Source organism: Ceratotherium simum, chromosome 11, assembly GCF_057802395.1.
Source record: "Ceratotherium simum simum isolate JZ-2026a chromosome 11, ASM5780239v1, whole genome shotgun sequence".
Lineage (NCBI taxonomy): Eukaryota > Metazoa > Chordata > Mammalia > Perissodactyla > Rhinocerotidae > Ceratotherium > Ceratotherium simum.
This window is the reverse complement of record NC_141910.1, coordinates 45,396,378-45,684,735: the sequence shown is the minus strand read 5'-3', so window position 1 is coordinate 45,684,735 and position 288,358 is coordinate 45,396,378. Positions and strand designations below refer to the sequence as shown.

At 40.5% G+C, this 288,358-nt stretch overlaps 1 protein-coding gene, 2 long non-coding RNA genes and 1 pseudogene across 10 annotated transcripts; 2 read left to right on the top strand and 2 right to left on the bottom strand.

Moving 5' to 3' along the window:
- Positions 1-62,610: 62,610 nt before the first annotated feature.
- LOC147915992 (cytochrome b-c1 complex subunit 10 pseudogene) lies at positions 62,611-62,884 on the bottom strand (annotated as a pseudogene).
- Positions 62,885-93,233: 30,349 nt separating this feature from the next.
- Positions 93,234-94,225, bottom strand: LOC147915991 (uncharacterized). Its single transcript, XR_015553577.1, has 2 exons — positions 93,740-94,225; positions 93,234-93,658 (listed from the first exon to the last, which is right to left on the bottom strand). It is a non-coding gene; the product is annotated as an uncharacterized LOC147915991 (long non-coding RNA).
- A 137-nt stretch (positions 94,226-94,362) lies between these two features.
- Positions 94,363-285,734, top strand: CRIM1 (cysteine rich transmembrane BMP regulator 1). 7 transcript variants are annotated; one of them, XM_087436907.1, is made up of 18 exons: positions 94,363-94,556; positions 94,927-95,234; positions 134,492-134,665; positions 179,023-179,265; positions 180,336-180,456; positions 202,112-202,233; positions 211,452-211,634; positions 214,698-214,895; positions 234,566-234,694; positions 243,075-243,231; positions 245,945-246,066; positions 247,190-247,399; positions 251,352-251,567; positions 256,603-256,824; positions 273,449-273,643; positions 280,692-280,814; positions 283,494-283,684; positions 285,252-285,734. In XM_087436907.1, the coding sequence occupies exons 1-18, from the start codon at positions 94,363-94,365 to the stop codon at positions 285,426-285,428; spliced, it is 3,285 nt and encodes a 1,094-aa protein (XP_087293033.1). In that variant the 3' UTR covers positions 285,429-285,734. The 7 variants fall into 7 exon arrangements, with proteins under 7 accessions (XP_087293033.1, XP_004418205.1, XP_087293027.1 ...); XM_087436905.1 differs by lacking the exon at positions 94,363-94,556 and adding an exon at positions 97,415-97,582 and having other exon boundaries at positions 95,220-95,234; XM_004418148.3 differs by lacking the exon at positions 94,363-94,556 and having other exon boundaries at positions 94,581-95,234.
- On the top strand, positions 97,589-117,794 carry LOC147915990 (uncharacterized). 2 transcript variants are annotated; one of them, XR_015553670.1, is made up of 4 exons: positions 97,589-98,320; positions 98,424-117,240; positions 117,347-117,477; positions 117,705-117,794. It is a non-coding gene; the product is annotated as an uncharacterized LOC147915990 (long non-coding RNA). The 2 variants fall into 2 exon arrangements; XR_015553669.1 differs by having other exon boundaries at positions 97,589-117,240.
- Positions 285,735-288,358: the final 2,624 nt, after the last annotated feature.

Sequence of the window (288,358 nt, the reverse complement as noted above, 5' to 3'; positions counted from 1 at the left end):
GCACTCCCACCAGCAGTGTATGAGAGTTCCCTTCTCTCCACATCCTCTCCAACACATGTTGTTTCCTGTCTTGTTAATTATAGCCATTCTGACGGGCGTCAGGTGATATCTCATTGTAGTTTTGATTTGCATTTCCCTGATAGATAGTGATTTTGAACATCTTTTCATCTGTCTGTTGGCCATCTGTACATCTTCTTTGGAGAAATGTCTGTTCAGGTCCTTTGCCCATTTTTTAATTGGGTTGGTAGTTTTTTTGTTGGTAAGATGCATGAGTTCTTTATATATTTTGGAGATTAAGCCCTTATCAGAAGTATGGTTTGCAAATATCTTCTCCCAATTGTTAGGTTGTCTTTTCGTTTTGTTGATGGTTTCCTTTGCTGTGAAGAAGCTTTTTAGTTTGATGTAGTCCCATTTGTTTATTTTTTCTATTGTTTCTCTTGCCTGGTCAGACGTGGTGTTTGAGAAGATGTTGCTAAGACTGATGTCGAAGAGCGTACTGCCTATGTTTTCTTCTAGAAGTTTCACAGTTTCAGGTCTTACATTCAAGTCTTTAATCCATTTGGAGTTAATTTTTGTGTATGGTGTAAGGTAAGGGTCTACTTTCATTTTTTTGCATGTGGCTATCCAGTTTTCCCAACACCATTTGTTGAAGAGACTTTCTTTTCCCCATTGTATGTGCTTGGCTCCTTTGTCAAATATTAGCTGTCCATAGATGTGTGGGTTTATTTCTGGGCTTTCGATTCTATTCCATTGATCTGTGTGTCTGTTTTTGTGCCAGTACCATGCTGTTTGGGTTACTACAGCTTTGTAGTATATTTTGAAATCAGGGAGTGTGATACCTCCAGCTTTGTTCTTTTTTCTTAGGATTCCTTTAGCTATTCGAGGTCTTTTGTTGTTCCATATAAATTTTAGGATTCTTTGTTCTATTTCTGTGAAAAATGTTGTTGAAACTTTGATAGGGATTGCATTGAATCTATAGATGGCTTTAGGAAGTATGGACATCTTAACTATGTTAATTCTTCCAATCCAAGAGCATGGAATATCTTTCCATTTCTTTGTGTCTTCTTCAATTTCTTTCAGAAATGTTTTATAGTTTTTGGTGTACAGATCTTTCACCTCTTTGGTTAAGTTTATTCCTAGGTATTTTATTCTTTTTGTTGCAATTGTAAATGGGATGGTATTCTTAATTTCTCTTTCTGCTACTTCGTTGTTAGTGTACAGAAATGCAACTGATTTTTGTATGTTGATTTTGTATCCTGCAACTTTACCATATTCGTTTATTACTTCCAAAAGTTTTCTGGTGGATTCTTTAGGGTTTTCTATATATAAAATCATGTCATCTGCAAATAGTGACAGTTTCACTTCTTCCTTTCCCATTTGGATCCCTTTTATTTCTTTCTCTTGCCTGATTGCTCTGGCTAGGACTTCCAGTACTATGTTAAATAGGAGTGGTGACAGTGGGCATCCTTGTCTGGTTCCTGTTCTTAGAGGGATGGCTTTCAGTTTTTCACCATTGAGGATGATATTAGCTGTGGGTTTCTCATATATGGTCTTTATTATGTTGAGGTACTTTCCTTCTATACCCATTTTATTCAGAGTTTTTATCATAAATGGATGCTGTATCTTGTCAAATGCTTTCTCTGCATCTATTGAGATGATCATGTGATTTTTATTCATTTTATTAATGTGGTGTATTACGTTGATTGATTTGCGAATGTTAAACCATCCCTGCATCCCTGGAATAAATCCCACTTGATCATGGTGTATAATCTTTTTAACGTATTGTTGTATGCGATTTGCTAGTATTTTATTGAGGATTTTTGCATCGATGTTCATCAGTGATATTGGCCTGTAATTTTCTTTTTTTGTGTTGTCCTTGTCTGGTTTTGATATCAGGGTAATGTCAGCTTCGTAGAATGAGTTAGGGAGCTTCCCCCCCTCCTCAATTTTTTGGAAGAGTTTGAGAAGGATAGGTATTAAGTCTTCTTTGAATGTTTGGTAGAATTCACCAGGGAAGCCATCTGGTCCTGGACTTTTATTTTTGGGGAGGTTTGTGATTACTGTTTCGATCTCCTTACTGGTGATTGGTCTATTCAAATTCTCTACTTCTTCTTGATTCAGTTTTGGAAGGTTGTATGATTCTAAGAATTTATCCATTTATTCCAGATTGTCGAATTGGTTGGCATATAGCTTTTCATAGTATTCTCTTATAATCTTTTGTATTTCTGAGGTGTCTGTTGTAACCTCTCCTCTTTCATTTCTGATTTTACTTATCTGTGCCTTCTCTCTTTTTTTCTTGGTGAGTCTAGCTAAAGGTTTGTCAATTTTGTTGATCTTTTCAAAGAACCAGCTCTTGGTTTTATTAATTTTTTTCTATTGTTTTTTTGGTCTCCATTTCATTTATTTCTGCTCTGATTTTTATTATTTCCCTTCTTCTACTGATTTTGGGCTTTGTTTGTTCTTCTTTTTCCAGTTCCTTCAGGTCCATTGTTAGATTGTTTATTTGAGATTTTTCTTGTTTTTTGAGATAGGCCTGTATCGCTATAAACTTCCCTCTTAGAACTGCTTTTGCTGTATCCCATAAATTCTGGCATGTCGTATCTTCATTTTCATTTGTCTCCAGGTATTTTTTGATTTCTTCTTTGATTTCTTCGTTAACCCAGTCGTTGTTCAGTAGCATTTTGTTTAATCTCCACGTATTTGTGGCTTTTCTGATTTTCTTCCTATAGTTGATTTCTAGTTTCATACCGTTGTGGTCAGAAAAGATGCTTGGTATTATTTCAATCTTCTTAAATTTATGGAGACTTGTTTTGTGGCCTAATATGTGATCAATCCTGGAGAATGTTCCATGTGCCTTTGAAAAGAACGTGTATTCTTCGGTTTTTGGATGGAATGTTCTGTATATATCTACTAGGTCCATCTGTTGTAGTGTGTCGTTTAAGGCCAATGTTTCCTATTGATCTTCTGTTTGGATGATCTATCCGTTGGTGTAAGCGGAGTGTTAAAGTCCCCTACTATTATTGTGTTACTGTCTATTTCTGTTTTTATGTCTGTTAATAATTGCTTTATATATTTAGGTGCACCTACATTGGGTGTGTAGATATTTACAAGTGTTTATTCTCTTGTTGGATTGTTCCCTTGATCATTATGTAATGCCCTTCTTTGTCTCTTTTTACAGTTTTGTTTTAAAGTCTATTTTGTCTGATATGAGTTCTGCTACCCCAGCTTTCTTTTCATTGCCATTTGCGTTGAGTATCTTTTTCCATCCCTTCACTTTCAGTTTGTGAGTGTCTTTAGGTCTGAAGTGTGTCTCTTGTATGCAGCATATATATGGGTCTTGTTTTTTAATCCAGTCAGCCACCCTATGCCTTTTAATTGGAGCATTTAGTCCATTGACGTTTAAAGTAGCTATTGATAAGTATGTACTTACTGCCATTTTTTAACTTTTTTTTTTCTCAGTGTTTTAGTAGTCCTTCTCTGTTCCTTTCTTCTTCTATACAGAATTGATGGTCACTTTAGTTTGACCTCTGTCTGAAAGCTGTACTCTTTAGCTCCCCTCCTCCCTCATGTTTTTGATATCATATCTAACCTCTTTGTTGTGCATTTGTATCCATTATGTTCTAATCATGGAAATAGATAATTTTTCCTATTTGTTGTCTTTTCTTTTCCCCTTAAATCAGTCCCTTTAACATTTCTTGTAGCACTGGTTTCTTGGTGACAAACTCCTTTAATTTTTGCTTATCTGGGAAAATTTTGATCTCTCCTTCCATTTTGAATGATAACCTTGCTGGGTAGAGTATTCTTGGCTGTAAGTTTTTTCCTTTTAGCACTTTAAATATATCGTGCCATTCTCTTCTAGCCTGTAAGTTTTCTGCAGAGAAGTCAGCTGATAGCCTTATGGGGTTTCCTTTGTATGTAACTTGACATTCTCTTGCGGCTTTTAGGATTCTCTCTTTATCTTTAATTCTGGACATTTTGATTATGATGTGTCTTGGTGTGGGCCTCTTTGGGTTTATCTTGTTTGGGGCTCTCTGTGCTTCCTGTACCTGGATGTCTGTTTCCTTCCTTAGGTTAGGAAGTTTTCATCTATTATTTCTTGAAATAGATTCTCTGACCCCTTGTCTCGCTCTTCTCCTTCCGGGACACCTATAACACGGATGTTAGTGAGCTTGATGTTGTCCCAGAGGTCCCTTAGACTGTCCTCAGTCTTTTTAATTCTTTTCTCTTTTACCTGTTCACCTCGGGTAATTTCTTCTAGTCTTTCTTCCAGCTCACAGATCCGTTCTTCTGTATCCTCTACTCTGCTTTTGAGTCCCTCTAATGAATTTTTCATTTCCAGTATTGTATTCTTCATTTCTGATTGGTTCTTTTTTATATCTTCCATTTCTTTGTTGACATTCTCACTGAGTTCATCTATTCTTCTCCCCAGATCAGTGAGCATCCTTAACACTCTTAGTTTGAACTCTCTGTCAGGTAGGTTGCTCATTTCTGTTTCACTTAGTTCCTTTTCTGGGGTTTTGTCCTGTTCCCTTACTTGTAATGTATTCTTTTGCCTCCTCATTTTGCCTCTTTCCCTGTGCTTGTGTCTATGTATTAGGTAGGTCAGCTACGTCTCCTGCTCTTGGATAGGTGACCTTATGTAACTGATGGCTTAGGAGGCTTCCAGTGTGCTTCCCTCAGTTCTCAAAGTTCCAGGGGTGACCCCTATGTGGGCCACGTGTATCCTTCTGCTGTGGCCTGTTTGCTCTCCCTGTAGGCGCCCAGGGAGGCTGAGTTATGCTCCTGGCCAGCTGTTGTAATGCTCATCTGCTTGTAGTTGTTGTGGGCCCTTCAGTCTCTTTATCAGGTGTGGGGATCTCCAGCACAGTTGGCTGCAAGTTCTAATACCACATTTGTGTTGCAGTATTTCTTTTAAGTGAGTAGGCCCCCACCGTGGCAGGTTGTTAGGCTCAGGGCCTTACAATTGCTGTAAGCCTCTAGCCTATTAGGTCTCTTGTCAGCTCTCTGAGGATTGCAGCTGGGTGGGGCTGGCCTCAGGCACAGGAGCACCCAATTGTTTCAGGTTTTGGAAGGTGGGGCAAACCTCCTATGTGGGTCTTTGAGAAGCACAAGTCTTCTGCGGCTGAGACGCCCTGCCGCCCACAGGTCCACACACACAGTCAACACAGTCCTGCCCCGTGTGAGTGCCCCGACCTCCCCAAGCGGACCCAGTCTCTCCACGGCGGGAGCCCCACACACTCTGCCACCACCCCACACTCTCCACCCACTCCTTGTGCACACCCTGCCCTGCTCAAGTCGGCTCAGTTGCCAGGCTGCAGAGAATCCAGTCACCAATCTATGCAGGCCCACAAGTTGCCTGAGGGCTTGTTGTTGGGTGGGGCCAGTCTCTAGGGTGGGCTGCCTGCCCCGGCTGAGCTGGATTAAATCGGTGCTCTAGCGGGTGGGGCAGACCCTGGGCTAGCAGGCCTCAGGGAGAACTCCAATGGTGTCTGTGTCAGCACGCCCACACCAGGCCACAACAATGGCCGCCGCCAATGTCCCAGTCCCTGGAGAGGTCTCACCCCTCACCGAGATGCACTCAGGGCCTATTAGGTGAGTCTCTTGTCACCAAAGCACTGTACACCTTTCTTTCTGGTGATTTTAGGGTGCTTCCTGAAACGGGTGAGTTTGCACGCGGGCCCTTTAAGAGCCAGTTTTAGTTTCTTTGTGAACCGGGTTTTCTGGGGGTGCTCCCCAGTGTTTTAGTAGCAGGCACAGTCAGATATTATGCCGCTGGTCTCGATTGTGCTGGGTCCACAATATGCCCCCAGTGGGGGCGCTCCCCGGCTCAGGACCCCGCGTCTCCAGGGAGGCTGCGTACCTGTGAGCTGCTCCGGCGGCCGTGACGCTGGCGGCTTGTGAAGGCGGCGTTTTTCCTCTCCAGAAGGGAGTCTCTGCCTCTTCCACCTCAGTTAGGATTGTCCGTTGTTGCAGGAGTTCCTCTTATCCAGTTTTCAGTTCTGTCTCAGGGGTAATTTTTCCACGAGTAGTTGTAAATTGGCTGTGTCCACGGGAGGAGGTGAGCTCAGAGTCTGCCTACGCTGCCATCTTGACTCCTCTCCGCCAATCTTCTGTTTCTGGCTTTGAATGAGTAAAATGGGTAGGAGCTAAGGACTACAAACAGACAAAAAGAAAAGACATACTTTTAATCCTGTTCATAAATCTAATATAAACACAATAGAACTCTCCTTACTTTAAAATATTTATTTTTGAGTTTACAGAAACGTTGACACCTTTATGGAGAAAATTGCCTTAGACTTTATTCACTGACTATAGCTAATGCAGAGACTATCTGGTTAATCTCACTATTAATTTAGACATAAGTCCTATAATTGGTCTAATTCTCAAGTATTAAGATACATCTATTCCTGCATTTGTCCATAAGCTTTTGTGTGACACTAGTAGCTGTCCACCCAATTTCCTCTCCACCATCCTACTAACAAAACACCCATTTTGTTTAACGCTGACAATATAAGATAAAAATACTCCCTTCCGTATACTCCCCTGCAGCTCTAGGTGGCCATGTGACATATTTAGGGTGATTAATGTTCAAACTGAGGATTTCTGTTATAGGAAAATAAAGACCCCCAACTCCATACGTGCTACACAACACTGTTTCCTCTTCTTACTGTCTGGAACACTGAAATGAGAGCCACTTAGAGACAGTACATCCATAAGCATGATAATAAAGCCTACACACTAAAGATGTGTAGGAAAGGGAAAAGAACCAGGACCCCAACAGCATCACTGGGGACCATCCCTATGCTGTCCACCTCTGGACTTCTTGGTCTCAGAGACAAATAAATCTCTGTGTGTTTAAGCCAGTGTTTGGAGGACCTCTGTTGCTTATAGCAGAACACATTCCTAACTGATTACCATATCACTAAGTTTCAATAATGGCTAAGAACTTTGAAGTTCTAGAAAGTTCCACACTCATTCTCTATCATAATACCTGTGCCCTGTTTAACGGCTAAGAAAACTCATTTCACTCAATGAGAGCACATGAGTGTAGATATGATCCTAGGGATATCTAAATTCTTAGGCTGAGGAAAAAAAGCTAGAAGTTATACTCAAGAAAAAATAGCCCAAAAAACCTCATCTGACAGAGGCTGCACCAGTGCTTTCAAGAAACAGACTATTCATTTGCAGAATTTTCTGTGTCCAATATCAAGTGTCATTAGGTCCTGCAAGAATAAAATATGTACCTTAATCATAATACCAAATAATACCAAAGGCGAAAAGAAGATATAAAAAAACAGTGTAAAATCAAGAGCAGAATTCAGACAACTAAAGCAATCTGCTCCTGCCTGGCTAAATTCATCCAGGGCTCTGGCCCACCTCTCCTCATCCCATTTCACTTCCGATGTCTTTGCCAACTCTCGTCCCTATTTTAGCTGTCTTTGCTCCTGGAATTCCTTTCTGCGTTTGCATTTCCATCTCCTTCGCTTGACCCCTCTTTGTTACTGAAGCCTCAATTTTGGAATCTTCCATCTCTTCATATTCAGTTATCTAGTTCTTAGCTTGTAACAGTTTCTCTGCCCTCACTCTCAGAAGTCACCTTAGATTCTGCGTTGATTTCTTGGGCTTCTAGATTTTGGCCTTACCTCAGGGTTCAGGTGCCACCTCCCTACACGCTCTTTCAGCCTCTAAATCTGAAATTCTGTTTACACACAATCCCATCAAGGGAATTAAAATCCCCTTGCAAGCCCCTGACAGAGCTTCTCTTAATACTCCCACCCACTGGCCAAGCAGCAGGCTTTGAATTTACTTTTAGCTAATTAAAAAACAAATGCATTACAAAATTAAGGCAGAGGTTACTATGTAATTATAACTCTGAGAAGTAGAAAATGGAAACAGGTGACAGCCTGTATCCCCACTGCTCAGAATTAAGCTTTTACTTTTCATTGCACTTTTAGACACAGATTTAGAGTCCCATAGAAGCTCTCACATAGCTGAGTAATGCATCTTCAAGTAATTTCTTTGAAAAATGTATAGACTTTTATGGCAATTTTGGAGGCCTCCCTCTATATATTCACTGCCAAATCAACAAAAGGGCAAGTGGTCAAAAATTTAGTGGCTCTGAGGCCAGCCCGGTGGCACAAGCAGTTAAGTGCACGCGTTCCGCTGCAGAGGCCCGGGGTTTGCCGGTTTGGATCCCAGGCGCGCACCGAAGCACCACTTGGCAAGCCATGCTGTGGCGGTGTCCCATATAAAGTAGAGGAAGATGGGCACGGATGTTAGCCCAGGGCCAGTCTTCCTCAGCAAGAAAAGAGGAGGATTGGCAGATGCTAGCACATGGCTGATCTTCCTCACACACACACACAAAAAAATTTAGTGGTTCCTCATTAGTTTCTTGCATTCCTCCAAAAGTGAGAGCCTAAAACCTTGCAGTAACTTCTGCAGTAGTAGCAATATTTATACCATATTATACTTTCTTGCAAGAGTGATTTTTTTAAAAGGCACCAAGTAAAAAGAATCTGCATCATTTAAGAGTCCCCTGTGTGGAAGACTCTGTCCTAGTTTAGGTTTGTTGATTTGAAAGGGTATTTGAGAGAGAACGGGAAAATGAACCCAGGAGATCAATATTCTGAACAATTAACCTATAAACAAATAAATAACACAGTATATGGGCTACTTAATGTCACATCTCTATAGACAGACAACAACAAGTTTGTAGGCGAGGTTGACATGATGGATATAACTAGATTAGTGGCACACTTTGCCAGATTCAGTAACAAAAGCACATGCACTCTCTTTCGTTGTTCAACATTGTAAAGGATGCTCTCTGTCTTTCCCACTCTTTAATCCCCTCTCCCTGATTTTCATCAATAATTTGGACATTTACATTTTTTCTCAAAGGAATGGTATATAGCAGCCATGCAAAAGAAATGCAGAGGTAAACTTAATCATTGTGGGGCCAGAGTTCAAGTCATCTTTTAAGATTCCACAGATATACCAAAAAAAGAACCCATTGAGAAGCCATAGCTTGCCTAATGCCATGAAGATGCTCTTGTACCTGTATCCACAGTTTATCAATCTGATGATAAACCAATGGTTCACACTACCAACTGCCCATTAGAATCAACTCAGAAGTTTCTTAAATACTCTCTTCTTGCCACCCCCACCCCCACCCACAAACACACACACACACACAAGCCAATTGAAATCAAATCTCTGGGAGTTAACCTCTGGCATCTGTAGTTTTTTTTAAACTCCCCAGATGGTTCTGAGGCACAGGGATAGTTGGTACCAACTACACTAAATAAAGGCATTTCCTTTTTGTTCCAGTCCACAAACTATATCAACAAGGCCGAAATCTTACAAGCCACTAATATTACCCTTTCCTGCCTGCTAGGAAAGTCTCAACAAAATTGACATAAAGATGCTTTGATTGGATTCCAGGAAGGCACAGAGTCATCCATTCACACCAGAAACAAAAGCTAAGTAGTTAAGACTAGGATAGAAAATTTCACTGACCAAAATTTGCAGATAACACATTGAGAACATATCTCCTAGAGATAATCCCATTTCAGTGAATTTTAAAAATATAACTTTTTAGATGTTAGGAGACATAGTCTAATATTATTACTTACTTGTTTAAGGGTTTTGAGTTTCACGAATGCTAGGAGTCAAATCAATATAGAATTAAGGCATTTATATAAAATTTGAAATCTTACACAATTGTCCTAAAGGAAAAAGAAGAAATACAATAGGTGAAATGGTGTCGTCTTCCTCACTTTTGATCTTTCTCCACTCCTTAAATATTTTCCTTTTCTGTGGGTAGTAAGAATTCACGAGATTCCAACATAGAAGAAATCTTTAGAAGGGGATGACACTGCTTTTTAAATAACAAAGACTAGATTAATTATTAAAGGGAAATATAAAGAAATTTACAAGGGAGACATTTCACGTGAAATAGCTATCTGTTCTTTGAAAGAAAACAAAGGTGTAGCATATTCTTTATCCACTAGTTTCTCCTCAGGGGTAAAACAGAGGTGAGTGCTTTGACAATATTTATGTGAGCAGGATGAAATAATGGAGACAATGCCAGCTGACAAGGAGATCAAATCCATGGAAAAGAAAAATTCAAGTAGTAGGTGTGGGGAAAAAAGGAAAGGCATTAAAAATTAAAAGCCAGACAATAAATGCAGTAGAGAATTTTACATCTGAAAAGATTTTTGAACTACAGGTAGTGTTAACAATGGAAGATGCATCCAGAGAAAGTAAGGTAAAAGAAAGAGCAGTCTAAAAGTGCAATGAAGAGTGAAAAAAAAGAAAAAGAAAAGAAGAGTAGAATAAAAATTACCTCATTCAGCTTTATCCTTTAATAAACATAAGGCGAATAGTAAGGTCACAGACAAAAGTTTTTTCATCTCTGTCCTTTCATCAGTTCCCAAGTCAACAAATATTTGGGCAGAGAATAAGAAAACCTTGAAAGCAAGAAACAGAAATGGGAAGAAATCTAAATGCGTATGTTGTTGTCAACATTTTTATCCCTTGCTCTCAGATTTATTTCAAAACATTTGTTTCTGGAATCTTGTATCCCAAGCTGTATTTTTGTGTGTGTGTGTGTGAGGAAGATCAGCCCTAAGCTAACATCCGTGCTAATCCTCCTCTTTTTGCTGAGGAAGACCCGCTCTGAGCTAACATCTACTGCCAATCCTCCTCCTTTTTTTCCCCCAAAGCCCCAGTAGATAGTTGTATGTCGTAGTTCCACATCCTTCTAGTTGCTGTATGTGGGACATGGTCTCAGCATGGCCGGAGAAGCGGTGTCGTCGGTGCGCGCCCCGGATCCGAACCCGGGCCGCCAGCAGAAGAGCGCACGCACTTAACTGCTAAGCCACGGGGCCGGCCCAAGCTGTATTTTGACTCAGTAGTCAATGGACCAAAATTTTACCCAATCTTATCGTCAGCTTCTTCAGTTCCACATGGCAAGGGAAACATTGGGCTATCCTTTCTTGTGAAGGAAGGTCCAACCCAGCAAAGCTTGTTGTTGCTTTGCAGGCTTCCTTGGGGTTGGCGTCGGGGGACAGGTGTTGATGAAAAGAGAAAAGAGACTTCAGTGGGGACTTTATTATTCTGCAAATGAATAGCAAAATAGAGTGCTGCTTTTAGATGAGATAAAATTGCATATTGTGGCATATGCTCATTTCACCACTCTGGTATTCCTCTCCTTCATCCCTCTCCATCCTCAACTTTAGAAAGTGTTATAGGGTTTTTTGTTTTGATTCATTTGATTTTTCTTTTGGTGCGGGTGGTTGTTGGTGGCAATTTAGACAACTGGTGCTATTTGTCTACTTGAATTATCTACATGCTTGTCATTTATTACTTCTACTTGGGAAACTGTATTCCTAGATCACTGCCCCATAGAGCTAATGCAATAGATTTGAACAGCTGGCACCAAGGAGTTCTATTACACATACATTTTATGCAACTTCACTTCAAGGCAACGGTAAAATTGATTATTATTATCTGAAATCTTTGCTGAAGAGTTGTTTTTTTTGAGAGTACATACAAGATCAATACACTACTGAGAAAGAATCTGTTTCTATTTTTCTGTAAATAAAACATTAATTTAAAGCTACTTTTGATATTAGCTAGTGATTAATAAAGTAAATAATGAAAACTTCCTGCATAAGGGCTTCAATTTCACCTTAAAGTTTTCAATAACTTTTGAAATTTTAGTTTCCCAGATAGCTAGCAGCTACCAAGAAAAAAAAGTAGTTCACAATTACAAAAACTCTGAAAGTTTTTGCATTCAAAATAGTACTATTAAATAAAGCTCTCTATGCATTTAATCAACAGCTATTTATAAAGCATCTACCGTGTGAGAGATACTTATCTAGGTTCTAGAAATTGATATGAAACTGAATTTGATCTGCTTTCAATAAACTCATAGACAAGTGGAGAAACAAAAAGTGAAACCATTATTATAATAATATATCAGTGGACCTCAAAATGTGGTCATGAATCAGCAGCATTATCATCCTATGGGAACTTGGCAGAAATGTAAATTCTTTTTTTTTTTTTTTTTTGTGAGGAAGATCAGCCCTGAGCTAACATCCATGCTAATCCTCCTCTTTTTGCTGAGGAAGACCGTCTCTGAGCTAACATCTATTGCCAATCCTCCTCCTTTTTTTTTTTCCCCTTTTTCTCCCCAAAGCCCCAGTAGATAGTTGCACGTCATAGTTGCACATCCTTCTAGTTGCTGTAGGTGGGACGCCGCCTCAGCATGGCCCGAGAAGCGGTGCGTCGGTGTGCCCAGGGATCCAAACCCGGGCCGCCAGTAGCAGAGCGCGCGCATTTAACCGCTAAGCCATGGGGCCGGCCCAGAAACGTAAATTCTTGAACCTTGTTCCAGACCTACTCAGTCAGCAGTCTATTGGTAGAACCCACCAACCTGTGGTTTAAGAATCCCTCCAGGTGATTCTAATGGATGCCAGCTTTGAGAACCACTGTATTAATCCAAGCGCTATGAGGCAATCACCATACTACAGATAACTACTGATGTCTTCTTAACTCCCTGGAAGCTAGTTCAGAAAAAAATGTGCTTGTAGAGGCAATTATTGAGATTTGAAAAGGAAGGCAGGTGAGATGGGGAAGGAGGTTCCAGGCAAAAGCAATGGCATAAATAAAGATCTAAGAAAATTATTTTGCATATCAGTTTTAAATGTTTGTTGTATACTGAGTTTTTTTTTTCTCATTTTTTTTTAATTGATGTTTTAATAGTTTTTAACATTGTGAAATTTTGGGTTGTACATTTTTTTTGTCCATCACCATATATATGTCTGTATATTGAGTTTTTTAAATGATATTCTTTCTTAATTATGTCCTTGAATAAGTTGGTTTTGTAACTCCAAGGCCTAAACAATTTATCCTAGGTATGTGCTGGTTGCTAAAGGACTAAGGGATGATTCTGTACAGCAAAAGGGCAAAGTCCAGGTAAGTTGCCTCCATGCAAGTGTTGCTCACTTGACAGTTTATCCAGGGCTGAGAACACTTCTAACTGACAAAAAGATTGTCATGAGCCTGACATGCAGGCACTATACCTCTGTTATTCCCATCTTTTAGCTTCTGTCTTTGGAAAAAAATAATTGATGATAAAGGACTTCAGAATATATATTTTTATGTCATACTAAGTGGTCAGTGCTAAAAGCAATATTCAGCCAAAGCCAAGGCTGATGCCAAATATCTCATCATAGCTCCTGGGATTTGAGAATAAATCTTGAATTTAACACACACAAAAAAATCATAATTATAATTTTATTATTAACAGTTTAGGAGTCAAATTTTAAACCCTTGATATAGTGCATGGATGATCATTTCTTAGGCTTATCAACTGCTAAAATGTTCCTGTGGTCACTGTACTGCAAATTTATGATACTAGATAGATACTTAATTCCAACTGAGCTAAGTGGGAGAACAAGATATCTCTTGGGTATTTCATCTTTCTCTCTAGCACTTTCTTCTTTTCTTCGTACTCTTCATATTCCTTACTATTCTGCATCAAAGATAATTTATTACAGATGTTGCACAAGATTTTGAAGAGTTTTTTCTTCATGAAATATTGAGATGGCAAAGTTGACATTCTGCTTTAATTCAATCTCAAATGATGTCAAGAATAATCAAATAGAACTTTTTCTTGAAAGGTTAAGGACTAATGTATGTGACTACAAAGCTACAAGAGAGCAGAAGTTTGCTCTGTTCGCTGACGTTCCCAGCTACGTAGAAAGTGATAAGCACATAATAGGTGCCCAAGGCATATTGATGGAATAAATGGATGATTAAATGGATTTAAATAAATACAAACTAAAAACAATTCTTAAAGCTTATTTTGTTTAATGTCATAAATACAAGTACAGCAAATGATTCCACAAGTATTCAAATTATAGTATATACCCATGAAAACTCTGAAAGAGAAGAGAATGAGGATGGACCTCATTAAATTAAAGCAACTCAAGAGCCACAATAATGAGAGCAGTAGGATAGTAGAAAGTTATGTGGACAGACCAATAGAACAGAATAGAAAGTCTAAGTGTAGACCCAAATACATGTGGAAATTTGATATATGATAAAGGTAGAATCTCAAATCAGTGGAAGTAAAGATGGATTTTTAATAAATGGAGTTGGGACCTCTGGGTAGCCATCTGGAAAAAGATCAAATTGTGTTCACACCACATACCAGGCCAAACTCCAGTGGATCAAAAATGTACTCGAAGAAAACATATCAAATCCCCTTACGATCTTGGAATGGGGAAGACATTTAACTGATTAAAATCTACAAGCCACAAAATAAATTATAAATCCAAATGCATGGTTGCATTTAAAAAAAAAAAAAAAAAAAAAAAAAAACTTCTACATGGCAAAAAAAAAATCCAAGCTAGAAAATAAATTAAAAATATATATATGTTTACAACTCATATCACAGGCAAGAGTTCATCTCCCTAATATATAAAAAGGTCCTAAAAATCTGGAAGAAAGGCATCAAAAACCCAATAGAAAAATGAGTAAAGGATAGGATCAGAGGCTCACAGGGAAAAAAAATACAAATGGTCCTTAAACACATACAAATGTGCTGAGCCTCAACCATAAGAGAGACCATTTTTCATCTACCATATTGGCAAAAATCCAAAAATTTGACAACACCTTCTGTTGATAAGGCTTTAGGGCAACAGGCACTCACATATCTTGGCCAGAGGGAGTACAAAATAGTACAATCCCTAGGGAGGGAAATTTGACAGTGCATATAAAATTTACAAAAAATTTGACCAGGCACTCTCACTTCTGGGAATTTATCCTATAGCTATACTTGAACACATGTGAAATGTATAAGGTCATAGCATTATAAAATTTTGAAAGTTAGGAAAAAATCCAAGTGTCCATCATAAGACAACTGTTTAGATAAACTATGATGAAACACTGTCCAACCACAAAGAATGAGGAAGCTCTCTTTATACTGACATGGAAAGACCTCTAAGTTATATCGTTTAGTAAGGAAAGAAAGTATGAAAAAGTGTTTACAGTATGTTACCCTTTGAGTACGGAATTAGGGGAGATAAGTTTTAATTGCATTTGCTAACATCTGTAGTAAGAAATAGTGAAAGTATATGCAAAAAGATATAGGGGTAGGGAATGGACTAAACAGGGATGAGAGTAGAGTGACATCACAAAGTGTATCTTTAAACGCACTTTTTTAATTTGAATCACAAAATTATTCTTTTTATGTGAAGAACTGGAAACAATAAAAAGAAATTGTGACATAATCTAATCTATATTGTCTTGCTTTTTATTATTATTTAAATGTTTCTAAACATCTGTTGGTTCAAAATGGCTATGATGTCTTTTTCTAAAGTTATCCTGCTAATACACTCTCTTAAACATTTTTCTTAACCATGATTTTCTCAATTTCGGCTTTAAAAGAAAAATTCCTTCAGAATCATTATTAAGATTGTGATGTATACTCTTTTAAAGGTTATCAACGAACCCTACAATCCACCTCTCAGTCTTTAGCTTACTTGACTTATCAACAGCATTTGGCAGAGTTGATCTCTCCCTCCTCCTTGAAACACTTTCTTCACTAGCTTTCCAAGATATGCTCCCTTTGTTTTCTTCTTACTTCACTAGTCGTTCCTCATGTTCTTTGCTGGTTCCACCTCCCTTGCCCAACTTCACAATGTCGGGACACCTATACTCACTCCTTTTGTGATCTCATCTGGTCTCATGGCTTTAAATACCCACCATACACCAAGGACTCCCAATTTAAATCTGCAACCCAGACCTCTCTTCTGAACTCCAGATTTATATTCCCAACTGCCTAGCTGAAGTCTCCAGTTGAACATCTGACATCTCGAATTTAAGATATCCAAAACTGACCACATAATCCTCCCTCCCAAACTGATCCATCCAGAGCCTTCCTCATATTAATTTATGAGAAATTATCTTTGACTCCTCTCTTTTAAATCCCACATCTGTTATTAGGAAATTAGGGCACCTCTGCTCTCAACCTCATCTACTTGTCACCACCTTCACTATGACACTCATTCAAGCCACCACCATCTCTGACCTGGATGATTGCAATTGGCTCCTAATTGGATTTCCTCCTACAATCTCTTTTCAGCACAACCCCCATTTAACACATTAATCATTCCACTGCTCAAAATCTCCCATGGTTCCCCATCTCACTCAGAAGTCAAAGTGGTTCAAATGTCCTATAAGACCCCGTATGATCTGGCTGTCCATTATTCGCCTAACTTCATCTCCTATTACTCTTCTCTCGGTCCTCAGCCCAACTACACTGACTTGACACACTCCAGATATCTGCTTGGCTAATACCCTCTTCTCCTTTAAATCTTTGCACAGATGTCACCTTCTCAATGAAATCTATCCTAACGATCCTATTTAAAACAGCAGCACGCCCTTCATCTCCAGTGTTCCAAATACCCTTTGCTTTACTCATTTTTTTCCAAACCACTTATTGTCTTCCATACAATTTGCTTGTTTATTATATTCACTGTAAATTTTCTGTCTCCCTTGTCTGTAATATAAGCTCTGTGAGGGAAGGAATTTTGTCTGAAAGCATCTCAAATATTGCTGCCACGTGGTAAGTACTCGGTGCAATATTTGTTAAATGAATATATGAATTCACGTTAAGAATAGAACAGAAACGTATTCTGTTTGGAAAGAGGAGAGTCAATTATCAAATAGGAGAAGTCATTATTTGCTGTCAAATGTAATTAACCCACAAAACTAATATTGAAGGAGGAAGATTGGGAAAGATTTAAATTGAGTTTGAAAATTGTCTTTCAAAAGAAAATAGATAGCTGTTTGTTTCCTTTTTTTTGGTGAGGAAGACAGGCTTGAGCTAACACCTATTGCCAATCCTCCTCTTTTTGCTTGAGGAAGAGTGGCCCTGAACTAACATTTGCACCAGTCTTCCTCTGTTTTGTATGTGAGATGCCACCACAGCATGGCTTGATGTGTGGTGTGAGTCCACACCTGGGATCTGAACCTGCAAACCCCAGGTCACCAAAGCGGAGCATGCTGAACTCAACCACTATGCCACTGGGCCAGCCCCTAGATAGCTATTTTTTAGCAGACTTCTATTAGTAGATATTTAGGTTATCTGTAGTTTAATAATGTTTCTATTTCCATCTTTATTCTTATGTCTTTGCCTATACGTACATGCGTGTCTCCGGAATGAATTACTGATAGTGGATTTGCTGGGTCAAAAAGTAGATACACTGTAAATTTTGAAAGACATTGCCAAATTACTTTTGATGAGTGTGCATCAATTTACACTCACATCGTCAGGGTATACACTTGCGTATATGTTATGAATTTTCTATAATATGCTTTCTTATCACAATAAAAGAAGTACATGCAAATGGAAAACATGTCACTTTAATTATCGATACTTTTACAGAATATTTCAATAAAATATAAATACAATGACCAAAAAGGAAGTGAAAGTTGAATGATGACTGATTTAATTAATTGATAAATAAATGAATGGCTAGATGGATTAGTGGAGGAATAGAGGCATGCGTTGGATGGATAGATGGATGAATGGATATTGGAGGAATAGAGGCATGCATTGGATGGATAGATGGATGAATGGATATTGAGTGAGCAGATACCTGGCAAGAGATGTTAAATATGTGAGAGGAGCAAATGGGAAAACAAGGTTACCTGGTTCCATGGAATGACCAAGGCAATAATAGAAAAATAACGCAGCTTTGATAGGAAATAAAAACTCATCAAGGTAAACAACTGGAAATCATGTTTTGTTTCTCTTCTAATTAATTTCAAGACAATCAAATGATTTAGAATGCAGGAAGCATCAACAAAATCTTCCTTTCTCATAAAACAAAACACTCACGCCTGCTTGAGTAAAACAAGTGTCTGTGTGAAACTGAGTGGGAAGAAGGCGGTGCAGTTTCTGATATTTAATAGTAAACTATGTTCTAACCTCCCACCTCCCAGCATAGTCATTGCTTCACAGATGCAGAGTAACTTGGAAAATTTGGGCATAAAAAGCAATGTCCAACCTTTAGCATAGTGAACTCTAAGAGGGGGAATGCTTCCATAGACATCAGGGATGACGTTTCAAGTCTATACATCATTCTAGAACACAGCAGAACCCTCTGACAGTACCTGGTCACCCTCACCAACACATCTCAGATTCCTTCTCCTTCACAGAAAACCTGACCCAAGGCCCAGTGTGTTCTGACTGGGTACTACCTTCCTAAGGATATATGACAATATAAAATCCTCTTTGTTTCTATCATCCTTGTAAGAACCCCAGTTCTTTCTTTTTCTAATAAATGTCAATACTCTGAGGTCATTAAGAAGGACTTTCTTGAGTCTCTTGAACAATATATATCTTTAGAGAATTCTGAAAGAATGTTTCTTATGCATTCACTAGAAAATTTTCATGGAACTATGCCTAGCTGGTAAGGCAGATAGGGATGAAAAGAACATATGTTTTGAAGTCAGAGAGACTGAATTTGAATATTGACTCTGTTACTGCTAGCTGAATGACCTTAGCATCTCTAAGTCTCTGGTTCTTCATCTTTAAATGGAGATAATAATACTTATCTTGATGGGCTGTAGATTAAGCTAGTCTATAGAAGCACCACCTACCACATATTATAGCCATCCCTTTTTGAATAATGGTCTTCAAGATAAAATGCAAAAGGGAAGGCAGATGGGCCTGTGTACTCTGCCATTATATATTGATTATTGATTTGGGGAGCTGAATAATTTGTAATTTATTTATTCTAAGAAATTTAATGGTCAAGAAAGCAACATACTTATATCAGTTGTTGCGTATGCAGAGAGCATTTAGGTGTTCTTTCACCGATGAAGCACAGGGCATCTTCTAAATTTATGAAACGTCTGTTAAAGCAGCTGGTTATTCATTAAATAAAAATAAAAATGTACCACTTTTCCTTGGCAATGCTGATAAGTGGGAACAGGTGATGATCCCAGATGAGATTATGATTATAAATGAATCTATTGAAATTCATTGGTATTTTTATAAAGGCATCAAAGTAAACATATATGAGAAGTGAAAAAAGAGGTCATGGAGCCCCCAAAATACACTGGGGACTACAGGAGAATGGCTCACTCCCATGCTCCACTCAACTTAGATTCCACATTCTAAATGGGAATTCGACAAGATCAAAACTGATACTCTTTCTGCAGGATTCTAAATCTACCACCTGAAATTTTCCCAGTTAGTAGCAATAGATCCATTTCTAAGACTCAAATTCCAATTATAACTACACATAAAAGTCGTATCAAACAGTATGCCTTTAACAAATAGGGACCAGGCAATAATTTAGGACATTTTATCCTCACACATTTCTATGAGATAAGAAAGTAGGATTATGCTCATTTGACAAATGAGGAAACAGAGATTAATTGACTTGTAACTATATGAATATATTTGGCCCAAAACTTGAGATTCAACCTCCAGCTTCCCGTCAGTCAATTCCTTTTTATTAGAAAGTTGCATTAGAAATCAGAAAACAAATCAGGTCATCTGAATTTGGCAATGAATCAACTGGGAGATGGTTTCCTGCTTTGCTCCATGTTCCTCACCTTACCCAAGTGACCAATGCACTTCTCCAAACTGTCACTCTCTCTGAGCAGATTCCCACCATAATAATGGAACTCAAAACTCCCAAATACTCAGAAGGTAAAGCAAGGTCAAGAGAAGTGACAACACTCTCATTGTGAGCCTGACTCAACAGAGTTGCTTTTAGAATTTATGGGTGAGACACGCTCAACTGTTATGAGTTGCTGTGATGATGCATAATTAGACAGCGATTTAACACAGAGCTAAAAAAAATGACAGTAATCACAGGGTGGGGGTGGGGGAATAAAATGCCAACGAAAGCAGTTAAATGAACCAAAGTGCCTGGCATTTTTGTGATGTGTATCTGTTAGTAATTTGTCAGACTTTAACAATAGAGGCAATTTCACAAATAACAGGGGTTCATCAATTCACGATAGCACTCACTTGTATTTAAGACTGAAGAAAAGGAATTGTATTTGGCTTATCAAATTAAAGAAATAGTTATGAAACTTAGGCCTAGCCTACACATTACAAAGTGAAATGGAGACCTGATCATCAATCAGGAAAATTCAAAGCTGTACACATCTGACTTATGATGACTTTCAAGGTAGACAATTGCTTCGGGAAAGATTTCACAAAATTAAGAAAAGGGTAATGATGGTGTTTCATGGGTAGGAGAGAAAGACTGTTTCCCGTCACCTTTGGAACATTCCCTGGCTTCTGCATTCCTCTCCTGTTTCACCCGCCACCCTCACCGGCATCCAAAGCTTTAGCCAGGAAAACCCACACACGTTACTCCCAATGAGCTTATCTTTTCCATGCCTGTGTACATAAGATTCCTCCTAACTGAATATTCTTTCTCTTCATTTCACTCCGATAGCAATTCATCCCTTAATGTTAAACTCAAATGACACTTCTGTCAAGATACTCCCCTGATTCATCTCCTGAAACCATAGAATGTTTATCTGTCATTGCCCTGTACTTCCATTCCACTCCATGGCACTACTCACTCTCTATTGTAATAACTGCTTTGCATATCTTTCTTTCACACTAACTGGGAGTTCCACAAAGGCAATGATCTCATTTCTTTGAGGTTCCTTCATTCCTTGAAACAAAATAGATGTTCAATAATTATTGATGAGTGAAGAAATGAATGAATAGTAGAATTAAAGCATGAACAGTGGAAAAATATATATTGAAAATACTCTCCTCTCACGATTATCATTCTCTTTCAGTATCTGTGAAAGGCATATAATACCAGAGTCTCTAATTTTCTCCTTCTTCTAAACATTGCTTTTAACTAAAGGGATAATTCCAAAAAATTTAGGAGAATATTGACTCAAAATGTCCCTACAACTGCAGTGAATGAGAAATAGAAGAATGATAGAAACATATGAAATATGGTTTATCTTATCTGAATCTGGCATTTGAAAAGATTTAGATTGTCCATGATAAAATGAGAGTAGCAAAGTAATCCTACCTAGTGATTTTCCTTTTATGTTATTCAGCTCTTATTATAATATATCATATATGTCTAACTAGGAGTGCTTATATTTTAGAAAAAAGAATCTCAAAGGGCTTAAAGTACATAAAAATGTGAGTCTACTACTGGTCTATTTTTCTAAACTGCAAGACATTTTTTATTTCTCTGTTGGTTTGCAAACCTCAGAAGCTTTCTTGGTGAAATCTGAAACTGGTTCCCGAACACGGAGGGAAAGGAGAGACTGAAGAAAGAGTCAGACCACTCCAGATTGGTAGGTGGCAGTTTTAATAAGCAAAGAATTTACATACAAGTCTTGTCTTGGGCGGCCGCATGATAAGTAGATCTCCACACTTGCCACCAAAATCTTAAGAGTTTATATAGAGGCCTTAACAGGGTTCAGTCAAGTATACATTCAGAAGGTCTCAACAACACATTGCTATCTCAAGACTGCATCCTTGAAAATGGCTCCAGCTGTGGGAACAGTGGGCAGGGGAGAGCATGAGGAGCCTCTGATTGCCCAGGTCCAGCTCTCTGGTTAACCAGTAGTCATGCCCTTTCAATGACCTCCTCCAATCCTCTTTAGTTTCAATATTCCTGTATACCAACACCACCTTGGCTTTCCCAAAGAAAACATAATGCAATGGAACCATGAGCAACGTATGTAACTAAAAATCAAAGCACAAAATGATATAAGTAACCTTCTTAACCTTTTAAAAAGTCATAAAATAGTATGTTTACTTGAAGAGAAAATGATATGTTATTGTCTCACCATTGTAGGAAGAATGATTTACAGTTTATCAATGTGGACATGTAAAGAGAGAGAAACAGTCCTACACTGATGCCAAATGACTATGCAAATAGAATAGCTTTTAACATTATTGCCTATAATCTTTCAGCATAGGATAATTGGCTTTTCCCCTTTGCCTAAGTCATCTATACTCAAGTAATTGTGTTTCAATTTTTTCCATCTTAGTCATAACCAACTTATCTTTTCATTTTCTTTCTTAAGTATCATCATAATCTTTATACTCATTTAACCCCAGTGGAAGGATGGAATGATTACCCAAGTGAATCAGTGTGGGATCAAAGAAATCATCTAACATTTCCTGAAGTAAAATGAGTACAATTTTAGAGGATGGGGTGAGGGAGGGCATGGAACACTGGAACAAGGGGCTGGAGCACTTGGGGTTCTTCATACACACAATACGAAATACATAAAATCCATATTCTTATAGAAAGTACTGACAATTTCTTGGTTTGGCAAAATGGGAGTATACCACATTTACTATATCCAAGTTTCTTTTTTTGGCAGTTTTATGGGGATGGAGAGCTACAGAAGGGAAATCATAATGTACCAAAATAAAATGTTTTATGTGCCTTAACTCAGAAAGTACAATTCATCCCAGACTCTAGTACACAAAATGAGTACTTTATAGCGCTAAGACAAGTACTTCATAGTACTTTATAGTATTAAGGAAAGTACTACGGGTGCTTATGTTCCACCCAAAACAAGATCAGGCAAACATTACTAAACCAGCATTGGCCTGTGGAAAGTGAACTATTTTTTCTGCTTTTCTCAACAAGCATATCCTGGACACCTACTGTAGAATATGCCCAAAATTCCCTAATTCTTCCCACCACATTCCATTCACATGGTTCCCACAGGAGCTGATATTCTCTTACCTGGCCGCACTCATTTGGCCATGGTTTTTTTTGGGTTTTTTTTTGTGAAGAGATCAGCCCTGTGTTAACATTTGCCAACCCTCCTCTTTTTTCTTGCTGAGGAAGACTGGCCCTGGGCTAACATCGTGCCCATCTTCCTCCACTTTATATGGGACGCCACCACAGCATGGCTTGCCAAGCAGTGTGTTGGTGCGCGCCCAGGATCCAAACCGGGGAACCCCGGGCCACCGCAGGGGAGCGCGCACACTTAACGACTTGCGCCACCAGGCCGGCCCCAGGCCACTTTTTAAGAAGCCCAAGGATAGCCACCTGAGCAAGTTGGACCAAAGAGTGCATTCCCATGGACGTTTGGACTTGGAAGCAAAGAGAGAGCAAAGGCACTCTCTCTTCAGGAGATAGAAACTGTCAGCACCATGTTTTCATCCATGTGAGTACAACTGTCAATGGTAAGAGAGATTAATACACATGAAATATACAAAAGAGACATACCTTAGTTGTTCATCCACTAAGAGAGGAAAACCACAAGACGACTTAGCTATGTAGCCACTATCTTTCAGACTAAAAGATACTACTGCTTCTATGATCTAAGACCCAAATGTGGCCTTCTTTTAGCATCATTCCATTCCTTAGACGATAGCCCTTCCATTCATCCAGTAGTACTTGTCAGGAACCTGGAAGTTCCTGGAACCTCTTTTTCCATCATTTCCTGCATTTAATCCAATTACAAGCCCAGTTGATCATAAATCATAATGATCTCTGGAATCAAATTCCATCCCTATTGCTACCACTCTGATTCAAGCTACAGTCTCTCTCTCCTTGACTTCAACAATCACCTCCTAACTAGTTTTCCTCAACCGATACGCACAATCAAATCCCACACTCATTTTATTCAGCACACGCAGCCAGAGTGAGCTTTTCAACACATACATCTGAAATCACCGGACCTTCTGCCTCCACTACTCACTATATCTAAAACTCCCGAGTGACATCTTATTCCAGTCTGGGTAAAGACAAAAATCCTTAATGTGATCTACAAAATGCTAATTTACTGACCCCTGCCTACCTATTAGCATCATCTTGCACATCAACTCCACACTGCTCAAATCTATAGATACCAGGGAAAGACTTTCTATCAATCAACTTTTCCATATGAGGTCGCTATTGTTTTGAGCTTTTCTAGTTCCCTTTGCTTCAAAGAATTGTTTAGCCTGACCATCACCACTGACTATAAAAAAAAAAACATCATTCCTGGTAACCAATAGATCTGCCACACAGCTGGATCTTCTGTTGGTGCCATCTCCAAGCATAGAAAATATTATATAACTCTGCTTGACAGCTATTCTGCTCTGTTTAAATGCAATTCTAACTTAGAGTTTTAAAAAGTGTTATTAGTACCAGTGATTTCTTTCAAAAAATTAACTTTCATAAAACCTCTAGAAGACGTCACAAATTGACCAAAGCAAAGAATTTTTTGCAGAAGAGACAGTAGAATAAATTCTGAGATCTAAATCCACTCAGAGATGGGTGCTTGTTCAAAATGCAAATTCTTGTGTCTCGTCCTATACCTACTAAATCAGAATCCCTTTGGGCATCCCCCAAAATCTACATTTTAATAAGTACCTGAGGTGATACTTTTCCACATGAAAGGAGAGAGAGTCAAGTGAGTTAAGAGTTTCCAGCATCAGGTCATCAGGAACAACATTTAGAGGCCATGTAAAGAAGATGGGAGTACAAAAGAGATTATGAAGAAAGGATGAGAGAAGCAGGAGATAAACCACGATAGAAGTGTCATGGAAACCAAGAAGCAGATTTTTCAAAAAGGGAGAAGCCAACTCAGTTGAACGGCAATGTGTGGTCTTGTAAGACGAGGACTGAAAAGTGTCCATTTGATTGAGCATCATAGAAATAATTAATGAGCTACTGTCATCAGTTTCAGTCAAGTGCTGGGGTTGGAAGTCATAGTAGAGTGAGTTAAACATTGAATTTAAAAAAAAAAACTGGGAAAAACCCAGTATCCATCAAAAAGAGAGAGAATTTATAAATAAATTCATACTGTGAAATGTTATATAAAAGTAAAACTGAATAAATTCCAGCTACATGCTGCTATATGGAGAAATCTTAATAATATAATGTGAGTGAAAAACCTGAGGCCTAGAAGGCTAGGCAACAGTCTTTGCATAATTTCAAAAATAATTAATATTAAATGTTATATATTTTAGGCCTGCATAATTATTTGACAAAATGATTTTTTAAGGTAAAGGAGACAATATAAAATTTCAATACTTGGTCACTTCGAGTGGTGAAGAATGCAGAGGGATGGTATAAATAAAGAGCACATAGAGAGATTTGAATGAGCGTCAGTGTTCTAGTTCGCATGTGTTTATATCATTTCTATCACATGTGTTTATTATATCATTTAAAAATAGATACCTGGGTTCCATTTCTGGCAGGACAGCATGAGGAGATCTGTGGACTCACCCCTCCCCTACTCCCAGAGAAACTGGTGAAAAATTATCTAAAAAGAACAATGATTGAATGTCACTGGAAATGGTCCTAAGAGTATACAGCAAATAAAGAAACATTTATTCCCTATATCTGATAAGGGGTTAATATCTAAAAAATATAAGGACTTCATACAACTCACTATCAAATAATAATAACTCGATTAAAAAGTGAGCAAAAGACTTGAATAGACATCTCTCCAGAGAAGATATACAAGTGGCCAACAGATATATAAAAAGATGCTTAACATCACTAATCACTAAAGGATATGCAAATCAAAACCACAATAAGATATCACCTCACACCTGTTAGAATGGCTATTATCAAAAAAAAAAAGACAAAAAGTGTTGGTGAGAATGTGGAGAGATTGGAACTCTTGTACATTGTTGGTGAGAATGTAAAATGGTGCAGCCACTATGGAAAAGAGTATGAAGCTTCCTCAAAAATTAAAAATAGAATTAACATATGAGCCAGAAAACTCACTTCTGGGTACACATTCAAAAAAATTGAAATCAGGTTGTCAGAAAGATATCTGCACTCCCATGTTTAACTGAAGCATTATTCACAATAGTCAAGATATGGAAACATCCTAAATGTCCATCAGAGGGGGGAATGGAGAAAGAAAATGTGGTATATTCATGTAATGGAATATTATTCAACCTTAAAATAGAAGGAAATCCTTCTATATGGAACAAGATGGATGAACCTGGAGGACAATATGCTAAGTGAAATGAGCCAGTCACAGAAGGACAAATATTGCGTGATTTCACTTATATCAGATATCTCAAATAGACAGATTCATAGAAGCAGAGAATAAAACAGTGGTTTGCCACAGGCAAGTGGGCAGGAGCACATGGGGAGTAGTCGTTCAACAGGTATAAAGTTTCAATTATGCAAGGTGAATAAAGTCTAGACATCTGTGTACAGCATAGTGCCCATAGTCAACAATAATGTATTGCTGACTTAAAAATTTGTTGAGGATAGATCTCACGTTAAGTATTCTTACCCCAATAAAAAAAAAAAGGAAAAGAAATAAATTTAAGAATAAGTTTAAGAATTGGGAAGGCAAAAATAAAATAAAGTCAACTGAAGCTCCAAGAGCATTTGCTGAAGCCAGGGCCACTTGAGTTTTGATTTTTTTCAAGGCCTCCCAGAGCTGAGGAGAGGGAAGTCCACCAAAAGAGGGGGGAGACCCCTGTACAAAGGAGACCCCAGTATAAAGAACTGTATCCTCAGACCTCAGAAAAAGAGTGAAGTAGAAATGTCTGTGCCCACTCCCAGCTCCAAATGACAGCAAGTTAAACCCCCTATCTTGAACCTTGGCACTGGGTGGAGAAGGGGAAAAAAAGGAAAAATTTCCTTGAAAATTCTCAACCAAAGATTAGCCTTTGTATGGGGTCCCAACCTAAATCCATTCATCCTGGATGATCCAAAAAGCCTCAAGCCAAGAATTTAAATTCAAATCGTCTCAGATTTGAGGTTTTTTGTGAACACAGAATATAAAATAATTGTGTTTAATATATCTAAGGAAATTTTTTGTTTTGTAAATATGAGAAACAAGCACAAAACAAAAGAAATGAACAATGAGATTTAAAAATAAATAAAACTTCAATAAATGAAAAATTCAACCATTGAAATCTAAAACTTAACGGAATATATAATAATATATTTGACATAGATGGAGAGATAGTCATTAAATTGGGAGATGGATAATAATACACAAACACTTAATGTTTAAATACTTGCTTACTATTTCAAACACTTAAAAATATTAACTAATCCTCAAAACAATCCTATGGGATAGGCACCATTAATTTTCCCATTTTCAGGTAAGGAAAAATGAGGCATAAATTAAATAAATTGCCTGACATCACAAAACTAATATTTGGAGGAGCCACCTCTCAAACAGAAGTAAAAGATTCCAGATAAATTATTTAACCTACCCTCAAAATTATTACCTTAAATCCTTGGATTAATTGATAACAATTAGTCTGTTAGTCTGTTTTTATATTTTAAATCATATTCTAGTTTGGCTATAATATTTGTGTATATATATAATAGTTTGGGTATAATTATTAATTGTTTTTATACTTATAATTATCAATTAGATTATTTTTCTAGAGAAGGGAAAATTTGAATGGCGTCAGAGATCTCTGATCATTTAGACTGTAAGGCTATAGTCCATACATCATTATCTTCAGATGACTGATATACAAATATTATATATATTAAAATTTATTTATACAAAGATGTGAAATGGCTTCCAGGAAATGAAATCAATAATATTAACATATAAATTAAAAATGCCAAGACCAAGAAAATCTAAATTAGACTAAAAGATCAAGCATCAAGAGAGAAGTAGAAGTTTCTAGGCTTCTTGGAGGAGTTTCTATGAGCAGAGCCCTGGAGGACCCATAGACCAGCAACAGGGATGTTATCAGAATAAATAAGACTGCCCAATATGACACTTCATCTTAATCATATGTGCCAGTGTGATTTCAGGGTTTGGTTTTCAGGAGTTTTATTTGGAGATTTTTTTTTCAAACTTTTTGATGCAATTTTTCAGTTGTTTCTCATTGATCACTGATAGCCAGATTCACCATTTTCAGCTTCTTACTCATTGTATCAAGTTTACTTTTCTGAGAGTCTTTTCATGGAATCGATTGTGACACAATCATTTCTCTGATTTAATGTGCTCAGAATATAATTTCTTCTATATTTTTAGTACTTTTTTTCCACTGTTTATCATCATGGGGAAAACGGATCCAAAGGACATTTCAGACAAAATTGCCCAGTTTCTGGAACTCAATACATTTTACAGTGCTTGAAACATTTCATTGTCTGTGCTGGTCATTTTGCTTTCCTCAAAAATACATTTATACTGATTCATGATGTACCACACTCCTTTTCCATTATTCCAGCTAGGCATATTTTCAGATTATTCCTCCAACGTTTACTCTTTAAAAAAGCATTAAACATAGCATGAGATGGAGTTTTGTGATTTCACCAAAAAAAGTAACAGTTTTTAGCTAAAAATGTAATTTCAGTTTTTACTACAGTATACCTTCTGAATATTATATTCGTAGATTTGTGTCAAATTTCCCTATGTATTTTTTTTAGAAATGTACCACACACAAATGTTGGCAACTTACAATTCTAAAATTGTAAATTGTGAAAAAATATTTTTGAAGAAGAAAGGTGAATGGTATCTTATGCCATCCTTAAATGATAGAAATATATTAATTAATGAATTAAACTTTAAACTTAAGCTGGAGAACAAGGTGACAGGAACAGGAAAGAAACTATTCTTCCCAGGAAACTAAGTAACTTGACTTTAGGTCAGCCTTTTGGAATGCATTCAGGAAAACCAAAAGAAGAAATGAGTTGCAACTGGCAGGAAGACAGAAAAGACAGTAAAAAAGTGGTTCAGTGACTCCAGAGTAAGAAGAGGATAAAGGAACACATTGCCCCTTTATTACATCGAGAGAAAAGCAATAATAGTGGATACCAAAAAGCCATAGGTTTAAAATTGTTTTGTTGAGGATACTATTTTTTTCCAAACTAAGTCAAAGCTTCACAGCTGAGATGAGAGGATTAGAAGAGATAGCACAGTGAAGAAACTGTTCAAAATGCTCCCAATATTGTGATTTCCTATTGTACTTATTGTCTAAATGCCTTATTTTATAACATAAACATATATTATTCTGAATCTTATCTGTTTCATACGCGTATACATACATACACACACACATCTTCCTCCTATCTCTTAGTATATTCTAATTAGATTGTAAATTCCTTGAGTGGAGAAACTGTTTTATACTTATTTTACACGTGCCAGTTTCCAGCTCAGAACAAAGTGGATGGCAGATAGTCTAAAAATATTTACCAAATTGAATTATGATTAGTAAAATATCTGATGAAATTTATCAAAAGTGCCTGTCAGGACATCTAACTTTCAGAAAAGCAAAATACAATACACTGTAGCATCTTGAATTTAATCTTGATTATTCAAATGATACCTCAGATATTTATTTTCATTATGATATTTGTCTCAGGGCTTTCAGTTTTTAATTCTTATCAATGTGAGAGAAAATGCAGAAATATTTAGTAACAGACACTTTTAATTGAAAAATTATAGACAACCCTGTTTGGAAGGTATGCATTTTTTAAAAATCAGCATTTATTGTGTATCTCACATGATTAGCAGACATAAAATGATGGAAGCATAGAACCAAAAGCTGCTATATCCAGACAAGGATTTTAGCTGCATTCCGCAAGAGGTGTGAGGGCCACCATTCATTTTCAGCTCTGGGCCAGCCGAGGAGTGCCTGTCCCTTCAAAACATCCTCCTCAGCCCCCAAGGCGGGCAAAATGCTTACCATGAGGAACCCAAAGACAGCAAGCAGCGTTCTCAGAAACAGAGAGAGCTTTAGAACCTTGAAACCCAAAGAGAAGTTACTCCCAGGATGGTAAGTCCTGGAGGCCAAGAGATCAACAGAGAGAAAGCATAAGAAAGCCGCATCCATGGGCAGCCCTGTGGCGTAACGGTTAAGTTCGCGCGCTCCCCTTTGGTGACATGGGTTTGGCAGGTTCGGACCTACACCACTCATCGAGCCATGCTGTTTCAGCCTCCTACACAGAAAATAGAGAAAGATGGGCACAGATTTTAGCTCACAGCCACTCTTCCTCAAGCAAAAAAAGAAAGATTAACAAGAGGTGTTAGCTCAGGGTCAATCTTCACCAAAAAAAAAGAGAGAGAGAGCTGCATCATTTCAACAGGTAGTGAGCAGTATATTTACAATCTGAATTTCAAGCGATTGTAGACCAATAGACTGACCATTTTTTGCAATTAGTAACATGGGCCCTGATAGAGGGAAGGGAGCAGCCCCATGAAATACAGCATACAATTGTTTAAGATACTGAAGACAATCCTAGACCAAGGTCAGCTAAAATGAAGACACAAATCTGAACCCAATCAGAAAAGAGAAGAAAATATGATTACAAGAATATCATTGCACATCATATATAAGTATCCTGAAGTGGAGGTATTGTAGTGTAGTAAACTGAGCAGACAGATCCTGGCTCTGGCATTTTCTAACTATTTGATCCTGAGAACAGGAAACGAACCATTCTGAGTCTTGGTAGCACTTACTTTACCTGTTGTCATGAAAATGACATGTGATTGTTTACTAGTCACTGCTCTGTCACCTGACAGGTTGCAAGTGGACAGCAAGTAGTATGTATTTTTATGTTTTTTCTCTTTTTGCTCTATTTATTCTTCTTTTAAGAAAAATGAATAGGACAGTGTTCGTGGTTCTCATTCTGTAGCGTCACTTCAATTACTTTCAAATAATACTATGTTTTCTTTGTATATCCAGAGTTAAAGAAACTCCTTCAGGGGGCCAGCCCCAGACCCGTGGCATAGCGGTCAAGTGCGTGCGCTCCACTGCTGGTGGCCTGTGTTCGGATCCTGGGCGTGCACCGATGCACCGGTTGTCAGGCCATGCTGTGGCAGCATCCCATATAAAGTGGAGGAAGATAGACACGGATGTTAGCCTAGGGCCAGTCTTCCTCAGCAAAAAGAGGAGGATTGGCATGGATGTTAGCTCAGGGCTGATCTTCCTCACAAAAAAAAAAAAAAGAAAGAAACACCTTCAGTCAAGGTCATGAATCAAAATGGGTAAGCAATGTCTACTCCAGAAAGGAGGCCTAACAAGCCACTGTCTATTTGGGGTGTCATAGAAAATAATGGTACTATTCTTTTCAGCTTATATCTTGATAATTATGAGTTCAGGAGGCCAGAGATGATTGCTTGGAGGAGCAGCAAATGTACAACTATTTTACTACAATTTTTAGATCCAAGAACACTAGACATCAGAATCTTAAAAATGACCCTTACAGAGGGTTCAGTATGAAGTATATGGTCAGTACATGCTATTTTGTCTTTAAAAGGGAAGGAAAAGTAAATGACATAGGGTAATCAATTTCACACAATCACAAGTTAATTATTAAATGAAACCATGCACCTGTTTCTCTTCAGATGATACTAAAGGAAGCTAAAACCAGACTCTATAGCAAATAGTATAGTATGAATTACAGCAAAACATTTCCGACTAGGATTTCACACTTCAAGTCTCTCATTGACATACTTTCACTTGATAACATGAAGTTGCTGACTTACTGTTACTTTCCTTGACCTGGTGCTGCATTAGAAGATGTAATTACCAGGAACTTTTGATCGTCTCTATCACTGAGTATGAATTACTCACCTTTGAGGAGAAGGAGAGTCGGAGGATCTGGAGCAGAGATGACAGGCAGTCAGCGTCATGGAACCTCTCTCCCACCTACACTCTGTCATCACCTGTCTGCGCCTCACCCCCTCCTTCCAGAAAGGAGTGATGTTGCTGCAGTGAATCATTTGGGCTCAGTGCAGCACAATCCTACACTCCATAAAGAGGCTTTTGCCTTCTTGATTTGTTTGGCCTAATATGTCCACCAAAAGAAAAAAACCCAGAACCAAAAAGAAACATTATGAGGTCCTAGAATCAATACTAGATCACAGCTATCATAAAGAAGAGTTCTGGGGGCTGGCACGGTGGTGCAGTGGTTAAGTTCGCATGCTCTGCTGCCGCGGCCTGGGGTTCACAGGTTCGGATCCCTGGCGCACACCGACACACCGCTTGTCAAGCCATGCTGTGGCGGCATCCCATATAAAGTAAAGGAAGATGGGCACGAATGTTAGCCCAGGGCCAATCTTCCTCAGCAAAAAGAGGAGGATTGGGAAAAGATGTTAGTTCAGGATTGATCACCAAAAAAAAGAAGGGTTCTGTTTTCCACTGTCTGTGTGCAAGTGTGTGTGTTTCTTATTGATGATTTAACTGTTCTATCTTATAAGTACTATTCATTCAGTTATATTAGCACAAGGTGTTCTATTCTGGGTTCAAATTTGTTTACACATAAAAACATGTGTTCAGGTTTAATTCACTATATATTTTAATAAACATTATCAAAATGACCACCAGAGTAAGAGCCAGTGGAGTGATCACTGACTGCCCAGTTACTCATACTTTCAGATATCCAAGGCAGGGCCACCCTATGTTCCTCAAAATAGAGCTGGCTACATGATTATTTTTTAAAATATAGCTATTTACGAAAACAAAGTGTATTTTTTTTACTACACCAAGAATGACTTATTAGAGAAAATAATACTTGGTTTCAGAATTTCTCAAATCTAGCAAAGATATCCATAAAATGCTCCTAATAACTGGTTTAAGAACAAAATTCTATACACGAGAAAAAACATGACTAAGTTATTTACACACTTTCCACAGGTTTCTTGCAGAAGTTTGAACTAAGAAGCTTTTTCCCTGAAAATTATTCATTTGAGACAGTTTGAGCAATTGGGTGGAAAGGATTGACAGAATGTTTTCTCGAAAGTAAGTGACTGCCGCGTGTAGCTCAGTGCCATTCATGTGCAAAGTCTTTAATAAATGCCTGTTGATGGATGTGTGTGTTTTAAGTACATATTCCATTAGCATCACTGATCCACATTCTTTGCACCATAACACTTCAATTAAACATGAAGTGCCAGTGTTTTACAATTGTGGTTTAGGGTTCAGTCAGTCAGCCAGTCAACAAACATTTATTAAGTTCCTGCTATTCGTTTATTTATTTGTTCACTCAATAAATATTTATTTAACGCCTACAATATGCCCGATACTGGCCTTAGCTTGGGAGATTCAGCAATAAATCCATTTGACAGTTTCCCTTTCCTCCAGAAACTCGCAGATCAGTGAGGAGAGAGAGAAAATAAACAGAAAAGCTTATAAATATATAAGTAAGATTATTCAAGTAGTGCTAGGTGCTTAAAACAGGGTAATGGGATAGAATTTGACTTGAAGGATAGGGAAGACCTATTTTAGACACCAAAGACAGGCAAAGTCTCTCTGAGAGATTGGCTTCTGAAATAAATGTAGTTAGCTATTCAAATACTCATGGAAAGAAATTTCCAGGCAAACAGAAGAGTTAAAACAAAGACACAGGAATGGGAATGAGTTGAGTTACTTTGAGGAACAAAGACCAATATGACTAAAGAAGAAAGATAAGCATTTTAATTTTATCTTAATTGCAATGAGAAGATATCTGAGCAGTTTTTTAAATAGGTTTCTTGAAGAATAATTAATGCAAATCATTTGTGCAAAAAAATTCACTGATTTTAAGCATGGAGTTTAATGAGTTTTGTCAAATGTACATAATCATGTAACCATCACCCTACCACCATAATTAAGATATATTATATTCCCATCACTCCAGAAAGTTACCTCATCCTCTTTTGCAATCAATCCCGTCCCCCACCACAAGCCACTGGGACTCATCATAATTTTGTCGTATAAATGGAATCATACAGTACACAGCACGCAGTCTTTTGTTTCTGGCTTCTTTCACTCAGCATAATGCTTTTGAGATTCATCCATGATGTTGCACGTTGATTTGAAATCCCATTTGCTATCTAACAAGCAACATTGACTCAGCAATTAGATATACAAGTCTGGAGCTCAGGGGAAAGATTAGATCTAGAGACAAAGTTCTGGAGTCTCAACATCTAAGGTATTTAAACCATGGATTAGATGATATCACCAGAGAATAACGGACTGAACCCTAGGGCCCTGCAATGCTGGAAAGAGGTAAAGGAGCCAGTAGATTGAGAAGAAATAGCCAGTGAAGTAGAAAATTACAGACGCCAAAAAGAGAAGGCATTTCAGAAAGGAGAGAATGGTCTCCCACATCAAATGTCCAGTAAGATGAGGTCTTACTATTGATTTGTCAAGCTGGAAATCGATGATTACTTTGAAAAGAGCTGTTTTAATGGCTCTGTGCCAGACATTGAAAAATACTTGGCATGCACAGTGAACAAAGAAGAAGTGATAATACCCACCCTCTTGGAACTTACTATCTAATATGTGTGTCTACAGTTTGGTTCCTTATTAACTGTATATAGAGACTGGAAATTTCACATGTAACTAGCTGTTCAGCAGAAGAGTTTAGAACTTTGGAGAAAAGTGGAATTCTTTGGTTCTTCCTGTTCATCCTCTCAACAAAATTTTGACACAATTATACTACAGAAGAATGAAAATTATAATTTTATTGCTAACCATAAGGGGAGGATACTCTTTCCTTATCTTATATTTAAAGGAAGAGATTTACTCTTTTATAAATTAATAATTCAGCATATGTTTGAAGACACAACAATTAGCTGCAGTAATTTGCATTTTATGTTTTTTCATTAGTTTCCTAAGTCCTTTTCTGCTGTTTCTGTAATGAAAATGCCATCTTTTGAAGGTGAATAGCTTTTCTGTATTTGCTTGGTAATGAGCTTTCCTTAATTATCAATTGGCTCATTTCTTAGATTTCAAAGAAAACGTAGCTGTTGGTGTTGAAAGACTAACAAACCCATGTGGTCTTGTTTCCTTCTTTAACTTAGTGCCAAAATTCTCTTTCAACTAAAAATGTATTGGGTAGATTTTTTTTGTTTCTATATTTTTTGTTGTTGTTATTTATTTTACTGTTTTTGCTAAGATTTTTATATGGATTGGACTCAGACCAATATTCACCAAGAATCAAATATGAACTCCACAAAGTGTTGTATACTTGACTTATTTAATCCAAACCTCAGTGGTATATTCCCCCCCACAGCATTACAAGAAGACAAATGACAAGTGAGCAGAAGACACCACACAAGTAAAAACCACACGTCATAAATTATTCCTTCTCCTAATGCTTACAAATTTTTATTCTCAGGCCTGACCCACCAAGGGATAAAAGACTGAAAGAGAAATGTGTATAGTGTATTTCAAATCTAAAAGACAAGCTTTAAACATAAATCCATTATTATCATTAATATATGTTAGTTAGGTACCCTGGAAACTCCATTAAACATCTGTGATTTAATTCTTTAATTGTTCAGTAGGCGAAATTTCCCTCTGAGTGGTAGCTTTAAGAAACTTAGGGGTCTCCTCTAATCACCTGCTTGATTAAAACTGGTGAAGTCTAGTTGTAAATATTTATAGATTTATTGACACCAAAATTAGTCTTATGATTCTCTATAGCAGCATAAAGGAAAATAAAAAAGGGATAAATTATTGAAAAACAATGTATAAACCAAAATAAAAATTTAAAAGAATAGCACATTTATGGGAGAGAAGATAATCTTTGTTCTTCACAGTCCTGAGGAAAATTGTGACATGAGTAAGGTTTGGTTTCTTAGACTCGTCCTCTTCTTATTACACCACCTACTCCATATACAAAGACCAGATCCCTGTTTCCATGAACTCTCACCACAGGTCTACCACCAACAGACTATATCAGTCAAGCTAGATTGTGTTACGCTCAACCACAAACACCACCAAATTCTCAATAGCTTAACACACACGAAAGTTTACTGCACATCTAGGAAAAATCCAGGGCTGCAGGTCCTCAGTGACAGCTCACTGATCTGACTACTTCCATCTTGTGGCATCTCCTTCCCCACATGATTCCATGCTCACTACAGCAGGGGAGGAGAGCATTGGAGAGTCCTGCACCAGCACTTAAATGCTTCAGCATAGAAGCGACAGCCATCTTACAACCAAAGAGCAGAACGAATCATCTAAGCCTGCCTTACTGCAAGGGATGAAGCAAAGTGTAATTCTCCCACGTGTCCACAAAAAGAGGAGTATGAAAAATGGATGAGCACTAGACGTTTCTATATACTGGCTCTACCAAAACAATACCCAAGCTGTCAATCTTTCCTGCTCTGCAAAATTTGCCTAGAATATGATTTGCAAAATTGACAAAAATCTTACCATTCTCACATTTCCTTCCCCTCACGATACTCATGAGAATACAAATAATGGGAAAGGCTTTGCGCTGGGTCCCTCAACCCACCAGACAGGACTTCTTTGATCATTTCTGATTTTCCACCATGTCATGACTCTTCTACTCTGGGTTGAACTCCTCTTCTCAACTTCAGACTCATATATCAAATGCCTACTAGCATCTCCACGTGTGTGTCTAATAGATATCTCAAACCAACATGCCCCAGACTGAACTCCTAATCTTTATACAAAAATCTGCCCCACCCAATCTCTGTTAATGGCAACCGCATTTTTCCAATTGCTCAGGCAAAAAATCTTGGAGTCATCCTTGACTCTTCTCTGTCATATCCCATATCCAATCCATCAAGAAATTCTTTTGCCTCTAACTTCAAAATGTGTCCATGACTGACATCATAAACTTGTTGAGCCATCCTTTTGATTGTTCAATGCCTCTTCCACAGCACAAACTCTCTGGTATATGCTAACTCCTGATGCAAATATCTTTACACTCTATGCCTACTCCCATAGGTCCGTCCACCTGTCTCTTGCCCAGACCTATTTGTCCCCAATCTGCTAATCTTGCTCCTTCCAGAACATAATCAATCAGCTAAGTCATTATGCCACTGCCCATTGGTCCACATTTATTCTCAACTCTGGCAATTCCTCTCTCCACACAAAGTGGACTACTACATACAATGCCCAAAGATGTGTCCACTGGGAGAAGTTCCCTCTCCACTGTCTTTCAGGGCCACTCCAGAATAGAGTTGTAGTACAACAGCAGTCCAATGTTGACATTCACAAACATACCAAGCCAACCCATTTATGAACAAAGCTTGGGTTTTCCCCTCTTCTATCAGCTGTTCATAAGGAAACTCCCATGAGACCTAGGTGTGAGCAGAGATAAAGCTGCTGGTGCAACTGTGGGGGGTGACATGTGAATTTGGGCTTCTGTTCACGCAGTTTACCTGTACTCTCTGTACCTGCTCAAGCCCAATCCCAGATGTACTACTTCCAGACCCACCAAGTTGGATTATTGATGGACACAACTTGCTGGGTCTGACAGTACTTAGCTCATGATGGGCAGTTCTGGCCATCTGCTAGGGTAGTAGCATGACAGGATCTGTTTTTCAAGTGATGTATAGTTCTCTGCTGCAGATGGCATGCATTCACTCTAGGAACTTAGGACTCTACTCTAAGACTCTCCTATTGTGGCTTAGCACAATCTCCACTGCAGCATCCTTTTCTCCCACTGATATCTCTAGTACTGTGGGGTTTACCAGATCATGTGTTCCAAGCAACAAGACTGCTTGTACCACAGTCTAGATGTGCTACAGAGTACTTTCTTGCTCCGAAATTAGCAGTGCTTCACAACATGACCCAGTAAATAGGTTGGAGCAGTATTTCCAAATGCAGAATATGCTGCCTCCAAAACCTGGGGAGGTTTACCAAGTTTTATTACTTCTTCCTTATGCATGTGGTGGACCCCCATCTCTATAGAGTTTATCTCCCACCCTCTGGAGCTCACATGTCTTACTAAGGCTTCCAGAGTGCTTGCCACTTGTAGCTCTTCACATGTGATTTATATAATGTCATCAATATGAAAGAACAATATGGTGTTCTGTGGAATGTGCAAATGATCTGGGTCCCATTAGACTGCTTTATGACAAAGAGATGAAGAATTCACTAGCCCCAGGGCAAGATCCTGATGATATAATGTCATTGTGAATGGGAACTTTTTCTGATATTTCTTTTTGATAAGTATGGAAAACATGTTTAGTAGATCAATAACCACATACTACAGACTCAAGGTTAGGTTCATCTTCTCTGATAAAGATATCACATCTAACACAATAATTGTAACTGGGCTTACTACTTAGCTAAGTTTGTAGCAGACCACTCTCATCCACCGTGATTCATTTGGTTTTCACAGGGGCCAGACTATTGATTGAATGGGAAAATGAGGGGACCACAACCCCTGCTACTGCTGTCAACTGATAAATATGTCCAATGCCATATTTTGGACCTGGGGAATGACTACTAGGTGGGTCCATGAGCCCAGTGGACCCAGTGAGGAGTGACCTGGGCTACAATTCTCTGTATTACCTCAACCCACATTCTTTTATCCTAAAAATGGAATCATAATGGCATTTGGGGCTCCCAAATATCAGCATCAATTTGGACTCTGGATCTAACAACTCTTGAAAGATCTGACTAAATCTTTTTCCCCAGTACATAGTTACCAGATTAAATGACCATAAATTCATTTGGGGAAGGATTAAGGGAATCACTAGGTACTTCATTGTAGAAACTCAACCTCTATTTGTGTTGATGAATTCTGGATCTGAGACTTGGCTTAGGTCTGGAAACAGAACAAAGAATTGTGGCATTTTCAGTGAGGTGACTGACCCCAGTCTTTTGCTCATTCTTTCTTGATCTCTTCTGACTGTATATTAAGCAATATTCGTCTTGCCTGCCCATCTATCTTGTTCTATAAACACCAAGTGCTATGAGCCATCTCAATAGATCTCTATAGGTCAGTCCTCTCGGCTGCCATTTCAACTTTGCTACCCATTATGGTAATGGATAAAGCCCATCTTACCTCTCACAGTTAAGTGCTGCCACCTGGCCACTACTATTTTGAGATTTTGTCATTCCCATTGCTGCTAGACAGGGCCAGTTTTAAGGGCATTCAACCAGTGCAGTCACACAGGATGCTGCACTCAGAAGGACACCCACACTGGGGTTTAACGCTCTGTTGTCACCACCTTGAATTTGTGTTTTATAAGTGAAGTTCGAATGGGACAATGGAGCATGCACTAGCGACTTGGAGCCTTGGCTCATATGTAGGTCCAACTCCCGTTGCCTCCCCCACTCTAGGATAGGTTCTTGACCACGCAGTCCTCTGTCCCCACTTAGTGACCACTGCCTCCTTCACCCCCAGTAGGGGCCTGAGTAGAGTGCTTAGGGTCAGGCACGTACACTGCACAACCATAAGAGTCTACTCTCACCCTCCAAGTATCTTGTGCCCAAGAAATCACACTTAAAATACAAATAAAAACAAATAAACAAAAATGACAAGTTGAGAAAGAGACCACAGAAGAAAGGATAAAGCTATTTTTTCTGATTTTTTTCAAGCTTTATTGAGGCATAATTGACATATCACATTGTGTAAGTTTAGGGTGTACAATGTGATGATTTGATATCCTTATATTGTGAAATGATTACCACAATAAGTTTAGTTAACACATCCATCACCTCACACAATAACAATTTTTGTGGTGGTGAGAACATTTAAGATTTACTCTCTTAGCAACTTTCAAGTGTGCAATACGGTCTTGTTAACTATGGTAACCATACTATACATTAGATCTCCAGAACTTATTCATTTTATAACTGGAAGTTTGTACGCTTTGACCAACATCTCTTCACTTCTCGCATCCATTAGCCCCTGGCAATCATCAATTTGCTCTGTTTCTATGAGTTCAGCTTTTATAGATTCCACATATAAGTCATATAATATGGTATTTGTCTTTCTCTGTCTGACTTATTTTACTTACCGTAATGCCCTCATTTTGTTGCAAATGGCAGTATTTCCTTCTTTTTATGGCTGAATAATATTCCGTTGTGCATATATGTCACATCTTCTATATCCATTTATCCACCGACAGACCCTTAAGTTGTTTCCATGTCTTGGCTACTCTGAATAATCCTGCAATAAACATATGGGTGCAGATATCTTTTCAAAATAATGATTTCATTTCCTCTGGACATATACCCAGAAGCATATATCATATGGTAGTTCTATTCTGCATGAATTTACTTTCCCACCAACAATGCACATGGGGTTCCCTTTTCTTCACATCCTTGCTAACACTTATCTCTTATCTTTTTAATAATAGGCTTTCTAGCGGGTGTGAGGTGATATCTCATTGTTGTTCTGATTTGCATTTCTCTGATGATTAGAGATGCTGAGTACCTTTTCATGTACCTGTTGGTGTTCTCATGCATTTACATAGATATCCATCTCAAATCTCTGAGTACATTCTTTCCTTATCATGCCCTGCCTTGGTTTAGGATTAAAACATTAAACCCTATAGCATGCAGTCAAATATCCACTTATTATCAGTCTTTCTATCAAAGAATTGTCCAACAGAAAGTTCTATCTGCATAACTATATGTACAAAATTAACTTCGTTTTCTGCTCAAACTTTACTGCCTCTGGGTTCCAGAGCTGTGTGGATAACACTCCTACCCTTGCAATAACCCAGACTCAAGACTCAAGCATCTTTTTGACTCCTCTCTTTCTCAAGAAGTAAAATCTATCTCACAATTTTGCGCTTCCATGATTTCCATCCTTAATTCCTCACTTCCAATTTTGTAATTCCTCATGTCATCCTCGCTTCAATCACCCCATCACTCTAAGCTATGTTCCTATTATCAATTATTACCTCCTAACTGGTATCTCTGCCTCTAGACAACCTTCATATCCATCTTGTATATGGCTATCAGATTAGCTTCCCTGCAGCCCACCTATTCATATGATGAGGCTTTTTAAAAACTGTCAGTCACAAAAAGTAACATACAACCCCTTTAGATAGCTACTCAATGACCTTCATAGCCTGACTCTAACTTAACATTACATATCCTTCCCTTTTATTATTTACAATTACTTCTCTTCATGTGCCAGCCTCCCCATGCTCTCTTTGTCCTTCCCTGCTGCTATCTTTCTACTTATTCTTCTGGCTCCATGTGGGAAACCATGCCCATGCATCCTTCATGGCACAGCCTGGTGAATAGAGCTGTGTGATTAAATGGTCAGACTCGAAAGGCAACCTGCATGTCACTTGCTACTAAGTTATTCAACCTCTCTATGCCTTCGGATTCTCTTCCTGAAAAATGGGGGAGAAATTTGCGTCTTCGAGTGTTTTTATGAGCACTGAGTAAGTTAATATATGCTTAAGGTCTGGTCCCTGGTTAGCAACTGAAAGAAGTTAGCTATTAATATTTATTATCACCACCTTCATGCAGTCTTCCCTGATGCCTCCAGTGAAAATAACCTATTCCTCCTCTCAAATGCTATGATCACTTCTCCATACTTCTCCAATGATTTTTATCGCTTCTTACCATGGGATATTTAATTGTATAGACGTTTTATTTTCTCTATAGGACATAAGCTTCAGTTCATCATTGCCCATCCCAATTCAATAAATTTCACATATTTAGCATTAAATTGAATTAATGAATTATTGGTTGCCAGATTGAATATAATTGTGATAAGAGCAGTAGGCTTTTTTTTTTTTTTTTTTGCTTTTTTTTTTTTTCACTCTTTCTTAGAGGTTATCATCACTGTCACAACCTGGAGAAAAATATCAGTAAAATAAAGAAGTGTCTGCACACCCCATCCCTGCCAACCTCCTCTTTTGCATTGATGATTATTTCTTGCCAAAAATGAGCTGTTTGTACAAAAATGGCAGTAACAATGAACCACTGAAATGTAGACAACAAATTTTTTCTCTGGTCCCCCCTCTCCATGAACACCACAGCAGAAAAGCCAAACCTCAAGCAAGATCCAAAGAGGAGAGGCTTCTGTGGTTGCCTGCTCCTTCTTGAAAATTCCTATCATGGGTTATATCTCAATAAGAGTACTTTTATTCTGCCTCATATTATAGACATTTGTATGCAAGTCTTATCACGCTCCCCTCTATGCCATTAAAATGGAAGCTCCTAAGGTTATAGGCCACGGCTCACTTATTTTGTATCCTCCATAGTGCCTTGCACTGTGCTACAAATAGTATGATCAATACTAGATATTCAAAATACAGAAAAAGAAATCTTGATTTGTGCAGAGGCTGATCAATGTTGAAATAGACTGAGAGTGTAGGAAGGATAGCATTGTCTGGAAAGATAGTCAAATAATATAAAAACAGTGTTGGGTTCTACCTGAAATAATCCAACACTCAAAAGACAAAGTTCTTGGTCACCATAGCCTAGTGAAGGAGCGTGGACATTAGAGCTGAACTAAATTAGTTTTGAATGTGTGCCTACCACTCAGTAGATGTTTAACCTTGAGCACAGTATTTAAACTTTCTGAGTTTCGGAATCTCTGATTGTGAATGAAAGGAATATCTATCTTGCAGCCTTGAGACAAGACTTAAATAAAGTAACATAAATAAGGTTTTCCAAATAGGACTCAGCACACAGAGCATATATAGTAAGTTCTTGATAACAGTAGTTCTGTTGACTATGACTTGATATGTACTAGTACGTAAAAAAGTAAACAAAGCAAGGCTAGCTACCCTTTCAGGAATAGCAAAAAAGGATTTCATCAGCAGGTAATTGAACAAAAGGAGACAAGATGAATTAGCACAAGACACAATAAGCATGTGCCTCTGTGAATATGGGGGAAGCCCTGACTTGCGTGTTGGATGCGATGCAGTGCTCTTCAGACTCTTCTAAGATATGCAAAACATTTAAGATGTAAAATGGGAATCAATTTTATCAAATCAATTCATAGAATAAGTGAGTGAGCAATACACATTTTACTTTTGCAGAGATGATTTTTGAGAACATTCGTAGCTTATATTGGGTTTCTCGTGGAAGCAAAAACTACTAAGGTAAGGTCTTCTTCTATCACCACAGAGGGGTGATTGGAGTAGGAGGGAGTGCCAATTCCAATTAGTAATATCAAGCAGTTAAAAAAAAGTTCCCAAGCTCCTCTAGCACCAAATTCCTCCCTAGTAGGAAAGCAAATGGTGCACAGAGAAGACTCACTGTTCTACATACTTCCTTAGCTTACTCCCTTCCTTCCCTATGCCCCTACCTATTGATTCTTGGGCCTCTCCAGTCATGGAAACTGGGGACTACATAAAGAAAAATGTTACATCCAGGAAACCACCAACACTAAATTTTCACGGTTTGAGTGGTCTAACCACCCAGATTACCACTGACACCACCTCACTGACCTTGCCCAACTGCCTTCCATGCCTTCTCTCCCTGCCCACCAAGCCATGACTGCTGCAGCAGAGGGAGCCAGACCACAGAAACCACATCCTTGAAGACAGCACTGTTCCCATTCACTGATTTTCCAATGGCTTGTTGGTGCTACTGCCCCATCCAAAAATCATAAACCTACAGAATTTTTTTTAAAATGATAGCCTATTAATAAATGTAAAAATAATAAGATTAGAAACACCATTTTTAGTGAAGCCAAATGAAACCATATTTATTTTTTACTGTTCTCTTTATTGCTGCAGACAATAAGCAAAATTTATTCTAGATTGATGACTTAAAATATAAGGGGTCATTGATTTTATTAAATATTTACTACATTTAATACCTTTACTATTGGCCCTTAATACATTTACTATTGGTATCCAATGAATCCCTAATCAGTGTATAAGATATGTTTATTCCAAAATTTAAATACTCATTGGTTAAATTTCATTAGGTAGGCAACATAGTCTCTACTGCATGCAATAATTGCAAAATATAATGAGAGATCCTTCCAGGTATAGCTGAGGACAGAGTTTAAATTTTGTTTGATTTTATTCTATTTTTAGCCAATATTTATTGAGTGTTCACTCTGTGCAGGGCACTTCACATGTATTATCTCACTTAATGCTAAAAACATCCCTAAGAGGTTGGTAATAAAATTGCCTCCATCTGACTAATGAGAAAAGTAAGGCACAGAGAACTTATAGTTAGCCCAAGGTCACACCCTAGCAAATGGCAGAGTCAGGACCTGAGTAAAGGCAGGCTGACTCCAGAGACCCCCACCCTCCCAACCCCCCTTAATGCTCCACTGGTTTGAGTCCCAGGGCTGGGCTATCCACAAGTAACAAGATCTCAGTTAAGTCAAGTATTTCTGTTAAATCAGATATTATTTCTGTATATTAAACTGTTAAATGAGTTGTATAATAATCAAAAATATTTATGAAATCCAAACTGTTTCATGTATTAGTGACTGGCTAATAGCTTGTAATTAAGGCACAATCTGTTAAGCCAAACAAACAAACAAAAAATTAGCTTATTGGTTTGGAATGTAAATAGAGAACTCATTAGCTGACTACTGTCTTTCCCTGCTGCTATATCTGGTCTTTCATTAGGGCGTGGAGTTTAGAGCAGGAATAGAGTGGATTGGCTTTTCTGGTAAGAAAATCTTTCAACTGTGATGCTTATTAAACCCTCCAAATCTCAGCTATCCCTGTCTGCTGCCATATAGCATTGCAGCACGTGCTGTGCGATGCAAAAGCACAATGCTAGCGGAGCAGAAGTGCTTAGGAGCAGAAATCTGGCCCTTTTCCTTTACCACAGGAAATCTTGGCTATCTCTTTTGCAGATGCCTGCTACTGATTACTAGTATGATGAGGCAGGAGCCTATGAGCGACATTGCCCAAATACATCAGGACTAATTGAAAAACACTCACAGTGCATGCCACTTCTAATGGTGGGTTAGTAATAACATTTTTGGACACAAACAGCGGACATATTTATTATTTGACTTTTCATTCATTGGTGACTTATTATGGGAAGCCACTAGATACACAGCCATAACTTGTGAAAATAAATATTTGTTCTCAGCTACAGGCATTTCTTCTCACTTTTAATTGCGTTCTCTTCTAACATCTGTTTCTCAAATGACGGTAGGTTTTAGAATAATACAAATATTTAACAGGACTCCATTCCTCAGAGGGAAACAAAAATAAAGCCTGAGGGTTCTGATTAGCTTTATTAGAGTTTCTGGAAACAGGACTGCATTACTGGAAAAACACTTTGAGTTACTATTCTTTGAATCAGAATTATTAGTATTTGAAAGAAGAGAACTATGTTGCCCTTCTAAATATTCACTCCAGAAATTTGCAGAAAGTTGCAAGACCCAAATTCTGCAGTCTTCACAATGATGCTGGGCTGGAAGTTCAAATACAGTGTTCCTTTTGGAAATGACCAGAAGTGGTGGACAAACTCACAGACGTTAAACTCTGACTGAACTTAAGGCTTGTAAGATTGATCTCCATTCAATAGTTTCACTATCCATCTCATCATTATCATCATTATTATAGTCAATGTCAAAGAAATCTCCTGCTACTTTCAGGAACAATATTCTGAAGTTGACAAGCAAGTAAGCTAGTCAAAATTCAGAAATGCCTCTACAGGAGCAATAATGGATTTTAAAATTAAACACAAATTGCAATCCTTAACTTGTCTAGAAGCAGTTCTTACACATTATACATTATTAACATTCATTCTGCGTAGCAAAGTCACCAGGCTTGCTTGCTCGGTGCATAGACGCACTGCCCCTCTCTGAGCTTGCTAAGGAGGCCTCTCAGGTGCCCCAGCTTGGCCAGTCTTGTCATCAGCAAAGTAGGAAGCTAACTGTGTGCTTTGTGGGCTCCAGCTTCTCCCCTTCTTTGGCCTGAAATTGCCACTCTTAAAGCATATTAAAAGTCTCAGATACAGAAGAGGAATGTTCCACTAGGGACACATGGCAATAGTAAGCTCCAAAGGACTGTAGTGCAGTCACCCTGGGATACGCTAAGTACACAGACAGAGGGGTGTCTCAGTGGAAGGTTGGGACAGGAGGGACCCATCTGAGAGTTGGGAAAGCCATTTCAGGAGCCTGAGAGCTAAGTGATGGAAGGAAAATATCTCAGAAGATAGCCTGAGCCACCGAGATAGCTATTATGCTATCAGGAAACTTGCAAATATTACGCCCTTGAAATAGAGTTGCCAGACTTAGCAAATAAAAATGCAACGTTCACCAACACTCCAATAATTTGAATTTCAGATAAGCAACAGATAATTTTTTAGTAAAGTCTGTCCCATCCGATATATGGGACATATATACATTAAAAAAATTATTCATTTATCTGAAATTCAAATTGAACTGAGCATTCTGTATTTTATCTGGTGACCCCTCCCTACTTTAAATGACTGAAGTTTCAGCTTAAATTATATCTTTAAGCCTTAGTCTACCACAGCAGCAGTTCTCAAAGTGTAGTCCCTGCATCAGCCTCAGTGGGAAGTTGTTAGAAATGCAAATTCTCCTTCCCACTGTGGACCTACTCCAGGCCTCTGGGAGATTCTGCTGCACACTCAAGGTGGAAAACCATTTCCCAGGGCATCTCAAAGCTGAAGGACTGTAGAGGTTTGGTGACATAATGAATAAAAGAGGAGAACTTGATCTGGGGAGTCTATAAGAAAAGGAGTCAGAAACAATTCCAGGTACATCAACTGGGTTGAAAACCCTGAGATTCTCAACTCCTTTGCAAGTGAATGTCTTCATGAGGTTTTGTTTCTGCCATTTCCTAGCTTCCTCTAGCAATTATTAATAACAACAGTTATAAGGAAAAGAGTTTGTGTGCTCATCTTCAGGGACACTGAAAATGGAAATACCCCCCATTTTTAAAGGGAGAGTCACATAATAGAAAAAAAAATGAAGCCTTGGGCCCTGGGGCTTCCAAGAAATGGCCTCCAAGCCCTGAGAAATAAGCCGTGGGGAATGCCAAGCAAGAAGATCCTTGTGTTTCCTGACAGGAGTATGGTGCTGAGCCTGGGAGACTAGTTTCTCTCAGCTCACAGTCACATTTAGAGACCAAACACGGTGGGAATCTCCCGTGATTCCCGAGACATGCCAGCGTGTTAGCGAGATGGGAGGGGGCGTCTAACCACCAGCCGGTCCGAACCACCTGATAACACTGCTCCAGGATGCACGTGCTGTTTGCCAGGCCTCTCCCTCCCCAACACTCATCTTCCCAGAGGCTGGTGTCTCTCCAGACCTGCCCCCTCCCTCATCCCAACTAGTGAAAGACTCATTTGAGGCTCATTCATACTGAAGAGGTAAAGCCCTCTCACTTCCAACACGCAGAATGAAGAAGCTAGTTGTATTGTAGTCCACTCTCAGATTCATCTTCTCTTTGATTAACCGGAGAAATGCAGGCTAGCCTAGTGGTCAAGAGAACAGGCTCCCAGATCTGCTCTGCACTTAACATCTGTGCCTGTTTTCCTCTACGTAGAATGTAGATAATTATAATACCTATCTTTGAGTAATGCTATGAGGATTAAAGAGGTAATGCATGTAAAGTTTAGAACAATGCCTGGCTCATAGGAAGGGCTCAACGAATGTTGGCTATTATTATTATTCCTACTACTACTACTAGAAATCATATTCCCAGGGCTCAGTGTTTGGATCGGAAGGAAGAAAAGAGTGCTACACCATCAGGAAGATAAAACACATGTGCTCTGGGCTGTGCTTTCCCCAAGTTGGTCTGTGATCAAAAGCTTCACTGCCTTCCCAAAACTCAGCTTAGGGGCTTATTGTATATACAGATTCTGGTCTCCACCCCAAAGGTCGGATTTGGCAAACATGGAGTGGAGCCCCAGAATCTGTGTGTATAACAAGCACCCCAGGAGTATCTAGTGATTTCTGAGGTTTAGAAACCACTGCTTTGGGAGACAGCACCCCTCAAGCCAGACACACCCCCAGCCTCAAGGAAGACATTTCTGAAGTGACTCGTTATTCCATTCAATCAATTGCTTCCTTCTACTTCAATTAACTCCTTGAAAAGTTAATTGATGGAAAGTGTAAATGATTTATTATGAGACTCGAAGTCCTGTTGGCGTCAGGAAAGGCCAGTTCACCAGGGTGACGCATGAGTCATAATAGTAGCTGTTATACATTAAGTGTTTACGATATGCCAGGTACTACAGCAGGCGGTTCTTATTTGTGACATCCACCCTTTCCAGGAAAATAATATTATTCTCACTTTACAGACGAGGAGATTGGAACACCAAGAAGTTAAACATTTGCTCGAGGTCACACTGCTACAAAATGACAGATTCAAGTCTGTCAGACAAGAAGGCTTAGGCTTCTTTCTCTACTCCAGCAGATGTGTGGGGGAAAAGAAAATAAATCATTTGAAGAAAATTTCTAAAAATTCAGCTTCCTAGGCCCCCAAAACAAAGATTCTGGCTCAATAGTCTGGCTGGGATCAGAGACCTGCACTGTTAACAGGCAGCCCAGATAATTCTGACGCAGGTGATCTTAGGTCACATTTGGGGAAGAACAACTCAGTACAACTTGTCTCACCTTGATTTTTTTCTTTTATCTTTTTAAGACTTTATTTTTTTGGAGATGTTTTAGGTCCACAGCAAAACTGAGAGGAAGGTACAGAGATTTCCCAGACACCCCCTGCCCACACGCAAGCACAGCCTCCCCATTATAAACATCCAGCACCAGAGTGGTACATTTGTTGCAACGGATGAACCTACACTGACACATCATCATCACCCAGAGTCCATCGTTTACATTAGGGTTCACTCTTGTTATTGTTCATTCTACGGGTTTGGACAAATGTATAATGACATGTATCCACCATTATAGTTTCATACAGAGTATTTTCACTGCCCTAAAAGACCTCTGTCTTTACCTTGATTTTAAACCTCTTCAATGCCAGTGAATATAAAGAGGTTTAAATTAGTCCCAAATTTTTCCTAAAATGATAGTTTTGTGTTGATTTTTAAATGTTTGAATAAAAGTTGTGTGAGTCACACTTGTCCCAAGGAAATCTTAACTCTAGGTGTCACCTCAAATGGCAGCAGATAAATAACCAAGGTTCCTTTTGGATTATGTCTTCAATAGAGACACTACTCTGAGGAAGATTAATTGTTTTAAAAGGGCTGTTGTTGCTTTTTGTTTTCTAGCCGCACTGCCTAGATGAAATATACTTCCTTTACATTATCTCGAAAGCAGAAATTATATTCAAGTTCATGAACGGAAGACACAGACTTTCCCATTTTTCTTTATTCTAAAATAACTAGAAAAATCCTTTCAGTACCTGCAGTGCAGACAAATAGAAAATCATTAACATTTACAACATAGCATGCAATAATATCAACAAAGAAATGTACGCATGGAACCAGAAAAACAATGACTTCGCTTAACCACAGATTGCAGATCTGATCTTCATATGACTCCCCTGCACACGGTGATAGTGGGCATTTGCTCCAGGGCACTAAACATTAGTTCTCTTCCTCAAAAGCACAGGCCGCATACACGTCTGACCCATGGCCCCAGGAAGGCAGAGAAGGTCCTGGTCACAAATCAGCTGAGTGAGGGAAGAATTTGAGCTGTGACAGTCAAAATTGGAGGAACGACAAAATATCCCCACCCCGAGGTAGGTGCCAAGAGATGACCCCTTCCTGCATGTTGCCCTTGCATAACTTCAAAAGCATCAAAATGGGTAGGCAGGCCAGACAGATGGAAAGGGGCAAGACCTTAGTCAAACCTCTTAACCTTTCTAAGCCTCAGTTTCCTCATCTATAAATTGGGGTAGGGAGGGGAGAGGAATTTCCTTCCTCATAGAGTTGTTATAAGAATTAAATGAGATCATTTTTATGGAGCCCTGACCACAGTGCCTGGCACAATGGCCTGTAGAAAATGCTAAGAACTTTTACCATTATTCTTCCTCCAGCAATAAGTTAGAAGCACCGAAAAGGCTACAGGGCATAGGAACAAGGAAGGGGGATTGTTAAATGGTGTTCTCCAGAAGCCTTTTAACAGTCACTACATTGCCCACATTATCAAAGTGCCTGGGTTAAAATAAACGGATGCAGGGGCCGGCCCCGTGGCGTACTGGTTAAGTGCACGCACTCTGCTGCTGGCGGCCCGGGTTCAGATCCCAGGCGCACACTGACGCACTGCTTGTCAAGCCATGTTGTGGCGGCGTCCCATATAAAGTGGAGGAACATGGGCACAGATGTTAGCCCAGGGCCAGTCTTCCCCAGCAAAAAGAGGAAGATTGGCATGGATGTTAGCTCAGGGCTGATCTTCCTCACAAAAATAAATAAATAAATAAATGGATGTACAATTTGATCACATAGAAGTACTGAGGTCATTTACAGAAGAGGCAACCTGGCGAGTGGATCTTTCACCAATGTTTCAGGCAACAAGTTTTACCTAAATACAAATGAGTTCACATCAGGCTCTTCCAAGGCATCAACCTTCTCTGCGGCAGGAAAGCTAAGGAAATCTGTTTATGTTCTTTTTGTAAAAAACACCCACTAATCGAAAGTAAAAGATTCTCCCTGGCCCTGCTTCCCAGGTACAAAGCACTATTTCTCTGATTAATGATCCAGGCATCTGCAGTAACTGCAAAGCCAACGTTCTCGGCTTCTAACCGAGTCAGCTACCTCTGCCCAGGTGTTAAACCAATGCCCTCATCCTGGGGGGCGTTTGGTAATTAGCAGTGCCAGCAGGTGTTTGCACTCGCTGCTGCTCCTGGTAGTTGAGCATATGTGTCAGGTCCCTGTTGGGGGGAAGCGAGAGGGTGAAATAAATGATTCACCCCAGCTTCAGCAAGGTCAGCTCCTTAAAGAAAGAAAAAACAAACTTTCTGCCTCTGCATCAAGTACTACCCTTGTTTATCCTCTAAAACCCTCAGCTAATTTTGAAGTTGGCCCTGGCACTTTCTCCTGCTCCCATTAGCAATACCTCCTCATGTTGGCACTCTCCAAATATCTCCCTCGGAGTTTGCTGTGCTCTGGGCCTTTATGACCCGATTTTCTGTAACTGAAACCTCCCTGTCTTGAATCTTACCACATTCGCTCAGACTCAACACCCTGACTTTCAAGGGAATGCTTCGCTAGGCTGATAAAGTAACTCGGCTGAGGTATATTGAGTACGAAAGTGTCACTGGAAAGGGTTTCATCCCACACTAACCCCTTCCCACAGAATATTTTCAGAGGTCTGCTGGTACACTGCTCACCAGTTGGAGGTGGGGAGAGAGAGAACCCAGATTTGTGGCATGTGCCATTTTCCATGGAGCAAATACTCCCACCATGGCCAGTTTCAAACTACTGATACAGCAGAGTTGTGAAGAGATGCACAGAATCGGCTGGGTGAGCTCCAACAGACCCCTGAATAGTACATGATTCACAATAGTTTCTAAAGAAAATGTCGTTACTCCCAGGGAATGAGGATAGCACAACTGGATTGGGTTGGTTTAAGAAATATTTTAGGGCAAAAGAGTGTCTCACAGAATTCTTCAGACTGCATTGAGAACTCCTGCAAGTTGGCAAAATGAACTTGCACCCTTAACCCCTCTCCCTCCATGGGGCTCCTTAAAAAAAAAGGCTAAAAGATGAAAAAAATGTATAAACGTGCAGCAAGAAACAAAAGGACAAAAGCCGTCAGAGGATAATAGCTTTTAACAAACTTGTATGAGACTGAAAGCAAATGCAATGGTGACTGACAGCACAGAATGGAGGAACCTTCCTCAGGAACACTTGCAGGAGGGACAAGGATGGAGACCCGATCTGACCTACCCCGGAGATCCCCCAAAAGGCTCAGCACTCTGAGAAGACTAGAACTGCTGGAGAGTGTGAGGAAAGGGGCGGAAAGCTATAAGGAACAGTGGAAAAGTCAAAAGGTTCTTGTTCTTAGAAATGCTCGGCACCTGCTAGCTGACAAATAACTGAGGAAGTTGGGAGAAGTTTGGACTAAGTGACCCTTAAACTCTCTAATTTCAACCAAATCAAAGTCCTGGGGATTCAGACTGATGGTGGAGCGTCAGGGTATGCAGTTTTATCTAGCCTTATGAGTCCTCCCAAATGGACACATATCTGTCAGTGAGCAACCATGTCAGCGTGCACTTCAGGCAAGAACAGTCTAAAGGCTACGTACCAAGCAAGTATAGCCCAAACTCCAACAGAAGAGAGTGTCAGAGCAGAAGACAGAGTCACTTAGGAGCCTACTGCGTATTCTGGGAAACACGAACTTTGGTGGCAGATAATTCTGCCTTAAGGTAGAAGGCTGTGGCTCTGAAGAACTTGCATCCATGGAACAAACATACATACACCTACTAAGTGCCAGTTCTCTGCTACCTCTCATGGAGATAAAGAGATGAATCAGGTGAGGTTGGACTTCAGTGTGCTTAGAGTAGAGGAGAAGTGATAAAATTTGTCTCCACATATGACACCACAGGATACACTAGTGCCTTAAGAGAAGAAGAAAGTGGTATGGCAGTTCATAAGAGATATGAAATATTTCCAGCTTGGAGAAAGCATTGGGGTGCTAGGGTTGCCAGATAAAACAGGACACCCAGTTAAATTTGAATTTCAGATAAATAACAAATACTTCTTTTAGTATATGTGTAAACATGACAAGTGTTGGGGCTGGGTTTTGTAGGGCCAGTACGAGATGAATTGCCATGGAGACTGGGGTCAATGCATTCCAGGCAGAATGGGAAATGCAGCTAGTTATTCAATTTTTGAGCTTAAATATCACCTTCCAGAAAGGCCTTTTTGACTGCCTTGTTTAAAACTGCAACCTCTCGTTCCTGCAGGATTTTTCTCTAGAGCACTTATCACCAGATGACATATCGTGTGCTTATTTGTTTATTGTTTATCTCCTCTTCTAGAATATCACAGAAGGAAATGTTGCCTATTTTGTTCACTGCTCTATCCTCATGCCTACAGCAACGGATGGTATACAGTAGGTGCTCAATACATATTTGTTGACTGAATGAATGACAAATGAACAAGTAAATATATAAGAAAATAGGCAGGAACTGATTCATTTTCTTCCTCTTGTGACTGACGCAATTGAAGTGCTATTTCGTATTTGTTAAAATGTGAAAACACTTAGACACTCCCAACCCTGAAGTAGCCTTCAAACTAAATAGGGACAGAAGGGCAGTAACAAAAAAAAAAAAAAAAAAACACATATGATCATAAAGAAATACAAACTTAACTGAGAATCACAAATAGTGTACGCAATACCTATGTGACTTCTGCCAAGCCAGTGGCTGTTGCAGTGGTTAAAGGACTCAAGTCAGCAGTGGTGACAGCACAGAATGGGTGGATCTGATCAATGGTCTTGCAGGCAGAGGAGGAGGCAGAGCCTCTGGTCCCTCTGGGCCCCACGAGCAGTCAAATTCCTTACCTTCAGGCTGCTCTCCTCTACAGACCATATTCCCCCAGGAGATAAACACAGGACCTAGCATCCTGCTGCTCATCTTCCTCCAAAGTGATTGCCAGCCTAGCAGACGGACTTCAGAGGTAATAAAGGGACAAAGCAAAAGGGGAGCACGCATCCTCAGTAGCAAGGGATGATGGATTGGGACTAGAAATCAGGGAAACATATTTTTGCATGCTACTTTGTGGTAGTCAGGGATTGTTTGGAGGTTTCTCAGAATCAATCGATTCAACAAATTGTGGCAATGCCCCTTTCCCCCACCTCAGGAGAGGCTTACACAAAAGCAACATCTACAAATAAAGTCAAGCCTGGTCCCTGTCAATCTGTCTCCACATGCGACACGCTCTCTGTCGAGAAAGATGCATGTGTCTGTAGATATTAATTGACAGGCAGATTCAAGATAGGAGAACCTCAGAAAGGAAGAATCAGACAGCTCTTCCGCTTAACAGCTGATGCATCACTAAGATCATTTACCACTTAGCTAAGGCCTAAGTCTATCCCCAATGCTTTCTGAATGTACAGGTCACCAAACTGCTAAAAAAAAAAAAAATTAACAAGTGCAATCAGAGCTCTGTTTTTGAGATGGTCGTGCATTTGTGCCTCTAGCTTCCTATTTTTCTACATCCTAGTGACATCTCAAGGCCTCAGTTCTCTGTTATTAAATTGTCAGTCACTGTCTTTACGTGCTTGTGACACAGACTGGCATTGCCAGAAAGATAAAAACAAAGAAAGAATGAGGGAAGGGAGGGAGGGACGAAGGAGAAAAGGAAAAGAAGGGAAGGGAAAGGAAAAACCTGAGATATAATTGAGTCAATGTTTCTACAGAACAGTAAATAATAAGAAAACAAAGCCAAAACCCCATTGCAATAAAAGACCTTGCTAGCTTAGAGCCTACACGCCTTTAAAATAGAGGAAACTTAACTTTACTGGAATAAACCTAACTGAAGAACTCTGACTATTTAAAGACTGGTACACTGGCGTATTCCCAGGGCCTAGAAGAGGATCTGGCACATAGTAGGCACTCGATAAATACGCATTCACTGGATAAATGAATTAATTGGATTAATTTACATATCTTGGTCAAGAAAAGTATCACATGACAGTATTCTTACTTGAAATGTTTTATATAAATAGAACTAAAAGTGGAACAGGGAACTTTCCATTTAATTAAACCAAAACATTGTGACACTGAGGATAAGAAAAAAGTCAATCTTTGTCCAAGCCTTGGCTCAGAGTGGAGTGTGACACCCATAACTTAGGGTGGCACCACCGTCTGGGTACTAACGTCACTGGGAAGAATATAAAACTGGCTCCTAGAAAACACTGAGTCCTAGTCAACCCCTAATGGTGTGTTCCTTCTGGAAGGACTGCCCATATGTGCCCCATTCCCATGGAGCATACAACCCAGATGGTCCTTCCCATTAACCAACCATGTTGGCAGCGTGACACCATTACAATTTTGGCAGGAGATAGACACATTTCTTATTCTGATACTATGAGCTTAACTAGGCCAACGAAACCTAAGGAGTTTTGTGTGGTTATTTCAGTCCTTACTCTTTCCAGCAATTATTATCTTAATTATAGAAGGACATCACAGCATCCATTAGAATCAGGCAATCTGTGTTGTCCCAAATACTTAGTGTTCCTCAGAAAAGAATCAAGTTAGCAGGAGAGATAGGCTGGGATGACGTTAACGGAGGGAGATGACACTGAGCAAGGATGGGCAGGGTGCTGTGGTTAGGTGCCAGCCCTGCCTCCTAGCCAGGGATTTCAGTCTACAAATCTCTGTGAGCTTGTCCCACACAATTCAATTTCTTAGTACAAGAAACAATACTTAGAGGAAAAAGACACGGAACGCGTTTCAGAATGTGCCTTGCCTACTGACACGAACCCAGCTGACAGGTAGCATGGTGTCTTCAAGGCCACAGGCAGGAACAGGTCAGAGCAGTAGTTGTTAGAGTGGAGAGCAGAGAAGTGGGAAAATGAATTATGGAAAAAAAAAAAAGATTCCAAAACCTTGCTGTTGAGATCCTCACTTGCCTTTCCTTTCTCTTTTTCCACAAAAATAATGATTTTCTTTGAACAGTCAACTTACACATACTCTGCCATGTCGGGGTTATAAAGTTAAATAAAACCATGTTCAACAAATATTTCCTGAGCATCTCCTCTGTGCCAGACATGGGGCGTGGCCCTGAGGACACAGAAGTGAGTAAGACACAGACCTTGCCCTCCTGGAGCTTCCCAGCGAGGAGAGGAGTTCACACCCAGAATCCACAGTCTCCTAAATATGAATCAGGGCTATCAATTCTCCTTTCAGAACATCTACATGACAAATTAGGAATGGGTTTGCCGTGATTCATAGGATCTCCAACCCAGAATTTCTTTTGGACCAGAAGCTTGAAAGACAATTAGATACAGTTAATCATGTCAGTTGGCCATGTTAACTAAAGGTTGCCAACTAGTGAGCTAGCAAGGTATATAAAAACCTTCCTGACAGAAATGTAACCTAGGGCCAGCACCGTGGCTTAGCAGTTAAGTGCTCGTGCTCCGCTGCTGGCGGCCCGGGTTCGGATCCCGGGCGCACACCAACACACCGCTTCTCTGGCCATGCTGAGGCAGTGTCCCACATACAGCAACTAGAAGGATGTGCGGCTATGACATACAACTATCCACTGGGGCTTTGGGGGGAAAATAAATAAATAAAATCTTTAAAAAAAAAAGAAATGTAACCTAAACTTCCCCAGGCCTCTTGAAGCTGTGGGTACAGATGGCATTGCAGAAGCAGAAATAATACTTATCTCATAGGCTTTTACCCCACCTACTTAAAAAGGATCAAATTCTCCCCCACTTATATCTGGGAATGCCCAAAGGTGTCCCTTGGGATCAGGAACCAGTCTGTGGAGTAAAATTCTGCCATGTTCTTCTCTTCTGCCCTCCACTTGATGTCCACTTCATTGGACATGTCTCTTCTATCACTGGTACCACTCCTCTCATGAGAATATTCATGTCTGACACCTGTACCTTCCTAAAGACACCAATCCTTGAGGTACCAGAATGGCCCTGGGAGCAACAGGGCAATTGTTCCTCACCCACTTATGACGTATACCACATATGTTTGCATATTTCACAGAGCCCTCATGGAAACAAATCCTTCAGTTCCTTCCCCACTTTCATCATGGTGTTCCACACAGGAAGCTTTGGGCCATATTTTTAGTCCTCTTCCTCCCATGTACATTAACTCAATGAAGTAGATGCGGATTCCTGTGTGCCTCCTACCCTCCCAAAGGATGAACCCAGATGCATCTGAACCCAGTGGCTGTCACAGCTCAGGTTCAAACTGGAGCCCTTAATGAAGATGAACTCTGGACTTCTCTAGACGAGTCACTAAATATAAATTTAGTTCATTTATTCTTCAAAAAATACAGAATACATATTAAATGTTGGAAACGGGGAATATATTGATAATTTTTTAAAAAGACATTCCTTGTGCTTATAGAACTAGTGAATTCAACAAACAAATTTATAATTACTAATTAAGACACACTGATATAAAGGAAAGGAATAGCGATAGAGAGGAGATTTTCATAGACCTGCTAAAACAGAGCCAAAGTCCTGGAGCCAGTTTGAGAGTTTTTGACGATGCTTTACTATCTATTATATGTCGGCTAGTACAAAGCTGTTGAGTTAGAACAAAACGTCATCCAGGTAATTCTTACAACTCAACGGGTCCTACAGAGGGTAGCACTTTCTCATTTTAATAATAAGCCATGGACTACTGTCAGGTCATTGAAGAGGCTTTGGAACTGCTCTCAGGCTTCTTGACTCAAAAGATTACACAGTGCCTTTTGTGTGTGAGCTTGGAGGTGTTAAGCTCTTCCATCTTGGTGCTGTCTGCAAACTTGATAATGCTTATAATTGCATTATCCACATTAACGATAAAGAAATAAAATATTAATCCAGTGTCATCCACTGACAATGGCAACCCAGGCGGAAACTATAAAAACCACTTCTTGTTGCTGTGAATGAAGACTGAAGGATGGCATGAAGAATGAAATAAAACTCATCAAGATCCAAATATGTTGTCTGTATTGCTTTCTCCCCGGCCACACTCCCCAAAGGAACTTAAAGCCTTCTGACATGATCAGCTCTTAACAGAATGACTGGGATGACCATGAAGTATCCTCAAATCCAACCATATCTAAAATCTCTAACTATATTTACCAATTAAAGTGTTTGTTCATTTGTGATCCCACATCACAGGCATATCATTTTACTGGTGCCTTTTTTGTGTCGAACTCTGTGTGAACTGAGCTACCAGGGGCTGTTCACATTTAACATCGCTGTGGCTTTGGTTTTGCATTAGGCATTAAATATTTTCCTGAGACTTTATGTAAATCAATTACTTTAAAAACTAATAACATATCCCAATGACTTCAGTTATAAGTTCAGAGAATGGTTCCCACTGGGACTATTTTGGCCACAACACACATAACTTTCACATTTAGAAAGTACCCTGTCTTTATCAATGCACAGTCTATATGCATTTAGTAGCCTGCCCTATAACGTGTTGGGCAAATGGACAAATCAATTCACATGGTCCTTAGTCACCAATTGATAATGCATTTATTAAAATATGTCACATTAAATCAGTATTGCGTTGGATGCTCTCACTGATCTGGAAAACCTGAGTGTTTAAGAATTCACAAAGTTCACACTGTTGTTCCAGATATTTTATACCACCCAACAATCTTCTTGTCTGAATAAATGTTCTTTTAAGCAATGCTCAGAGTATGCAACAAGATATTACTGAGCATTCCATGGATTCTTGAAACAAATAGAATAGGCAGTGATCTTTTCTCGTGCTACCAATACCTGCTTGCCCAACTAACAAATTCTTACTCACCCTTAACACCCCAGCCGAATCACTACCTCTTCTGTGATACCTTCAGTGTCCCTGAATGCCCCAGCAAAAACAAACATTTTATACACTCCTTACTTAAGTTCCCGTTGCACCACGTAAATATCCTACCTCCCTCAGTGCCCTTACAAGACTGTATTGGGATTATTTATAAATCTGTCTCTTCACTGGTTCAACAACTCATTAAGACTGCAAATTGTGTCCATGCATTTTCAACTGCTGTCTCCAGTGTCTCACACAATACCTGGCATGGAGTAGACAAGCATTCAATAAGTATTCATTGAATTTGCTAAATAACTAAATTAAATTAAAATTGACGAGGGCCTCATTTCTCACCTCTGCCAGAGAGCATTGAATGGGATTGATCTGATACTTTCATTCTTGACTTCACTGAGTCATTCTATACTTCTATTTCATAGTTCTCAATTATTTTTGAATACTTCCTTTGCCATTACTTTGACCTAATCATGCATATTTTTATGAAAGTGTATTCCTTCTCATCCATGTGGATGAAGGGAGTGAAATGAAGAAAAGGGGAAAGTATCATTTTATGGCTGCAGCCCCAAGGCGTGGTTCAAACCCTGGGACCTGAATATTCCCAGGCAGGTCATTCACGTTCTGTGAGCCTCGGTTTTCTGATTTGTAAACCGAGAATGAGAATGCCTCCCTCTGAGTGTGATTGTGGGAAACAGAGCTATTGTATACAAACTCTTGACGGAGCACCTGGATCCCAGTAGCTTCTCCATCAATTACTGCACTATAATCTATGTAAAAGCACTTTGTAAGCTATAGGCACTACACAGATGTTAGTTACAGCAGTTAGTTACAGCCCCATCCTGGTACTTCACTGTTATCTAGATTCACCAAAATTGTAACATATAGAAAAGTGTCCAGGAAGAAGCCACAGAGAAGCCTAGTCCCACTGCCGTACTAACTAAAGGAGGAAAAACAGAAAAGGAATACAATACACACCTGATTGCTTTTTGTTATATTCCTGTGCTTTGTGGATGATCAAAAGCCTCTCCGCCTTTACCGTCTAAATGAGTCCTGCAGTGGCTTGACAAGTCTTTACATCCCTAGTAGTTCCAAGTAATTGCCTAGTTCTATTTATACAATGGCCATCGCTCCAAGGCAGTGAATTCACTTGTGGCCTCTGCATGTCTTCCACGTCTTCTCTGGGCATGTGATGGCCTTGGCCATAGGCCTGCTCTTTCCACTCCTCAGTCTTCCTCCAGCAGTCAGAAATGAGGCTTCACTTAGGATATTTTGGGATGCAAATAACCAAAACTAACTCCAGCTAGTTGTCAGGAAAGCCTCCAGACAGAAGTGGAACCAGAAACTGGAAATACTTCTGGAATCCGGAAGTGATGTTGTGTTTGTTTCTCATCTCTGCTTCTGTCTTCTTGCCTGATTCATTCATTCTTCATTCTCCATGACCTGCTTTCTCTGTTTCTCAATTCATAGTCACCAACCTCCCCTCCCACCTCTTTCAACTCTCCATGTCCCACCAGCGCTCAGTTTTCACATGTCCCTCAGCTCTGGCCACATATAGAAATTAACTGGCTTCTCTGAATTGGGTGTGCACCCTGTTTTCATCAACACTGGTGGAAAGGGAGTGGGAGAACTTCACATGCTATAAACGTGGGAGTCAAACCAGCTCCTGTAGATGGATGAGCAGTTCTCATGAGTCAGGATGATTACAGAGGGAATCAAGTATACCTGCATAGCAAGTGATTTGTACAAGTTAATATATTTAAGGGTCCAGAATATAGGCGATTAAGTACTATCAGAATCACTCAAGTCAAGTTATGTAGAGTTTAATACCTTTACCTATCACCCCATCCTCGTGACCAATGGCAGCTCAGGTTTTAAACCATCAATAAGTTGTAAGACAGGCACTATTTGTCTTCATTCTTTTTAGACCACCCTCTGTCTGCTGCCAAGTCACCTTGTTAGGCATACTTCTGATCTTCGGAGGAAGACTGTATAGTAGCAAGACCGGGCCAGCAACTGAGTTCTGATTCTATGACTCTGGGCAAGTCCCACTACTTTTCAAAGCTTCAGGGTACACACTTGTAAGATGAGAATGTTAATGTCTGCCCTGCCTATTCGTGGGATTGTTAGGCTAGTGTCTACAAATATGTGTCAAAAACATTTTGAAAACCATAATTTTATGAATGTCAATAAGCCCTGGGGCTAAAACTCTGACTCTGGGGTCCCTCTGATCTAAATTTACATCCTGGCTCTACCACTTATTAGTTGTCACTTTGGGCAAGTTATCTTTCTCCTTTGAGCCTCAGTTTCTTTATCTGTAAAATTGGCATAAAAATACTACCTCATATGTTTATTGTGAGTATTAGATAAGATGATGTGAATAAAGTCCTTTGTACAGTAGTGTCTGGCATTCAAAATCCTTCATTATTATAAAACATTATTAATACCTACTGGGGCTGTAGATTGAACTTTTGGCTCTACCCTAAACTAACCAAAATTTTTAATCACCTCTTTTACTAGAAACTTAGTATGACCCTTGCTCTGACCCTAGAGTAACCTATTTTCCATCTCTGCTGATCATTTTCTTCTTAGGTAGACTCCTTTTCCTTAACCCACCAGAGGCTTGGTCTTTCTGCTTTTGTTATCTGTCTTGTCTCCTCTGGGCTAGGGGCTCTGTCTTTAGCTACCAGGTTTCCTGATACGTGCTTTCCAGGCCCTTCATTTCAAAATCCGTCATGATGGCTCTTGCCTGTTACTTTATCTCCTCTTTCAATTATTCACTTATTCATTTAGTCAACAAATAGTTACTCTGTACCTAATAAATACCAGACACGGTATTAAATGTTCACGATACAATGTTGGATGAGAACAGACATGTCTCCATAGTTTGATTGGAAGAGACATGTGATTGGGTAATAATTCTGTATAATAGCCAATGTGCTTATCACCTACTCTACCCTTTTTCTCTGTGACCCTCCTTCATTGCGGTACTTAGACACACGATATCTACTACTTCAGGAAAGTGTTATTACAGAAGAACTAGAGCTCAAAATAGCCAAATTCTTACTCCAGTTTTAAAAGCTAAAGCGTAGGTGTAACTGTTTTTTTTAATTAGCCAAATTAATGACTAGGAAGAGTAGTTTATTCTAGCATTTCCTCCCTCCCCCAATTCTATCCTATAAGACAGAGTTATAGGATTGAGAGGAAGTGTGGAGGGAAGGAAAGAAAGAGGGAAAGGAATAACGATGAGGGAAAGTCATGAGCGTAGGACCAGGGATCAGACCAAGAGGGAGCTTGAAGACAAGAGGGAGGGGTTACCCTCCATATTCTGCCCACCTCCCTTGTGAGTGAAGAACCATCTGTTGCCAGCACATCAGGGAGCCAAGTGAGACATGAGTCCTTTCCACCGCACTGGCAGCACAGAGCCTGTGACCAATGAAATAAAAACTTTAGTCAATCCCCTTCCAGCCACCCTGTAAGGATAACCCCTTTTGTGTACACACATACATATCAGATGCAAGGTGAGATCCTGGAAATATAGAGAGTAGTTGAAGTGTGGAAGCAAAGAGTGTTCGTGGCCAGTCTTCATGAGATTTTCCCTCAAGTTGGGACAGTGATTAAACGCACCCATGTTACACAGACATTAACTTAACAGTCATGCTAATATACAATTACAAACTCAGATAAGTGCTCTGAAGGGAAGAAACTTGGAGAGCACTGAAGAAATGGACCTGACCTAAAATGGAGGGTCAAGAATGGCTCCCCTGAGGAAGTGACATTTAAGCTTAATTTTCAATGATAAGTGGCAGTTAATTAGACAAAGAAAGGGGAGAAGAAACAGCATTGCAATGCCCCCATCTTGGGGGGGGGGCCATGATGTATTCTAATAACTGGACAAGGGTCAGTATGGCTACAGAAGGCAAGGGAAAGGAATGCACGGTGAAGTTGGAAGAATGATCCAGACCAGAACTAGTAAGAACACTGGTCACCGGCCCAAGGGAAATGGGAAGCCATTGAAGGAATTTAAGTAAAGAGGTGAAGAGATCGCTCTGGTTATAGTGTGGAAAATGGATGAAGAGGTGCCAGAGTGAAAGCAAGGAGACTGTTGCAGGGACCCAATCAAGAGATAATAGGCAGAGATTAATGGGTTTCTTCTATTCTCCCCAACCTGCTTCTGGTCCTTCAAATGACCTTAGATTTCAAAAGGTCCTTGACTTTGTGAATGAATTCATCCCACTTTCTATAGATAGCTTCATTATTGTTGTATTGTTTAGTAATTTTTTAGGATCTTAACATTTAAATCTGCCCTATATCATTTTCCCTTCTAAAAAAAATCTCAGAACTTCCAGGTTGGTGAACATGTGGAGGTTCAGGGAGGGTGGTGAGCCTGGAGAGAGCATGGATGCTCCCTGCCCCTTCCCCCATCCCTTGCCCTGCACATCTCTTCCATTCGGCTGTTTCTGAGTTGTATCCTTTTATAATAAACAAGTAATCTAGTTTCAGAGTGAGGTTTAATGTTATGTGCATTAAAATATCAAAGCTATTTTCAGAAACATAAAGTTTTAAGTTGAATTGTGGATGTTCTCAATGTCCATCCTGAGGGCTTCTGCCGTTCCAGACACAGCAGGTGCTGAATTGGGAGGAGATGGCACCAACAAAGGGAACCGTGGAGGGGTGGTTTAATTGATTGTCCTTAAATTTGCTGTTGATATAAGGCAACCAGTCCAGAATCAGCTGCCAGTCAGTGGCCCACAGCAGCCTCATGGCACCCAGGCACCCCACATGCCTGCCATGGGAATCAAAAAGAGTTCTTCCCCAGCATCCGGTAGCTCAGGCCCAGGAACCTGTTCAGCATCATGATGCCGTCTGCAGCCCTCCACATCCATCTTCCTTCGTGTTAATGTCAGTTGCTCAACATGCAGCTAAACACGATTATTAATATTTAAAAAAATCTTGTTTATCTGTATATTTATAACAACCATCTCAGATTTTAAAATAGTCACTAAAAGAATTCAACACCCAAGACATATTCCCCCACATGCCTGACCCTATTTTATTCTAGGAGATTTCTCCTTCTTCTCAGTCTCTTATTCTTTGAGGATTATCCTCGGTTCTGAGTGCTAAACTTTGAGGATCGTTAGAAAACAAGGTGCCCAGAGGATAATGACCGAGATAGAGAATAAACTATGACACAGGAGACTCACGAAAACTGGAAATGACTTTTCCTTACCAAGGGAAATCTTTGGGACTGAAATGACAGATGGTTCCAGATGCTATCACTAGAAACAAGCAGTAATTTTTTTTTTCTGTATCGAAAAGGTCAGAAATAGGACTAATAGGAGGATTCCAAAGGGGTGCAGAAATCTGCTTTAATAGTGCAAGATTTAGATCTTTCTATTTATTGCCTAGAAATAGAATAGGCTATCTTGGGAGGAAGTGAACTTTTAATACTTGGAAATATTAAAACAAAATCTAGAGAGCCCCATGACACAAAGTTGAGCAGAGTCAAGCGCCAGATGGAGGCTGGCTCCGGATGATCTTCAAGGTCCATCTTGAACCTTCCTCTCTCGTATACCCATTGCCCCATCAGCAACACTAATGTGGGAGAGGGTAAAGCTGAGCCTCATTTTCAGCTCCCTGATGAGAGAGGAGACCATACTCCCTGAGATAGTCAGGCTGGTGTCTGCATGGTGTGAGTATGTGCTTAGGGGACTGCATTTCAAAAATATGTCCACTTTTTTTCAATCACTAGTTTCAATTATCTAAATCTCAATGCTTTCCATTAGCATGGATTTTCATTTAACTATAATGCATACACCCTGCTGCTGATTTGTATAAGACAATTACACTTAAATGAGTCATCAAATGGATAAGAGAAACTGCTATTATTCAATACATTTTTTCAAACAAAATTTGTCAGGAAAAACCTATATAGGCCTTAATTTCTTTTAAAAGCCTATGTTTTATGTGCTTCAGATAAGCAGATTTGGTTATATCTATTTAAATCTGGCACGCCTAGCAATTAAAACATAATATTGGGTGATGAGGAGATTCTGGTTACAAATTTCTTTTCCAACACCTGGACAATTTAGCTCTAAAGGAAAAAAGCAAAGAAGAATTTGGTCATGCTGACATGACCCTAATGCTTAATTCAGTCATTGTGTTCTACCTTTTCCTCATCTCCCCAAACACAAAAGAATAACAGCATTAATTATTGCTCTTTCGGTGCATTAAATCTCAAAGTTCAGTTCTATATATGGAGATGGCTTAAGCAACCTGATGAAGCAGAAGTTGGTCAATGGTCCTGCCTCCTCCCTCACTCCACACACACGTGCAAGCTCATATTAAAAATCCCTTCATCATTTCCTACCCTTATCACCTTCACTCCCAATCAATATTTTAGAGACAAAATATCTCCCTTTGTTATTCCATGTCACTCTTGTTTCCCTCTTACTCTCATATCATAGCCTGTCTTCCTTTCCCCTTTTATGTGTGTGTGTGTTTGTGTGTGTGTGTGTGTACACACATATGCCTATTTCCCCGACACCCCAATGCAATATTCCAAACTTCTCTCTTCTCATACCCCTATTTTTCTCTTATAATCAGAAAAGACGAAGTTAGTGGAGAACAACAAACAGTAATGGACCAAAAAATATTCAGATAATGACCAGTCTTTCAACTCTGGATACAGTAATATCTGGAAATTTAGAGTATTTGTATTTTTCATGTTTAAAAACATGTCTTTGAATGTCTTCAAAACTTGGATGACTAGGATATCATTTAAATATAATAAGAACATAAACTTTGGAGACAGATAACTTCGGTTTTAAAGTAGTAGGACAATTATATAGTCAGATAAAAAAAATATTGGGGAGGATATGAGAAAACAAGAACCATCCTGCACTACAACCTGGCAGTACCTAGTGAAATTCAATAACGTATTATCTATGGCCCAGGAATCCCACTCCTGGGCATAGACCTCATATGCCCACATTCTGTAGTGTGATATTTACAAAGATATTCACCAAGACATTGTTTGCGATAGCAGAGAATTAGAAACAACTTGCGTGTCCATCACTGGTGAAAAGTTACGTCAAGTACAGCGGATTCATACCACAGAACGCTAACCAGCAGAAAGGAACTGAGCTCATATACAATGACATGAGTAGATATTATAAACCTTACCACGTGGGCTTCCTTAACATGGTTGCCTACTTCATCAAGATTGCAAGGAGAATCTCTACCTCCAGTAGGCTAACAGAGCCTTATATAATGTAACCTAATCAAATCTAATCATGAGAATGACATCCCATCACCTTTGCCATATTCTATTGATTAGAAGCAAGTCACAGGTCCCATCCACACTCCAGAAGAAGAGATTACACAAAGATGCGAATGTCAGGAGGTGGGAATAGTTAGGGGGTCACCTTAGGGTCTGACACTACACCAGGTAATGTTCTACACAATGAGGTTACATCAGTGAGAAAAAGACAAAAAAAAATTCTGCCTTCACAGAGAGTAAAATCTAGTGTGCATGTTCCTCTTTTTGAAAGCAATAGGATGATACTGTACATAATCTTTCACATATTGCCATTTCATCTTATAACCTAGCCTGGAAATTTTTCCTTTCAAGTACTTATAGAATTAGGTTATTCTTTATAACAGGTGCATAATGTATTCAACCATTACTCTATTCATGGACTCTGAGGTTATTTCTAGTGTTCCCATTAAACAATGCTGCAATGAATGCTCTCATACATGTATAATTGAGTTCTTTTGCAGGCTTATACAAACAGTTTATCTCCCTAAGGTCAAATAAAGGTTCTAATGTGTTCTAGCCTTGGCTTTGCTTCATTCCAGCTATGAGAACTTGGGAAAGTTACTTAAGACTTTGTATTTCATTTTCCTACTCCATTACAAAAGGATAATTTAAGTGAATTCTCATTCAAAATGCACAGAATGTAGTGCCTAGAGCATGGTAGATACTTCACATGTTACCTATCCTTTCTTGTGCACTTTATTAACTACTTCATGAAATCCATCCCAAATTTTTCTGTATCTTCCAAATTAGATGAGAGAAAGGGGTTTTCATAGAAGAGTAATAAACAGAGAGAGACAGGTAACTTTGAAACAAGGATAGATAAAGTCCCTCTTCGTTCCCTAATCAATTTGGCCTCTCTACACTTCCTGTGGCCTAACGCTGTTCATTTGATTGTCTTGATCAAGACCTGTCCCTCCTCCTTTTACTTTATTGTTTGAAACCTATACCTTCAAATCTATACTTTCTCTTTCAAGAGGACATGTAGATAATATAACTTTAATTTAATATACTTACATAACTTAATTTAACATTAATGTGCTCATGAGGGGCACTTACAACATATACTAAATAACAATGTTCTTACTTACATAACGTACCTAACCCAAGGCTAAGATTTCATTGGTGCGACCTTCACTCCAGGTAGGAAAGACCCACTAATGAAGTGGATATTTGAGGCAGGGGAAATGCTTGCAGTCAGAGCTTCAAATCATACCATAAAGGCGGTCCCCTCTCTTAAAGCTTGCTCTGCCCAAACAGGGCTCAAGAGTCTGAGGAGATGCTAGACTTGACTGCGACCCCCAAAGGAAGACCTCCACAATGCTCATAAAATATGTGATTCTTTAGCCTTCAACATGTGTTTTTTCAGCAAAAAACAGCTTTTCCTTAGCTTTAAACTCAAGAGAAAGGAAGATGGGGGGAGGGAACTCAAGAAAGTTTGCTTTCAGTTCTAAATAAAGGATAAATTAAAGACTTTCCCTGGCGAGAAAGGGGAAATCAAACTCATTGAATGCAGAATCTATTCTCTGTGTCTTCAAGAAAAGGAGAATAGCTTTACCAAGCTTGAATAAAGTTCTTTCTTGCCTTTGCATCTACAAGTGTAGGGATCTGTGCAGAGTGACACCTAGTGGTCTCCAGAAGGCCCTTAGTAGCAAGAGTAATGAAGAATGCGCATGTGAGTGTGTTTGAGCATTTGTAAAGGACCCCTTTTTCTTCCTACATATTCATGAGCTGTGAACAAACTGAATTGTTATTTGGTTTTGACCCTAATACCACAACTTTCTAGACACATATTCACTTATGGGTAAATCATAGAGAAAATTAATATTTAATAATTGAGCAGTGGATAGAAGTTGCCGAGTGGAAAGGAACCGTGATTCTGGTGTGCAATAAAAATGGTTTGTCCAAATCTGGAATCTGAAAGGCAGCAACAAAGCACAGTTTCCAACCCAACAGATTTCAAAGGAACAATGGGCTTTGTAGTTGGATTCTTCTGGGTCATGTCAGAGTTCTATCCTACATGGTTCCCACTCTGCCCTTAAAACCTCACCTGGGTGGACCTGGCCAGTTGCCCATCTATATTCCTGACTGGACTGGGGAAGTTAGGGGGCTGAGAAGTTTATAATGGAAGGAGGAAATTTCAGCTTATCCTGGTGATCTGTTGCTATTCAGGAACCATTTAAAACTCCTCCATAATGCTGTAAGAAAGGAGTTTCTACTTCCTCTTCTTGTCAATAGATTATCTCTGAAGTGCGCTCCAGAAAATTCTGGATTTGGACTCCTAGGGCTTGAGTTGACAAAGACGTCTTTTTAGGTAACACGCGAAATGAAAATTGGGAGAAGCCACCTAGAATTTATCAAATTTAAATCTTATAAAGTCCACGTTGAGGATTTAAAAAATGTTGGATATAATAAATATGACTGATTTTGGCCACCAAAACAGGTAATGAGAGAAGATTCTGGAAAATAATAACCGAAGGAAAGAATTTGTGGGAGAATTTAAAGTAGCTCAGATTCTAGTGAAACCTGAGGTAATCAGTTTTCCCAAATTTATAAAGGTTAACTGGCCCCAAACTTTGGACATCTCAGGCCATTTTTTACCTACGCCCTGGTATCACTTCATTATATTTATAGTTGATTTTTAAGAGCTCGTGCCAAAGAGAATCCACACAATATTTCCTATCACAAAATTAAACGGTGGGCCCTGATGATTTGCAAATGTGTTTCCCTTTGTCATCTCTACAGGCGTGACTCTGCCTAACTGGACTTAAAATATACCTCTCCCAATCTATTACCTTATAAGTTGTTCAACCCCCAAATACATTAGTTTCCTTCTTGATGAACTTCAAACCTGTTCAATCCAAACAGCAAGCAAGTATTAGGCACATTTCTTTCTCTACTATATACAATTTTATGTTCTTTGTGATCTTAAAGTAAACTCTCTTAAAAACAACATACAATTTTGTCTGTAGAGCACTTTTGGTTCCAAGACCAGTCAGTTATGGCCTATACTGCATTAGCTCAATAAAGATTCCCCATTTTTAAACCTAATACAGAACCTGCATCTTACTGTATGGTTAGGGATACGGTCGTTAGCAAAATCTTTTTGAAGAAATAACAATTTCAAATGGAGTAAAATAGGAACATATCTGCCCTTCCTTAATTTTAATCAATATCTTAATAAGGTAGATTTTTTTTAATGATTTGGGTGCATACACTCCTTCACTTCCATCCTCAAAAAATAAATAAATAAATAAATAAAAATTAGCATTTTCACATATGTAGATGGCTTCATTTTATTGTAATGCATTTAGTGGTCTTAATAGATGGCTGATACTACTTTCTACACCAAACACATCAAACATCAAACAGAAGCCCAGGCATCATTTTTGAAAGAGGTCCACAGCACCAACATCCACTGGCTTAAGGTTAAAAACCTATAGAGCAACATAATTCATTCAAGTACTTAGGTGTACATTTTGTAGGCAATTCTTAGATTGCTCAAGGTAATACATTCTATTGGTGTTCTACTGAATTATTTTATGTCCCATATGGGCACTTGGTTACATTTATAAAATATTTCTAGACTGATAGTATTATGGCCATGATTAGGGACCAAAGTTTCAGGGTCTTGAATATCCTTCTTCAATGAACTGGAGTGAACCCAAAACTACTTCTTGATACTTGATACTTGATACTTGAATCTTGACAGCCCAGGGGTACTGTCTCTCCTTATCTTTATGAACAGGGTTCTAGGAGAGGAATGGTCTTTTATTCTGAGCATGTGTCTTTCTCGAGTTCCTCAGCTTTTCTCAGTGGGCATAAACCCTATGCCCAGCGCTGCTGAGTGGACGAGTACACAGCTTCCTCCTTAAACAATATATGCAAATGCATCTGTCTGGTGCTTTTCACTTTAGAGATAAGTAATTTGAACTCAAAGTCACTCAATGTTTACCAAAAGTTAAGTTGAGGATAACAATATTAATAGAAAATCTTTGGTATAATTATGGAACACTTCTTTAATCAAGAAGGTAAGTTAGGAAAAGTAAAACAAATATATTTAGAAAATACAACTTCCCAAGAGGCATTAATTGCAAAAACAAATCAATATAAAAAAAGTTTAGACATATTCCTGGGATTTTTTTACCAAAAAATTCTGGGCTACATCTCTAATATTTTGAGGTAAAATCATGAAAGATAAATATATGTAGAAGTAGATATTCATGAATATATATATATTGCCAGGTAAAGAATCCTGGTGTGCCTGGAGAATGTTAAATCCTGGAAGGCAAGAGGCACTAGCCTCTAGGAATATTACACTCAAGGTTCCAAGGTGACTTTGAAAACACACAACAAGTTCAAACAGCCGTGTAGCTTTCTGGACCACTGAGGCAACACTTCCCTCCTTCATCCATGGATGCTACAATACAGTTTTCCATGTCACTGAAAGAGAGTATAATTCTGTCTTCCACTCCACCCACCTCCTTGATTCTTTGCTCCAACCTGTTTAACTCAAACAGAGAATTGCTTGGTAGTTATCTGGCAACTTGTTTAACTGTTGCCTAACAGTTTCCTAAATGTTTCTTGAGAAGACACAGAAAGCAGAAAAACAGGCTGTTTAAAGGAATATTTTGGCAGGGGGGAGGGGCGTCGCACAAGCACATGGTCCGTGTATGTATGTATGTACGGAGGAACACACTTTCTGATGTTCTTTGCCTCTTAAAAATTCCCAAATTGGTGCTGGCCTGGTAGTGTGGTGGTTAAGTTCGGCATGCTCTGCTTTGGCGGCATGGATTCAGTTCCCAGGCGGGGACCTATACCACTCATCAGCCATGCTGTGGTGGTGACCCACATACAAAATAGAGGAAGATTGGCCACAGATGTTCGCTTAGGGTGAATCTTCCTCAAGCAAAAAAAAAAGAAAAGAGGAAGATTAGAGACAGATATTAGCTCAGGGCGAATCTTCCTCAGCAAAAAAAAAAAAATTCTCAAATCACGGGCCCCCAAAATACATGAACAAACCTGACAGACTTGAACAGAAAACAATTTAATAAAAATAGTTGGAGACTTCAATACCTCACTTCTAATAATGGAAAGAATCACGAGACCAAAGATCAACAAGGAAATAGAAGATGAATAATACCATAATCAACTAGACCTAGCAGACATCTATAGAACACTTTATCCAGTAACAGCAGAACACACTTTCTTCTCAAGTGCACATGGAACATTCTCCAGGATAGACTATATTTTAGGCCATAATTTAAACCTTAATAAATTCAAAAGAGGAGAAATTCTACAAAGTATGTTCTTCCACCATGATGGAATGAAATTAAAAATCAATAAAGAAGGAAATTTGGGGAATTAACAAGTATGTGGAAATCAAACAACACACTAGTAAATAACCAATTGGCCAAAGAAGAAATCACAAGAAAAATTAGAAAATATATTGAGATGAATGAAAATACAACACACTAAAATTATGAGAAGCAATGAAAGTAGTGCTTAGAGGGATATTTATAGCTGTAAAAGTCTATATTTAAAAAAGAAGAAAGATCTCAATTCAATAACATAACCTTCCATCTTAAGAAACTAGAAAGAGAAGAGCAAACTAAAGCAAGCAGGAGGAAGGAAATAATAAAGATTAAAGTGGAAATGAATAAATAACAGAAAAACAATAAAGAAAATCAATAAAATTAAAATTTGGTTCTTTGAAAAGATCAACACAATTGACAAACGTTTAGCTAGACTGAGCCAAGGAAAAAGGAAGAAGACTCAAATCACTAAAATCAGAAATGAAAGGGCCGGCTCTGTGGCTTGGTGGTTAAGTGCGTGCGCTCTGATGCTGGCGGCCTGGGTTCGGATCCCGGGCACGGCCCAAGGCACCACTTCTCCGTCCAACCCGAGGCTGAGTCCCACGTACAGCAACTAGAAGGATGTGAACCTATGACATACAACTACCTACTGGGGCTTTGGGGGGAAAAAAATGAATAAATAAAATCTTAAAAAAAAAAAAAAAAAAAAAGAAATGAAAGAGGGAACGTTACTATCAATCTTACAGATATAAAAAGGATTGTAAGGTAATAAAAAAACAATTGTATGCCAATAAATTAGATAACCTAGAAAAAAATGAACAAATTCCTAAAAAGACAGAAACTACTAAAATTGATCCAAGAAGTAAAATATCTGAATAGACCTATAACGAGTAAAGAGATTCAATCAGTAACAAAAGACAAAAAAAATAAAAGACCTTCCCACGAAGAAATCCCAGGATGAGATGGCTTCACTGGTGAATTCTACCAAATGTTTAAAGAAGAATGAATACCAACCCTTCATAAACTCTTCCACAAGATAGAAGAGGAGGGAATGTTGGCTAACTTATTCTGTGAAGTCAGTATTACTGACTCCAAAACAGACAAAGACATCACAAGAAAGGAAAACTACAGGCCAACATCTCTTATGAATATAATCACAAAAATTCGCAACAAAATACTAGCAAATTGAGTCCAGCAACATATAAAAAATACACCTTGACCAAGTGAGATTTATCCCAGGAACCTGAGGTTGGTTCAATATAAAACAATCAACCATGTAATATATCATATTAATAGAATATAAGATAAAACCCACAAGATCATCTCAATAGACATAGAAAAAGCATTTGACAAAATCCACCACCATTTCACGAATAAAAATACTCAACAAGTTAGGAATAGAAGGGAACTTCCTCAACCTGATAAATAAATGGAAAGAAATCCCATGATCATGGATTGGAAAGCTTAATCTTGTTAAGATGCCAATACACCTCAAATTGATCTACAGATTAAACGAAATCCCTATCAAAATCCCAGCTGACGTTTTTGCAGAAATTGACAATCTGATGCTAAAATTTATATGGAAATGCAAGAGACCCGGAATAGCAAAACCTTCTGAAAAAGAAGAACATAATTGAAGGATTCAAATCAAATTTCCTGATTTCAAAACTTCCTACAAAGCTATAGTAATCCAGACAGTGTGGTACTGGCATAAGAGTAGACATAAACATCACTAGAATAGATTTCAGAGTCCGGAAATAAAACTTACATTTATGGTCAGTTTATTTTGTGGAATCAATTGAGAATAGGGAAATCCATAGAGACAGAAAATAGATTAGTAGTTTTCAGGGGCCAGAGAGGCAGGGAATGAAGAGTCACTGCTAATGGTTACCAGGTTTCTTTTCAGGTGATGTAAATATTCTGGAATTACATAGTGGTGATGGTTGCACAATTTTATGAAGATACTAAAATCCACTGAATTGCATACTTTCTCAGAAATGAATGAATGAATGAATATTCTAAATCATTCTCCCGGGCAATTGTCAAAATTTGTCCTATTATATAATTATTTCTGAAAATATATATTCTCTCCATGTAGACTATATGATGCTTGAGGACAGGAATTCCATATTATTCACTTTTGTACCAGGCAAAATATTTGTATGTAGATCAATAAACATTTTTTTTCAATAAATTGGTACCCCCAACACTCAAGCTTTTTGACACTTACGTTTCCCAAAGAGCCTTAAAGACAGCTTGAGTAGACTCCAAAACCACCAGTCCAGCCTTTCCCACTCACCTTTGAGATTTGCAGCAGTTGCTTGCCAAATAATTAGAACCAAGAGCTTGTTTATGTCAATGCTGGTTTTGTTCCATTTGTTGTCTGAAGAGCTGCTTTGCTAGAGTGTTTTTCATCAGGAGTTCAGCCATTCAAGTCTCTGTTGTGCTGAATTTCCAGGTCTCCCAGGCCCCTCCTGACCAATAATCTGGGCTTTACTGTTCCCCTTTTCTCTCTCTGCTTCCTCTATCTCTCCTGTCCCTCTGCATCTCCTACTTACTAAATTTGGAGCTTTGTAGCCAAACAATGAACACTTTCTCCATTTTCGTAGTTCCAGTCTAGTGCCAGGCTGCCAATTACCTCCACCTTCCACACCATGTTGTTCCAATTGCTGTTGCTCTGATTACTTTTTATGTTTATTCAATGATGTGGAAATGGGTTGTTTGTTTGCTTATGCAACTAAAGGAATTTATGTCGCATAGCTTAGAACGTTAGAGGAATTTGTGTTTGTAAGTGCTAATACCTAGTAATAAGCTAGCAGATTCACTGATTAATAATTTCCATATTTGAAAGATCTTAGAAAATAAATCAACTCCTTTTTATCTACTATAGACACTAGTATTTTAATCAATTCCAATTTCAAATCTATCTTGCAATTTAAGCAAATTGCCATCTTTTGCTTGGGTTGTACTGGTTATGACTTCAAGGCTATGTCACCTGCACAGCTTCAGTCAGAAAAGAAAAAAACTGTTGAGCATTAACATCTTGCTTATATATGTATTCATGCTGTGTGATTACTGGCAGCTCTCCAGAAAATTTGACCTAGTTTCTGGAAGCCTCTTCAGTCTGTCATATTAAAAGATGCACCATAATTCAATCAATTCGAGAATTTGATTATCTTCACCTATTTTTTTTCCTTTTAATAGTGCACAAGATCCTTCATTTCCACTTTAAGAGGGCCCCAGAAAGACTGTGGGGAGGGGGTGCTTCATAACGAGGGTGAGTTCCTTTAGCCCAGAGAGGCCTGGATGCCCCCAGTATGGGGCTGCTGGAGCAGTGAAGGATTGGACTGGCGGAACCCCCAGCTCCCAGCCTGACAGATCTGGTTTCCCAAGAGACAGTGTCTGTGTAGTGCTCGCCGAGGCCTGGCTCTTTCTCTCACTTTTCCTCCAACAACCACTACTCTAGTTTTGTAGCAGATGCCTGCCGAGAAGAGGAACCAATTTTTTTTTTTTCATCAAGTCTCATTTGGTCTTCACGTACAGCTGCTTACTTTGCTGTGGTGCCTCTCCGACTGTAAGTTTGGTCTGTCAGGAACCTGCCTTCCTCCACCCACTCAGACCTCTCTCCGGTCTGGTAACTATATGTCTACACCTGAAAGGTCAGACCTTTTTAAATCCTGAAACCAATTCAGGTAATTGTAGAGCGAGAATTCCTCTTAGAGCCTTGTTACTCAAAATTTAGTCCATGGACCAGATGTATCAGCATCTCAGGGGTACTTGTAGAAATGCAGATTACTAGGCCCTACTCCAGACCTTTGCAGAATGAGAATCTCTGGGGGTGGGCCTGGGAATCTGTATTGTAACAAGCAGTCCGGGTGATTCTCATGCACACTACGTTTTCAGAAGCCTTGGCATGTTTGTTGTCCTCAGTACTCAGACCTCCTGCCTATGGCCCCTTCATCTCTTTCCTGGACCCTCTGGCCTAGATTCCTGTTCCATTGTTTCTTGTCTCTGTCATTTTTTCTTCTCCTGATTCCAGGCTCCATTGGCCTCTCTGGACAGGAATCCATACCTGCATGCTGCTTCCTGTGTTTACTCACTTCCCTGGGCTCAATCTCTGATCTGTTTACTTATGATAGCTACCTTCGTGCTTCCTTTCCAACCCACCTTCCTGCCTACAGCAACACCTGACCTGACTGCGGAGGGTGAAATCTACACGTGGAAGCCTCCAGGCGTGGCACCCATTAGCACAGCTCTCCATGCTGTTCTCTGTGCCATCTATCTTTCTTCCTTGCTGCCCATCCACACAGCAGCCAGTTATTTTCCTAAGGAAAAAATCTGATTTTATCCTCTGCTTAAAAACTCCTGTACACTTCTAGTTTTCTGCAGGATAAAGTCCAAACTCCTTAACATGACATCCAAACACCTCTACAGGTTGCAATTAATTTATATCCTGACCTTCAACACTGTTGCCTCCTCTCAGCCTCACCCTTACACTTCTGCCATTTCACTTGTCACTGTCTGACAATTCACTTGTTGGCCTCAGTGCCTTTGCACTTGCTACTTCCTTTGCTTGGATCACTCCTCTCACTGTTTCTCCAGCAGGAAAATGTCTATTAGTCTTTTAAGACTCAATCCAACTGCCATGCCTTCAGTAAGGCCCTCTCTAGCTCCTCCAGGCTGAGCTACCTGCTGGGCACTTTGTTCACAGCTCTTATTTCAGCACTTGTGATGTTGTGTTTGATTTATCAGTTTACATATCTTCTTCACAAACTGGAAGCTGTTTGCGGGCAGAGAGAGCATCTCATCTTAATTGAAATACCCAGAGTCTAGCATAGTGAGCGGTACATTGTAGAGACTCAATAAATACTGTCAAAATACTGTCAAATCAATATTCAGATTCTTAAGAAGTGTGTCCCAGGGATTACTGCTGTAGATCACATCACTTTATCACTGTAATAAGGAAGCTTGCTTTGTAAAGGTGCATGAAGTAAATCCCTTTGTACATCAGAGATTCATCTTTTATAGTCAAGAATTGCTTTGTGTCTTAGTCAGCTTGGGCTGTCATAATACAATACCATAGACTAGATGGCTTAAACAATAGACATTTTTTTCCTCACAGTTCTGGAGGCTGGGAAGTCAAAGATCAAGATGCTGGCAGATTTGCTTCCTGGTGAGGGCCCTCTTCCTGGTTTGCAGACGGCCACCTTCTCACATGGCAGAAAGAAAGCTCTGGTCTATAGGGCACCAATCCCATCAGCAGGCCCCCACCATCATGACCTCATCCAAACCTAACTACCTCCCAGAGGCCCCATCTCCAAATCTTATCACATTGGGGATTAGGGCTTCAATATATGAATTTGGGTGGGGGGACACGCATAACACTCTGTAATATAAAATAATCAACCCTTAATTTCTCTGAGTAGTAAGTGTTTTCATATACATGAGTGCCCCAATATGGCAGTGTGTCCATTATTTTTCCAAGAATATCTGCTATTCTACTGTCTTTCTAATTCAGGAAGTTGCTTGCCAAAATCTTCTGAGTACCTCGGGATTTGTTTTAGTATGACCTCTGATGGAATAGGGTGTCTTGGAAAAACACGAGATGGTATGTGGGTTGTGAGTTGGTGGGTATGTGGGACTTTTAATTTAAAAAATCTTTATACAGCTTAATTTTTAATATATGCAATAAAATCTTTTAGGCTTTTATGAAGAGAGATATATTCTAAATAATTTAAAATACTACTCAATTAAAGTTGTTTAAGGAAAAATTCTATGCCACCTAAAATATGTATATGGTATTTTTACATGTGATTTCCCTGGAGCCAGCCAGCAAGTTTGTGGTTTGTATTTGGTAGATGAAGAGTGGCTCACAGTCTTTGTGACCATGTGCCCTGTAGAGCTATATAGTGCACAACCTGCCCAACCATTCTTGATGGCCTGGTTGTAAAATAAAGGGTCTGTCCTTCATCATAGACTGATCTCTCCTAGCTCTTAACTGGGCTTCTCCTACCCCAGTGGTTTAACACTGGCTGCACATTAGACCAATTAAACAGACTCTCTGGGAGTGAGACCCAAGTATCAGTTTTTCAAAATTTATGGGGTCTTGTTTTTGTGGCTACAGTGATTGTAGGAGGATGGTGCTCCTCGCATTTGGTAGGCAGGGCCCAGGAGTGATATGCTTCCTACACTGTATGGACCAATCCCTTAAACAAAGAATTGTCTTGTGTCCTGCATCTTTTTTTAAATGTATTTTGGATTTTTCATGTTGCTAAAAAGAATTGTTCATAATTATCTCATCCTGGAATCTAACTCTGTTTTACATATAAACATATATAAACATATGTAAAAATATAAAAGTATTTTTGCAGTTTTAATATATATTGAGATTTTCAGGAATGCAACTATCAGTTAAATAGAAGATCGTTTTTTCTTGAGTTCAGAACTTTAGCAAGAGCTCTTCCCCATTTTAGAAAAAAAAAGTCATTCAAAGTAATGCTATTCCTGGAATTTAAGTCACCAACGTAACACACCTGTATCAATCTGCATTTTTAGCTCTTAGTTCACAGGGGATACTATGTATAGGGGCAAACATATGTCTCCTTTGCTGTGTCTTCTAATGTAATTGTGTCTAAGGACTTACATATTGAAATACATAGTATTTTATTACAAATTGTTTTCTTTTCTTTCTTTCTTTCTTTATTTATTTATTGCTGACGAAGATTCACCCTGAGCTAACATCTGTCTCCAATCTTCCTCTTTTTGTACGTGGGTCACCACCACATCATGGCCACTGACAGACGAGTGGTATAGGTCTGCACCCAGGAACTGAACCCAGGCCACCAAAGTGGAGCATGCTGAACTTAACCACTAGGCCACCAGGGATGGCCCACAAATTGTTTTCTTTTAATTATTCCTTGTATTTTAGTTAGAGAATTATATTAATTTTTTAAATTATGCATATATGTAGGTTATCTATAAATTAGATATAAAGAAAGTAAAGAAGGCCTTACAAATCATTTGTTATTAAAAAGGGCACTGAGAGCCCGGCCCAGTGGTGTAGTGGTTAAGTTCGCGCACACCACTTCGGCGGCTCAGGGTTTGCGGGTTCGGATCCCAGGCATGTACCCACGCACTGATTATCAAGCCATGCTGTGGCAGGCGTCCCACATATAAAGTAGGTGAGACGGCACAGATGTTAGCCCAGGGCTAATCTTCCTCAGCAAAAAGAGGAGGATTGGCAATGGATGTTAGTTCAGGGCTAATCTTCCTCACAAAAACAAATACAAATAAAAAGGACACTGGGGTCTGAAATAATTGAGAATGATTGCTATAGGTTATACTTTCTCTCTTCAAATTGTTTCCTCATAAAGAATAATTTTTAAAGAGTCCCACCTTAACTGGTTCCAAATCATATTCTTTTCGATTTTTTAATTGAAATTAAACCCAAAACATTTTTCCCAATTCTTATTTGAGGCTAAACTACAAGTGTCCTGAAGACAATATGTACGAGTTTGAACAAGAGTTTGTCTGCAACCTGCCATGATAGAGCATATCATCATGTCATTTAAAAATATCTCTTAGGAGTTTTCACTTGACTGTTCTTAATTAGCTTTTTGTTGATTTTCCTAAATATTTTTCTTAATAAATCTTGGTCAACCAATACGATTTTAATAACCTCTTTGCATCCGATGATCTATTTCTCCATCCCACTTCACCCACTCACTGTCATGTTCATTCCTTTGACCTTGTCAACATCAATAACTACAGCTCCTCTGAAATCCCAATTTCGAGCATCCTACTGTCTGCTCACAACCTTCTATCCTTACAGCTCACCTACTCCGGAACATCTATCCCAGCAATTCATTGAGACCTCCAGCCCATTGACCTTGCCCCTTCCCCGCTATATCTGACTGCCCCTATTTTCCCCCATCCCTTTACCTGCCCCCCAAAAATGTCCTCATCTCTCCAAGCTTATTCTCAGCCTAGGGACTGGCACTAGCTGTTCCCTCTACCAGAAGTACTTTTCTGCCTCATAACTGAATGGCTCACTTGTAGTCATTCATATTTCAGCTTAAAGATTACCTTTTCAAAGACATCTTCTCTAACTATTCCATCCAAAGCAGCCACTTGGTCTATCTGAGGTGACCATCACGTCATTCATTTTAAGTCTCTGTAAAGCACTTATTACCAATAAGATTTTTTTCTTGCTGATTTATGGTCTATCTCCATTCATTTCAGTATAAGCTACATAAAAGCAGAGACCTTGTCTGCCTTGTTCATTGAAAAACTGTGCCTGACAACAAAGTAGGTACTCAATAGATATTTGAAAAAGAATGGAAAAAAGGAAAGAAGGAAGGAAGGAAACGAAGAAGGGAGAGAAGAAGGGCACATTGGAATTACCTGGGAAGCATAAAAATACTGATGCCTGTCCCACCCCAGAGATTCTGATGGAAATGGTCTGGAGGGAGGCTTTTGCATGGTGGGTTTTGAAAGCTCCTAAGGTAGTTTTAATGTGCTGTCAAGATTTAGGATCACAGGACATTTAGGACATTGAAGAGGATATTAGAGATGATCCAGAGCAAACTCTTCATCTCACAAATGAGAAAACTGAGACCCAAGGATGTGATAGGAATTGCTTAATGACAGCCCGGTTGACAGCCTAGTATCCATGGACTCCTACCCATGGCTCTTTCCCTTTTATCTGGCCCTGCAGGGACAAGTTAACCCAGGCCAGCCGGCGTGATACTCCTCACCAAGACCTGGGAGCTAGGAAAGGGGAAGTCTACCCCCGATGCCAAATTTCATGTTCCTAACTTAACTCCAAGAACGACTTTGCTCTCCCTTGATTGTACAATCTTCTCCCTACACATTCAGTGTTGATTCATAATAGGATTCAGATTCTGCGTATGTTTGTTTGAATTGGGCTTTTATTTCCTTTATTCAGTTTTCCTTAGCAATGAAATTTCATCTTACATACACATTCATGCCAGCTCAGAGCTACATTTCAAGAAAGGAGAAAAGCAGACTTTTCTTCCTTTCTTCTTTCCTCCTATTCTCCCCCACTCTCTCTCTTCCTCTTCCTTCCCTCCTTTCATCCCTCCCCAAACTCCAGCCTATGAAGGACACTTATCCTAGATTACTACCTTCCTTGACCCTTGTGAATAATCTTTAGTGTAGGGAATTTCCTCCTTCTTTTAAATTGTTTGTGGAAATAGGAGTGTTCCTCTGTTCATAATAGTGATTCTGCTAAAATGCCAATAATTCTCAGCATCAGAGGGCCAGCCTCCCCACAAGGTCAGGAAAGATGGGGAGAATCCTGTGACTGTTCCTTTGGTGCAAGACTGACCCATAGGGCCCAGAGAAATGGATGGAAAGCTGGCAGTGTCAGGGATTTCTGAGGAGCTGGCAGAATATTCTAAGAAAATTCCTTTTCTTTTTTTCTCTCCAGCTCTAGCCTTTACAAATATTAGCCCTTGGTCATCTTCTCAGAGCTTCTAATTACTAAGATTGAAGGGAACAAATTCAATGAGCAAGAAAAGGGTGAGTGCAGAGCAAGGCTCTCAGGAGCCCAGCCTTTTAAGAAAAGAAGTAATCTTATAAAGTTGAATATGGGGCCGGCCCGGTGGCGCAAGCGGTTAAGTGTGCGTGCTCCGCTGCGGCCGCCCAGGGTTCACCGGTTCGGATCCCGGGCATGCACCGATGCACCGCTTGGCAAGTCATGCTGTGGCAGCGTCCCATATAAAGTAGAGGAAGATGGGCACGGATGTTAGGGCCAGGGCCAGTCTTCCTTAGCAAAAAAAGAGGAGGATTAGCAGATGTTAGCTCAGGGCCGATCTTCCTCACAAAAAATAAAAACAATAAATAAAAATAAGGTTGGATACCAAGTTGAATACGCAATATGATCTCATTTTCTCATTTGTGTGTGTATATATATATATACGATTATGGATCCCATTGAATGATGGTATTATAGAGAATATTTTTTATTGTTGCTGATCTGTAGCTCCTGATACTTTTATGATGAAAATGTATTACTTACGGATCAAAAAAAGCAATAAAATCATGATTTTAAAAACAAAACAAATGATAAATACCGATGTTAGAATAAAACCCTGCAGTCATTTTCTTTAATACTCATTATTCCTAAACTGTTTTCATATGATATTTGAGAATCTTAAGAGAGTTATAAAATTAACTGATATTTTTAATCATTTATTGATTGGTCTGTGTGTACACGTATACACGCATACTCAGGTCTGTTGTATTTTTGACCTTTATTCTGACCTCCACTTATCACTTTAGGCCAATTTGTATCATTTCCCTGGCCTTCTCAGCATTTGTGATATTTCCAATTCCATCCACAGATTTAATTAACGTGCTGTGTATTCGCTCTTCCACATCACTGATAACAAGAGACACAAAACTGGACCCCGTGGTGATTGCTACACCACCTCCATACCTCCCACAACTGGACACATCCTTCTGCTGTACCCAGTTTTTGAGCCAAGCTGATTGAAACTGATTTTGCAAGTAAAATTCACTCAGACATTGCATCAAATGATTTATGAAGTCCATGCAGCCGTGTGGTGTCGCATTAATCACAGACACTACAATAATCTATTTGTGTGCAGCAGTCCTCATAAATCGGAATAAAATAAATTCCACAAGTGCATCTTCAGCTTTTGCAACAGGGCACATGGTATTATTCAGGGCACCATCCACATAATGCAATGTTAGCAGACTTGCAGATTCCTGAGCTTGGTCAAGCAAGTAAAAATATGCATTCATTTACCGACGCATGCCAAAGCTAAAGAAATTACAGCTTGTTCATCCACCGCATGAGAGAATTTCTTGAGGGTTCAGCTTTCTCAAATGTTTTATGAAAACTGATGTAAATAAACTGGGTATATGAGACAGCAATAAAAGTGGTGAGATGATTTTGTTAACAAACAGTCCAGAATTATATCTTCAAATAAATGTTGAGCACTTAAATGTTGTCACTATTTGGAGACACCAATTATATTACGAAACAATTTCGTAAATTCTCGTTTGAGATTGATCTGTATTTCACATAACAAAAGAATCTTTAGTTATGGCAAGCTCACTTCATTTGTGAGTGTATTTCTTATCTTGAATATAGTCCAAAATTATTGCAAACTATGTCTGGTAAAGATTGTGAATGATCCAGCTAGGTAATAGTAATTTTTTAAAAATATAAACAGATTTATCTTTTTCCTGATTATAAAGATTAAAATTTAACAGTATAAAAATACATTGCATGAAATAATAATGGTATAAAAAAAGAATTGCATGAAATCCTAACACAAAAAGCTAATCACTCTTCATATATTAGTAAATAGCTTTTCCAGAATATTATCTATATGTGTGTTTATGTTTAGAGAGATAGATGTGGAGATACAGATATAAATAAAAGGAGATGAGATTCTACCATAATTGTCATATTATTACTTGCTTTTAAAAAATCAACGCTATATTGTGGCTCTCTCTCTAATACAATAAATAGAGAATCACATCATCACTTTAATAACTATAATTTTCCATTACATAGATTTATTTAATCAGCACTCTATTAATGAATATTTAGTTTATTTTCAGTTTTTCAACTATGAACAGGACTATGATGGACATCCTGGTTGCTAGATATTTGTACACTTCACCTTATTCTCTTCGTCTTAGAATAAGACATTTTCTTAGATTAAACTCTTAAAATTATAATATCTGAATCAGGGATATGTCCAGCTAATATTTTGATGTATATTGCTAAACAGCCTTACAGAAAAATTATACCAAGTTACACTATCCTCAATAACTCATGGAAGTATTTCTTGCCCCCATCCTTGCTAATCTTGGATATTGCCAATCTTTAAAAATGTTTGTCAATGGTGGGGGGAGGGCAAAAGGGGTAAAGGGGGACATTTGTACGGTGACGATGGAAATTAGACTTTTGGTGTTGAACACAATGTAGCGTATGCAGAAGTCGAATTATAATGATGTACACCTGAAATCTATATAATGTTATAAACCAGTGTTACCGCAATAAAAAATAAATAAAAATTTGAAAATTGAATTAAGTTTAAAAGTGTAAAAAAATGTTTTTCAATCTGGTAGATGAAAAGTGTTGTCTCATTATTTTAATTTGCATGTCTTTGACTATATTTGGTTGAACACCTTTTCATATGTTTATGGGTCATTTATATTTCTTCTTTTGCAAGTTTCCTGTTCTTACATATTTCTGTTTGGGGGAGACAATGTTCATCAGTTTTATTGATTTATGGAACTGTTTTTATACTAAGATAATGCTGTTTTTAATCAAAACCAAGATATGAGCCTAATGAGTCTAATTTCCTTGTATATTTGTAATTGAATCAGAGGTCAGTTCCAAAAATATTGTGAGAAATGGCAACAGTCTTAGAAAATGGGTTTATTTTCCCAAGGTGACAATGTTAGTGCTTTGAAAAACAACAGTCATCTGTATATCTGATTCTTGTATATTTGTTTAAATAAAACATTAAAACCCTTAGGTTTGATTAACAGCCTGTGCTCTGGAATCAGATTACCTATCTTCAAATCCTGATTCTTTCATTTATAACCTAAGGTGGGTGGCCTAGGGTGTGACCTAAGATGTGTTACTTAACTATTCTGTGCCTCAGTTTCCTCATCTATAAAATGAAGATAATAATAGTCTCTACTGCATAGAGGTGTTGGGGGATTAAGTGAGAGGATGTACATAAAGTATTTAAAGTGCTCAATAAATATTAGCTTATTAATTGCAATTTTATTTGGTTTCATGACCCGCTTCAACCTAAACCACCAGGTTTTCTTTAAGGCATTTTTTAAACATGTGTTCTATTGCTCTACTTTCTGGTAAGCTGCCCTGATGACATGCTTAGACCGCGCAAATTTCATTTTAGGCACTTAAATAAAAGAGGGAGAGTTCTAGAGTAAGAAACAAATCAGAAACCAAAGGGAACTCTCTCCTTAGTCCTTTAGTGGCTTTTAGACTATAACAATGAGAAAATAAAGATGTTCAAATCTTGGCACGGGTCTGACAGTGACACATACAGTTTATGCATCACCTAGGCAGTATTAGACAGTTGAGGAGCAGGACAAGGGTGAGTTGGATGCTGAGGGGATGGGAAAGACCTGGGAGATTGGATGGTCAGTAAGGCTTGGGTAAACTCATGGTTCTGAACAGGTAAATGGTCACTGCCCTTATCTGCAAGTAAGGACCTGGAAGCACCAAGCAGCGAGACGTTCTGATCCTGGAATAAGATGAACAGAGCAGACTCAAGGTACAATGAGTTGGAACTGGATAGAGGGTACTACAGCATCATAGTGAGGCATGAAGTCACCAGGACCTGGATCTGAATCCTGACTCAGGCACATGGCCTATGTCCTTTGGATATTTATGTAATTTCTCTGAGCCTCAGTTCCTCTGCTGTAAAAATATGTCTGGTCATACCGTATGATGAGATTGCTATGAGGATTAAATTTTAGTAACTAAATACTTTTTCAAAAAGAGTTAAGATATGAAAAGCATTTAGCATATACTTGGTTCCATATGCTTAACTAATGGTTGCTGGGAAGCAGAGGACACATTAAAAATATTTAGGGCCGGCTCCGTGGCTTAGCGGTTAAGTGCGCGCGCTCTGATGCTGGCAGCCCGGGTTCGGATCCCGGGCACGCCCCGAGGCACCACATCTCCGTCCAACCCGAGGCCGAGTCCCGCGTACAGCAACTAGAAGGATGTGAACCTACGACATACAACTATCTACTGGGGCTTTGGGGGGAAAAAATGAATAAATAAAATCTTTAAAAAAAAAAATATTTAAGAACTAAACTGCAGGAGTACTGATTAATCAGAAGAAATGCCTGATCAATGAAGCCAATGAAGGGATCCCCAGTGAACAGAAAAGTTGGCCCAACCAATAAGAAGGGATACAGCCTTCAACTGGCTACTGATATGTACTATTTCTTAGAGATAAGAAAGGGGTTTCTATATTGAACAAGGGCTCCAGAGTCTGGGTCTTGGAGAAAGCAGAAAGGAGCAAATATTCAAAAGAACCCCACTCAGCATGCCATATAAACAGTCTGGAGCCAGGTAGAGGGAAAAAACAGTAATGTAGGGAGTTCTGTTTTCTAGAGACTGCTACTCTGGGACCAGGTGAAGTGCCTCAGGGTGGTACGGTAGCAGCTGGTGCACAGAAAGATGGGTGATGCCCGTCAGAAACTCAGGCAACAGAGCACAGTCCTAGACACCATCACTAACCAGCAGAGGTTAGGATGCAGACAACCAGGTATTGAGGCAAAGCAGTAAAATTCCAGCATAAAACAGGTAGGGGAACTAATAACAAATTTATTAACTCTAAATTGTGGCAATTGAAGGCAAAAGATCCTTTATTGTCTGCTCAGTAGCAGAACTGGAGTCAGAGCTAATCCAGAGGTAGATAAACAAGTAACTTGCTAATACAGAGGAGCGTGGAGGAGGGTTCCAGCTTTACTCACCATGCATGAGAAGGCTAAGAGTCAGCAAACTTAAGGTAGTCAGCACCCCAGGACCTCATTTTCCTCATCTATAAAATGAAGGAGTTGAGCCTGAGAATATCTAAAGCCTTTTCCAAACTTTAAATTTTCTGTATTTCTATAAGAAATCTCAGGGCAAAGAGCAGACACCCTTGGGTAGAGTACAAAAGGAGCCTCCAGTCTCAAAGGGCTTGTACTTTCCTCAAAAAATTTTGATACCTAATAGATGCCAAATAATACTATCTATACTTCAGTTATTCATCTGAGAAAATATGAAAATATTTAATGAAAAGGGAGAAGCTTCTTTCAGGCTCTAACCAGCGGCAAAGAACAAAATGGAAAACTAAAAGGTAAGTTTAACCTGTTGAACTCAGGAACTGCTCTATTTTGGAATTTCAAAATCTCTTGTGCCTGTTTGGTTTTGTATCGCAGCTCATCATCTCACAGCTACGCTATTTGGTAAGTCTCCCAACTAGTTCTCTTGCTTCCATTCATTGTCCATCTTCCCTCTGTTATTCTGCTGCTATAATCTCAACTTTTTTTTTTTTTTTTTTTTTTTGTGAGGAAGAGCAGCCCTGAGCTAACATCCATGCCAATCCTCCTCCTTTTGCTGAGGAAGACCGGCCCTGAGCTAACATCTGTTGCCAATCCTCCTCCTTTTTTTTTCCCCTTTTTCTCCCCAAAGCCCCAGTAGATAGTTGTATGTCATAGTTGCACATCCTCCTAGTTGCTGTATGTGGGACACCACCTCAGCATGGCTGGACAAGTGGTGCGTCGGTGCGCGCCCAGATCCGAACCCTGGCCGCCAGAAGTGGAGCGCGCACCTAACCGCTAAGCCACAGGGCCAGCCCAAATAATTTCAACTTTTTATTAAATATAAGATGCCATACTCGTAAGTAACAACATTATTTTATATACCATTGAGGAAGAAAATAAACAATTGCCAATTAAACTATGACATGCCATCAATTGTGGGATGCATCTCACTTTCAGCATTATCAAAATATTTTAAGTGTGTCTTAAAATCAATAAAATATGATATCTTTATAAATTAGGAATCTGATGAGGTCATTGTCTCTAAAAGGTCAAATATTCCCTTACAGAATGAAGTCCACTCTTTGCTACAGATTTTGGGCCTTCACCATCCAGCCCAATCTCACCCGCCTTATCCCCTAACATTTGCCACTGGGCATCCAGTTGCCTCAAACTTCATTTTTTTCCATTGCAAAAGCACATGTTCTCTTCCTTCCTTCCACAACATTTATTAAACACCGACTGTGTACCAAGCCCTATTCTAGGTACTTCACTGTTTTCTTTGCTTGGAATCTCTTCTCCTCCCATCCTCAACCCCTAAACCTGGTATCTATTCTTCCTTCAAGATCCAACCCCACTATCTTCTCATTCATGAAAAAGTGTTTGTGAAACTTTCTCCAATTTCCTCATGTAGATTTAATTTTGTAAACTTCTATTACACTATGTTGAAACTGTTGATTTGCCAGTTGTCCCTGCTAGACAGTGGGCCCCTCCAGCACAAAGAAAGTGACATTGAGTTTGTAATCAGAGCAGTGATTAGGAATGTGGGATCCAGCTTCCTGGCTTCAAAGTCCCTATGCTGCTTAATAGGAAATCATGCACCCTAAGTAAGGAGACAGACTCAAAAAGTGACCTTTTAGGGGAAGTACAGACTGCAAGGGAGTACAGTAACTATGAGGTGAAGTTCTTGGGTTCAATCCTCACACAGGCCAGAAGTACTACTATGTTCTAGAACCACACACTAGACCTCATCTCACAAGCTTTGAAAGTAGCAAACATTCAGTGAACATCTGAACCTACTACAGGTTAAAAAAATCCCATCATTAAAAATGCTAGAAGACTTATTAAGCATCTATTATATGCTCAGAATCCTGTAGGTGCTAATTTCCTAAGTGACTGATGAGGAAAATTAAACTCTTCTAAGTAACTTATTCAAAGTCACACAGACTGTGATGAACACAGTCAGAATTTGATTCCAGGTCAGTCTGATTCCCAAAATCATGTTCTCTCCATTAGAGCACATTATGGCACAATGCCTCATCATCATTGAGGACATACTTGATTGAGTCAATAATTTGTCAAGGAAAAAATTGAATAGTCCTCTTCTTCAAACATCTGTGATTGGCATTGCTGGTTAGCTCTTCTCCCTGGCAAACCTAAATAGGAAACATGACGTAGTCTTTGGCAATAATCAGCTGATGATGCAGACAGTCTTGGAATCTCTTTCCTGTATTTTCTTCTCACGTGGTTTCACGCCTTATGAGCTCAGTCTCGTAGTTTTCTTGCTAATCTCAGACCAGTAGTCATTTACACAGTCACAGCCTACTGGTAACTAGCATTTGGTCAATGAACTTGATTTGTTGCATGAACTTGAGTATGAACTTGAAAAAGCTGGTGAAGAACAACCAATGTAACTAATGAGAGGATCAAGACACATTAAGATATCAAAGATAATTAATAATAAAGAATTTGGATATGATGACTTTAGAATCCAGTGTCAAAATATTAAAGTATTCTTTAAGTTCAAATGATAAATAGAAGAACGTGCTGATTTAAAGTCTATAATAAACCTATGGATTTTGATACAGTGAGGATAATACTAGTGGAGGGCGTCAAAGGGTAGCCCACATGAGCAGTATTGCAAAGGAGGCTTGGGGAGGAAGTAATACATTCTGAAGGGCTTGGAAAAAAGAAGGAAAATGAGGGTTTGAAGAGCCTCATTCTCTTTTGAGTGCATAAGATCTTGGTGAGCCACAATAAAGTCATGGGCCGAATGGTCTGAGAGCATGGGAGCTTAGGAAATAAAACTCACTGGGAAGCATAATATAGATGGTCACCCTCTCATCTGAGTAAGTGGAAAGTTTTGATATTAGTTATTTTAATTGCCACTAATCAGTACTAACACAATGCTAAGTTCTTCTTGGAACATTATAATATTGAAATTATTTTAAATGCCAGGATTGGTAACCTAATCATTATACATTCATTACATGGTCAACAAACAAATGCAAGTTAGTTACAAGTGCATGTCAAAACTGCATTTGGTCTGAGAACTTATAATAATAGCTAGGGCCTGAACAAACAGTTAATGTTATTTCTATTTAAACTAAAATAGTATGTTAGGATACTAACATACTCCTTAAGTATAATAACTTAATAACTATTAAGTATAATAGTATGTTAGAATAGGCTAACTGCTGTAACAAACAAGCCCCAAATCTCAGTGATTTATCACAGTAAAGATTCATTTCTTACTCAAATCACAGTCCATTGAGAATCAGCGAGGTGTGTGTATGTGAATGGGTCTGTATATAGCAGGTCTGCTTCATACAGTCATTCAGGGACCCAGGATCTATCTATTTAATGGTTCCAAGTTCTTCTAGGGCCTCCGAGTCCTCTATGGTATGCTCTGCAGTCAGTCAGCAGAGAGAGAATTGAACAATATGCAGGATTGTGGAGAGGTTTCAGAGGCCAGCCTAGACGAGATCCCCATCACTTCCACTTGGCTAAATGGGAATGCAGTGCAGCTTTGTTTATGATAGTGAAAATGTACAACAAGCAAAGGTGTATTCCTATGGCATTTTTAAACATAATATAGTATACCCATTCCATGGAATAATACTCAATGATAAAAAGGATACAGTTATTGATCCTAAAGATTAATATGCCATGTATATGGACAAGTGAAAAAGCAATTATAAAGTAGGATGCATAGTCCATTTTATATTTTATACTTTACAAGGGAAAAAAAGACTTCAAAATGTATAACAAATGTTATTAGTGGATATCTCAATGGTGGGATTATGGGTGATGTTTCTTTTTCTTTCTTTTGTTTTTTAAACTTATTTGTATTTTCTCATTTTTGTCCCCCAATGAGCATGTATTTGTAAAGAATATATATTAGGAGCAGTATTACATAACGTGGATTCTGGAGCCATACTCTCTGGTTTTGAATCCTACTTTTTCCTTTTAAATAAGTATGACATTGAGCATATTATTTAACCTTTCTGGGTCACGGGTTCCCTACCTGTAAACTGCAGGTTATTATGTACCTACCTCATCAGGCTGTAGTGAGGATTAGACGCAGTAATATACCCAGGTTATTAGTCAGCATGCACATAGTAAACACCACATAAATATTTGTTATTCAGTAATTAGGAAAACAATGAAGCTATTTCCATTGTGAGAAAAGCACTAATCATTATTTTAACTTTTCATATACTAATTAGTAAAGAAGGCAAGATATTGTCATAAATATTAACAATTTTAAATTAGGTCCTCAAAAAATAATAAAGCTGAAAAGAAAAGCAACTTACCATTACCCAAGTTACTGTATGAGGCAGTTAAATACACAGGCTCTTAAGGCAGAAGTAGGACTGGGTTCCAAACCAAATAGCCATCCACAGCTCTGAGACCTTGCAAATTACACAAGCTTCTGTGTCTCAGATTCCTCAACTATGAAGTAGAGACAACATAGGCATTGGAGAGAATATAAGACATTGGCCTTATAGGGCTATTACATAGATTAATTAAAATAACCGATGTGATGTGCTTATTAGCAAGCATTCTATAAAGGTTAGCTATTACTATTATTATCATTATTATTAATTACTACCTTTTAAAATAAGTCTTATGGGCCGGCCCTGTGGCTTAGCGGTTAAGTGCGCGCAATCCGCTACTGGCACCCGGGTTCGGATCTGGGCGCGCACCGACGCACCGCTTCTCCAGCCATGCTGAGGCCGCGTCCCACATACAGCAACTAGAAGGATGTGCAGCTATGACATACAACTGTCTACTGGGGCTTTGGGGGGAAAAAAAGGAGGAGGATTGGCAATAGAAGTTACCTCAGAGCCGGTCTTCCTCAGCAAAAAGAAGAGGATTAGCATGGATGTTAGCTCAGGGCTGATCTTCCTCACACACACAAAAATAATAATAAAATAAAATAAGTCTTAGACTGAAATTGCTCCGAGAAAATATCACAAAGGCTACAACCCCAAGACAGACAGATTGTCAAAGTGGAACCAACAGAAAGATCATACGAAGGGAAAAAAGCAAATATCTGGATAGGTAGATGTTGCATAGCAATAGGTGCTGAGATATCACATAGCAGGGATTCCAGCTCAGGCAGAAAACTTGAGGAGATGCTCAATTAGAAGGACTCTAAAAATAACGATAGAAACGGAGAACAACCATTTTACCCACACATATCCTGTGTGGTTAGCATTCTTGTCTCCATTTCATAGAGGAGGAAGCAGATTTGAAAAGGATAAATACTTTGTTCACACTTGTGCAAATAATGAGAGAAAGAGAGAGAGAGAGAGAAACAGAGAGAGGATCCTAGAGCAAATCTTAAAGAGAACCTGTGTTCCGTGCTTCCGGAGCAGCTGCCATGCACAGGCGGGGTAGATAAGACAGGAACCTGCAAAATGAGGTTCTAGATGGTGATAACATAGCCCAAGTACCGGATCCAGAGCCCAAGAGCAGATAGCTGAACCCCCCAATTAGGGGTCCCCTTATATCACTGAAATGGCCCAAGCCTAGATTAAGTGAAAACTCGTATATAGATGATCCCAGCTGAGGGCGACCAGGGATGGAGGGAAGAGAATGAAAGGAGCCAGACCAGTTGTCCTGCTTTCTTCATAGATCTTTCTAATATGTAATAATCTTTCCAACATCTGTATAAAACAATGAGACTTTTTCTCTCATGCAATTCAGTTCTAAGAGTGTGTGTATCAGACTCAAAAGGCAACTTCTACATTTTTCTTTTTGTTTCAGGAAGAGACAACACAAACAGTGTGCACGTCCCAGAGGGTGACTACAGTCGAGAAGCTGGACTAGACACTGTATCAGGAAGGCAGACTCTCATATCAGCGTCCTGTCTGTTACCTCTCATTTCCATTTTCTACTAGGCCCCTAACAGGGCACTTTGACTTTCAGACATTTTCAACAATTTAACAAACCCCTCCCATCCAAACCCCTTAACGGCCAATAGAGGGCGGGCTGTCTCTTCTTCCAGACCTTCATCAGAAGTATCCATATGCCAATTCCCTTTCCCTTCAGGCCTGTGGGTTTTCTTCTAGACTCTTTCCTGCCCCAATCATCCCTTTCAAGTGCTTATTTTGGAGGCATTTACTAAAACCGAGAGAGAAGGGCCACAGACAAGACAGTTCAAATATCTTCTTATCTTTAATTCATCCCGTTCTCCCTTTTCCAACTCATTCGTATATGCATGCATTCTTATAAGTCCTGAGCCTTCCAACGAGCTGACAATCTTAGGGGGTTCAGAGCCATTTAGAGAAAGATTTATAACATGATAAACGCTACAAGCAGAGGTACTTACAAAATACTATAGAATAGTTAAGGGAATAAGCTCAAGACGGCTTTCTAGAGGAGGTGGCATTAAACCATATTCCATGTATGACTCTAACTCCTACATTTGTACACGTCTTTTAGGGTCTATGTAATCCCTCCAGTCCACTTTCTCCCTTGACTCCCAATTACCACCATGTTGGGCCCATCCAACCTCTCTTCTGTATCCTCAATCTGATCACTAAGGATAAGAAAATCCTTTTGTGTCTGAGTGTCAATCTCATTGTCTTGGCTTCCGGCCATCTTATAGTCCCTCCTGGATCTCAGGGAAAAAACAGCTATTTAGTAACTGAGCTCCTTGTTCACACACTGGTTTCAGATAAGCTGCCAGGCCCTTGCAGACTTCTTATTTGCCACTAGTTACAGGCTTCAAGTAACAATTCGTTTTCTCCTCTGCTTTTACATTAATTCTATGGCAAAGTACCACGTGTAACTTGAATTTTCTGAGTTGATACGTTCATCTTAGTCTTAAGAATCTCTCCAGCCCTTTCTAAGTCTGACTTGAATTTCTATGAGAAGTCAGCCTTTATCACCTTGTATACAGGTGGTTCTACCTCTGGAATCCTAGGAAGGAGGGATGGTGACCTCCATATTGTCCCTTGCTTGTATTCAATCTCTAGCTTTCCCTAACTCTTAATATATTTCTTTAAAAAAATAAAATAAAAAACACAAACAAAAAAGCAAGCCCTTGACAATGATTATTACTCTTTTTCAAACTACAGTGGCTTTCTCACTTCTGCATTTTTTTCCATCACCTGACCTTGGCTTTTCCTGTTGAGTCCTACAATGTTATCTGCTACATTTTAATAATGTCTTTATACTTGCATTTGAACAGAAATATAGATAACCTCCTCTGCAAGAGTGGAAAGGGCCTTTTAACACAGCACAATGATGACAGTTTGTTGGCAAATCCCACAGTGAAGTGCTGGGGCCTCGTTGGGGTACCAGAAACAATCATGTAGAACAGTCCTGTGTGTTCTTTCTTCTTGAATTTGCTAATAGAAAATCTAGCATATTTTAAATGATTTTACCACTTAATACTTATAACTATAGAACCTCAGGGTATAAGGTCCTTTGGAGACCATCTAATCTGACCTCCTACACAATTGCAGGAATTGTCTCTACAACATCTCTGGGAATTAGTCATCCCAACTGTTCTTTAAACTCTTCCAGAAAATAGGATGCTCACTCCCTCTTTCCACTGTTGAACATTTTCCCTATTACCTCTGATAATCAGTGATAATTAACGAGCCTCTTCCCCTCCTCAGGACAAAGAAATATGATTAGAGAAATGTTTAGTTTTCTGAGGCCAGGGACTGGGGAATATTCCACTAGTAACTTCAGCTCTTTGGTTCAGAATTAGAGTGGTTAAACCAAAATATTTGTAATAAGTATAAATTTGTTCTGCAAACAGAGGATTTCAAAGGCATCTTTGTTTCCCTTCTCCTTACACTACCATGCTATTAACTTCTGGTTCATTAGTCACGATTTTCAGGATCCACTTGGCTGCCACCTTCCCCTGGCCAGACCATCTTGGATCAGAAGGTCAGCTGGCCATTCCCACCTCACACCTGCCACAGGATCTGATTTTCTTTTCCACACTGATCCAAGTCACTTTTTGTTAATTCACTAATTTTATTGACCTTGGTACACATCCTGTAGATGGTGGGCCACTACAGAGCCCATCACTGCAAGAACCTTTTCTGACAGCCCCAGAAGAGAAACAATTCTCCACGTGATGCATTTTCAATCCCTTCAGTTGCTTCTTTATCTGGTTTATCACAAAGAATATTTACCACACATCTTCTTTATTAGTACATTCACAATAAATGAAAAAATTAAAACCCATCACTTTTGTCCACGCGCTTGGGAAAGAAAAGGGCAATGGCAGATGACAGAAATGATGCATGAGATATACGGGGCTAGTCATGTCAAGATTTGTAGTAATCCAGGATTCGGCCTTACTCAAGGGAGAAAAATTCAGCTATTACGTTCCATTCACCTCCTCCTATAATATAGCACCTCGGCACAGACAGCAGAGCAACAAAACCTACAAGATACGGACAGTTAAAATTCAACTCAAGCTACAGCAGCTCCCAACAGTCCCCCATCCCCCCGGCGGAATATTTACCTAGACCGTTTAACGCACTTAATTAATTCACCAGCAGCTTCGCTGGAGGCGTCTCGAGCTTCCCGAGACTCCATTACATAATATCTTTCACAAAATCTATTCCCAGCTCGAGTGGAAGATGGATTCTCATCCAGTTTGCGGAGGTTCCATGCATTTGCTTCCCTTTTCCGGGGTTCGATCCCGCGGGTGCCCCAGCCGAGGCTGCAGCAATCCCCTCGGGCCCGAGCTTCGGGGGTGGCCGCCACTCTCCGCACTCAAAACTGGCCCCGGAGGTGCAGCCGTCTCGCCCTCGGGGCTCCAGGGCCGACCACGGTGGCCGTGCCGGCGGGCGCTCGGGACGCCGCGACTCTCGCTGCTCGCCGGGTGCGCCCCGGGCGCCGAGCCGCCGCGCGCTCGCGGGGCCCGAGCCGGAGAGGTGCGCAGAGACGCGGCCGCAGGGCCGCCGCGGTGAGCCGGGCTGCAGGAGGAGGAAGAGGAGGGAGAAGAGGAGGCGTGCGAGGGAGGAAGGGCCCGGCCGCCCGGGAGGGAGGGTGGGAGGAGGGAGGGCCGGCCGGGCCGGGAGGGGTGGGGGCAGCCAATGAGAGGCGCGCGGCGCGGGGGCGAGGTCTGGGGGATGAGGTAGGATGGGGGAGGGCGCAGCCCGGGCGGCGGAGGCTCGAGCCATAAACAAGCGCCCGGAGGAGCCGCGCAGGAGTGAGGAGAGCGGGGCTCGCGAAGCAGAGCCGCGGACCTTCTCGGGGGCGGGGACCGGCCCAAAGGCTGCGCCACCGCCGCGGGGCCAGCCGACGCGGAGGAGGATTGGGAGGAGGCGCCGCCGGCCGGGGCTAGAGCCGAGCGCAGCCGCCGCCGCAGCCAGAAGTTTGGGTTGAACCGCAGCTGCCGGGAGGAAACTTTTTTCTTTTTTCCCCCTCCCTCCCGGGAGGAGGAGGAGGAGGAGGGGAAACCACCGCTGGCGCCAACGCTAGTGGGCTCGGGGTCGGCGCGGCCCGCAAAGGGGGGCGGGGGCCTCGCCCCGCGAGGGCAGGCGCGCCCCGGGGGCCCCGAGGGGGGCGGCGAGGACCGCGGGCTGCGGGTGCGGCGGCGGGAGCGCGTGTGCCCCGCGCAGGGGAGGGCGCCCGCCCCGCTCCCGGCCCGGCTGCGAGGAGGCGGCGGCCGCGCAGGAGGATGTACTTGGTGGCGGGGGGCAGGGGGCTGGCCGGCTGCGGGCACCTCCTGGTCTCGCTGCTGGGGCTGCTGCTGCTGCTGGCGCGCTCCGGCACCCAGGCACTGGTCTGCCTGCCCTGCGACGAGTCCAAGTGCGAAGAGCCCAGGAGCTGCCCCGGGAGCATCGTGCAGGGCGTCTGCGGCTGCTGCTACATGTGCGCCCGCCAGAGGAACGAGAGCTGCGGCGGCGCCTACGGGCTCCACGGAGCCTGCGACCGGGGGCTGCGCTGTGTCATCCGCCCCCCGCTCAATGGCGACTCCATCACCGAGTACGAAGTGGGCGTCTGCGAAGGTACGGCCGCCCGCCGCGGGCCCCCTCCCACCTGGCCCGCGCCGCCCCCTCGACGCTCGCTGCGCCGAACAAAGTTTGGCCGAGACTTTCCCGAGGAGAGAGGGCTCCGCGGGAGGAGGGGCGGCCGCCGCCCCCGGGAGAGAACCCTGCGTCGCCTGGTTCCCGCTCGCTGCTCCCCCAGACGCTTGGCCAGCCGCGGGCGAGGTTGGATTTCGTGGGTGGGGGCGGGCGAGTTGGGGATCGCCCCCCGGCGGCGCACAGATTCGCACACGTGTGGCCGTTCGGGCTTGGGCTGGGTGGAATGGCCCGGCCCTGCGCCCCGCGGTGGGGTTGCGGCGGGCAGGGGGCACTGCGGAGGCTGTCGCGAGCCCCTGGGGAATCCGGCCCCTGCTACCCTCCCCGCACTAGCGCAGTGTGGAACCTAGTGCTGCACACCGTCCGCGAAAGTCCATTTTCTGTTGGCGGAGAGACTTGTCTCCAGCTCACACTCCCTCTGTCTCCTTTATTATTTTTTCCTTGCGCTCTTCTTTCACTCCCTTCCTCCTCCTTCGCATATAAATCAATTTCAGCTCCGGAATATGTCAGCCCAGGGGAAGTTACATACGGTGGTTACTCATTTATTTGCCTATTGAAAACGGTCAAAGGCTTTCTCTCCTGAATGGAGGTGGGGAGGAGGGGGGACTTGCACCTCGGAGTGAAAAGTTGTTTCTGGCTATTAGTGGCTCCTTTTTAAGATCAGATATGTGCGTGTTTCCAATTGCGTTGCCAGTTCTTTCTTTTTGTTTGACAGCGAGGATTGTTCTGGTTTCTCCACTAAGCATTGTGCACCGTGGTGTCGAGACTGAGGGAGAAAGATGGAATCGGTGGAGTCTCCCTCGATGAGGGAACCACTGTGGGTGGGGTGTCGGCCTTAAGTCCTGCCCGCCTGCCTCGGCCTCGGGGTGCCTGGTCTGGTTTGGGGTCTGGAAAGAGGCAGCGAGTTCTTTTTATTTGCCTGATGGGCAGGACTCGGTGAGCACCAGTTGAAAGTGGGATCCCTGCTCCCGCTGACGTTGGGGTGGTGATGCTGTTCCGGGGCGTCCTAATGTATGAGCAGAGGCGCAGCAGCCTTACCTCTGGAGGCGGGGCGAGGAGGAGGGACAGGCGCCCTCTGCCCCGTCCCTTGCTTACTATTCACTGCCAGCACATAGGAGATCAGGGAAAGGTTTATTCTGAAGCATCGTTATGTGTGTATGTGTGTGTTTGTGCTGGGATACTGAAAAAGAAGGTGGCAACCTTAAGCATAAAATGGGTCTTTTAAAAGGCTTTAATTCTGCGATTTTCTTTAAATACACAAAACACGCAGTCACACAAACACACACATGCATATTTATTTATACCTGTAGTTTTTAGAAACAGTTCTGGAAAATTGGAGAGGCTTTGCTGGTTTGGAAGCTAGTGGGCAGTAATGAGTGAAGGGCACTCTTCTCAGAGGGGAGGAACGTGCACTGCCGCACCCTTAGTTAGGACATTGGGTTAGAAGAGTTCCTTTGCCTGAAACACAAAAGCCTCTCATCTGGTGTTAAGTCCCATTTTATAACATGTTTTTATTTCTCACATCAGGACAAATGGCCATGAGATTAACTTCTGATATAATTTTATGTGCTTGACTTTGGGAATTCTGAATGACTTGGACTAAAAGATGCATCTTTGAACCCTGCCACTTGGAGTGTATAATTTACTTAAGCCAGCCTCCCGTAAATCTAAAAAGAACAAGCAATACAAAACGAGGTTAAGTGCAGTGGAAACGGCTCTGCCTGAGAAGGACTTTTGGAGGTTCTAAAGATTCTAACCCTTGTTTTGTTTTCTTTGTGATATATTTCTGGTGAAGGAAATGTGGCGTTCAGGGGAAATTCACAGTAATCAAGTGTTTTGGCAGCAATATCCTGGTGTCACAGTATAGAGTTATTTTGGCAGTTGGTTGGTGAGCCTTTCATTCCTCTGAAATGATGCGATCCCTCATAGCTTCCTTTCTTCTGGTAACACCCCATGCACTTGGTGTTAGCCTTGAAAATGCTTGGAACTGTTTGTTGCTATGATTATATCTCAATTAGCGTTCTGTAGCAGCACTTTCCATTGAGCAGGCCTGTTTTCAGCTACCAAAATTGTGTGCTCAGGGTATTTTTCATTTTATTTTTTAGAATTCTAAAAGCAGTCAAGTTGCATTCTAAATCCATGAAACCTAAGTAAGAGGGACACTGTTACCTGGCATGATATGATGGTTGGATTTAGACAGATATATTCAACTATGTGTCTAAAATGTCAAGTATTTGCACTTTACTACAAGATTTATGGAAAACATAGGATAAGTGAGTAACCATTTTTCTTCCTTCTTTTTAAGAATTGGAGTCTTTACATGTCAGTAATTATCTAGAAGGTGCTGACTTTCACTTGTTTTTCTGTTACTTAGCAAGAAATTTCTCAGTGGCCAGTGTTTCCCTCAGTTTCTATTTTTATTCAGAAATTCACACACTGAAGCGTGATTATTGTAACTAACAGGAAGAGGAATTGGTGTATTTTATGCCTGTTGAAGTCTCTTTTGCTGCAATTTTTGCACTAAAATGACCCCTACTGGTTGTATCTGTTAATGAAAACTCTTTTGAAAACTTATTTAATTGGCTACACTGGGAAAACATATTGCATGGTATAGAAATATTATCATGACTTAATCTACCTGCTTTCGATGCTATAATTTAAATACAAATTACATTGCCGTATTTGCCAACTTGCAGTAATTTTTATTTGTGTAACTTCCCAGACTGGCTTTGTTGGGGGGTGGGGGGTGGATCATGTTTTAACTGCGGTTCACAAAGTGATTTAGATAAATCAGGGGCAGAAATGGACCCCTTCTAACTTGTGGCTCACTGCCTTAGGTTTTTAAAGCATGCTGGCCCGTAGTAGGCTCTCAGTAAGTGTGCATTGAATGCATGAACAATCCTCTCCATAGAAAGAACATTGAAGAAAAAATAATATGAAGAGTTGGGTCCTGTGAATCATGTGACACATATACTTGGACATTTTTTCGGCATCGTTTGGATTTTTATTAAGTAAATCCTGATTTAATTATTCCTTTAAAACAATTTTTGGCTAAGTGATTTTTGAAATTGAGCATAGACCCAGAAACCTGAAGTTTTCTTTGCTCTCTCTTAGTCTGAAAAATGCTTTCTGGTCCCTGGGAGGGCACAAGACCCTGTCTCATTTCCGTTCACTTGGTGACTCTTCATGTGGCCCTTTGCAACATCCTAGGCTGCCTGCTCCAGGTAAATTGCCCAGAAGCCGGAGAAACAAGTTTGGATTCTGAACTTCCGAGGAAAAAGACTGGATGAGAGACCTCTTTGGGAGATCAAAGACAGAGTTTTGAACAACTACCGAAGTGAGATTTTTCTAGGAAGAATGTTTTGATTGGACAGTGAGGATTATATTTTGAGATAGGGGGTGAGGACCATTTTTCCTCCTGTGTGGAATAGTACATTGTGCTTCTATAAGGGGTGGGGCAAGGTGGGAGAACATGAGCAGCCTTCTCTCTCTAAGTAATAAAAGGGCAAATGATGGCTTGAGTTGGACAGTTTGTGAGGACAGAGTGACTTGGAACCTAGTGGACACCGTGGAGTGGCTTTGCTTTGAGAACTTTGTTGTATTAGGTCCAGGTGGTTGCTGTCAAAGATAAGCACCAACTTTTTTCCCAGTGAATATTTACTTGGTGGCTTCATCTTTGTGGAACTTAACTTTCTGTGTTTTCACCGTGGCCATCTAAAAACAGAGTCTCTCTTGCAAAACACAATCCTCCTTTTATTTCTCCAGGTATTTTAACTTTTCCTTCCGCCCACTTTTCATGGGACAGTGAGTAGGAGAACCCAGGATATGTGGTGGGGACTCACAGCAAAGAACAGAATGTTGTTTTCTGAAACGGTTGCCGTTAGAAGGTTATAGTTTCTTCTCTAATCACTGGAAGACAGTCAGTGGAGAGGATGGCTCCTTGGAAGACAACGTGTGGAGGATCTGAGGTGAGGCCCCAGATAACAGGCGATAGGAGGCCAGATAATATACCAAAACGTTTGGTTGTACACAAGCCACGGATCTCCTCTCCTCACCTCTCCTCACTAACATAGGACTTGGAGTTAAGAGTCCATGGAATTTAAATTTTACTAATTAAATACAAGAGGAGAGGGGCAAAGTTAATCTTTCTCTGTTGGTGTTAGAAAAAATGAAAAAACCCAGAGCTCTAAACCTTAATTTTAAGTAATTTCATTTTCCATCTCAAAAGTCTTTAGGTGGAGTGAGCTCTTAGACGTCACAGAGAGAAGCAAGCAGAGGGCCTATATCATTACTTTAATAGGGTATGGGAAGAGGAACCGAGGTTAGTAAACAAGGAAATAATTAGTTCCTCCCAAAAGTAAATATTGACAAGACATGGAGAGACTATTCACTGCACATATACAAATGACAGGACTTCATGACCTTCACTTTGACTATCCAGCTTACAGAATCCTCGCTGTCATTGAGGAGTCTCGTCACATAAACCTCTTGGCCAAGGGCAAATGCATCGCATAGTATTAGAAAGGCAAAAATAGCAAGTCTGGAGATAGTCGCTGCCATTAACACCTATTAACAGAGACCAGAAGAATCTACAAGCAATATATTGGCAGAGCAGTTGTGAACAGGCGGGTTAGTTTATGAAGAAAACTGTCTGAACAATCCTTAAACTATGGGCATTAGGTCCCATTCTAGGAGGTATTTAGTGATTTGGTGCAGGTTTCTGTGTTTTGTGCAGCTTGATTAAGATGTGATGATCTAGGTGAACGAGGGAATAGCTTGGGGGGATGCAGGGGACAGGCATTATGAAGTTGGGGGAAATAGATAAAACAGATGACCCTAAAAAGATAATGGAGTGGGAGGACTAAAGAATGAGAAATGGGAGAAGGGAAAAATATTGAATTCATCTTCGGGCAACTATGTCATCCTTTGAAGAATAATCCAAAACACATTCCAGACATTAATTGTGAAATTCCTGAAAAATGTGCGTGTGTAACGTCTTTCAGGCTGTGGCACTAACATGAGAGATGGCAGTGCCGCTTTAGCACGTAGATACTATCGGAGAGGAGACGGTAAAATGAGTGGCAGGTAAATGTTTGCTGAAGCAGGTTCCTGTAACACTGTTTTCCATATGGCACATGCAGTATCAGGACTTGGAGACACCCCAGTAACAGCTCAATGATTATTTGAGGAAGAAACAGTGGACTAGCCAAGCATGCATGAATAACAAACCTAAAGCCTTCCTTCTCAGAGGTCGAATTTTCCAAAGCTGAATTCTCAAAGATCTGACTTATGTGCATAGAAATCAGTCACTCGTTCACGGATCTTCTCCTCTGTGCAAGGCCTTCTGCTGGGCCACGCAAACGGGTTCCCTACTCTTTACACTCTCTAGATCAAGATAAAGAGTAAGGCAACAAGACCTTAAAAAGTCCACATAATGATATAAGTTCAAGTAAGTTCAAGCAAAGGAGAGGTGATTTTGTGAGTCTGCATGGGATTAGTTGGTGCGTGAAGTGTGGTTAAAATTTGTTCTAGGAATCACAGGATCTGAGATGATCTTTTTGGGCTCTGGTAGCAAAGGTCTTGAAAAGGAGAATTCGAATTCGAACCAGGTTTAAGGTCTGAGTAGCTCTTTTTTTTGGGGGGGGAGGGGATCCTACCCATTCTTCTCAGAGCCTGTGCAATACATATCAGTTTCCCAACATCTAAGAATGAGGCTGTATTCTTAACACTTTAGTAGCTATGGTTCAAAATGGCAAGTTTCCTTTTGAGAGTGATTTTCTCTTTGTTCTAGCTTGTTCCACTAGGCAAATGAGCGTGGGCAGTGAACTGAAAGGTGTCCCTTTATCAGCATCTTCCAACCTCACCCACTTCCGGCTGCTTGTCCTGGGCAGTCAGCCTGGTCAATCATGGAAACGCTCCTTGCTTAGATACGACCTCCTCGGTCTTAGGAGCAGAGGAGTGGTTGACTACACTTAAGGTTAAGAATGCCCTCACAAAAAAAAATCAAAAAAGATCCCTTTTTTTTTCTGTTCGTTACAAAATGAACAGATTTCAATTCCTTACCTCCCTCCCCCAACCCCAATTAATTCTCCATGCAAAATGCTTACAAAAGAGTGTAATGGTTAGAAACCTGGTTTCTGGGGTCAGGTCTGCAGTCTGCTTCTGAGCATCTCAGTTTTCTCATCTGTGTAGTGGGGTCAATAATAGGGTTGCTCTAAGGACTCAATGAATGAATTCTGTGAAGCACTCAGAAGAGTTACTGACGTGACGGAAACACTTAACAAAGCTACCAACCAGTGAAAGTAACACAACCTGATATGGACTCATTCTCTTGTTCTGCTTAATCCTCATCTACCTGAGTGATTGAGCATCAGTAGTCAAGGAGTTTGGGCTCTTAGAAAGGGAGTGAATTATTATTGAGTTCGTCCCCTCCCCTCCTACCCCAACACCATAAATGCATTGAGTTAAAAAAAACTTATTTAAAGGCCTCTGAAGGTGTTTGCTACCTTTCCTCCTGATGCCCATTTGTTATACTTTGTTTAAAAAATTTCTACAAAATTGGTGTATTTTGAATAAAAGTAAAGAGGGAGGAATCGGAAATTTTTTGCATTGTCACAGGAATTGTAAATTTAACCATTTATCTGTGGGCTAATATTTCCTTTGGGGATTAAGGGGGCACCTAAACTCCCTATAATCAATATTGTACATTTTCCTTCACGTTATATTCTGGAAGAAGATTTGGCTCCGGCTCCTAGAGTGTTCACACTGGAGATCAGCTTGGGATTTGGCCTGGCTTGAGCCAAGGAAACAGCTTGTATTGCTGCAGCATGCCCGCATCGGGGCCTCAGTCCACCTGCCGCCGCAGTTGGTACCAGCAGGCAAAGCCAGAGGTCGGACATTTAACCCGTCCATTCCTCCGTTCTCTTTCTAGCCCAACCTGGGTCCCTGCCATCCCTCCGCTCACAAGTGTTTACTGAGCAGCTGCTATGGGTCTGGTCTTTGTGCTGCACAGTAGTGATACTTCTCTAAGCCTCAGTTTCCCCGTCTGTTAATAGTAATAGGTACCACCTATGTTAGCTGCAAGGCTTAAATGAGATAAAACTGTGCTTCTGGAATTTTGATGTGCACACGAATCACCTGGGGATCTTATTAAACTTGTAGGTTCTGATTCAGCAGGTCTGGGTGGGGCCTGAGATTCTGCATTTCTAATAAACTCCCAGGTGATGCCAATGCTGCTGATCCCGAGACCACACTTTGAATAGCAAAATGCTAGTCCATGTAAAGCGTCTGGCACAGTGTGGCATCTAAGACCTGATAACGTTACCTGCCATTATAATAATTATTTTTCAGCCAAAATAAATAAGATAGGGGCCTTGATTTCACAGAGGTCATGGTCTAATGGTAGATAGCTGAGACAATTAATTATTGTCTAAGACAGTTACAGCTCTTGAGCCCTGAGATAAGGAAATGCTGAGTGTCTCAGGAGCAAGTAAGAGGGGCCCTAACTTTGCCTCTGACCACCAGGAGGGATTCAGTGGAGGGTGTGACACCAAGCGAGGCCTGAGGGTCTTGTCTTCTCCCTCCTGCTCCCGCTCCTCTGTGCAGGATGTTTTAGGAAAAAGAAAATAGACTTTGGGGCTAGAAAAACCTATGTTCAAATCTCAGCTCTGTTAACTTTTTAATTGAACAACCAACTTGCTTAGTTGTTTTGGCCCCCAGTTTCCTCATCTGTAAAAATGGAATAGTGATAGCTCTCTATCAAGTAAATACTATATTGAGGATTGGAGAGAATTAATACATATATAATATATATATGATTACATAGGTGTGTGTGTATATATAATGGCTAGTATAGTTCCTGGTATGAAATAGATTTTTGGAAGATAATTAATATTCTAACTTCCATTCTTATTTTCTGTCCTTTCTCATTTTCTTCTTTGTTAGCTTCCTCTATGTATAAGTTTTAAAAATGTCTGCTTTGTGGACAGTCTCACACCTCCTCCACACTTAACTAAGTCTCTCGGACAGGGGTCTCAGAGGAGGAATTCTGGTCTCAGATGTTTGTCAGAGAGAAAGGGTCCGTGAAGTACTGAGAACAAAGAGCCATGAGGCCAGGGTCTCTGGACCAAGAAAACATTCATTGGTTTGATCCAGTAGGACTGTAATTCCCAGCCCCTTTGGTGTTTGAGCAGAATGTGGACATTGGCTTGATATTTGATTTGCTTTGAATCCTTACTTCCAGAGGGCTCTTTCAAATTAATATTTTTTAAAAGATGACATATCTTAATATTGATGGCATATGGTTTCATGAAAGTGAATTAAATTTCCTTTTAGTGCTAGAGGTTTTCTGTGGGTTTCCAGACATCGTTGGAGACATCCCAAGGCAGGGTAGGGATCACCACGGTTGCAGAAGGAAGCAGCAGGCCCAGGGCTCAAAGACAGAGTGGGCTTGGGAGTGAGCAGGAGATGGTGTGCTACCTGAAGTACATTGTGTTGCTTTTCTTGATCTCAGGCGTTCCAGCCATCTTTCATGTGGACTAATACTGCAGCTTTACCTTGGATTTGCATTGCGGTTTCTCTGGCGAGTCTCTGCGCTGCAGTGGAAGGCTGGAAAAGCGCGCCTAGAGTTATAATATCCGACGTTCTTGTCTCTTTAGTTCCTAGTGTAGGTGTGGTCCTGCTTTAGGAAGGCAGGACTGTAACTCTTCCTTTATGCCTGGAAGTAAGTATCATTTTTATCCAGTAAATATGGACTGAGAACTCACAGGCAAATGCTTTATGTTGGCTGTTATGGAACAAGGAAAAAGAACTTGATGAAGATACAATCCTTGGAATCAATAGTTTACAACTCTTTTTTTATTTCCTTCTTGACAGCCAAACGTTATCATCACATAGTAGAAATTGAATTTTTTTTCCAGAAACTCGTTTAATACCTATCATTGTAGTGCCTCTATCTTTCATCAAAAGTGCTAGTATTCAAACATGTAACCTACAAGCAAGATGAGATACACTTCCAAATTTTGGGGTTTCGTTTAAGTATATGTTTGTCAAATCCAAAAATAACACCCTAATTCAAAGTATCCTGGGAACATTTGTCTTACAAACAGTTAAGAAAGAAAATTGTGTTAATTGTACTTTAAGGTGTTATTTTACATTTCAAATTCCTGAGAAGATAATTTGAAGAGTCCAGCCTTTGGAAATATTAGCTAAGTCCTGAACAACCAGCCACTCTGGCTATAGCCAGGTAAAAAAAAAAAAAAAAGAAAAGAAAAAGAAAGATATGGGCTGTAACTAGAGACTGTGCCTGTCTTATTTAGCATCTCAAAACAAAAACCATAAACAAACATCTCAGATTCAAAACAGAAAGGAATTTCTGGCAGGGCAGAATGAAACCTGAGCCTGTGAAGTCCTGTCTACAAGAGGTAACTTATTTAGCTTCTTATCCGAAGGCCACAAGCAAAACAGTTCACAGCTGTGATAAAACAAAAGGCATCTCAATATTGGAGAATTGTGATACCTCTTTTTGAAGACTCCAAAAGACCTGACAAAATAAGGCAACTCTACCTTGAGGAAGCATGACCTGAGCTGGATTTTTAATATGAAGAGTTAGTTGGACCCCTTCAGATCTATAACATGTGAGGAAGTATACCCACGGGATGTGTGGGCTCCATCCCCTCAGAGTGTGTGTGTATGATGCTGCAGAAGCAGAACATTCCATCATCTGGTCAAATGCACATCTTGAAAACCTGCACATTGTTGCCCCTTTCCTCCCTTTCCATCCCTGGGAGCTTTGCTGTTTTTGAGGTCTGGGCATTTACATTCTGAGCGAGGAAAAAGGGATAGATTATAGACAGTTTTCTCTCTGAGAGCCAAAGTGGAAGGATTTTTAAATGGTTTGAGAAAGACTGGGTATGCTGTGTGTTTTTCAGAACCACTGAGTTCTTATATTTTAGACAAATTTTAGGAAATTTATTACCACTGTCTGTGACATAAAAATGAAGGGCCAAATCAATTTCCATATTTTAATCAAAGGAATAGATGGACCTGTGTATATGTTAGCTTGTTGCAGGAAGGATTTAAGGCTGCTCAAAAAGGTAAATATCACAAAATTCTTGTGCATGAGAATAGCATGATAAAGGAGAAAAAAACAGACATGGCTTCCCGATCGCCCTTCATCCCTTAATAGCTCAGTGAGTTAAATAAAACCCCTCAACTTCCCTTGACTTTGTCGAAGGGGCATTAAATAGTTACCTACCTGAAAGGAGGGGAACTGAATCAGATGATATCTTAAGGCCTTTCTGGTCATAAGATCTATGTTTTTATGATCTAGAAGTACTGGGCAGGAGTCAAATATTACCTTGTGTTTGCAGAGCCAGGGAAGGAAAAAGTGTTATTGTCTACATGACTCTCTGCCAAGTGCTGTAGACGGAAGGGCTTAGAGGAAAAGATCAAGAGTTCGCCCATAGTTATGTTTATTGAGAGGTGGTGGAGACAGCAAAACATAGTTATCGGGAAGTTAGTGACATCTTTTAAATGCCAGCAATCTGTAAGCCGTGTTAACTGTGGCCTAGTCTGGATTCAAGGTAGAATTTTATGTCTGTGCTGGCCTGCTGCCTTCACTCTTTCTCCATTTTCTCATTTACTTCATTAGTTATTACGACTGTGAGGTAGGTAGTTGACAGATACTGCAAAGGGAGAAGCTTGAGCAAAGACAGGCCAAAACTTGCCCAAATTCACATGCTCATTTCTGCCTGTGACACTAGGAGAGAGTTGAGTAATTGCTGTTCTTCCTAATACTGCAGGCAGCAGCCAAATTCTCAGCATTCTTTTACCTTTGCTGCTGTTTTCACTTGCCAGGGAGTTTCCTTAAGGAGCAGACTGAATTTAAAGAAACATAACAGTCATAGTGCATTGAAGGAGGGGCAGTGGCCCAATGTGGCACTTGGGTGCCCCATATTGGGAGGATGAAATGATTAGTCTCTGCAGTGGGACATACTGCACTCTGCTAGCTCCCTTACCTCCGTATGTCGCTGAGCCACGGGACCAGGAGGCTCTTTGTGTCTATGTGAGACAGCAAATCTTCACTACATATGTTTCAAGTACAGGCTAGCTGTGCAGTTTGGAAAATTGTCTCTTGGGGGTCTAGAAACTTCACCTTCCCTTTGCATGCTGTCTAGCGGCAGGACACTGAGCAAAGTTAGGTGGTGTGGACCTGTGGCTCAGAAACTTGATGTAATCCGTATTATTCAAAAGAATGTGACACTCAACACAGCCCACAGCGTACACCAGCAATAACCTTGCTTTGCCTTGTGGATATTACATTTTTGCCAAGAGCAGCCTTCCAGAATGAAGTGCTAGTTAATTCCAGTCGGACATTTATTTGTTAATAAGTCTGCTGAATGCTAAATACTCCCATTTGGGAGTATGCAACATGAGAAAACTCAGCAGCTAATTATTATGTAGATCTCTTCCATGATTCTCAGTTTCAATTCAATTACCTAAGCCACCAATCCCTAGCAATATGAATTTATTTAATTTTTTAGTTTTCTGCAATATTTTGCTTTTTGTTGCCAAAGATTTTCTTTTGTTCCAATCTGTAAAACTTCTGTAAGTTTACTAATAAGTGGGTAGACATTATATATTATTTAACAGAAAACACTTCTAGTGGAGTACTGTGGCTTGCTCTGTCTTTCCTTCTTCTTTTCTTTTTTAAAGATAATATCAAAAGTTAAATCCTGCTCCGGATCTTACCCTCTCTCTTCCAGGGTAGATTTCTGGATAGCTAACAGTGGTGGCGTCTGAAATAGCCATTGAGGGGTGGATGGTGTTCATTTACTAACTGGAGTCTTTGCCTAAGTAGCTTCTGCTTTACTCTTCTTTGGTGTAGCAATAGGCCTTTATTTGGTTTTCTTCCTGCTTGGTTGGTGCACATTAGCTTAAGCACTTTTAAACTATGGGGGCAGTAATGAGAATCTGAATACCTGAGGCTGAACAATTCTCTCTTGGAAGCAGCCAGGGGTTCAGTGTGCATTTGCTGCTGTCAGAGTCTGTGCTAGAAGGTCCATTTGGTACTTCTCATGCCCACGACTTTGTGCTGTGATTTGGTCTCCTTCCCTGGTAAGTCCCTGCCATGACCCAGTGTGGGCTGGATCTCAAGTATCCTGAAAGCCGTCGGAAAGGCAAGCTTTCCAGCAGTCTTTCCATTTGGCTACTCATTCTTCCCAGCGTGGTGGCATGCAGCTCTCTAGCTACTGGTAACCCAACTATTCAGAGAAGTTGGTGCCAAGCACCAAATCCTCTGTGGGGATCCCTTCCAATAAAGGTATCTACACTAACAGGCTGGCAGAAGAGGAGTTCTGTAGAAATATTTGGAAGGGGAGCATTTGCCAGTACATAAAATCTATTTGACACCGTGAAATATGATAATATGGATCAGAAAGTGATAAAGCTTCATAAAACAAGGCTCTTTACAAGGTTGTGGTAGACTTGCTGGCCTAAAAAGATGTGCCCAGGATGGTAAACTTTAACTGTAGCATCAGCAGCTGGGCCCCTGTACAGTTACAGATGTGACTTTGAGAGACAGAAGCTGTGATAATTCCTTCTTTCAAGATGTAGTTAACTTTGTGCCTTTGGATGTAGAGTGAGTATGGGCGTGCGTGTGTGTCCGCGCATGTGTGTTCAGTTGCTGAGGGCACAGTACAGACAAAGAATACATTGCATTGTATTACAGATGTACTGAAAACAGTTTGCATGCTTGAAGCAAATTAAGTGTACTATCTACTCTGTAAATCAGCAAACTGAGAATGACCTTAATAAATAAAGATTGTGCATTGTTTTATTACATTTGAAAAAAAACAATTGTAATTAAAGTGCTTTGGCTTTTAAACTGCCTAGTTAATTGGGATATCTATACTTGGGCAAGTGGAGCTCAGGAAAACTACCTGACTTATGTCATTTCTTGGTGATTGGGACAAAAGTTTTATTATCCCTCAGGCTATGCGGGATGATTTATGGTAGGTTATCACTCAGTGTAGTTTTTGGCCTTACAGGGGAATTTTGGATGTGATGGCAGAGAAGAAAAGCGGAAATTGAAGGTGAGAAATAGAACACCACTGTAGGGAAATAAGCAAAATAAAGAAGCCAGAGGTGTTTTTTGTTGGAAGGAGATTAAATTATTTTCAAAGACTGTGTTGGGAAAAGGTGAGCCCTCAGCAACCGAGTTTATCAACTATCTATTCAGGAAATTGTATTTGATGCTTTGGAAAGAGAAAGGCAAAAGACTCTCTGCCAATAGAGTTCTGGAAAACTTGAGGGAGATAAAGTATTTACATGCTTTAATAACATAAAACATGTCCAAAAGAAATATATAATTACAGCTACATTTGGCACTGAAAATAGTCCATGTATTATATTTTTTAAACTGTGTGTGAATATGTAAGCATACGCCCTTGAGTCGGAAATGCTTGGGTGATAACTGTTTCTTGAGAGAATGGAAAAGTAGAAGGTATTAGGAGCTACACAGGGAGAAAAAACATAAAGGATGACTGCTACTAAAGAAGGAACAGTGAACTTTTTTTTCTCTTTAGAAGGGATATATTTCATATGCATAATGATTCCAACTTTACTTTTTTTTGGATAATCTCAGTATAATAAGCGTTTAACTTCCCGTAGAGCCTTAGTAATTTGCATGTTATTACTAAAAGCCCACAGGTAAGGGAAAATTAGACTCCTAAATTCAGTACCTGACTATTCTGCTCCTCAAGGTTTAGGTTTTCCCACTTTATTTCAGGTTTATCTTGAACAAGCTCCTTTGAAAACTCGGAAAATTAGGAGGTATGTTCAACACATACTTCCTAATATCTATTGCAACCAAAAGTCGGGGTGAAAGCCAGCAACTGGAAAAGGGATGTGGTGTTGGCTTTCAGATTCCCCGAAGTTATCTTCATATCCTTCAGACCCTACCATTTTATGCAGCTTCCCTTGTGAAGCCTTCCTGCCCTGCCCAGGAAAAAATAATGCCATCCCCTCACCCCCCAGTGCCCGTAAATAGCACTTTCTCCTTCCCTTGTTGTAGCACTTTTCACACTGTGTTAGAGTTCACATTTCTGTCTTCCAGCCTCATTGTGATCCACTCGAGTGCCAGGATTGTGTGTTATTCTAGTGCTTGGCACACAGGAAGAACTCAATGAGCATTTGTTGACTAAATCTAGACTCAAGGTCATCCAAGATATTATACAAAAACTTTTCCATCTGAACTGTTTGGTTTGCGTTGTGGAAACTGAAACAAATGACACTACCTTTCGAGAGAATCCCAGTCACGTTATTGCAGAAGGAAGCTCAAAACTGGTTAACCGTGTCCTGTGTCCTTTCCCTCTCGCCCTACCCCAAATCATTCTTAGAATTTATTTTTTTAATTTTCCTATGATGGGTTAGTTTCAGCTGTATTTATTTTGGCAAATATTTAAAGGCCGTTTTTATTTGTGAAGACTTTTCTTCTTGCCAGTTTGTAATAAAGGTGTCATCTTTCATTCACCAACCCTTCATCAGCTTGTAAGAATTTTCCTCGCGGGCGGCTGCTTGTAGCCTTTTCCTTACCACAGGGCTCTGGTGCACTGAGCAGTTGAGATTCTGTGGTGATCAGTTGCTTGTAAACAACTGTGAGTTACTTTGTAGACACACTTCAGATTATCATATGAATAATTGATGATTATAAAACAGACATCTGTATTCTCAGCAAATCCAGGATTGTGTCTTAAACATGTATGTTGACTAATCAAGAGAGAGTTTAAATCAATGTATTGAGTGTTCAGTCTCTGTGTGTGATGCCATGAATGACACAACCCATTTCCTGCTCCAGGTGATCTCAGATGTCTTCAGGAATTTAACTGTACAGCTTCTTTGGGGAAGGAAGTCCTGAGCGACAACCTGAGGGTGGAAGTGTGTGACCATGAATAATAAAAATGCCTCACAATGGTCTGAACAGGAAGTCCGTAGGAATGCAATATAAGGAATTTAAAAAAGCAAAATCCCATTTGGATGTACTCCAAACCCTATGACTTCAGGGACTGAGGAATTCTTGATGACTGGTGGCTGGTGTCCCAACTTGTTATTGAGCACTGTGGAGTTGTTTTTCTTACAGCCCTAGTCATGAACTCTTTGTTTGTTTGTTCTCTTTTCTAAAGTCTTCAAGTGGTTACAAATTAAGAGAGTAAGACATTAGACATTTAAGGATACAACAGCAAATCACAACCTTTGGGTGACACATTTGGCACTAAGCTTTTTCAACTGCTAAAGAAGAGAGATTTGGGGGCTGGCCTGGTGGCACAGCAGTTAAGTTGGACACACTCTGCTTCAGTGGCCCCTGTTCATGGGTTCGGATCCCTGGCGCGGACCTACACCACTCATTAGCCATGCTGTGGCGGTGACCCACGTACAAAATAGAGGAAGATTGGCCATGGATGTGAGCTCAGGGCAAATCTTCCTCAAGCAAAAAGAGGAAGATTGGCAACAGATGTTAGCTCAGGGTGACTCTTACTCAGCACACAAAAAAAGAGAGGTTTGGCCACGATAAAGTATACAGGGTCATAGACACATATATAGAATTATCCTGGGTGTAAGCTTGGGCACCTATACTCTTTTATCACTTGACCAGTCACCAGAGAGCCCCATTTTCTTAGAGTGGGTTTACTTTTGATGTCTCTGCTGCAGTATGTCCCTTCAACTTTCCCACGTTTAAGATGCTCATCTCATCCCTGTTGGTGATTGTTCATAATGTTAGTGTCATGGTTGGTGGCTTTCCAGTAACCCACTTTAGAACCTTTTATTAATCACCACTGGTTATTATAAAAGTTTTGGGAAGAGAGAAGAAGGCAAGCTGGAACTGATGGCTAAATAATGTTATAGCTGTAGAGCTCAAGTTCTCTGTAATGCTTAGTTGGCAGTGAAAAGTAAAGATTCTAAGCAAGTTAATTTTTTGAGGTCCACTGTTGATTTTCCTTTCTCTTACAAAATATTTTTTTTAACTTTTATGTGGCTTCATTACAGTTGAAAGTCTAAAAGTCAGCTCCCAGCCCTTGGGAGCGAGTGTGTGCTCCTTGGAGTGTTGCCTTCTCTAAGACTTTATCAACAGAAGGATTATTTAACTTGATGGTGGATACTGCCAAAATGAGAGATGTGTATATCTCAGAACCTGTGATTCCTCAGTTACTTTGAGGTGGTAGGTGAAGGACCCAGAGCTGTTCTTGCTGCTGGAATAGCATGTTTACCCTCAGTCTTGAATAAAATAAATGAATGGAGGCAGAGGACTGGGAAACACACTTGAAGGAGGGAGTGCCCCTCAGGTTGTAAGCCAAGGTACACAGTTCTTGTAACTGAAAAGTAGACTTCCTGGAAGGTGAGACCCGGAGAAGTGGATGTGAAGTGCCGCCAGCAAGTACCATGTTTGGCTATAGAGACAGCTGAGTTACTCTGAGTCCTAAAAGGAACCTGCCAGAGTTATTTGGGGAAAATCAGTCTCTTGAATTGGCTTTTGACTGGCCTGTTGTGCCTACCGCTGGACCCAGAGACAGTGCTTGGAGAGAAAAGGTCAATTTTGTGCTAGAGAAAGCAAACAGATGGGGCTCTCTGAGGGGTAGAAATGAAGTCATCAGTGACCTAGGGGAATCCTTGCAGGGGAGCCAGTGGACTGGCAGAATACGGTGGGAAGGCGCCCCTGTGTCTGTGTGCAATTTAGAGTTAATGGAAACATAGACATTTTCTTTTCTGTCTTTTGTTACAGTGGAAAACTGTGTCATTACAGTGGACAGCTGTACACACGTTGCACATTATGTGATGTGTGTATGTACTTATGCACACATGTAAAGAGAATTCTTCACAGGGTCACGTTCTTGTCCTGATAGTCTCATTATGTCCATTCTTCTGTGATAGCATTTTCTTCTAATTGGAGCTGTTAGGTTCTGTTAATTCCAACAGAAAAAAAGATTTTGTCTATCTCTAGCCATCATTAATTAATTTATATAAATAAATACATGTAGCTTATCTTCTGAGTGGCTTACATAAAGCTGTGGGCATCTCACTCCTGTGTCTGCAGTTCATAAAGTACTCATCAGGTTTATAGTTCTGATGTCCTGCCCAAGCCATGTGTTGAGAAAGGAGTCCATCAGAAAGGACTGATACGGAAATTCCCTAGAACTTTTCATACTCAAAGATTCTTGGAGCTTAGTTGCATGCGAGAAAGGGCCTTGGCTTATAAAAAGAGACCCAAGTCCCTTTAATGATCACTCAGAAAGGTGTTACCTAAGTTCCCTCTCTGTAGTTTATTTCTTGAACATCTTATTTCCCATAGCTAGCTCAGTGTACTGAGGCAAGATATTAGGTCCACTGCCTTCTTTTTAGGAAAACTATTATAAAGGCATCATAACTTTACTAGACAGTTTGGAAATCAGAGAAGAAAAACAAGGGTCCAAAACGCTCTTGTTCCAAACACAAGAACCAATTTTGTGTTTGCGTTCGTCTATATAAATATGTATATACCCTGTCTAGTCTTCCTCTATAGACATATATTTTTATCCTACATCCTGTATCTTGCTTCTTTCCACTTCAAATTACATCAAATGTATTTTCCCATGTTACTACATAGTCTCCCTCATTACAATTTATGCTGATTGAGATGTGCTGCCTCCGACTTTCTACTTCGTTTCCTTTCCCCTTTCCTTTCAGGACTATATAAAAGGCAAGAAGGAAAAAAAAAAGTCATTCCAGGTGAACTTAAGAGAAAATTCTTTGTAGTCTTAAGGGAATTTATTTTTATGAGTGCCGAGGCTCTCCAAGCAGATGACGGCAGCTAACTCCTCTCTCCTCACTAAGGGTCTGACCACTGGCTGCCTGTACATCTGGTCCTTTGTTTCTAGGGCTTGTGATGTGAGGACTGTGGCCCTTAATTGTTTTGTCTTCTATCCTTGTTACCACTGGGACTGTGTTGACTCTAAGGACAATGAAGATCTGTAAGGTTACTTAACGATTTGTAAGCTTTGTGCAAATAGCCAGCCCCCTGGGTAGGAGGGACATTTTAATTCTGTTGCTTTTTTTGGGGTGTATTATTGGGTTGCAAATGTTTGTTTAGTATGAAAAATGGATATAATTAACTAAGTCCTAAATAGAGACTAGATATTAACTTCAAGATGAATTTGCAACCTTTGTGCTTTGCATACATATGACATATGCTCTTGTTACCAAGGATTTTATCTGAGGATTTAAAAGTTTTCCACTTGCACCATTTTATAAATGAAAACCAGAGGCCTAGAAGTTATCCAGCAGGGCGCATATATAAAATTTGGAAAAACCTGGATCACTGTCAGGATTAAGTTTGTTGAAATTCCATCAGGAAAACAGACTTTTTTTTCCGTGTGTTGTTATTGGTTGATAGTTTTTATAACTCAGATACTGGTTTCATATTCAAAAGGTATAGATAGCATTTGTTGTAATATTTTATATTCACTTCTCTAATCTTTATTTAAAAATACAAATTCTCACTCAAAACCAATTGCACAAATAGTATGCAAAATCAAATGGCTGGGCTTCAGATATATTTTATGTAAATTTTAAGTGCTTTTTTGAGTTATCAAAAGGAAGATAAAAATTTTGATTACCTCTAAAGTTAAATGACTGTTTCTGAGTTATAAATCTTTGAAAATTTATAATTAATGCATGATATATACCGGTCAACATATGCAATCCAGAAAACCCTAGACGTTTACCTGGCTTCTTGTGACATGGAGAGAATAACCGTTTAGACTTCTTTAAGCCACAACATAGAGCAAAGTGATGCATGCACACAACTGGAATTTAACAAATACCTTTTGAGTCAACATATTGACGTAAAAGAGCACACTTTATACTGAAAATGTAATTTGAAGGTGAGCTCACATGAAATTTAATAGTTTACCCATGGATCTTTGTGGAATTTTAGTTCTATCATAGGACAATAACATTAATTAAAGTCAAGTGTGGAAAGTTTTTTTTAAAAGGTAATTAAAACACAAAGCTTAATGGATATTTATATTCAACAACAATAAGCAAATATTTGACACCCACCACCACCACCAAAATATGTAGGCTGAAATTGTGTCTCTAGAATGAATAAAAAAGTATGGGAAAGTTGACCACTCTTATGGAAAAGGTATGTAAAGGGGGGCGGGTCTGGAATGTCCTCAGCTTTGGCCCAACATACAGCCTGTATCTGCTGTTGTACAACTTTATTTAAAGGTGGGAATCAATAGATTGTCTCCAGTACTGAAAACAGTTAATCATTAATCAGATGATCTTTATTATCAACCAAAACTGCTTGTGTTTTCTTTTCAGAAGCTTCTTAACAGTGTGATTATAAATGTTTGTGTCAATGGATAATGAAATGGATTTGTGTGTTCCTTGTCACATGGTAGACAGTAAAGCCTGTGTTGGGGTGAATGTTCCAGCAGTGGGTGAGTGCTCGTACAGTGTCGATGGGCTGTGTTTCCTTGCTTACCAAGTCCGGGAGCTTGGCCAACTCGGATGATGGGGGAGCAGGAAAGGTTCGGTTTTGAAACCCCCGGGTTTATTTCTGGCTGTTGAGATGTGAGACTGTGGGAGAAGGCATAAATATAGTGTGAGGGAGGTCGCAGACTCGGAGCTTCTCGCCAGGGGTCAGCGCTGGATGAATTTGTTTCTGAGTGGATTTGTTTATAGCTGCTTCACGCTCTTACCTCTCCAAGTTGGTGCTTCCAAGGGGCAACACTCAGTGTCTGAATCTCGTTTAGTGGGTATCTCAGAAGTCTCCCCCAGTGCACCAACCACGGCAGTTCTGTTCCTTTTCTTTCTGAATTCCTGACCTGCTGTGAGAGTTGATTTTTTTAAAAAATAATGTTCACCAATGGGGCTGGCCTGGTGGTGTAGTGGTTAAGTTCTGGCGCTCCGCTTTGGCGGCCCCAGGTTTGCAGGTTCGGATCCCGGGCCCGGACGTACGCGCCGCTTATCAAGCTGTGCTGTGGCAGGTGTCCCACATATAAAATAGAGGAAGATGGGCACAGGTGTTAGCTCAGGGCCAGTCTTCCTCAGCTAAAAGAGGAGGACTGGCAAGAGATGTTACCTCAGGGCTAACCTTCCTCACCAAAAAATGAAAAGATATAATGAACGCCAAGTGTCTTGAGAAGAGATAATTATGTAAATACTAGAAGCATATAGCGTTTGGGACTGGAGTTGCGGGATGTGGGGTTTGGGGCTCTGTCTGTGCATCACCATCTCCAGTGCATCGAGAGAGAGCAAAGGCAGCAGCTGCGGAGCCCTCTGAGTCTTGCTTCTTTATGGTTGGTCACAGATTTCCCCTGTGCAGGTTCTGAATCCCTTTCCCTTGCATCCACCCATGTTCAGGAAGTCTCACATCCAGCCACTGCCCTGGGTCAACCTCCAGCCCTGCACACAGGTGCTCTCTGCTGTTAGCAACTTGGGGACACTGCCCAGCCAGCCTCACCACGGCTCTCCTCACCCCGGGGCACTTGCCTGCCTTCACCAGTGGCACTGGCCTCGCTCCCAGCTCTGGCCCTGCCTCCTTGGCCCTGTTGCTTGCTCCCCAGACTGTGAATCATCCTGGTCTTGGAGCATTTTACCCACCTGTATGGCTAGCACGTGTTGCTTCCATTTGCCAGGGAGCATTAGAGATACCGTCTCAAGAAAAACTGCCCAGAGGAGGTGACTTCTTCAGGAGAAGTTTAGACGATAAGTTCCTTAAGGAGGAACCACGTTTTATTACTGAGTACAATGCTGTGTACTAGTGGGACTTCTGGGTTCTGAAGTCAGTTCATAATCTAGCCAAGTGACTTGCCTGGTGTGTTACCCTGGCCAAGCTACTTGGCCTCTGTGCACAGTTTCCATCTGAAAAATGGGAATAATAATAGTATCTACCTCGTTAGGGTTATTGTGAGGAATAACTGAGCTGACTGATTCATGTAAATCACTTGATCAGTGGCTTATACGTAGGAAGCATGTAGTAAGTGTCGGCTGTCACTGTGTCCTTGTGTCTCAGCGTTGAACACTATGGTTTATACATAATAGGTGCTCATTAAATGTTTTGTTGAGTAAGTGTCATGTTCAGCGGTGGAAAAATGATTTCTTCATCTCTTACCATAAAATGAAAATAATATTTGTTTGCAGTAAAGCGTTGTAAGGCATGAAGACATTTACTCTTTGGTTGGGGGCTGGGTAGTAGGATATTCCAAATTCAGTATCAATAATCATGTGCCTATGATTTATTAATTAGACCTAACATACCCAGCCAGTCAGAAGTTTAATGTTTACTGGCTCCCCAGGTGATTTTGAAAGGGAAAAACAGCTTAATCAGGTGATTTATTTCCAGTAAGCATTGTTATTGGAACATTTCAAATTCTAACTTATTTGATGGCTATGTTAACGAGGCTCTGCCCTTTCTTTATGGGTCACTCTGCGTTCTAACTTCTGTTTGCTTTTAAGGTGGGAGATAGGTAGAAAAGTGCTCTTAAATTGACTAGGTTCTTGCTTCTTTGTAGCCCACTCAGTGCCTAGCATGGGGCCGTGCAAGTAGTAGTTGCTCAATAAATAATGCTTTAAGTTAATGACTAAATCAGTAGGACATTTTTCTTCATATTACGTCACACGAGTGGCTGAAAGGTACTTGTGAGGAGGTTTTGTTTCTGATTTTCCCCCAGGCAGGTGAATATGCTAAGAATGATTGTTTTCTCTTGCTGTTGGGGTATTGAATTTGAGGGCTGCTCTCAGAGTAACTGCTCATCTACTATAAGAGGAACAAATGGTCCCCAAATGGTCCAGATGAGATGGTGGGAGAAGGGGCGCCGCCGCTCGTCTTTGATGAGGTGTCTGGACCGTCTGTACTGAGGATGAAGATCACAGCTCTAACAGAAGGGAGGTAAGTCATTGTTTTTTATGTTAAGAAAGTTAGTTTAAAAGGTTATGCTGATAATATTTCATATGGCAAGGACTGAAGAATATGTATCTTTGTGTTCTCTTGGTAGGGACTGTGATCCTAAGGACTCGAGTTTTTCACCCAGGACCTGGAGATTACAGTTTGGAAAAGTTGGTTTTTAAAAAGTGATCGTGTCCGCAAAGGTGACAAGAACATGAACCTGAAGTCCTTTGTCAGTGTGTAAGTGCTTCTTTTCATTCTAAAAATATTTATTGATTCTAAAAGCAATTTATGTAACGGGGTTGCAACAATAGTTCAGAATCCTTTTTCTTTATGGAGAAATTGGAAGAGCTTTGAACAAACACACACACTAACTCATTCAAACGAAATAGCTTGCCTTGCCTTTTTAAATGCTGTTTATGTTGTCTGTTGTCATTTTAATAACGTTTCTTTCTTTTTTTTTTTAGGTCTCAGTGTATTCCAGAATATTTTTTTTGACAATTAAATCCTCCCCTGGTACCCAACTTTAAAAAAATAAATCTATTTCAATCAAACAAGTGCAGTATGGTTCTTGTGTGGCAAGATTATCTCATAGGTGGTTTGAAGGATTCATCGTTTCATAAAAAGAATAGAGGAGTATACGATTGCCTTCTTCCATCTTGCTCACGTCTCTCTCACCCAAATTGAAGCGGCCCATTTAAAACCTGATCTTCATAAAAGGAAGAGCTGTTGCAGAGCACGCTTTATGGGCCATCTGACTGCTTTTGCTGTAGTTCCGCACCGTGCTCGTGTGCAGGAATCAGCCGACAACGGAGCAGTCTGCTGACGGCACAGGGAGAACGGCACGTGGCGGTAATGTGCAGATTTTACTGAACAGAACGCTGAACCATTTTCTTATGAAGGGTAGTATGTACCTGGGGGTGGGGGGGAAAGTCCAAATTCTAGTTAGTTCCAGATGATTCACCACACAGAAAGCATATTTTCTCACTAGCGTTTGGGTCTTAGTAAATAGAGGAAGTGTTCTGTGTTGAATCCTGGCTTGACAAGAAGGAGGTGGTAATTGATCAGGAATTCAGTTTTTTTCTCAATGAAAGCAGTTGCTTAGAATGAGATGGCTGTGCATCAGGATACCTTTTTGTAGGATCATTGTTAGCGTCTTACCTACAGACTTAGTCTTTGCTGTCAGACTTTACTCATAGGGATTTATTAAAAGCAACGGTTGGTTTTAAAAAAAGGGAAAAGGTAGACATTTAGTTGAAGTACAGTTGGTAGATTTTGACCATTCAGGGGTGTTTTCTCTATGGAGTATCATATAGAGGCTAACAAATGCTTTTTATGACTTTGTCTAGTATAGGAATGGCAGCCCTACGTGGGTTCCTCTTCATTGATTCCATCTCCCCAGTCTCCCCAGCACTATATCTCTTTAATTTCCCTCCTGAATTCTGTTCCCATCAGTCAGGTTCTGAAGAGCAGGCTGAGTCCTGTCCAGAGTATGGGGGAATGCCAGTCTAGCCACTCTTCTGCTCCTCTCTCCCCTAGGAGAGGGCAGTCACCTTGACTATCTAGGGAGGGAGTAGGGTCCAGAGCCCAGACTGAAATCAGCTTATTCACTTGTTCTCACAGTGACCAGTTGGGGCTCCAGCTCCTCATTCCTCCCCAGCTCCCGTTTCCAGTGGAGTAGAGCTTCTGTGTTAGAGGGATTCAGCACTCGGCACTGTGTCATGAGGTTCCCAGCACCTTCCTTGGGTCCAGGTGGGCTGAGAGGTGTCAAGGCCCATTGTGCTGAGGCCCTGAGCTCCAGAGGGTGACCTTGATGGGACGTACATCCTGGAGCCTGATGTCATGAGCCCTGGGGCCCTGCAAGCAGGAGGAGTTGGGTGGCCCTTGAGAGTTCAGAGCCTGACGGTTTGAGCCCAGACCCTACAGAGTTAAAACCCAAAGGACACAGAGATCACAAGAAAGACACCAAGAGAGTCTGGAGACACTGAGTCAGAGGCAGGGAATCCAGTATTGCAAGAGGAGAATTTGCTTGGGAGGTTTAAGAAGTTTGGCTGCCTTCTGCGTGACAGTGGCATTCTATTTGTTAGCCAAAAATGCATCAGATCTTGAAAATGACTTGAGGGTAGAGAACTATTGCTATGCTAGAAATCAGAGAATTATGCAGTTGGAAGGGTCCTCAGAAAAGGATCTCTAGGCAGGCCCCCTCATTGTACAAGTTAAGGAACTGAGGCCAATAAAAGTTTGTCATATACTTGTATGATTTTTATAATCTCTACCATGCCTGCAGTGATGACATCTTCTTCCTGTCGAACCCAAAGAGGTTGAGGGACTTCCTCTTGCCCACTCTGGAGGGAGCTCTTGGGGCCCCTCTTGCCCTCCTCACCCCATGACTTTGGTCCCAGAGTAGTGGGCACAGTGGGTGAATTGGCCTCTGCTGAACTTTTCCCTCTGTGCCCGCCTCTTTGCCCCACCCCCCATGCAGGAATCTGGAGCCCTCCCCAAGGGGGTGTGAAGCCACTGGAATGTGGCACTCTGACCCCTGGCAGTTGAGTGTCCTGGATGGACCTGGCCTGGGAAACAGGAAGGACTCGGGAGGGGGGAAGAGTGCCCCGTGGCCTTGGGGTGGGACAGAGGGAAAGGAAGTGCTGGGCAGTGTGACCTTCCCAAGTAGGCCCAGCCGCGTCCTGCAGCACAGGAGACCAGGCAGGCAGGGGCGCTGGGCTGGCAAACTGAACAGGAAGGTTTCCTCTGGCCAGGCCTGTGGGTGGGGGCCTCTGGCAGTGCTGGGCCCCAGGGGGTGAGCTGCCAGAGCAATTGGGATGAGGAGGAAAGGATTTGAGAGGAAGAAGGGAGGAGCAGACCAGAGTGCAGAAGAAACTTATAGGACATGATGAAGGTGAAGGGGGTGGATGGAAAAAAGGCATGTCCAGCCACTGGACACATTTCATACTTGAGAAACCAAATATGTGAGAAGGTGGGAAAGACCCTCCTAAAGAAAATTCCACCCCATCCTGAGACCTCAGTGCTTTCTAACATGCTCACCCTTGGCAAGACAGAGTCGTAGCAACACAGGGCTAGTGAAGGGGGTGGCTGCACATTCATGTGTGAGGCCGATTGACCCTGTCCCTTTCTGTTTTCTGTCAGTGGTGGACCCACCTCTACCACGCTCGGATCAGTTACCTCCCTCGAAGACATTTTCAAAAACTGTGAGGCCAAGCGTCAGGGTGATGATGTCCCCACCAGCTCCTTGCCCCTCTCCAGGATAAGGGAACCTTGCTTCCTCGACTTCCTCCCAGTTAAAGCCTGTTGCAGAGCTGGGGTGCAGAGCAAGGGCTTGGAACCGCCTCCTGCAAACCCTTGTGAAACCGTGAGCAGATGATGCTGTTGCCAAACTGCATGTGAGGTTTGCCAGAATGGCAAGCCAGCTTATCATGGGGATGTTGAAAATTAAATTCCACGCTCGTGGGAAAGGAATAGAAACTGTAGGCGGCATAAGTGTTTCTGAAACACCTGTTAAAGAGGAGAGAACTCCTAACGGCCGCCATACCTGAAGGGATGGGGTTTCCTTTGCTGCTGGAATCTCTCCATGCTGAGTCAGTTGCCTCTTCCTGTGTCCAGGGTGTCTTGAACCATAAATAGTGTCCCATGGTCATCCACATCCTGTCTGAAGTGAAGGTGCTAATCTCCTTTCCTCCTTTCTCACACAACATTGTACAAAGCCCTAGGAATAGTGGCCCTGGTGCTGAGTAGAAATGTCTTGGTCATTAGACTCATTCATTGGGCCTGCACACCAGGGTGTGTGGCACCCCTTCCGCCATCTGACACCAAAAGCCACCAGGTGAGGCCTAGTGGGATGCTGCAGGCAGTGCTGCAGGTAAGCAGGCCAGGGTCCTGCTACTCAAGGTGTGCATCTTATGCCCTGAGAACCTCCTGATCTTCTGTAAATTTGGATGTTTAAAGTAGCTAAATTATTAATGAACACATTAAGTGCTTATATGTGACTTTAAAGCTACATGTTTCTGTGTATTCTAATCCTTTGAAAATTGGTGATTTTTATTGTTAGCTAAATAGGAAATGGATTTGATCAGAGCCTCTTTTGGGGATTGTCTGTATTTGGTATTTCCTTTTATATCCTAAAAATTTTGAGCTCTTGAAATGTATATTGAACCTAATAGACACTAATTTTTAACCTTTCAGGTAGGAGTTAAGGTAGATGTATTTCTGCAAATTGTGAGTTTCATTATTTGAACAATTTTCTGAAGACTTCTTTTACACTCTAAAAGACTAACTTTAAATAGAATAACATTACAGAAGCATGATCTTGAAAAATCCACCTCCCTATCCCCATATGGGACTACATCTTGCTGTAGCATGTGGAAAAAGGACTGAGTGATTCACATGGGTTTTATTTATGTTTCCTTTTGGAAGCAAATTAGTTATTCTCTATATGTGTATGTTTCTGCCTGCATGTCTTCTAATTTGAAATGAAGAAGTGTATAAACTTTTTTCTTTGACACTATATTTTAAAATACCTGAAAGGTACCTGCTTCCTAAGTCCCTGGGAGGCATGAATTACTATAAAGTTTATTTTTTTGCATCTCAAACATTCCAGAAAGATATTAAATATAAATGCATGTGTATTGAAGAACTTAAGCAAACCTGGATCTTGGATATCGACAGAATATCTTGAGAGCTACACATTTTTTTTTTTCCTGAGTGTTAACTCACAGAGCGGTCACCTACTCCAGTTTACCATTCGTTTTCTCCATTCAAGGGATGAGGTCCCACTGTGTACCATCTCAGGATGGCGTGGCTGTAGAAATGAGGGAGGCACCGTTTCTGCCCCCAAGAAGCTCAGAATCCAATGAAAACAAGCAGTTGCAGTGCCCTGGGATAAGTGAAGTGTCGTGGGTAGGAGAAAATCAAGTAAGCTTATCTGAGGAGGAGACATTTCAGTTGGGCACAGTGAGATAGTAGCAGATTGCCAGGGGAACAGGGAAAGAAAGATGGTGCCTCTGGAGAGGAAGTGGAATCAGCAAAGGCCAGTCAAAGTGAAAATGCACTGTGTACTCAGAATTGACTGACTGAGTACATATTTATGGAGGACCTAATGTGTGCTAAGCTCTGTTTCAAAGGTAGAAGATATAGCTGTGAACAAGACAGACAAAAATCCCTGCCAACCTGGGGCCTTCTGGTAGAGAGAGACAAAATGAACAAAATTAGTAAGTAAAACATGTACTACGCCAGGAGGTAAGTGCGGTGCAGAAAAATAAAGCAGAGAAAGGGAACAGGGCTGTGCGGCGGTATTTGGTTTGTAGTTTTAAATAGAGTGGTCGTGGAAAGACTTGCCAGGAAGTTGAGTGTGATCCGAGACCTGAAGGAGCGGAGAGTGTGAACAGGCCCATGCCTGGGGGAGGGCGTTCCAGGTGGAGGGGACACGAGTGCCAAGGCCTGGAGGCTTCAGTGGGCTGAGAAGGGAAGAGGTGCTGGCTGCGCAGTGAGAAGTAACCAGAAGGTTAGCTGGGGCCAGACACAGGCCTCATTTATCAGTGTGAGTCGTCGGACTTGACCGTATAGGCAGGCGGGCACCATTAAAGATTTTTGGATAGTGTTAATCATTAGCTTTGTCATGACTGTAACCCACAAACTGAGTACCCCGTGTCTTGGAGCTTGGTGTCTGTTAGGTGTAGAGGTTTGCTTACTACACAAAGGAAACTCCAATTTTGTGAGAAATATGCAAATATATTTTTCAAACATGTTTTTAAGATTTCTTAATCTTTCTATGGTCTTGTTATATTTACTTGTATGGTTTGTTTCACACGAATCTTAGGGATTAATTTATTGCTGTGGAAACCATAGTCCTCCCAAGATATTAATATTCATTTCTTGACATACCCTAAGACAAGAGTCCTGCTTTTCGTTGTCCTCTAATCTACATTTGCTTCTAGGTGGAGAGTTCTAGAATGAATTTCAAGGACTTGATGCCTTTAAAAATCAGTTTCAGACCTTATGTGTTGCATGAGGTTTCTTAATAGGCCACAGTTGTCTCTCAAATTCTCATTTCTAGTTTACAGCACTACTTCCCACATAAACATATAGTAGCAATGTGGATTTTAATGATGTTTTAAGGAAAAAAGATCTGGACATATACATCAGACCTTCACTTATGATGAAGTAACAGTAGGAAGTTGTAAGCCATGCATACAGAAAAGTGTTCATTGACTATTGTTGGCAAATTGTGCTTTGTTGCTGGGATCAGAGAGCAGGAGATTCATGGTGTGTGTAGAAATAAGTAAGATCAAACAGGGATAAACTTGCTTCACAGAAGAATTTAAAAGTTTGGGTTTTTAGGCATGGTATTTAGGGATGATATTTCTTTATAGAACAGTACTGGAGTTAGTGGTAAGGATCAGTTAGAAATATATTCATTGGAATTAAACTTGATCATTCTTTCGGTTCTTATCATCTTCCACTTGGTTTACTTTGAAGAATTCAGATAAATTATTAAGGTAAAGTTCCCAGCAGTGCTCAAGTTGATTTGTAAAAACATTCCTTAGAAAACGATTGCTAACTGATTTCACAAAATTACTATCCTGAAAAGATTCCTTAATGCTACTTACAGATCATTACATCTTTTAAAAGTCATTATTTGCACCTCAGGAGTGGCTATATATGAAGGCATTGCTGCCTTAACAAAGAAGCCCTTGTTTCCTGGATGATAGAATGGTTGGGATCATGTTTATATTGTTGGGTTTTCTGCTCTTCTGATGTTTCCAAAGGTGCTCTTGCAACTCCCATTTGTCCTGGCTCAGACGGTGTCATGGAGAGGCCTGTGCCTGCTCCTGTGGTGATGACCATCAGCAGTGGGTCTCTAGGCCACATTCATCGGGATGGGCTTCACCAGAGATGGGAAGAATAGCAGTGTTGCTTCCCTTTTACCTGATGCTCAGGTTCTCTGGACTCACTTGAACTGGAGCTACTGCCCAACCCTTTGAGCACCTTGCTTCCCTGTTTCTTCAGTTCCTCTTGTCGCCTGCTTGATGATAGGCAGTATGGAATTCAGACCTAGATTGCTTAACTTCTCTCCTCAGCTAAATTGTTCATCTATGGAAAGTGCCTAGAATAGTCTCTGTACATAAAAATGTGGCTCAGTAAATGTTAGCTGTTCCCAGGAGATTCGTCTCGGGGGGGGTGAAATGTGCTTCGTTATCTATGCTAACTGTTCAGCTAGTATAATGAAAAATTTATATCCTTCAAAGTACTTATTTTCAGAACACCATTGTTCATTTTGTTGCTCTTGTTTGAAATTCTGGTCCCATTTCTTCTTTTTCACTGTAGTGGTTCACGCTGTTGGATGAATGCAATCAAGAAAAAAGGCATCCCCATATCTTCTGTTTTCCTCTTGGTCATTTGACTAACAGATTTTAGGTTAGAGCATACATTAATATTTATAAAATGGTGCTGTACATTATTCCTATCCACAAGTACCTTTCTGGCAAGAAGCATTAAGTTGTGTCATTATCTGATTATGGTCATGATAGATGAAAGTGGTAGAAAGGGAGATAATAGAGTTTATTATTTGTTATTGTTTATTTATCTAACGTCGTTGAGGAATATTATATTCATTCAGTCATTCGACACGTCATAAATATTTATTGATATGTGGAAGTGTTGGTTAATACAATGTTGAGGTTAAGAGAAAGCTTGAGTTAATATTAATATTTTAAAAGTAGGAAGACTGAGATCCAAAGATGTTTCTCAGTTATTTCTGAATAATTGACTTTCTTCTCCTGCCACCAAACTCACTTTCCAGAAAAAGTTTAGCACTTGATTCAGATTGTTTTGTTTACATTCAAGTCCTCTTGTCCTCTAACCTCCTGTTCCTGTTCATTCCTTCTGTAGATGCTTATTTTGCTAAGCCCTATGCTAGCTCAATGATAAAAATAAGAGTGAAACTAGATCACTAGCTTTAAAAACCCCCCTTTCTGGTGGAGGAGATTAGAGGAGCAATTTCATTGTACTGCCATATGTGAAATAATTTTAATAGATATACAGTAGAAGTCCTACAGAGGAGATAATACTTAATTCAGTCCCTCTAGAGTGGGTGAAACCTGGAGAAAGTATTAGAGACTGAAGAGGAGTTTTCAAAGCAGATACAGAAAAGAAGCTTTCTAGGCAGAGAGAACAGTTTCTCATGCAAAGCCATGGCGTCATAAAACAACCTGGGTCATTTAGGGAGCACATAGTCATTAAGTATTGCTGGAGTAAGGGGGACAAGTGGAAGAGATGAGGTTGAAGAAGTGGGTTGGAATCAAATCTAAATAGGCTTTGTGTTCCATGTCAAAGACTTCAATGGCCAGATGTCAGACTTTATTTTGTAGACCATTGCTTCCCAACTCCATATCCTTAAGAAGTGAGATAGGGCTGTTCTTATAAGACCCCTCAGTGGATGCTACTTAGACTAAAGCACCTCTGTGGGAGAATAGAACACTGGGAACCAGGTACATAAGGGATGGCTTATCCCCTGGCTTAATTCAAGGATGGCCTTTAGAGTATCTAGATGAAGAGAGGAAATGTGAAACAGTTAGGCACTTCTCCAAGGTAATTTTTCATTCGACTAAGACGTATTAATTTTTAAGCAGCGATACATTTGGTGTCTGAAAACCGATATTCTTTGAGGCTGGCTAAACATGGAGTACATGTTTTAATGGACATTCAAGCTCAGAGAACACTGTGCTGCTTAATATGACATGTGCCTGAATAGAAAGCCAGTCAAACACTGCACAAACATGGGCCGGGGGAGAAGGCCTGAGATGTTTCTTAAAAAATATTGGGATCCAGTCTCAAAGCAGAGGAAATGTAAGGGAGTTGAGTTCTGTGCCACAGGGTACAGTCACACTGATTGTAGCTAGGGAACAATTTACATAAGCAATCAAATACCTGTCTTGGTTATTTTTTAAAAATTCAGAAATGTAACCATTTAATATCTGACTTTGAGTAACTTCCTGGTAAAACCGTTAAAGAGAAACTGATTAAAAAAAATATTTCTCCGTCAAATTACCTGGATGAGTTAACATGCTGAATGAGACTGTTAATCATAAGCCATTTGTGTGATGTCCTAATAATCTTTTTGAAGAACCAGTTTTGTTAGCCATCTCTGTTGCTTTTCTCTCCATTACGTTAATTTCTCCATCCATGTTGAAGAACTTAGTGTTCTTCATTTTTAAGTAGTTGGTTGATTTTCTATAATCCTCTCCCATTTAAAATAAAACCTTTTATTATAGAAATTTCCAAATGTATACAGAAGTAGAGACAATTATAAAATGACACAGTGCTTCAACTGTTATCAATTCATGGCCAATCCTGTTTTCATCTATTGAGATCTCAGCTAGTAAATCCTCTAGGATGGGAGGTGCTAGAAATGTTCTGCAAAGTGATATTTGTTATGTTACAAGTACCGTTGGCTTGCCTTACAATGCATAGTGACTGTTTTCCAAACCTCAAACAGGTCTAATGGGACACTATTTTAAATTTAAATTATGACCACAATAAGCATGTGATTCTCTTGCACAGTTCTCAGTAAATTGTTAGCATTGTACAATTTCGACAAAGATGCCGGAATCAAGGAAACATGAGGATAAAGTCTAAAGGGACCTCACAAATTATCCGTTCCACCTCCATTTTAGTAATGAAAATATTGGAGCCTAGAGGGCCAAATGCCTTGTTCAGAGTCGCTCTGTGAACTAATGACAGAGCTAAGGTTGTGGTCTCCTGGGCCCAGGCCCTCTCGTGACACTGCCCCTCTTCTGGGCTGTTTTTCTATATGCAATTTATGATAGATCCTAATTTAGGCAGCATTGTAAAGTAGGAGAATTGGGTTCTATAATCCCAGTCTCTCCTCGTCTTTTCTTGTTTCATGAATTCCTTGCTTTTAGATACACTGCTTGTCTTTTCTTATGCTCCTCTCTGTTCCCCACTAGCTTCCTACTATCAGAATGGAAATTATCCTTCCCTTACTTAATCTTTTCCTCTGTTTCAGGATTCCTAGAAACATTTTATTCACATACTTAGTACTATTTTGGTTAGAATAGTGGGAAATTGTACTGTAATCTCCTCTTTCCTAGTATCTTGAATCCTTAGCACCTTACTCAGGTTTTGATGTATAATAGATAGCAACATCTGTTTGAGGAATGAATGATTAAAAGAAAGGATGAATGAAGGAATGAATGAATTTACATTCTATAGTTCATCTCTGATCCTCTGTTAGTTGTATTGCTAAAGTGTCTGACAAATTACAGCATTGGAATGTTTGTTTATCATTAATAAATGTTTTCTGTACATTGATTTGGTAAATTGGATCACTGTTGTTTGTTTTTCAAAGAATTCCCCACTTGGACATAATATGAATCAGTGGTCATGTTTGTTTGTTATATATTTAGAGGTGTGCATCAGTTTAAGAGTTAGTCTTCAAAAAATTATTTATATGCATATTTTAGTATTTCCATTGTTTTAGATTCAGGCTTTGTCCACTCTGGTGTATAGTTACATTTGCCTATCATAGCTTCACTTTATGGAAATGCCTGTAAAACAAATTTTTGTAACATGAATCATTTCTACTGATAACTATAATTTTGTCCTTCCTGCTTTGCACTGATTACAACACAAGGAAGAGAGGGAGAGGGAAGCACCAGCTTTTGGACCATATACCTAAAGCTCGAAGCAGAGAGAATGAAAGCTCATTGCATTAGATTCCTCCTTGAGCAAAACTGAATGCCTGATAACAGCCAGCCAGGAGCTGGGGAAGTTAAGAGCAGCAATTTTACATTACACTGGAGTTTCTAGGCTGGCATGGAAAGAGATGCCAGTATTAGCTATTTGTATCTTACTGTAGCCGCAGGGGTATGTGAACAGCTGGAGAATTAATTTGATATATATTCCCAGAAGCCTCTCTTCTGCCAATAGAATTCCATTACTGTGAGCTGCTGAGTGTGTACTGTGAATTTGTTTCTTGCTTTTTAATATCTGCTATAACATATTTCTGGTAAGTGGATTTCCACATAACAGAGTGCAGCTATATCTTGGTTTGGAGTAAACTCCATTAACCAAAGCTGGTACAAGGTAGAAAAGGGGAGGCTTTGACTTTACAATTGCCTTTGGCCTTTAGGAAGTCAGATTTCAGGTGAACACACAGTACTTTGTCCAGTAAGTGTAGTCATACCCGAAACGTTTTGTTCCATGTTAGTGGAATTTCAGACACTGGCAAGCCGATGGAAGGATATTGTGAAGGGCAGAAAGGTGGAATCTAGGACCAGTCAGGCCAGTCAGTGATGGCCTGTTGCTAGAGCTCCGGGGCACCGGGGAGTATATCCCTTGGAGCTGCTGCTTCCCAGGTCTGGAGTTGGGTGTGTCGCCATGCATCTTCTAAGACACCTCTTCCTTCATTTCCTTTTCCTCAGTGCCCCCTTTCCTACTTGCGGGATCAAAACTCCTTTCTAACTAGACTTTGCATTTAAAATCTTTTATAGCAAATGTGGAAGGAAGAAGTTTCAGACATCATCAAGAATATTGGAAGATACTTTGTGGAGCAGGAAGACCAAGTCCAGGATAAGACTTCTTGTCGCTATTGGAAGTACAGGTGTTTGTGCTTTGGCACCACATGTGCACTTTTAAAACAAAACACACACTCGCAAAATCATTCACTATACTAAAAATAAGAGCGCTTTTGGGGCTAGGGGCAGGTCACTCAAAACCTATGGAACTGTGTACACAGAGGATAAATGTAAACGGTAAGAATCCAAATAAAAATACTGACACAGGTAAGCTGCCCGTGGTATTTGCCCCTGGAGCCCGGGCAGCCCATCCTTTACAGCCTTACACACTCCGGAGCTCACGCTGCTTTCTTCAGGTCATGGGGCTTTGAAGACATTCACCTTTAATGGAGACCAGTTATGTCAAAATTAAACATAAAATCCAGGAGTATTTTCTTCATCATGATTTTTTTTTTGGCTGAGGAAGATTCGTCCTGAGCTAACATCTGTGCCAGTCTTCCTCTATTTTGTATGTGGGTCACCACCACCACAGCATGGCCACCGATGAGTAGTGTAGGTCTGCACCCAGGAACTGAAGCCAGGCCGCTGAAGCATGCCGAACTTAACCACTAGGCCATGGGGCTTGCCACCTTCATCATGATTTTTAAATATGGGGAAAACGTCTCTAGTTTTTTCGTTTGTACTCGCAACCTTCCCAGAGAGTTTAATGTAGTGGAAAGTTGAGCCACTAGAGCAGCCATTTCTTGCTCTAGAGGAAAGAATTTAAACAAGATTATCAGCCTTTTCGTAAGGTGTTCATTTATTGAGACTTTTCCTTTCATTGTGAGAAAACTTGCTCCTGATCTTTTCGTAACATTAATGTGCTGGGAAAAATCATGTATGAACCAACACAACTTCTGCAGTATACTGACTTCATTTTCCTATTTACCAGTTAAGTATTAGCTAAATTATATTCAAGAAACATGTGTTTTTATAGTTGAGCAGTAATCGTTAGGAGAAGAGGTACCCAGTGTCCTTTGTTATTTCTCAAACCCAGGTCCTGTGCTGCCTTGGCCCAGGTGTGTTAGCAAGGCATGCTCTTTAGAACACCAGTTCTCAAAAGTGTGGGCCACAGGCCCCTGGAGAACCCCAAGACCTTTTCAGGTGGTACATGAGGTCCAAACTATTTTCATAGTAATGTTAACGTGTTATTTGCTTTCATTCTGTGTCATTATTTGTACTGGTGGTGCAAAAGCAATGATGGTAAAACTGCTGGCATCTTAGTATGAATAGAGGCTGTGGCAGCAAACCGCCTGTTAGTCATTGCGTTCGTCACTGCCATGCACTTGCGGGAAAGGAAATACTAATAACAAAATAACAAATCGTTTTCTCTTAAGAATGCCCTTGATTGAAACAGTACAAGTTATTAATTTTATTAAATTTCAACCCTTGATTACACGTCTTATTAGTGTTCTGTGGGATGAAATGGGAAGTACACGTGAAGTAATTCTGCTGCGTCCTGAAGTACAGTGGTTGTCTTGAGGAGAAGCATTGTATTTCGAAATGTCTTCTAAATGTCCAGGTGGAGATGTCGGGTTAGCAGGTAGATGATGTGACTGACTCTTCACTCTAGTACTCCCATATTTGGACATATGTGAACATGCGTGAATTTGAGTTCATACGTGAAATTATTAGATTTCTCTCATTTTATATTTAGAGAAAATTACATCCTGATTTGGTACCTTGCAGAAGTTACCAGCTTAAAAATGCATTTGCAGAGGTATCTCGATTGTCTTGACCTTTCAAGCTGGGAGGCTACATCTTGTCGTATGGAGAGTACTGGGACAAAACTACTTGATGTAAATAGTTAAAAGGCAGTACTCCTGTTTTTTTGCAGGGAAGGATTTGCCCTGAGTTAACATCTGTTGCCAATCTTCTTCTTTTTTTTTTTTCCTTCCCAAATCCCCAGTGCATGTTTGTATATCCTAGTTGTAAGTCCTTGTAGTTCTTCTGTGTGAGCCACCGCCACAGGGTGGCAGCTGGTAGACGGATGGTGTGGTTCCACGACCGGGAACCGAACCCGGGCCGCTGAAGCAGTGAGAGCACTGAACTTGAACCAGTAGACCATCAGGGCTGGCTCAGTACTCTTGTTTTTAACGCCTTCCTCCTCTCCCGACCAGTCCATGGAGAAACTAGGAACTATGTCAGGGAATCAGAACCTTGATCCTTTTGCTGTATATATGAACTTACTTAGGAAAAGAGAGATTTAAAAACATTGAATTTGCCAAGTGCTGTCAGCGGCACTGTTGGGCTCAGATTTGATTTCTGTAATCAAAGCTCACTAAATTTTTGCTTTCAGTCTCTGTTGGTTGGCTGTTAAATTATTTTAAAGTATAATGTTCTGTAATAGAAAAACATAAAAGCATTTGTCACAGAAGCATGTTGTACTCGATCCTATAAAACAGTGGTTGCTAAGGGAACTAGAGAAACAAAGTATTGATTAAGATGGGGGCATAGAATTGAAAAGGTTTCCTATCAGAAAAGAAAATAAAAGCATATAAGACATTTTTGGCTTCAGTGTCAGATGCTTCCTGACTGGACATGGCGGCCGTGATCCTTCCTGAGGGGGTGGTCAGGCGTCCCTCTGCGTCTTTAGGTACAGTGTGCTGCTGCCGCCGCCAGGAGGCTTCTGCTGAGAATGAAGCAGAAAAGAGTAAGGAGCCAGGGAGAGCAGGTTGCCTTTTAATTCTGATTCCACACTCAGGGAGAATGGTCTTCCTGTGGGGAGGCAAAGAAAAGCATCTGGCAGTGAAAACAGATTGGCTCTGAGACAGACTCCTTGGAAGGACTGTTCTGAGACAGACTCCTTGGAAGGACTGTTGATGCCAGCCAGGTGATAAGAACTTGAAGTCTTAGAGCTGAGCTGGAAAAGAGACTAATGATAGATGATTTCCAGTGAGAAGAGTGCCAAACCATGTCCAAGCATTTCTTTGAAATGTGTGCCTCATTAATGCTTTACTAATAAGCTTTTTAAATAAGATTTTTATTGTGTAAACATGTTCTTTATATTGAAAGTTTTCCTTGTGATTTTATATATATATACACATATACACACGTAATTTTTTTAAATGACATTTTCTAGGGGAAAAAAAGAAGCTAAACAACAGCATTGACCGTACCAGCGACATGAAAATCAATCTATCGAGTTATTGAACGCTATACTAAGTCCTGAGATTAAGGGGGTTCAGAGTTGGATAAGACCTGGCTCCTGCCCGTGAGGACTCTTTGCCTAGTGGGGAAGTTTGACTTGTATAAAACTATTACCATAGGGGACAAGAGGTCTGTATAGGTGTTTATGGGAGTATGGAGGATGGAACAGCTCATAGCTGGAGAAGACTTCTCAAAAGAGGTAACATTTGAACTGGGTCTTGAAGGATGAATAGGAGCTATCAGGGGAAGAAGAGAAGGAGGTGTTCTAGGCGGATGACACTCCGTGAGCAAAGGCATGGAAGCACTGCTTAATGGTTTGTAGTGAGTGTCTCAGTGTGCTTAGAGCATTAGGATGTCTCAGGGATTGGTGAAAGATGAGTCTGTAGAAATAGGTATAAACCATATCATGGGGAACCTTATATTCTACAATAAGAAGTTTGGGCTTTTTCTTGTTGTCAAGAGAGAACCACTGACCAGGTTTGTTTTTTGAGGAAGACAGTTCTGGTGACAGTGTGGGGAATGGGGTAGTGGAGGGACAAGACGTAGTGGCAGGGAGATAGGTTAGAGGATGTTGCCGAAGTTTGGGAGAGGGATGTTTTCAGGGAGTTCCAGGTATAATGGAGGGAAGGGTTGTTTATTGTGGAAAAAATTCTGCAATAGAATCCACTCAATTGGGTGATACAGTAACTGCACATATTTACAAAAATAGTAATAAAGATTTCTTCTCAGAATATGGGGAAGAAGAGAAATATTTTTCTTCTCTGGTTCAAATGTTGCTTGAATTTCTTACATCTTTTTAAGTTTCTAGGGTTGAACTGTCTTTGAACTACAAATTTAAGTATACAGTTACAAAAATTCCTTCATGGCAAATTTCACTGTATTAGATTAGGCAGGTGGTACTGTCAGCATGTCAACAATTAAATATAGAGATAAGAAATCATTTAGATGCACCATTTTGTTATATATAACAACTGAAGGCTAAATTATCACCCACTTTTGTGTATTGAATAGTTTCAATCTATTCTTTTCTGATTTTGCTGTCAGAGTAATTTAGTGCTTTCGCTGTTGTCTTGAAGCTAGGAATGTACCTTTGTGTGTGTACATGTTATATACATGTTATTTCTAAGGACCAAATACAGGCTAAATAGGAAAACATATTTTAAAATAGATAAATTGTGTTTTTGTTTAAACTTCTAAAATAGTTTTACTAAGAGCTGAGGCTTTGATCAAACAAGTGAGCCTGATCTCCTGAAATGAAAACACAGGGGTTTTCTGTTCTGCTTTTTCATAGAATTGCCCTGAAGCTCTTTATATTGTAAATGATGTCCTTCTAAAAATCCCTCTATAAGAAAATTATTTATTCCAGCGATGAACAGTCTTTTGCCTAACTTATGCAGTAAGCCAGTGATGTCACAAGATGTAAAAGTTAGCCCTGTAAAAACCGTAGCCGTTTCTTTACACTGTCTTCTATGAAAACACATTCTTAAGATGGCTTTATACCTGCCTTAGTTTGAGCACCAGGTTTGAGGTATCTTAAATTCAAGTACTTTTAAAAATTCTCTTCAGATATGGTTATCAGAAACATGTTTACTATTTAACAGTCAGTACCCAGTTAAGATGCGATAAAGTATTTATTAAAGATAATGTTAAGAGGGGGAAAAAACCCATATACTATCTCAGGGATTTGTAGAGAAATAGTCAGGTTTCCTTTAAGAGGTGTATCAGCTATGGGGAATATTATTAAGAATTGAGCCTGCCTGCAGTTCTGTCACGTTTGTTTCATTTGTCTAAACTGAGTCCCATGAAAGCTCGTTTTAAAATCTACTTTATTTCTTATAGTCTATTCCATTTCATGTCCAGAACACTGATCTGATCTCAGCTTCAGAATTTGACTACCTCAGCCTCTCGCTAGGCTGTAGCCCTTCGTCTCTGGCTTGGGTTGTGAGCAGTGATGGATATTAGCATCTGTACTGAAATGCACTGGAGGGGATCTCCACCATTGTGTTCCATTCTTGACTCTCTTGGTGGTGTCTGAATTTTTATGTTTATTAGCTGCCTTGATGTAGTAAGTTGCAGAGCTGTTTTAAACCTGAAGCTGGTCTCTACCAGATGGAGTAAAAAATTGTGGGGTTTTTTTTGAAGAATTTTAGATTGACAAATGTGACTCCTGTAATTTTATTGAATGTGGGAAAATCCAGGAATCTTTGTTTAAAATTAAAGATTTTAAAGGAATCTCACTTGTTAATGTAATAACACATAAGAGAAGTAGGGCTTTTTGATCACCAACATTTGTATATATACTATTTAATGTCTACATGTCTGGCTATATTCCAGTCTTCTCACTTATTAGGAGGTTGGGTTTCATTCATTTGTAAAGTGGCAGCCAAACTGCCTTTTGTAACTTGAGGTGTCAAAATCAGATGTTAATCTTGACATCCTTGCATATTTTTGCTTTCAGACAGGCCTTTGAATGAAGCTAACAAGCAAACATGATGTGGTTGTTAATTGTTTTACAGATGAGAACTGGGATGATGACCAGCTGCTTGGTTTTGAACCATGCAATGAAAACCTTGTCTCTGGCTGCAATATAATCAATGGGAAATGTGAATGTGACACCATTCGAAACTGCAACAATCCCTTTGAGTTTCCAAGGAAGGATATGTGCCTTTCAGCTTTGAAGAGGATTGAAGGTAAGTACTAATTTTCACGATTGTAAGCCTTAGCATTGTGTAACTCTGAGCAGTCATCGTATTTGAGCTTGAAAGGGCAAAGACAAGCTTACAGAGATGGGTAGCTTTTATGATCCCAAACAAGATGCATAAAGTTGACCAGGTGCTGATGTGATGGTGTGTGTGCACGTGCACATGTGTGTTTCCTGGAAGCCGTGACGTGGTCCTGCTGTGGTGGTTTGTGCCAGCTTGCCTAGGTCACCTCTGCATAATGGATGATTTCACAAGTGGTGTGCTTGAGATCAGCATCTGTTGTCACCAGGTCCATTCTGCTTGATTTACCATAGGATGGTGCTCCATGAGGAGAGTGCTAATTAGAAATGCAACTCCTCTGGCAAGCAAGTGCATCTCTTTAGAAGAGATGGGAGAATTGTGCAGTTACTGTTGAAGGCTTAGGTTGGTTTGGGGGCAAAATCACGTAGGTGTGGATGGATCATTGGAAATTACATTAAAATAAGAAAATTATACTAATATGGCCCATAATTTTTGTACCTTCATGCATAAAACCTAGACAAAAGATTGAGGACTTGAAAATATGATTCATAACTATAGTAATCACAAGTGGCATACCCAAAGCTTGGTGCCGTGGCTCGCAACCAGAATTAACAAAGGATAAGGCCTGGGCATGGGTCTCAGCCCTGCCCCTGACCAGCATTGAACTCTCTCTTAACTCCAGGTTCCTCTTGGGAAAAAAAGAGGACTGGACAAGACATTAAATATACTTTATCTCTGAAATTATGCTATTCTCAGATGGAGAGGTTGGTAATATAGTTTGGCATACCAAGGAGTTCCCAAATCAAGCTTATAAGGGCATTAGCTCAGGACTGAAGTTTTTGAATTGTATTAAGTTTCCAAGTCATATTAAATGGTAATAAGGAATAAGAAATTCATGGTAGCCTCTAAAATCCCATTTTTGTTTATATTTACCAATGCTGCTGAATCATTAGAAGAGAATATAGTAGAAAACAATAGAAATAAAATTTTAGAACTGCAAAGGGTCTTAGATAACATTTAGTCTAGTCCTTGAATTTGAAAATTGGAAAACTGAGCTCCACACACTTCATCAGTAACAAGCCTCGGACTGACCTCTAGTAGAGTGTTCTACGTCATGGCGTTAGACAACGCAGTCAGGGACCTCACTCGTTTTTATTGTCTTGTGGCTCTTTGCTTACCCTGTCCCTACCCCTCTGCCCACCAAAAAAGAGGAATGTGCCAATTTCAGTATATAGTCTTTCAGGGATTTAGATGAAGTGGTCAAATGTCTATTTAAATACTTAATTTAGTTACTCATACATATTTAAAATCACATTATATGAAATAATACGGCAGTTTAGATGATTACTTTTTGCCGTTCTTACATTTCACAAAACCATTTTATTCAAATGTTTGCAGTGCACCCCTGTCGCTGTTATTGTCTTTGCTCGGACTACCTTCCAGGTCATTTAACACCCGTTCCTCAGCACACCCTCTACCATCTAAATTGTTTGAGATGCAGCAGATTTTGAATCTAAGTTTTATCGCAAGAAGTTTTGTTCCAAAACATGGTATCTTTTCACATTAAACTAGGACAGTTGCGTTTTAATTAGTTAGGTGGATATTTATGGTCTTTACAATGTGGAGATTAACTGCATTGATTTTTAAAGTGATTCTAAACAGGCTGTTTATGAGATCCAGCACTTCCAATTTTGAGATCATTCCCTCAGGAATAATTATTGTAGCTGATTAAATTTCTTTACCTTTTTTTTTTAAATTTTTTTGGCTGATTATGTCAGATGGCCTCTATATAATCCAAAAGTAGGATTGTTTGAGGTCATTTAAAATTAATGTATCTTCTGCAAGTAGTACTTTGTTTTTAAAAATACCGTACCCTGCAATATTCGAAATCTTATAAGAAGTCAGAATTCGGGTATTTTCCTTTGCTGAGAAACAATTTTGAAGGAAAAAGCTCTACTTATATTCCAGTATGTATTGCATTTGAAAGAATTAGTGATGATATAGTACTGTATATAGTTAAATCATTAGTGAGGGTGAAGACTTGGAATGCTCTAGGAATTTAGGGCCAAAGAGTGTGACCTGGAATTGTATGAGAAGGTGTTGTGGAGGAGGTAGAGTCTGAACAGTTCAGAATTTGGATGGTGATGGGTTCCTGGAAGGAGAATGATGTGGACAAAAGAATAAAGTGTAGAAATGAGATTTGCATGACTTATATGTAAGACACTTGGGAAACTAGTCTAAAAGAGCAAGGTTTTATGTTGGTAGGTAATAGGAAATAAAGATGGGGAGGCAGGATGGGATCAGATTATGAAGTGTCTTCAGCATCATGCAGGGAGCTTAAGCTTGGTAATATGAGCTATCAGAAATCGTTGTCGGTTTATGAGCAGAGGGAAACAGAGCATGGCAAAATCAATGTTAGGCAGATATGGCGAAATCATAGGGGGCTGCAGAATGGATTAGCAAAGGAAGATACTGTAGTCAAGAGGCTTGTTGGAGAGCTGTTTCAGTTACTTAAATGTGGTGCCACAAGAGACTGGACTAGCGGGTAGCAAGGAGACAGCAAGGAAGAGATGGATACACACCATTTTGATGGAAAAACCTGCAGTTTCTGCTCACAGATAAGGGAGGGATGAAAACACACAAAGATGATTCTAGGGTTGCTAACCTTAAATAGTAGAAGAATGATAATGCAGGTAACAGAAATGGCAAAACTCTTTTGGAATGTTTGTGATAAAGTGGAACTGAAAAATGGGGTGGTTGTTTTAGGGGGATATAGGGTCAAGAGGGGCTTTAAAAAAATATGGGAGATATATAGCATGTTTGGATGATGACAAGAATGATCTAGTAAAAAGGGAGAAACCAATAATGTAAGAAAGGTGATGATTGCAGGAGCAAATTCTTTGAGGAGGGAGAGAAGCAAAATTGTTTCTGTTTCTCAGATGTGCAAAACAAGATCGTCAACTGACATTGAGGTGGAAGAAGGGCTGTGAAAAATTGAGGAGGGAGAGGAAAATGTAAAGTAGACATCTCAGAGAGAGGATGAGTGAATTAACTGGGGAAATGTATTAGGGTTGCCTGCTGGTGCTGACAGCTTACTTGAAGTTAGTGGTTATGAATTTGAAGGGAGACCCGCCAGCACAGTTGTGTGCTTTTCTCCAGCTCTGGTGCAGATGCAGTGTAGGTGGAGGAGTGGATTTAACCGGGGTTAAGATTTTTCCTGATAAGTCTGATAGAAATAGAAGGGCACAGAGATTGAGGGTTATGCAAGAGAGTGTTTATGGTGATTGCCCATGCAGTCTGTGCTGGGAAGGAGACAAAAGCAGTGAAGAGACAAGAGACACTGAGCCAGAAGTTCTGTAGGTAAATGCAACAACTACGTGTAGCTGGTACATAATCTGATTGCGTGTGCTTCATGTGAACAAGGTTTTATGTTTTAAAGAGGAAAAGGAAGAATGATCTGAAAGTGGCAGTGAGAACAAAGAGGACAGTTACCCCACCCCCAGGCTTTAGGGAGTGTGGCAAATGAAGCCATCCCCACTTGAGAGGACTTCAAGGGACAAAGAGGAGCCAGGGAGTACCCGGGTTTCAATTAGAGCACGCAAGTGAAGGTTACATCTGGGGGGATTTGGTGATGACAGACTATGAGTTCTAGAAGGCACAGTAGAAGGATTGGGAGATTGGGAGGGAGGGTTCTGCAGGACATAGGTGATTTTGCAGAGCCAAGTGAGGATAAGAGTCCAGTGACGATGGATGACCTGGTAAATTTAGACTTGGTTCTGGTGGTCTTTTACGGGAAGGTGAATAGTTACTTCTAGTTAAAGCCTTCTTTTGAAGACCCTTCTTTTAGGCAGTTGATAGTGTTAAGGTGTGCAGTGTTGGGGGTGGGGCAGAAGAAATAGTATTCTTGCCAGAGCTTAATGAGAAAACATGGGTCCCCATTTCCATGCTGGGGGAATAAATTTTGGGAGTAAATTTTGAACATGAGTTCTAAACCTAACTACAACAACATTTAAAAAATGTGTGGAAACCATTGCAGGGCATTTCAATTTCATATTTATAGATTTATGAAGAATACTGGCAATTTCTGGGTATTAAAAAAGTTCTTATGTATTACTTACATTTGTTAAAAGGGGAGAAGTTGGTCCTAGATTTTACCTAATGTTTTATTTCCTGAAATACATGAACACATCACCATAAATTCAGTTTTTCACAAATTTAGAGGAAATAGGATACTGGATAACAGCCCACCATGGCTTTGTACAGAATGGTTTGTCAGAATTGTCTGCATTTCTCCAAGGAAGAAGAGGAAATCTGATAAAGGGAATGAGCTGCAAGTCATCTCACCTTGAGCTTAACAAAGCTTATCATTTTATGCCACACTACCTATTCATTGATTTGGTACTGAGCTCCACAGAAATTAAACTGATGTACCATCAGAGGAGGGGACCAAACCAGCAAATACAAGACCAGCCTCTGCAACTGTCACAAGGGTTTTCTGAGCCACTCTGGCCTCAGTAACTAGTAGTCAGAGTTGACACCAAGGACTTCTGTGATACAGTGAATAAGTTGGACCTTTAAGTTTACATATGACTCCAAGTTGGAGTAAGCAGCTGTTATTTTCTAAAAAATTATTACAATTCAGAGTGGTTGTAATAAATTCGAGAAGTAATCAGATATATGAAACCATACCAGGTTTGGGGAAGGATGTAAAACACCCCAGAAAACATTCCTCTCTTCATTCATCCAGCAGATATTTATTGAGCGCTGAATCTGTGCTAGGCACAGTACTAGTGGCTGAGGTTACAGCTCTCATGGAGCTTATATTCAGAAAGGGAGGGATGACATGCAAACACATAAGTGAACAAGACAGTATATGGCATGGTATGAGATATGAAAAACCATAATCAGGATATGATAGAGAGTTACTGGGATTAGTGGGGAAATTCCTTTAGATGCGGGTGTCAGGGAAGTTTTCCATGAAGGGAGGGTGTTTGCATTCAAATCGCAGTGTAGGAAAGAGTCAACCTTACGATGATCCGAGAGGAGAGAGTTCCACACAGGGGGATCCGCAAGTGTGGAAGTTTTAAGGTGAGAACAAACTTGGTGCGTTGAAGGAACAGCAGGAAGAAGCGAGAAGGTTGGTGTGACTGTAATGTAGTGAGAGAGGAAAGGAAGGGGAAGGGTCAGAGTGTGTGAGGCCTTAGAGATTATCGTAGAGGTGTGTGGCTTTTGTGGTGAGTACATAGGAAAGCTGTTGAAGGATTGTGACGAGGGTGTAATGTAATTTGATTTGTGTGTTTTAAAAAATGAATACAGTGGAGAAGAGACTTGTGGGGAACCTGGGAAGATGCAAGAATGGGAACAGTCTACAGCTAGGGATACTTTTTTTTTTGTTAATTTTATTTATTTATTTATTTTTCCCCCAAAGCCCCAGTACATAGTTGTATGTCATAGTTGCACATCCTTCTAGTTGCTGTATGTGGGACGCGGCCTCAGCATGGCTGGAGAAGCAGTGCGTCGGTGTGCGCCCGGGATCCGGAACCGGGCCGCCCAGCAGCGGAGCGCGCGCACTTAACCACTAAGCCACGGGGCCGGCCCTAGGGATTCTTTTAGTAGTTCAGGTAAGAGATAATGGTGACTCGGACCTGAGAGCTGGAGATGGAGAGATGGGTGGAATTGAGATATGATTTGGGCCTAGACTTGTTGATGGCTTACTAGAGGGTGGTGAGGGAAAGAAGAATCAAGGAGTACTCTTAGATTTTGAGGTTAAGCAAATTGTAGTTCCCTTTATTAGGAGCAGGAGCAGATTTAAGGAAGACTCAAGAGTTTTGTTTTGGACAAATAAAATTTGACACCCTAGTAGAGCTGTTTGTCACTTAAGTAATTTTTGATGTAATTAACTCATTAAGTAGCATTCATATGTGCATAGCTCCGTGATAAGTATACTGAGGACTAGAAAGATATTTATATCCCTGAGGAAAAGTCTGCCCATTCTACAAGGAGGTATAACCTTGTTGGGAGATTCTAGAGAAAAATAAAATCAACCCAGTTGACACCAATTTATCACCAGGAAGAGACTAGCGAAAGGGATATCTCTGTGGGATCCATAAAACGTGTTCTTAAATATACTTTTTGGGCATTGCTGCATCACACATCATGTGGATTACTGGAACAGTATAGAGTATGTGCAACTTATTCCTGTTTGAAGCTGCACAATGAACATTTTGCAAAAGGAGGAAGATACTTGGTACTTAAGAAATTCCTCCTGGAGGCTGGCCCCGTGGCTTAGCGGTTAAGTGCGTGGGCTCTACTACTGGCGGCCCAGGTTCAGATCCCGGGCGCGCACCGACACACCGTTTGTCCAGCCATGCTGAGGTGGCATCCCACATACAGCAACTAGAAGGATGTGCATCTATGACATACAACTATCTGCTGGGGCTTTGGGGAGAAAAAGGGAAAAAAAGGAGGAAGATTGGCAATAGATGTTAGCTCAGGGCTGGTCTTCCTCAGCAAAAAGAGGAGGATTGGCATGGATGTTAGCTCAGGGCTGATCTTCCTCACAAAAAAAAGAAAAAAGAATTTCCTGCTTTGCTTTTGCTAAAAGCACTTAGAGGTAATGTTAAATGATTTATAATTTGGGGCTGTATTTATTTTTTGTTTTTTCTCTGCAAGGTATTTTAGGGAAAAGATAGATAATCAAAAATTGGCTTGTGATACTTTATATCATTGTCTTATATTGATTGAGTGGCCAAATAAGAACTGCTCTGATCCATAAGATGGATAAATCAAGGAAGGCTTTGTGGACGAATGGGGAATTGACTCCAACTCTGAGAAGTATGTTGACTGGCTCAACAGAAGGGAAAGGAGAGCTTAAGAACAGCGTTGGAGATAGAAAAGAGAGGATGAACAGAAGGGTGCGGGCAGGAGGGAATTGAGGTGGTCAGTTCAGTGGGCTTTAGTGGCTGATTGACTTTGGAGGATGAGGAAGAGGAAGATTCCCAGATTTGCGGGGGAGGGGGTGACTGTCAAGATAGATGCTTGGGGGTATGATGGCCAGGGTAGATGCTTAGGAGGCACGATGGTCAGGCTGTATAGTGATGTGGTTGACTAGAATGTGGAATACAAGGAGAACAGCTTTATAAGAGGTTGGATGAGGTGTATATTGAGTTTGTTTTGTTATGTTTGGGGTATCTATGGAGAATCAAGGGGAAGATGAGAGTTACAGTTCTGAAAGAGAGAGATCTGGGCTGGAGATAAGGATTTGTGAGTCACCCTCCCAGGGAGAGTGTGGTGCTGTTAATGACTTTTGAGTACATAAGTGATGTGAGAGTACGAGCATTTTTAGGAAGTGTGCATAATGGAGGAAAAAAGTGACTGGCAGTGGTAACCCACCAAAACTGAGAAGGAATGACCTGTGCAGTGTCCTTGGTGCAGGAAGCGCTGAGGGCTCCGGGAGCATAGTGCAAGAATGCCTAAGGACCGTTGCCGTTAGCGAACTGCAAGTTAGCCTGAAACACAGTTGTTGGCACCCATGATCCTGGGATGTCTAAAACAGAATATATCGTTTTAATTAATTATTAATTGATGGGTTGACTGATTGACTAATTTGTACTCCCTTGTTCAAAAAGGCCTTTAAAAGTGTTTGAGTGTACGAAAGCTGATCAGACCCAGACCTGAGATTAGAGCCATTCAGTGTAGGAGCACTAAGATTAAATAATTGGATAGGAAGGTAAAGAAATAGCATTATAGTTATAGACTCAGTCTAGAAGAATCCTCTCCTCAGCATTCTATACAAGTACCTTGAGGTTGCTCCTTCCATTTTAGAGCTGCTGTATTAACTCTTTATTCACTCACCCATTTATTCGTTCAAAAAGTATGTATAGAACACATGCTGTGTGTCACTACACCTCAGATTTTACCAGTTTGACTTTGTTTTGCCTTTAACTGAGGGACCATTTTCTAAATAGCCTTCAAGGTGCAGGTGCATAAATTGAATCATATTTTAGATGCACTCTTGTGGGTTTTGACTTTTTTTAAAAGATATTTTATAAATGTCTTAAATGACATTTTTAAGCATTTGTCTATTCTGGAAACTTACGTTACATGAAATACATACACTTGGGCTGAAATTAAATGTTAGAAAGAAGATGAGAAAGAATCTATGTATTTGGAGTTTCATATCTGTGTTTTTTCTTCTGCTTAAAACAGGGAAGTTTGATTTTACATTTTATGGCTGTATCCTCTGAAGCTAAACTCATTTGGACACAGAGACAAATAGCTACTGTTTTATTAAATTTTTCTTTCAGTTTTTAAAAACCTAAGTAACAATGGCTTCAGAGCCTTAATTTTATTAATTATTCTGTGCTCTAAATTTACTATTTCAACCCTACCTAAGGAAATGGTAACATTATGTGAGCTTCTTATTCCATTTTTAGTTTTTTACATTTCACCTCTTTTTTTCCCCCTACAGGAAAAGTGTAAGTGCTACATTTTATTTTTGGTTTGTTATCTTTTTCTTGGTCTGTAGCCTCCAGTACAACCTGTACTGTGTGTGGCCTAATCAGATATTCTAACTCTTGATGCTATCTGTAATGTTTGTCAGTGGACAAAAAATTAATTAGTATTTAGAAAGAAATATGATACTGTTTGCTTTTATTCATAGAACTTTTTTCCTCAAATGGTTTTTGATTTTTTTGTGTGTGTATGTGGGGCGGGGGAGGGGTGGTCACAAGAAAATGTGGTCAGATGGAGCTAGGCACATTGTTGAACGTTCGTTCTGTCTTTGAGATTGTGCAGCAGGGTTTTCTCTTGACCCTCTTGCCACTGGAGCCGTGCTGGATGGAGACACCTTGAGCTGTAGCAAGAATTTGCTCATCGCATGATAGAAGTACAGGGACAACGGATGCACCCAGCTCCGCCCCAACCCATGTGCCCGCTTGGGGCTCGAGGTCCATGGTGAGGCCTGGGTGTCATGCAGAGAGGGAATCTCCTAGGTCTCTTAAACTTGAGAGGGTTTAACAGACATACAGAGATTTTGATTGACCAGGACTGGACTAGGGCTGGGGAATCTGCGTTTCCAACGAGTCCCCAGGAGAAGCTACTGCTGCTGGTTTTTCACCAGACTCTGAGTAGCTAAGCCATAGAGGGTTCTGTGAATCTGCTTCCCTGCGCAGAGATGGAGTTGTGCTGGTGTGAGAGAACAGCTTGTCTTTAAGTAATCACTGGACTTCCTTTTGATTTCTACTACTTTCCTTGTTTTTAAAAACAGAGCATTTGTTATAAATTGCTTTACTTCAAATATTAATACGTAGTAATGGTTTCATTATGCAGTTTTTCCAACTTTTTTTCCAAGTAAATATTAAAAAGAATTAAAAACCAATTGAGGCATTTCATAGGGCATGGATAGGATCACGTGGTAAGGAACAAAACACATCCTGAGACTTAGATGCTGGGCAAAATTGTTTTTACTAGAGTTGATCATTTATCTAAGTTTACCTGTTTGATCTTTGCCAAACTTTAGAAATATGTCTAAGACCTTGTCTATGGATTTTTTTTACATTTATATTGATCTGCATGGTATTACATGTCATTATCCCAAACTCTTTCCTAATATCGTATTGATTGTAGTAAAAATGATCCAGTATAATCATTAATTCATAGGATCGGATATACTAGGAGTCAAATTATATATTCTTCCAAAATATAACTGCTGTATACTGTAGGATTATGATAGAGCAGAGTTAAATGTATGAGACTGTCTTTGCAACTTATCAGTACTGTAATTATTCTGTTGAAGGGCGGATAGAAATGGGATGGGTATTGTACACTCTATGAGATTTATGAAGTTTAGGGAAAAAATATCTTGAGAAGCTCTTGGCCTTTCCAAACTGCCATTATATAATCCTTGATAATAAAATATATATGTTTAACTACCAAAAAAACAAAGATAACCTCTCGAACTCTGATTCTTATTTATTCTGAGCCAAGCAGTCTGTGTTGCAGGGACTGTGCCTTCTCTGCTTCAAGACGTCCCTGTGCCCCGATTCATGATTTTTAGGTTAGTCATGGGCTTCATTAAAATTACTCATCATAGATTCCATTTTTTTTAGGCTAGTCACATCTGAAATCAGTATTATGCTTGTGAATGTATTGTTTTAGCTCATATAAATTGTTAAAAAAATTTATTTTAGAGGAATTCAGTTAACCTTGCTTATCAAGTTTGAGAACACTAACCCTTCCCTTGACCAAATAAAAAACACGTTTAACTTTCCCTCTCAGGTGGATAAGGAACCTCGTTACCATCGAAGTCTCAGCTGATTTTGATTTTTCCTTTAGTTGTCCAAGTGCCATTAAAGAGACTTGTTGAAAACAGTAAGGCTTTTGTGCAACTTTAAATCTGTATTGCTGTCCCCTCTCTTTGTAAAAACAATCTCAAATCGATACTAGGATATATCTTTCCTTTTTTAGAGATATATATATAAACTGACTTTCAAATCTAAATATACATGTTTTTAAAAAATTTCTAGCAACGTCACAGGGAAAGAAAGTGTAGACAAAGTTATTTATTTTCATAAGTAGTAGACTTTTTATTTAGGTTGACAACTAAATCGGTATTTTAGAATTTTTTGTTACAGGTACAAATTGTTTTGATGTCTTGATAGCTGATACAGGAAAAAAAAAAAAAGAGCTCCCAAAAGGCGGAAACCAGTTTCAAATATCTGGGAAATCAAAACAGGAAACTCAGGGAACTTGGCAGAAGCCCAGTTGGAGAGGAGCAGTTGCTTGAATAATTATACCTGCGTTTTAACTGTTGGAAGTCATACAGTGGCCTTCGGTTGTTGGGATTTCTTGTGCCCAGCAAAAAATAAAGCCAGGATTATATATTTTATATCCCAGTGCTAAGAGCAGTGTCTGTGTGTGTAGAGGAGCATTTTATTCAGCCACATTAGGGTTACAAAAAATGATTAGTGTAAAAAACAAATTTTCAATCTGACCCTTAGAGTGATGCTTTTTATACAGTTATATGTAATAGCCAATAATGTTCTGTACCATTTACTGATTTCCCCCCTTTGTTTGCTTTAACTCTTTTTTTTTTCTTCTTTGTGAGGAAGATCAGTCCTGAGCTAACATCCATGCTAATCCTCCTCTTTTTGCTGAGGAAGACCGGCTCTGAGCTAACATCTATTGCCAATCCTCCTCCTTTTTTTCCCCCAAAGCCCCAGTAGATAGTTGCATGTCACCCGGGATCCGAACCCAGGCCGCCAATAGCGGAGCGCGCACACTTAACCGCTAAGCCACGGGGCCGGCCCAGCTTTAACTTTTAACTGTGCTTTCAAGCCATCTCTTCTGTCCCAAGTTGTGCCTGGCCCAAACATCTGCCTCTCCCTATACCTACCCCCAGGCTAGTACAGGAGAACCACAAGTTGTAGGTGAGTAGTAGTACATAGTACATAACAACTATGTACTTAGTACATATTTTTAAAAAAACATTTATTGTTAAAAGGACAAAAAACAGCCTGACACCTTCAGCCAGAGAAATGGTGTTCTTTGGGGGCCATGCTTGCAACTTTCTATTTCCACTTAGCAGGGCCACTTAAGAAACGTTGGACTGCTTAACTTGCAGCTTCTGGGTAGCCCTGAGGAGTCTCCCTTGCATGTTTGTGGTTTCTGACTTGGCTGTAGGTGATTCTTGGTTATTCCCAGGGCTTGGCGTGTGCTCTGTCGTACAGAGCTGCTGATGCTGCTTTGCCCAGCTGTGTCCGGCTACATCCTGGCCCCCACGAGGATTTTTCCTGACATGAGCAAAGGATCTGGAATCCCGGCCCAGAGGCCTTCTGAGCTGTAGCAAAGAGAGCCGAGTGGCGACCACTCCCCGTGGCGAGGCTCCCTTCCTCTGAGAGGAGTTGGAGCTGACCCTTCTGTGTTCTGCCCCAGGCCAGCTGTCTCCATCAACCATCCAGAGGGTGTGGACCATGGGGAGTTGCATTCCCGAGCTCAGTCCATTAAAACCTCATTAATTAGTGTAGTTAATATTCCAAAACCATAATCTGGGATTTTGGACAACTTGGGCAAGCTTGGGTTTATATTTGTTCCTGTTATGGGGGGAAAAAAAAGTCTATTCAAAGAGAAGTTCAAGAAGTAGTTTGACCATGTAATCACTTTAGCAGAAATTTTCGTTCATTCAAAAAGTGATCATTTCAAATGTTCTGATTTTATCAATATAGATAATGATTCTCTGGCAGATACTACATTTTTTCCATTTCCCAGCTTCGCCAGTATTCATATTTACTAGTATGTTGATTGAGAGCCCTTAAGAAAAACAATTCTTGAATAAAAAGGGTTTTAATGTTTAAAAAAAGCAAGAAAAAGAGCAAAAATCTTTATTAGTAGAGGGAGACAGGGCTGAATGCATACAATCACACATAAAAATATACCTCTAGGCAAAGCTACAATTTCTTCCACTTCTTGTTCAAGGTTAATAGAGCTAACCTTAGGTGAAAATGGTGAAGATTGCCAAATATGTCTTTTTGTCTCTGTGGCTACTCCATTCTGTTCTCTCGGGTTTTTCCCCACTTGAAAAGTCCAGCATCATCTTTCTCTCTTTACCCTCAGCACCTGTTATCTAGGAAGAATTTTAAATTGTTTACTCTTATTGATTGATTGTACTCTAGAATATTACTGCAGCCAGCATTAGCATTTTAGTCCTTTCTAATTGTGAAATTGCTACTAAAGGAATTCAGCCCAGAAGTGGGAGAGCTCTTTAGGATGGAGCAAGGATCACTAAAGTCAGTCCTGCTCCTTCCTGACTGTGTCCTGTACACTTGGGGAGGATGGAGCTGGGGCTGGCCCCGCTGCATAGGGGCATTCGAGATGATATGGAAAGGACCTTGGCCTAAGAAGCCTAGAGGGAGAAACAAAACAGGGACACGGGCAATTGTAGTAAGGGCAGAGCAGCCGTTTGAGGTCTGAATAGTGTTGTGTGTGGTAGACATTCTAGAAGATACTGATAAATAAATCAAAGCTCATTTCAATCAGTCTAAAAGGTCTTTTATGATTCATAAACATATTATTCTGTTTACTTCTAGAACCGGTGCCTATATGTTCTTTGTGAAATGTATAACTTTCTCTAGAAAGGTCCTTAAGAGCACTTCAATTCAATGTTTGGAATTCTTTTTTTAGAAATGTTCTAATAAAAATAAAATTTGACTCATTCCCTAGTTCATATTCACCTTCACTAAGCATGCTCTTCTGAGCATTTGAATAATTTATTTCAAAACTTATGACCATTCTTTTAATGGTGTGTACTCTCTAAGAATAAGGGATTCACTCGGTTGTTGATGCATCTAAAGCTGGGCATATACGCAGTTATAGGGTGTCTTCCTGCTTTTGATTTGCGGTCACTGTTGCTGAGTGTTTTTTTGCGTCAAGAGGAAGTAACAGCTATAAGTGGTGCCGTAAAGTTGGAAGAGGGAAGGAATTAACATGTGATGAGTTAATATTTGTGTCAGTTTTTAAGAGACTGGAATGTTTCTTTGAATTGTAGATGTGTTTTTTGTTTCTGGCTGACAACTTCCTAGGTTTCCTACACTTCATTATTCTTGTCTCTGTCATTGGGATTTTTTTTTCTAATTTCCCGAAAAGCAAGTAAAGTGCTTTCGCCTTATCAGGAGCCTTTCTTTTCCTGTTCCAATAACAAAACAACAATACAAGAATTTAATAATATTAAAAAATTGATGCTTGTTTTTCTTAATATATCCATACATTTGTCTATAGATAAAATCAAGTGTTATAGACGTAGAGAAAAGCTGTGTGTCAGTAAAATGAGCTCATATTTTATCATGTACTTGTTAGGTTTTTTTTTTTTTCCTTTTACCGGTTAGGAAAATGAAATAAAGAATTTTTTTTTCTCTTCAAAATCTCTCCCTATGTTCTGTTAAGAGTAAATGTCCTGAAAATTAGAAAGATAGGCAAGACCACTGGTTGTCCCCTTAACAAAAGGACATTTTAAACATGTCTAGAGTACATTCTGATCTTGTTTATGTATTTATATTACATAAAAGATTATTTACTGTCCCTGCTGCTTTAGCAAAAAAAAAAAGTACAGAGCTTTTATAAATATCAGGGTTGTGTTTTTGCAACAGTGGGCGTGAAAGGACGCTTGTTTCAGTGTTTTCATGCAGTTCGAGTTTATGGCAGAGGTGCATTTGAAGTGGCTTCTACAAGTATCCTTCAAACCACATTGAGCAAGGGCGCTAGTGACCTGTCCCACGGTGGTCCTGCTGTCGCCTCAGAGGACCTTGCTTGCTTACTTTCTAAGGCATGAAACAAAATCTAATAGTCTCAGTTGTATCTGGACAGTTAGTGAGGTTTTTAAACTTCCTAAACACCTGCCTATAACATTTAAAGTGATATTTATCTCTGTGGTAGTAAAAAGAAAATATAACAATATTCCATTTATATGTTCTTGGTGCCCTTTGGCATTCTTATTGCTAATCAGAGTGGAACCTTCTGAATGCTTTCTGATTGAGAGCCAACTTGTTTCTGTTCCGTTAGGAATTTTTCAAACAAAATCAGGCTGTGTTGTCACACCTCATTGCGACAGGGAACTCCCAAAAATGTTATCTATGTGTTCTTTCATGCCTCCTCTCCTGGCATCATGTCTGCCTGAATTCAAACCTTATTATGATATTTTCCTCAGGGGTCCTTTGGATATATCAATAGCTAAGCAAACATCTTTAATTCGGAGAGTATATCCCATATGGATCTATAATATATAATAGTGTGTGTTATGTGCATAGGAAACGTGTCTTTTTCTGTTAAAAAAAAATCATATGTCACGTGTGCATGTGTATTTTCTGTGCCGAAAGGTCCATTATACACACATATGTCCCATGTGCATGTATGAATCTATATAGCTGGATGTATGTAAGTGCACATACATACATGGAGATGTAACAGTTAATACATGGAAATAAATTCAACCATATGATTATTTTTATCTTACCTGAGATATATGTCTACGTTTACCTATGTGTTATTAAATATGGCAATGCTGATATTGGTGTTATAGTCTCTGATTGAGAGATTCCTGAAAATTTTGCTCTTCTTTGATGGTAGAAATTAGTCATAGAATGTATCCCCCAGCTATACGCTCCAACAGTTGTTTTTAAGAATTGGTGTAATATTAGGCACTTTGTGAATAGTTTATGGAGGACAAGGCAAGACTCTTCAAATAAATATTACTGAAACTTCTTCCACTTTCATTTCCCTTACCACTATAACAACCACACCCAACTTTGCTATTAAACTGGGTTGTCTATCTGCTTCCCACACGCTAGTGAAGCTGACCCTACTGAGTAGCAAAGGAAATATGAGAGATAAAGTGGAAAACTGTCTTCCCTTTGTTGACATTTCTAGAGCAACAAGTCAGAAAGCTTGTCTCCCTCTGGGCAGACAGGAGCTGCTACGGGTCATGATTAGATGATATGTCCATTAGTAACCATGATGACTCCCAACAGAATTATTTAAAACATTCCAGTAAATAACCCAGAATTCTGGTAAACAAAGTGGTGGTTAACTTACAGACTGTTTCAATTTTCTATGTACGGGAAGGAGAATACTAGGGAAGAAGGAAAGGATCAACACAGGGTGAAAGTCTCCAAATTTCTGAAATTCTGGACTAGCGTAAGTGGGAGTAGTGTTTTTCAGGAGCCTCCATATTTGGCCATTCCGAGCTCTGCAGTGGGAATTCTTTGCTGTGTTGTATAGCTCTCTTGATTAGTGTGAGATCTTTATAACATCTTTGCCACATCTTACAGTAGTATCACTGTTCAGTTCAGAGGGATTTTTAATTAAATCGTGCACTAATTTGATGCTTCATGGTTTTGTGTTATCTATTCCTCAGTCTTATTAACCTTTCCATCAAGATTTTTGCCATCTCTTAAAAGAATTCTTTTGTTTCAAATATGTTTTGAAGACTTTGACTGATATGAGTCATATCACCAAATGGGGTGGCCCATTTAATGTACGTTTTCTTAACGTAATATAAGATGATTGACTTTGTTATATTTCCCGTGGGCTGAGGTACTGTTTTCTATTACCAGAAAACACATTTGAGGTCTTTATAAATCTTATGTCAAGTACTTCCTAAGAGGAGAAATAAAATGATTATCTGTCACATTATTTGCTGTTATCTGTAGCATCAAAAATAAATGAATGTCCTCAGAAAAAAAGGTTGTAAAATTACAACACATGGACATATTGAGGGATTAGGAGGTGGTAAATGTGAAATGGGCTTAAGAATGACTTGACTCACTGACTGGCATTTTGGAAAGACTCAAGCTGTCAGGAAAATGAACCAATCTGTATTAATATAAAGCACTAGAAATTTAAATAAATCGTGTTTGAAAGCGATACCAGGATTTTCCTTGAATGCTGATGAATGAATTCTGCTTGTTAAATGTCAGTTAATTGTGTGTCACATAAACTGAGAGGGCCACAAAAATATCCACTTTGAGCTTTAAAATATTTAAGCCCTTTAATGTTCTTTTGACCTTCAGTTAAAGGACATAGTCACATAGCAGAGGAAATGCCTCAAATTCTAGCATCTGGGTTTGTTTCTTTATACTTTTTTGGCACAGTTACAACAGTAGGGCTTTTCTTTCCTTTAATTTTTTTCACAGTACAGTCAACACAGGCTTTTCACACAAGTGGGAGAGGACAGTTGTGAGGCCAAAAGCAATATGTTTCTGCTCTGTGCTCCATGACGGGGGCCTAGTTGAATGGCTTGTTGTTTCAGAGGAAGCCTAGAACCAAAAAGCAAACAAACAAAATCCCACACAAATACAAATTTTGTATAAAATTAGATACCTACACATGTGCATATAAATACATTTATATATACTCAAAGCTTAATGCAGTCAATGCCCTATTATTGAACTTCTGGAGTCTTTGTTACTGTGTTCAAGTTATTTCATCTGTATATAATTTTGGGGTCCTCATCTGGATTTTCACCTGCTTGAAGATGTTTCTTCAAGAGTTTCTTCTGGAGTTGAGAAGAGAACCTAGTTTACTTAAAGTACTCAAGAGATTGTATGTATTTTGACATGGGCGCTTTATTTCAGTTCTGTTAGTATTTCAGCCATATTTGCTATTTATTGCTAGTGAAAGATCACTTAAAACTTTAGAGAATGAAGCAGTGGCATCTGATTTCCCATTAAAATAAACACCCATATCAAAACAGTAAGCTGGGGACATCTTCATATTTTCATGTTTTCTCAGCTTTACCTCCAATAAGTTTCTGTGTGTGTGGGCTTTTCATGAGATTTTGAATAATATGAAACAGCATCCTCTAGATACTCTTTTTTTCCATAGGAGTTGTTTGGTGGCATATGTCTCTCTTTACAGGGGTCACCTTAACCACTCACTGCTGGAGACCCTCAGGCTTTGGCATCACCAGTGCTTGTGGGCCATATGTGTTGTTCTGACATGAAAAAGTTAGAAAGCAGTACTATTATGCACCGATGTTAACAGACTTATTAAAAGTCGCCTTAAAGTAGTTTTCAAAAGCCATCTGACTCACAAAAGCTTGTTTTGTCTGAAGTTTATATTTTCAATATATTTATTCTATAAACTCATGTTGAAGGGGATGATCAATCATCTGCCCTTAGCAAATGCCCTTGTAGTTTCCCCTTATTTATTCATTCGTTTCATTCATTTAACATATATACTGTGCACCTGCTCTGTGACAGACAATATGCTAGATACAGAGTGAACAAGACAGGGTCCCAGTCCCCCCGAGCCTCCAGTCTTATGGGGAAAATAAATAAAAGCCATAAGTAAAAGTATATAAGTGCAGTTGGATAACAGAATGCTGATACCAAGATAGCATGGCTTGAGAATGTCTCTCTAAAGAGATGATGTTGAAGTTGTACTGAAAGTTAAGAAGGAGCTAGCTGTGCAAAGGAGGAGCCTGGGGAAGAAATTGTAGGCCCAGTGAACCACATATTCAGCAACCCCAGTGTGGGAAAGAGCTTTGTGTGCTGGGGAACTAAAAGGTTTATTGTGGCTATAGTGTAATAAGTGAGAAGTGGGGAGAGTGGCAGGAGAGGAGGTTAGAGAGGTAGGGAGGGACTGAACCATATAGACTATAAGGTAAGGAGTTTGGATTTCATTCTGAGTATAATTGGAAGCCATTAAAGGGTTTTAAGCTTCACATGGAAATGATAGGGTGCCCTTTTTAGGATCAGCTTTGGCTGCTCTCTGGAAAATGTCTTGTAGCAGGAGACTGGAGTGGAACCATTAGAATTGGTTAACCTAACTGAGTGGATTGGTTAGGGCACTGAAGGAGGCGGGAGAGTGACGTGTGGCCTGACGAGAGTGTTGGTAAAGGAGGTGGAGGAAAGGGAGTGGATAATGTGTGTCATTTGGAGGTACAGTTCAGAAGTGTCAAATTGATTGGATTTGGGGGTCAGGTTAGGAGGTGGACTCCAGACTGACCCCGGGCCGCTGGCTAGAACAGTTGGTACCATTTCCTGAGATGGGGGAGACTGGGCAGAAACTGGGTGGAGTCAAAATTACCCTTTGAAATGCATCAAAGTGTACCGAGGGAGATGTGATTTGGAGGCCTTCTCTTCATATAGTGATGATATTTGGAAATTAAGTCATTAAAGTATTTCACTGTCTGGAACACATGAGCAAGATTCTGAAGATTCCAAGTTGGTGGCTCTTGGTTGCAGTTCCTCAGCTTGGTCTTCCGCTGACTCCTTTATCTAAACTGTCTCTTCCATAGGCAGTGTTTCTCTCTCTCACTGTTGGTGAATGCTTCTGTTTCTTCCCCCAGGATGTCAATAAAACGCATACCCCAGTTTGCTTAGCTTCATTTTACAATTGTTCACAGATTCTTCCTGTAAGTTTTTGACAACATGCATCTTCGGTCTCAGGCACGATTATTCTCACACTAGAATCCCAGGGGAACCAAGGCCATCTGAGGGAAAGGCCAATGCGTGTGTGTCATTTATCACGCACACTCCTGAACTTACAAGGACTCCTCATACTGTGTAAATCATTCTCCCCATCCCCTAACTGAGGACCTGTGCTTGAGTGTTGTAGGACCTTCTTATACTTTCTCTGGCTGTGAACTTAACACCATATTTTACTCTCCTGTATACCTGCCTGTATCCTCTGAAGGCAGAGACAATGCTTGGCATCTAGAGGGTAATTAATAAATGTCTGATGATTGAAAAAATGATGGATTAAAACTAAATTATTAAAGATCACTCATGATATACTAAAAAAATTGGACTTTTTCTTGTAGCTATTGTGGATCCGTTACAGGCTTGTAAGGAGAGAGGTTAAGAATAGAATGTTAATAAAGAGATATTATAAACAGATTGGTTGTCAGAAAGCATTCTTAAGTATAAAACACATTCAGAATTTGGAAATGCTTCAGGGTCATGATCATGAATGTTAATTATCTTTGACCTGATAAGGAGAGAAGTACGTAATTATTGGAGATTTCCAGGTGATAGAAAATAGCACACTGACTCAAACTGTAATAGTCTGTTTGTCCTCTGAAAGAAGAGACATCATAGGTTTAGTATTTTTTGACCTGTCATTTGATTTTTACTTATGCCTAATTTCGTTTAAGTTTACCCTTTTGGCCCTGGTCGTATTTTTTTTCAGTATTATTGCTGCTAGTTTTTCAAATACAAAGGCAAAATCATCCTTGCTGTATGCAGTTGGAAGAAACTTTGGCACAGATCCTCCAGAAACCAAAGAGAGAAATTATTAGCAATATCCAGATCAGTAGCTGACTGGCTCGGATTCTTCCTCCCATGACCATTCCTGATTAATGGGAGAATCTGTTCTGTAGTTGAAAAGCCTCTCTTCTGAGCCCAGTCTGTCCTGGCTTCAGAGCATGGCCAGCTGCACAGCTAAAGCCATTGCCAGGGCTCTGTTTCTGATTCCACCCTCAGCGTGTCAGACGTGGTGGACGGGGAGCGAAGGGGTGGGGAGCACCTCCAGATCAATTTAGACATTTCAGCTGATGACAAAGACACAACACCCTCTAATCAGAATCCCTTCACTCAACGTTGGTCACCGTGTCCCCTTCAAAAGTATGTCGTTCCCCTCCATGTAGATGTTGCAGTTCTTCCTTTATTTTTGTTCTTGACTTCTATCCAGGCCACTTAGCTCCTATGTCTATCATGATTAATTTGCTTTGGAACTTTTCCTGACAGCCTTTTCTTCACCCCTTTTCTCTCTTCCCTTATCATCTCTTCCTCCAGACCTCTTCTGATTTCTGTTTGCCTTTCATCCACCTCTACCATTGCGTTTTCTCCCTTTACACTGAAATAGCTTTGTATGTTGGCCTATTTCCAGCAATATTAATGCACCTCTTTTTTTTTTTTTTTTTTTACCAACCTACAATATTTACCAATTTAACAGAGTTAATGCAGTTTATGGCAGCATTGGTAACCTGAAATAATAAAATACTGTTGTAGCAGATCATATATTTAATTTACCTTTCTCTCTTATCTTGTTTTCCTTATTCTAGACTCCATTTATTTTATTTCAGGGACCTGTTAGCTGGGTGGTTGGAGTTTGGGATCCTTGTAGGGTCTTCAAAGGTGAAGAACTATCTCCAGTGCATCTGTGATATCAAGAACAGTAATACGAAGATCCAGAATAAATTCGTGACAGTTAAACTCTTACCAAAGAAGATTTGAATGCAGTAAACATTCACGTATACAATAATAAATAATGTATAGCCCTAGCTCAAGATGCTTCCAGTTTTCTTGGGGATACAGGCATGAAAACAATTCACTAGAATAGAAAGTAGAATGAAAATAGGTACTTTCATAATTTAGAGGTAGAAGAAAAAGTCAGCAAGAGTGCTGAGAAGGGAGTGGTATTCTGACTGGGAAAATTAGGGATAATTCTCCTTCCCAGAGAAGGTGGCATTTTATTTGAACCCTAAAGGATGGACATGATTTCAGTAGATGGAGAAGAGGGGCAAAGGGCCCTCCAGCCTGAGGAGGCCGGGGTGGGGATGGAGAAGCACCCCACGTGCCCAGGGGGAGTGCAGACCTTCCCAGGCAGCTCAGAGGGGCGAGCACAGTGCACAGAAGTGAGTACTGACTCCACTTTCTAAAAGACGGTGACGAAAGGAACAGGAGCAGGTTAGAATTGTAGCCTGAATGTGACGTAAGATCTAAAAGAAGAGAGTTTTTTACTTTCTAAATTTTAGGAACTTGAGCGTGTTTATAAACAGCAGGGAAAGAGCCAGCAGAGAGGGAGACAATCAAGGCACAAAGTAAGAGGGAAAGGCCTCAGATGGCACAACAGACTTTCTTTTGAGTCCTGATTTCCGGACTCTTCACGCGTCAGCTCTTGTTTTTCCACGTCCAGGCTTCCTTTGCTATGCAGAGGAAAGGTGGTAAAGCCCCTAAACCAAAGAATCAGCCCCAGAAATCAGGTAGAGTTGCCTTCACTCAATAGGAAATCACGTCTACAGCTCTACAACTGTGTTGGCAGCATTCAGAGAACTGAAGTATGATTGTCTTGATTCAAAGGTTTGTTTCTTTTGGGTCTCAGTCCTGAGGTCTTCTTGGATTCGTGACCTTGGGTAAGACGTTCAACCTCTCAGAGCCTTCCTTGCCTTACCTGTTAAAACAAGATGGTGATCCTGGACCTGTGTCATAGGTCCCTGTGTCCCCACTGTTTAAAATTGGATTCAAACCCAGGCTCTGTCCCTTGTATCTCATCTCCTCTCCTTCCCTCCCCCCACTCCCCTCCTCCTTTTTCCTCTCTCCTGCTGTAATTATTAACCTGATTTATCCTCACTCTGTCCCTGCGATAAATATAAGTGGTTGTTGCTAATTCAACACTAACATGTTTAAAGAAATTTTCTAACGATTCAGTGAAGAAACCGAGTGGTTGATGGGCTTCATGTCCAAGGGGAAGGCATCCTAAAGTTTAAAACTAAAGCTCTGGTCTTACACGCAGCTCTTTACTGTTAGGACCATGTGGTAATTTTGTTGGGAGAGGACTTACTGACTGTCTGCAACATTAAAACGTACGTATACTCTGGTCAGTTTCATTAATAGCTTTGTCCTTTTGATTTACTTCTAGTACCTCTTTGGAAAATGGAGATTAGTGTCAGGATGAGCACATGGTTCAGTAAAAACGGCAGCTCCTTGAAGTGCTTATGTTAATATTATAGCTTCCTATTTGCATTATTAACGAGTACATTTTATTGCCACTTGAAGTAGATTCGCTGGCATCCCAGAATAGATAGTTTTGATATTGGCAACTTGTTAAGGCTGCACCCAGGCCATTCACATTCCATGTTCTTTGTAATGTGCCAAGTTCTTGGTACACATACCTTATTTATCATGTTGAAGAGACTGAATGCACTGATTTTAAGAAGGAGATCTCTGCCGGGGGAGCTAGCCCCTTTAATATTACTTTTCTTATTCCTGAAGCTTATGTTAGAATCTGAGCATAAAGCTCCCTTTTATTTTCTCTGGAGCCAATTATTTAAAGATGAGAAACGCATGAGTAAATAAATCAAAGAAGGACTGTTGGAAATCTTCTGACGGGGTGCTCTGTGCAGCACATCTAAAATACCTGGGCTGTAGTCATATACAGTGGTCATATTCAGTGGCAAGATTAAAGAATGATGGCAGCTCATAAATAATTTTAATTTATACCAAATTGATGGCATTAAAGCCCAATGAGGTGATTGATTTCTTTGTTCTGCTGACCCTGCAACTTTACAATCCCATTCAGTTCTCTGCTCGCTTTAAACATTCATCTCTTCTGACTCTTATTTCCTCTTTGTCTTATTGTTTCCCGTCTTTGTATTTGTTCAGTCCTTAACTCACACATCTTTATTCTCTAACTTCCCTGCCCTCTTTCTTCTTTCCATATCTTGTCTCAGATCTTCCATGGTTAAAATGTTCTCTTGCCCACCAGCCAACTATATTAGTTTGATTCATTTGTTTAAAAACAAGTCTCTTATTTCTGTGAATGGGACTGTGATGTAATAATAACTAGCATTTCTAGCATGCTTACCGTGTACTGGATGTCACCAGGCACTTTTCATGGATTATGTTATTTAAAAATCACAAGAATGGGGCTGGCCCGGTGGCGCAAGCGGTTAAGTGCGCATGCTCCGCTGCTGTGGCCTGGGGTTCGCCGGTTCGGATCCTGGGCGCGCACCACCGCACCGCTTGGCAAGCCGTGCTGTGGCGGTGTCCCATATAAAGTGGAGGAAGATGGGCACGGATGTTAGCCCAGGGCCAGTCTTCCTCAGCAAAAAAAAAAAAAAAAAAAGAGGAGGATTGGCAGATGTTAGCACAGGGCTGATCTCACAAAAAAATCACAAGAACCCCATGAAGTAAGTTAAAGGGGTGAGATAACTTGCCCAAGATCACAAAGCCAGGTAGAGGTAGAGCCAAGATTGGCACCCAAATGGTCTCATTCTGGATCCCATGTTCTTAATTCTTTTACTTTATTATCTCAGCTATTCAGGCCATCAAGATTTAATGTTAACCAGTGGTGTCACAGCACCATGCTAGACACCTAGACATTAGAACTGTAGCAAAGACCCCTTCCTCTTGCAGTCGTGGATCTTAAGTGTCATTTGAGAGGCATGTAGGGTTCTTCCATTATACTTGTACATGCCCGTGCCTGACTCTTTTCAAAAGCTGGGGAAGTCTTCGCCTCTGTGGAGCTGAGGCTTGAAAGATAATCAAGAGTTTGCCAAGAAGGAAGAGAAGGCATAAAGACATAGGATTTGGGAGAATATGGGGCAGTTGAGGAAGCGGTAACTCTCATTGTTACTGGAACATGCATGGGTCCTACAATAGTGGAGAAAGGGGGGCAGGTGGTGGCAATGAGTCATGGGATTGGTCAGGCTCGGATGCCAAGGGCTTCGAGTACCATGGTATGGAGTTTGTAGTTTGTTCTTCAGTCATTAGGAAACTGGTGTGACCATACCATGTTCCTTCTTGAATCCCTCCTGCCCATGTTGCCTTACTTCATGGAAGCCACTGGAGACCCTAGGACTTCCATGGTATTGAACATCAGTAGCTAAGAGTGCTGAGTGATGAGGTTAGAGGAAATTTTATTACCATAACATTGTAAAAACCAGTATTTTCATACGATCTTTTGATCCTTGGTGCTTTGCCACTACTGTTAAATTAAATCCAAAGCTATAAACAGAAACTTAATTTCAGTGCTTATATTCTTAACTTGTAAGATTATAATACAGAGATATTTTCCAAAGAAGTTTTTATGTAAGCTTAAATGTGTGGCTTTTATGCAATTATGGTTTGTTTTTCCTAATTAAATTTCCCCCCCTTTTTTTGAGAAATTGCACATTTAAGTGATGCTGTGAAGAAGCATTTGGACATTGTTGAAGAGCTGTAATCAATGCTGTTTGAAATGCTTATTTACTTCTGTTAATTACTGTTTAAAATTAACTTTTATGAAGCAAACAACATTTTTCTTGATGGCTATTTTTTTTTTTCAGAAAACATTTTTATTAGTCATTTTTCTGGTCTTAACAAGATGACTAGATATGGATCCAGTTGTTATTTTTTTCATTTTAAACCCATTCTTTCTTTCCTACTTTCAGTTAGCAGAATCATCAGAAGGTATTAACATTTCAATCAGATTGTAGATATATTGTCCTAGGTTACTCAGGGAAAGGGAATTACCAATTAGCAAAAAAAGTAGAAATCAATGTAGTAAAGTATACCTCACACTGAGATTCTTAGGTGGGGACTATTTGAAACAAATTCCAAACAGGTTTTTAAAATCTAGACCATGTTCTCCTTGCACAGTCCTAACTTGGAAGCCCGTGTCCTAGTGAGGCTGCCCTTGTGTGAAGGATGAATGTTTTTGATGCTCTGCTTCCTCCCTTCCTCCCTCCCTCCCTCCCATCTTTCTTCCTTTTTTGATTTTAGTTGCCTTCAGTGTTTGTAGCACTTTTCTTTTGATGAATGCCTTTGGTAAAACTTTCATTCTTTGAAGTTGGATTTCATTTTGGGGGAAATAGCCAAAAGGCATATGGAGTCATGCCTGATTAAGAAAGTAGGTGAGCACTTTGGGGAATTCTATTTTTGCTAAAATATTAGCTGGAACTATTAGGCACTGAGGCTGATTTTATTGTATATCTCATGAAAGTTGCCTTTAAAGAAAATGTCAAAAGGAACATTACAGAAAAGTGTTGAGAAATGGCAGAAAGGGAATAACCGTATCACTTCCTAAGGTGACTTTGAAGAACAACATGATTCGAATGTATAAGCCCTATTTTGTTTCTTGGGGACTTTTTCCTTTTACTTTGCTGTCATATCTTATACGTTTAATGTAGTTAATATTTTTTAATTCAAAAAGCACTTCAGGATACTTTAATAGCTCTCGTTTTTGATTTGAACATTGGATGGTATATTACTCTATGTGTGGGGATGTACGTCTAGCAGTTAATAGAGGTTCTGGTAACTAGAGGGTGGCAGGGCAAACCTTTTTTTCCGTGTGTAATTGAATGGTTGTAAGTGCCCTTTGAAATTCTGCATATCTAAAAGATTGTTGGATTTCTGATAACCGTAACTGTAGAGTCTGAGAAGCTTTGCTCTCAGTAACTGCTGGTGTTGATTCTATACAAGTTATTACCCTACTTACCCCTCCTCCTACTTCAATTACCCTTAATTTAAGTAGTAATTTACCCCTGTGGAGAGAGATGAGCTCTGCCCTTGAGGCTATGATGATACTAAGGGTTTGTTTTGTCAGCGGTTATGGTTATGATGTGATACTTATGGTAAAAAGTTTTCGATAATGTGGTATAAGTCAGCTTCTTGAGTTAAATTATCTTCTGCACCTCCTCAACTTCCTCCCCCCAAATTTAATGATGCCAGTTTTAATCCTGTGATGTTCTCACTGCGGCTCCTTAAATGATCCATTTAATACTTCAGAAAGGGTTGTTCTCGCCAGGATCTGTCCTGTTACTGCTGAGTCAGTGAGAGGTCTGGGGCTAAAATTTCTTCTCTTGATTCTTGTTCATTGTCTTTCCTTGTCATATTTTCTCAGCCGCCTTAAATATATCAGACCGAAGGACTGGTTACAGAAAAACTGCACAATGCATTATCCAGTCTAAGCTTTTTTTTACTTTGTTTCAAATGAGCTTTTAAGCATATAAATAGTATATATAATGGAAACAATATTTATAGTGCTCGGGTAAGAGAGGAATTAATTCCAGGCTAGAGTATTTCACAACTTTGACTGTGGGGTCTGTTAGTTCTCTGAATCAGAGATTCTTGAGTACTTTAGAATTCATTTCAGTGCACTATAGCCTTTTAAAAATTACAAGTAAATTTAGGTGGTTTGTTTTCAGAACTGATTTAGAGAATTTCATTATACTTCTTAAGGTAGCTAGTGTCATACTGGGGACCCTAAGCCAGAGTCAGCCAGGACTCGCTGAGCCACATGCCCACTTAAGGCTTTGATACAGCATGTTTTTAACTCTTTGAAATAATTACCGTGCTGGATCTGGAGACCTTTGAAAAGTCCGTAAAGTTAATTACACCTTGAGACAGCCTCTGCTCAGCTGCTTAAGCTCGGTATCAATTTTACAGTGTTCCTTTGGTAACAGTATCAATGTGGTTGAAATGCAGTATTTTTGTAATACAGAGTTCATTGTGTGCAGTATTTCTAAAGTAAAATAATAGCAATAATTACACAGTTAGTCAAGAGTCCCGGCCTTTTGCTATTGTCGTATGGCTAAGATAGGGCGGCTTTGTGAACTCGGTACATTTTTGCATTCTTTGAGTTGGTGCTGCCTGACAATTGTGCTAAATTATTTGAGTCCTTTGCCCTTGTATCATTTGATACTTTGCCTTTACGTTGTTGATTTGGTTCCATGACTTATAAAAAGATCCCAGAACCTTTTGTAACTATTTTAAGGTCAGCAGCTAATGATAATCAGAGCTAACAAGAGGTGCTTACTTATGTGCCAGGTATTAGTACAAGCTCTTGACATGTGTTACTTAAACCTCTCAACAAGCCAGTGAGGTAGAGGCTTTTATTATCCTCATTTTACAGATAAGGAAACTGAGGCTAGGAGAGGTTACCCAGGGTCATACACTAGTGGTAAGTGGTAGATCTTGATAGGTAGGTAGGTAAGTAGATAGATGGACAGGAAGAAGTAGAGACACTAAGAGTAGCAGGGGATGTTCCTGAGAGATATAGTAGTTAATTGGCTGCCTGCTGTGCCCTAGGCGTCATGTTGGGCAGTAGGGAAACAGAAATAGGAGATTCAAGTCCAGCCCTCACAGAAAATACTTTTGGTCATGGGATGCCGAGATATAAGTAACTAATGATGCAGTGTGAACATTTTATAAAATTGGTATAAGTACGAAGTCTTTAAAAATAGACTAGAGAAAGGAATCAGACTTGTAGAGGAGACAGAGGTGAAGGGATATTTCACAGAGGAGATCACTTTTCCTTGAAAATGACCAGAATGCTCTTTGAGGACCATGTATTTTCAGCTTTGTGTCTCTGAATCCCTAGCAAAGTACACAGGATGTAATGAGTGCTCAGTAAATGTTGATGGGTTGAGGTGGTAGTCTGGATAGCTGGGTGAATGTGAGGAAAGAGCCTTGAAAGAGATGGCTGCCCCTGGTTGAAAGCACAGAGATGGGGAAGGGTGCCGCGTGCCCTTCAGCAGTAGGGCTGTGGATGTATCATTGGGAAGTGGAGTGTATGGAGTGTGACTGAGCAACATCACACACCGCTCTCCTTTTACCTAGACCACATCCCTTGCTTGGAGTAGTCCCCACTCCCAACTTCCTCACTACACTTGCCTTAAATCCTATCCGTATTTCACGGCCTCGGTAAAAATTACGCTTCCTCCATGAAGCTTTCTTGACAACTGCCATGCACAGTACTCTCTCCTTTCTCTAAAGTCATGGTCCTTTTGTCTCTACCACTCATTTGTCTCACTCACATATTGCCTTGGGTCACCTCTTTAATTACTGTTTTGTGTTGTTATTTAACTTTTCCTGTATTCTCTGCTTCCTGGAGTGGAAAGAACCTTAGGAATCATCTGCTAACCTTCCCATTGATAGAGAAGGAAATGGAAGCCCAAAGAGATGAAAAGAATTGTACAAGATCATGTAAGCAGCTAGTCACAGGCCCAGGACCGCGTCCATGGCCAAAGCCTCAGCCATGCTAGCTGGTGCTCTGCTCTTTCTCCAAACTGAGTAGTGAGTTTGTGGAGGTGAGGAACCATGGATCACACTTACTGTGGGCCATGTAGTTGTCCAGAAACATTTGTAAATAAAAGAATGAATACTGCTGTGGCTCTCTTACTAACATAAAGGTGATATGGTTCTTGACTTTAAAAATGGCATCTAGGGGATTAAACAGACAGAGAGTAAGACCCCCACCATTAGATGCATTCATTCAGAAATAGTATCAGAAGAGCAACTGTTGGGCAGTATTTTCCCATTAAAACTACTTCACCAGGAATACTGTTAAAGGTGGCTGTTTGATTCATTACTTAAAACTCACTTTATATATTTCTGGCAGTTTATACTTAGGTTACTTATTTTTAAGTTGTGATTAGAAGTTAGTCTAAGTTATTTTCCAATATAAAAAAAATAATTTTCTTAATCTAATAATTTTTGCTTCATAGTGGCATAATTAAGGATGGAAATTAGATCCTGCAGTGCCCTTGGAGTCGCTAAGTGAGAAATCCTTCTCTGACTCAAAAGGAAGCTTACTGGTGACGAACTGTATTTCCCCAACATTCTCATCAGAGGCTCAGATGAGGTGGAGCTTTCTGGATGCATTCTTAAGTGGGCAGAGGGGAGAAGAGTTAGGTACAAGGTTATTGCTAAATATGAACAACCATGACTTATGCAAAATTCATTACACAGAAACCAACATGGTAGACCCTTGTGATTTGTTGATTTAACATTCACAAATTTAATTATTCATGAAACAATGACTGAGAAGGTCCGTGACATGTAGTAATTTGTAATTTGAATCAGATGTGCTGTGAAATAGCTATGCAGGAGCAAATCGTTTAGCTGGTGACAAGCCAACTGCCCAGTTGTTTTTAGCTTGTTATCACATATGTAGGAAGCCATGAACTGGTCAAAACTTGGTTCTTTATAAAGGAAAGCCAGCTGCTAGGGCTGGTGATAAGAGTGAAGAGGAGTAAAGAGATCCCAGAAAGTAATGGTTCTTTACCTGAAAACAGAAATCCGGGACAAATTATAAAGCTGGTATGCTGTATTTGGCAGTAGATTGAATCTCTGAAATGTGTGGTACAAAAATAAGAAAGAGCAATTCCTAGAAATACCTCAGCGAGTGTACTGGCCAGTGTGTAAGATTGCACTTTCTAGGGCAGCTGTAATCTATGGCATGGTACACCAACTAGAGTGTTTGCAAAGACCTTGGGAATTCTCTTGTGGAAATCCTGATTCTACTTTATTTCCATCTCTTTTTTGTGGGAGGCCTAGTATCGATGCAGTGACTGAATAGCCTTTTTAAATTACACCATTAATCGTCCATGTCAGTTGAGATGTTCTCAAGTCTCTTGTTGTTTAAGGCTTTAAGGTCAGGTAAAATTCCTAGCGTATATCAGTAGTCACTTGTATCAAACACTGTCTCTGTTTTTAAAAGAATATCTGGCTGATCAGATTCTGTTAGCCTCCTAGGAGGAAATCGTCTTGAATAGGGAAGGCAACGAAACAGTGTTATCTCCAAGTAGAACTAGAAATTGGGGCAGTAGTCACCCCAGATCCTGGAGTTCTGAGACTGGGCAATATGTCAGGGAGGAAGAGTGGCTTCTTAATCTTTTGGTAAAAAATACTTAGAATAGAAATTCACATACAGTGAGCCCATAGCTCCCAGTATCACTAAAGAAAACCTGTGGCATTACTTCTCTCCCTTGGTCATATCCAACCTCCTATGAGGCTCCCTTGCTTCCTTCCAAGGCAAGTTTTTTTTTTTTTTTTTTTTTTTCTTTTTTTCTTGTGAGGAGATCAGCCCTGTGCTAACATCTGCCAATCTTCCTCTTTTTTTGCTGAGGAAGACTGGCCCTCGGCTAACATCCGTTCCCATCTTCCTCCACTTTATATGGGACGCCGCCACAGCATGGCTTGCCAAGCAGTGTGTCGGTGCGCGCCCGGGATCCAAACCGGCGGACCCCGGGCCGCCGCAGCGGAGCGCGCACACTTAACCGCTTGCACCACGGGGCCGGCCCCCAAGGCAAGTTTTTATACTCTCATTTATAACACAGACAAAGGATAGCATTGACATACACCCTGAATTTTAAAAGTAGCTTTCCTGAGGATGAGAATAGCTGTGACGTCAAAAAAGGAAAATAGTAACAAAAGGAAGAGAAGAAAATGGGTAAGGAATAAAGAAGGCTGGCTCGCTCCTCATTTGCTAGACAAGAGATCCACAGTGCCCTGACAAGACGGGGGAGGCAGAAGCATACACTCAGTATCAGGACAGAGTCGGAATATTGGAGGTTATGCACATAAGTAGGATTTCAGCCATCACCAGGTGCAGATGTTCAGATAAATCAGGTCCACCACGAAACCAAGGAGAAACACACCTCTGAAAGAGGTGGAGGCTACACCAGGACAAGGCCCTGGAAGCATCTTCCCTGTGAGGCTTTCTACCATCTTTAATGCTGAGAGACCCTGTCTGGTATTACCAGCTCCTCTGGTCTTAGAGTTTCCGCTTTTTTCTGTGTGGGCTTCATCTGAATGGGCTGGGGGTATTGCCAGAGGTCTAAATTTCCTGGGGATTAGGTTGTTACAGAGAAGTCCCTAAGGTATGAGGCCCCAGGGTGTTCGTCATGGGAACTTTCTCCTTCTGGGGCCCAGTCCCAAGGCCCTTGGTGTGCACACAGATTACCCTTGTAGTCCGTCTTGGCAGGCCTGCCCTCCTCCCATTCCCAGCATGTTTGTCCTCCGCGTCTCAGAGGGCAAGGCTCTCCCTGTGTGGGTGCGAAGCCTGTCAGCACCTGGGTGATGGACAGCACCATAGCCGTCCTATGACCAGAGGTTGCTCTTACCTTTCTTAGCCACTCCACTTATAAAAGGTTATTTTTGGTTTGGTTTGGTTTGTATATTTACCTGATTTCATGATAAAAGAGCTTCGTGATCGAATTTTTAAGCTAGATTCTAAGCAATTTTACATATTCTGGAAGAGACAAATAACAATCAGGGAAAGATGCAGACTGCAGACCGAAGGACAAGAAGGGTAGGATGCTGACTGTGTGTCTTGGGAGAACCGGTGTAAGATTCCCCGGAAGACCTGGCTCCTGGCCCTGCCTTGACACTCATTAGGCGAGTGACCCTCAAAGGCAAGTCATTTGGCTTCTCCAGGCCACCGTTTTCTCCACTTACATCTAAGAATTTCTGGCTAAGAAAACTTTTCTTCTCCTTTGACAAATAAGTCCTGTAGACAGAACCATTCCCACCTTTTTTTTTTTTTTCCATTCCCACATTTTTATGCAAGAACAAGCAGGTTAGTTCCTCTACTCGCTTGTAATTAAATCTTCAAATCTCCAAGTCATCTTTTTTCATACCTTAATTGTAGGAAAGATTAGACTGATTTGTTGAAAATTCTAAGTTATAAAACATTCCAAAAGAAACCTAGGCTTTCTGCTTAAAGTTCATAAGTATGGGAAATTGAGGCTCATTGATGGCTAAGGGTTTTCTGTGTCTATATCGTCTTGCTTTTGTTAAAATATACAACTCATTAGTGTCTCTTACATGGTTGGTTATTAAATATTTGTGGAGTTGCTGAACGAATAAGGATCTTCCCGGTGCTTTTAACACATAGATGTAGATCTTTGTTGAGAAGCACATGTATTGCTTATTCAAGTGTTTCTCAAGTGATTCTTCAGAATGCTTTTTTTACTTTCATTCTTCAAAGGGCAGTATACTTCCCTTGTTTATGCAGTTTATTTTCTTAGGAAACTTATTGTAGAGGTTTCTCGTTGTCCCCGTGTCCATGTGTCCATTCCCCTCTTCCTCCTTAGATAAAAAAATTTTAACTAGAGGTATGGCCTCCTGCAGTAAAGACTGCATTTCCCAGACTCCCCTGCAGGTAGGTGTGGCCGTGTGACTAAGTCCCAGCCTATGAAGGTTGCAGAAGCGATAGTGTTACTTTTCACATTATGCCATTTAGAGTTGTGCCCTCCCCTTCCCCTTTTCTCCCTTCCCACTGGTTGGAAGACTGTATGGACAAGGGCTACGCAATAGGTATTGAGGAGCAAAAAAATAAAAGGAACTTAGGTCCCTAGCAACTTTGTCGAGCCCAGTCCCCATACTACATGTAAAGTTAAATTTCAAGACACTCTTATTCCAAATTACCACAAATTCCCAGTGACATTTGGTTTATCATAAACTGCTTTGTCCCCTTTAATTCATTCTGGTTAGACTTATTTATGGAATCATTATGTCCTCTGAGGTATTGGAAGATATTTGGAAATATGCTGTATCCCTGAAATGTGGGAGAAGCCCTGACATTGAGCACCATGTCCACTCTGGCAGTGGCCCTAACCTCTCCTTGCTTTCTAACATATAGGCCTTAACACTTTGCATGCTCTCACCACATGCTCCTCTCTGGATTTTATCTCATACCTGAGGTGTTAACTCCATGCAGGTTTGCTATTTAACATAGAAGAGGATGAGATTCACTGGTACCTCTGTTGTTCAGGTCCATCAGGTTCATCAAGCATGTCATTATCCTTTTATACCTAGAGCCAGCTCTACTACATATCTATATATAGAGAGAGAAACAAAGATAGAGAGAAGCAGCTTTGCCTAGAGGGAAGAGAGAGGGTGGTAGAGCTTACAAGAGACTAAAATTTTCAAACAGCTGTGGTCTAGAGCAGCGGTTCTCAAAGCATGGTACCAGGACAGCAGCATCAGTAACCTGTGAATTTGTTGGAAATGCACATTCTCAGGCCCCAACCCAGCTCAACTAAATCAGCACCTCTGGAGGCGAGGTTCACAGTCTGTGCTTTAAAAAGCCCTCCAGCACGCTCACGTGAGAACCGCTGGTCTCCAGAGTTTGGAAAGCCTGCAAGTGGCATGGAGTTACAATGGCCATATTCTGGTGGGAGTCCTGGGTCCAGAAAAGCTTTGGCTGTAGGAAAAGGACCAGGTGGGGAATGAGATGAGGAAGCATTCTCTTCAGAGAGAGGAATTAAAATAAGCTGGGATTCGTGTGATGCTCCTGAGAAGGGTCTAAATAACTGTCCTCCTGTATTTGGTACCAGGAGCCGACCTGGCCTCCTGCTTGTGGTTCAGGCATATCATCGGCCAGCTGTGCAGAAGTGCCTTTGTATCACCTGTACAAACTGTGACTCTTAAATCACTGGTATTTTTGAAGAGGAAAAAGGTGCTATAAACCCATGCTGACTTTGATGAATAGGGAGAGCTCTTGAGCCGTCTACCTCTCAGCTCAGCAGGCTGAACCCCACGTCGCTTTGGAAGAGCGTTTTGAGCCAGGAGCCAAGCCCTTGAATGGCTATGAAGAAAAAAAAAAGTAGAATTTCCATGTAAGGGCTACCAAGAATATAAGTGCCTATTTAATAAATTATTTTTTGAAATGCCTTTTCCATTTTGGTAGTTGAAGTTTGAAAAATGTTTGGAGTACTATAATTATCATTTCTGGGAAAAAATACACACTGCAGTATTTTTGTTTTTGCTGCAGGTCAAGTTGTAGTTCAGGATGGAAAGTAAACACGTCCCTTTGCTCAGCTGCGACTCACGTATTTGTAGTCTCCACGTGCCCTTTCGGCGGTCGCGGTGGACGAGGGTTTACGCCATGGGTACACAAAGAAGACAAAGACAGCATAGAAACCGGGGCCCTCTCAGGGGCTCGGCCCAGGGCAAGGCTGATTAGGAAGTTGGTGCTGGAGCCGAAGGAGCGGAGCGGTCAGAGGGGTGGAGAGGCCTTCAGAGAAGGAGTCGTGGGAAGGGAATGAGGCTCTTCTGGGAGGTGCTGACCACCAGAGGTGGTCTGCAAGGACGAAGCACTTGCTCACCTGGGAGGGCCTTCCCCGTATAGGTATAGAGGTCATAGATGTTGGGAGGCCTTTGTTTGTTTGGGGAGGCAGTCATTACCATTATATGCCATCTCATCAGTTTGATAACTGTGTAAGCAGGGCCCATCAACACATCTTGAATGCAGACATAGCTGGGGAAGATATCCAGGGAAAACTACCTGTAGAAGGCAGCTTCCTTCCTTCTCTCCAGACAGAGCCAAGACTGTTCTCTCAAAAAGTAGCCTTTTTTTAGAGGAATTAATAAAGAAAGTAATGGAAGCTAGTGGAGAAATAGCACTTGGGTATAACTTTTGGCATACTAAGATGACTGTGTGTGTGGAGCATGCTAAGATACGTCTATGTGTGAGGATATGTATCATGTATGTGGGTGTGTTTCATAATCAGCCTCACCGTTATCAACTGCAGCAAACATTTAATGGTCACTTCTGTGTTCCAGGCGTCATGTTGGGCATTAGGTTTAAAACAGAGAGGGAGAAGTGAGCCACATAAGGTCCTAAGAGTGCCCTGTATGTGTGTATGTGTGTGTGTATGTATATATGCATACATATATATATAAAATATATGCAATATTCTTTTATATTTATATATTATATAAATATTACATATTGGTGTAGCATAAAAGAGTGTGTATATTCTTTTAATCTCCAACACAATCTTATAGAATAAGTATTTGTATGCCCTGTTTTAATACATGAGTATACTGAGTTCTGTCAGACTCAAAGCCTAGACTCTTTCTAGTGATTAATGATGATGATGATGAGAGCTACTATCTGTGGGCACGGAGATGTGTCAGGTGTAGGGCTACTTGTACAATATATATTCGTCTCTTAAAAATTATAACAACCCTGAGGAAACTGTGACCCAGAGAGGTCAAGAAACTTTGCCTGAAATCACACAGCTAGTTGTAAAAGAGCCGAGATTTGAACATAGTTCTTTCTGGCTCTCAAACCTTTGTAGTAAACCAGTAGCTATACTGACTCCCGTAGAAGAAAGCTAAAAAGTCACCTCTGTTAAATGACAAGTAAGAGGTACAAACAAGTAGTTTATATTCAGTAAAATAGAAATAAAAAAGAAGAGAGGAAGAGAAAGAAAAAATTAATGGCCAAAATATTTTTTCAAAAATCTACTTCTGTATTTTTGGTCACTTGTTGGTTTTTTTCAGATTGTGCAAACCCTCCTGAGAACTCTCAGTTGAACAGTTATGTAGCCTGCTGCTCTTTATTCGCAGCCACTGTCCTCAGCAAAGACAGAAGAGCAGCCAAGTTCTGGAACACTCTCTACCTGTCCTTTCTTCATGCTGTTCAGTTCCCTCTCTTTATTCTTGCTTGTCATTTTAGTTGCATAAGTATAGTCACTTTCAGGAACTTCCTCTGAAGATCTCAGATCAGCACATAATGTTCTTTGGAGTCCTTCTGAAGACTTTTGAAATCCATGTAACACCTCTGGGACTCAGGAATTTATTGACAGTGTTACTGACAATATCGTTGGTTTACTGTTCCTTGCTTTTTAAAATCACATAAGGTCATGCTTTCTACTCTACTGCTAAAACTCGACAGGGTTAACAACTACTGCAGTTGTAAAAGAAGAGGACTGGCTCTCCTTTAATTTAGTAATCATTGGCTGCTCTTCCTTAAAACATCAACAAGTGCCAGCCCCTCGTTTTACAGATGAGGGCCACTGGACCTTCGTTCTCACCTCTGTAAAATCTGATGTTTTATCATAGTTTTTCAAATCCATATCGTGGTTACACAAAGGAAGAGCCAAGTTGCAGCATCCCTTCCTCAGTGGAGGAAAACTTGAAGTGTGGAAAGCGACCCGCCCGGAGTCACAGAATCGCTCGGTAAAATAGAGGCTTTGTTTGTGTTCTATAATGGATGCTGCCTTCCGCTGAAACACCACCCTGGGGAGTTCTTCATTTCTAATGTTTATGCCTCTATGACATTTTCAAGCTGTTATGAAGATTCCTCTTAAGATGTTGCTGAACTGACTATACACATTTAGTTCATTTAAGTTTTCCTCATTAGTCATTTGCCCCATTCTCTAATAATTTTCATCCCTTTTCTGTGGGCTTGTGTTTATGGCAAAAGGGGACAAGAAGGGTATAGTTTCTTAGGTAAAATTAATCTTTTTGAAACTAGTCTTTGGTTCTTTGTACATTTATCTGAACTATCCATAGGCCTTATTTTATTGCCAGATTTTAAAAAATAAATTCATTGTTACATTTTGAAATTTTGTTACTGTGTATGAATATATAAATGTAATTATTTGAATGGCAAATCCCTCTGGGAGTAAATTGAATACATGTTCCTCGTGTGAATTAACAGACAATGAAATAAAATGTCTCTGGACTCAAAATTCTAATAAACTTTCATAAATTGTGATTTAAAATTCAATAGGATGTGTTCAAGGCCACGTTTGGGATCTGGCTCTCCCACTTCCTACTCCCTCTACCCTGCCACCTACCACCTACCACCAGAGGCAGATCCTGTAAATTCCTCTCAGGTCTGTTCACTCCTCCCAGGAAGCTCTGACCTCTTCCAAGAAGATTCCAGAGAATTCATTGATTGAGATTTTCTAAGAATTAAAGGAGCTTTGAATCTCGTGGGAGTGTGGAGGATTGACAGGAAAGGGGTGCCTAGAACAGTGGGTCAACCTTGACTGCACATTGGAGTCACCTTGGGGGACTTGAAAAACCACTGATAGTGGGGTCCCATTTCCAGTAATTCCAATTTAATAGGTCTGGAGTGTACTCTCAGCTTCTGGATTTTTAAAGTACCCCAGGGGATTCTAATGTGCTGCCAGGATTGAGAATTATTATTCTAGCACTGTGGTTCTCAAATAGCGTGCATGAGAATCACCAGGAGGGCTTGTTCAAACACAGATTACTGGGCCCCACCCCAGAATTTCTGACTCTGTAGGTCTGATGGGGCCTTAGAATTTGCATTTCTAGCAAGTTCCCAGGAAATGGCTGATGCACTGGTCCATGGACCACTATTTGAGAACCACTGCTCTGGAGCAGTTTGTCTCAAACTTGATGGTATATCTGAATCACCTGGGAATCTTGCTAAAATGCAGATTCTGTTTCAGTATGCCTGGCACGGGGCTCTAAGTCTCTGCAGCTCTAACAAAATCCCAGGTGATGCTGCTGCTGCTGGTTCAGGGGCCAGACTTTGAGTAGCAAAGCTCTAATCTGAAGCATCATTTTCAACCTGATTCAGTAACATCCTGCATAGGAAAGATGTGTGATCTGGGAAATTCCTAGAGGTACGGTGGGGCTCAGCATACAGCCTGGACCACTTGGTGGCAGGCAGAGATCTGGAGGGCTCAGTGCTTCTTTGGCATTTGGCCAGCTGCCGTTTGCCAGGATGTTTGAACATGCCCTTGGCGAAGCTCTGTTGTCAGTAGGGAGCTTCATTGTAAAGGTTCCCAGTTTGCTTGGAGGAGTAATGCAGTAGTTCTCAGCCCTAATCACTCAATAGAATCACCCAGAGAGCTATTGAAACAAATATTAATTCCCAGGCTTCTCCCCCAGAAATTCTGATTTAATTGATTTGAGGTGAGATCCAGACAGTGGTTTTCTTAAAAGCTTTGTAAGTGATTCTAATGTGTAGCCAGGGTTGCGAACCACTGAGTTCAAGAATCACGTGTTGCAGTCTTACAGACTGTTTAATTACTTTTCTTTATATTTGGCTAATTTGTATGTCACTGTGATGCAAACTAAGTTCATTAGGTATTTGGAAACAATTTAATATGACATCTTTAACAAACCACCAAGAAAAGGCTCTATGTAGACTCTATCACTACGAAGTCCTAAAATCCAAACTAAAAGAAAGTGCTGGGAAAGTACAGCTGGTGTTTGTGAACAAGCTGAAATATGAAATATTTCTGGGACTGTATCAACAAGCCTGATTTTTTCCCCTCGGGGTTAAGATGGTGCAGAACAAGTCTTCACCGCGAAGCTTGCCAAAAAAGGTTATGATAAAATCATGGAATGTGAATGAAAAGAATTCACAGTGTAACTTTAAAGGAGTCAGTCTCTAAATTTAAAAATGTAGGGATGACATCTGTCTTGCATTTGTAATAGAAGTTTTCAGAACAAAATAATGCTGAATACAAGGAAGCCCCTCCTTTTATCGCGTGATGTCTGTAAGGCCGCAGAGCAAATGAGATATGGGAGCTGGCCAACCAGAAAGTGATGAGCACACACCCAAGACCCCGAGCCTCTTTATCTTTGCAAATTAATCTTGTATTCTACGTTTGAGCTTAAATGTAGCCATTGACTGAACATAAAAATACCAGGAGAGCTGAGAAGTTCCTTTTGCTTTCAGCATTATGAACTAGTGGGAAGATTATGGGCTTTGGAGGCTCTGCCACCTTGTGTGTGACCTTGGCCCGTGTCTTAGTCTCCCTGTACCTGTCTCCTCATCTGTCAAGTAGAGAGGAAGATGTCATCTCTGTTTCACATGGGAGTGGGAAGGTGTATGAGAAGGAGGAGAGGCATGGTGCCTCACACATAGAAGGTGCCCAGTTAGTGGAGATGGCTTTCATTTCTCGAGCATGATCATGAGAATTGGATCCTTAATAAGAAACATTAGCCGTCAAAATATTTTTCTTGTAAGTCTTTATTGGTATTTTCTACCTGTGAATTAATACTAGTTTAGGTTTCTTAACACCGTGAGGTATATTTTTCTACTTAGAGGGTAGGCTCGCTCTTGCCTTAGTGTCTTTATTCTTGCTGTTCTGTGCATTTGGGACACTCTTGCCCTGCTGTTTGCATGCCTTCTCCTTTCTTTCATGCAGGTCTCTATGCAGGTGCCATGTTTTCAGAGAGACCTGCCCTCACCCACCTGACGAATGCAGTGCACCTGCATCACCGATTCTGCTTCAAAGCATTTATCACCACCTGGCTTCAGGCTGGGTATCTCTTTGTTTCTTGTCTGTCTCTTCTGGAATTGTAAATCCAAGAAGGCAAGGACTTTGTTTTATTCCCTGCTCTAAGCCTTGTGCCTAGCACACCTGGCACATGGAAGTCGTTCAGTAAATACTTGTTGAATGAAGAGTGAAAGGGGGATTGGAAAGGAGTTCATAGATTGCACCTCAGTGGGTCCCATGAGGAGATTTGTCTCCCAGGACCACCAAGTGCCACGGGCCCGTGTGATACCCTAGGCTGATGCCATAGCTACTCTGGGTCTTCAGATTATAAGGGACACCAGAGTGAGCTGTGGGGCAAGAGAAATATCCCAGACTCTTTCCCTTTTTACTCTGGGTTCCACCTACTCAACTCTGTGATATCAAATCTGATCCAAATTTGGGATTCCGTGAATTATCTCTGTAGTTAGAACTCCCAAGGATTGTCTCAGAATGATCATGTGCACAAGGATGATCATTTAAAATCATGCACATGTGAGAGAGAATAGGGATCGATTTCAGGAAAGGACAGAGTACCCAGCGGCATCAACTTTGTAGTTGACTATCTAAATTTTACTAGTCCATTTTATGCGGCCTGTTTTCCATTAACAAATGTACAGCGTATCTGTTGTTATTTTTAGGTAACCATTTTAAGAGATTTTGAAAGAGGAGGAGGGCTTCAGTGCCAGATGCATGGGACTCTACAAAAAGTAAATAGAAGTATTGAGAATCTGACTATGTAATTTTTCTCTTCTCTTTTTTTCTCTTCCATCTAGTAGTTTTTCATTTGCCTTTGGTTTTATTTAAATCTATGTTTAAGCAGAAAACTCTTAAATGCATTTGGTACTTGTAGATCGTGATTGTACTTTCCCTGTTGACATACGGACGTGGAAAAAAGGTCTACAACTGGCCAAGATAAGTCACGGAGGTTAAAGTGGCTAGGATTGATAAAAAACTTTCTATTATTGTTATAAGATCACCTTAATAATGGGTGACCCTGTCAATATTTTAGGAGCTAACCTCTCAAAGGAAGGTTATTAATATGATGAAACCAGCTTCTTTTCCCTTAATTACCTCTGTTGAAAGTGATACTGTCACTTTAGTCTTTCTATATCTGGTGCAGTTTTTGTTGTTGTTGTTTTTTGTTTTTTTTTTTAAGATGCCAATTGCAAAGTGTTGCCAGGGCAACCAGACTGAAAAGCTTGTTGATTAACTTAAGTATTATATATAGATTTGTTAGACACCATAGGGAAAGAGTTGAGAGAGGCTTCTTTTCAAATGGATAAAATTAAACATTCAGAGGCAATGTTAGAAAAGCCTTCTAAATGATGGAAAATACATGATGTGGCTGTAGTTTTCTCCTTATTTTCTCCATGGAAGAGAGATGGATTAGAGACATAGGTGAATAAATGAAATCTAATGGAAGAATGATCTAGAAACAGGCTGAGAAAGAAGGTATCAGAAAAACAATTCCTGATGCTATGGTAACTGTAGTTGGGGTTAGGTGACAGGCTGATGACTCGTTGGGGGAAGGGAAGGATGCTGGGTGAATAAGAGTTCTAGATAATCTATTGAAAGGTGAATAGAGGGTTGAAAGAAGAGAAGAATAAAGCCAAGAAATTTAACAACTGCGAAAAAAAATAAGAAAGATTTAGACCTTAGAAATCAAAGTTCTTTGAAAGCATCATTTTACAATTTGCAAAGTCAGTATAACAGACTTGAATCTTATGCCTACTAGTCATAAAGTAACAACATAGCCTTGAAAATTGAAGTAAAAGCTGTTAGAAATATGAGAAGTTACTGGTTCATAGTGGGAGATTTTTATAGATCCTTTTTTGAAATCAGATGAAAAATGTAAGATATAGGTGATCTGAATGTCATAATTAAAAAGCTTGATTTAGTAGATTTTCAAGTTTGTATCCAATAAACAGAGAATACAGGTTCTTTTCAGATACCCATGTATTTTAAAGTTGGCCAGAGGCCACATACACACATGTATACCAAAAAAACAGAAACAAAAACTCAAGAAATTAACAGTAGAAAATTGTATAGCCTACATTCTCTGGGCAACAAGGTAATAAAACTATAAGTTAAACTAAAAAGGAAAGCCAAAAAAATCTACCTGTGCAGAAATTCAGTAGCATTCTTCTTAAAAGTCTTTCAAGAGGAAATCAAAGTTGAATTATAGATTATTTAGAAATGAGTTACATTGAGAGCAATACATATCAAAAATTAAAATATAACCAAAGCAATATATTTGGCTAAAGTATCAAAATCATAGTTAATTTTTTTTATTTCTAAGAAAATAAAAGAGAAGTAGAAGTGAACTACGCATTAATCTTAAAACTCCAGAGAAAAACCAATGAAATAACCTGCAAGACAAACAAGGAAGAAATTCAAAAACTCAAAAGAACCGATGAACACGTAAACTACAAAAAAGAAAGCTTGGTCAAGAAAGCCTGACATGACTTTGAAAATCTAGTGAATTAGATGCTTTTTACTAAAAATATGTTAATATGATTCTAAAAGAAGTAGGACCCCTGGATAATAACTGAAGAAGAAATCGGGCCTTTTCCCCTTTAAAAAAATATACTGTGTTCAGATAGTTTCACAGGTGAGTTGTATGAAAACATCAAAGAATAAATAATTCCTGTGTTATTTAAACAGTTTTACAGCCGAGAAAAAGGGAGAATGCTAAACAGCTCATTGAAAAAGTTACTGTAACTGAACCTAAGACTGATGAGGCTAGCACACACACAAAAGAGAGGTACAGACTAATATTACTCAAGCTTATAAATTTAAAAATCTTAAAATCCAATAGGATCTTTAAAAACAGTAATTTTTCTGAGAAAACAAGGATGATTTAAAATCTAATTGGTTATATTAATGAATTAAAGGAAAAGCCGATGTGATCATCTTGAGAAAAGTTGGAAAAGCATTTAATAAAATTTAACCCTCATTTTTAACCTTCTTAAATCCCTTCTCGCTCTGATTCACGTATGGGTCAGACGGTGTCTGTGGCAGCCTACCTCATCCCACTTGTGTTACTAAGGCAGTTCTTAAGTAAAGAAATCTCTCAAGGCTTGGACTGCCAAACACACATCCACAGGTGACAATGTTGCAACTGTTAAAAGAAACATAAAGAGCAGAATAACTAAGGAGATCTAATATGTTGGATTTTAATGGAAACATGTTTTGTTGAAGCGTATATTTGAAAAGTCTGATTATACATACCAAATATTTTACAGAATAAGAATGTGTTGGAATGTGAAACAGAATAAGTTAATTACAGCACATTCACAAGAGTAGGAATTAAATGCTATTTGCAACAGAGATTTTATTAATTATGAGACAATATGCTTGTGTTTGCCAGATAAGCTGTCTGCTGAATGTACTTGACAAACTCCATCGCCGTCAGTCCCCGTACAGTCAAGATGCGCTTTCTCCTTCTCGGCTGTTTGATTTGTTCTGCCCACGTTAGTGGGGATCTGAGAGTGGGGAATTCCTCATTACGTAATCATGTTATCTTCTCAGGGCAGTTCCTTGAAACTGTAATATGAAAATAGGATACGTGGGTCCTTTCCCTCTTCCGCTGCAGCCACACTGGCCTCCCTGCTGGGGCGCCAGGAGTGCATTCCCCGTTCCCTCTGCTGGGAAGTTCTTCTCTCAGATATCTCCATGGCCCACCCCCTTACTCCTTGAAGACTTTGTTCAAACGTCAGCTTCTCAATGATGCCTATTCTGACCAAAATGTAACAGCCCCCACCCTTCCCCCTATTCTTTCATGCACTCCAGTTCCCCCTTGCTCTGTTCTGTTTTTCCCCATAACACTTACCACCCTCTGCTACTATGTAGTTTGCTTGTTAATAATGTTTACTGTTTATGTCACGCTCCACTGCATTGTAAACTATGTGAGGGCAGGGATCTGTTGGTTCTCTTTATGGTGTAAGCCAAGCTGCTGCAACAGCAGATGCTCAATAAGTATTTTTGAGTGTGTTTGCTAGTGCTATGAATATGAAGGCTCTCCTCTACTGTGTATGGATTAGACAAGAAGTAGTTAGACATGAAAGATGGACAGTGAAATGAAAGGTACAGCGATCAAGGTAGAAAATGACCTGAGGAACAGGCTTGGTTTTGGAAATAGATCTACTTTTATAGTATCAAGAGCTAAGTGAACTGGATGGAAGTGAGGAGGCCTGGATTCTTCCTTAATTTTACCGCGGACCTTAGGCAGATTACTTGAACTCTTGGGCCTCAGGTTCTTGATCTACAAAATGCGAAGACTAAACCAGGTGACCTCTGGGTCTAACTCTGCTTTGTGATTCTGTATTTGGATTTTACGTCAGGAAAGACAGAGCTTATGGAAATTTACCCCAATACTACAAGGCGTCATTTTCACCCAGTGTTTTCTTAACTCCCCCCCAAAGGTCATAGGGCTGCAATGGTGTACTTTTGGTTTATTTCTGGCTTTTCCTCAAGGACCTTATGTTGCTGTAGGTTTCTTAAAAGTTTAAACCAAGAAACTAAGCTATGGACTGGGGCTCCAAGAGCTGGGGTTTTGCTACCCAGTCCTCGAGTCTTCGGGTGTTACCCATCTTGATTTATTTTTCCTGTCTCTATAATTGAGGGGCAGCAATAGGTCAGCACATAATACTGGAGAAAGGGGAATCGGGTGCATTTGATGGATCTCTGCTAGGGACAGAAACATACCAGATGTCATTTAGGGAAATTACATAGGAATTCGGCTCATTATGCATCTGGCTAAGCTGCCACATCATAGATAATCTTAATAAGTTCATCTCAAAATTCAGGCGTGGAGGTCGAGTTCTTCCATGTTGATTATCATACACCTGTTTCTAGTCCCTGACCTAGCCAAGATTTGTTTGTGAGTCCATTTTGGTGTTTAAACTTACACTATTTTCAAAGAACAGCCCTTAAAATTCTTTTTAAATTCAAAGGTCTTTCAGTTAGTTAGTGATGAAGTCCAGTTTTCAGATTCTCCACGTCATGTGGGCATCTTACCTCACCTTTCTTGAGTTTGGTCAACGCACTGGAATTGATTGTTCGGAACAAGTGAGTGGGAAGGTGGAGAAGAAGGCAACTCCAGGCTCACATTTTGGTGTCATGAGCGGATCTTGGGAGAGGTTTTCATGGTTGGCTAAGCTTAGTTTGAGGGTTTTCACCGGATTTCTTTCTGTCCCGTCCTCTTTGGTTAGTAAATAGATCATCAGGACTGTCTGTGCTTCCCATGAAAGCACCCCACACTGCCCCTGGGCATGAGCTAAATTCTTTCTCTCCCATTTAGAAGAGAAGCCAGATTGCTCCAAGGCCCGCTGTGAAGTCCAGTTCTCTCCACGTTGTCCTGAAGATTCCGTTCTGATCGAGGGCTATGCTCCTCCCGGGGAGTGCTGCCCCTTACCCAGCCGCTGCGTGTGCGACCCTGCGGGCTGTCTGCGCAAAGTCTGCCAGCCGGGATACCTGAACATACTAGTGTCAAAAGCCTCAGGGAAGCCGGGAGAGTGCTGTGACCTCTATGAGTGCAAACCAGGTATGCACAAGTGTTGTCTCAGCAGCCTCACTTCTTTGCATCCGAGGGGAGCAGGGCCTCCGCAGCCACCCGAGCCTCTCCCTCCACGTGAAGATGGGCATCCTTGTCAGTACAATGCGAGCCTGCCACTTTGGGCAAATGGCAGCCTGACTTCTGGCCTTCTAGTCAGAGAACCAGAGTGACAATCCCCTGGTACATACATGCCTTCAGGGAGGGACCGTGTCTTTTTCTTTTTTCTGTTTTTTTCCTTCAGACTATGCTTGATGTGGGAGGTGTGGTTAAAATTGATGGCACTGTGACTACCTGCTTTGTTCCCCAGAGAAGGTCATAGCCCTCATTTGCAGATATATCTGTCACTTTAAAGGATTAGATTTTAAAAACTTATCATACATAAAACAGAATGTTATTTTTAGATAAATATATGCATCAAAATGCCAGACATTTTATAATGAAATACTCAGCCCCAATCTTTCTCCTTGCCGGTTCCCCATCATCCGTCCATTGACTTTATAGCACGTGCTAAGTCATCCTTGACTGTTGACTCACCTTCTTTGCCGCATTTGATTAGTTGTCACGTCCTGGCTGTTTCTTGCTTTACGTAATTTCTAACATCCTTGCTCTTGTGGCAGCAGTTCTAGTATGGTCTGTGAACAGATCTGGACTATAGTGATTTCCTCTTTGCAAGTTTCTAACCATTGGTCAGATTTTTGTTTTAACTGCTAGATAAATGCTTCAAGCAAAACACATCCCTTGTCCATCTCTTGAACTGTTCTATCAGAAGTGCCTCTGGCTGACTGTCACCATCCACGTAATCACTGTTGGTTTAACTCTCTGTCTTTCTCCGCACCTTCATCTTAACTCTTAAATGTCTTGTTCCCGCTTTCCTTGCACAGAAGATTTGGGACAGATTGCGGTTCTCTAACGTTGATTGAAATAAAATGCCAGTGCGAGGACAGGGTTTCTGGGAAGCAAGGAAACTACAGAAATTTGTCAAGAGCCAGTGTTTCATTTTGGGGCTCAAAATGCCAGTAGATGTCACAGTAAATGGTGCCTCTCTTTGCCCCTTTCAGTCTTCAGCGTGGACTGCAGCACTGTGGAGTGCCCCTCCGTTCAGCAGGCCGTCTGCCCCCTGGATAGCTACGAAACTCAAGTCAGACTCACAGCGGATGGTTGCTGTACCCTGCCAACAAGGTCGGTTTGTCATCAGTTTATCAAGTTTTCTCCTCTGTCTTGTGTGTTAGCATCATTGAAGGCACAGTTTTAAGCATGCAGTTCATTTCCCCCAGGTATTAGGGAAAGCTAGTATTCTCCTGTTTCTGTGGAGAAATCACTGAACTGTTACTATGACCTGTAACTATGTATCATTCCTCAGATCAGAGCCAGGTGTCACCAGGTTAAGTCACTAATCCTTACTGATTCTTCACATCGGGGTGCCTGTGCACTTTTGCAGTCGGGGAACTGTACTGGCAAATATGCCCCTCAGTATGTAGCCAGGGAGGCAGCAAGGAATCGATCCATAGTAGGCATGTTCATCGGATCCTCTGCAGTGAATCTCATGGGTGCTTAACCATTGTGTCCAGTGGGATGAAACACTGCATATGTCATAGAATTGCTCCCCAGGGATCCTTGACATGGCAGTCACACATCTACCCAGACCTATTACTTGCTGAGGCAAAGAGGAGGCATCTAAATTCTTATAATGCTTTCTGGAGTAACAAACACATCTGTCTTTGTCTTGATGGGGAAGAAAGCTGCTGTCATTTTAGCCATAGTAGCAGGGTGTCCACTAGCCCTACAGGACCAGGCTTCCTCCAGAAGGTGAGGGTCTCTGGGTCCTGTCCTTGACAGTCCTTAGAGCATCACCATAGAGATGGCCCTGAGGGCTTTGCTTGGGAATGTGGGGTTTACATTCTGTTTCCCCCACTGAGATGCCCTCCCCTCTTCCCTGCCTTGACCTCTCCTCCACCTTACCCAGGCCACTAAACCATCGTTGTGACTAAGTCATCTCATTTCTTTCAACTTTTGCTCTACGTTTAATATCCAGAGTTAAAAGGGTGCCTCATTTAACTCCATTCCTAACCTCTCTCTCCAGTGAGAGAGGTCCCAGCCCCAGTGCCGGGCACTTAGCATCTAGGTTTGTTGCATGAGTGTTTGTGATTATATGAATGCCTTGGTAAAACAGGAATATATATGGCCCATATTAAGGTAAGTACCAGTTATTTGGCCGTAAGTGGAGTAGACAGCCAGAGTTTGTTCTGAGGATTACTTTTTCTTCTTTCTTCTCTTAAAATACATTAGTTCTTTGTCATCTCGTAACCTTTATTCTGTCAGAAACCTTAGGATTCTCTTAGACATATTTCACATGCTTGCCCTAGCCTTTATACTGTATTGTAAAATAGATACTAAGATTTTTGTGAAGATACCATACTAACAGTGGTGCAGCACCCTCTTATGATGTTACGATATGATACTTTATGTGAAGGTGCTCGCAAAGGGGTGAAGTATTGTGCAAACATCCGGTATTACTAAGCAGTAGAGGAGGAAAATGGAGAGTTACTAACAGTAACAGATGTCCCTTCAAGGTCTTCATGAAAAGGAAGGTGGCACATTATATTAGAGAACCTAATTAATCAGAACTCAGCCAGTTGTTAATTAACAAGTCCTTCAGTGAGGAAAAGGGACAATTCTTAATTCACTATTGTAAACATAGTGTGGCACCATCTGCATGTAGGAGGCACGGGACGCTGTTATTTTCAGTCACTCTAGGGGGTCAAAATGGGTAGAAGCTACAGGAGGACATATTTAATCTCAGTTTCAGGAAAAAAATTTCTCACGACTAATGATGTACAGTAATGCATCGGGCTGCTTCCTGAGATAGACTGAGCTCCCTAGAGCTGGATAGATTCCTTCCCGTCTGGATGGCCACCTGCCAGTAGTGCTTAGAAACAGTGTTACATTGGAAGGGAGGTTCAACTAGATGCCTTCCATTGTATCTCCAAGCTTCCATGTATCTTGTAAACGTAAACCTTAGGGTGGTTATTATTGTGTTGACATAATTTTGACCTTGGCATTCAAAACCAAGTGGTCAGTTAAATGTGCCTCTAATGAAGACATTGAAATCATGGAGAAGGAAGTCATTCAGAATCCCACTGTAAATTATTTGCGGGGAAGGGATAAGTTCTCACAGCTCTTTAGCTTCCTGTAGTTCAGACAGTCAGTGACCCGTACTCACCCCCTGCCCCTTCTCCATGTGCATCCTGTGTTCCCACCTGAAAAGCCCATCCCCATGCTCTCCATGCTCTGTGCCTTTGCATTTGAACTTGACTCTTCCCGGATTGCCTTCCCCTTCTACAACTTCTGCCCCTCGTTCAGGACTGCACTTCCTTCTCTTTGTAGTGTTTTCAGTCTTCGGCCCGTGAGGATGACTTAGGTGTTGCTCCTCTGCTCCCTTGTGTTTTAATTCCCCATATCTCTCTTTATCATAGCACTTTTCATAATACATTGAAATCATTGATTTTTTTTTTTTTTTTTTTTTTTTTTTGGTCAGTCTCTCCTACTCAACTGTGATTCTCAAGAGAGGGGAGTATTTTGTAGCCTGTACTACCTAGAATAGGACTTAATGTAATATGTCAACCATTTATGAATGAGTGAATGAATGAACAGGCCCACTCTTAGCCATGATGACTTATATGTTGAAGAAAAGAAAAAGAATGAATATTTTTAGTTTCTTGTTGTCTCCCTGCTATTGGGTGGTAATATTTCTCCTTGTCTCACTTTAAAACCCTTGCAGTTTTTCCCCAGGCCCCTTCTTTATGGCCCAGTTCTCAGTACTGCAGAAACCCTCCATTCCAAGCACTGCTCACTTCTCAAAGCATGAGATGCCTTTATCTCTCCCTTCCACCTTTTCTAATATTGTTTATCCTGCAGGACTCCAATTAAATTCCGCTTTATCCCCAGGGTCTTCATGCTTCAACCAAAACTCATCCCACTCCCTAGAAATTCCCAACATGTCCTTTTCCATGTTGCCAATTAATTATATACTTCCTTGCATTGTTATTTAACAGTTACACACATAAAATCTTGTCTGACCAACTAAAGGACGTTTGTAGAAGGATTGTGTCTTCTTTCTTTTCTGTGTATGCATTAATACTGAATGAATTGGTAAATGTAGAATATGCTCAGACTATAGCTTAACCTAGTTTAGCATATTAAGTGGGTTCCCACTTATTAAGGAGGATGATAGGCAGGTCACACTTGGACAAGAGAATGAAAACCCAAACAATCATGTGAAAATGGAAATAAAAAGAGGAGAGCCTACTATGTAGTAATAGTAATATTTTAAGAGAAAAAAACTACAGAACTTTATTCTTGTGTGTGATCCATGTCAAAGGTTCTCTCTTTAAGAGCGTGATGTTTAGGTATAAAGAAGAGCATTTTAGAATGTGTAAATTCTGTTAGGATTATTTGACCATTACCAGCATATTTATAAAGAGCGTTGTTAAGAACTTAGAACCGTTTGAGATCAAAACTGATTATGTGGAGAATTCAGGGAAAAAAGACCTTTACAATTGGGACAAAATAAGGTAAAATATCTGACACTTTAGCAGTAGAGATTTACCGTAGGTGAAAAGAGCAACCCCTTTTTCATAAGGATTTATTATACTTCCATAGACTAGAAAAGGAGTTTCTGGACTTTTCCCCCTCCCCATCTTAAAAAATAAATTCCTCACTCCTTCATTCCCATCCAAATGGAATTCTATTCCCAGTGAGACTTTCACCCATTCAGGCCCCATAACTGCCCTATCTCTGTGTGAATCATCATGGCTCAATTTATGAATTTTCTTTTGAGTTGTGTGTTTTCAGTTCATTCATTCATTCAGTTATTTATTCATTCGTCAAACATGAGTTGATCTCTTACAAGTGATAGACACTACCCTCTAGGTGTCCTTATCATGCATGGATGTGTCTCTTTCCACTTCTATCCCTGACAAGTACTGGTTTTCCCACCTACCTCTGTCCTCTCTAAGTTATTTCTTCTTTCCTTGCTGCATCCCTGCCTTTTCTTAATAGCCCATCCTTCATTTTCCTCTTTTTTGCTGTCTTTTCTTCCGAACTTCATGCTGTTTAGACATCATTCTTATGTGTGATATAATTAACTTTTAACCATTTTTAATTCTTCCTTCAGCTTGGCTTGCCAATTCTTTTCATCCTCTTTTCTTCTCTTAGCACTGGACAAGGATGTGAGCTATATGGCAGCTCATCATACCTTTCAGGAGATAGTGAAAAGGAAGGAGAGTGGCTCTGGGCCTTACACTGGGTCAAAACACTACACAGTGACAAAGGAAAAAAGGGACATGTCCATGCTCATGACACCTTATGGTCTTTGGAAGGCCGTGTATGCGTGTGTATGTACAAATGCCTCTATGTAAAAGGAAACTTAGAACAGAGAAAGTTACGTCAGATACATTGATCCAAATGATGTCTTTGCAGGGAAGGAAAAACAAGAAAGTCTTTAAGTGCCATGTAGGTTACAGTAACAATGATAGCTCAGTGTAACGCACCTTGCTATTTACAAAGCATTTTCACTTTTGTTGTTCTCATTTTATCATCATTCTGACTCCATGAGGACTTTATAGGTGTGAAAACAGAGATTGAGAGAATAAGTGACTTGTGCAAAATCACAAATGTTCTCTGGTACAAGGGATGGAGCAGGTCCAAGTTTTCAACCCAGGTTCTTTGATTCAAAGCCCTGTGCTTTTCCACTGCAGTGTTTTTGGTAAGAATGTTTCATTGTTGTTTTTAAGTCCGGGAAATATATCAATGAATATATCTCACCAACATATTTATTTGTGTCAGCATAGCACATAGTAACACAGTACACCTATGTTTCAGTTAGTCTTTGCTGTGTAACAAGCTACCCCCAAAAGTAGTAGCTTAAAACAACAAAGATTTGTTGTTTTAACACACACAATGACTGTGTGTGTTAACTGGGTGATTCTTCTGTAGTCAGCTGGCAGGTTGTCTGGGGCTGGATGATGTAAGGTGGTGTCATTCACATGTCTGGAAACTGAGCTGGGATGGCTGGAAGGGCCATTCCCCTATCACCTCCTGTATGGTCTTTCATCCTGGACTTATTCACATGATGGCAGAAGCAAGAGGGGAAGTAGCAAAGCCTTAGAAGACCAAGAGTTGGAAGTCACACAACATCACTTTCTCACATTCTATTGGTCAAAGCCCTGATTGGAAGAGTGGGGGGGTCGACTCCATCTCTTGATTGAAGAATTTGTGGCCGTTTTTAATCCACCATAACATACATTTAACCAAAATAGGTGCCCTTTAAATTTCATTTTCTGATTGTAGAAAGTTGGTGGAGTGCTGCAGCTATGTGACCCTTTTCCAAAGACTGATGTCCTTCTGGCCTGGGGCTCTGGGTCCTCAGGTGTACTTCAGGCCACCTGTAGTTAAGCTCCTTTCCCTTTGGCAGCCGGCTTTCTGCTGCTCTCTGCACCTGCCAGTCAGCAGTTCACCCGAGAGTAGATGCATGATTGATGAGCCTCAGCACCACCAGCTTTCAGCGTCCTTTAGCCAGCCATCATTTTTATCTCCTCTCCTTAAGGAGTGTTGTGACTACCTAGTTAAACTTGGTTTTCTCTCATCACATAACAGAAAATGCCATTTTTGGATGCCACAAGATCTGCCTGATGAAACCAGGTCAGTTTTAGAAACAAAGACACAAAAAAACTTTCAGAGGCATTGCATCGACCGTCTCCTCCTCTATAATGGTTCATTATATAATGGTTGTCTGAAAGAAGTGGACCCACCAGATGTGGTTGGAGGGTAGATCAGCCTGGGCTGTACATCTGTGCCTCCCCTGTTCTCCTGTGTCAGCCAGCCCAGACCTCAGCCCCGTTGGACTATTTCTCAAGAAGAGAGCTCCTAGATCACAATTGTTTTCTCTATACTCCTCACTCTTTGCTATCTCCAATGTATGTGCCTAATTTTACAGTTTTCCCTTTGCCTCTGTAATTTTTCTCCAGTCTTTTTAGGTACAGGCTTACAGGGTAGACATTAACTAGTTAAAAACCTAGACAGTAATACCTCTAGCTTATTCACTTTCACTGTAAGCCAAATTAGTTTTTCAATACCCTTATGCCTTTTGATTTGTTACATAACTGTTTTTTATTAAGATGAATGAATGTAATATGTTATTGACAGTCACCCATTCTAAATTTATTTTCATGAGATTTGTCCCAAACTTTTTGTTCTGAAACATTCTGTTATCAATTTCTGTCTATAAATATGCATTCCTTAAAAGTTATTGAGAAAAATCCAATCGGTTATTTTGAGGTGGAAATAAATTGTCATTGTTTATAATGTTCAAAAACTTAAAATAGTGTTTCTCCTGGGTTGTGTACAGTGCAGCAAGCCAGATTCCCAAGCTCCCTCCTGGCTCTAGCCTCTCTCTGACTAAGGGTCTGATTCTTTTCCAGAACCTATATCCGGAACATTTGTATCTCTTGCTTTCTGAGACACTGTACTGAAAATTCTATTTTATTTTTAAATCAAGATTTAGAAGCATTTTTAACTCTTTTTTCCGTAGTCCAAAGTAATTAAAAATTTTAGATTATCTGTTAGCTAAAATGTTGACTTAATATGTGACTTCGGTTTTCACCAAAAAGTTTAATAGGATATCTTGAGCACATTAGATTTTAAAGTACAGTTCCACTGGAAATGTAGACGAGCCTGAATCCTAGTGCTCCCTCCCAGGAGGCAGGTTGCATGGCTCTCCCGTTTCAGAGATGGAGCATCATGAGGCGGGAGGTCCTGCCTGGTGAGTGGCAGAGCCAGGCTGTGTGAACATAAACTGCTGGGAAGCATTGTCCCCCTGTGACCCTGGGCTCGCTCCCCACCGGCCCTTCCCTGGCACCACCACTCAAGAGACCTAATATGCCATGTCCTAAACTTTCCTTTGTTATTGTAGTCTGTGAGCAAATGTCTACCTGTGAGCAAACAGCAGCTAAAGAATACTCCTCCACACATCACCTGATGCTGGGCAGAGAGAGCACACCCCTGGACGTTGAGTGCTAGAGTCCAGGTCCACTTCTGCATGAATTAGGACAAGCCTCTCATGTCATCTGGGTTTGTTTTCTTATCTGAGAGAGAAGGAGGGATTTGATGATCTCAAAAGCAACTTCTACCTTTAAACTCTGACTTCTCCAAACCCTTTAGAGGGGAAGGAACCCAAGCTGCTGGTGATAGGAGACTCCTGGGAAAGAGAGGAGAAGGAAAATTTTAGAAAATTCCGGGACTCAAAAGATAATGGGAAAAATATATAGTTTGCATAGTGATAGGAAAGGAAGAAAGTCCAAAGGAAGTCGTAAAAGAAATATGGTTACCTTTTTTTTTCCCATTTTCTTTAAAAAAAACAAACAAAAAAAACTTAGGAAAGGCAAAATGAAATAAACAGACTATTAGACTAATGATTTAAACCTGGGTAATCAGAACTGGTTGAATTGTGAAAGCTGAGTGATAATCCAATAAAATAGATTGCCTGTTGGTCAATGGCTAGTTGAAATTGGCTAGTTATATATATATTTTTTACATCTGTAAATAGATAGTCCCTTATATAGCAGGAGCGGAGAATATCTGGCGAAAGGCCGAATCCGTAAGATAAGGGTTTACTCTATTGAACTGCTTTCTAACAGAATGTGGATAGTTCTGCCTGTCAGCCTGCCTTGGGGGGAGGCTGATGTGTGTAGCATCCTCGTACCGCTGCGCCCTCACCAGCATGAACTACATCAACCTGTGCGTGGCTACTCGCTGGCCCCCAGACCCTGTTTCTCCCCACCTGTCACTACCTCCCTTTCCCTGAGGTTCTGTCTTTGTCTGTCTTCCCTGTCACTCCTCTTTATCCGGCTCCTCCATATTCTTATTACGTTTTTCTGTATTTCACACTAACTTGTATACACACACACACACAGTTTTAGATTCTCTGTTCCTAACTTTATGATTGGACCATTTCTTTCTATGCCTCATAAAGTAAAACAGAATCTACTGAATTAAGTTCCTTTTTCCTTGTTTGAGCCTGAGTTTTATTCCTCTCTTATAAGATATTGACCTTAGAAGACAGTTTCCCACTCATACCCTGTCATATCATAACAGCTCCAAACGCTGTAATTCCAGGAAGGGAAATAAGATAAAAGGAAGATGCCAACCCCATTGTATCTGAAAGACATGTCAGATTTACAGCCCATGACCAGAACAAAGGTCATGAGTTTCCTTTACTTTCACTATAACCTCTAGATATTCGTGCTCTGCTGCTTCAAGTTGAAAACCTAGGATGCTTAGTTCCCGTTCCTCATCCTGGTTTCTTTGTGCTCTCAAGAAAATTCGTCTTGTTGGTGCTATCTTGTGTTATGATAATAGAATCTTAGCAGATTGCTAGCACACTGTTTCCTGTGAATAGATGTAGATACTTAGAAAAAGAGCTTTCTGGGGTTCCAGAATTCACAGCCTGAAATTGACTCATACTGGATGAGGCCAGCAGAATGGAATCTTTGGCAGGTTGTCCCTTCCCTTCAGAAGCACTTGAGTTAGATCAAAATTAATCTAACCACAAAGCTACAGTGAGTGAAAACAAGGTGCAGATTTGAAAATGCTCAGTTAAATGGCAAAGACTCATTGAGGACCTCATGGAAGACAGACAGCACTGGGCTAGGGTGGGGTGTGGTGATGAATAAGATATGGCCCAGGCTTGAAGGAACTCAACACCTTACAAATATCACCTCTGTCAGTTTCAAAAATGTTTCAGACCTTTGGAAGGAGATAAGAAGGGAACATAGAGTAATCTGCCTTCAAGAGAAGAATCAATTAATAAACTGGCTTTCCACCAAGTAATGAAAACTGAATTTAAGAAAAAGCTGTAAAGTAATATGCCAGGTTGAAATTCAAACTAAGAAATCAAGGACCTCAAAAGGCACACATACATACAGAAAAACTGATGACAGTTTTTCGTATCCCTCCCAATTTGCCTATGGTTTCAAATCTGGAATGATACCATGCCCATCTTACTGAGAACCCAATGGATTTTCTTATTCCTCTGTTCCGTTAACATCTGTCCACTTCTGAGTAATAGCCTTGGAGTGACAGTGTCAAGAGTCCTTTAACTTTTTGTTTGCTAACGTACTTACGCTGGGGTGATTGAGCGTTCCAGAGCTCCTCAGTCAACTCTTATCTCCAGAGCCTCAGCCTAGCTTTCTGTGGGTTGAACCCTTTAGGAGGATGTTGGCAGTGGGGGTGGTGGGTGAGAGGATTACACAAGAGTCAGGAACACAGAGGGCAGACTGTCAATACGAGGCACATCAGCCCAAGACACATGTCCAAGCCAGAAACTTCCTGAGGATGGCTTGGAATTGACAGGTTCCTTCTCAGAGCTCAGGGAGCACTCCTTAGTTCTTCTTTGAGACAATGTTCTATAGATCATCAAATAGTATTTATTGTAGACCCATATGCTTCTAACATTGTGTTAGATAATTAAGTTGTTTGTATCATGCTTACTCAAGCTAACCAGTGGAAATTGTCCCTGAATATGCATTTTCAAAAGGACTTTATCAAATTAAGAGCCTTGCAATTAATTATCATGTCCATCTGTTACCAAGATTTCTCAAAGATGGCACTTAATAACAGTTTGGGGGTTTTTTAAGATTAGTCTGTTAGTAGACAAATTTCTCTAATTCAGTTCATTTTGAGTTGTTCCCTTTAATTTGGATAATTTATCCAGCTGCTTTTTGGGGATAAATAAAATTAAATTATACAATATGTAAAATATGCATTAACATAGCACAGATTTAAAACATTCCTGACTCTTGACATGCTCTCCTGGTAGCATTCTCTCTGTTTTTAAACACATGCAGAATAAATTTGGAAATATATTTGAAGCCCTTCTTTCTCAACTAAGAAAAGAACATCTATTCTGTTGCCCTCTGTCACAGTAATTTTTGGCCCAAAGAGCAAGTCAACTCATAACTAAAAAAGCCAGAGTCTATATTAAACTCTGATGTTTTTAAAACAAAATAATTGTAGGAATTTCATGTTTTTATTGGACTTGTCCCCAGATTGAAGAAAATATGCTTTCCTAGAAGTAAAGCCCTTGCCCATTGGAGATGAACTATCTCCCTAGTAGAGTTTAATTTGTCAATAATTCACTTCAGATGTGTAAGCCCTGCACTTCCTATACCACTGCCTTATGCCTTTTGTGTTTCACCTTGAATTTGACCAGTTTCTAGTCTTATTTTATATTTGTTTCAGTCCTGAAACAAAGCTCAAGGCTCTCACTCAAGTGGTTTTCAGGGGCTTACAGTTTGGTCTGAGTGGGCCTGGCCATCACCAGACACTAAATACATGGCCTTCTGACTCACACTGAAAGAAAGCAACTCAACGGAATTCCATAAGACTTTCAATAAAGTTGGAAAGCAGAATCCACAGCATGGACAATATTGAATCTTAGGGGGCTTTCCCCACCCACCCTCATTTGATTGTATCATCATCATGGCATAGGCAAACAGAAGAACAGCTCCAGACAGTTCTGCAAAAGTGTTTTGTAAAGTTATTTACATAGCTGGTAAGCCAATCGAAAATATTAAAATCCTGCCTCTTCTGGAAATACCAAAAGCAACCCCAAATTTCATGGAATATATTTTACTCTTCATCTGCATCTTTTCATTGGTTGTAAGAGATAGGACTCCTCATTGTTGCATAGACGCAGTTCATGGCTTGGGTTGTATTTGCCTGTAGACATTGAACTGCTGAACTGCAGCCCTGGAGGTGGAGACAGCTGGTTTCTCTTGGACTTGATGGTCAGTTAGTCTGTTGTGAGTGTGTCGCACAGACAAGTGCATTTTAAATTATCCTTTCCTGACTTTGCTTTTGTTTGAAAAGGAAAGAAGTTGTATGTCACGGCTCTTGTGATAATAGGATCAAACACTTTGGTTTCCTTAGCGAGATCATGGATTCTTCAAGACTCTTAGGCCACTTCTTAAGACATTAGATTGTGTACTTTTCGAGGACACGGATGCACCTTATATAGTTCTCTCTCATCAGTGCCTAGCACAGGTAAATGTTCGATAAATGCTTTTAATTAAATTTATGGATAGTTAATCTGGGGCAGGTCCTGGCATAAAACCCCATAGTGTTTTTGGTCTGTTCGGGGAACAGTATTTGAGTGTTTATCATGTGCTAGGCATCGTGCTACCTGGTGGGCATAAGACAAAGACACCGATGTCAAGGAGCTTCTAGTCTAAAGGGAAGGCCAACAGGTATAAATCATTGCTGTTCAAAATGCTACATGCCTTAGAAGTACAAGTGTGCAAAAACAGTAAGCTCACAGAGCAAAGAGATACTAATTCCAGTTTGGAAAACTGTTGAATTTGACTTTTGAGCTGAGTCTTTATGAGTGAGTCAGAGTTCACCAGATGGAGAAAGAGGAAAGGGCGTTCTAGGCTATTGTGGTCATTGGTATTTAAACTTTTAATGCATCTTGCAGCTTAAAACATTGGCACTAATCCCACCTATCTTTATGATTCAAGAAAAATGGAATTCGTGACAGTGTTAGTTTTCGCCTTAGATAACCACCCCACTGGAAGACTATATCACTTGTTTAAGATGTTTTATTATTTTCCTATTGCTTATAATTAAAGATACTTCTTAATATGGTATATGAGGCCCCTTATTACCCAGCCCTGGCCTACCTCGTTAGCCGTGTCTCCTGCAGGTCTCCACACAGTATCCACGGTCACCATCCCAACACATATGCTCCTGGTGGGCTGGACCATTTGCTCCAGCCTAAACACTACTATACTCTTTCTTTCCCCTGTAAATTTGATTAGGTTTTTCCCTCTTCCTGGAATGTCCTTCCTCTGCCCCGACTCTCCCACACTTGATAGACATTTTACAATCTGTGCCCAATCACACACACACACACACACACACACACACACACACACAGCAACAGCTATTTATCTTTGTGCCGCTAGTCAGAGAAAGCATCATGGAAGAAGTGATCCTTAGGATTGAATGGAAGTCTGTTAGGAATGTGAGGGATGTCAGTGTTGAAGACGTAGAACAGCTACTGCCAGGAGTGTGCTTTTCCCCAGCATCCCTCGAGAGCTGGGGTATCAGCACAGAGGAAGTAATTGGTTCGAATCACAATTTGCAATTGGCAGCCTTGGGGCTGAATTTGATCCCAAGACATGTTTTCTTTTATTTGTCTTTTTTTAATTTGCCATCTTTAAATTAGTCATCAGCATTTAAAATCTGGGATGCTTTGTGTAAAAATCTAGCTTCTCTTGAGCACTTAGAAGGTAGAGCAACACGGACTGTGTGTTTCTGCAGGGGATGAGTAGTGAAGCCCCCTCTGAGGGCACAGACCCTCCTGAGTTGTCTATAATACTCCTCTACTCTTTTAGAATTTCTGCATGGCTCCTGAAGACATTCAGGTTTGCCAGCCCTGGGTTTAACTAAGTTGGGGCTGCTGTCACAAGACCAGGTATGGATGGGGGTTAAAGGGGCAGGAAATTTAAAGGCATCATGAAGGTGGCGGCTCAGGTGGAACACCGTGCGTTTGAGGCTGTATTGTTAAGGGGCTGTATTGTTAAGGGGGTACAATCAGGACAAGGCCCAGGCTGAGGAGAAAAGGGGAAGATCTGGGGAGTAGATGTCAACGGGAGGTTGAAGAGCTGGTGCGGCAGGAGCATGGGCATGAGAGGACTGGAGGATGAACCATTGCGGTCAGCGAGTAGGGTGTTTGCCTTGAGAGATTTTAGAGAGCTGTGGCTGTAGGAGTGAGCGGCTGAAGTGGAGGGGGCAGCAAGGGTCACTGGATTCCAAAAGATCAAGTGAGGTCAGGCTGTTGAAAATGCTTTGTCCACATAGACACTGAAGCCTTCCAAATTATAATTTCATAAAATAGCCAACAGGTGTTGAGTGCTTCTGTGTTCCAGGCACTCTCCTAGGTGCTTTTCATATATCAGCTTATTTAATCCACAGAGCAGTCCTGTGAGATACGGGTGCTTTAATCATCCTCATCTTACATATGGTACAGTTGAAGCCTAGAGAGATGATGTAACTTACCCAAGATCACATCCTCAGTGGCTGGAACTCAAACTTAAGAGACTGCCTAACGTCAAAGTGCATTCTCTGAACCTCCTACCTCCTTAGGAAATGGGTAGAAGGCAAAGCTACAGAGATGGAGGGCTTGCATGTGAGAGGAAAGCAACGATGTGGGGCTAGCCAGTAATCAGCTTGGAGAATGTCGACCTTGCTTCCAGCCCAGGTGAATAAGTGAGTGTGAGGGAATTCACGGTCTCCCTGAAGACGGCTGTAAGGCAATTGCGTTTTCAGGTGAGCCAGGTAAGTGTTAGAACAGGTTTGAGTGATGATGTTCAGATGCTGGGAGAGTTTGTCTGCAAAGGAAAGGTTGGGGAAGGCAGAGAGATTGGCATGGAAGGATGAGTCCCTGGGAAGCAGAGCAGTATTCTCTGGGGATACACGTTCCCTTGAGGATGGGAGAACAGAGGATCTTGCACTTTGCACTGATGACAAGGATGAGAGGTCTGGGAATTGACAGGCCACATGGATCCAAGTGGATGCGTGCTTAAAGTCAGCTGTCTCAGCACCAGCTCAGGTCCCAGGTGGCTCTGGAGGCCTGAAGGAGCGTCAGCAGCCCAGGCAGCGGAAGCTTTGCTCAAATGTTCAAACAGAAGGTTAGTCCTGAGGTCACTGGTGTTTGTTCTTCACGTGCCCCAGGGAGGAGATGGAATAGTCCACATCCCATTGTGTTCTCATTTGTGATTATATATCTGACACCTCCCTAAGCTCCCTAAATGGAGGGCCAGGAACCTGTGTGTCCCCAGCCCAACCCAGCTGAATGCCTATTGCACTTACACACCCAGCAAATAGTTACACAATAATTGCGTGTTCCTAAACAAGCTGGTTCTATGTTCCAAAGCATCCATTTCTAATGCAGTTGGCGATTCCTACTGTGAAATGAAAATACCTTATGTTGTTATATCAAAACTTACTCTCCATATCCAAACCCACTCCACCTGCTTTCCAGAGTACAACAGGCTGGTTTCCCCTCTTTCTTACTTTTCCTGACTGGTTCTCCATGTGTTTCTCTTGCCTGTTCCCTCTTTACTGAGGCCATCCTGCCCATCATGAAAGCAAATGCGTGTCTTTCTGCTGGACCTAAGGAAGCGAAGGCAGAGAGCCTTCCATTCCTGGGTTGTTATCAGCTTGTTGGGCTAAACTGAGTGCAGTTCAGGATACCTGCCAGATCTCAGCTCTCACGTTTCAACAGGGGCACGGGCTCTGGGGATTCTTTCCAGCTGTTGCTGTGCCTCTGGTTCCCCTGCTGCCAGGAGTGAGTCCGTTTGGAACTTTCTCAACTCTCGTCTCTAGCCAGTCACATCGAGGTGGTGATGTGTGTGTAAAGTGCCATTGCTCTCTCCTCACCACACCTACTTACTGTGGGGCATGGTTCTAGAAGATACCTGTATAAATCTTATAGGAACCATTTGGGCTTACAACTTTTATTTTCCTACAATTTATATCACTTTACTTTCAACTTAGCACCTTAGGATAAGTTTCCTGAGCCACTTGCGAGCCTTGAGGAGGGAGCTGTAATCATCTGCAGCTTGAGAATGCTAGGAAGAAGAGAGCTGTAAAAACTGCTTTATTAAGGGCTTACAATGGGCTTTATTATTATTACTAATATTAGGAAATGCAAAGGAATATTTTACCAAATTGCCTTCAGTTTATACTGGAGCATATCCTTCGATTGCTCCTTGCGGAAAAAAAACCAAAACAGCAACAACAAAAATGCGGAGTGATTTTACTGTTGTCTCTGAAGGGAAGGTGGTGAGGACTGTGAAGTTGTCCAGGTAGCGGCTCACTGAAGAGGGGAGGGACGGCTGCCGGAAGGAAGTGTGTGACCTTCAGAGCTGGGCCGCGTGCTTGCTGCAGCTAAGACACATGTGTACCTGCCTGGGGGGTGGGATTGCGAGGAGCTCATGCAGGAATTAGCTTGAGAAAGGGTGAAGGGGGGCTTGTTACTTAGAGAGTAGAAAATCTCTTATGGTGAGACACAAGAAAAATTGTGATCTAAGAAACTTCCATAGGGAGGAGTGCAGTTTTCTGTAAGGATACTTGGACCCTGAGGTGGGAAACCCATTTCTTTTCGGATGTTTTACTTGTGGTCTCTCTCTTTTTTTTTTTAACTTATACATTCCTGGAAAGAGGTAAAAAATTTAATCAGTAGAAGCATAGTGCATCAAATTTAATTAAAGTGGAAGCTACTTTTTATAGAATAGGATTATGTTCTATGTGTCATTATAATTTCCATTCTTGACAGTTATTAATACACTGTGTGTGGAATCCTGGTAGTATAAGTGCTTTTCCCTTTTAATTCCACATTTATCCTTGTTTCCTGACTCAAGGGAGACCTCCCTCCCACCTATAAATAGTAGTTTTTGATTTATGACAGTGATTCTCCCCTTTCGAAGGGCTCAAGCCCTCAGTTCAAGTGTGGAATAAATCCAGTGTAGGGAGACATCGTTTGCAGAGAGCCTCACTGAGTTGTTTTCCCTCCAGGACATGGGCAGGGATAGGAGTCTGCTTAGGGAAGACAAGGAGTCTGATGGTTTGCTGCTTCCAGATTGCCTGCTTTGGGGAAGGAGTTATTGTAAGGAAATGTTAGGATAACATTTGCCCTCGGCTCTGTGTGGCACCCACCACAGGGGCACATTCCAGGGGCACTCCTGTGCTTTGCTGAATGGCAAAGAGAACTCTTCTCCCCACTGGCCTCTTCTATCTCCCTATAATTTAGTGTCCTTTACAGTTTCTCTAGTCATTCTGATGAAACAAACTATTGATTCTTCAATTTAGTTATAAAGCCTTAACTTAGTTATGAAGACATGCCTAGTGATATGAAGACAACAGCATTGGGCGTATCTGCATTGCTTAGTTTTCTTTAGTAGGAGAAAAAAAAAACAGTTGTAGATGTGTAAGCATACTCCCCTTACAAAAAAAAACCCCAATGAGAAAGCTTCAGAGAGAAGACCCATCTTGAGCTGGGCCTGAAGGTTGAGGTGCTTGGTGAGGAGGAGGAGGAGAAGGAGGCAGCAAGTGTGGGAGGGCGAGATTGCGATGTGCTCCAAGGAAAGGGTGCAGGCGAGGAGAAGCAATAGAAAGAGATGAGCCGGGATCAGACGTCGCAGTGATGGGAATGGGAATGGCAATCATAGAATCATGGGATTTTATAGTTTGAAGAAAGCCCGTTACGATCCAACCATCTCATTTTATGGATGAGAAAACTGAGCGTCCCAGAGCTTAAGTGGCTTGCTAATGGTCACACGTTTGCTGGTGGCTGATGGTATTGGATAGTAAATAAAGTTGTTCTTCTCTCACTCCACATGTCTCTGATGCCTAAGCAACTGTATTCAGGCAGAAAGGAGTCTTTGTAAGTGATGGAGAACCAGTGCTACTAATCATCTCCTTAAAATGATAAAAGTAGTTGTACTTGGCTTTTTCCAATGGAAAGCGCAAATTAAGCTATGGCGACTGAGACCCTGCACCTCTAGGAGCGAGTTCCTCAGCAAGTGGGTCCCAGATTCCCTTCAGTGGAATCTCCTAAAAAGCTTGTTATACAGGCAGTTCTAGAGTCCTGCCCCAGACTTGCAGAAAACCAATCCATGAGTGTGGCACCCTGCAATCTGCATTCTAGACAAATTCCACAGTCTTTCCCTCCACACACTAATTGTGAAAAGCACTGCACCTATTAGCTCTCAGTCTAAAATTTATAAAAATAAAAACTATAAAAACAGTGCATGGTCTAACCTGACTTACTAGCCATGTAAAAAAATGTTTATTCCAGATTATTGTTTGGTTGCCTTTATCATTCATTTTTTGATTTACAAGACAAATAAGACACACCCCCTGCACTAGCTGAATTCACAGGAGAGACAGTAGGATTCTGATTGGTAAGATGAGCAGGTCCACTCCAGGAGTTTGGAACCCTGGGTACTGTTGAAGGTCGTAGGAGAGAAAATTAATCTTGGTTGCTTTTTGATCAGAAAAGGCCTTGTAGGGGTAGGTGGTCTTAAGGCTGTGTGGAATTCACCAGGGGCAAAAGAAAGACAGGGGTTTGAGGTGGAGTGGACATCTGAGCTGCGGCACTGAGTGATAAGATGGGGGTGGGTGGGTTCAGAGAATGGCAGATTGCCATTGTTGCTCGAATGCGGGCATGTGGAGGAACAGTAGACTAGGAAAGCTAAAGGATAAGAAGAGACTAGACTTGTGAGCACCTTGTAAGGTGTGCCAGCACTCTGGCCTCTGGTCTGCCTGGAACTCTGTGTAGTCCAGAAAGCAAACACACGAAGGGAAAGCATATGTATGCGCTGCCTTCCAGCCAGCATGGGCCTCCTAAGGCGGGGAGTGCCCTCTAGGGGCTTAGATGATTTCTGAGTGCTGTTCATCATTGTACTCCGGTGCTCAGATGCCCACTAAGCTGAATCCATTACCTACTCGAGAGAAAAAAGACAGCTTAACTAAGTCCCACCTGGCTGCAGCTGTGATTACATTATGCAAAAATTTATTAATGTGGTACCTTGATTGATCATTATCTTAATACTGAGGATAACATTAGAGGCTTGATTTTTTCTGGCAAGTTGCAAATACAGGTTGCTTCTTGTTTGCAGTTAAAAAGCCCTTAACCCATATATTGTATGATGCTGTTTATACGAACTATCCAGAATAGGCAAATCCATAGAGACAGAACATAAATTAATGGTTGCCAGGGATTGGGGGAGGGAAAATGGGGAGTACAGGGTTTCTTTTTGAGGTGATGAAAATGTTTTAAAATTACGTAAGTTGTGATGGTTGCACAACCCTGTGAATATAAAATCACTGAATAGTGTGCTTTAAGAGGGTGAATTTTATGTTATGTGAATAATATCTCAATAAAGCTGTTGTTATTTTATTAATTTTTAAAAGCCGTTGGCACTTCTGCACTAGGTGTCCTGCAAATAGCTCTGCCTGAAGTAGCCTTTTTGAGTTCATGGTACAAATATCTCAGTGCTTGCTTCTCACTTCCTTTTGTATTTTTCTTTTGTTTTGTTTCATTAATCTTCTCTCTCTTTTATTCATCTCCAGTTCTGTTCCATTTAGGAAGTATTTATTTAATGACTATACATGATAGATACAAAGAGAGCTTGTGGTAAGATTAGTAGTCAAGTGACCAGAAAACAGAGAGAGAAGGGCCTTAAGAGAAGGATGGTATTTGGGGGTTTAGAGGAGGACCTATTATGTGAGGTTGGCCTAGAAAGACCGATGGTATCTAGACAGACAGCTGGAGATGAGGGCTGGATGAGGAATGTTCTGGAGCAGATAGGGTGAACAGTGCAAAGACAGCAAAGCCAGGGCTTGTTTGGAGAACACAAGGTGACTGAAGCCTAAGGGATGTGAAGAGAAATACCGTGAGATCGAATTGGGAGAAAGGTGTGTGGACTTGGAAGTGTTGAATGCTAGGCTGAGGAGTTGATCAGTTAAATGAGGAGTAACTGAAGATTTCTGACTACAGAAGTACAGGAACCCACCCGTCGGATGGGTGTGGCGTGGGTTGGGACAAGGAGAGATTTAGGTGAGGGGGGACCAGGTTAGAACCTGGAAATTGGAGACGGCAGGGTTTCAGAAGTGAGGGGTAAGTGGTGACATGGATTTAATAAGCATCTCTTTCTCATCTGTTGTCTGTTTCCTCTGCCACTAATCCATATGTTTTCTCCATTCCCTTGCTTGCTCTTTATCCAGGCGTTGTGGTAAAGGGTAGGAGGAAAATTAGGGGGGACATAAAAAAGAATAAAAATGAAGAGAAATGTTGGTCAGGACAAGATACAGTTTGCATGCTTCAGTTGTTCTGTAATTCAGCATTTCTTCTTCATGAATCAAAAGAAGAAAGACTGGTCTCCCCTAGTGGAAAATAAAGGACAGGAAACCTTATTGAATTCCAGGTCAGGTGATTAGGCTGTGTGCCTCACTATTCCCATCTGTGAAAGGGAAGAGTACCTACCTCCAGTATAGGTAAAACAGAGAATCTAGAATAATCTTATTAAAGATTTTTTTTAAACTACCTTGGACTCACATAATTTGTCAACATAATAAATTTCTTTGGCAAATAGAGGTCCTAATGAGGTCCCCCATTTGGTACCTGAGTGAGTATAGACATATCTGTCAAAAGATAATTCATGTGAGTTATATTATGTTAAACTATATGTAATTGCTATTTGACTATTTTCGACCTGCAAAATAATAGCAGTTCCATAAAGTTTCAACTTAATAGAAAGAGGTAATGTGAGCCCAGATTTTCACCTTTTCCAGTTCCTTCATGAGTTCCTTCTTTATTAAGGTGCTAATGATCTTTAACATCTGCTAATCTCAGGTACCGGGGAAGCTGCCATCAAAAGATGGCAACAGGTAGGGAGGGCTTGCTAAGGGGCTAGTAGAGAAGGGGAAATGAGCTGGGAGCAGGCCAGCCAGCAAAAACTGGGGCATCTGAATCCTTGGATCTTTCATATGAAGTCATTCTGGGTTTAGAAGTAAAAATTCAGCATAAAGGGTTTTCCTTTCCTGAGTGAGTTACTAGGCAGTTGTGTGCAGTTTTAGATCTTCTGCTGCATGCTGGAGACAGCCTAGAATGGGTCTCTAGGAAAACAAGAGCGATTTTTAAATGTTGGGAAATAGGTCAAATGTAAAAGGGGAAAAAGAAGACCGGGCGGACTTGGTTAGGGTTTTCAGGTTGGTGTGATTTCTGACCAGCTCGCAGAGAACCTGGCATTGAAGGACATCTGAAGAGGTATTTTTTGGTTGATTGTATGCTCTCTGGTATTTAAATTAGAATGATTCCCTGGAAAGTATCAGTAGGCAAGAATGTGAATCCCAGAAGAAGTGGAAGAAAAGGCTGGCTATTCTTGTAGGATGCTTTCATTGTAATTATATCCAGACATTGGGATCAGGGTGTGGCCTCTCAATAGTTAGCCCCATTAATCTGTAAACTCTGAAGAGTTTGAGTTGTACAGTGTGTCAGTTGCAATAAATGTAAACAATATATTGTTACTCCAATATATGGTGATGTATTATGATTATATGCTTAAAACTGCAGTGGCTAGTCACGTAAAAAGGAAAGACTATGGGATAACCTTACCAGAGACTAAAAGCCCAGTTCATATTCACTCAGCCCTAGAAGGTGATTGTCCTGTAGGAATGCAGATTATGAATCGAGGGCTCCCAGCTCTGCTCACAAAACAGGCAAACGTTTATTTTAAACCATTGGCAGAAATACCATTGCAGCAAAACCTTAATTATCTAACACCTTCTTCTCCCAGAAATCCAATATTACCATCACCCCACATGGAAGAAGCCTGAAAGGGAGATCATTCACACCTTTCCAGTGGCTGTAATGATCTTTGGTGCAAATTTTAATTTAAATTTGTTTCCTTTTTAGTTCTACAGTTAACTATAAATGTAATTAAACCCCTGGGCCTGATTACTGAAATGCTTGTGGACTACAAGCATATTTTAATTTATGAAAGATTCCAAGAACAATAGGAGAACAAAGCAATCACTGAAGTAAGGGGGAGGGGACCCAGAATTAATGAATGTGTTAATAGTTCTTCCTTGCTGGGAATGTCACCCTCCCCCGATCTCGACCCCTATGGTGTGTAAATACTCACATACTTCCTGCAAGAATCTCTCTTTTTAGGATGCCTTCTTTCCCTCCTGTCAGCCTGGGAAGTCCCTCACTCATCCTTTCCACCCTCTGACCCACACTTCCATCCCCAGGGGAGTCCCAGGGCAGGAGTCTAGCTGCTCCTTGCTTGTCTTACAGTTACATCCTGACCCCCTGCTGCCCTGAGCTTCTCATTTCCTGCCTCCTATTTCATTTTAAAAGATCGGCATCAGGCAATTGCCATTTTCTCCTCTTCTTATTTTTACCTGCCTCTTATTTTTCTGTGTTCAGGCAGTTTCGCAGCTGAGTGGAAGTTGAGGGTGAGAGCCAACACAGCTAGCTTGCATTCATGCATGTAGAGATGGATGCACATGTGCAGTGTAGAAGACCCAAAATAAGACTTTGAGCTTTCAAATAGCTATCACCAAGTGCACTTACTGAAGCTTATGCCCTTGACTTACAAAGAGCTCCTCAGTCTTCACTCAGTCTTTCCTCTGTTATACACAATTATAAATGAATGTGGCTCAAGGTGAGGGTGCTGCTAGACACAATCATTGACCCAAAAAAGACTGAAAAGCTATTAACTTAATAGCTGAAAGAAGTGTCAGAAAAATCTGTGAAAAACACCTAAAGGTCACCAGCAACAAAGCCGCAACACGGGGCCCTGTAACACAGGAGCGTGCGTTCTGTGTGAGCCTGTGCGAGCGTCACTGATTTATGGAATAACATAATGTATGCGGATAAAGATGGCCCTGAGTCATCACGGAAATGTTTATTGTGCTCAATACTGATCTGGTTAAGTAAGAAATGAAGTAATGCATTTTAGGAATGTCTCTGTCAAAATGGTTAAAGTTAAAAATCTGGGTGTATATTAAGGAGATGAGCCTTAGTTATTTGGAATGCAAATTATGTTAGAACCCCACCTCCCCATTCCGCAGTGACACCAGACAGACAGGACAGTGTCATAGAGACAAGTTAGTTTGCCAAAGCCACAGCCACGTTGTTTGTGGTCTCCCAACTTCTATGTTGTGTTTATTCATGGGGTTTTCCTTCCCTTTTCTTTGGTTTCAGATGCGAGTGTCTCTCTGGCTTATGTGGTTTCCCCGTGTGTGAGGTGGGATCCACTCCCCGCATAGTCTCTCGTGGAGATGGGACACCTGGAAAGTGCTGTGATGTCTTTGAATGTGTTAATGGTACGTGGGGTTTCTCTTGTTCTCAGAGAGTGTACATTCGTGCAGGAGGAGGAGGAGGGAGGGTTCAATCTAGCCGCTTCTGCCTTTTACCAGGCAGGGAATATACTCAGAGACTTGATGAAACTCACTCAGAAAGAAGGTTTCCTGAAGATGTCACCGACCGGGGAAGGAAGTTAGGAAGGGAATCATCATCCCATCCATCAGAAAGAGAATTTTGGAAATGAAATAGCAGACTGCATGTAGCTGTCATATTCTGCTGTGTTTCAGTAGTACAGAAATTTTAGTATTTCAAGAAAAGGGTCGTGGAACCTGTAATCCATTGTAGCGCTCCTGTCATTCACCCCTTGCCCCGTTGCTGTCAGGAGATAGTCTATCTAACTAATGCCACACTGGAGCTACCACAGTCTGAAACAGGAAAGACATTGTTGCTCTAGTTTAGCATTTTCCTACTTAGAGAGGACATCTTTGACCGGTGCTTGGTCATTAGTATTAGCCTGCTTTTGGCTCAAGCCTTGTGGCCCAGAAAAAAGATTCTTGAGTCACAAGACTCCTGCAAATAGAATCCACCTCTCCTTTTCACCTTTCGTGAGAGGGTTTGGTGTTTGGTGACATGGTGTTTATTGAATTTAGATACTAGAAGGAAGGAGAAGCTAAAACATGCCCGTCCATCAGAATTTTCAGAAGAAAAACAAAGAATAAAATTCAAGCAAGTGAAATGTCAGTAATTTTAGAGAGCATTATTTAGTCAATGCCTAGACAAACAAGGAAAATGAAGATGGATTTGGACAAATACAACAAAATCACACATACAGAAACCTCCATAGTAACTACTGCCTTTAAGAAATCAGAGTTCAGAAGATTTTCTGCCTCTCCCAAGCCTCCCCTCCCCCGCAAGAAAAGGTTATATTCAAGTTGAGTCCTGTTTCATTGCGTACTGTAGTTTTGAGTCCAGTGGTTGCATGTTGTGTTGTTTTGTTTTGTTTTGCTTTGAAGAAACATTGGCCATATGCCTTTGTGATTAGGAGAGAACATAGACTGGAACCAGATGACCTCAGTTTGAAAGCTGGCTCCTCCACTTACCAACTGTGTAACTTTGAGTGTCTTTTGGTCTCCCTGGGCCCCAGTATCCATATCTGTAAAATGGAGTGAAAACAGTAAATTAGATGAGGGTTTATATGTGAATCACTTGGAATTGTGCCTCAAGAACAAATAGTATTTATTATTTTGTGCGCCCACCTCCTGTTCACATCCAAAGACACTATCTGGACACTCCAGGGGAATGGAGAAGGTGAGGTGGGCCTCCTGACTTAGAGAACTTATAAATACAAGCACAAAGAGAAAGGTGCAGAAAAAGTTCCATGTGCATAAGTCTCTTCTCAAAACTTCTTTGCAGCCATATGATCCTCCAGCCAGTAGTAATGTCTGTTAAACACCAGCAAATGGCCTAGCAGATCTTTTTTCTCTGGTACCGCTGCAGTTAATTTATTGTAGGTGATAGTGTGTGAATAGTTAACTCATACTGTTTGAGACAGAAATAGTCGCTCCTATCCTGAGGTCCCAGCATCTCAGATGTGCTTCCTTTCGGTACTCATCACCCTGAGTGTGATGAGGACACCGATCTCGTGTCCTCCTCTCATTCTAAAGTCTGAACTGCCGGAGAGCAGGGAGTCTATCTTTGTGTCTGTGGATATTAGCATATTGTCTGCCTCCTAGAGGGCGCCCAGGTTTTGTTGAGTGGGCAATTGAGTGATTAAGCGAGTGAGTGATCTGATTCATACCACCTTAGTTGCCTCTAAAGGTGGCTGTTAAATACCAGCCCATAGAAGGGTTACTTGGTGGGAATCCTCCATCTTTTACTGCCCTACACTTTAGTCTTAAGTCATTTGTCCCCTGGAAATACCACCTCTCATAATACAATTACCTTGCTTCTTGGTTATAGAAACCCAAGTGTCGTATCTTTCTTGTCAGGTTGTTAACTCTACCTTTCGCCCCAATGTGTTGTAACTGGGACAGCTAGTAACTGCACTCCCACCTTAGTGTTCTTGGGTTAGTCTTCAAGGCCTGCCCCTGCTTATAGCCTCACTTTTTACAAAGCTCTGACTTCAGGAACAGGACTTGCCATCTGTCGTGAGAAATGTTCAGATGACAAAGCACAATCACATGTTTCTGGTGGTTGCCTTTCTTGCCACCATAAATTCGTTGGGTGATCTTGGCTTTATTTCTTGTCTTGCTGTAGTGTCTCTAGTACTCTATTAGTTGTTCAATTGTATATAAGAAACTATAATACTATGAAGATTCATAATCCTACAGAATAATGTTTAAGGACATTTTGTCTCAAAGTCTGTATTTTGCTTCTTTTGACATAAACATACACACACACACACACACACATTCATACGTGAGTGTGTGTGTGTGTGTGTGTATTTATTTATTTGCCATCCAGTGCCCTGGGAAAATGTTACTGTTGTCATAAGGTCACCATTAGAGAATATTACATATCAAAGATGCATTATCATTGCCTAGAAAAGCAGAGGTCTGTTATATAAAGCCTTGCTTATCCACAAAGGATTTGAGGCAACTTTACAGTGAGAACAAATATAATAACATAGTGGTAAAATATTAATTAGAAAAGAGAATCAGAACCATAGAGTTATATGTAAAAGTTGAGAAGCAAAAAGAAAGAGCACATAGATATGCAGGCCGTAAGTGTCTATCCAGGTGGTTGCTGGAGTTAAACGTCAAGTTAGGCTGCCAGGTTCCTGGCCATCAAAGTGAAAAGGGAGATAGTCAGACCCACAGTTCTTACTTTTAGAGAGAAGAAGCCTGCCGGACAGAGTGACACTCTTCTCAGATGGACACTTAAAAAGAGAGCGCTGGGTGATGCGGTCAGTCATGTCCTCAGTTGCTTTGATACCATCAATGCAGAAACCAGTTTCCTGCGGCTGCTCTTCTCAATAAAAAGCAAAAGCAAAATATTAAAATGCAACTCAGTGAAAGCAATTCTCAGAGATCAGTGTGCCACACAACTGGAATCTAGATGCCTGGAGCATTGTCTCTTGATTTTGAGAACTCCCCAACATGTAGGAATAGATCTAGAAACCCAGTTCAGGAGGCAGTGGGTTGAATGTTAACATAACTAACCCCACACGCAGAAACGGAGATTCCATGGCAGCACTCGGTTCCTAAACTGCCATCCAGATGATCTAATGCTTACGTTATTTTTTTTTTAAGATAAGCATTAAAGTGAAAACGCAAGGTTAAAAAATGTTCACAAAGAATTCGAGCAATCCTGAGTTTTGAAAACCTTAGCCTGGATGAATAGATGGAGAGCACATTCTCCATAAATTCTGTTTTCAGTTTGGTTTGGTTTACGGGGGGAGGAGATGGGAGAGTTGCAAACCAGATGGTGACAGTTTGTGACTACATTGTCTGATGAGGGCTGAAACTAGGGCTTGTGAAGTGTTGGTTGATAGAAACCAAAGGAACAGTTAGTATGATTGAGCTCCTTTTATGTAAAATCATCACCTAGAATTATGACCTCCCAGGAGTGGTGAGACAATCCCAGATCTCCTTCAAGAATAGTTCTGTGTCTGCCCCAGCCCACAAACAAAAGTTTTGTCATCAACAGCTGAAGCTGAGTAATGGCCTCTGTTTCAGATTGGCATGTCTTCCCCATTTTGTCGCAATATACTCCCTTGTCTGACCCACCTTTCTCAATCCTGGAGGCATTTGGGTTTAAAATCTCCGCTATAGAACATGGAAATGATAATTTGGTTGTTTAGATATGATCATCTGTCCAATGTGTATGCATAAAAACCTAAATAAAATAGAACACCTTGGTTTAATTGTCATAGCCAATAACTGACTCTTCCCACATCAGACACTAACATGATGATCAATCACAGGAGAGCCATACCCGAAGTCAGCTGGTTTCTCGTGTAAAATTTTGGCCTAGAAAACTCAGACCTGCAGTCTGTTAATAAGAAAATGAGTGCAAAAACATCTATTGAGAACCCGTTGTCTGTATAGCAGTAATGCTTCTAGGGACATAATGTCTGTTTCTACAGTAGTGGAGAGAATATGGTGCTTTGAAAGAAATGTTCCACTCAATGTGTGTTTATTGAGCACCCATCATGTTCCTAGGACCTTATCACGCTAATTTTGCTTAAGAGCGATACAGCCTTTTGCAATCCTTTGTGAGTATTGTTCTCTTCCCCTTATCCTGAAGCAGTATCTGTTTGGTGTACTCCAGCACTCACACTCCTCCTTCCTCCCAAGAAAAGCTTTTTTTTCCCTTCAGGTATTTGGAAGCCATGTACCCTGTCTTTGGGATTACATTGGTTTGCTCTTGCCTTATGGAGAAATTTTCAGACATTTCCCATCTGTCATACGGTTGTCTCTCTTGGCTTATGATGTCTACCCACTTGCTCACCCCCAGTGAAATGAGACCAGGGCCAAGATATTAGCCATTTTCTACTGAGAGATTGAAGAGAAAAAGCCACAGAACTGGATCTATTTGGATTTTTCTCCACTTTCACATTTGATATGAAGTTCTACATTTTAGTCTTTTCCTTCACTAAGATTATATACGTATCACCATCTGCCAATCAGTGTAATTTGGCAGGCAGTAGAGGTTATTAACAGTCTAGTCTAGAAGGCTCTTTTTCAGGAGTTCTGGAATATATTAAAGAGGGAAGAGAAGATTCCAGAACTTAGAAACATAAAATTTAATTGGGCAGACACAAAACACATACAAAAATCACTAAAAAGAGACTTTTATGTATCTCTACAATGAGAAGTACAAATTAGTAAATTATTTCTTCATAATAGTTTCTTTTCCACATCTACTTAAATTGTCCTTTGATAGAGGTAAGTGGTCATCTCCACACTGTTCTGAGATTCACATCTATCCCCGACAGGTGAAGAAGTAATTGGTCATTGCTTCTCAGAGACCACTGCCGGCCTTTTTATCACGCACTTTTCTGAAGAGCTTTTATAAATTTCTCTCAACATCAAACAGGAATTTCATTATGTTGTGTGGTTTTTTACCCCAAAGAGATGATTGTTTTCTAGGCTGTGTTTCTTGGGACTTTCCATCTCTCTAGATTCCATTCCCTTGCTCTTTGTACCTTAGCTAGTGAAACCTAACTGCCCAGCTGTCTTGTCAGTCCCGTCCCCTCCCACTTAAGCTTCTGCACGCCCCATCATAAACACAAGTTCGTCTGGAGCAGCGTTACTCATAACCAGAATCTTCCCTCCTCACTTCTTCACGTCTTACACCAAGATTTGTGGCTTCACCCAGCTGCTAGATGTTGTTGATTAATGCGACTAATTAATATTGATGGTTTATAAAAATTTTTTTCTTGTTTGAGTGGATGCGCAGCATTTTGTTAGAGTACAGTATTTTACCTTGCCCCACAGGATGCGAGTTTGATTTGTAAAAGCGCTACCTTTTCTACATTATGGAACTTGTAATCTAACTGCCCAGTTCCTTCCAATTCCAGCTCCGATTAGTATGTTGGTTAAAAGTATGTAGAAGAATTCTGAACTGTAATAAGAGGATTCTTTTTAACATAACATTAATTTTCTGAAAAAAAGATATAGTGTGTTCAACCAGCCCTAGGGAAGAGGTTCAGATATGCAGATTACTACCTGTGTAGACATGTATGTACACACAGCTCGTCTAACACTAGTTATATGACTTTAGACAGGTCACCTAATCTCTTGTTTCATTTTCCTGATCAGAGAAATGGATAGTAATACGTGTTCTGTCTTCTCGATCAAACTGTTAAAAATCAAATGAGAAAGTCATTGTCCATAACTACAATACAAACGTAAATATATTCAAATTAAAATGCACTGTAAGCCTTTAAGATCTCAAATGTGCAAGATGACATAATAAGAAATTATGGTGGGACAGAGGAGACCATGAGAGATGTGTTTATCATAATCCAGTTTTCTCTACCTTGTTAAACAGGGTGCATTACCTCAGGAGAACTTTCTTCAGTTTGAGAGTATTTTTATTTTACCAGCTTTCTTGAGACATATACCATGCAATTCACCAAGTTAAGTTGCACAATTCAGTGGTTTCTAGTGTATTCACAGAGTTGTGTGATCATCACAATCAATTTTAGAACACTTTCATCAATCTCCCCCAAACTTCCGAACTCATTAACAGTCACTCCCCATTTCCCCCCAAAACCCCCAATCCTAGGCAACCACTAATCTGTTTTCTGTCTCTATAGATGTGCCTGTTATGGGCATTTCATATAAATAGAATCATACAATATATCTTCTTTTTTGGCTGACTTCTTTGACTTAGCATAATGTTTTCAAGGTTCATTCATGTTGTAGCATATACCAGAACTCCATTCCTTTTTATGGCCAAGAAGTATTTCATTGTATGGATATACCACATTTTGTTTATCCATACATGAGTTGATGGACATTTAGGTTGTTACCATTTTTTGGCTCTTGTGAATAATGCTGCTATGAACATTTGTGTACAAGTTTTTATGTAGATATACATAAAATGTATCATATATGTGATTTGCAAGTATTTTCTCCCATTCTGTGAGTTATCTTTTTACTTTCTTGATGGTGTTCTTTGAAGCACTAAAGTAAAGGAAATCCAGTTTAACTAGTTTTCTTTTGTTGCTTGTGCTTTTTGTGTCATATCTAAGAAATTATTGCCTAATCCAAAGTCACAAAGATTTACTCCTGTTTTCTTCTAAGAGCTCTATAGTTGTAGCTATTACATTTGGATCGTAGGTCTGTGATTCATTTTGAGTTAATTTTTGCATATGGTGTGATACATAGTGGTCCATTCTCATTCTTTTGCATGTGGATATTCGTTGCCCCAGCACCATTTGTTAAAATAACTATTTTTCTGTTCAATGAATTGTCTTGACACCCTTGTCAAAAATCAGTAAACGTGAGAGTTTATTTCTGAACTCTCAATCAATTCCATTGAACTCTATCATAATGCCAGTACCACACTGTCTTGATTACTGTAGCATTATAGTATGTCTTGAAATCAGAAAGTACGAGTCCTCCAACTTTGTTATTCTTTTCAAGATTGTTTTGGCAATTCTAGGTCCCTTGCATTTCCATATGAGTTTTAGAATTGGCTTGTCAATTTCTAAAGAACCAGCTAGGATTTTCATAGGGATTACATTGAATATGTAGATCAGTTTGGGGAATATTTTCATCTTAATGATATTATCTTTCAATCCATGAACATGGAATGTCTTTCTGTTTATTTAGGCCTCCTTTAATTTCTTTGGACAATATTTTGTAGTTTTCAGAGTATAAGTTTTGTGCTTCGTTTATTAAATTTATTGCTAAATATTTTACTCTTTTTGATGCTGTTGTGAATTGGATTATTTTCTTCATTTTCAGATTGTTCATTGCTAGTGTATAGATATATAGTTTATTTGACTTGTAATTGTACCCTGAAAATTTTTTGAACTTGTTTATTAGTTCTGATAGTTTTTTAGCAGATTCTTTAGATTTTTTTTTATGTACAAGATCATGTCATCTGCATCTGGAGATAGTTTTACTTCTTCTTTTCCAATCTGGATACTTTTTTTTTTCTTGCCTAATTGCCTTGGCTATGACCTCTAGTACAATGTTGAATTGAAGTGGGGAGAGTGGACATCATTGTCTTTTTTCTGATCTTAGGGAAAGCATTCAGTCTTTCACTATTAAGTATGATATCAGGTGTGGGTTTTTCAAAGATGCTGTTTATCAAGTTGAGGATGTTCCCATCTATTCCTAGTTAATTGAACTTTTTTGTCGTGAAAAGGGTATTGGATTCTGTCAAATGCTTTTTCTGTGTCTCTTGACATATGAGGTTTTTGTCCTTTTTTCTGTTGACATGCCATATCACAATAATTGATTTTTGGATCTTAAACCAACTTGCATTCTTAGAATAAATCCCACTTGGTCATGGGATATAATTTTTTTTATATGTTGCTAGATTCAGTCTGCTAGTATTTTTTTCCTCAGGATTTTTATTTCTGTATTCATAAGCAATATTGATCTGTAGTTTTCTTTTTCTTTTTTTAATAGATTTTTTGTTTTTTTGTTTTTTTTTTTTTTTTGGTGAGGAAGATTCACCCTGAGCTAATATCCGTTGGCAATCTTCCTCTTTTTTTACTTGAGGAAGCTTAGCCCTAAGCTAACACCTGTGCCAATCTTCCTCTATTTTTTGTATGTGGGACGCCTCCACAGCATGGCTGATGAGTGGAGTAGGTCTGCGCCCAGGACCCAAACCCGCATACCTGGGTCACCGAAGCAGAGCACACGGAACTTGAACCACTTGGCCATGGGGCTGGCCCCTCTTTTTCTTATAGTATCTTTGTCAATGGGAGTTCTTTTAAGTCAACCAAAATTAAAGATAAGGAATGAATTTAAGGAGAGTGTTTCAGGGCAGAGAAAAAATTTTAAATCATTGGTATCATGACGTGAATTTGAAATGCAGGACTTTGAGTCCTTAGCAGAACATAACTTAAAACACGATGGAAAGATCACAAGGTTTTAGTTGAAGAGCTACTGTTTTTGCTTCTGTCATTTGCTAAATGTTTGACTTTGAGCAAATTACCTAGGATCTCCTCACTTCTAAAGTCAGGACAATATCTACATCAGACCTCTGTTATTAGGATTAATGTGAAATAATGCATGTAGGAAGTGTTTTGTTAAAGGCCAAGCACTATTAAAATCAGAGATTATTAAACCAAGTAGAAAAAAGAATTTAGGAGAGAACACTGGAGGAACAAAAGAACATCACCTCCAAAAAAGCCTAAATACATTTTTTGAGGCAGAACAAAACCTAATGTGGAGACAGGATCATTTATTTGAGGTAGAGAATGATTTAACAAAACAAATGTAAATCTTTTTAGAGCGCGTGTCAGATATGTGAGTTTCACGGTCAGTGGTTACCTTTATTTGGAATAGCTGAAGTCAGTGTAGATTTTGCCAAGGGAAATTTCAGTTCTTTGGAGTAAAGAGGATAACGATGTATTTTGTTTATTTTACTTTACTTTACATTGCTTTATTGCTTCGGTTATAAAAAATTATATTGAGTTTAGTAAATTTCCATCAATTTATAACCTCATGCTATCAGATAGAATTTTCTAGAGGCTGTTTGAAAAAGATAAAAGGACATCACTCAAAAATGACTTTGAATACACCTTGTTTGTTTGAACTCCTTTCAGAAACAAAGCCAGCCTGTGTATTCAACAATGTGGAGTATAATGATGGAGATATGTTTCGAATGGACAACTGTCGATTCTGTCGGTGCCAAGGGGGTGTTTCCATCTGCTTCACTGCCCAGTGTGGTGAGCTGAACTGTGAGAGGTACTATGTACCGGAAGGGGAGTGCTGCCCAGTGTGTGAAGGTAAGGAAGTTGCTAGTTAAGGATTAATAAGAATATAAATGGTTCAGAGTTTTAAGGTCAAAATTGACCTAATTTGGTTTCATCCATAAATAGAGGAATATTTAAGACGTTCCCTTTTTATGACATCGTGGTCTATCTTTTAGGACTTTGATAATGCCAGGTAGACTGTGTGAAAATACTTTTCTGAGGGAAGTTAAACCCTGGGTGTAGACAATAAGTCACCTGTTTCCATGAGCCAATGTGAGATTTACCGGAAGTGCTTTCTGTTCCTCCTCTGTGATTTTAGCAATTCCTCAGCAAGTCCTGGGAACGTTCTCATCACCCTGACATTAGAATTCACCCCCTGCTCTCCTCAGATTGCTCAGCTAGGACAGGACAGCCCTAGTCACTGACAATCCCCTTCAGTTAGCTCAGAGAGGAACTAACCCTGCCTCCTTTCTGATACCCTTGCCCCTCCAGGTGGGATCAGGACCCTGCGGCTCCCCCTCCTTTGAAAATATGTGATGGTGAGAGTGGGGTCATGGTGTGGCATGGTGGTGACACCCACCATGGCCCAGGCAAGTGTCAGCTGTGGCTCTGGATGGAAGGGTCTCAGGGCCCTGCTTCCTCTATATCCCCCTCTTCCTTGAAGACGCAATACTTCTGTGTTCCTCCAACAGGCTCTCCCGTCCCATCTCTGATATTCGTAAATACTAAATATTTCAGAATGATAACTCTGAATATCATTCACTACAACCTACATATTTTAAGGATTAGGAAACTGAAGTTCAGATAAGGAGAGTTGGGGCTAGCCCTGTGGCGTAGTGGTTAAGTTCGCGTGTTCTGCTTCACCGGCCCCAGGTTCGCAGGTTTGGATCCTGGGCGAGGACCTACTCACTGCTCATCAAGCCATGGTGAGGCAGTGTCCTGTATAGAAGAGCTACAACTCTACAACTGTGATACACAACTATGTACTGGGGCTTTGGGGAGAGAAAAGGAAAAAGAGGAAGATTGGCAACAGATGTTAGTGCAGGGTCAGTCTTCCTCAAAAAAAAAAAAAAAAAAAAAGGCTCATGGCCCGCACAGTGGCGTAGTGTCTAAGTGCCCGAGCTCCACTTCAGCGGCCCGAGGGTTCACAGGTTCAGATCCTGGGCACACACCAACGCATTGCTTGTCAAGCCATGCTGTGGCGGCGTCCCATATAAAGTAGAGGAAGATGGGCACAGATGTTGGCCCAGGGCCAATCTTCCTCGGCAAAGAGAGGGGGATTATCATTGGATGTTAGCTCAGGGCTGATCTTCCTCAAAAAAAAAAAAAAAAAAGGATCAACCCTGGGGGGAAAAAAAAAAAGAAAAGTGGAGTCACTTGTCTGAGTTTCCAATGAAGCTACGAGCAATACCTCCATGCCTGAGTCTGTCTCTGGTCCGACCACACTACAGCATTAACCCAGAAAGGAAGGCCATGAGAGCCTTCTTGTCCTGGCTGGGCCACAGACCTTCAGTCTGGAGTCAGACATGTCAGTCTTGTGCCTAAAGTTCACCCTGCCCTCATCTCAACACGTGAAATGGGAGGACAAAATGTAGGCCGTGTTCCATACCTCTTTCTGTTTTCCTAAAATCCTTTCCTTTTCAATGTTTGAGCTATATTTACCTCATAATATTGAAGGTCTGAAAATGCTTCAAGTATACAAACTACATTCCTAACATTGAACAATTGTTCATAACAGTGAAGTCCTTTCCCTTGTTAGAAATTATTTTAGCCAGCATGGGAGAAAGGTGGTTCACTTTTTAGGTGTCATTAGGGATTTAAAAAAAAAAAATCACATCACACTTTTAACCTTCCCAATTGATTTGTTCCCTAGCTACCCCCAGTTTGTAATAATCTCTGAAACTATGTAGCAGTTGGTGGTGCAAAAACATAGATATGAACCTCTGTGTAATAATCATAATGAGTTGTCTGGGCATAGATCCGGTTGTGTCTCACTTCCTGGAATTCAGATCCAGGCTCGAAGTAGAAATGAAGTATGCAGTGTAATATTTTTTATAAAGAAATTTATAAAGTCTTATCTAACTCAGGTCTCTTGGCCGCTTCCATCTCTGGCAGACTGCCTTTCTAAAGCTGTGACTGCATGATTGTAAATTTTGGCCTTCTAACTTTCTTATAACACCTATTACCTCTTCAGAATAAAGAGGACCAAACTCAAAACTGCTTGGATTTTGCTCCCAGCGCAGCAGCAGTTGCTTCTTGAGGCCAGATTTTATGTGTTTTTGAAAAAGAAAATTGAGTGATGTATCTAATTGCTGTCATTATAAGGATATTTGGGAATTTTGTATGCAGTATTTATGTTCTTGTCAGTAACCTCAGAAAACTTTTTTTTCACAGTAGCCTTAGCTACTTATGTTCCCCAACCTCAGCTACTGCTTGGCTGCCCAGCTCATGGGGAAAAAAAGGGCATAGGTTCACAGCCTTCCCTTCAGGGCACAAGGAGTGACCCATGGTATGTCTGAACCATGCCGTGTATGGTTTAGACAAGGTGTGTCAGCCTTGTCGTGAATAAGGCCACGGTAAGAGCCTGCTGTCGTCCTCACTGTTATCCCCAAGGACCTCCAGGCACCGTGAGAGGCTTCATTTAGCCCTAGAAGTTACAATATTACCCTACGTTAGATGGGGGCATTATTCTTTCCACTATTCAGGTGGTGAAATTGAGGTGTGATAAACATTTAAATCAACAACTCAGAAGACATGGTCAGAGCCTAAAATGGATCTGCATTTTCTGATTAGCAACCCATAGCTCCATCCACAAAGTTTTGCTACTTTTTGACGGGGTAACACCTGCACATTGGTTTTTATGCCACAGACCCCCTGCCCTGTCTGGAGTGTCAGAATGGGTAGACATAAATTCAGTATGACAGCTGCTTTTGCGTGTCTCCCTAGAGACACCTCATGCAACCCTGAGCTTCTGCTGATCACAGCTGGAAGAGAACTGCTGATGACTAGAACTGGGGAAAAAATGTCTGTAGGTGTAGGCAGAGAGAAGATTTAGAATGCCCTCAATCTTACCCTGAACTCAACGTTTTCATTTAGATCCAGTGTATCCTTTTAATAATCCTGCTGGCTGCTACGCCAACGGTCAGATCCGTGCCCACGGGGACCGGTGGCGGGAAGATGACTGCACCTTCTGCCAGTGCATCAACGGAGAGCCCCACTGCGTTGCCACAGCCTGTGGACAGAGCTGCATGAATCCTGTGAAAGTGCCAGGGGAGTGTTGCCCCGTGTGCGAAGGTAAACCTTACAGATGCTGATGGGTCCCTGGCGAATGTCTCATATTGGATAAACTCCCACCAGTATGTTCTTGTTTGTTTTTTATTTCCTCAGGCATAGTGTCTGCTTCGTGCTGTTACCCGTTGCAGATGAATTTATTATACAGCCTAAACTATTCATTTGGGGGTAACGTTGCAAATTTACAATGAGAATAGTGTGGTCTTTATTTTTACCACTGCAAATATGCTTATCGGAATACTTTACAGTATAGGAATACTTATGTTTTAATTCAGTTCACTTCAAGCCTAATTAACATCCAAAGGTCAACACAATGAAAAAAATTGGAAATAAGACCCATGACTCAAGCATAGTATGTTCGACTTGTAATGCTTCCATAAGCCCAAGAGTCCTGGCAGCTAGAAGAAAAGCCTGGAACCATCAAAGGCAGTTTGCACTGCCTTGTGTCCTCATTCTGAGTGTCCATTCTACTTCTAATACACCATGGCTATGGCTTTGCAATTCCTCTTAGGCTTTTACTTATGTCTTGCTTACCTACATTCACTACTTCTCTTTCTGTTTAATAGAGAGGAACCTGAGGCATCCCAGACTAGTCTTTCTGTCCCAATCCCTACTGCAGTCCATCTCCCTCATCCTGGGAAGATTCTTTGCACACTTACCCAAGTCAGTCTTAATCCTCTGTCCATGTCTGTTAGTACAGATAAGAGACTGAATATTTATGCTGACAGATCCAATAGAGAGTATCTGTCATTAAGAAGCATATTTGCGTAGTAAAATGAACTAAAGTGGGTCAATAATTAATCCATGTTGAAGATGGATCCTTCTAGCATTTTTTAAAACAGCTGTTAAGGAACTGACAGGTCTTTTCAGAAATTCAGTTAAGTTGACTAAGTCATATATCAAGAAGTCTTTTACTTCTACCTAAATTTTAATAAACTCTGACTTTGGAGTTTGCCTGACTAGCTTCATTAACCTCTGAGGGGTTAGAATTATTAAAGACCTTAAAAATCATATAAAAGTTTAAGCTGGAGGACTCAAGTTCTATTGACATCACCAATTCCCTCACCATTACTCTACTCAGAGTGCAGCTGCCACACTCCAAAACTTTATAGCTTCCAGATGACCAATTTGATGGGAATCACCCACCCCCTCACACAAACTATACTCCTCCCATCCCCTAAAGGCGGTGTTTCAGCCCTTAAGAAAGGAGTGTACGGAAATATGTATGATGGTGTACAGTTGGTTTTATGAGAGGGGGTGCCTTGCTGAAGCAGATAGAGGTGGGGATATATATCTCTAAGAATTAGGGACAATCTGTTGTCAACTGGAAATATTTAAGTACATATATGTGCATGATAACGTAAGAAAAATAAAAAGCATAAAAATATGTAATCCAATAAACACTGACCCTTTAACTTCATGAGTCTTGAATCAGAAATTTAAAGTAAAGCTAAAAAATAGATGAAAAAAATAGGGCCTTTCCTCTGAAAGTAAATGAAGGGAAGGCAAGTCCTTTGGCACTTATCTTTTGTGTTCATTAGCATATCCATCATGGCGAGTAGACAAGGGAAGCAGTTGGTGAATAGAAATATGTGTGTATATGTATATACACTGACTGATTTATTCTTATGTCATATAGATGTTTGGATAGGAAGTGAATGTTAGTTTGATCTCTTAGAGTTTGGTCTCTGTAACATCTGCCTGGAGTTGTAATCTAACCGTCCACTGTTTGAGAAAAGAGTAACAGTTTTGGTCAGCCATTAATTCCAAAAAAATTTGTTAAGAACCTCCCGTAATCCAAATACAGCATTGGACACAAAGATAAATAAAGGACGACTCCTAGTTAACATCAAAGAAAATATTCAGGCTGTTTTAAATTAAACCAGGAGAAAAGGAGGGTTCATATACAGATACTGTGGGCTAAGTGCTTTATATTCCTACCTATTTCATTTAATCCTCACAACACTGTGCTGAAGGCCTTATTATCCCATTTTAGAGATAAAGAAATTAAGATTTAAGATTTAGATAATGTTCCTCCAAGGTCGGTTGCTATTATGTGGCTGAGCTGAGATAAACTGAAGTCCATCAGATTCAGCTATATTTTTGTCTGCTTCCCCTCTCCCGCACGTTGCCTCAGTTTACATGTGCCCCTATTGCTAGTTCCCTCATTAGTCTCTCTTCATCTCTGGCTTTTGGTCCTGTGTTGGGGAGAGACAGGCATGGAATGACGGGAGGAAATCATTTCCAGTATGACAACTACTCCAGGTGGCTTTGATGTCATCTCCCACCTGCCGTCTCCCCCTAATTTGAGGACCTCAGGGGAAGGATGCCTTTGACACACGTCCTGGCTAACTTCTCAAGCCTCAGGTCCCAGTCCTGGCAGTCTCTTCCATCTCGCCTGCACCCGGCATCTTTATTTCAAGCTGTGAGGTTCTGCTAGTATCAGTTCCCTGCTGTCTCCTTCAGGCTCTGGCATTTATCTCTCTTCATCAGGCCTTTCAAAAGATTCCGTTGTCCAGTTCTTGGAGAACTAATTTATCTTGTGTTTCTTGTTTTTGTTTTTACCTTAAAGTAGTGAGTTTCATATAAGATTATGTTTGCTCTCCAGTAACTCTTTCATTTTAAGATGTAATAGGAAGACAGATTCTTTTGGTATGGGATCAAAAAGCAGTGCACAGCTTAAGATGATGCTAAAAGGTTATTTAGTAGTAATAATAATAAACTTACAAAATAATACAAGGCTAATGAATCTTATTGCTTAGTTTATAGGATCCAAGAAAGTCTATGGAACTATTTGAAAATGTTTTTTCAGCAGTTATTCAATAGCCTTTAAATAGAATTTCAAGTGATTTCAGAATAGCAACAGGATTAGATGAAATAAGAAAAAAGGAAGGTGTTAATGTGTAATAAATAAACAATCAGCCAGAGTTATTTAGAGAAAAACAGAAACACTGGTACTTATGCAGTTTATACACACAGTAAATTCCTCTGCACACAATTGCATAACAAATGTTGGCGCTCACCCTATTAGCTACAGTCCCAAGGTACATAGTCAGAGCCTGAAATTAGGTGAAAGGACCCCACACAAGCATTGTGGTTTTAAATTCTTTCTAAATAAATTACTGCATCACCAAATATGGTGTGTTAGGACCTGCAGGGAGGAAGAATCTTGCTGTGACTGTTATTGTTATTAAAGATACATACCTTCCAAGTGACAGCATAATGTGCTTGGTTACTCCTGGAAGACTGGGGACGTGAACCTGGGGGCCCTTAAAGACTAGGCTGTTACTTTGACAGCTAACTCGATTCACAAGTACCTAAGTGCTTTTTAAATTGGCACTTAAGTACTCTCATGATTAAGTCTTACCAAGTTATTGTCAACACCCAATTCAGGTATACAGATAAGCCATCCTACTCTGTAAGTCTGTAACTGATTGTATTCTTATGTTTTGTTCTACTGGCTTTTTTCTGTATCTCCTCCTGTTTATCAATCGCATTATTTTTATTTTCTGGCCCTTGTAAGGAGCTAGGATGAAAATACATGAAATAGCATATAAAGTATGCAATTTAAGGGTACGTATGGAAGATATGTCCTTATCTCCTTAAAAACTAAAAAAAACGTGGGAGGGGTGGGGGACAGCAGAATTAGGGCTTCCTCAGCATCTGTCGCCATTTGTATTATCTTATTTATAGCCCTTAATGACGGTAGCTAACATTTCTTGCACATTTACTATGAGCAAGGCCTAAGTGCTTTAAAAGCATCAGCTCATTTGATCCTCACAAGTTCCCTCTTGTGCAGGTACTGGCATCCCAATTTACCATCACACAAGTCAAAGTTGAGAGGTCATGTAACTTGCCCAAGGTCATACAGCTCGAAAGTGGCAGATCAATGTGTCCCCAGAGCCCGGGCTCTGGACCCTGCAGGAGTACTGCCTCTGAGACGAACAGTGCACTGCACTACCTCTTGGCCAGTAACCTGAAAGAGGCTCCATCCCCCGTGAGCTAGGAATTTACCATATTCTTCTGAATCCCTAAAACAGCACCTGACATGTAAGTAGGTGCTCAAAACTTATGAATGAATAAATGATGAGTGAGCGAGTTAGGGAGGGAGAGAAAGACTGGAGTGGGAAATTACAACCAGACTCCTCTTACAGACCTCCTCCTTAGCTGAGTGAGACAGCAGACCCTGATGTAGGATTTCCTTAACCACAGCCTCAAATGCTAACGCCTGATCAGCTGAAGAAAGAATAATGTTAGAATGCTTCTATTTGAGACTACACTTTGAGAACAGAAAGCAGAGAGTTACATGAAGTGTGTTTGGCACACAGTGGGCCCAGATGTCTACAGGCGAGTTGGACCGGTTAGCTTCAGGTTGACTGCTTGCCCTCCTGATGAGCACGTAGCCCTCACTCCCTCCCCGGGGCAACTGTGGGGTCCTTCCAAGACTGGTTTGTAACCTGTGGTCTATTCTCTCTCAGTTCAGCCCCTGAAGTTCAGAATCACCGAGTTTAAGTGGGGCTTCCCCAGACCCACCAAGGCTGACGCTCACAGTCACATTTAATGTACTACTTTTAAGACATACCTTGCAACCGTATAGGTGCCACTGCATTGTTATTTCAGCTAGAATTTTTTTTTAACATCACAATTAGGTATTGAGAATAATTTCCTAATTTTTTTCCTAATAACATCAGGTATAAATGCTACCTAAGCTGATTCTTAATGTCAGAGGGACCTTAAGGACAGAGTGCCATTTTCCATTAAAAAAAATCTGTTTGTTTTATAGTTTAAAGTAAGATAAGGTGTTGAGGAGGGAAATTTTGGCTGCAAGATGTATATGACATGCCCATGATGACTCAGTAAGAAAATATAAGACATGAGGACAGGTGTGAGGCCAGCGTGGGTGCAACACCTGATGCAAGAGATAAGAATTTCATCATCATTTAGAAGTCTTGATGTCAGGCCTGATCCGCTGTCCCATCGTGGGCTGTGTCTGGACCCTGCCCAGGTGGCCAGCGTGACCTGAGTGTTCTTCAGGCCCAGTGTGTGCAGAGTCTCCTACGGGGAGGAGTTGACAGTTTTGATGACCATGGGGATTTCGGAGCCAACACCAAACGTATCGCTTTTCAAGAACTAGGAACAACGTAGGTAATATTTTACAAGGTAACCTTCAATATTATGATTTGAGTTGCCAGTAAATAAATTCCATGCTTGTGGTTGGGTAAATAAGTAGTTTCCTTTCCACTATTTCTGTTTCTCTGAAACAAAGGCAAAACCCATTTCCCATCTCAGTCAGGAAATCAAAAGTTATTTGTAGATTGTCCAAGCTGGGTAATGGGTATATGAGGGTCCGTCATATTATTCTCTGTGCTTCAGTATTATTAAAATTTTTTTCATAATAAAAACTTAAAATGAGTGCTTTTTGCAGAGTTGTTATCTGAAACTGACCTGAGTTTCATGTCGGCCTAATAGTTCTGCTAACCTGGACTTAACCCACTCTTGAAGTAGAAGCATAAGAGATGCCCTGTGCATGAATTCTTTCTAATTCTCTGGATTTAGGATGGAATGCAGCTAAACCAGACAATCAACTATCTTTCTTCCCGTCACCTGGCTTTCTTGGATTCCTTACTTGGGGAATCCTGGTCTGACTTGGGACAGTGTTGGAGAGAGGGCATTATTTCTTGACCTGTGTGGATTTAGTTAGTAAGCCACTTCAACATCAGCTTGCCCAGTAGATTGCATGCTGTGTTCCTCTGAAGAGCTGGAGGTCTGTTCCTCTAAAGAGCTGTCAAGCTGTCCTCCTCCTCATCAATCCTAATTTTATAGGAGCACTATATTCTTTCCCATCAATGCCAATGATACAGTTTGAATCAAGCTGCCCTTCAAATGAGATTCCTCCTGGGCTGCCAGAAAAGTCTGTACCAGGCACATATCTGGGTGGGAATTCCTTGAAACAAGAAAAAATGTTTCCAGCCCTGCCCATAATACTTCCTCACCAAACAGTATCTCAAATGATTAAACTACTGCTTCTGTGGCAAGGAGTCAAACATAGTTTGGCTGACCTGAGAGGCAGCGAAGTCAAAGATGCCACAGGGTCACGTGATATTAACATTCTGGTACATAACAGGGATCAAAACTCAGTTTATGGGTGGTATTGCTTCAGTGCCATGTACTGTGCTATTATTAGTAGGCCAAGAATAATAAAATATTCGTAATATCTCAAAGACTGTTAGGCCTGTTGTTTCATCCTTTAACTCTAAGTGTCCTGGAAACTAGTTCCATAAATGGAAATTAAAATATAGCAGTCTGGTTTTTTGCTTGTCCAAATAAGGTCATATGTTGGGTAACAAATGTATAGCAGATGACCGTGTGTTAACCTAGGTCTTTAACCGAAGCCTCAGAAGTATGTCATAAATGAATTTCGTAGTATTTTCATTTTCTCTGGTCATTTAAAATATCTTGAGATATTTCAAATAACATTAGAATGTTATCGTTCAGACCTGATTCTGAAACACATGATTAGAAAAACCTCAAGCCTCTGATTTTACAGCATTCAGCAGCCCGTGCTATTAAATGTTTCCCTGTTGAAGTGGCCTGCAAGGGGGCAGGTTCCTCTTTATTTTCCCTGGTGTCCACTTCCCCTACCTAAAAGGGCATTATTGCTGGGAGTCTCATAATTTTCCTCCTCAGATAATAATTGAATCTAATAGTTCAGACTTGGGCCTGCTCACTTTCATCTAATCAACAGAGGCAGGAAAACATAGTCTGGAATGCTAACTATGTGAATGAAAAATATTTAGTCATTCTTGAAATGATAGGAATGTTTTTCCAACAAGCTTAAATAAACACAATCTCTACTGAGACTGTGTTAAACTTTTTTTGGATAAGAGACAACTCTTAGGCAACCAAACAGAAGTTAATGAAGGTTATTAAGAGACATGCCCTTCAGAAAAGGCTTGCGGACTTTGAAACAGAAAGATTCCATCTTCTTTATAGGACGGCCATGGACCAGAAGTAGCAGAATTGGTTTCCTTTTAGCTTTTGTCAACCTTATAGAATTTAACATTTTAACTATTAATCACATTGTCTAGCTTTCAAGAGATGTTCTGCTTTACGTAACCATGCTATATTAGACCATCTTATTTTAAAATCTTCATCTTCATCTCCTTCCACCATTTGCCTCAGTTCTAAGGAGTGGATTGGTCTCAACACACCTGCATTTAAAGCACTTGACAGCACTTTTCATGTGAAGCTTATTCGTTTATTCCCACCAATACAAGGTCTAACTCGAAAGGAATGAAATTATTTTTATTTATTTATTTGTGAGGAAGATCAACCCTGAGCTAACATCCATGCTAATCCTCCTCTTTTTGCTGAGGAAGACTGGCTATGAGCTAACATCTATTGCCAATCCTCCTCCTTTTTTTTTTTCCCCCAAAGCCCCAGTAGATAGTTGTATGTCATAGTTGCACAGCTTTCTAGTTGCTGTATGTGGGACGCGACCTCAGCATGGCCTGAGAAGCGGTGCGTCAGTGCGCGCCCGGCATCCAAACCCAGGCTGTCAGTAGCGGAGCGCAAGCACTTAACTGCTAAGCCACGGGGCTGGCCCAGGAATGAAATTATTTTTAAACATAATGAATTATTTTTAAACATACCGAGATTTACATATTCAAGTGAAGTGTTTTGCCTTTCAAAATAGTTGTATGGGAAAACTGTACAGGTATCGCAGAAATACAGTCATTCAGAATATTTTTGGTACTTCTCTGTTGACTGACGTTAGAGCTTGCAGCACATCCTTTTGAATATCTTAGCTTTGTAAACCCTGACTTTAAAGGTTTATCAGACTCTAGGAAATAGTCAAAGTCATTCACGTCTAAGTCTGGTGAAAAAAGGAGGATGATCCTAGGGGCTGGCCTGGTGGTATAGCAGTTGAGTTCGTGCTCTCTGCCTTGGCGGCCTGGGGTTCCCCGGTTCGGATCCCAGGCATGGACCTACACACTGCTTATCAAGCCATGCCACGGCAGGCGTCCCATATAAAGTAGAGGAAGATGGGCACAGATGTTAGCCCAGGGCCAATCTTCCTCAGCAAAAAGAGGACGATTGGCAACAGATGTTAGCTCAGGGCTAATCTTCCTTACCAAGAAACAAGGTGGATGATCTAGCTGGGTAAAACTTTCATAGAAAGCAAAAAATGACAATAAAATAAAAGCAGTTTGTCTTCCATGACATTGTAATTTGCTCTGAAAGCAACTCTGAAGAGAAGTTTCAAATAGAATTTTAACATAAACAGCATTTTAGCACAAGCATTGTAGCATCCAAAAGTGAGTGCTTTTAGTAATAACACTTATTTGTAAGTATAATTCCTGGTGTGTTTATTTAAAAAAATCAATTTACTTACTACATAGTGTTTTTATGACTTCTAGGGGCTAGAGGCATATATTTGAATAGTCATCTATTATAACATTTTTGTGAAGTGGCAAGTGCTCCATTTAAAAATATTTTCAAATAAATTAGACTAAAACAATTTTTCTATGGAAATAACTCTTTAAAAGAGGTGGTGATTCCAATATAATTTATTTTTAATATTTTAGTTCTCTAACTCCACTTCTGATTGTACCATTTTAAACTGTTTCGTTGTATAGTCTTAAATTGATCTTGTAAGAACAAAATGATTTCACATTGTTTAATACATGCGGGTTAGCTTTAGAGATAGTGAGTAACCCAGTGAATTGTTTTTAAGGGCCCTATTACAAGTATTTTCCGTGCTGTGTCTATCTGATGGTTAAAGAAAAAATATGTCACACAAGCATATAAAATGTCTGCTGCAATATTACTGTGAAATAAGACAGACTGAAGAAATGAAAATGTCTAGTAAAGATGATCGCTTGCCCATTTATGAATCTCCTATCACAGGTGGCTGCCCAAGTGGTAGGGAGCTGGATCATACCCACATGTCAGCCTCTCAGTTTGAGACTCCCAGATGCTCACTGTATCCATCAGCATGCAGATTGGGAAATCTGTTGCCGGGGGACTCAGCAGTGCCAGATCTTGGTCCAGGGGTGGTATCATCACTTTCGTCTAAATTTGATATGAGATGAGCCGTAATGAACATTTAGCACTGTTTGAAATTTGTCAGAAACACGAGGGGTTGGTGATGTATTCCATCTTACACGTTTTTGAGTTTAGGTTATACTATCAGCAATTTGACCACATTTTTACTTAACCATTTATGTCTATAGGATACCTATTTACACATCAAGTGAATTACTTTCATATCTGAGAAATTAGCTGGATTTATCACATTTGTTTGAAACAGAGCCCAATTCAGGCATCCAGACCATTGGAGACCACAGAATTTAATGCTAGCCACCAATCAAAAATAAGATTCAGTTCAAAGCTCCAGCTCTTATTTTGCAGCAGCATCATGAAACAGAACTAAGAATCCCCAAGAAAATTCTAAGGCCGACAAGTACTTGGTCCTTGGGGACCCTGCCAGTCACATAGCGCTCTGGGTTTGATTTTTCGCCTTGGCTGCTGGAGCACACAGAGTTGAGTCTGGAAGCCATGTCCCCGACCAGGCAGGACCTCACAGCATGCACTGTGGGTGCTGAACTCATCTGTGGCTACAGCATATCTTTTCTACTTAAAATTTACCTTGGTCCTTTTGTCCTCACTTTAAAAAAATATACGTACGTGATATAAAGTGAGGCTGCCTTGGATCTGCTTTGGAATCAAGCAAGGTATATTTAATGCTTGTTTATGTATTTGGCACCTACCATCTTCCTATGCCTGTGCCTTGCACTATGGTCCTACCACCCTTAGTTTGGGCATTAGTAGGAAGACAAGGGATGATGTTCTTTTTCACGTTAATTGGAAAGCTATTGCCCTGCATATCAGCTCACTTTTTAAAACAGTTCAGGGAGTCTCTATTCTATTAGTGAAGCTAAAAAAATGTTCAGAGATAATAAACTGTCAGTTTGGGATGGCCTCAGGCCTTGCATATTGAGAGGAATCAGCAAGCTCATGTCTTTTCAAGACTATGAATCTCTCATGCTTTCTGGGAACCAAGTTTTAAAAAGATTACATGGAGATTTTAGGCCAGATGAAATCGATAGGAATGCTCCGCAGTCCTGTGACAGAGACACTGAGAACATTATTATTTGAGTGAAACACCCCCAATATTATTGTTAAGAAAGTACTGGTTGAACTAGCTCTTATTGTTGACATAAGTTTCAGATCACTGACGTACTGAAACTAAGATTTGCTAATCAAAGACAGCTTTTAGAGATGGGTCTTCTGTATCCTCTTTCAACTTGAGAATGACAGAACTACTGGCAAAGAGATCAAAATAGTATAAATTATACTGTGATGAGTTTGCCCTCATCCCCAAAGATCCAGCAAGGCCTCCATCATGAGGGAGGAAGAACGGGGTCAGCCAGGCACACAGAATCATTGTTTCAACTCACATTGGATAAGCTGGTTATGAAGAGATTTCTGTTCTCTTCGAGACACCATGGGCACAGTCAAAATGCAAAACAATGATATCAGACTACTACTCAGCAAATGTGAAAGGCGCCAGTGGCTGGTCACTAACACGCTCCAAAGCTTACCAGACCATATGAAAGGACATCATGGACCCACCCATGTCTCAGATGCTTTTCGTGTTATCAGTGGAGATAGAAAATGATACTTAAGTTACAATGGACAGGGTTCAGAATGCCAAGCCAGTTGTCACACCATTTATCAGCTGAACATTTAAGACCTGCAGAAGAGCTCATAATTCATTTACTTAGCTATCGTCTGAGACAAGTTCCAGCTCTGAGTGGGCAGGATAGTCATTGCGACAATAATTATAGCAACCTGTAATATTCATGTAGCTGCTAGAGTTTATAGAATAGTCTCCTCTTTATGATATTGAGCCTTACAGTGATATTGTGAGGTAGCAATAACGGGTGTTCCCATTTTATAGAAGCCCAGAGAGGTTCAGGTTCATGCGTAAGATAATGAGGGAGCAAGGACTCCAGCTGAGTCTCCTGCCCCCTAGTCCATGTCCTTTGGCATTGCTTCTCTTTAGACTCCCCGTCGTGAGAAGGGAGAGGGTGAGGAAAAGAAGATAGGAGTATGAAAGTACTTGATCCTCGTGGCTCAGATTCAAAAGCCGTTCTTGCTCCTGGCTCCATTCTTGTTGAGACCCAGTTACTGTTATTCTGGCGTTTTTGGAGCCTAGCCTTTGATCCAGGTTCTTTTCCTGAGCCTCTGCCTGGAATTTTGACCTTGCTGTTTGACCTCCAGGAAAGCCTGCTTCCCCCTGTCCATTCCTGCGTCCCCTTGTCCGTTACTGCTTCCCTCACCTGGGGATATACTTCTACCCGAGAGAACCCAGCCGTTCTCCCCAGCTGTCTCTGTCCCCACGCTTGCCTTCTGCTCAGCCTCATTCACGTCCAGCCAGACTCCGGGCCCTGGGCCCTGACTAGTGTACTCAAGGCTCTGCTGAGTAAGATAAATGGGCTACTCAGCCCCCCTCAGTGTGCCAGGCAATAAGATAGCATCACCAACACTTGTGCACTCTCATCTGGACTCTTCCCTTTTCTCTCTCTGATTCCTGCCAGTCTTTGCTTCATTATGAGGTAAATTTGCTGAGCGTTCAGCAGAAGTGTCCATCCTTCATCCAGTACAAGATGAGTTGATGAACTGAGTGAGTGCCTAGCTATTTTCAGGGCTGTTTTAACAATACCTTACTCATTTGGCACCATCAAGGAATGAGGTAGTCACAGAAATGAATTCTCCAGGTTATTGAAATTTGGGGTGTTAGATTTTATGTTACAAATTTTGAAGGGAGGCCTACAGTGCTTTGTGTACTTTCGTGCTCTCTTAAGCCAAAGATACAGATCATAATTTAACACATTTTAGGCCACTAAGTATCATCACTGAGTATCTCATTTTGGACTGCTTGGGTTTGGGGATTTTCACTATTATTAGTGTGTCAGGTTCACCACAGCCTTCTGATCTAGCTTGCTGCTTCAGCAGGGCTCATTTATTGAGTACCTACTATGTGCAAGGGACTACTACAGTGGCGAGGATCCTAAGGAACTTTCTGTCCAATGCTCCAAAAGTTAGGAAATTAGAGATTCAGCCTGTTAGGGACAATATTGAGTTGGGGGACCCTTCTTCGTCACAAAATGTGCCATGACTTTCAGTGCTTAGGTGTCTTTTTTCCTTTTTATTCATTCATTAGGCACTACTATGGGCCAAGTACTGTGCTAGGTGCTGAGGTCGTCAACAATGAATAAACCATTGCCCCTAATGCAAGCACCCTTTCACCCTGGTCCTCAGCCATTTCCTAGCGAGTTGGGTTGAGATATCAGAATTCTGACCATCTCATACCCCCTAGTTGAATATGGCTATTAAAATGTGCATACACACACACACATATACACATGTACTTATAAATATGACACATTATTTCCATTTAAAGGTTATCAAGATATGTTCTCTATGAAAATGAACAATAAAATAAGAAAAAAATATAAGACAAGTATAAAAGGTCCCAGATTATTCTTGGAATCCAATCATTTTGTGAGCTGTCTCAAGCTGAATTCCTGGAAAAAGATATCGCACTCGATATAAAAAAATTTTTTTAATTTTTCTTTTGTAGTCTCTTAATAATGATCTCATAATCATGCTACTGTCTTTTCCTATTAAATATGAGATTGGTAAAGGAAGAAAAATATGTCCATCAGCCAAGATTCCTTGGAAAAAGCAAGCAAAGTTAATAAATAGGTCTAAAGTAAATATATGGTTGCTTCTCTGTCTGATCATAAAATAATACAAATCTTGGGAACATTTTCACACCATTCATTTTAAAATAAAGAAACTGCTCTGAGATAAGTACTTTAGAAATTACAAGGATGTAGGTGTTGTTGTGAGAAATATATACAAAGGAAAAAAGGATAACTAAATGTGTAGTGGCTGAAAGAATTTGAAAACTCCAACTGTAAGAGATTTTTTTCCATGACTTAATGAGACTTTCTTAAATACACATTCATACCCCTTGGAAATTCCCACTTCCAGATTAGGGAATTTTTGTACCCTCGGTTTTTTTGGTTTTTTTTTTTTTCTTATTGTCTACATTAATAGAATTTTCCCTCTAGCTTCATTTGGGAAAGTTTCATCTTTACAATACTTCTCTTCCCAGGCTGCAATTATGTTGACAATTTGATGATTTATTTGAATGGTTTTCTACTAGTTATGGTCACATTTGAAAAGCAGCTGTGGTAACAGAATGACATATGAAGATACAGTAAAATAGATAAGCTATCTCCTTTGGTTCTGTCTTGGCCAACTTTATCTCCAGTTTTATGGCCCTGGACAGGCTACCAGTGACTGGCGGGCTGGAGGGGGCCTGATATATTTAGCCATATAAAGTGAGTAAAGCTTTGGAATTTTCCCACTCATTTGATATCCACATGGCTTAACCAAGTTCAGCCACAAAAAAAAAAAAAACCAAAATCTTAAGGAAGAGAGTGCCTGAATTAGGTCTGAAAAGAGAACATAATTGTTCATCTTTGTCTCTCACAGTTGAATAAGCAGGCTTGTCAATTTACAGAGAAGGGCTGCATAAGATATGCAAACCATTATTAAAATCCAAAAGGAAAGGTAGTAAGAAAAATAAGATACAGAAAGGAATAAGCTTCATTTATTTTATTACTTCTACTTAAATTTTTTCAACTTGTAAAAAAAATGTATCTGCCTTAAAAAACTACTTTTTCTAGAAATTTGCCTGTAGTGAGGTTTTTCCAGAAAGACTTTTCTTAGTGTGTGTGTGTGTGTGTGTGTGTGTGTGTGTGTGTGTCTCTGTCTGTGTCTGTGTCTGCATGCCTGCATGCATTTGTATGGATTCGTAGGAATCAAGGGTGCTGGTAGACGGCTGCTACTCATAGCCAGGCCCTCCAGACCTGTGGCTCACGGAGCACAGCACAGTGAGGCAGCACTCCTAGAGACCATTGAAATCTGGAACCAGAGCTAATTACTACCCTCCTGACAAAGGCAGTGCTGCACACAGACCCAAAAAGGATGGCTCTGTATGCCTTCCACAAGTGTGCTTCAGGAGAGCCACCCATCCATACTCGAGATCTACTAATTGGCTGTCAGCCTTCCCAGAGTTGCTAATCAGAAAGAGTGCTTCACACATTTCTCAATGGAGATAATTAGTATTATTCACAAGAGATAAACAGCTCATAGTAATCAAGGTAATGAGAAGAACCTTGTATGCATTAATTCAAAACCAGAAGTTCGATGGAGTAATACAGGTTAAACACCAAGTTAAAAGCATCTATTAACATTTTCATTTAAGCTACCATCTACCTGAAATATAAAAACCAGTAATAATATGAATTGTTTCAGAAGCAAATTAACGTAATTGTTACACATTTTAAAATAACAGGATCAAAATACATTCCTTCTTGATCTGTTGTTGTCCCAAGCGTGTTAAACTATCCAATATGATGATAGGACTGATATTAAAACTTTAAATCAGCACCTCTAAAAGGTTGAATTTGAGTTTCAACTTCTTACTTCCCTTCTTTTTGGAGAATTTTCCACAAAATAAAATACCAAAAAGCAAGAAAGTAAAGAACTTAGATTTTCTTAACACATTTATACCTCCTGAATAATCAGATATGTGTTGTTTTATGGTCTAGTGCTGTGACCTTGGAGTGGGAATAAGGATTTTTATTCTAACTTTATACTCTTGACCAAATTGTGATCATAGTACCTTAATATCCCTATTGAATAGATAAAATTGCTCCTAGGAAATACTTGAACATCAATGTGACATATTGGTGGTCTTCTCCAGAAACTTAGTGTCTGAAGCTCTCTAAATCTCGAAAAACATGAATGTTTTCCTGAAATGTTTTTGCTGATGAAGGGTTTGTTGGACTTCTAGGATATGAAAGAAATGTCCATTCCTAAATGTTAAATAAATGTAAAATAAAGAACCAATATGTGTTTGTTTATGTTATTGCATGTGATAATAGGTTTCCTTCCAGAATTTTGTTCTCTAAGACTTGGGATAAGAATTGGTGGCTGAACATCTGCACTCCTGACACTATCCCAAGGGTTCTTTTAAAAATAGCTCTTCTGGACAGTATAAGGTACTCAGAAAGTCTTTAAAAATCATTCAGGAAAGTGACAGGTTGAGGAGAGTAGTGATTCCCACTCAGATGCAGGATAGGAAACAGCAAACTGGATGTAGACATAACAAACACCCATTTTTGTTCTTTATTGCTTCTAGGCTCAGAAAATATTTCTAGAATTCTTCTCCACAAAGAAGCTGTTCCAGGGTTCCCTTTAGAAATAGTTGTAGCCAAAGACAATGAATTCCTGCTGTTTCAAGCCTTCTTCCTTTGGAGGACATTAAGGTATTTCTTTAATTCCTCAGCTGATTCAATACAAGATGAGATGGAATTTCAGAGTGATCCTGTAAGCAGTACTTTATTGAATTTCCCCTTGCCAAATCCCCACCTTTGTGTAAGCATTTTCTCATTCTCCTAAATGAGGAGCTCCAAGACCATTTCTCTCCTTTAAAAGAGGCCCACTAGCACATTTCTGCCCATCCAATTTAAAGGAGGACAATTTTCTTTACTCCAAGCAACAGGTATCATGTATATTGATGCATCAGTGTCTCCAAAAGTCTTAGTAGGACCTCTGTTCAACTGATAATCACCAAACTTGCCAAGGACACAGCATCGCCATCATCCTTCTAGAAAGGTGTGCACTGTCTGGCATATCAATTCAATACCATATCCCCTGTAATGTAAGAGCACAGAAATGTAGGATTTAAAAGAGAATCTTCTGGGTCTTCAGGCCAAGACCCATCAGGATATTTTCCATATTCAGAGCACTGTTAAATAGACTAGAGAAAGTGTGAGATAATAACAATTCCCAACACACAAATTTCAGGATGCTCTAACAAGCAGAATGCACATTTCATGTATTTCACTAACACTTTCCCAAACTTCTTTATTTATTTGGATTAGAAACAATCATACTGTGATACCATGAGTCTAGATTCTTTAAAATCTCTTCCCTCACCAAGAACTTCCTTGGATAGAAACTATGCAAAAAAATCTAACCAGCTCTTGGTTGTTATTCTTTAAGGACTGTAAATGTAATGTTGATTTTAAATATTCTCATTAAGGATGGTATCAAATGTGTCTCACTTTGGAGTTCATTATTTGGAAGAGAAAATTGAATTTCAGTAGTCTCACAGCACTTCTGTCTCCAAAAATTGCCCTGAGGTCAGTAATAGGACCAGTTCTGAGATTACGTATTAATATATTGGACTGAGAGCAAACTCTCAGATCTCTTTATGATGATGTCAGATTTTTTGCTAAATAATTTATAGTTGCATTTTTCTGTTGTAATATTGTTCTTACAGAAATCTAGCTAATATAGGGATGGCCTCATGTGGTAGGAAACCAGGCACTAAAATGTTGAGAAAATGATGAAAGGGAATAGAATGTAATGTGTGACTTCAGATGAAGTTTTAGAAGACAACTAGTTGCCTTCGTATGTGTCTATTACAAATCAACAGTTAGTCCAGTGACATAGGACGACGGCACCCCAAAAACATGCGTCACCACCCTCAAAAGGCTTTTAAAATTTGTTCCACTTTGTATTTGAAAAGGAAAACAATACTTATTTGTTAAATGTAATAAAATGACATGACTAGTGTTAAAATGCCTTTTTAAAAAAATTTAGACTTCTATCTGTATATCACAATGAGTTTTGTTGTGTTCAGCCTAATCTTTTGAGGGGAAATTAAATTGTTCCAGAGTAAACTGACAATGTTCATGAATAAATGGTTTTGTTGAGCTTGTCTGTGCTTTAATATTAAATATTGAGGGAGTCAGAATTTGAAATGTATATATTTCCCAATTTCTTCCATCTAATGTACCTCATAAGTGAATGGAGAAATATTAATTTTAGAGGCACAAAATTTTTTGCTTCTTGCACTCGACCACATCGTCTGAGGCCTAGAACACATCCAGTAGGACTTGTTTTACCTAAAATATTTACAGTGCAGCATAGTAGGACCAGTACCTACCAAACAGCCCTTCTATGCGGTTTTTTTCATTTGTTGAACTGAGCAAAAGCCCTTGTCCTGAATGTTGTAGGGAAACACTGAACATATTTCCTCTCCCGGAGAATGTGTGCTTGACGTACGTCTGACTGTATACCTAGCTGATGAAGCCGTTTGGATAAAGTGTGGGACTGTTCAGGTCAGTGTTGTGGTTCTGATCCTCCAACAACCCAATTATTTTTTTCTTCTACATTCTAGCCACGGATCACAATCCTAATCCCATCCATGAATCATAGTATGTACCAAAAATAGCATATATATTAGTATTGATTCTCTTAACAAATTCCTAAAATTCGCTGAAAGTAAGATTCCATACTACCCTATGATTATTATGCAGTTTCAGTGTCAATGTATTCTTCCCAAATACATATTTTTCCATAACATATTTTCTAAAGGCAAAAGTTTCTCGTAAACTTAAATGTCAGTAAAGAGTACAAGCGTTTGGTCTTTGTAGGTATGCTTGAGACATTTCTTTACCTGTAAGCCATTCAGTAAAGCACTGAACATTCAGAATCCATCGCTGCGCCTTGCTCTAATAACTCTGTAGAACACAGACCTAACTCCTTCCTTGGTGGGTAGTCTATGGTGTGGTTTACTTACACCTGATACACGTTCTCTACTCTCTCTCTCATATTTGTGGTTAGAATAATTTCGACGAAACGTTCAAAGTCTTGTGGTTGAAGGCTGAAATAGACTCATTATTTTGGGGGCTAATAAGAGTAATGATAAAAGAAAAACTATATAGATTTGAAAACTGAAGATGTTTATGATAAATTTTTTAAGAAAATGTAGGAGAGCAGCACTACTGTATTTAATTTGCTATGTCTTAAAACTTGCCTAAACTTAAACTACTTCTTGATGTTTACGGTTATCTGTCAGAAAGGATACTTTAGTCATTGAAGGAAATTAGAAATTTTACAGCAGTGGACAGTTAACATAAAAATTGCAGGGAAATGTTCTTCAGACTGTGTTGTCATAAAAATAGAGAATGTGCTATGTATGCCATCTTCATACTTACTTTTACTGGGAGAATGCTGAGCAAAGCATCTCTTTAACAAGTCATAGTTGCCTACTACCTGTGAAGAGTTGGATCACTGGTCCCTTTTAGCAGATGGATAAAAATTTAGGACCTTTTATCTTAGCAGTGGTAACTAAAACACTTATTTTGGTCTCTCTTCCATGGTAACAGGAGATGAAACTTGAGAAGACAGTGTGGACTAATGGATAGGGTGTTGGACGGGGGTCAGGAGCCTCTGTTCTGTTCTATTCCCAGCCTGCTACTGGGTTGCTGTGTAAACTTAGATAAGCCAGTTACCCTTTCTGCACCTCATATTTTCCATTTGTGAAAACATAGGTAGAGACATTCTGTACTTAGCTCTTTACAAAGATGTGAGAACCAGCTTACTCTGAAGAAATTCATAGTATCTGGTGGTTGAAAAGAGGCTATATAAATATGTCAGTGTCCCTGTCCCCTTTGACAACACTCTTCCCATAATCCAACATTATATAAACTGTCCCTTATCAATGCACTCAAAACAGGTACCATTACAATGGGCTTTGTATTGCACAGAAGCTAAGAGTATGTCTCTGGAGCCAGAATTCCTGGGTTTGAATCTTGGATCCACCACTTACTAACTCTGTGACCTTGGGCAAGTTGATATACTAGATTTCCTCATCTGTAAAACGAGGATAATGTTAGCACCCATCTCCCCATCTCACTGGAGTGTGGTAAAGCTTGAAGGCATTTATGAAGAGCACTGCAAACATTCTATAGACACATAATACACTTTATGTAAGTGTGTAATTACTGTTATTAGCCAGAACGATTCTTCCTTGTTAACGTGGCAGCGAAGGTAAAGCATCGCCTCTGGCCTTGGTTTCTTTTATGCATCTTTTCCCAGAATGCCTGCTCCCTCTTCCTCCTGAGCGCTTGTGTCTTGTTCTGCCACTCCCATAAACCCCTGGACCCTAAGGATAAGCTCTTAGTCACTGTTACCCATCATATCATCTTTAATAATCGGAGTGTCACATAAAAGATAAAAGAAACTCAAATGTTTTAAACTAGTCTCATAAACGTCTGATTTATTAACTTTAAAAAAAATGCTAACAGATTTCAGATGTGTTGCAAAATACAGTGAGATAATTGGCAGCTGGAAGCTATGACCTGATTATTATGAAAAATAAAGTCAGAAAACATCAGGAAGAAATAGAAGAACAGTTAACAGTTTAAATAGGTTCATTTTAACCTCTCTTGTCTGCTTTCTGTAGTGGTGACCATCAGTGACGTATGGTGTGAGAGTACCAAAAAATGCATAAATTGCTCGAACGTAAAGAAATAGAGCTTTCAGATTTTCAAAAATCTAAATAAAAATATTTCGTTTTCAGGGGTTAAAGACATGAAAGTATAAAAGTTTAGGTTCGATGAAAATTATTGATTAGTTTTTTTATAACTTTAGTATGGGATTTCAAAGATTGAATAGCGTCTATGAGGTAATCATGTTTCATTGATTTTTTTCCCCCTTTTTATTATTAGAACCAACCTACATCACAATTGATCCACCCGCATGTGGGGAGTTATCAAACTGCACCCTGACAGAGAAGGACTGCATTTATGGTTTCAAACTCGATCACAATGGTTGTCGAACTTGTCACTGCGAGAACAGTGAGTATACAGATGACTGTATTTTTTTCTGAGCTGAGTATGATATTGTCAAAGCATGTTATGTGATTGAAGACCCTTTTCATTCCTGTTTGTGACATTCCCTTAGCAACCTGAAAGAAGAAAAAGAATTTATACTTAACACAAACAAATCCACAGTCATTTGGGGAGAGAGAGCTGCTCCTTCATTCTGCTTTTCCTCTTCATTTCATTGTATTCAGATACTCCGTGATGTCCAGCTGCACCGTAGGTGCAGCCCTAGGGGCTCTGAAGAACATCAGCCACCCAGTCTGCTCTCTCTATAGAAGCCTTGCTGGAATCATCCAATGACACGGAGGTCACCCACACAGAAGGTGTCACATCCCACATGTGACAGCCATAATCCTTATAATGTGCTTCACTTTGTTGATCCCAGCTCTGCCTCCATGTAGATTTCAATCATGTCTCCAGGCCATGACCTCTGAAACTAGACAGAGTATATTACATTTCTTCCGGGGGAAAAAAATGCCCTTCATGTTTAAAACAGTTTTGAATTCCCCTAGTTCTTCAGAGTAAACATCCTCACTCCCCTTGGCCATACCCCAGGCGATGTATTTTTTAGAACTTTCTTGCTCCTTTCCATCTTCTGACACACTTACAATATGTCATTGTCCTTATGTAAATATGTGGCCCAGAAACAAGCAAAATACTCCAGAATTTGGTCTGATTAGTGCAGTGCTACTATGTGGCCTAGGTTTGCATTAGCTCTTTGAATTACACACTGTTGGCTAATACTGAGTTTATGAGCAGCTAGAACCAGGAGGTGCTTTTATATCAGCTGTTAGGTGGTTCTTGTCCATTCTATATTTGAACATTTGATTTTTTTTAATGATATAAATGTAGGGCCAAATTTAACAAGAAATTATCCTAAGTTTTTTTGGTTTTTTGTTTTTTTGGTTTTTTTTGGTGAGGAAGATTAGCCCTGAGCTAACATCTCTTGCCAATCCTCCTCCTTTTGCTGAGGAAGATTGGCCCTGGGCTAACATCCGTGCCCATCTTCCTCTACTTTATATGTGGGACACCTGCCACAACATGGCTTGATAAGCAGTGCATTGCTCCACGCCCGGGATCCGAACCTGCAAACCCCGGGCTGCCGAAGTGGAGCGCATAATCTTAACCACTATACCACCAGGCCAGCCCCCTACCCTGAGACTTTTAAACCATTTTCCAGCTAGTTAGGATACTTTTGAGTCTTGATAAGCTGATGTCATACTTTATGCCCTCCAGCTTATATTAAATAAGTCTAACTTAAATGTCCTCATCTATCTAAATCACTAAACTAAAATAAATTAAATTGTACAGAACCAAGGACAGAGCCCTGTAGCACTAAAGACCTTCCTACAAGATGACATTGAACCATAATCCTCACTCTGTTGGTGGAGTTATTCAGCTAACAACATCAGCGCCATCTCCACAAGGAAGTCTTCAAACACTAGGCCTGTAGCTTATCTGAAATCGAAATACGTTGTATTTGCAGCATTCCTTTGCTGGAAACCATATTTTAAACATAAAATGAAGTTAGTGGGGCATGGCTTGTCCTTCATGAACCCACGCTGGCTCCTGCTGGTCATTGCTTTCTTTTCTAAATGTCACAAATCACATGTTTAACAGTTCCTTCTGCAAAATTTTCAGTTGTGAATGTCAAGCTTGGTTTCTGTAGTTTTAGAATCCTTTGTCCCTTTTGAATTGACATCTGGCCTCCTTTAGTTTTCTGAAATCTCTTTCCAATCTCTCTGATCTCTCCCAAATATAGACAATGCTTCTATAATAAGCAGATTCTCTGTGAGCCTCTGGGTATAATTATCCTGGGCTCAGAGACTTGGAATTACTTAATGGTGACGGAGGCTCACTTTCTGATTTATCAGTTGTCTTGGGCTTTATATTCCTCTTAACCTTAATTGTTCAACACTTCCTTTTGTAAGGATATTTTTGATAAAGAAGGTAGATACAAAGGAGTTAAGCCATTCGGTTTTCTCAGTTACATGTTATCATCACACTGTCTGCCTGATGGAGTTAGTGCTAAAACGGAGTTTATAAAACTTGTTGTGACTGTGGTTGTTACCATCTTTAAAGTTTCCATGAGCCTCTACCCCTTGGGGGGCTGTCCTGCCTTCCTACTCTTGTTTCTGTTCAGAGGAGGGCTAGTCCCTGTCATGCACCTATCTTATCTGCCTTTTATACCTCCCTTTGGAGAGCTGAATTGTTAGGGAGCTGCTTGGCAGCCACATTTGTTTCTTAAATAGCCAACTTTTTTCCTGACACCAAGATAATTGGTGATTGTATCATGAAGAGTTTATATTTTAATCTTTCTCATCTCTCTTGAGCTACACATCCTTTCTGATCGTGGGAGCATACCAAAACTTTTTTTCTGAAATTTTCAAAGCCTAAAAATATAGATTTCATTGTGCCTAATCATCTCACTACCACCTTTACCTGGGCTTTGCTGTTATGAACATTTTGGCTGCGTGGTCATGCGTGTATAAGACCCCGGCCACTTCACAATGAGTCCTTTGTAGTTAAGTCCAAAGAAGCAATTTCCCTCAGTTGTTATTGAAGCAAATCACAAACATATCACTGGCTTTTTGCAAATTGAGACTATTAGGAAAATTGTGCTCTGCCTGTGTTTGTGTTTGTACTGCCTTCTGGCTTTGTAAAAGGAACATCCATGCATATTACCTGCTTTGCTCCTCCATTTCATTAACATGTAGGGGGAAATATATACAGGAGACTCTTGCATTTTGTGTCAACAATTTTTTTTTTACATATAAATCTTTATTAGCCATTCATTATTTGCAAATTTACCTATTTATGGGGATATCAAGTCTTTCCTCCTTCCCTCCTCCCTCCTTTCTTTCTTCGCCTAGGATAGATAGAGCACCTACTGAGTTCTAGGTACTGTACTAGGTGTTAATGCCACAAAGATGAATACAATGCAGGACCTTCCCTGTGAAAAAATCTGTATCTGACACACTAAGGGAATACCATCATTTCTGTAATTTAGAATTCTATAACTTGGAAAAGTAAATCCTATTAAGAGGAAGCTTTGGTCCTGTAGGAGAACCCAGGCACATGTTCACACCAAAGTAGGGGAGTAACTGACCTGTCTCCCAGGGCCATGCTCAGCAGATGTTGGTTGGGTGAATGAGCAGGGAGCCATCAGGATCGGGGATGCCATTGGGCATCTTTCTTGCCTGAGGTCCCCCTCTGTTGTCTCACCGTTCTGACCATGTATCCATTTCATCACACTGAGGTTGTTGACCTAGGTGACTCTTTTGCCATCTCTCTCACTGCCACGGTGTACCTGAAAACATAGTGGAATTTGTCAGGGATTTGTCTCTGTCATACAGAAGACTAGTCATAGAGCATTCCACTCTCGCCCCCTCCCATTAGCAATCCTGATTACTTGACACCTTTGGAAGCCACACCTTTGGGAGATGAGTCAGATTAAACCAAACTGCCAGATCCTTGGTTGTCAGGTTCTTGTGCGCACCCAGCTTTCCTCCCAGGCTCTGGCATCAGACTGACATGCATCTGGGTGTGCAGGGCAGGTTGCCTGCCTTCTCTGGACCTCCTCTGTAAAGGGCAATAATGGTACCTAACTTGTGTGTTATTTTGAGGACTAGATAAATTAATGAATGCAAAGCTAGCTGTACTACCCAACATATGGGAATTGTTTACTCTACACGATAGCTGTTTTAGAGCAAAGCCATTTCTGAGTCAGCCTAAAGCTAGCTGACGTGGAAAGCCCCCAGCTTCCCCTCCTTTTGTTCCAACACCAACCTGCCTCCAGTTCTTCCTGTCCTCTGAGGACACTCACACAAACAACTTTCCTTTTACCTTTTAATTTTAACCCTCCAGTATTCTCGTTCCCTTTCTCCTGGTTTAGAAAAAAGAAAGTTCCTTGTAGTGAAGGACAGCATCAGTATGTTCTTTTTCCCATTGCAGCTACTTGATAAGTATTGATTTTGTCTCAGTTTCTCCCTTACATTATTTTTCTGCATCCCACCAAAGCCTTTTTACATGCAGTGGTCCTAACCATTTATACCTAAGTTTTCTGTTAGGGATTAGACCTGGTTTATATAGACCACTGGCATTAAGATTTCTTAAAATAAGACCATCGCCAAATAAATATATCTCCCCTATTCATTGGTTTGTTGTTTGCTCGTTTGTCCTTTCTTTTGTTCATCTAGCATTTATTGAGTGCCTACTATATACCTAGCACTAGGGATATGAAAAAGGTAAAAATGGACCTCATCCTTGACTGATATTGGTAATGTGTTGGTAATGTTGGTAATATGCTAACATGTTGTAATGATATTGTAACATAATCAAGCATGTTATAGACAGCCATTCTAAGATTGAAGTCAAAACCCAGTAGAAACACGTCCTTCAAAAGTACATGGAAGGTACATGACAAAGGATTCTTGTGTTTGAACATATTGTCGCTTAGCTATTTTAACCTGCAACAAATAGCATTCTTATAACACTGCTAAGCAAAGTAATGCATCAAGGGCGTACAGAGAATTTAAATTATCCCTGATTCATTTTCTCAAAGACATATTTAGAATCAAGAAAAGAGATATGGTGGAAAATGTTTCAGAAAGTATGATAGCAACAAAACAAAAGGATGTCTTAAAACTACAATCATTTAGATAAGCTACTATAACCTAACGCTTTTTTGGCACAAGCTATTCATAACATTACTTTTTAAACAAGAATGCTTGTTGCTGTCAAATAGACATAATACACTTGAGTTTACTATATGAACTATATGTAGTAAATGACATCTATATGAATTAAATGCCATCAATCTTTTGGCATCTTATTTTCTACATCTTTAAAAATAGTAGATTTGACTGGATTATTTGTAACTTCTCTTCCAGTTTTAAGATTCTGTAATTCTAGGAATTGGTAATGCTTTTATCTGGAAACTGATGCAGATATAGAAAATTAATGGTAGCAGGGAGAACAAGCCTTCATGTTTTTTGTGAAATATATATCTGAATCAAGCATCTAAAGAAGGTTGCAGCGTCAAATGTAGGGAGGCCGCAAGGGCTGGCCTGAGGTTGCCTAGTGGTTAAGTTCGGTGCGCTCTGCTTTAGCGGCCTGGGTTCAGTTCCCGGGCATGGACCTACACCACTGGTCTATCGGTGGCCATGCTGTGGCAGAGGCTTACATACAAAATAGAGGAAGATTGGCAACAGATGTTAGCTCAGGGCAAACCTTCCTCAGCAAAAAAAAAAAAAAAAAAAATATATATATATATATATATATATATAGGGAGGCAGGCTCCTTGTTTTCATTTCTTTGTAACTGTGAACTAACACTCATCCAGGTCAAGATTGGGACCACCATTTGCAGTGTTGCATGTCTTTATTAAATAGTCTCAGGAACTTCATGGCGTTCTTAACTGATAGCAGGATGGTGCAAATTGCCAGTACCCAAGAGTGTGAAGTATTGCAGCAGAGAAGTGCAGCAGGACTCTAGGGGCACCATCACAATGTGTTCTATATGCAAGTTACCGTGGTATCCACTTACAGTAAAGTATTTATGGGGCTCCCCGCCCTTGTGCTACATTTTGGCCCTGGGAACAACCATCACTTTTTCTCTAGAGTAAACAGAGAGTTTACTACACAGCTGCTGTCAACCAGCCATAATGCACAGACCTTGTACTTTGCCATTATTTTTTACTTTCTCTTCAATGGTAATTTTCCCCTATGGATTAGAAAGCATTTTTAGATCAAGTAAAGTCATAATGCTGAAAAATTATGAACATAAAGCCACTGTTCTTTCTGTGGTTGCCTCAAGTGATGTACTAAAGCTTTTCAAGCAAACTTATAAAGCCCCCACTCACCTATGAATTAGATGTTTGTAATCTGTCTATTCTGCTCTTTATGTAAATGTTTGCCTTGATGATATATCTCTCTTAAGAAAAGTCCATAATTGATACTTGTATCTAGGACTACCTTATAGTCTTCAATGTTCTTTATTTCTACACTAGAAGATGGTGTTTTGAGATGTTTAGCAAGTGCCAGTATTTTGGAAAATTTTCAATACTAGCAGAATAAGTTTTTTCATCCTAGTATTTTTCTATGAATATGGCAGTCTTGATGAGAGTGGAGGAACAAATAGCAAGAACATTGATCCATTCATTCAGCAAATATTTATTGAACACTCACTCCATGCTAAACACGGTGATAGCACCTGGACTGTATAAATAAAGAAAATAGATCTCTGCCCTAGAGCTCCCTTCTGTTGGGGAGCAGAGTTGAGATAGGCTCGGACCATAGCATGCCAGTGAGCAGTCCCAAGTCAGGGCAGCGTTGGAGCATCTTACCATAGGTGGCATGGCCAATCTGCTGTTGATGAATGCCTTTTATTTTTGTTTAAACATAGCAGTCTTTGCTTGAAATTCCCTTCCATTGCAAAGCAGATGTAAAGGCAAATTTAGTTTATATCACATATTTTAAACTTGATAATGCAACAGCTTTCTTTAAGGGTGAAGACCAGTCTAGATTAAAGTCTATGGAAAAGCTCCTTTTTTTACAGGACCAGAAAAATAAAGTCACAAATGGGCTCACACTCCAAATTTTCAAGGAATTTAATCCTCATGCATGCTGACTCTGAGAAGTTCTTAGAGTATTCTTAATTCATCTGTTTCTCAACGGTAATCTGCTTGGTGTCATAACTTAAAAATTCTTGTAATAGAAAAATAGAACTTAGATCTCTGTGTCAGAGAAAGAAATGTGGCTCTGAAAGTTTTCTCCCTCCTTCATCATTCTCTTAATAATGGGAAAGAGGTGAAAAATGATGACCTTTCAAGTCATATAATTACAAATTTTTAAATGAGCCATTTAGAATTTTGCTTTTAAGGATGCAAATTAGTAGTCAGTTACTTTACAGTGTGATACAGACCCACGAGGTTATATTAAATATGTGTAATGAAAGGTTTATGATAATGACAAAGTAGAAAATAACATAAATCACATTTTCCTTTTTAAAAGATAGCAAATTGAGTATTCGAGTATTGCCAGCTAAGATTCATGAAAGATGCTATCTTAAAATATTTACGTAAGACGTGAACCCATTTCACCTATTAATTGTAGTTAAGGTTTAATTTTAGATTATGAGATTTATACCATGTGGAGGGGACAGATGTGTTCTGTTTTTCCTAGTAATTTATGCATTATTTACAGTACTTATGCTTAAAGGATGTTCAAATAAAATAAAGATTCATTTATTATTGCAACAAAAATAGTCTCTGCTTCCCATGTTACTAATCCGTGCAGAACAATAATCAAACATTGCTGTACTTTTGCCATCACCATATCAACTTCTTTAAATTTGATTATCTTTCAAATTCTGCATTTAATTCAGACAAGTCTCAATTTGCTTTAGTTATGTCACTAAGCATGCTTTTCTCACCTTAACATTTTTGTTCCCTATATCACTCTGTTAAGCCTTATATCATACCTTTTAAAATATTTTTTAAAGATTTCTGTTAAGCTAATATCTCCCCTAGTTTTTTTTTTGTCAGCTACCATTGCCTTCTTTCCTTTTCTTTTTCCTTCTAAAATAATGTTATAACTGACTAACAGAGGACAGTTAAACATCACTCCAGAGTCTGCTAACAGGGGAGAGTTTGAAAATTTCAAATTGTGGACAGTTAAACATTAATCTAGATATTTCTGTGGCACATACATTTTCCAGTCAATTAACTAAGTATATCCAAATACCTGAATATTTGTCAGCAACAGGGAAAAAATATCTAAATGAAACACTGAATATTTCACTTTCTATCATGTTATAAGAGATGTACTTTTTAAAGAAAGTGTCAGAAATCCCTTAGGCTGCATGTAATATGCAGTATTATAGGATAACGTCTAAAACTCGTAAGAGTAAACATTGCATGAACATTTGAGAACATGGGTTTTCGGGGAGGTACAGTAGGAACAAAATATATAATGAAATTTGGTGTGTGCCTTTCTTAATTCTCACATTTAACAATAATGGTAATCAGTAGTTTGAGATGACTAATAAGAACAACTTTCTTGAAAAAGTGCACTCAGTTTCATCCACACCTGCTCTTCAGTGCCAGATCGGAGTTCAGAAATCTGTTTTTCAACATTGGACTTTATTTTGTATGTTAGGACCAAAACTTGGAGTTATGTTGTGATAATCGTGGAATAGCACAATCTATGATTTTTAAACATAGCTAATGCAATGGTAGAGCCGAGAAATTTCCATCCCTGAGAGATTGGAAGATTAGGTGAAGGTATTGAAGCGTCGATGTGTTCTGTCTGTTCGTCTTTGGGAGAAACGTGCTGTCCGTGTGTCTTCACAGGGGAGGAGCTGTGCACGGGCCTCAAACGAGGCTGCACCCTGGACTGCCCCTTCGGTTTCCTCACCGATGCCCACAACTGTGAGATCTGTCAGTGCCGCCCACGACCCAAGAAGTGCAGACCCATAATCTGTGACAAGTATTGTCCATTTGGATACCTGTACGTATTTCTTAATTCAGATCTATTCTTCATTATCTATAACTTGATGAAACATCTGTACCTACTTTTGTTAGCTGTTTTGTGTGTGTTTGTGAGTGAATCAATGTATCAAGTCCAGAATATCTTTGCTTGTTTTGTTAGATGAATCAGAAAGCAGGGAAAGGCAGGTGTGTCCAAAGATAAGCATCAAGTTTTACTCTTAGTCCTATCTTTGAAGATGGGCCAGCACCTTGTTATGACACTGCCCTCTGGGTCTGTTATGTGAGACTTCCTCATAGCAAGGGCCTTTGGACACAGCCAGGGGCAATGGCATTGTCATGAGGTCCCAGTGTTGTAAGTGCTACAACTTTTCACAACTATCCCAGCGACTATTTTGTGATAACTTGTTTGACCTATACTTTAAGATCAGTGGACAGCCACTCATTTGCTATACGGAGCATATATGACTTGATATTTTACCTTCGTGCTGGTCTACGGTTTATAATATTTTTTTCTTTATGTAGCAGTAGATTTTATGAATTTCCTTGGAGGTAAGAACCACAACTTATATTTTCAAATATTCTTTATTGAGTCAAACCCCATGGTCATCTAGATTATGCTGGGGGAAAAATAGACACTTCTCATTTGTTTCTTTAGTGTCTGTATTAACATTTATTTCTGTCTTTATATCAAGTTGGTCACTTAAAAAATGACCTTTCAGAATCTTGCTTTACCATCCCTTCTCTGGCTGCCTTCCATTTTAGTCTTTTTGCCTTTCCAATTTGATGTATTTATGTAGTGCTAATAATTTTAAGGGACTTAGATCCATTATCTCTTCCCATCTTCTTAAAGTCGTTGTTTTTATTCTTCCTCTTAGAAATTCTAGTTTAGCAGGGAGGGGGGAATCTTATAATTAAGTTGGGAACATTATTCTTAAGAATTCCCCAAGCAAACTAATAAATCATCATTGTTCCTAGTTCTAAAATATTTATATGATACCAATGAAAGTATAGTTACTTCTTAACTGCTAATGTAGAATGAAGTGTTATTATCATAATAATAGCTACAAGTACTTGCTGCAGTGTTATGACAGTTTAGAATCAAGGCTGCATTCCAGGCCAACCTTCATCTTGGAAAGAAATCCCTCAGAGGATTGTGGATTTCTCTTTGTATTCCTGTCGGTAAGCACCTTCAGGAAGGACGAAGTTGACCACCGTAGGGAAATGAGTACTGCCTCGGCTGGAACACGTTTCAGGGATAGCTTCTGAAGGAGAGATCTTGGCTGGACACCACATGGGAGGGTTAGGATGAAGGCAGCCATTGTCGCCTCTTGTGTACACCGTCTGAGTGGATTGTTACTGTATGTGTGCAGCAGATGCTGACAGAAGGGAGGGAGGGAGAGATGGATGGATGGGTGGGTCTGTAGGTGAATAAATGAATGAACAAACAAATCAGTTACAGCCTTGGTAGATCTTCAAATTGACACAATATATGACATGAGTATGAATCATTCATTTAATTCACTGTTCTCATTATGTTGACCTAAATAAGTACACCCTAGTGTTCAGTTCTCATTTGACTTAGCAGATTGTGGTTTAATTGTCACTTGGGCAGGGGTATATTAAGGGTTTCCCAGAGGGCTGTCTTCTTTTAGAGCCCCTTAATTTGTCCAACATGAGAGAGAATAGGGTTGGTTTTTTTTCAGTTGAACACCACTCTTGCCACTTAGGGCCACTTGAGATGAAACCTGAGGGTAAACAGAGTAAATTCTCCTTCTCTGAGGCCCAGGAAGCCAATGAGGGCAGAGCCTGTGGAGGAGTGTTAGCCTGAGGAAGGACTCAGTCCTGCGGCTGGGGGACAGAAAGCAGAGAAGGATGGGCGAGCTCCTTTTGTAACAGGCAGTGTCGTGTCCCTTTTAAAAAAAAGAAGGAATTGTTGGTAAGAAGTTTCTTGTCCAGAAAATCTCCACTTAAACTCCTGTGATATTTTTATAAACATATATTTATTTAATGTCATCTGTCTTATCAGCACAAAATTTAGGCACTCTAGCTTATTAAAGGAAAAAAAAGTTCATCCAGCCTTTTTCGTTTACCCCATATGCTTCAGTCCTACCCCGTGGATGGAGCACTTTTCAACTGGTATTCTTTTCTAACTAATGGGGTAATTACTGAACACTGACTGTAGGACCTCTCAAGGCTTTTATTCTTTATCAGCATTTGGGTAGTGTTCCCAGGTCTATGGATCCTTAAGTTCTCCTTTTGTCTTCTATAAGTTTCAGTAGATATCTCATTAAGACTTTTACTGGTGTCTGAAATTTCTCAGAGAATGTGTCATGTGGAGAAGCCTGTAGCCCTGACGGAAGGACTTTCCCCTCATGCTGGCCTCCAACATTGACCAATAGTATATCCTCACCGTCCTATTCGTGGAGTTGCACATTCATCTTTTATATTGTGGTACCACTTTTCCTAATTAAATCAACAGTTTTGTCCTTGGGATCCTGACAGTCACATCCCAGAAGCACGTAAGTGCTCAGGCAGTTCTAAACCTTGGCTGTGGGTAGGTGGCCGTCACGGCCACCGGGAGCTAATTACACATCACTCCAGGAGTTTGGGAGAGCAAAAGTAAGTCATTCTGCTTAACAGCAATATCACTTCAGTGACCCTTGGTCTGAGCGCTTGGGCATCATTTGAGACTTTTGGATGTTCTGACCTCTGACAAAATTTTAATTACCCAGGAAGAATAAGCACGGCTGTGACATCTGTCGCTGTAAGAAATGCCCAGAGCTCCCATGCAGTAAAATCTGCCCCTTGGGTTTCCAGCAGGACAGTCATGGCTGTCTTATCTGCAAGTGCAGAGGTAAGTGCAGATGCATGACCCTTCCCCTCAGAGCGACTAGAGGCACAGAAACAAAGAACAGAGGACATGATGTAAATGAAACAATTTCAGTGGTTGCTTTCTACTCTGACACCAGTGTCACTCTCTGTGGGACCATCCCTTTTCCTTTCACCTCAAAGGAATAAAAGCTCAGAATAGAATTTGAAGTAAGCGTATAATGGACGAGCACGTTGACCAGATTAATCACTTCTTAGCTCTTAGTTTTATTTGTCACAGGAACTTAAGCCTATAGCACGTATATCTTGACCTCCCTCTGTCCAGCAGTAGATTGATACAGTCAAGTTCCCTTTCCAAAGCCCTTGAGGGTGGGTGTGGGGAAACAGTCTGCTCATGTATTTTCTGGTAACACAGTTTTCCATGAGAATTTAGACTTTAGCTGAATAAGCACGTGCCAGCCTATAGCAGTGTAAAGGCAGGAATCCTGGGCATACCTTTTGCCTGAGATGTCCCGCTCCAGGGATGTTCCTGAAGCCCTCTGAGCATGTGCCCTGACCGCCATTTCTGCCCTTACCCCACCTCCAGCCCAACCGCTCACACCAGTATGTTTTAGTTGTCAGCATGGTCTACAGATTAAGCAATAAAAGATCTGTAAAGTTTGTTCTCTGTTTTTCAAAGTTAGATGGTTATCACGTTATTGCTGTTTTTAAGGCATCAGAGTAAACAAAAATCTAGTCACTGCTTCAATTGTTCTGCTGAACAAAAATCTATTAGTTGCGAGGGGCCCAGGATATCCCCACTGGATGACTTCTAGAATGATTATTCTGCGTTTATTAAACATGTGTAACATTTGTTATGAAATCAATGCTTGTTTATTGTATAAAATATGAGAAAGTCGAGTGAAAGGAGTAAAAATCAACTATAATCCCACCAATAGGCGAGAAACATTTGAAGGTTATTCATTTTTCTTTTTTCAAAATTGAGAGCATATTGATGTAAATTCTTTTCACAAGGCTTTCCCGTGTCATGAACTGTCCTTTGTAGGCGTGATTTTTGGTGGCTGGGTAGCATGACCTGTAAGGACACTACAGGCTGTTTCTCCTGTACAGTAGCTGCTGCTTTACCAGGCTGCCTTCTGTCTGTCCAGAGGTCCCTGCTTCAGCCGGGCCACCTGTCCTGTCAGGCACATGTCTGTCCATGGATGGCCATCATCATAAAAATGAGGAAAGCTGGCATGATGGGTGCCGGGAATGCTACTGTCACAATGGACGGGAAATGTGTGCTCTGATCACCTGCCCAGTGCCTGCCTGTGGCAACCCCACCATTCATCCAGGACAGTGCTGCCCGTCATGTTCAGGTAAAAGCTGGCTGCCATCTTGTGCGCTCCCTAAGCAAATGGTTTCTGCCTCGCAGTGCCTCATCCCATCTGTAACTCTGGGGAAATGCAGGGAACAATCCCCGGAACCCATTTCAGGTCTCTGGGTTTTGTCAACAACAGCCACACAATCAACCAGGTGCTATAAATGATTAGTCAAAGACCAGAGAAAATTTTAAAGCTCTAAAACTACTCTCATTATTTTTGAATGGTTTACTCAATATATTGGTCTTTGAACCAGATTTTTGTAAAGGTATGTGGGCTTAAACTCCAGCTCTCCATTTTATGGATAATATGTTAAGACTGATTATCTTAGTTAATTGGAGGGGATTGGTGCTAATTTTATTCCATAAAAGCTTTTTTTTTTTTCCCCCTAAGATTTGCCCTGAGCTAATATCTGTGGCCAGTCTTCCTCTATTTTGTGTGTGAGCCACCACCACAGCATGGCCACTGACAGGTGGTGTAGGTCCAACTGTAGGGAACTGAACCTGGGCTGCCAAAGTGGAGCTGCCAAACTTAACCATTAGGCCACCGGAGCTGGCCCAAAAGCTTATTATTTTTAAAATAATATTTGAGAGGGAGAGAGTTATTGAATTCTGTGGCTATTGCTCTCTTTTAAATTAGTGGATATGTGGCACTCCTGCCAAATGGAGAAATTTAGAGTGACCACACATCCAAGACATTTAAAATCATAATAATGGTAATCGAGATAAGTTACTAGAACAGAAAACAGATTTATAATTCTTAGGGGTCTGAATGATGGTTGTAATAGTAATTATTACCGTTAATACCTCATGTAGTGCCTTTCATCAAAGAGCTCAACACAGTTTATATTTATCATTTCTTCCTCTGTGCAGGCAACTTTGAGTTAGGGAAAAATATACCTAGGCAGTTTTTCATTTGGAAAACAGACACAGAAAGATTAACTCTCTTACCCAAAGTAAAATAATGTCAGCTGGAAAGCCAGGGAGAGGTGAAGTCTCCTGATTCTTGCATCGGATTTCTTTTGAAGTTGAAATGTACTGTCAGATTTTGGAGTCATGATTATTTTTCCTCTGGTCAGTCCTGGTCTTGTATCTCCCTGTGGATGAGTCCACCTAATGCAGTGGGTACAGTCAGGAAGGCAGGCCCAGCCTGGGAGAGAAGGTGGCTCATGCTGACCAGGCTGCACCTGCCTTGGCTGCCACGGTGGGGGTGAGGAGAGGGACACTTGAAGACCCTTTCAACTTGGAGATTGTACACACCTCAATCACTAAGGTATGAGAGTGACAGGCAGCCCCCATCCCCCTGAAGAGGACCAGATTACAGTGTTTATGTTGTTTTGTTTTTCCCCCATAGTTCAGTCAGATATACTCTGTATTGAAACTATTTCCTTTTTCATGTTTGGTAGTTAAATATGAAAAACCACTATGCCTACAAAACAGAAGGTAAATGATCAATTTAATGAGACAGAACTCTGTGTTGACACTTTGGGGAAGGAAAAGTCATTTGTTCCGGTGAAGACTCCATGCTTTAATTATAGGTGTGAGTGTTTCAAGTGTGGCCTACACCTGAGTCTTTGCTAAACGTGGACTCGGGGAAGAAGTCTGAGCCAGACTGGTGGAAATGCAGGACACGACTAAGAATGGATGATTAACCTGAGAACTGCAAGACGGGGGAACCAAAACTAGTTTTCTCTATTACAGAGATATGGAAAGTTCTTATGTAAACACAGACAGAATTATTGACATATCGTGGGTGTGTGAATATCTACATATACATGTATAAAAACACATATATTTTGATATATATGGATATATCCAAAAATCTTTACTTTAATGGATTCCCATATATGGATTCTTCTGACTAGAGAACCCAGAACTGTTGCATTCGTGGACTCCTACTTTAAAGAATATTTTCTCCCCTCGTCCATTCAAGGATCAGCTGTTTTTCTCTCTGGGATACGTGAGCAGCTCCTGAACTCTTCTGTTAGAAGATTCACCAAATGATATTGTTTCTCATATTTTTTCTCTCTTTCTCACCCTCTACCTTTCAGGTTTTTTTTCATCTCCACGTTTCCAGCCAGTCTCATGTTTTGCCTTGAGACACATAGTATATAGAGCAAAGGGATTAACAAGATAAGACACCTGTAAACACACGTTGTTTTTCTTCTGACCACTTCCCTACACGTCAGCATTTAAAAGGGCAGTCATTGTCCATCTTCTCTAAGCCCTTTTTGAAAGCAGTATGGGAGCCTTTTCCAACATTAGTTTATTGATGCTCTTTGGAACAATTTTTTCCTTTCTGTAAACCACGAGAAATGCACTTCTATCATCTCGTCCCAGCTCCATTTTCATTCTAATTCTCTTCCTCTCTACTTTGCTCATATACTGGAAAGTTCGGTCCAGTTGCTTATGAATATAGGCATTGGCTAATGTCAGTTTTCTGTGATATGTCCACTTGGGCAAAGTTCCGGGCTTTACTAGTTCCCTTGAGATAAACCTGTGTTAAAAGTTACCTTCTTAGCTGGAAATTGGCCCACACCACTGTATCTCATCGGTGTTATTGACTCTCACTGCTGACCACTACTTTGAAAGTAGAACTCTTAGGAGATTTCAGCTCTGAGCATCTCTGCACAAACAGGGTAGTTCTCCTGGGGCCCGATTTCCACTGAGCTCCAAGCATGAGCTAGCCATGATGTCTCCAGACTGCTCCTCGGCAGGGTTCAGCGCTGTCAACACCTTCATGAAATGCTTGTTGTATTTGGATTACGTGAATATGGTTAATGTCCTCATACTTCTCATTTCCCCAACACAACTTCAGGGCAACTCCCAGTACCTCTCCAGACAGTTTCAGCATTAAATTCCCCCTCTATCATTATCATCTCACCACGAGACCAAAATCGCCTCTCCTCTGGGGAGAGAAAGCATAGTTATCATCAGCCTCTGAGCGTTTACCTCTCTTAATGGTGACATCACCCAACAAATGTTTAGTCTCAGGTGAGGGTTTTCAGACTGTTGATTCCGAAAGAGCATTCTGGCTCAGTTTGCTGGCAGCTGGTCTAGATTGGGGTGTGGCGTCCTCAACAGCAGGACATGTTTCCAAGCATAAAAGTCCTCGGGATCCCAGAGATAATGAAGTGGATGGGATACAGATCATTTGGAAGTTGTGTTCAATCTGGAGGCATATCCATGATCCACACAGACATAGACTTGGGTTCAAATCCGTCTCTGCCCTTAATACTCTGAGCCCTCAGTTTCCTCATATGTAAAATAAGATAATAGTACCTACTGCCCAAGGTTGGTGTAACAAATAAATGAAATAACGCACGTAAAGCACTTAGCATGGAAATTGAACCATAGCAAGCATTCAGGAAATGAGAGATTGTTGTTCTAGACAATTCCTACACGTTCTCAGAGATCCCCCTGGAGGCCCCTGTTCTCAGCAGTAAGAGTCCTTTCCCCGTAATTTAGTTCTCTTATTGAATTCTCTCGTTACTATTGACAGACTCAAACGACTTGAAGCTCACTTCATGAAACTAGCTCTTCTGCTAGTGCCTTATATTTCTGTGCATGGATTATTTTCTTCACTATTCTCTTGATAAGAATAGAGTGAGAGGGCCGGCCCCGTGGCTTAGCGGTTAAGTGCGTGCGCTCCGCTGCTGGCGGCCTGCGGTTCGGATCCCGGGCTCGCACTGACGCACCGCTTCTCCGGCCATGCTGGGGCCGCGTCCCACATACAGCAACTAGAACGATGTGCAACTATGACATACAACTATCTACTGGGGCTTTGGGGGAAAAAATAAATAAAAAAAGAAGAAAAAAAAAGAATAGAGTGAGATGCTCTATAGCCAGTTCTTCTTTGTCTCTTAAAGCACACAGCACCAGGTTCTTTAAGAATTGGTGAGACTGCAGATGAATAATTCCTTGTGTTTTGATTTTGTGTCATTCCCCAGATGACTTTGTAGTGCAGAAGCCAGAGCTGAGCACTCCCTCCATTTGCCACGCGCCTGGAGGAGAGTACTTTGTGGAAGGAGAAACGTGGAACATCGACTCCTGTACTCAGTGCACCTGCCACAGCGGGCGGGTGCTGTGTGAGACAGAGGTGTGCCCGCCGCTGCTCTGCCAGAATCCCTCACGCACGCAGGACTCCTGCTGCCCGCAGTGTACAGGTAACCAGCGCCGTGCCTCAGGATGCGCTTGGCAGGGAAGGCTACAGCTCAGGCGTTGTCATTCTGCAGGACCAGCAAGCCAGATTGAGCCCCACGTGGGAGCATGTCAAACCCAGTAGTCAGTAATCCAGGCAGGAACATCTGGCAGCCTGCTTCCTAAATTCATTCTCTTCTATCGATCACGTATTTATGCAATCAATAATCCTTGCACCTGAGATGACTTTGAAAAAAAAGAGATTGTTTCTTTCTGCCACTTTTTTTCTTAACCCTACGTCTGAGACTCAAAAAATAGTCCTGCTACACCAAATTATTCCAAATGATTTTGCTAATGTGAAAAGTCATTTTTGTCTTTAAAAAATGTGAAGAGCAGTTATTGATAAATAATGTAAATAAAATTCTTTGAAATTTGTAAAGGTGGTGAAGATACTTTGAGAATGTTAAACCAGGGGAATCAATAAAATATGCATAAAGTTCACCCCCTCAAACCTGTGATGATTCATAAGTTAAGATCCAAAAGTATTAAGTGACTAACACATATACAAAGTATATTATTGTTTTCTTCTTTTTAGTTTGCAGGTAATCTGGCCTTCACAGGTAAATATATGGTCATGAAACAAATATAATTAAATTTTGTCAAGACTTTAAACATAAGTTACTGGTTTTATAACTAAAGTAGCACTTTCAATTAACACTAGAATCTATGACTTTTTTTCAAAAGATATTTAATATGTGTATATAAAAAATTACCAAGCTGACAGCACAACTAGTTTTATTTTGTCGTTGCTTAATCTTTTATCTTTTCAACTTAAATCAATAACCATTTACCTTCTAAATGTATATTCTTAGAGCATTTCTGCTCAGTAAAACATAAAGCTTTGTGTTTTATTACTTTTTTTTTTTTTACATTGGATTGTCTAGTTGACTGCCCAGAATCTACTGTTCTGTCACTATATCCAGCATAGCCAATGTCCAAATTCTTCAGGGGTTCACACTGATAATACATTTTTAATTACATCTGATAAACTTACAGGGGTATCCACATTATTTGCTATTGTCATCGTATGCTGCTGCCAAGGTATTATCATCTTAGTACAAAATCTTTGGGGTAATTAGCAGCCATGTTAATCTGAAAAGTTTAATTAGTATACCATCTTTCCTAGTATAAGAAATAGTTCCTTGGTATTATGTTGTTAGGATATACACAACCTACTCCCCACTATATTTTTATCATTATCACTGTTTTACTCAGATGCAAACCCTGCTGATGTTTCTCTGTTGATATATAACCATGACTATTTCCATCTTCCTGGTGGAAACCAGTTTGAGTAGTCTCTTCATTGGTAATCATGAATTTATGTCCATTTTAGATATTCATTTTACAGATACTTAGGGAATGCCTGTGTTTAGCCATAGGATCCCGGGGTTAATGAAAACAGACACAACTCTTGCCCTATGGAATAATAGTCCAAAAGAAGAGGCAAACAATCCACTATTCCACATTTAAGTAAATAATGACAGAGTGAGAGGAGTGCCTGGAAAGGAAAGAATAAGAGCACATATAACCCAGGAAGCTTCAGCTAAAGTGGGAAGTACCTCTGCTGCCACTTGTACTAGGATCTGAGGACAAATACAGGGGTTGGTTAGGGGAGGGGGACAGGGAATGGGACTTCTCCACAACCACTGGCCCCAATTCATTGGCAGGACACCTGACTAGACTTAGAGGTTCAGCCCAGACAGAGAACAAGAGCTACCTAGAAATGGGACTGCTGAGCACGAGAGGGCGTGGTTTCTTAGAGCCGGGGTCTCAAGGCCGGTGCGCACGTGCAGAGGCGCTGCAGATTCTAGCAGGGCGGAGGCGTTCCTGTCCTCGCTCGCCCGTGCTTCCTAACGACACACAGCAGCTCCTGTGTGCCTGGCTTTGATTTCTCAGTTATAAACTTATGCCTGGGTGACTCTTCCTTTCTTTACATGTAACTTGAGAGATACTTCAATGATAGCCTCCATCTTAAACGTTAGGACTTTGTTTTATATATCCGTATTCCAAAGATTACTCTTACATCTGTGAATAAGAGTGTATCTGGAAAGATTTTATTTTAAAATCAGTCACCCTAGGGTCCACCTGGTGTCACAGAGGTTAAGCGCTCACTCTGCTTGGGCAGCCTGGGGTTCGTAGGTTCGGAACCGACGCACCGTTTGTCAGGCCATGCTGGGGTGGTGTCCTATATAAAGTAGAGGAAGATGGGCACCGATGTTAGCCCAGGGCCAATCTTCCTCAGCAAGGAGGAGGATTGGCATCGGATGTTAGCTCAGGGCTGGTCTTCCTCACAAAAATATAATAAATAAATAAATAAAATCAGTCACCCTACCCCGTAATTGCTCTTTCTGAACTTTCCATCCATAGTTTAGATAAAAAGTCTTAAAATTCAAAACATCAATGTTTTCATGTAACAGTAAATTTCAAGAGTAGCATTGACAAATGGTGTATTTCACGTCTAGAAAAATACCATCTGTAATCTTAGGATACTTGCATCCTAAAGTAGTCCAAAAATGATGTATATATATGAGTAGAAGAGCTGCTTCCCTCATGGTGATTGTGTGTCCTAGGATGCTTTGTCAGTCCCTCTCTCTTTTGGCTGTCTCTCTCCTCTGGCCTGGCTTAGAGAAAGGTCTGGAAATGGAGATGGGTTCATGAAGAAAGATCGAGCCTCCCTCCAGGTGAAGATATTTCACCAAAGTACAAAAGGGAGAGAAAAGAGTAGCACTTCTTTCTTTTTTAAAACTTTTTAAATTCTCTTTCATTCTTTATCACATAGAAGAGAGAGGGAGGTAGCATAGACATAAAAAGAATGAATGAACACCAGTGAAAGAACTGGTAAAAACAAAATAAAAGAGTTAATATTGGGAATCAGAAGTAATAAAGAAGGGGTCTCTAGGGCCGATAAAATGGGAAGAGAGGCCCAAAGAAGAAAGATACCGTGAGCAAAATTCCCAGCTGGCATTTTCAGTCCGATTCAATCAGGAGTCCCCTGCCTGGGGGAAGACGACCTTCGGGCTCTGCATGTCAGCTTGAATGCTCGATCCAGCACTGCCAGCACATTCCCATGTTCTCTGGGGTCTTCCCCAGGCCTCAATAAGAGGCCTCCAGACTCCAGGATATTCATTTCAGCTGTTATTTCATAGCTTCATTGCTGCTATCCCTGCTTCCTCTTCTAAAGTTTTAGATGCTAGGTTGGGCGTTGCTCGCAAGAGCTAAGCCATCATAACCCACAGAAACCTCGTGGCAATTTGCAGTCCCTAGTGTAGACTTGAGTGAGTTGTCCTGCTTTCCAATTAGCATTGGTCAATCTCTTTAAAAGAAATTTTCCCTAGACATGGATGACCCCAAAGAGGTCACTAGAAAGTAATCCCATCTTACCATCTTCAAACCACATGGATGTGATCCATGGAGCCATACCTAAAATTCGGACCTAGAGCACGTTTGGAGAAGTGGAACCAGTGGCTGTTCTGTCATTTGTGGCTGCCTTTGGGACTGGTAATAGGAGATAAGATTACACGATTTAAAGGCGAGGGCGTGGACCCATTCGTTATGCTGCCTTCCCTCTGTCCCTCAGAGAGAGCCCCAAATAAAGCAATTGCCTTGCTCCTCAAAGAGGTTCTTGTCAAATCAGACTTGTTGGCTGTAGGGTGTATTCATGAGGTGGATGGACAGAGAATGTGACATTTAGAGCTTCTGCATCACTGTGATAACTACATGTTTATCTCAGTTAATTTCTGTTTCATGGATGAACATAGCCAAGTTCATGAGGTTGATTCTGAGAGGAACAGATGATAATTCTTTCGACCATGTATCCATTGAGAAAATGTGGTTCTCTTAGAGGTTTGCTAGGCAGGACCATTCTGGCTATTTCTAGACTTTTGAGTGGTGACGGTGGTTGAAGGTAGTCTCTCTTATCAGCGGAATTGTGACATTTGTAAAGTAGGAACCTCACTAACTTATGTTTTCCTTTGTTATATCCCAGTCAGGTTTCTGCTTGAGGCTGTAGTTCTCATGTAATTTCAGTTAATGCTGAGACCCAAAGAGATATTGGGGTTTTCTGGTGACATTCTTTTCTGGTGCAAGTTGTAACTAGATCTGGGGATCCTCAGGTCTGTCTTTACATAGCGAAGACACAGGTGATGGCAGAGGATTTCTCTGTGGTGCATCCTGAGTGATTTAGGTTTCCCATCATGTTTCAGCATTAATGTGAATGCCTGCACATTGGAACATTACGTGTCGGTGTGTTTTGGTAGGTGCAGTGAAAATCCATTTAGGTATTGATTGGTTAGGACTGCATGTGGCTGCAAGTGAGAGAAAACCCAGCTACAGTTTTTAAACAAATAGAGGTTTCTTTTATATACGTTAGAAGACATTTGGACACAGATGTTTATCAGCATTGATTCAGTGTCTTAGTGATGTCGAGGCCTTTCTCTTGCAGGTGTGAGAAGGATATTTCAGCTGTAGGCAACACACTCATATTCAAGGCAGGAAGAATGTGGAAGGGTGGTGGCAGCATTCCATCTGCCTTTCTTTTAAGCCAGTGAAAGCTTTCCCAGAAATCCCCTCATCAGCCATTCAGTCCCATTCACTACAACTGAGTGACATGGCCACCTGTAACTGCAAGGGAGACTGAAAAAGCAGGGAGCAGGATTGTCTTGTTTGACTTATACCCCTTGTGATCCAAGTCCTCAACCACCACCACCCCTCAAAAAACATCAAGGTTTTGTTAAGCTAAGAAGAAGGGTAGAGTGGATGTTGTGCAAGCAACTAACAGAATCTCTGCAACAGATCTTTTGTGGTCTTTGCTGTTTTGCTTTAAAATTCATGACCCTGCCCAAATCAGACTTGCTGTTTAGGTACTGAGTCATTTTTACAGGAGGCACACAAAACCGCAGTGACTGAGTGCTTGTTACGAGACCAAGGGAAACTCACTATGTTGCACGGTTGGTGGCCTATGGCATCTTCTTTTCCCTGCTGACCTTATGTTCGTTTTTCCAGATGAACCTCTCCAGCCTTCCTCATCCCATAATGAGAGCGTGCCTAGTTACTGCAAAAATGACGAAGGGGATATATTCCTGGCAGCTGAGTCCTGGAAGCCTGACGTTTGTACCAGCTGTGTGTGCATGGATAGCGTAATTAGCTGTTACTCTGAGTCTTGCCCTTCAGTATCCTGTGAAAGACCTGTTTTGAGAAAAGGCCAGTGTTGTCCCTACTGCATAGGTAAGACCAAGAAAAAAAATCCTTCATCTCTACCAGTGGCCACTAAATCTACATGTACAGTCATTTGCTTAGATCAGTTAATATTTTTTAAATCCTTTTTTCTGGTTGACGTGGCACACAGACCCAAAGTCGTAGTATCAGGCCAGGGGAAAGATGTGCGAGATGTGTTCCCAAGATAAAACATATTAAGAATAAAGAAGTGCTCTCTCAGAATGTCGTGATGGTATAGCACGGTCGTGTTCTATCAGGCTCCTTTGCCATTTCAGGGTTTTCGGTATTGGAACTCTCTTTCTCCACCGTCTTGTTTACAGTGGTCTTTTTTCCCCACGTAGAAACACCGTGTTCCATATTAGAGCACACTTTAGTGCACAGTTTGCCGCTGCCTTGAGAGCAGCTAAACACGAAATGCTAACTTAGTCTCCCAGGTATTCCTCTATCTGCTGACGCTTAGTTGATTCCATTTAAACCACTTGGTCGTCCATGTTAAGGACCTAGGGATGCCAAGTGAGGCCTGAGTAATTGACAGAGCCCTCTCCTTGTCACCCATGGGGACACATCTTGTGCGCAGAGGACATATGTGTATTAGCCTCCGATGTCTATACCAAAACTAGTCCTATGGACGTAAGCCAGATGCTGTTCTGGAGTCCAGAAGGCGAAGCTGTTCTGGAGTCCAGAAGGCGAGGCTCACAAAGCTGGCAGCTCTAATAAAGGCACAGTCCCTGCTCCCAAGGCTCTTGCCGTCTTTGATTGCTTTTGTATCGAGTAAAGCTCATAAAGTCAAGTGAAACACAAGGACATATCTCAATCTAGTGTGAACCTATAATCAGAGTAGCAGGTAAAAAATTTGGCAAGCCGTATTCATTGCAGGTATTGTGCATTTATTGTTGGAAAATTTTACATGCTTTCTAGATAGAAGTCATTGCATATATTTGGGGTGGTACCTGAGGAAAAGGAAAGATCCTCTAGCCACAGAGCTTTGTAGCAGCTCCCATAGCTGAGCCGATGAATGGTGCTCAGGTGCGTATGGGCTGTAACTCAAGCTTATCAGGACAGCTCCCTCTCCTTGACTGTGACCTCTGGCCAGGACATGGGGCCACACCCTCTCTTTTTCTGCATGTTGGTGTACAAGAGATGGAAAGGTATTTTTATAACACAGTTTATGCTCTCAAGAATTTTACAGAGCTAGATTTTCTCAGTGTAATAGCCAGGGAATGTTAAAATTTATGTTTGAAAGCTGGATTCTCTTCTTGTAATAGGGTGACCATCAATGTAATTTATTTTTCAACTCATGATGCTTTTGCAAGTGAAATGGGGGCTATAATATTTCTATTGGGATAGCAAGAGTGTCCCAAGCAAATCAGGACATGTGGTTGCCCTACCTTTTAGTGACCAGGACGTTGAGTTCTGCTGTAATACCCATAAGTTTTGTAGCTCCTAAGTGGAGCCAAAAAAGTATCAAGGCTTAGATCCAGTTTAGTGCTACTTATCTTTTCAAAGAGCTGACCAAAATTTACAGGCAAAATGGCACTGCCTTGGGTGAGATCTACATGAAAGGTATAATGAGGCCACTATTTCAGGCTGGGGAGTGGGCGTGGGGTGTGGGGGGGATGTGCAGCCAGTATCGCCATATTTAAATATCAGAACTTCAGTACTCAAGGGAACAGTTCATGAATCAACCCGAGGCGCTTGGACCACACTTGGGAACCAGGGCCCTGGAGGCCTGAGAATTCGGTGTTAACGTTCAGAGGAAAACCTGGCAGTCCCTCTCTCGTGTGTTGAAAATTCTCAGATTATTTTGTTTAGATAAAAAAATTCCTATGTTTTGCTACTTAATTGGTAAGTTTGTCATTAGTAAATTACTCAACTAGTAAATTTGTTTTCATTTGATAATAGTAAATCACTTCTCTTTCTCACAAAACCAGTTTAACAAATTCAAACTTAAGGAAAGAAACCTGCAAATCACAGTATTGTGTCTTTCCTTTTTTTTTTTTTGCCTTCGTATTTCCTATTCCAATCCTTAGATCATTTAGGCTGTACATTCTTCTTTATTGGGTGGGGGGGTTACCAATTTGGTCCAAATCTGTGATTTTGATTTTAAGTTAGATTGCATGCACTTTCAGTAAATTGTGGTTCATATAAGCTCATAATGGTATAGTGGAAATTTTGTTTCTGTTACAGCTCCCTTCACAACTACCTCCCCCCTCATTGATGCGGATATAATTGTATCGTATATACCTAGGACTTATCCTTAGGGGAACATATTGAGGAGACTTAACACTTGATGAGCAGTACTGTGTGCTCCTCTTCACTCACTTGTCTAAATGCTTCATACATGTTTTATTATTGAAGTAGTCACTAAGCCCCTTCTATATGCATCATACTTATTTTGCAAGTAGCCTTGTTAGGTGGGTCTTTATCCTTTCTTCCCCCTATGTCCAAGCATATGAAGTCAAGGTCAGTTCATGACTGTGAAATGGGGATTTTCTATCTGACTCTCCAGTTAGCTCCCTTGGCCTCTTCAGGCTTGTTTTCTTACCAACTTCCCGGATCCTGGTCCCTCTGTAAGGGCTCCAAGCCTGGGCAGCCCTGGCATACCGGCAGCCAGTTAACTGGCTCTGCCTCAGTGGCAAAGCCTGCACTGCCATTCCAAAGATGATCTAGCAAGGGACAAAGAAAGGCCATCATTTTGCACGTCTTAAAGCACCCATTTCTTTCTTTTTTTTTTTTTTTTTTTTTTTTTTCACTTTAATTTTTTGTTTATTGCAGTAACATTGGTTTATAACATTGTAAAAATTTCGCACCCATTTCTTTCTCAGTGGGCACTGAGGACCAGTGCTTGCATTTCTCCTGTTTAGTTTTCTCAGTTTGAACCCAGCTCCTTCTTAACCCAAGGGATCTGTTCCCAGGATCACGTGTGCCTCACCCCAGCCTACAGTGCTGACCTCGCTGTGGCTGCAAGTCTCCTCCCTTGCTGAATATTCTTCCTAATTAGTCAAATGTAGATCTCTGAAAACCTCAAATCTGACTTCTTTTAGTGATAAACCCCTAAACAAAAGTGTGCTTGCTTTCACCTTGTAAGGTATCCTTTTTGCTTATCATAAGAGAATTGAAAAGTGGTGATCCTACTAAAAGTAGTATAATTATGAATATTTGTGTTCCTTTCTGCTAAATTATCAAGTCACTAATGTGCAATGATAATGCTTCTCTTTTGATGTGTGAAGGCCTCATATTATGCATGCTAATTTAATAGAATGTGTAATACATAATTAATAGGATTGATGATTAATTTTGAAAAGTGAACAGCTTTGTCTAATTACTTATAATACCCATCATTAGGGAATTCATCCTTGTACTAGAAAGAAACTAAGTGGTAATTACCCAATCATTTTAATGGAACATCTTCTGATTCCCTAATTTTTTATATTCCAGCTTCCTACACAAATACACACGAACTTAGGTGTTATTTTCATAGGCTTTTTGACTGTAATGATGGCTTAAAGAATGGGAAACAAGAATCAGAAGATGAATTGAGTATAAATTAGGTGGAGATAGAAGGTCTGGTGGGAGTTTGAATGTGCAATGGCAGATTTGGTATGTGGTTCCTTATATACAGCAGATTTCTTCACTGTGACACACTTTGCTATGCACGATAGCATCCATGGCTTTACCACTGACTATATACAGGCCTTTCTAGAACTTTTCTAGAGCAAAAATTATTTCAGTGCTGCAAGGAGATCTTTGTTCCATCACTCCTAAAGGACAGCAGTTAAGCCAGCAACCCTTACACCACAGGCACTTCTACTCAGTCTGTGGGGACCACATCACCCTTGCTCCAAAGTTTGTGTTGGTGATGCTTCTGCCAGCGGCGTTGAGGGCCAGACTTTAGCAGCTTCTATAAGGGGGACCGTCAGCATTCCAGCACAACCTCACCATGTCCAGGGGTTCAGTCATTAGTGGTCAAATATTTTAAAGAAAGAGCACTACTTTGATCACAAACCTCTTTCTTATTTTAATTTATCGGGTCTTCAAGCCCCTATTGCTGCTGCTCATGCCTGTTGACGTTGGAAATCAAGATACTCAGGTGTGCCCCCTGATCCAGCCAATCTAATTGAACCAGGACTGTTGTTGAGGAGGCAACTCTTGCATTGGCCAAGTTGTATTACTCAGTACGTGGTATATTGTTTTGAAGCAAATGATTTGACGAGTATTTATTTGTGACCGTGTATTGTTTTAGAAAATATTTGAGGTCGGATATGTAGAGTCATATTTGTTGGCTGGAAATCCCTGAGTCAGTGCATCTTTCCCGTTGAAGAAGTTTTTGTCAAAATTATTTTTCGATGATAGTTGTTTTTGTTTTATATATATAAATATTTATTTATATACACATATATACATATATATTTCATAACTTGACATGAACAAAATTAAGATACTCTGCATGTTTTCAAGTCATTTAGTATCTTTTAAGTGTCTTTAAGTATCTCATATCTTTAAGGATCTGTGAAAATGAGTTCTATTATAGATGGTACATGAAAAAATGAATTTCTTGCAGGTTCTACATCTGTCTGCATAGAGGTTAGCTATTATATTTATTGTAAATATCTTATATTAATATTTGAGGTGGAGCTTTCTCACAGAGTCAGGCTGGCTCAGCACACAGTTGTTGTGATAGTGTAATTACATTTCCTCTCCATTTCCTGATCTTCAACTAGCAAATGATTAATAATATTTCTCCTTATAGGGGCGATGTCTGTACTTTATATCAAGTCATTCTATTATACAGCATTCATTTTTGCTTAAATTTCTATTGATTTGTTTAGGTATCTTTTCTTAGAGTATCTCTTTGCAACATCTGTTGATCATTGTGTATTTAACTCAGCCCAGGAATCAAACATAGTAAATGAAATATCAGCATCTCTAAGATATACAACCCGTGGAATTAAATGTTATGCATTTTTAAGCCATAATGTTATTTTACTGGCATCTTCACTGGAACATTTTTCACAGCTGTTTCTCCAATGTGTTGTCTTAAAATTAAAAACTTCTGTATATTGGAAAGAAAACTTATTTTGGAGCCAAAGGGTTATGATCCCGCCTCTGGCACATTCTAGCCATATGTCTTGGTGATATGACATGACCCTACCTCATTTTCCTCATCTGTAAGATCAGATAATACTGTCCTGTGCTTCACTAAAGTGCTGTGAAAATTAAGCGACATAATATACGTATGTGAAAGTACTTGATAAACAGTAAAGACGATGGGGATGTATATTGGTTCAGTACAGTTACAGCTCTTCTAACGTGGAGGGCAGCTGGTCTGAGTAACATACTTCAAATACATTCTGGTATCTCACTTTTAAATGTAGCATCTGCCTTTCTGTAAGAGAAAGGCCTGGATATAGCATCTCAATGATGAGCTTTTGAAGAACGAGAGTATTTCAGACAATACTTCAGTGGTGTACCTCATCCTGCACACTCTTAGCTTAAATGGCCATGACTACTTCAGTCACCGTATTGAGATCCAGGTGGAGACAGCATGCATTCTAAGGTTTATAGTGCAGCCCTGTTTTGGCAGTGCCTTGCCCACACACCTCAGAGCCTCACTGTCCTTTCATGCTACTGGACATCGCCATGGGAGAGAGAATGGAGCTCTTTTATTTTTTATTGGCTTTGAGAGGCTAGTCCTGTTTGATGAGTCCGTGAACTTACTGTGCATAATCCACTATGATTCCTGGATACAGAGTATGTGGCATTTATAATCAGGACCTACTCTCATAGGGAAGAGACCTGGTCTGCTTCCTGCACATTCTTCAGAGCTTTCAGTTTCTGAGGCCCCTACACCGTGGACCAGGTGGTCACAGTTAGTGCTGAAGTGATTTAGACAAAGGGGAAGGGAAGCAGAATGCTTTTCTGTGTATTGTTTAGAGAGTGTAAGACTGAAAACATTCTGGTTGTCATGCACTGTACTAACTTTGAAATGGTCTAAAGTTGTCACCATAAAAATAGACAGTGCTTGATTTCAGTTTGTTTAGGTCTTACCCTACACGCTAGGAAGCATCTCCTCTTGCTTCTCCCATAAGCAGCTTTCTCTTGTCACTTCAGTATCCTTTTCAGGCCCCCACCTGTGTAAACAGAAATTTAAGTTGTTCTGATACTGGGAGACACCTCTAGTGGCATCGTTTTCATCTGGGCTCCAGCCCCACCATCTTGTTTTGAAGAGGTCTCTTGCACAAAAGGGAGGCTGGCACTGGTGTTTCCGGAGAGATCCACTGGCATGTGCCTTTCACCTCTTATTTCTGTCCAGGAGGCCACGCTTGATTTTGCACCCTCTAATGTTTGGGGGAAGGACCCCCTGTTGGAGGATTGCATTCTGATGAGGAAATGTAATCAAACCTGAAGTCAGTCTGCAGACCCTCTGGAGGCTGCTGGCGGAGCCTTCCTGGCAGCATGTGGGCTGTGACAGGATGGAACGTCTCCTGGAGGTGCAGAAACTGGCCGCTCTGGGAAGTCTGTGGCTTCCACCTCAAGGTTTTCTTAACAAGATTCTATATTCTGTCTTTTCCATAGATAGCTTTGTTTCAGTGCTAAAGGAAATTTTATGTTTTCCTTCTTATTTGGGCTGCCTCATCTTTCATTGTTCCCATCTGCCTTGTGGACTAAATTGTATATTTTCTAAATGACTTCTGTGTATATCTCTATGTACCTATAGGCGCATCTTGGATTGTAGGCCTTGTAAGAAATGAAACCCCATTTAAAGTTTAAAATGGAATGTTCCCCTGGACTTCTATCCATGAAGTGCTTAATCGGCCCCTAACAGATGCTTAATACAAGGGTGAAGTTCTCTTACTGAGAAATTCTGTTCTCTTTGCATGCAGTAGGAATCAGCCAGAAGTCACCATGTTGACCAGTTTGGTGAGATTTCTGTTTGTGGAACCCAGGAAAGTTTGTAATTTTTCTGTTAACTGGCAACCCTGTGCCATCACCTGTTCTTTCCAGTAGGTTGAAGAAAACTGAAAGGCTCTTTTGGCCTTTATGAATAGACCTAGACTCCCATCCCAAGAAATGGAATAAAGTAAAGGAAAAATGGGCTTCCAAGAAAGGTCTTAAAACTGTGGTCAGATCTGCTTTCACAGCAGTTAAGACCTTATATAGGAGTCAGCCTACGTGGCAACATTTGTCTTCGTTTTTTCTTTTTATAAAAATGAATTAAGAGCAGATGTTTATTAGAAGCTAAAAGTTATAAAATAAAGTACTCAATTTTGAGTTAAATCCATGAATATTTTTTGCATTTTTAGCCAAAAACCTTTAATCATCTGCTGATAGAATTACTATATATTAGATCTCTGCCTCACTGAAGTTGTCTAGACCGCCTGCATCCATTTTTAGCGAGACTTCAATTGAGTTCCACTTCTACGTTAGTTTAGGTTGAAGCTCCAGCGAGCCAGCAAATTCGAAATCAGTTATCATCTTCTATACCTACGAGTCTTTATGCACCTCTTAGTGACCTGTGCGTTATTTGCTCAGATTCCTTCTTCATTGCAATTTCTGTTTGTCTCCTCTTTATGTGAAAAAAAAATAAAGCTGGTTTTCTCAAACACGAGGCACACACATTCCATTTATTCTCCAAACCTGGAGTTTGTGCCCAGCGCCCCAGTGTGGGATGCAGAAATGAAGATGACACAGGCCAGGGATATCAGGGTCTGGTCAGTTAAGAGAAAGTAAAATATAAGATAATAGTAGCATTGCATTACTTTGTGGGAGCTAGAGAAAGAGGAGTGTAATGCAGTGTTACATTTATAAGCTAAAATTTTGAAAGTACCTCCCCTGTGCTTTCCCCCAAGTCTGCCGTGTCCTTGGTGATACTTGGTGCCCTTTCCACTTCCTCCTAAATCTCATGTTACCCATAGTGTACCCAGGGCCTTTTTACACCTGCCTAAATAATTTCACTCAAGTTTTCTTTAAATCTCTTGGACCTCAAACTGAAGAAACCAAAGTGAAGTACAATATTATTAGCAAGGTCTGCTGTTTCGCATCTTTTCAAAATATTTGGCACATCTTTTTGGACCTGGAATCACACAAAGCTAATGAGACCCTCTAGATGCAGGAGCGTCTCTCCAAGGGCAGGGACCTCATCCGCCTTGTGTCCCGCTGCATCCCCACTGCTTAGATGGGTGCTGTCCACAGCGATGTATGGAAGGAATGAGCATCCCACTCCACTACTGCGTGGGATTATTTTGCGGTGGGACTTATTCTGAGAGAAAGAGCTGCATTTAGATTCTGGCCTCTGGGATCCCAGAGTAAATTACTTTTCGGGACTCTAAATAGTACACTGGAGATTTGAAAGAACTGAGGCAATTTCTAAAGCTGCCTCACTTCCTCCCGGGAAGTTACTCCCACACCAAGACTCTGACTTCATGACCACCACAACCAGATTTAGAACCTGATGTATCCATACAAGAAGGTCATCTCCTGGAGAAATTAAAAAGTCCAGCTGTAACCTAGGTTCACGTGGATTTTAGTTTTTATATCCTTCCACAGAGGAATGGGTGGCGGGAGTCTGGAGATGCTTTCTTGTCAGGGGCTGATGTATATCCCCCATCATGGTCAGATCAGAGCAATGCCTGAACTACCACATCAGTGACTCCTGAAATACTGAATTGGATCTCTAGAGAGTAAGAAAACAACACAATTCTAGAGTCTAGGTTTTCCCCGGCTGTTAATTAGCTTTATCGTATAATTAGTAAAATAGCTCAAGAATAAAAGCGAAGTCCAACTTGAACAGCCTGTTAAGGCTTCTTTTCTGATCTTGGAAAGAAGTAGGATGCGACGTTTTAAACAGTTGGGGAAGTCAGCTCGAAAGGAGGTAACATTTCAAGGTCTCACCACTTCTTCCCCCACTTTTGTGTCAATCAGAATCGAGGAAAAAGGAAAAAAAAAAATACCCCTGCTGAATTCTCCAGACTTCACCACTGAAAGACATTGCATATTTTTATTGTAGTCATATGTGATGCAAGATAATGTTGCTTATATTTGAATCCAAAAAAAGATAAGATGTATGTCTGAGCTCCGTGAGTTAAACGGCCCCGCTGAAGGAGCCATCGAGGCACAAGTGCGCCAGGCTCCTGACACGCCCTGTTGGTGATGATTGCAGCAGCAAATCTCCATCCTTTAGAAGGAACTTTGTTTCCGAACGAGGCCAAAAGTCATTTCAATCCGAATCTGATGGATAAGATAGAAGCCAGAGCCGAGCAAACCAAATACCAAAGCTGATCTAAACCAAGGAGTGGCCATAAAATAGTAACCGTCTTCCGTGTATGTTTCAAAACTTGGCTCTGGAAGCCATTGCAAAAGGAAAATTCCAGAGCTGTCTGAAGCAAGGGCAGTATCGTTGGAATACATTTATAGCCTTCTACAGTGACTACTTAGAAGGGGATCACATTTGTTTGGATATATAACTCCTGATGTGTTTGTTTTAAAAATAAACCTTATTATATTAGTGTCATACCTCATGTTTTCCTTGGAGCATTCTCCTCTAATCCTATTCAGAGAGAGAGAGAGAGAGAGGAGTGTTAAATAGAGATTTGCCAAAGAAGGACCCTGAGTCCTCAATAACCACTTTGTTATCTCCATTCCTTGATAGGACTGTGCCAGATGTGGGATGCGGTCAGTTGCGGGGTAATTTACCTTTGAAGACAAAGACCTTAAGCCCCAACAAACGTAAGGGGTAGGAAATCTAAGTGCCCGTTTTCCAGGGTCAGTGAGCACTGACCACTTTTGTTTGTGTGGCACAGATCCCTACTAAGGAATGTGACCCTCCCTGAGGTTATCCCACTGGGTACGTGGCAGGCAGGTGTGTGGGGATTGGAGAACCACACCCACTTTGGTTCCCGTCCTGGCCCTGCCACTTCCTAGCCATGCATCTTGGGCAAGTGACTTAATCTCCCTGTGCCTCGGTTTTCTGTGGAATTGAAATAACATCCTGTCCCATTGGGCCATGGAGATCAAGTGGAGTTGACTCAAGTAAAATGCGTAGCACAGTGCCCAGTACACAGTAGGCATTCAGTAAGTGGAAGTTATGATTATTATTAGGTATTGAAGAATAAAACTAATGTCATTGTCAGCGTAAACAAACCAGTTGGATTGATAAATATAACAGTCAAACTTAAGTGGCACAACCCACTCGATAGCCAAATATAAACCATTTGTATTACTTATAGTTGGATATTCCCATGTCTCTATTTTTACATCCCTTTTCAGCTTGAGTGTTTTTTTTTTTAATTTTATTTATTTTTTTTTCCCCCAAAGCCCCAGTAGATAGTTGTATGTCATAGCTGTACATCCTTGTAGTTGCTGTGTGTGGGACGCAGCCTCAGCATGGCCGGAGAAGCAGTGTCTCGGTGCGCGCCCGGGATCCGAACCCAGGCCACCAGCAGCGGAGCGCGTGCACTTAACCGCTAAGCCACGGGGCCGGACCTCAGCTTGCGTGTTTAAAGTGCTTTTATATGTACTTTCAATTAGACTATGCTGTGTCCCCCAAAAGACTTTATTATTTAGAACCTCAAATTGAATAGAATAGCCACCATGACTCCCTGTAAACCAAGTAGTTTGTAAAACTTTCTGACAGAACTTTCTCAGATTAACCCAGATGTGCCATTGAAGGAGACCGTGTATCTAGGAAAAGAAATGAGTGTGTAAGAAATAGGGGGCACCAAGATCCATCCGTCAACTGAAATTCGCTCCGTATTTTTTAGGCCTCGGTTTAGATCTTTGGCATTTCAGGTGAAGTTTAGTCAAAAGCAGAAAAATTTCTATAAAACTTCTTTAACTAAAATCTAATTAACTACAATCTAATCTAATCGGGGCCGCATAGCAGCTACCTAGAAAAATATTAGCCAGGGCTTTTCCAGAAGCAAGACTCCTCCATTTATTTCGCATGGAAATTCATAGAGTGTTGACCAACCCGTGGCTTAAATGTAGCTTTGTTTCAAAGCATGTTTGAAGAAGCAAACTTTGCGGTTCTGAAATGTATTGGTACAGTGATTGTGATTCAAACTATCAGATGTGGAGATATCATGGAAAACCACCCCCCGCAAGCAGCAGGGGGAAGCGTCCTCTGTTGCCATCCTGAAATGGGTCTCATCATGGATTGTGACTGGTGCATTTGGAGTCCCCATCCTCAAGCCTGCTGGCCCTGATGTAATACATACATCCACTGCTGACTGTGGCTCACCCCGAGGCAGCAGATTGGAACCAGCTTGGCCTTCACCTGAAAATGATAGATAGCCAAAAAGTTGTCCACTTTTCCAGAGAGGCCCAGGCACAGTTGAAACCACATGAAGAGAGTTCCATGTGTTCCTAGGAGGCTAAGAAAGGGAGCCAGTAGGCAGAGGTCAGGGCCAAGAATGTGAGCCTTGAAGTCAGGTGGAGCCAGGAGTACATGCAGGCTCTGCTGCTTTCTGGCTTGGTTACATCAAGTCACTTCTCCTCTTCTGAACCTGAGTTTTCCCAAAGGTGGAATAGACAACCCTACCTCATAGACTTGCTGTGAGGCTGAACTGGGTGGAGCTCTTGAGCACAGCACATGGGCACCCTGGATGCTCAACAGATGCTAGTTCTCTTCAGTACTTGGCACCCAGATTCTTTCAGAACCATCTGCTGTCTCTCTTGTCTCTACCATTTACCTCATCTGACCTCCAGTCTTTAAGGAGATCAGCTGTGAGAACGCTGGTCATGCAGATATTATATCTTGTGGCCTCGCTGAGTCCTGCACAACAAGCCTAAACACTGATTTAGACTTCTGTGCAGGTCCTTTGAGGTCCCTCACTCCTATCCTCAGTTCCCTTTACAAGGTCTGTTTGGGGCCACTCATTCCTTTTTTCACTCTCTGCCACCTGTAAGGAGAGACTCATTCTTTAAACCAATGTTGTCAACCAGCAGTTGGTTGGCATCTATCTCTATGCTCTACCCACCCCCAGTTTTTTAAACCTAGTAAAACAGCTTCCTGATCTCGAGTCAGAATTAACTCAGTTGAAAATGAACTTGAAGGCAAGATGCTGCTGAGGTAATCTGTGATGAGTAGAGCTTGAATGGGGTAGAGATGAATTGGTAGGCCCACCTGGAAATTCGGTCCGTGGTAGTTAGCCCACTCCCTGAAGAGGAATAGCTTCCTTACAGCCACTGAAGCCCCAGACACTCAACAAGCCTGACTCCTCCCCTGAGCGCCTGTGCACAGAGCCTGCTGCAGTGTCTGTGGGGCTTCCAGTGTAATGGGTTTCACGTGTTCCTTGTCATCATATTGCTACTTCAAATTCTTAATGTTCATTGAGTTTAGAAAAAGATTTATTTTTGTAATAAAATCAAATGAGAAACTTTAGTTTCACCTAATATGTAGTCAGAGTTCTTGGTTCAACCCATCTGCTCCAAGGCATTCAGAGTAATTGATCTCTCTTATATCATTTTATAAATATTCTTTTAGACAATGATCTCATCCAGTTGCTGAATGAGTAGTTACATAAACACTATGTTATGCTGTAGCTCAGCATTTGATCTTGGGCATTTCTTCCATGGTTTAGTTTTCTTGCAGTTTGTTGAAATTCCTCGAAGTGGGTCAGTAGCTTCAGAAAGCACCAAACCACATGGCCAGGTTCTTTAGAACCAGCTCAGACTAAGCTCTTACCCCTTCAGTATTTTCGAGTGTGTGTGTGTGTGTGTTTGTTGGGGGGAGGTGGGGGGGAAGGTGGGTAACACATGCGCCTGTGTTTTTGTTTGAGACATCCATTTTAATACGTTTGCCTCATTATCAAGAGTAGCTCGTTCATTACAAAAAAAATGTTAAAAGTATTCAGCCTTGATTCTACCAATTACTGTTCACGTTTTCATTTCTTTGTAGATGGTTTTAATTTTCTTCTTTACATGGTTGAACTTATACTACACATGACACATGTTAATAACTACCTATATTCTCTCATATGATCGTATCGTGAGCTATTTAAACATTCCCATATTGTTGGACACAGATTTCTTGCTATTATAAATATTGTGATGAACATCTACATAAACAACTTATTTTAGGCCTTTTCTGATTATTTCCTTGGGATAGCTTACCAGAAGCAGAATTACTGGATCAAAGGCATAGAGACTTCTTAAAGATACATGAAGGGCACAGCCAGTTTTGCCCGTTACCCCACACCCTCAGCACTGGTGTTTTCCTGCCTGTAGCTTCCAGTGACTGACTGAAGTTTGGCCTTTTTTACCGTGTTGAGCCCCAGATCCATTCTGTCCCAGCGGCAGCTTCATGGTCATGTTCACACAGAGGAGCTAAGAGATTTTGAGGGTCAGCCACTGCAGCTCGGACTGATCCACTGGGATATCTGGAGGAGTTTGATAAGGCCTGACCAGGTCCCCGACAAGGTCACCAGCTTTATTTCTTAAAGCAGGAAAATTACTCATATATTGGCATTACCTCTGCCTAGCCTATCATTGCAAGACACAGACCGTCCTTCATGCCTCCTTCTCCCTCACCAGCCACATCCTGACAGCTGTTTTTCGGAAATATCTCTCAAATCTAGCCTTGCCTTTCCATCCCCATCACCACCGCATTAATCTAGGCCCACACACATCCCCTTGAACAGTATCCCCATCTTCCTTACCCCATTTAGTCCTCCATATTATCATATTCCAGAGTTCTCTTGTTGAAAACAAAGCTGATAAGGCCCCTCCCTCCACCACAGGAGGAATCTAAATCTGTCGGCTGTTATTCAAGGCCCTTTACAATCCGATCCCTACTTCATCTCCAGCCTTCAGGCACGCGCACGCACGCACACACACTCTCACACTCTGTATAGGCTGACCCTTCTCACTGTCCTGCCACGGTGACAAGCTGTTGGACACATCACCTTCTGCTTGGAATGCTCTTCCTCTAGCTTCTTCATCTTCTCCTCATCCCTCAAAGTAGAACTCCAGCATCACATCCTGGGTGAAGCCTTCCCCAGGCCCCAGCAGAGTTGGTTGCTTTGCCCTCCGTGTTGTCCAGCGCCTTGTTTAATTTACGGTAGCAAGAGTTGCTGCGTTGTGCTGTGGTGAGGAGTTCCAGTCACCAGGCCTGTCTCCACCACTTCTGTTCAGTCCTCTGGGTCATGGTCAGGGTTGTGCCTTCTTTTTCATTGATGATAAAAGTTTGTGCAATGAATGAAGGAATGTCTTTATAATGTTTAACATATAATTACTATTTTTAATATCTTAATTTTAATAGATAATTTTAACCTCGTGAATATTAGTAGCATTAATTAATTAAATATCTTAAGATGTAATGAGTGTCTTCGTCTAGATCTTAAGAAAGTACAGACCAGCGCTTGGCCTTGACTTGAACTCCTTTTTACAAAGTCCTCATCCTTTCTGTGCCTATATCTCATTCTTCCCTTCCTCCTTTTCTCTAAGAAGAGGATGGGCAAAGACGTGTCTAGGAGGAAAAGCACGGTAGAAAGTGGTGGACGAGGTGGGTGAGGAGTTTAACCTTCTCTTTTCTAAGGTCCTTGCACAGTAAAACATTACTCAAATTTATGCAGTTATACTGGTCCATCATATGAGCTATTACAAGGTTTATGTAAAATATAATCAGTAATGTTGCTTTATGAAGAAATGCTTCCTTTCATAAAGAATTCTCTGCATAATAGGCTCTAGATTTGATAGCAAATCTAATGTCCTTAGTGAAATGTTGGCTGGAGGTCAGAATATTACTTGAATTAGGTTCATTAAATGATTCTGCTCAACCATTCAACATGTACATTTTGGATATCTTAGTGAAGTCACGTCCTCTAAGGATTCCCTATTAGCAAAAACTTCTATTATGGGTTTGGTTTGAAAGCCTCCAAATGAGTTTTTAAGCTTGACAATCAGTGCACCAGAAGACTTTCTGTGGAACATTCACAAATACAGTGAAGTATGTTTTTTTAGCAGAGACTGAAAAAGGACTTCTGTTTACAACTAGAAGTTTCCGTGATTACTCAATATCCTTTGTTGAACCTTAGGCAGCAATAATGAGAGAAATGATGGAAAAATGTTGAGAAACAGAGAGATCATGCATTTTAACACTTGACATAGATTCCTTCCTGTGCTTGCTTATAACACTCCACAGGGACTGCAACTTATATCTATGGAAATACAAAATACTCTAGTAATAGGACATTATTAGTGCTGTTTAAAAAGGTGCACGTACTCGAGTAATTGGTAAGAAGAGACTTACCAATTACTGGTAAGTAATTGGTGGGCACCTAAGACACGTGGGAGCATTTCTATCTGTGAGCCTTCTCTGGAGAAGCTCAGCGGGAAGCTTTGTGCCAGGTCGTCACAGAGAGCAGCTTCCAGCCCCCTGGGAGGACTTGGCTGCAGAGTTGGGGGGCTGCTCGGAGAAAATGGCTCCCGATGCCATACACTTGCACATGTCTTCTTGCCCCCTCAGGCCTCTGGGTTCTCTCCTCTGTGTCCGGACAGTGACCATTGCCCCTTTCAGAGCTTCCCAGATGCCTTCCAGGTTCCGTTATTGTTTTACCTTTACTAGTGACCTGGTGACTGGAGCTGCCTTTAGAACCTGTGCATAAAATCCCCGGATGAGTAGGAGTGTCCGGTTATTGGCCCATCTGGGGACAGGAAGTGCTGCACCCTCCACATTTTTCCATTGGTTGCCCCATCTCTGCTTTGCTGGTCACTTGGGCCTCGCTCTGAGCCACTGTCCTTGAACTCTAGAGGAAATGTGACCACTAGTCAGTCAATGAGTTCAGGTAAACCAGGGGAAGGCGTTGAGTCAAAGAGAAAGGAACTTTCAAAGAAAAGGTTGGGGGTGGGGGGAATGAGGATGGCAAGGGAGAATGGAGAAAAAAGAAGAACAGAAGGTTTTAAGCTGTGATAGTACATAAAAATAGCTTTTAAAAATATATTGTTCTCAAAAGCCATAGTTTGCTGAAAAAACGGGTTGAAATGAGGTTGTTTTTAAAGTAGCAATTTCCTTGTTGATGAGATGGAAATGCATACAGCATCACTGAAAAATGAAGGAAATGGTTATCTCTATGCTAATTCCCCTCCAGGATAGCACAGGAGGCCTGCTAGCTCCCTGTGACATGCCATTATCATTCCTTACTCTTCCCCTGAATCATTTACCAAGAGATTAACCAGAAGTAGGAATTTCTTGAATCATCTGTGTAAATATACTCAGCTGGACTTTTTATCTCTTTCCACATAGAACAAAATCTCTGAATATGTCTCTGCCTATTTGTATTTCAGTTTTGGTTTTTTCATGTAGTGTGTTCAACAACTGTATAATGATTAAATTTGTGTATTTTGCAATGACAGTCTAATGACACTTACCCAGTGCTATCATTCCCAGCTGGTTGTAACAGTCACCGCCCTGTGGTAGCCTCAGTGGCCCTTGGTGAGAGTTCTAAAGCTTCTCCTGAGCAGAGGAAAATGGCAGTAGGAGACCGGAAAAGCAAAAGTTTCACCAAATTCTGGAAATGGAAATCCTGAAGCATATTGTGATTGTACAAAGCTGTTCCCTTTATGTCTTAAGTTTAAAAAGATGTTATGTTTTGTCGCATCAAGCAACTCCACCATGTGCTATTTTTTCCACTAGAAGACACGATTCCAAAGAAGGTGGTGTGCCACTTCAGTGGGAAGGCCTACGCTGACGAGGAGCGATGGGACATTGACAGCTGCACACACTGCTACTGCCTGCAGGGCCAGACCCTCTGCTCGACCGTCAGCTGCCCCCCTCTGCCCTGCGTTGAGCCCATCAATGTGGAAGGAAGTTGCTGCCCAATGTGTCCAGGTATCTAAGCTCTCGTCCTGCTATTTTCAGGATGTGATTTGATTTAAGATGAAACTAGAGCAGACCCAGAACCTGCTCCACCCCGTCCATTAGTTCATGTGGCCCAGGCAGTGTGTTGGGCCCAGCTAAAGTCTTCCTGTACAGAGACATGGGGGGTAACTTGGGAGAATGTGACCATCAAGGTAAATGCCAAATTTTGGTTCCATGCCAGAGTTGCTCTGGTTCTTCTGATTTGCATTCTCTAAACTTTAGTGACAGTATAACAGACCTGTTGATGACACCCACCCTATCCAAGTAGCACAGTTTCAGTGCAGTGTTGGACTAGCCTGGTGAAAAAGGTCCAAGATTGGACATAGTAGGGAATGTGCTCAGCAGATGGATATATATCAGAACCAAAATGGAAAACCTATACCTAAAGAATGCAGTTCTGGCTAAGTCTTTCTTCAGTTCCTCAGTTCCAGGAGTAGCCGTACAGTCCCCTGCAGCCTTCTCCCAGGCGCTCCGCTGAACTTTCCATCTCTGCCCACATAGACCGTGACCACTGAGCGCCCCCAGCTGGCTGTTGCCGAACCCTGTGCCTGTGTCTTTCCCAGCATCCCACCCTTCATGTCAGCTCAGTATCTCACATCCTCATTTCAAACCTAAGTCCCTCGCAACTGCCCAGCTCCTCCCCCAGGCCTTCTCCTAGTTTCCACATCTGTGTCTCCTGCCAAAACAGCTCCTTTATCCTCTGCCCCTCTTCCCAGAAATGCAGGACCTCAGCCCTCGGCAGGGTAGCCTCCAGGCAGTATTCCAGATCTAAAGCCCTAAACACACAGACTTCACAGGCATTTATACCACACAGGCCGAAAAGAGGGCTCACTCTAGGAGCTCACTGAGGGCCTGAGCGAGTTGGGAGCCTCTCCATTTTCACCTCGAGTCTTGTGTTCTCTTGCAGCATTGTATTAGAGAATCTTGCTCCGTGCAGTACGGTGAGCTGGGCGTCACACCAGCTTAGCAGTGCATTTATAGTGTGCAGGTGTAAAATGGACAGTCACTTAAACCCAGAGTTCCGTTGATCTCTGCACACATTTGCCTTTTGTTTAGGTGTTGTATAGACTGGCCCTAATTGGCGCTTCTAAAAATGTCCGTCTGTCCCCTGAGAGGATGGGATATTCACCAGGTGAGGGGTTGAACCCTTGACAGAGCCTTCTGTAGGGTACTCTTCATAGGTGGGTCTCCCTGGCCTCGTTTAAGGTCTAGACTGAGAGTCAGAGGTTCACCTCTGTGACGTTTTATCACCTGGTGGCACATGGAGAAAAACAAAATCCTTAAGTGTTTTGCAGAAGAAGAAAAAGGAAAAATATGTATTGGAGCTATTTTATCTTGTATGTATCAACTATGTTTCACAAGTTTCATACCAGTTTTCCTAGTAATATACTTTTAATGATATAAATGTTGAAACTTGACCTTATTTATTCAACAAAGATTCATTCAAAGTGCCTACTATGCGCAAGCACTGTTCTAGGCACTGGGGAGACAGCAGGGAATCAAAGTCCCCATCCCCTTGGAGCTTACATTTTCGTAGGGAGAGACAGGCAGCAAACAACAAAACAGTGAATAGAGAGCACAGAAGGTGGGGATAAGGGTGGGGAGAAAAGCATAGCGGGACGGGGCGGAGTGGAGAAGAGTGGGGACAGGTTGTTTTGTTTTCTATGGAATGATCAGGGAACGCCTCACTGATCAGGTGACATTTATAAAGAGACCCAGAAGAACTGCAGGACTCCTGGGGAAGAGGCGGAACCCTCAGTACAGGCAGAGCAAGAGCCCTGGGGTGGGAGCGTGCTGTGCGTGTTCAGGGAGAAGTGGGAAGGCCCGTGTGGGTGGGACCCAGGGAGCAGGAAGGGGAGAGGAGGGGAGCAGAGAGGTCACGGTGGGCCAGGACATGCAGTCCCATGGCTGATTGTAGGACTTCATTGAGATGGAAACTTTGGAGGGTTTTGAGCAAAGGGGCGCCGTGATCTGTCTTATCTTTAAAGGGATTTCTCTGGTGCTAGGTTGAGCATAGAGTGTGGGGTGTGGAGGGCAGGAGTGGAAGCAGAGAGACCAATTGGGAGGCTTTTCCAGTAATCCAGGTGAGAGATAGTGGCGGCTTGGACCACGATAGTTGCGTGGAGGTGGGGAGAAGTGGTCAGATTCTGGTTATATGGTAAGGGTAGAATCATTAGGATTCGAATTAGATGTGAGGAGTGAGAGGAAGAGAGAAGCAAGGATGACTATAATGTTTTTGGGCTAAATCATGGAGTTGCAGCTCTGGGGTAAAATCAGTTTGGTCTGGGGCATTTTTAGTTTGGAATCCCCATTAGACCTAAGTGGAGATAATGAATAGACAGTGAATAGCTAATCTGGAGGTCAGGAGAGAGATTGGGAATCGATCTGTAATTTGCAAGTTGTCAGCCATAGGTGGTTTTTAAGCCTTAAGACTAGATGACATCAGAGTGAGTGTAGATAGAGAAGAGAGACCCCAGGACTGAGCCCAGAGACCCTCCAACTTTGGGAGACTGGGCAGGTGAGGAACGACTAGCAAAGGAAATGGAGAAGGAGCCCTGGCAACACAGAAGGAAACCGAGAGAGCCGTGACCTGGAAGCCAAGTGGAGAAAGGGTGGGAGGAGTGCCGGTGGGTCAGGTCAGACAAGAAGCGGGAACTAACTGTTGTGCGTTTAGCATCATCCTCATCGTCTTGACAAGAGCCATTTCAGTAGAGTGGTGGAGGCAAAGTCTCATTAGAGTGGTTTCAAGAGAGAAAGGGGTGAACTGGGGACAGTGGTTATACAACCCTGCTGCAGACCCTGAGTGCTCAGTTCACAAATCGGATTTTACTGTGAAGTAGAACAGCCTTGGAGGCTTTCACAGAAGAGGGATTTGAGCTAGACCTTGAAGGACAGGTGGGCTCTCTCCATTGGAGTGAAGAGGGTAATCTGACAAAGACCCTAAGATGGAAAGGTCAAGGTCAAATCCCCCTGGAACAGAGAGTTCTAGTAGCAGGATGTAAGGACAAAAAAAGATAGCTTTGGTCAAGATTTTTAGGGCCTTAATTGCCAAATGAAGAGTGTAGACTCCGTCCTTTATAGGGAGTGAGGAGGCTTGTTTTTGAGCAGATGAATGACATGATGACAGAGGTGCTTTGGGAAGCCTAACGGGGTGGTATCAGGAGGGACTACAGCAGGGAGAGACCTGAGGCCAGGACAGCTGTCACTCGCATTGCAGACATCCCAGATGTGTGACAGTAAGGACCCAAAGCCAGGTGATGGCGGTAGGAATAGGGGCAAAGATTCACTATCCTTGTTTTGTGAGTTTAATGAAGGAGAGAGTGCAGATATTGCCAACATCCGTGTTCGTTACTAGAGATTTCTCTAGTGACTTCTCAGATTTACTGTTGGATTGAAATTTAATGTCTGTAACTCTTTTCTGCATCTGATGTATTATTGATAAATCGTTCCTCCATCTTATCTCTAAGCAAATTTTGCAATCAGTCAAGCTTTGCCACTTTACTCTGATTAAGTGTGGCCTGCCAGGACGGCTGGATCCTGGCCTGTTCTCTCTCTTCGCTGAAGTTGCAGGCTTCCATGTCTCATCTGGATAGCCCATGCTACCTCTCACTTCGTCCTCTATACATACTAACACTCTGAATAGCCTCACCCTTTACAAAGCACTTTCCCCCTCTGCCATCTTTGGATGTGAGTTCAAAACCTGTGAGCTAGTTAGCTGGTTAGTACTTGTCCCATTTTACAGAAGAAATTGAGGCTCAGAAAAGTTAAGTGAATTATCCCAAGTCATGCAGCTCGTTAGCAGAAGACCTGGGAGTCCTGGTCCTAAGTTGACTTCAGGTTTGATCTCCAAAAAAATGGTGCCATGAGCTTGTGAGCCCCGAGCATCCTGCCCCATATTCCAGAAAAGGACATTTTAAGGAAGGTGGCTCTTACAACTGGCCAGGTGCCTCTGAAAGTAAAATATATCCCCAGTAAGTTGTCCTGGGTTCCTGTGAAGTTCAGATCAAATATGACCACAGGAGTAATTCTTAATTGTGACCATGTGCCTGTGATCTGTGTGGCCTGGCCAGGTGTAGTTTTGTGTCACTCTCCTGTCCCTGTCACCTACAATGCCAGCAGCTCTCCAGGGCTCATGTAGTAAATGCCAGAAGAGTTGTTTGTTAGAGTTGGGGTTGAATGGAGTGTTTAGCCATAGAGGCCTAGATCTAGGCATGGAAACACAGGAGCACCCACACTTCTTTTTCTCCAAGTAGTTTTTTGCTGAAAGATTTATTCTTATTGGCAGAACTGTTCAGAAGCGGCTTCCCTCTTAGGTTCACATTAAAGAAAATGACTCTCTCCCCTTAGACTTGAGGGCTCTGAACTAGAGCTTTGAGTATTTTGTGATAAAGAAGGAAGTGTGGGTGGATCGTAGTCAGAGCTGCACTGAGTTTAATGGAGCGAAATGATACAAAGGACAGGCTGAGAGCCGCTGAGAAGTAACTGTCATCCTGAGAGGCCTGTGGGGGCAGGATTGTCCTTGATCGCAGCTGAATCCCCAAAACTTAGACCAGTGAAGTGCTCATAAAATATTCACTGAACAATGGTGATATAATTAATCACCCAGTAAGACATCCTCCTCCATCCTGGGTAGGTCCTTCTAACTTTCCCTGCTGTTGCCAAGTAGAGCTTTGGTAAGCTTCTGTGGGAAGAGAACTCACACTGTCGAGTCTCTGTTCTTTGCAGGGTTTCACCTGAAATGTACCCGTATGCAGGTACAGAGGCACAAGAATTTCAAAGCTGCTTCTCTGCTGCTCTCACCTAGGATAAAACCTGAGGTGAAACAATTGATCCCAGCTCTGGGGCCTCTGCAGAGGTTTTGGCTGCTTAGCTGTTGGCATTTGTGGGTTTGGTGAACTAGATCTCACATTAGCCTTTTCTGTTGAGGTCTCAGAAACCAGCGGCAGGTCGGCTCCTGTTGTGATGAAAAGGTTCAACGCTGTGCGCACTGGACCAGGCAGGGGAGGGCTCAGGGGTGCTCTGGTATGGAAACGTGTCACATAAATGTCAAGGTAGTTTTCTTCCCAGGTTCCTCCAGGAAATTCATACCACATATATCAGGGTTTCTCAGTGAGCCAGCTAAACACCATCCCCCAACACACCGACACACAGGATCAGCCCAGAATCACCCAGCCTTGACCTACCGAATCAGGACCTATGAGAATTAGCACATTTTGTAAGCTCTTTGGGTTATTCAGATGTGATAGAAAAGTTTGAGAATCACTGGTTTGTACTCAGACCCCTGCTTCTGTAAATGATAATATTTCCAGTAAATTCTCTTTTTAATTCTAGAGTTTTCAGGGACTCATTGAACTTTTCAAAACAGTAACAGTGTCTAGTTCTTGCCATGTCTGAGGCCTTATAATTTAAGTAAGAAAGCAGGAGACTGAGAAGTAAGGCCAAGTTGACTTGATTCTTGGGGCAACAGGAAGACCTGGGCTCTAAAGTCACAGACCTGGATTTGTACCCAACTCTGCCAGTTCCTGGCTGCATAATCTTGGGCAGTTTACTTAACCTCTCTGAATTTATTTCCCTGGCGGGTACTCAGTGAATTCACAGTAGAAGCTGAGCAGATACTCTCTTCTCTATCACTTTTCCCTTCTCTCAAATTCCTCTTAAGGTTTACTTCTTGAGAGGCTGGTAACTTCGGGATAAATGACGATCACTCAAAGCAGAGAGGATTATTGATTAATTCTATTTTAAGTTATATAACTTATATTTTATGTATTTTATTTTGGACTAAATTAGGCTCTTTATTAGTGAGTATGCAATATTACCAATGTTGAGTAACGTTATAAAAATCAGTTACTAATATGGCAGGATCTGGCCAAGAGGAGGTACGTGATTAATGCAGACTTTTATTGTCACATTTTAAAGATAGAGGTTCTTAAGAATTATTTCTTTAAGATGTTGGGCTAGTTGCTGTTAGATAGATGAAATAAGGATATACAAATGCATTTGCAGGAGCCAAGGAAAGCTCTGAATTTTTTTCACTGGTCCTTTTTAGAACTTGGCTTTAAAAAAAAAAGAAAGTCCTGGGGCCGGCCCTGTGGCCTAGCGGTTAAGTGCTCGCGCTCCGCTGCTGGCAGCCCGGGTTCAGATCCCGGGGACACCGACACTGCTTGTCAGGCCATGCTGTGGCAACGTCCCATATAAAGTAGAGGAAGATGGGCACAGATGTTAGCCCAGGGCCAGTCTTCCTCAGCAAAAAGAGGAGGATTGGCATGGATGTTAGCTCAGGGCTGATCTTCCTCACAAAAAAAAAAAAAAAAAGTCCTGACGTTTGTGATAAAGAATATTATTCTTCTCAATTTTGTTTCATGTTGTAGTATCTTGTTGATTGAAGTACCGTACCTATATGATCAAGTTAGATAATGTAAATATATTTACTGAAGATCATCTTCCAATCTACGTGGTTCCAGTGGTAACATAGCAGACGTTGAAGACTTAAATCGGGCAGCACCTCGTGAGGCCTGCTACAGTTCATTCCCATTTAGAGGAGGAGAGTGGAGGGGAATTGGCTAAGAAATGCATAAAGAGTGGAAGATGCTTTAACTTTTTCACTTCTGTGACGTATTTTATATAAGTGATTCAACACTCATGGATTAAAGAGCAGCAGTTCTTAAAGTATAATATTTAGCTGATAGAAAGTAAAAGAAATCCTTCCATTTCAGCCAGTCCCTGTCAGCTTGCACAAAACTATAGAGCCAACACCACTTGACATGAAAAAGCAAAGCTTCTAACCCTGGTGGAGGAGAAAAAATTTTTCCCCCTTTCAAATGGTTTGAAGACACGCTTCCCACCCCTGCAAAGCTAGTGACTCTCTAGCGTTAATGATGGAAATGCAGAAACTGGATCTTTCCTGTCCCAGGACATCCTGTATTGAATTGAATGTACCATCCATTTGGGTTGAGGAAACAAAAGTCAGCAATAAGGAGCCCCTCCACCATCTCTTACGAAAAATGTCCCCTTCTTTTAGAAATGTATGTCCCAGAACCAACCAATATTCCCATAGAGAAGACAAATCGTCGTGGAGAGATTGACCTGGAGGTTCCCGTGTGGCCCACACCCAGTGAAAATGACATTATCCATCTCCCCAGAGGTGAGTGCCCACGTCACCTGAGATCTGTCTAGTCTTATTTTTTTTTTTTCCCCTAATTTTTTTTTTCCCCTAATTTTTAACTTCTTAACTTTTTAAATGGCTTGACCAAGTGAGTTGAGATAGCTACTCCAGGGAGGACTTGCTTGGCTGTAACATATTTAACAACCCGGATGATAAAATAAGTCTTCAGGTAACTGGGTCATATGCTTCCTTCTGGCCCCACATGTTCAGATACCTAGTGATGATGGAAAGAAATATGTCCTTGTCCTAAAGCTTGGTATCTGGAATTTCTAAGCCATCTCTCATATTTATACATGTGCATAAACTTTGTAAGCAGAGTAATAAATTATTCACTGTCCCTGTGGATTCTATTCTAAGCATTTATGCATTAGGTTATCCTCTACTTCTAGGTAGTTTTCACCCCACGAGGGTTCAATCTATTATGAGTGTTGATTTTTCCACTCACCAGGTTTATTCCATGCTTTTGTTTTCTTGCTCTGTCCTTTCAGTTGTGTATAATAGAAATGTTATTCTGTCTCTCAATAGTTAAGTGGCAAAGCAAAGCTGAATTCCTGTCAATATTGCCTTTATAAAAGTAGACCTCCTGATCAAAATAGTACAAACTTGCTCTTAGCCATGACTCAGTACTGCCTCCTGGCTACTCCAAGGACATTTTCAAAATCATTGCTATAACATTGTTGGAATATTTCTTTTGGAAGAAGGAATATTAATTGCTTGAGAGATTAATGTCTGTTACTCTAGATATTCTGAGTGTTGTGCTTAGATCAAGCTGGATGACCAGAGAGCCAATTCTGGGCGCAGTGTTTTGGCTCCTTGTATAATTGCTCTGACTGAATGGTGCCTTAGCATTATGTTTACATTCATTCAGTCAATAAATATTAGTGCCTACTCTGTGCCACACACTCTTCTAGATGGCTGGGCTTTGGTCATAGGAACAGCCTTATTTATTGTAACATGTTGAGGACCTGTGCATTACATAGTATCTCTGTTAGAACGACCCTGAGGAGAAGTTTTATGCTTCTCGTAAGCAACAGATAGGTTTTAATCTTCAAGACATTGTGAAGCTTACTGATGACACTTGTTGCCATTTTTGCTTTGGATGCTAGAAAGCTCAAAGCTAAATTTGATGGCCTGCTTTTAGCATCAGAACAGAACTTAAGGACTGAATTTTGTAAACAGACCTCAGTTGAAGCTTCATTTTCCTTTCACCAAGATTTTCCTTAATTTACTTCTTAATCTTCTTGTATGACATATTTCTAAAACCATTTCCAATATCATTTGGAATATGGTAAGGCAAAAATGCATTCCTTTATTCATTGTGTATTTAAAACCTGAATTTATCAATAAAATGTTATTTTTACCTTTGGCATTTTTCTTGATGCTGATAAATATGTTCCTTTTTTTCCCCTGCCTATGAAGTATCACCATCTACACTGGCTAAAATGACTAGAAAGGTTCTCTTCTTCCCATCCCCGACATACACAAAGAAGCATATTAATAAAAATCTGATTTTTAAACTGTAGACAGTCTTAATATGACAAAGCTGTGCTACTTCAAGTTTCCAGAACAATTTAAGAGCAACTCCTTTTGATTGTATGAGTCCTGCACCTTTCACTAACCTGATCTTTGATGCATTTAGACAACCTGACTACAGTGGTTTATTTGAAACAAAAGAAAAATAAGGAAACTTCCCGAGTGCCCCTGATTGGTATATATTTAATTTTGTCATCTCTGCTTGCAATATTCATTGCAAGAATGATGACTTAAAGGAACAGAAAGACCTTCATTCAGAAGAGCAAAATTAAATGTCCCCTGTGCAGTATGTTAACTAATAGGCCTTTTTAGTTAGGAAAATTATCTAATAGGCCTAGTGAGTTTTCAACAAGTTTATGAAAAGTAAGGAGTTTTTTTTTTTTTTTTTAAGATTTTATTTATTTATTTTTTCCCCCCAAAGCCCCAGTAGATAGTTGTATGTCATAGCTGCACATCCTTCCAGTTGCTGTATGTGGGACGCGGCCCCAGCATGGCCGGAGAAGCGGTGCACGCCCGGGATCCGAACCCGGGCTGCCAGCAGCGGAGCACGTGCACTTAACCGCTAAGCCACAGGGCCAGCCCTAGGAGTTTTTGCTTAGAGCTCAGTGAACCAGACTATCAACCAAAAGACCAAGCTCTTGATTCTGGCTTAGTTTTTGCTGTTACACTAGTAATGAGTCTCAGCTATGACACTAGTAAGTAGAAGAATACTCTGTCCTAGTCTGCTATTTGCTAGTAAGCAAGGAGCTAAGCTAAGGTTTCTGCTTCAGAATCTTAGAAGACCATGTAGTTAATATTAATCAAAATATTTTTAGTAGTCCAATTTTAGTCACTTGTTAAAGTCTACAAAAGAATTTTCTTATTTTCTTGACCAGGTAGAACCAGCATTATCCTGCCCAATTATTAACCGTCTCACCCTAATATTTCCTTTTCTACATCCATCTCTAAGAGCTCTGCCCTCTCATAAGGGCTCTTTGGATCAATGTTAGACTTTAATCATGTTTTAGCCTTAGAGTACTAGGAAGCAATAAAACCAAGTTGCTCATCTCTAGTTGCAGTGTAATTAAAATAATCCTTAAAAATTCTGGTTTAGGTAATAAATGCTTGTATTTTTTTTTCTCGTAGACATGGGTCACCTCCAGGTAGATTACAGAGATAATAACAGGCTGCACCCAGGCGAAGATTCTTCGCTGGATTCCATTGCGTCAGTTGTGGTTCCCATAATAATAGGCCTGTCTATTATAATAGCATTCCTATTCATCAATCAGAAGAAACAGTGGATCCCACTGCTTTGCTGGTATCGAACACCAACTAAGGTATTGTCCTGAAAATGTTTCAGTCTCTCTTGAAGGATCAACTAGGAAAGCTTGCATGTTTCTATTTCCTTAAAATTGCTTGATGTCTTCTACATTAGCCAGTGAAATTTTTACTCTGCTCTTCCTAGCCTCAAGTGCACATCAGGCTGTAGCAATCAGATATGTAGTTCTTGCCCAGGGCTGGATCAATCACTAGATGAATTATCCATCATCCATTGGTTAATGAATCCTGACCTTTCACAGATCCAATTTCCTGGATTTACTTTCAAGTTTTCAAATGAACAAATACCTCTGGATTGATTCCTAAGTCATTGCTATTTATATTAGAAATTAAAACTTGATCACCTGGTATTTCTCAATGATCTATCAACTTAGAATTGGGAGAGAAAAGAAATCATAAAGGGAAGGTGTTAATACTCAGGAAGGGCAAGAAGAGAGCTAGAAGATGATGAGGATGCACAGAAGTCCAGAGGACAGAGAGACGTGCCAAAGGCAAGCAGAAAGGGGAAAAGAAGCAAAAGACGAAAGAGATTGTGTAAAATAATACCAGACAAGGTAGAGAAAGGCAGGTTTCCCATTGAGAGAGAAAGAATATGTATTTGTTGTCAAATCTGCCTATTTTAAAAAGCGAGAAAGAATTAATTTTCATTAAGGGAAGTAAATCATGATTCTTTCCAACCCTAATTCTGCCTTTTTTTGTGTGTGGGTGAGGGAGACTGGCCCTGGGCTAACATTGGTGCCCATCTTCCTCTACTTTATATGGGACACCGCCACAGCATGGTTTGACAAGTGGTGCGTCGGTGCACGCCCGGGATCCAAACCCACAAACCCCAGGCTGCCGCAGTGGAGTGCACACGCTTAACCACTACGCCACCGGGCCGGCCCCCCTAATTCTACCTTTTGCATTTAGTTTTTTCCTTAAAAAATCATACAACCTTAAGAATTGAATAAAGCCTGAATAATTATTTTAATTCAATTTACCATCTAGATAACCCTACCATATAAAATTACTGTCAGATGGTTATCCTGCCTCTGATTTTCCCTCAACAAATATGCATTGGGCACAGCCTATGTGCTGGACACGTGCTGGTCGGGACCCAGGGCTGATCAAGACAAGTCCCCACTGTGCAAAACTGGGAAAAGGACCTGCTCGTAAAGTGCGTGGAGTGACTGGATACAGACAGGGGCTGCCCCAACCTGGGATGCTGTTTTACAGCCTGAATGATTCAAAATTGTCTGTTTATCTTAAAATCTGTCTGTCTGCTAACTTCCACTCATTCTTCACCCTCTTAAGCACTAGTCGGCGCGTCAAAGATTTGAAAATAGTCACTTCACCCATCTTTTTTTTTTCTTAGTTCCTTTATCCACTCTGTTTGACGACATTTCACCTTGAAACGCAGTTTGTCAGTATCCCTCATAAAACTATTGTTGGTACTAGAACAGGATGTCAACTCTACGTACAGCCCATCAGTGTATTATCTCCCTTGAATCAGGTACTAAATTTCTCTTAATTTGGGATCTGTAAAGCACCTAATTCTTTGTGGTTTTTCCTTCTCTCATTAAATAGCCTTCTTCCTTAAATAATCAGCTGGTATCTGTGGACTGCAAGAAAGGAACCAGAGTCCAGGTAGACAGTTCCCAGAGAATGCTAAGAATTGCTGAACCAGATGCAAGATTCAGTGGCTTCTACAGCATGCAAAAACAGAACCATCTACAGGCAGACAATTTCTACCAAACAGTGTGAAGAAAGGCAACTTGGATGAGGTTTTAAAAGACAGAAAACGACTAAATCTGCTCTTAAAAGTAAACTAGAATTTGTGCACTTGCTTAGTGGATTGTATTGGATTGTGACTTGATGTACCGCGCTAAGAACTCACTGGGATGGGCTCTGTCTACAGCAGTGTGCAGAACAAGCATTCCCACCTTTCCTCAAGATAACTGACCAAGTGTTTTCTTAGAACCAAAGTTTTTAAAGTTGCTAAGATATATTTGCTTGTAATATAGCTGTAGAGATATTTGGGGGTGGGGACAGTGAGTTTGGTTGGGGAAATGGGTGGGAGGGTGGTGTTGGGAAGACAAATTGGTCAGCTTGGCTCGGGGAGAAATCCAGTCCATTAAAGCAGTTCAGTGGCCCAGAGGATATTTTTTCCTGTTGCTCTGAAGACTGCACTGGTTGCTGCAAAGCTCAGGCCTGAATGAGCAAGAAACAAAAAAGGCCTTGCGATCCAGCTGCCATAACCACCTTAGAACTACCAGACGAGTGCATCAGAACCTTTTGATAGCCATCCCAGGTCTAAAGCCACAATTTTCTTTTCTATACAGTCACAACTGCGGTAGGCGGTGAGGAAGCAAGAGAAATGTGATAGCCACGTTTCTCTAAAGCGGGTTCTTAAGGATATATACAGTGATACTTTTTGCTGCTTTTGTTTTCTTCCAAGCCAATCAGCCAGTTCCTAGCAGAGTCAGCAAATGGACAAGACCTAAGTGGTGTCGTGATGTGAGCACTGAGCTTTTCTTATGGCCACGTGGCAGGAAGGAGGGAGGGGGTGAAGGACACCAGGCATTTCCAGGGGCTGTACTTCATTGTGTGCTGTTGCTTTGTTCTGTTATATTGTTGGTTGTTCATAGTTTTTGTTGAAGCTCTAGCTTAAGAAGAGACTTTTTTTAAAAAAGACTGTTCGGGGATTTTTTTTTTCCTTATTATATACTGATTCTACAAAATAGAAACTACTTCATTTTAATTGTATATTATTCAAGCACCTTTGTTGAAGCTCAAAAAAAAATGCCTCTTTAAACTTTAGCAATTATAGGAATATTTATGTAACTATCTTATGCTTCAAAAAAAAAACAAAAGTATTTGTGTGCGTGTATATAATATATATATACATATATATTTATACACATACAATTTATGTTTTCCTGTTGAATGTATTTTTATGAGATTTTAACCAGAACAAAGACAAACAGGCATTCCATATCAATGCTTTCGATCACTTACAAATTTTTGAATAACATAAAATCTCATTCTACCTGCAGTTTAATTGGGAAGATGTGTGTGTGAGTATGTGTGTGTATGAGTGTGTGTGTACGCACACGCCTTGAGCAATCAGCATCACACCTGCTATGGAGAAGGTATTTCTTTATTACAGTCTTCTTCCTCATTTGGGTTTGCTTTCAGTTGGTTTTCAATTCGCTCACTGGCCAGAGACACTGATGGCAGTTTATCTGCGTCATTAATCAGCTCCTGGATATTTTTTCTTTTTTTTCAAACAACTGTTTGAAACAACTACTGGAATATTGTCCATAATAAGCTGGAAGTTTGTTGTAGTTTGCCTCAAATATAACTGACTGTATACTATAGTGTTAACTTTTCAAACAGCTCTTAGCACTTTTATACTAATTACCCATTTGTGCATTGATTTTTCTTTTAAAAATGCTTGTTGTGAAAGACACAGATACCCAGTATGCTTAATGTGAAAGAAAATGTGTTCTGTTTTGTAAAGGAACTTTCAAGTATTGTTGTAAATACTTGGACAGAGGTTGCTGAACTTTAAAAAAAATTAATTTATTATTATAATGACCTAATTTATTAATCTGAAGATTAACCATTTTTTTTGTCTTAGAATATCAAAAACAAAGGAAAAGAAAAAGGTGTTCTAGCTGTTTGCATCAAAGAAAAAAAAGATTTATTATCAAGGGGCAATATTTTTATCTATTTCCAAAATAAATTTGTTAATGATATGATGTTACCAAAATAGATTTACATCAGCCTGATTAGTATAAAATTTTGTTGACAATTAATCCATTCCTGGCATAAAAAGTCTTTATCAAAAAAATTGTAAATGCTTGCTTTTTGTTTTTTCAATCATGGCCATATTATGAAAATACTAACAGGATATAGGACAAGGTGTAAATTTTTTTATTATTATTTTAAAGATATGATTTATCCTGAGTGCTGTATCTGTTACTCTTTTACTTTGGTTCCTGTTGTGCTCTTGTAAAAGAAAAACAAATATAATTTCCTGAAGAATAAAATAGATATATGGCACTTGGAGTGCACTGTAGTTCTACGGTTTGTTTTGTTTTCTTCAAAAACCAAAGCTGTAAGGGGATCATTTGCAGCTTGGTTCCTGGCAGCAAATAAACACTTTGAATCTAAATCACACAGTGCAACTTTCAAACAGATTCCGTATCTGGGGTTAGAAAGACGAATCGTCCTTTTCTTTTAAGGTTGCCAGTCTGATGACCCTCCAGCGTCACAAGCAGCCCCAGTGCTTCGCTCAGAAGGCAGGCCTTCCCCAAGGAATCCTCGTAAAAAAGGTGCCACCCAGGGTGTACGGCATGGGGCTGCTGCTCTTAGGGTGACTTCAAACACCCGTCATCAGTCACAAATCAGAAACAGGCATGTCATTTCATGATTAGTGTCAGACTCACTCATCACGTGTAGGAGAAGGTTTGTGATGGGAAACCCTGGTAGTTTACTGTTGGAGAAGAGTTTACAAGGGGACTGTGAGTTGACAGGAAAAATATATATTTTTTAATACATTTCAGAAGCATCAGCTTAAGAATGAACTATAAATAGATCACTGTTGAATGGTCTCTTCAAAAAACATATCCTCAGGGCTTTTGACTCTATAGTATGCCCTCTAAAGCAATATTTCTTTAGTATAAGGC

Bases quoted from the DNA above. Each gene is read 5' to 3' on its own strand.
- CRIM1 (XM_087436907.1), top strand. From the start codon at position 94,363: ATGGGGGAGGGCGCAGCCCGGGCGGCGGAGGCTCGAGCCATAAACAAG. The intron at 202,234-211,451 runs GTACGTGGGGTT...AACTCCTTTCAG, and splicing joins TGTCTTTGAATGTGTTAATG to AAACAAAGCCAGCCTGTGTA. The intron at 234,695-243,074 runs GTGAGTATACAG...GTGTCTTCACAG, and splicing joins AACTTGTCACTGCGAGAACA to GGGAGGAGCTGTGCACGGGC.